We start from the raw sequence: 287114 nt of genomic DNA on the forward strand, positions 1-287114 counted from the left end.
CTAGATGTCCGAACCATAGTCGGACCCTCAGACTACACGTTTCTGGGTAAGAACTCTTATGCTTATGTGCCTATCCCTTGGTGCTCTGCTCTTGGTTCAGACCATTCTCCTTAGACAGTAGTTATGGGACAGAAAGGGAGCATTCTGAAAAATTCACCTCTAGGGTGAATACTAAGAGATTGGACTAAACTAGAACTTTAAAATTTGAGAAAGAGATGCATGATAAATTTTTGTAACAATTTATGGCCACATTATCCACTAGGAACTAAAGGAAACTGGCCTGCACACGGCACCCTTAATTATAATACCATTTTGCAATTGGACAAGTTTTGCAAGTGTGAAGGGAGATGGACAGGGATTCCATACATATCGGCTTTTATGACTTTAAGCCAGAAGTCAAAAGGAAAGGATGAGTCCCCTTGCCGGTTGAGAATCACCGCAAGTCCAAGCAATTAGCTAACCCTTTGGGCACCTCCTCTGAGACCCCAGCCCCTCCTGCTCCTCAAACTCATTCCCTACCTGTTTCTCATTTTACTCCTTCTTCTTTTTCTCCTTCTTCTCGTTTTACGCCTGCTTCCGTACCTATGGGTCAACCACAGTCATATCACTCTATGACTGAGACCTCTCCTTTCCCACCGACTGATCTTAGAACCAACTCCATGTGCCCTCCACAGCCAAGCTCTGGACACACGGGGAGTGGATGTCAGTATCCTTCTATCCTGCTCTACCCCATTTACAATCTGGGGGAACTCCAATACGTTCCCATTTCTCCTGTTTTTTCCATTCAGCAGCCGATCCCATCTGCTTTACCTAATCTGCAGTCACCTACTACGGCCACTTCCCTTTCCCCATCTCCACTCACACTGCAGCTAAAGGCTGTCACCCCTCTCCTACTGGGCCCTCCGCCCAATCCTCTGTCTCTGCCTCCACCTGAGCTATCTTCCCAACCAGCTTCACCCAGGTCCTTACCAGCATTTCCCACTGCTTCCCTGCTTCCATTAAGGGAATTTCCCACTGGGAAGGGCACAGCATTAAGGCATGCCCCTTTTTCCATAAGCAGGTTATCTCAGATTAAAGAGAAATTGGAGAGTTACTCAGAGAACCCCACAAAGTTCATAGATGGCTTTAAGTCTGTGACACTGGAGTTTGACCTTTCCTGGACCAATTTGCAAATTATTCTTGCCAGCTGTTGTATCCCCAATGAGAAAAAACAGATTTGGGACCTGGCGGTACAAGTTGGGGATGAACACTCGCAGGTTGGAAATTGGGTTGGGGTCCCTGGATTTACAGCTGTCCCAGTTGTAGAACCGAGATGGAAAGGTGAGGGAGATAAAACAGGGGTCTGATGAAAATCCTGCTGTCTTCATGAGCCACTTAGCAAACTCTCTGAAGAAATATTACTAACCTAGACCCCCAAAGAGATGTAGGAATAACTGTCCTCAATATTCATTTTATCAGCCAGTCTGCTCCTGACATTAGGCGAGAACTCCAGAAGTTAGACTGGGGTCCCCAGATCCCATCCTCACAACTCCTTGACAGTAGCCAAAGAGAAAGAAAAGATGGCTCGTGCCCATTCCATAGACCAAGCTTCTATAATAGCAGCAGCCATCACCACATCTGCTACCAGCAGAACTCCGGATGGCCGAGATTTTGGCAGCTGCAGTAAACCGGGACACAGAAGTGGGGGATGCTGCACGAAGGTGAGGCCAGCTCTCCTACCTCTTTGTCCCCAGGGCAGCACCCAAGAGATCTGCTTAGTGAAAATCCAGTGCTCTGCAGCTTGCTCTCCTGGCCAGCACCTTGTCAGGCCCATGGCCAAGCTGGACATAGGAGGCAAGCCTAGGAATGGTTTTGGGGCGACCTCTGTCTTACTCTCTGGTTCAGGTCCTAGCATGCCATCAAGGCACAAAGTGGGGATGGGATAAAAGGACCCTAAATGTAGACAGACACTGCCTCACATAGAACTAGGCTTTGATCTGATTACTTAACTTCAGTAAAGCAGGCCATGCCCTGTCCTGCATTCAGCATTTCCAGCTTCCACTGGGAAAAAAAAGCGGTCACACTTTACTCCTGATCTGATAAAGCCCCTTTTCGTTTTTGCTCTGGTCAGTTTTAATTTTTTTGTTTAAGTCTGTTCCATCTAGGCTCAAGGATTCATGACACTGTGCCTACGTGTTGCCTCTGGACTCTCTGGGCCCCTCACAGCTCTGCGCATTCCAGGCCTTCTCCACTTCTCTCCCCTCCCCGTCCCTTGAGCCGTGATTTCCTCAACCCCCGGTCAGCATGAAGCAGTTTCAGAAGAATCTTCATCCCCTTTCCTTATATATAGAGAAGTGGGGAAATGTCATAGGGTACAGAGCACCCCAGAAGTTCTCTGGGGCACATCAAGGAATCTTCTCCTTGAGAAACTAAACCAGAGGACAGATAGCCTAGAGAGATAAGCTCAGTTTGGACTGAACTAGCTTTGGGACCTCCACCCTTCATTCTGGTCTCCCTTACCCCTGGGGAGATAAATTTGGGTGTGGCTGTGGCCTTTGTGTCCTGAAGAGAGATCTGTGGCCACCCCTCACCCAATTCCTCCAGTCACTGACAGTGGGGGATGGTCCTCCCTCACTAAAGGAACTCTCCACAGGCAGATGGTCCACCCCCATCAGTCCTCTATAAAAGTACCTACCAGCCTCCTGCTCGAAGAGATTGGTACCTCTGAGCCACGTGCTTTGTACCTATCTCCCCATGAGAAGTCCAAGGATTTCTGTCATGGTTTCCCTCCCCACCCCTTCCCTTCCCTTGCCCCTAAATAAACTACCCCCTTATTCTAACTACTTTTGTGTGCAAGAGGGTGTAATTCTTTAAAGAGGAATTCCTAAGAACCCAACCCCTAACCCAAACCCATACCCCATTTCCCCCCCATTACATTTATAATCTATGTACAAAAACTAGCTAATCAGAATGCATTATTCCCATCCTTCTTCCTTACAGGGGCATAACTCAGGAGTGGACCTTATTCTTCCTTATATGGACACAACTCAGGGGTGGACCTTATTGAGACCACGGCTCCTAGAACCATGTGATTTTGTTAGCTCAAGGGGGAGGAGGGGATCTGAGACCTTTGTTCTAAAAACAGGTCAGGAGGAGTATGATAGACTGTTATATCCCCATTGAGAGGAGACAACTATCCATTTTCTCACAGTGAGGAAAAGGGAAACCAATAGTTCTCCAGTTAAACTGAGAAGGCTTTCATGGTAGAGGTGTAGCATCAGAAGCTGTTTCAATGACAGAAGAAGAAAGGGGTTCCAGACCCACATTGCTTTGGAGGCGGTAGGTGTGAGATGGGCTGAAACTGATAGCTTTGGACAGAGGAACTTGATTGATGAATTGGCTTTTCCATGTCCACACATTAAAGAATGTAGGGGGTGGGGTGCCTAGAAACAATCCCAGATGCCCCTCTTCATAAGAGAAGAATGTAGGTTTATCTTGCAGCTAGATCCTGGGACTCGGTCTCCTCTCTGCAGCATCTGGATATTGAATCTACTCTCCTTCCATTGTCTGCAGTAATGATTCTTGGCTCCCACAGTTGTTTCAGAGGTGCAAGGCACCAGGTCTAATCAGTCTATCCTTTTTCTTAATTATACTTCCCTTCCCTATCCCTACTTGTTTCACAGGTGAGTTTGATGTATCTCTATACTAATACACTAAACTCTATATGTGTGTTCAAGCCTCCATCTATTTCAGACAAGAAAGAGGATCAAACAATCCTCTTTCTTGTCTGAAATAGGTACCCACTCTCACCAACTCATCCTCCACATTTCATTTAGGAGAAATCTCAATTATGAAAAACAGTAAGTTTACCCTTTTCTTCTACCTTTCTACATTAGTCTAGTCTCTTTAACTTCTATTTCCCATCATCAAACCCTCAGAATAAAATAAATATTCCTGTGCCCTTTAAAATTTTTTTCATTCCCTCACTTGATTTATTGTTTTATTGATTGTCTAGACTTAAGAAAGTGATGGAGAAAATTGTTAATAATGCAGGTTAAACTTAAAAGTGTAAAATTTTTTAACTGTTTGATCTCAAAAATTATAACTGGCTTTCTAATCTGTAACTTTGTCTTCCCCACTAAGCCAATCTCTGTAAAATTTTAGCTAGCTAGCTGGCTAGCTGTCTTTGGAGCTATTAGGCTATTAGCTGCCTAAGCCAGTCTGTGACGGCCTATCTGCCTGGGGGTTTAAAAAATCCCCCAGATTCGTTAAGCCCCTTATGGGCCAAGCTGTAAAAGCCTGTCCCCACAACTGCTTCTCCCAGATTAACAAGAAACGAGATTAAGAAGCCTCCTTCCAATTTAAGCAAATACCAAGGTTTATTGATAAGAATAAGCTTAGAAATAAACTTAGAAAAGAAAGATATACTACTTGAAACCTCAGTACACGAACTCAATTGCTTCCTATCTCCCTGTGCGTCTCTCACCTGCTGCAATGAACTCTTGGTTGCTCTGTCACTCCCCCGCTCTACCTTTCTTCCTTCTCCACTTTACCTATCTCCTTCACTTTCACTGTCAGCTGCCCCCTTTTCTCCATTGTGTCCCTCTTCACTCCTCTGCTCTCTCCTTCACTCTTCCTTCTCTCACTCTAGCTGTTCACAGCATCCCCCTCACTGTCTAACTTCCCTGGTATATAAAAGCCCTCTCTCATTGGGAACCCAGGGCCAAGCCCCCACACCCACCAAGCTAATTGGCTGGTGCCCCCAGGCCACTCAGAGTTCCCTTGCCAGTCTGTGCCTGGCATGCCCAGGACCCAGGACTGGGTGGAGGAAGCTGGGGTGTTCCTGAGGCCCTTCATGCACATCCCTGCCGAGCAGGGCATGGGCTGGGTATGGCACAAGAGGCTTATGTTCCTGGGGTGGTTTCGGGAGAGCAGTCCCGCTGGGGTAGGAGTGGCCTGTTTGGGGTGCCCGAGGCTAATTTTAGCCATTTACAAAGTATATTGTGGGTTTGTTGTTAAACATTTACCAGTATAGCCCCATATGTATGTATTTATGGACATATCTGTCTGTCTGTCTGGCATCTATCTCTTTTAGGCCAAAAGCCAAAATGAAAGAGGAATTGTTCCATTGTGGGCTCACTTGGTATCCAATATCCTTTGCAAAAAATCCTTTACTGCTCAGACTTCGCATCACCTTGGCAAGTATGTTAAAAATGCTACATGGCCATCCAAATATCATATACAACCACAATACATCAAACTATTTGGTGAATGAATAATGAATAAACCAGAGAATGTCCAGAGTAGAACAATGAAGATGGGGAAAGGCCTTGAGTCCATGGCATATCAATGTAAGGATCCCACTAACTCCTTGGTGGAATTAGTCATGTAAATAACACAGTATAAGGTTAACAAGACTGTAATACCTTTTTGTTCCCTTTCTTTAAGGGAATTACAGCTAAGTCATGTTATTAGAATTTGAATTGCATCTTTCCTTTGGGCTGGAGCCAATTACCATGTTTTATATAACATGCAACCACTTTACAGGATTCTTTATTCATATTAATCAAGATTTGACTGCAAAGGAAGACTGGCCATTGGACAAGCAGAAAGTCCAAGTCATGTTTCTGAAGATCATTAAAAGGCTAAGTTGCTAGGTCTGCAGTCCAGGCTAGGCAGCCAGTTGTGGAGGAAGAATATAGCTGCCTGAGAGGGAATTGCTCTTGGTAGAAAGGAGGGAAATTTTCTCTCTCCTCTCCTCTTGTTGTTTAATCAATTATTCAATTGTGTCCAACCCTCCATGATCCCATTTGGGGTTTTCTTGGCAAAGATACTCAAGTGGTTTCCCATTTCCTTCTCCAGCTCATTTTACAGATGAGGAAACTGAGGAAAACAGAGTTAAGTGACTTGCCCAGGGTCACACAAGCAGTATCTGAGGCAGGATTTTAATTCTGGTCTTCCTGACTCTGGACAGCTAGGTGACACACACAGTGGATAGAATGCTAGACCTAGAGTCAGGAAGACTCATATTTGGGAATTCAAATCTGATATGAGACACTTACTAGCCTAGAAAAAAAAGTAGACTGGGGGGGAAGGAGGGTGGAACATATTAACTTTCTTTGGATATTTAAAGGACAGTTACATGGAAGAAGTATGAGATAGCTAGGTGGCTCAGTAAATTAGAGTTGGAGTGATTAAGACCTGAGTTCAAATCCTGCCTCATACACTTACTTAACTATGTGACTCCGGGTTATTTACTTAACCTCTCTCCTCAGTTTCCTCATTTGTAAAACAGGGATAATAACAGCACCTACCTTACAGGATTATTGTGAGGATCAAATGAGTTAGTATATATAAAACACTTTGTAAACCTTAAAGTACTATATAAGTGCTTAGGCTTAGAAAAAACTTGTGAAAATTAGAACTGTTCAAAAGTGGAATGGTCTGGCTCAGGAGGCCTCATTGGAGGTTTTCCAGCAGAAACTGTTGTGGTGTTATAATGAGAATTCCTTTGGTGTCTGCATTGGGCTAGATGGCCCCTGGGGTCCTTTCCAATTCTAAAATTCTGTGATGCCTTTTTGTTGTGTTTTTTTTTAAATACAGGAGTTGGCATTAAAATTAGGCTTTAGAGGTTGGGTAGCAATCCAATAGGCCAAGTGAGGAAGGAAGAATATTTCAGGCATAGGGAGCAGTGTGAGCAATGACCTGGAGTTAGGAAGGCGTAGGTTCAAATTTTACCTAGTAGTTGCTTGACTCTGGGCAAGTCACAACCTCTGTCTAAATTTCCTCACATGTAAAATCAGGATAATAATAGCACCTACCTCACAGGGTTGTTGTTAGTATCAATGAGATCATATTTATAAAGTATTTTGCATGGTGCCCGACAAATAGTAAGTATTTAATAAATGCTTGTTTCAACCAGCCAATTATTGAGTGCAGTAAAGACAAAGTTCTTGACTTGAAGTGGGGGAAGAGAACAGAAATGAGCATTTTGTCAACAAGAAGCAGTCCAAGAAACATGTAGGATCAAAATAATGCCATAGGACAATTCCTGGAGCAGCAAAATCCACAGAAGAATGTGCTGAAATCAATCTTCCAACCAAAGACAGCTTGGAAGGTCAGAAGGAGGGAGCTGCTGTGCTGAGATAGGAGTGGAGCCCAACCCCACAGTCACCCTGACACAGATCCAATCTCAGGAAGGCTTCACCAGAGAGAGACCCCCAGAGCCTCTGAATCAGCTGTAGTGCCAGTGTCATATGGAACTAAGATCACAGTCTGGTGAGAGGGCTGAGCCCTTGGCAGGGGGGAGATTACAGGGCTCTATGCTGGTGCTGAGGCAGAACTTGGATTTTTCACCCCTGCTGGGAAACCAGGAAGTAGGCTTGAGTAGCAGTGGCCCAGGTGGGGGAGAGGCACAGGCTCATTGTATTTGACAACCACAACACATAAAGCTAGTTGATTAGCAAGTTGGCCTTGGGTCATCTATGGACCAGGGAACAGGTCAGGGAGTGAAGAACTTGCTCCTCCTTAAATCATACCACCTGGGACTTCTTAAGCTTGGGATACTGCAGCCTGGAAACAGTGCCCCACTCTAAGGAGCTAAAAGTCAAGTAAAAGATAGACAAGATGAGCAGACAGAGAAAAGTGAGGACCATAGAAGTTTCTTTAGTGACAAGGAAGATTGAGGTGCACCCTCTGAGAAAGATGTCAACGTCAGAGCCCCTATATCTAAAGCTTCCAAGAAAAATATGAATTGGTCTCAGGACATAGAGGTGCTCAAAAAGGACTTTGAAGATAAAGTTAGAGAGGTAGAGGAAAAAATGGAAAGAGAAATGAGGGTGATTCAGGAAAGACATGAGAAAAAAGTCAAAAGCATGAAAAGTCAAATTGGCCAAATGGAAAAGGAGGTACAAAAGCTCTCTGGTGAAAATAATTGCCTAAGAATGAGGATTGAACAAATGGAAGCCAATGACTTTATGAGAAACCAAGACACAATAAGACAAATCCAAATGAATAAAAGAATAGAGGGCAATGTGAACTATCTTCTGGGAAAAACTGCTGACCTGGAAAATAGGTCCAGGAGAGATCATTTGAAAATTATTGGTCTACCTGAAAACCATGATCAAGGAAAGAGCTTAGACATAATCTTCCAAGAAACTATCAGGGAAAATTGCCCTGATATTCTAGAAGCAGAAGGTAAAATAGAAATTGAAAGAATCCACTGATCACCTCCTGAAAGAGATCCCAAAAGGAAAACTCCTAGGAATATTATAGTCAAATTCCAGAGCTCTCAGGTCAAGGAGAAAATATTGCAAGCTGCCAAAAAGAAAGAATTCAAGTACTGTAGAACCCCAGTCAGGATAGCACAAGATCTATCAGCTTCTACATTAAAGGATTGGAGGGCATGGAATATGATATTCCAGAGGGCAAAGGAATTGGGATTACAACCAAGAATCATGTAACCAGCAAAACTGAGTATAATATTTCGGAGGAAAAAATGGGACTTCAATGAAAAAGAGGATTTTCAAGTATTCATGATGAAAAGACCTGAACTGAATGGCAAATTTGACTTTCAAATACAAGACCCTAGAGAACCATAAAATAATTGGAGTTAGGTGACATACCTGGGGTCGTGCAGTGGGTGAGTGCCTTGTGTCTGAGGCTGGATTTGGACTTGGGTCCAGGGTGTGTGCTTTGTACACTATGTAACCTACCTGCCCCATGATGACATCTTTAGGGTAAAATTGAGGGGTGAGAGGAATGCACTGGGAGAGGGGGAAGGGCAGAGGTAGCATGGGGTGAAATCCCACATGAAAGAAACAGGAAAGGGCTTATGGAGTGGGGTGGGGGGGAAGATGGGGGAGGAGCAGGGCAGTAAATGAGCCTAACACTCATCAGAATTGGCTCAAAGACCTTAATCTCATCAGAGTTGGCTCAGGGAAGTAATAACATACACACTCAATTGGATGGAGTAAATCTATCTAACCCTGCAGGAAAATAGGAGGGGAAAAACTACCTTTACATGTAACTGGGAAAAAAGATAGATAGATAGATAGATAGATAGATAGATAGATAGATAGATAGATAGATAGATAGATAGATAGATGATAGATAGATAGATAGATAGATAGATAGATAGATAGATAGATAGATAGATAGATGGATGGATAGATGGATAGATAGATAGATAGATAAAAAGAATTATTGGACTCACTAAAAAAAATCCTGGACATGGACATGACATTCTTAAAAATCATAAATGCAAAGTGGCCAGATCTGTTAGAACATGAGGGCAAAGTGAAGACAGAAAGAATCCACTTATCATCTCCTGAAAGAAATCCCAAAAGGATTAGTGCCAAGAATGTCATAGACAAAATGTAGTGACCACAACCAAAAAAAAATAAAATACTTCAAGCATCCAGGAAAAAAGAAATATTTTAAATATCAAGGAACTATAATAAGGATCACACATGAATTAATTTTTAATGGAATAAAGGGAACTTTGAACTGCAAACATTTATGAATCCAAAAAAAAAAACTAGAAAGGCAAACTTATTGGAGCAATTGGAAGAAGTTGTGCTAATATTCTAATACAAGAGAAAGAAACAAGTGTCCCTTCAGAACTTTAATGTCTTCAAGGGGTACTGAAGGAATTAAATAAGAAAAACAAAGGATGTGGGAGTAGGTTGGGTTCACTTCTGAGTGTGTGAAAAAGAGAAAGAAAAAGGAGAAATACACTAAATGTAGAAAAGTGGAAGAAAGGAATGGAACTTGATATTTCTTATAATTGGAGTATATTTTAAAATGTACAAATATTAAGGAAGAGGAAAGGGCACTGGGTGTCTGATGAACATCATTTCTTTAAAATAACATTTTCCCCCAATTACATGTTAAAATTATTTTGAAGATTTTTTTAAAGTTTTGAGTTCCTATGCCCAAAGGACTATAGAACTGTGATCCAGCAATACCACTGCTAGGTTTATATGCCAAAGACATGCCCAAAAAGAGAAAAAAACATATTTATACAAAACTATTTATAGCAACTCTTTTTGTGCTGGCTAAAAATTGGAAATCAAAGGAATGCCCAACAATTGGGCAATGGCTAAACAAACTGTGGTATATGATAGTGATGGAATATTATTGTGCTATAAGTAATGACAAGCAGAATTATTTCAGAAAGGCCCAGAAAGACTTATATAAACTGATGTATAGTGAAGTGAGCAGGACCAAGAGAACATTGTGCACAGAGATAGCAATATTGTTTGATGAAGAACAGTGAATGACAACTTTTCTCAACAATACAATGATCCAAGACAATCCCAAAGGACTATTGATGAAACATACTCTCCACCTTCAAAGAAAGAACTGATATTGATAGAACAGACTGAGGCATGCTATTTTTTACTTTCTTTCATTTTTTTCTTTTAATCAAGTTTTCTTATACAAAATGACTAATATGGTAATATTTTACATAATCATACATACGTAACCCATATCTGATTGCTTGCCACCTCAGGGAGGGGGGTATGAGAAAATAATGGGGTTCTATGAGACCCAGAGAGCCTAGCTGACCTTTCTTAAGGCCAGCCCAGAGTCAGGAGAATTTCAAAGGAAATGTAGATTGAACTTCCTGACTACCTAAAGGAAGTTGGCTCATAGACCACCCTCCTCAAATCCAGTAAACCAATAGATTCAAATGATGCTAGCTTTGAGCAGTATGGAAGGGCTGCCTATCATCTGGACCTGCAGGAGGCTTCTGCTCTAACTCTCTCTCTTGGTCCGAGATGCGGAAGGGGCAGCCACATGGCCCATTACTCTGTCTCCCTCTTTCCTAGGTAGGCCTTCTGATCTTTCTGAGCAACATGCTATCTCTTTACTGATATTTAATATGCTTTAATAAATGCTTAACACCCCAAACTGGGACAGTAGCCTCTAATTTCTAAGTAGCTATATATTAGAACCCCAGCTAAGTTTCCCTAAACTTGGGACAGTATAGAGGGCAACCTCATATAATTTTAAACACCACAGGGGAGGGGAGGGAGGGAAGGAGGAATAAAAATTGGAACACAAAACTATAAATAAAAATGTTTATTACATTAAAAAAAAGTTTTGAGTTCCAAATTCTATCCCCACCTTCTTCCTCCCCCTCCCTGAGATGGTAAGCAATCTGATATAGGTTATACATGTACACTCATGTAAAACATTTCCATATTAGTCATTTTGTACAAGAATATGAACAAAAAAAGAATGAAAGAAAGTGAAAAATAATATGCTTCAGTCTGTATTCAGATAATATCAGTTCTTGAGTACTTTGGAATAATCTTGGATCATTGTATTACTGAGAGTAGTTAAGTCATTCATAGTTCTTCATCGAACAATATTGCTGTTACTGTGTACAACTTTTTTTTGGTTCTGCTTACTTCACTATACATCAGTTCATATGTCTTCCCAGGTCTTTCTGAAATCATCCTGCTTGTCACTTATATCACAATAATATTCCATCACCATCATATACCACAACTTGATGAACTTTACTCTTATCTGAAATGCACAAAGGAAGGTTAAATCCTCCCCTCTCCCCATCCCTACAGATATAGGAAAACAACAATTTGGCATAGAAATGCATCAAACTAAATAGAGACAGAAGAGAGGATAGGCAGAATAATACCAGGGAGTGAATAGTCACAAATAAAACAAACTTCCTGATTTTTAAAAGGATTAAAAGGCATCTAAGTAGTGCAATAGAAATAACACTGGACCTAGAGTCAATCAATCCATCAATAAACATTTATTAAGCACCTACTATGTGCCCAGCACTGTGTTAAGAACTGGGAATAGAAAAAAGAGGCAAAAGACAATCCCTGTCCTCAAGGAGTTTACAATCTAACAGGGGACACAACATGTAAACAAATACATACAAAAGAACCTATAAACAGGATAAATAGAAAGTAATTAATGGAGGAACTGCACTGGAATCAATCGGGTTTGAGGAAGACCTCCTATAGAAGGTGGAATTTTAGTTCAGACTTAAAAGAAAGTCACAGAGGTCAGTAGCAGAGCAGAGAAGGGAGCCCATTCCAGGCATGGGGGACAGCCAGAGAGAATGCCCAGAGTCAAGAGATGGCATGTCTTGTTCATGGAGTAGCCAGGAAACCAATGTCACTGGATAGAAGAGCACAAAGGGCATGTGACAGGGAGTAAGATGTAAAAGAATTGGAAGCATAGGAAGGGAGTAGGTTATGAAGAACTTTGAATGCCAAACAGAGCATTTTGTATTTGCTCCTAAAGACAATAGGAAGCCACTGGAGTTTACTGAGTAAGAAAATTGGGCCCTGTGCTTTAGGAAGATCACTTTGGGGGCTGAATGGAGGATGCATTGGGGTGGGGAGAGACTGGGGGCAGGCAGACCCAGCAGGCTATTGCAATAATCCAGGGGTGAGGTAATGAAGGTCTGCAGTAATGATGCCAGTGTCAGATGAAGAAAAGGGACATATTTGAGAGTAATGGCAAAGGTAAAATTGACAGACCTTGGCTGTGAGGGGTGAGAGATGGTGAGGAATCCAGGATGACTCCTAGGTCATGAGCCTGAGGAACTGGGAGAATGGTATCTCCCTCTACAGTAGTAGGGAAGATAGGAGGGGGGGGTGGAGTTTAAGAGGAAAAATAATGAATCGTATTTTGGATATATTGAATTTAAAATGCTGAAGACCAAAGTTCAAATCAGACCTCAGACACTTACAAGCTGTGTAACCCTGGGCAAGTCGTTAAAATCCATCTGCCTCAGTTTCTTCAACTGTAAATGGAGATAATAATAGCACTTACCTCCCAAGGTTGGGAGGTTCATTTGAGGATCAAATGATATGTAAAGAAGCTCTTAGCGGGGCAGCTAGGTGGCGCAGTGGATAGACCACTGGCCCTGGAGTCAGGAGGACCTGAGTTCAAATCCAACCTCAGACAGTTAACACTTACTAGCTGTGTGACCCTAGGCAAGTCACTTAACCCCAATTGCCTCACAAAAAAAAAAAAAAGAAGCTCTTAGTACAGTGCTGGCATATGAGGTGCCTAATAAACACTTGTTTCCTCCCTTATTCCTTTCTAAAAGGGATGTGTGGAGAAGCAGGCAACTAGAATGTAGAGATCTAGGAGTGGTTACCTTAGACTGTCTGGTAGACATTTGGGGAATGACTGAACAAATTGTAGTATATCAAGATGGTGGAATATTGTTGTACCATAAGAAATGATGAAAGACATGATTTCAGAGAATCCTGGGTAGTATGACTTGATGCAGAGTGAAGTAAGCAGAACCAGGAGAACAATTTATGCAAAGACAAGAACACCATAAAGAAAAATAACTTAGAAAGATTTAAGAATTTTAAGAAACCAGAGGACATATTTTAAAGTATGTTACCCACTTCCTGACAGAGAGGTGATGGACTCAAGGTTCAAAGACATATATTTTTGGATATGGCTGCTGTGCGGATTCATTTTACTTGACTTTGCTTATTTGTTATAAGGGTTTCTGCTACCTGCTTTTCTTTCTCTGAGTTAACTGGGGGACAATGGTTGGGAGGGAGAGACATAGCAAAATGGTGGAAAAAAGAGCATCACAAACTTTTTTTAATGCACAGAAGATAACAGAAAGAAATTCAGAAGGAAGCACAGACAAGGACAGTTTTGAAAGTAACATAGAATTTATTGTATAGTTTTGTAAGCAATGTAACTAGGAGATTCATAGTTTCATATAGAATCTTTATGTTCTATTGCATGTATGGAAATACTTTTTTCTTTTTTAAAGTTCAGAATAATTTTTTAAACATAAAAAGGAAATGGATTAAGTAATAGAGTAAAAATGTCAAGGATGTTACAACATTTCACAGTTTTTATGTTAGCGTTCTCAAATAGCAATATCTAGGTCTTATATTCTAAAACATTTTGCCTTATAAGAGTTCTTATGATTTCACAAAAATATGCTTGTTGTATTTGTTCCAATTGATAAGATTGCTCCAAAGCAGAGTTTGTCTTGTTCTTCCTCATCAGTATTAAAAAAAATGTTTTTTCACTCTACTCAATATTCGCCTTGGGGGCAGCTAGGTAGCACAGTAGATAAAGCACAGGCCCTGGATTCAGGAGGACCTGAGTTCAAATTTAGACTCAGACACTTGACACTAGCTGTGTGACCCTGGGCAAATCACTTAACCCTCATTGCCCTGCAAAAAAAAAAAAAAAGGAAGGAAGGAAGGAAGAGAGAGGGGGGAAAGAAAGAAAGGAAGGAAGGAAGGAAGGAAGGAAGGAAGGAAGGAAGGAAGGAAGGAAGGAAGGAAGGAAGGAAGGAAGGAAGGAAGGAAGGAAGGAAGGAAGAAAGGAAGAAAGGAAGAAAGGAAGGAAGGAAGGAAGGAAGGAAAGAAGGAAGAAAGGAAGAAAGAAAGAAAGAAAGAAAGAAAGAGAGAGAGAGAGAGAAAGAAAGAAAGAAAGAAAACATTTACCTAATCTAGTTTTTAGATTCAGCTTTTCACTGTAGCGTACATCACAACCTTTGCTTTGTTCTGGAGATACCATGAGGTCATAGCTTCAAGAACTACCAACTCACAAGTTCCCTTCCTTAATGATTTACTTTTAGCCCTTCTGCAAAATGCCTTCTGCTATTTCTATCACCTATTGCTGAGTTGATTACCACTGACTTATGAAGTAACAGGATCATGTAAAGGTTGATACCAATGCCAAAATGACTATCTTTTTTGGTATCCCCCTACTGGTGTCCCCTCTTCCTTCTCTCCTTCCCTTTCTTCCCTGTTTCAGATCTAGCATGATACACTTGAGGGATAGAAATTGTTTTTGTTCAGTCATGTCCAACTCTTTGTGACCTTTTTTGGTGTTTTCGTAGCAAAGATACTAGAGTGGTTTGCCATTTCCTCTTCCACTTCATTTTACAGATGAGGAAACTGAGGCTTAAGGTCACACAGCTACTAAATGTGTGGTCAGATTTGATTCAGGAAGATGTCTTCCTGACCCCAGGTCCAGTACTCTATCCACTGTGCTACCCAGCTACCCCAAAGACAGCAGTTACTAAAGTTCAGGATGGGAGCAACCTTGGATCAGTTCCCTTTAGAAATCTCCTGATAGCTGCTCTGTTGCCATTCATTCTATCATTCTATCCTACTTATTATTCTCTTATTGTCTGGTGGTTGCTGCAAGTGCTGTTTCACATGCCACCAAAGAGAGGATGCTTGGGGCTTCTGTCAGTAATACAATCCCAGGTTCCTTTTTTTTTTTTTAAGTGAAGCCATTGGGCTTAAGTGACTTGCCCAAGGTCACACAGCTAATAAGTGTCAAGTGTCTGAGGCCAGATTTGACCTTATGTTCTCCTGGATCCAGGGCTGGTGCTTTATCCACTGCACCACCTAGCTGCCCCTCTCCAGGTTCCTTTTGAAATGTGTTTTATACACAAAGGTAGCAGGCCACTCTACCACATCCAAAATAGATTTCTTTGATTTCCCACCTGCCCAAAGGTTATAAATAAGCATGTTCTTGTCACCGAATACCTCCCTTTGGGAATATCACAGTGCTTAACAAGTTCTGTCTCCAAAAAGGTCAAAGAAACCTTCCAATACCACAATAAGGTCGTGTTCATAACATCCACCTGGGTGAGGTGTCAGTAGAAAAATTGCCTTTTGCCTCAACAGAGAGGACTGTGCTATGCTAAAAGTAGCAGAAATTGTCTTCTGGATTTATGCTTTCTCCTTCAAACTGGCTGCTCCATCTCCATATCTAATTCAGAATTCAAATGATAAAGATAAGTCACCCTTGGTGAGGTGGCAGTCCTATTGATTCTTCTGCTTAATCTCGACATCCTATATGAAAGTTAACTTCTTTTCAAAAATTATGAGTTTCCAGCCTTGAATAGGTTATAAAGCCTATCAGTAAGCTCTGAGAGGGAAGAAGCTAGAGGAATTGCATAAAAACAAGGGAAGAGGGGCGGCTAGGTGGTGCAGTAGATAAAGCACTGGCCCTGGAGTCAGGAGTACCTGAGTTCAAATCCGGCCTCAGACACTTAACACTTACTAGCTGTGTGACCCTGGGCAAGTCACTTAACCCCAATTGCCTCACCAAAAAAACAAATGAATCTGTAACCTGAAACCCAAGTAATTAGGAAATCAATTTACCTGGAGATGCTATCATTGGTGCTCGGGAACAAGTACAAACACACACACACACACACACACACACACACACACACACACCTCTTCTCTAGGTCAATGAGGGGAGGAATGGCAGGCATCTCTTCTGCAGCTTGTTAAGAAGCTGTTCAATTCACGTATACTATATAAAGAAATGATTTATATGATAAAATATCTGAGTACTGATAATTACAGAATTCATGGCCCACCATTTCCATATCTGCTTGAAGATGGAAGTAATGGAACATTCTATGTGGGGTGGAATCTCTTGGGACTGTAACTTTGATTACAGCCTTTGATTGAATCTGAGTTTGAATACAGATCAAAAGATCCAGGCTGCTGCTGAGTGTGTAGCTTACCCAGACAAGGAAAGATGCCAAGAGCTACCCACAGGGACTGCTGCCTTGTTACTTCGAATATTATAGTTATCCAATTAGATTTATCTTACTAGGAGGGTTGAAAGGACATGGTCTTAAGAATTTAATGGCAGGACCCTCTTCACTCATTTCCCCTCATCATACTGTTCCCACTTTTAAGAGACGGGAGTCTGGAGAGTATTTTTTTTTAAATAAAATTATTTTATTATTTTCCAGTTACATGTAGAGATAGTTTTCAACATTTGTTTATATAAGATTTCCAATTTCAAATTTTTCTCCCTCCCTCCCCTAAACAGCAGGTAATCTGATATAGGTTATATATATACAATAACATCAAACACATTTCTGCATTAGTCATGTTATAAGAGAAGAATCAGAGCAAAAAGGAAAAACCTCAAAAAAGAAAAACAACAGCACCCAAAACAAAAGAAATAGCATGGTTCAATCAGCATCCATATTCCACAGTTCCTTTTTATTTTCTGGATCTGGAGAGCCTTTTCCATCCTGTGTCCTTTGGAACTTTCTTGTACCGTTGTATTGGTGAGAAGAATCTAGTCTATCACAGTTGATCAACACATAATGTTGATGATACTGTGTACAATTTTCTTCTGGTTCTGCTCATCTCACTCATCATCAGTTCATGCAAGTCCTTCCAGGTTTCTCTGAACTCCTCCTGTTCATCATTTCTTACAGCACAATAGAATTCCATTACATTCATATACCACAACTTGTTCAGCCATTCCCCAATTGATGAGCAACCCCTCAATTTCCAATTCCTTGTCACCACAAAAAGAGCAGCTATAAATATCTTTGTACATGTGGGTCCTTTTCCCTTTTTTATGATCTCTTTGGGGGAAAGACCCAAACGTGGTATTGCTGGGTCAAAGGGTATGCACAGCTTTATAGCCCTTTGGGCATAATTCCAAATCACTTTCCAGAATGGTTAGATCAATTCACAGTGAGTCTGGAGAATATTAAGGGGTAAGGACTTGAAAGAAACAAAAGGCTTTTCCTGTCATGACTAGAGATAATCTTGAGAAGTTAGAGAGAAAGAAGATAGCAAAATCTCTCTTTGTGAAACGATTGTGACTTTTATCTTATGAAAACACTATATTTGTTATTTTGAATGAAGTAAACGGGATAGGGCTGTGTTCTCAAAAGTAAAGAGATGGGGCAGCTAGGTGGCACAGTGGATAGAGCACCGGCCCTGGATTCAGGAGGACCTGAGTTCAAATCCGGCCTCAGACACTTAACAATTACTAGGTATGTGACCCTGGCCAAGTCACTTAACCCCAATTGCCTCACACACACAAAAAAGCAAAGAGACATGATTTGCCTTTGTAACTGAAGTGACTGGCTGTAATCTTTCTCATCACTAAAATATTATAAATAATTCTCCATGTCTCTGTTTTATTATTGTTTTGTCGCTAAATTATATCTTCAGTAACTTTAATATTTACTTAATCCCAAGAGATTAAGGGATATAGAGTATATATAGAGCTATGAGTAACTAGTATTGGAATAGAAGACTTCCCTAGTTTACTAAATGGTTCCTTGTTCCTTTGTACTTGAAGAAGACCAAAATGACATCATTATGTTGGGATTTAGGTACAGGGTGTCCCACTATGGCTGATCAGACCAATATTAGCTCAGAAGGCTCTATCACAGGTTGGGCACAAAAAATCCATATGAATATTTGTAGTGGACCAATGGTGAGTAGAATAATCTTCACAAAAGTTTTTGTACTTTTTGTGTGTTTTGACCACAGGGTAGCCTGTTGTGGTAAGCAGGTCAGGGTTAGGATTAGTAAAGCAGAAATTTTAAAAGCACCTTTTCTAGCCCCTTCCTCATGCCAGGAGGTGAGCAGTGTAATCCTTTAAAAGGGCTTCTCAGACACCAGGAGGCTGCCAAATTGCACTGTTTCAGCTCAATGAGAAGACAATCCTATGCATAGCTTGGGATCCTTGTATGCAAGGCTATGACTACAGTTTCCAGTGTATCCACACCTACTGCTTTGTCACTTTCTGGTCACTACAGGACTTTGAAGTAGTTAAAAATAGTAAAATGGTATAGGTGATGTGTTTTGATTAGTGCATAAATTGGATTTGAGTGAGGCAGGGTTGCTCTAAGCCTCACTCGCTCTTCCAGAGTCAGCAAAGTCCAATTCCTCAGGGGGAAGTCTTCACATACTTGGGGTAGACACCCCCTAACTTACCAATTGGTTTGAGGCCTGTAAGTTACCTTCAACATGGTTTAGCCTCGGGTGAGAATTGCATAGCAAGTGGACACCAAAGATGAAAAGCAGCCTTATACAAGGCTTAGCAGCCCTTACACCAAAGATACTAGTCTTCCCTGATATCCATATGCCCCAATTTATTAAATAAATAATATCTTAAGACCTAGTTTGTAGGTTCTTGCCTTAGTTTATTGAGAGATATTTTGAAATGGTACTAATTAATGAGGAAGGATACAAATATATCCCTGAATTATTTTAGAGCTCAGGATAATAGTAAACATGGGGCAGAGTCAATCTATCAATCAAAACATTTATTACTATACTAAGCAGTGGAGATAGATAAAGAAGCAAAAAACAGTCTCTGTCCCCAAGGACCTTACACTCTAATGGCAGAGACAACATGCAAGCAAATATAGACAACACAAGCTATATTCAGGCTAAGTAGGAAATAAGTAAGAGAGGGAAGGCACTGGAATTAAGAAGCTAGGGAAGGCTTCCCATAAAGGGTGGGATTTTTGTTGGAATTTAAAGGAAGCCAAGGAGATGAGTAGTCTGCACAGAGGAGGGAAAGCATTCTAAGCATGGGGGACAGCCAGAGAGAATACTCAAAGCCAAGATATGTTCATGTTCTTGTTCATGGTGCAGCCAGGAGGCCAATGCCATTGGATCAAAGAATAACTGTCAAGGAGTAAGGTGTAAGAAGACTGGAAATGTAGGAGGGGGCTAGGTCATGGAAGGCTTTGAATGCCAAACAGAGCATTTTGTTTTTGTTCCTATTGGCAATAGAAAGTCACTGGAGTTTTTAAAGTAGGGCGGTGACAACTGGAAATGATCCCATCTGTTTTGTTTTGGGGTTTTTTTTTTGGTGAGGCAATTGGGGTTAAGTGACTTGCCCAGGGTCACACAGCTAGTAAGTGTTAAGTGTCTGAGGCCAGATTTGAACTCAGGTCCTCCTGAATCCAGGGCTGGTGCTCTATCCACTGTGCCACCTAGCTGCCCCAGGAAATGATCAACAAAAGATTCTCCTAACTTTTCTATCTCTTAAGAGAATGTAATAGTTTCCTATACCAGAGGTTTCTGAAACAGAGGTTACACTCTGTAGGGGGATGAAACATACAATAACAGAAATAGAGAATGACAGAGCAGGAAGGATTTTTAACAATTTAGTTCAAACCCCTTTTTTTATAAATAAGAAAACTATTAGAATACAATTAAATGCATGGGAGAACTCAGGGTTGACTTCATGGAGGTGACAGTTGGACTGGACTTTGAAAGGGAGGAAGTAAGTCAATAGGCAGTGATGTATGGAAGGAGAAGGAGGAGGAGTCTGTTCCAGATATAGGGATCACATGATTTAGAGCTTTAAATCTAAATATACATCTTTCAACTGAAAAGATATTAGAAACCATCTAGTTCATCCCCCTCGTTTTAAAGATGAGGAAACTGAGGCCCAGTAAAATGACTTGGCCAAGATCACACAAATAAGTAGGGATTTTAACCCAAGTCCTTTGCTTCCCAACCTAGTCCTCTTTCTACTATACCACAATGGCCTCTAATACAGTAGTCTCCAAAGTGGGATCCAGGCCCCCTTGCAGAGCCCTAGACTTGTCCCTGATGGGACATGGTCTGACCCTAAGGAGTGTGTGAAGTTGGTAAGTTGGTTTGTATCCCACCATCTCTGTGATAGCTTATTGTTAGACTTGTCTCCAACACAACCACACCCACCCTCATGCCTCAACATTTCCCTCACTCCATCTCTTCTGTTTCCTGTGCAAGCTTCCAAACTCCACCTTTCTTTTTTTTATATTAACTCATTTAATTTTCATAATAAACCTGGAAGTACATATGATTTTTCTTCTTTTCTTTGATAATAAACATTTTAATTTAAAGTTTTGAATCCCAAATTTTATTCCTCCTTCTCTCCTTCCCCTCCCCTCTCTGAGGCGGTAAACAATCAGATATAGGTTATATATATGCAATCATGTAAGACATTACTACATGTCATTTTGTACAAAAAAACTTGAATAAAAGAAAAAATGAAAGAAAGTGGAAAATAGCATGCTTCAGTCTGTGTTCCATCGATATCAATTCTTTCTTTGGAGGTGGATAATATATTTCATCAATAGTCCTTTGGGATTGTCTTGGATCATTGTTGAAAATAGTTAAGTCATTCACGGTTCTTCATTAAACAATATTTCTGTCACTGTGCACGTTATCCTGGTTCTGCTCACTTCACTATACATTAGTTTATACAAGTCTTTCCAAAACTTCCACCTTTCTGAGCTGGACATTAGTCCCTCAGGGCTCTCAGGCACCTACAGGAGCAGCTGCCCCGTTGCTGTTGTAAAAAGTGTGCCCCTTCTCTCTGCCCCTCCCCAAGATTACTATGTGTCAAGTGGCAGCAACCTTAAGGATGAGCTCTGTATTCTTCAGCAATGATAGGTAAGATATCTTCATTTCCTTCCTGCCCCCCTTTAATTTGAGAGTATGCTAGGGAATGATTAACAACCAGCTCTCCAGGGGAAATGATGTATAAACTACACTTTTAAGTTTCATTCATATTAACATTTTTCGCATCACTTTCTTAAGTTTAGACAACCAAAACAATAAGTCAAGCCTTGATATGTGGTATTTGATAGTACCCTGAGATGTATATGCTCACACTAAATGTGAGCTCTAGTGAGTCAGTTCACACTGGCTGCAGCACACCCCTGAGTGTGACACAGAATGAACAAGCATGGATGGGTTGTAATCTTTGTGGCAGATATAGTTACACAATATCCCCTCATTCAAACTTCTCTATTACTGTTCAAGGTGCCACTGTCCTTCCAATGGTGAGAACACAGGTTCAGAAAACCTTGGTGTCATCTTCAACTCACTTTTCTTAATCTCAAATAGTCAATCAGTTATCAAATCTTGTCAGGTCTACTGACATTTGTCAAATGTGTTCCTTTCTTTTTTTGTTTTTGTTTTTGTTTTGTGTTTTGTGGGGAAATGAGGGTTAAGTGACTTGCCCAGGGTCACACAGCTAGTAAGTATCAAGTGTTGAACTCAGGTCCTTCTGAATCCAGGGCTGGTGCTTTATCCGCTGCGCCAACTAGCTGCCCCTGTGTTCCTTTCTTCCTACCTCCATAGCCACCATCCTAGAACAGGGCCTTATCACCTCATGTGAACTTTTGTAATAGCCTCCAAACTCTCCCTCCCTCCAACCTGCCCTTTAGAAAACTGCTTTTCTAGGTGATTTTCCTAAAGCACAAGTCACTCCCCTATTCAATAAATTCCAGTGGCTATATATTGATCCTAGGATCAAATATTAGATCATAGAATCATGTAAGTCTTTCCAGGTTTGGGGTTTTGGGGGGGTTTTTTGTAGTTTTTGGTGAGGCAATTGGGGTTAAGTGACTTGCCCAGGGTCACACAGCTAGTAAGTGTTAAGTGTCTGAGGCCAGATTTGAACTCAGGTCCTCCTGAGTCCAAGGCCAGTGCTCTATCCACTGTGCCACCTAGCTGCCCCCCAGGTTTTTTGTTTTTAAAATCCTTCTGCTCATCATTTCTTATAGCACAATAGTATTCCATTACCACATAGTATTCCATATACCACAACTTGTTCAGCCATTCCCCGGTTGGTGAGCATTCCCTCAATTTCCAATTCTTTACCACCACAAAAAGAACTGCTGTAAATATTTTTGAACAGGTAGGTCCTTTCCCCTTTTTTGTGATCTCTTTGGGATACAGACCCACTAGTGGTATTGCTGGATCAAAGGGTACACAGTTTGATTGTCCTTTGGGCATGGTTCCAAATTGCTCTCCAGAATGGCTGGATGAGTTCACAACTCCACCAACAATGCATTAGTGTCCCAATTTCCCCACATCTCCAATGTAAGATTCCTTTCCTGTAATATTAGCCAATCAGATGGGTATGAGGTAGTACTTCAGGGTGTTTTAATTTACATTTCTCTAATAAATAGTGATTTAGAGCATTTTTCATATGACTACAGATGGGGGATTAAAAATTTTTTTCCACTCAAACCCTTTTCGCCCAAGACATTTTTGTGTGACCTGGGCATATAGGTATATAAAATAGGTATACTGAACTTTTTACTATTGCCAAATTTTTTGTCACCCCCACATTCAGTTGACCTATATGGAATTGCAACCCACAGTTTAAGAAACTTTGCTATAGATAGCTTTAATTGTTTCATCTGAAAATAGCCTATTCATATCCTTTTTTTAGCTTTTAATAAAAGTATTTTTATTATTTTCCAGTTACATGTAGAGAAAGCTTTCAGCATTTGTTTACATAAGATTTCCAGTTTCAAATTTTTCTCCCTCCCTCCCCTCCCTCCCTCTCCCAGACAGCATATCCTTTTTTAAATTTATCAATTGAGGAATGACTTGTATTCTTATAAATTTGACTCAGTTCTCTATATATTTGAGAAATTAGGGGGTTTTTTTAGAAATACTTGCTATAAAATTGTTTGCAGGGACTGTCTTTTGCCTCTTTTTGTATGCCTAGCACTTAGCACAGTACCTGGAACATAGTAGGTACTTAATAAATGTTTATTGATAGATTGATTGAAGAGACTTTAGAAATCATCCAATCCAACTCCTTCATTTTACAGAGTAAGCAACCTAGACCTAGGAAGGATAAATGCCTTTCCTGAGGTCATATAGGTAGTAATTCTCAGAGGTAGGTCCTCTTTCCTGAGTTATTGATCTTTCCCCTATACCTTCACCTTATCCTTTTAAAATTTCTTTTTTTTGCCCAAGTTTTATCATGTGCATAATTATTAACACAGTAGTATGATTTTATTTTTGTCGGGGGGTGGCAATTGGGGTTAAGGGACTTGCCCAGGGTCACACAACTAGTGTCAAGTGTCTGAGGCAGGATTTGAACTCCTGATTCCAGGGCTGGTGCTCTATCCACTGCACCACCTAGCTGCCCCGCCCCCCAGTAGTATGATTTATAAGTAAATATAGACATTTTAGATTTACATGTTCAAACTATTTCGCTGATAGGGATGGAAAATCCAAAAAATTTAAAGAACACTGGTGGATGACAATGGTATTAAACTGCTAAGCTCCTACCTCTGCACTTGGCTCCCTGACTAGCTGTCAGGGCATCCTATTCCATCTCTCCAGCATGTAGCAGCAGCAGATTCCAAAGTCTAATAATAGTCACAATTCCTAAAGGGAACATGAACTTTTTTTTTTTTTTGTGAGGCAATAAGGGTTAAGTGATTTGCCCAGGGTCACACAGTTAGTAAGTGTCAAGTGTCTAAGACTGGATTTGAATTCAGATCCTCCTGAATCTAGGGCCAGTGCTTTATCCACTGCACCACCTAACTGCCCCTAGGAAATGAACTTTCTCCCCTACAGGACCTGAAGATTCATTCAGCTCGGTCCACAGACATTTGTTAAATCACTAATATACTCTACCTTTGTATTTTGGCATCAAGCCAAAGCTGGATAAACCACTCTTTGCCTTTTAGGAGTTTATAATCTACTCAAGGGAGATAAGATAACCTCAAATAATAATACCTGTAATATAAAATGGGTGAGAGGGAGTGCAAGAGTTCTTGTTAAAAACAAAAGGTTCTCTGAGAATCTTTGAGAAAAAAAAACACTCAAAAAGGGTTCTCTATAATCTGTACAAGAACAATATTGTAAAGACAGTGGGAACTCTGATCAACCTAGTGACTAAATTCAATTCCAGAGAACTAATGGATAAAACAGGACAACAGAGAAGTGATTGGACCAGAGGGCAGATTGAGGCATATTTTTTTGCTTGTGATTAGTGTGGAAACTTGTTTTGTTGGACTATTTATGTTTGTAACAGGAATTTTGGCACTCTTGCTTTCTCAATTGGAGGAGAGAGAGGATAGAGGTGGGAGGCAAAGAAGGGGAATCTTCCTTTGAAAATAAAATAAAATTTAATTTAAAAAAGAAAAACAAAAAGGGTTGTCTGTGATTAGCTGGGGAATCCAAGGTTAAATGAGGGACTTTATTTATGTATTTATTTTAGACTAAGCAGATGTAGGCATATGAAGTGAAATCCAGTGCCCCCTGAAGGTTTCAGAATATCAGAAACCTAATAGTTCTCCAGAGTCCTCAGCCATGCTGAATTATTTATGAGTCAAATCTATTAAATATTTTAGAGTAATTTTCTGAAAGGCTCTAGTTTGAGGCAAGAGAAAGAAGGAGTAAGGGGGTGGGTCAGGCCTCATCAAAATGAGGAATACTGTTGTAAGCCACACAAAGAAGGATGCTTACTTACCTTATGAAGTTAAAGGAAGGGAAAGGGAATAAGCAATTACATGGCATATATTATGTGCCAGACGGTACTAAATGCTTAACAAATATCTCATTTGATTCTCACAACAACTCTGGCAGGTAGGTGGTATTCTTTACTAATTTTACAGAAGAGGAAACTGAGGCACGGAGCTCAAATGACTCACCCAGGGTCATACAACTAATAAGTGTCTGAGGCAGGATTCGAACTAAAGTCTTTGCTCTGTACACTGCACCACCTAGCTGCCTAAAAACAAATGTTTAATCTGCACACATTTGCTTACTGTCTTAGTTTCCGACATCAAGATAACAAAGATGCTTTATTTGGATAAAATTTTGATATTAGGGTCTATCTTAAGTATACAAACATTTAAGGAATACTCCTTGAACTATTAAATTATGTCTTTTTTTTTCTTTGTTGTTTTTTCAGTTGCATCCAATTCTTTGTGACTCTGTATGGGATTTTCTTGGCAAAGATACTGGAATGGTTTGCCATTTCCTTCTCCAGCTCATTTTACAGATGAGGAAACCAGGATTAAGTCACACAGTTAGTAAATGTCTGGGGTCAAATTTGAATTCAGGTCTTCCTGACTGGTGTTCTAATTCAATGAGCCACCTAGCTGCACAGTCTTTTCTCCAATTTCACACAATAATTCCTGCCACATTTCACACAATATCTGCCAAGGTTCCCCACACACACAGTTGCCATGGAGGTTAGGCTCATTCTTTCCCCTAAAAGGTGAGGAATATGTTCCAAAGAATTGATTGGCCCAAAAGGATAAGGCTCAAAGCCATGTTCCAAAAGCTCATCCAATAGTGCCTGGGATATTATCAGATATCTCAAGCCCTTGGTAGTCACCAAACCTTCCTCTGCTGACCAGTTGAATTCCAGCATGGAGATAAAGGAGGGACTATTTCTACCTGGGTTAAGATTTACATCCATGTAAAATATGCTTTTTTATTCTAGAGATAAGTAAAGTTCCTTTTAATACATGTTGAATGACTGAAAAGAATCCCCAAACCCACACCCCATTTCCCCCATAACAGTTATTTTGCTCTTCCCCGCCTTTGTTTTGTAGAGATACAAAAGACCAGGTCTTCTCTTGCTCCAGTGGGACACAATCATCATAGTGATCTGTCCCCTGACCATATATTCTTCTCCGAATAAATCTCTTTTTATTTTACAAGATTTGTGATGAACCTCCAATTCTTTGGGTGAGCTAGCTCTGCAATCCAGATTGCAAGTCCCCCCAACAACTTCTCTCAGCCTCAGTTCTTTGTCTATAAAAAAGTGATAATAAATAGCACCTACCTCAACAGGGTTGTTGTGAGGCTCAGATGAGATAACATTTAAAGCACTTTGTAATCCTTAAAATGCTATTTAAATATTGGTTATTATTATTATTGGGCAGCTAAGTGGTATAGTGTATAGAGTACCAGGCCTGGAGTCAGGAAGACTCAACTTCCATGAATTCAAATCTGGCCTCAGACATTCACTGGCTGTGTGACCCTGGGCAAGTCACTTAACCCTGTTTGTCTCAGTTTCCTTATCTGTATAAATGAGCTGGAGAAGGAAAATGGCAAACCAGTATCTTTGCCAAAGAAAACCCCAACAACAAAAATTACTATTATTAGATTTCAACCAAACTGTCCTACTATTCCCTAAACAACAATTTCCTGCGAACAGTTTGTCCCCATGGCTGAAATGCACCCTGCCCCCATCCCAAATCTTAGACTAATTGGCTTCAATCAAAGCCCAGTTCAAGCACCACCCCCAAAAAAAGCCTCTCCTGATCCACTTGGTTGCTCATGTTCCCCTCCCCAACATCCCTCCAGAGATGTATAAGAGGGAATGCCCCCAAAATATTTAGGCAGAAGCTGGGACTAAAATTCAGACACGTTGAAATGTAGAGAATGTCTTTCAGATGCAAACTAGACATTCCTTCGAGGTAGGTTCATTCCATCCCATATTTATCCTGCAGGTTTTATTCCTGGCTCAGTCTTTCTCTCCTCCCCAGCTCTTCATACTAGGGGACTTCGACTTGCACATTGATAATTCCTCAAGCACCCTAGATAACTATACCCTTCCTTGATCTTTTCACTTAGGAATATTCTACTTCCACATTCCCAAACTCTGAAATAACCTGTGGCCATTCCACCTCTCCCTCTGATTTACATCCCCAAACCCCATCCTCACCTTGACCTCCCATCCCTCTACCCCTCAGTTCTTTCCCAGGTCATCAAACTTACATTTTGTACACTTTCCTCTGTGGGGACGAATTTTTAATTGGGGAGTGCTAGATAAGCGGCTCGCCGCAATATTGGGGCAAGGAAGGAGACTGGCAGCCTCCCTCAAAACAGAACAAGATTTATTTTAACAAGAACGAACTTAAAAAAAACAACAACACACAAACAGGATCAGTAGGATCAAAGGAAAGGAAATAAAATGGGGAAAGGGAAATTATAATACCTGAAAAAATACCACTGCCCAGGAATTAGCTGAAAATACGCAGCAGAACGCCTGCCACTTTTCAGCTTCCACCTAGAATGCCCAATTGTCCTCCCCCAAACCTAGAAACACCCCACACAGCCCTGGCCAATGGGATGGCTGCTCTGACAGTCACATGACTGCCCTCACTAGGCTTCCAATCATTATAATTTTGCCAGGCCCATGTAGGCGTTGGCGAGTGGTGATGACGTGAGGTGCCAAAGCCCTGGCAACGGCTACAACCAGTGGGTGGAGCACTGCGCGGTTTGCAGAGCCCCAGGCCAGTTCGCAAGGAGGCATAAAAACCTCAAATAACAATTAATTCTTTACACCTCCCTTCCCCATTTTGACCCTTTAGTGAACCAGTCCAACTTTACACTGTCCTCTTATCCTATCTCTTATCTTTCCACATCAAGCCTCAATTTTGGATTACTCCCCAAAACCTTCTGCTCAAATACTGCTGAATGAAGATGGAGAAAATCACAAAACTGCACTAACTGGGTCCATGACAAATTTATGCTACATAATCTCAACTGGGCCCTCACTGTGGCAAAGCAATTCTTTTACACTTCCCCAATTAGTTCAGTGTCCCACTGACCACAGTGAATTTTCCAAACTTTTTCATCCGACCTCAAATTTTCCATAGCTTCCCCTCCTCTCAGTTGAAAACTTCATATTTTACTGGAAAAAAAACAAACAAACCATGAAGCCATTCACTTTTAGCTCCCCTTTCTCATTGCCTCATCTCCCATCCCTCAGATGCCTTCCTTTTACCGCTAATTTCTCCTTTACCTCCATCTCACATGAAAAGGTGGCCCTTTTCCTTATCACCCCCCCACCCCCATAGCGTTGACCCCATTCCATCCTATCTATTTCAATAGCTTGACTCCCCTATGGAGATCCACTGGCCACTTCTCTACTGCCTACAAACATGACCATGTTCCCCCCTGCCCCATATTTCAAAAACCTCATCATCTGAAACCTCTAGCTATCATCCTGTATTACTTCTCCTTTTCATGGCTAAATCCGTTGAGAAGGTCATCTACAGTCAATCCACCTACTTTCCTAACTCTCTACAGTCTGGCCTCCAACCTCATCATTCAACTGAATTTTATCTCTCCAAGTGGTCTCTTAATTGCCAATTCTAATGGCCTTTTTTTTTTTTTTTTTTGCAGGGAAAATGGGGGTTAAGTGACTTGCCCAGGGTCACACAGCTAGTAAGTGTCAAGTGTCTGAGGCCGGATTTGAACTCAGGTACTCCTGAATCCAGGGCGGGTGCTTTAACCACTGTGCCACCTAGCCGCCTCCCTCTAATGGCCTTTTAATCCTCATCCTTCTCGACCTCTCTGCAGCCTTTGACAATCACTGTCAATCACTTTCTTCTTGATAGTCTCTTCTCTTTACATTTTCATAATACTACTCTCTCCTGGTTCTTGCTAGATCTTCATCCAGGTCATTCCTGCTAAGTATGGGTGTCCCCCAAGTCTTTATCCTGAGCCCCATTCTTTTCTCCCTCTAAACAATTTTGCTTGGTGATCTCATCAGCTGCTGTGGATCCAATCATCTCTATGCTAATAATTCTCAGATTCTCTCATCTATCAGTTTTCAGATCAGATCTAGCTCTAACCTCTCACCTATTTTCCAGTCTCAAACCTTCGACTGCCTATTGGATGTCTCAAAGTCAATATGTTCCAAACTAAACTCATTATCTTTCCTTTAACAATCCTTTCTTCATAAATTCCCCCATATCGATGCTGTCACAATCCTGTCACCCAGGCTTGCAACCTAAGGGCCATTCTCAACTCTGTATCCAATCAGTTGCCAACTCCTATCATTTCTCCCTTTGTAACATCTCTTATATACATGCCCTTCTCTAAGCTTGGAGTCAGAAAGACCTGAGTTCAGACCCAGCCTCAGACATCTACTAGCTATGACCCTAGGCAAGTCACTTAACTTCTATTTGCCTCAGTTTCCTCAAATATAAAACAGGGAGAATAATCGCACCTACATGCTGGGAAGATCAAATGAGATAGTAAATATAAAGTGCTCAGCACAGTACCTGACACCTAACAGGTGTTATATAAATGCTTATTCCCTTCTCCTTTCCTCTCCCTCACCCCTAGACTATTGCAATAGCTTGTGTTTGGTCTCCTTGCCATAAGTCTCTCCAACTCCAATCCATCCTCCAGTCTGCTGTCAAATTGATTTGACCATGTCATCCTGTGCCCCCTCCATTCAATAAACTCCAGTAACTCCCTAATATTCCAGAATCAAATATAAACTCTTCTGTTTCTGGTTTTTAAAGCCCTAATAACCTAGTCCCCTTCTACTTTTCCAGTATTCTTATACCTTACTTCCCTCCACATACTCGGAGATCCGATGACATTGGCCTCCTTGCTGTTCCTCTTATAAGATTCTCCTTTTCTCAGTTCTGAGAATTTTCATTGGCTGTCTCCTATACCTGGAACACTAATATTGATGGCTTCATTCAGGTTTCAACTAAAGTCTCATCTTCTACAAGGAACTTTTCCCCATCTTCCTTAATCTTAGCATCTTCTATCTAAGGTTATCTCCAATTTATCCTGTATATATCTTGTTTGTCCATAAGTGTTCGCATGTTATCTCCTTGTGAGCTCCTTGAGAATAAGCACTATCTTTTGCCTTTCCTTGAGTCCCCACCACTAAGTACAGTGATTGGCACATAGTAGGTGCTTAATAAGTGTTTGTTGACTTGGCTTAAATTGACTTGACTTTTCCAGAATAGAATGCATGCTTCTGGAGGGCAGTATGGAAGCAAGTCTTAGTAGTGTTTCTAGAGAGATTGGCATCACAGTGGGTAATGCCATTGTGGGTGATTGGCATCACTGTGGCCTATAGGTATACTAGGAATCACTATCATGAAAAAACTAAAAGGAAATGTATTCCTATAAGGAAAAAAAAATACTGTCCCTTGGCAGGACAAGGTTAAATTTCTGATCAACTTGTAACATTAATTTACAGAATGACTAAGTTGCTGTGTCCCACTAACCGCCAAGCTCCTTACTTTATATTTCCCCAGTCCCAGCATTATATTCCTCCAGCCATTTTTCTGTTTCGCATCACCCAAATTATTCTTTGTCTTCTCAATCCAGTTGTAAGAACATAAATTAGCCAACCATATTGTACTTGGTTGGATAACATGACAGTTAATAAAAATGCTTTCACTAACCCAGGAAAACACTAAATATTAAATGAATTCTTTGACAGCAATGATTATTATGCTTTTGTCTTTCCCAAGCATCACAAATAATGATTGATACATATTAGGTGTTTAACAAGTGCTTGTTAAATGAATAAGAGCAAATATGGGGATATGGGGAGGGCAGGTGCTATCTTCAGGAGGTTTTCTTGCTTCTCAGGAGTCAGACAAAATTCAGAAATGCTTATGAGTGAAAAAAATACAAACATTAGATTGAATTGGAAAAGGATCTACAAACTTTTTTTTTTTGGTAGTATTTTGAGTTTGGCTAATAATCTTGGACATAGTCTGAGTAGATCAGAATAATAGTTCCCTGGATGGAAAGAACAGAATGGATACTCTCCAGTGGACCAAGGCTCTGGCAGCAGCTTTAGAAAGAGCTCTGGCTGGCATCCAGCCTTCTTGTGAATACTCTTCCCAAGAGCATCAGTCTTGGTAATAGCTATATACTTCTTTTCATTAGCATTATCTTCTGTCTTTCCCATACTTTCAAAGAAATTATCTCTGTAGGAAGTGGATACCAGTGTGTGTTCCAAGTTATAAGAGAGCTATCTACCTCCTTGCATTTCTACCCTGCAAGACTGGGCTCTTGGCATTGAATTCAAAACATCATTCACACTCAGTTGTGAACTGACCTATGGCCAAGTCCCAAACAAACTTACATCTGAGCAAGGAGAATTGGAAACACCTTCAATGGACCCTTGGTCTATCCATTAGCTGAAGTTTGCTGATACTAGAGGATTTCTGAGCTGTCTGCTCAACTTTCTTCAGCTAAGCAGAACACTGGTGGAATTTGGATTTTATACAGAGCATGTGGAGGTAATTTTCTGTTTGCTTCTGGTGGAACCATGTAGGAGTTCTGGTGATCCAGCTTCTGGCCATTTAGGACCCAATGCCAAGAGTCCTGTCATTGGCTGCTGAGCCAGAAAAGCTCAGAGAACCTGTTAAAGGAAGTTCTGGCACTGTCTTGGCTTCAGCTCTCAAAGTGGTAAAGATGGATGTGATATCAGTGTGCACCGAGGAAGGACAGTGTCCTTTATCCATCCCAGTGTGATGATATCATTCACGTGGCAGTGACCATTTGAGCTTGGACAAGGAGTTCTTGGCTGCCTTTACCTCAAATTGTTATCGGGTCTTTCCTCATCTCAGGTGAGCAATTACTGAGAAGGATGTGTCCTGAGGGCCTTGTGAATTCTGAAGATTTGGAGGTCCCAATGCGGGTACCATCACAGTCAGAACTAAAGAGTGGTAGCAGTGACACCCATTGGAGCGGCAGTGGCTGACAACAGGGTCCTGGCATCTCTGTAAGAGAGAGAGGTCACTTGGAAAGAAGATCAAATTTGACTAATTAATCAGATAATATCCAGGAAAGAGGTGAAATATGAGATACTTAATTAGCAGTATTGAATCATTTCATTCTGTTCTACCAATCCTTAAAACTGTTGTGTCAATTTAGTTGCATCTGACTCTTCACGACCTCATTTGGGGTTTTCTTGGAAAAGATAATGGAGCTATTTGCCATTTCTTTCTCATTTTAGAGATGAGAAACTGAAGCAAACAGGGTTAATGACTTGCCTAAGGTGACATGGGTAGAAAGTGTCAGAGGCCAGATTTGAACTCAGGAAAATGAGTCGTCCTGACTCCAAACCTGGCACTTTATCCACTGCACCATTTAGCTGTCCTGTCCTTAAAATACTAACTTCCTAATCCATTGGAAAAATGATTGAATTCTATTCTAATAAGTTTGTTGCTATGCCCTGTACCTGTTTAGTACTCTTCTTTCTGTGGAATACATTGTTTGAACCATATTAGATTTATTTTGTACATCAAATATCTATTATCCTACTCCCCCCATCTTTTGGGGGAGGCCCTAAAATTGAATCAAAAAGTAACATTGTCCACAAAGAGCTGGGATGAAGACTAATTGATGAACCAATGAGCCTGAGATTGGAGGAGCCTACTTCCCCTAACTTGAAGTCAGGCTTCCCCAGAGCTAAATCCAGGCAAACAGAAATGACTGAGTACACAGATATGAGTGGGGCATCCAGAATTGTGCTGAAGCCAGCTAGAACTCTAACAAGAGAGCTTATTGTTAAATTTTCAATGTGAGCATTTACACCTTGAAAAATGCCAAACACTACAAATCAGGACTTGATGTTTTGTTGATTGCTGATTGTAATCTCTTCATACTTTAGCTGAGTATTTGATGAAGAGCTATGATGAAAAAAAGATCATCACCCTGTGGTCAACTCTTTGGTATGATGAGCTGCTTGGAATTTAGCTAGGCTTATCTTCAGAGTATGGATATGTAAATGCCTTTCCAGTTTGAGAGGACCTAAGATCTGCTGGAATACCTATTGATAGGCCAAGATCCAAAAAAAAAAAAAAGGAAAAAGTAATTTTAAAATCCATCATCACAAAGGTGCGACATCCTTCCTGTCTTCTCCATTGTTAACTGATTATGTCCTGCCTGACTTCAGGGATACATAACATCCTAGTGGGATTATATGCATTGCAATGGGTCTGTCCATACTTCATGGATATATTACAAACTAATTTTAGGCCAACTGACATTCTAAGCAGAGCTTTGGGGGAAAAGAAACTAAGGAAAACTTCTCAACTTGGATTTACCTCAGTTTATCTCTTTTAAAACTGACACTTCTCAGAAAAAAGAATGTGATCCATACATGTCCAGGGGATCTTTAGGCTGAGACTGATTAATCCCTAAAGAGAGGGATGGTTTTTCTCAGTCTAGAGAAAGCTTCCTCTTAATGGTCCCATGTGAACAGAAATGTGCATAGGACTTTTTCTTTTTTCAATTTAAAAAATAATTTTAAAAAATTTTCAATGATTAAATAGACTTGTCAACTTTGGTTGACTCTCCCCATTTGCCAATTGTGCCAGAACTCTTCTTGAGCCCTCCTATGGAATTCCAGTGGGGAGTAAGGTGGAAGGCAAAAATGATAACTCATTCATATAGCAGTGAGTACATGTGCTGGTCTAGGAGAGCTTAACCCTGGATCCCAGATCTCTAGCTGCCTCTTCTGCTTTGTTTCTTTCCTGAGTATAGGTGACCCAACACAAATTCTCAGATGCCCATTTCTAGCTTCAGAGGCAATCTTGCGAGCTCAAGGTGTTGAGAGCCTCTAACTCTTAAGCATTGCCAGATGCACCATGGGAGGTGGTCCATATATCTACTACAGCACTTTTTTGTGTGTGTGTGAAGCAATTGGGGTTAAGTGACTTGCCTAGGGTCACACAGCTAGTAAGTATTAAGGGTCTGAGGTCACATTTGAACTCAGGTCCTCCTGAATCCAGGGCAGGTGCTCTATCTACAGCACCACCTAGCTGCCCCTACTACAGCACTTCTTGAAGGAGTTGACCCCCCAAAAGAGAATACTTTCAATTTTCTGACTTGTTTGCAAGTATATAAATCTTGGGGGTGATAATGACTGTCAAAGGTGAATTTGAAATGGCTATTAGTCAGTCCTACAAGATGCTTTGTGCTTTGAAATATCAATCTAATAGAAGAGAACAATAGTAGTTATAAATTATTCCTCCTTCTTTAAATTTTTTGTCAACATGGGTTTGAGTCTTATGTGTTAAGCATTTCATTTGGGTGGTAAGAATAAATAGCTGTCCTATGCCTGACTTACATTTTACATTGAGTACTTTTCTATTATCCCATTGAATGTTGGAGAGATTCTAGGCATGAGTCAAACTTAACCTTGAAGTGATTTTCCCTAGGGTCACAAGGTTGGGATATATAAAGAGTTTCAGAAAAATAGCTTGATACTTTCTTCAAAGGCTAGGTTCCGCTAGAACTGAACCTAGTCTAGGTCCATGGTTCCAAAACTAGGGGCCCCTAAGTAGGAGAATAAGAGAGTAAGTGGCCCCTCCTCCCTGGGCCCAGTAAGTTATACATTATATATTCAAATAGTATTGTGGAATAGTGGATAGAGGAGTCAAGATAACCTAGGTTCAGGTCCTGCCTCTGACACCTGTTTCTTTTTTCATACCCAAGCTCACAGATTCCCTGAAATCTATCCAGGGAACCTGGATATATGCCCCTGAGATAGAGACAAATCTATCCATGGACCTAATTAAAAAGTTAAAAAGTCCTAATCTAAGGGCAGCTAGATGGCACAGTAGATAAAGCACCGTCCCTGGATTCAGGAGAACCTGAGTTCAAATCTGACCTCAGACACTTACTAGCTGTGACCTTGGTCAAGTCATTTAACCCTCATTGCCTCACACACACACAAAATGAATGAATGAATAAATAAATAAATAATAAAATGAAAAGCCCTGATCTGGAGGCAACAGAGGGCACTGGAATTTATTGGGTTAGGGAGTCACATGGTAAGATCTGCACTTACGAAAGTCTACTCTGGTAGGATTGATTCCTGCATGTAGTATGTCCTTGTCATTCAGCAGGCTCCCAAGCCTGGCAATGGGTGAATCTTGGTATGTGCCCAAACCTTTAAGTTGGACAAAATTATACATCCCTGCTTTTTTTTGCCATGGCAGCCCTCTGTCCTCACTTCTTCCTTAAAATAGAAGGAAAGTTTTTTGAGTACAGGAACTGTTTTACTTTAGATCTTTGTAGTCCTAGCACCTTTCGAATAATAAATGCTTAATTAGCATGCACCTGCTGGTGACATAGTAGTGGCATAGTGGATAGAGCTCTGGGACCTGGAGTAAGGAAGACCTGAGTTCAAATTCAGCCTAAAATACTTAACAGACTATGTAACCCTGGCAAGTCACTTAACCCATTTGCTTCAGTTCCCCAATTGTAAAATGCGAATAAGGAGAATGTCTACTTCCCAGCATTGTTGTGAGGATCAAATGAGATAACCATTGTAAAGTGCTTAGCCCAGTGCCTGGCACATGGTGGTGGTGGTGATGATGATGATAGCTAACATTTATATACCACTTATGTGCTAGGCACTGGGCTAAGCACTTTATAATGATTATATCATTTGAACCTCGTAACAACCTTAGGAGGTAGATACTTATTATCCCTATCTTACAGCTGAGGTAAATAGAGAGGGATTTGTTCAGGGTCGCAATACTAATAAGTATCTGAGGCTGGATTTGAACTCAGGTCTTCCTTACTCCAGATGCTACATAAATGCTTATTCCTTTTCCCCACCTTAATCAATGTCAGGTGATTGATTCATTAAGCCTTGGACTATTTTAACACTTAGCTTAGGAGAAACTGAGGTCCTTCATCTAGACCATCCAATGTATTCATTAATTTGCCTATTTGATCAACATCAACCCTTATTTAGAAATGCCTATCACTTTTGTCTGTTCCTTCTAATTTCCTTTCCCTGATTCAGTAGTGCTAGGGTCCTTTTCAGCAATATCACCCATAGAACCAGGCAAGTGTCCCCAGTTTTCTGACTCAATGGGAGGGATCCCTTTGGAGGACAACAGCAGCAACAGCTTCTCAGAGCCCCAATGACTCTGGCCTATAGTCAGTAAGAGACCCGTCCAATCTAAAACAAGAACATCACCACCAATCTTCAATTTTAGAATTGGCCTTACTCTTGACCTTACCCTGGAACTTGGTTCCTGTCTTGGACCCCAAATATCCTGACTGTCCTGGGTCTTTTGGCTTAGACCTAAGGAGAGGGCCTTAGTATTGCCTATGGGGTCTTCATTGACTTTTACCTTTCCTGTATCCTGTTCTCAGGAGAGGTACAGATCAGTGTACTTAGCCCACACAACCTCAACCCCTCCTCAAAGTCCCAAAGTGGTAGGGGCATTGAGTGGGGCAGCCCCTGTACTCTACCTGAACCTGAGTAGACCTGCCCAACTGAAGACATTCATCTTGGAGATTTCGACATTGCAGCTGGGTGCCACACCCACCTGTCTACCCACTGAGGCAGACCCAAGACCAAAAAGTAGCCTAAAGAGTACCCCCTACCATCTTGCTGAGACTGCCCCCCTCAAAGCAGCTTGAAGCTCTGCCCACCCACTTGAACACTACAAAGAATCTTTACAAGTACTAACTGAACAATAAATACGTAAGTGCCTCTTCTCTAACCATTATTCTAAGTCTTTATCAGTAAATAAACATATTTCTCATGGGCCCATGAATTTTATAATACATTTTTAATAATACATTCATAACATATTTTAAATCAAATTGTTTATATAAACAGGCTTTCCCCTCCCCTAAAAAAAGTTTTGCCCAGGATCCTGCTTGTCTTAAGATAACCCAGTCTTTCAGCAATATAATTCTATGACTTTGTGACTTTAAAGGGAGAACCATTTTCCCATAAAATTAAGCCAAACAAAAACTACATTGTGTTAGGTATTTCTTTACTGAGAAACATAAACACTCAGGATCTTGAAAAAGTCCTTTTCTATGAATCAACCATTCTTACTTAAATGCTCCATAATCCTTTCCTAATCAATCAGAGAACATTTCATCAATCTCCTCACTTCTCACTAACAGAAGGTATTACTGAAAACATCTTTGTGCTATGCTAGGCTATCCCTGAACTGGAAGCCTGTCTCACCACTCTGGTTGTCATGGAGAAGTTTAATCAGCTCTGAGATGGTACATTTATCATTTGTTTTGTTTTGTTTCATTTTTTGTTGTTGTTATAGAATGAAAAAGAGAAAATCTATAGGCAGCAAGCATGCACACACATGCTTGGAAGTGGAAAGGGGGAAAAAGGATATATGGGAGAGAAACACAGAGGCCCAGAGAGTTTGCTGCAACTGATTGGAATTAGGCAAATTGTACCGACATTTAGTATTCTGAACAGAGAAGCCCCTGCTGATTGGTATAGATCCTTTGGTAGTCATACAAGTATGCATTCTAAAGCAACATCCTCTGTAGACAAGGGCAGCTAGGTGGTTCAGTGGGTATAGTCCTGGGCCTGGAGTCAGGAAGACCTGAATCCAAATCTGGCCCCAGACACTTATAAGCCATGTGACTCTGTGCAAGCCACTTAACCTTTTTTTGCCTCATCTGTAAAACGAGATGGAGAAGGAAATGGCAAACCACTCCAGGATCTTTATCCAGAAAACCTCAAATGGGGCAGCTAGGTGGTGCAGAGGATAGAGATCACTGGCCCTGGATTCAGGAGGACCTGAGTTCAAATCCGGTCTCAGACAGTTGACACTTATTAGCTGGGTGACCCTGGGCAAGTCACTTAACCCCAATTGCCTCACCAAATAAAATTTAAAAAAGAAAACCTCAAATGAGGTCACGAAGAGTCAGACCCTACTGAGCAACAACTGCAAAAAAGGTTTGCTAATGTCAGGGAAATTCTGCTATTCTTCTGTTGAAGAAGTTCTGCCTGGGTGGCCAACCACTCAGACATATTCAAATAAAAGAATAAAGGTGTAACAGGATGTCGAAGATAAATACTTAATGTAGAACAGAAATCTCTCCAGCCTTTTCAACCCTCATAGAGCTTGCCAGACCCTGGACTGATTTAACAAAGCAGCCTTCCCGATCTGAGGGAGCAAAACAAAAGCCACAGGCAGGCAGCTCACAAGAGTAGGTGAGGACTGAGGGCTGGGTACACAAGAGGAAGGAGCGGGGCAGCAAGCACAGCTAGGAGCCAGATGGAGGATAATCACCAGAGGAGCTATGCAAAACTTTGGGGAGGAGCCATGGAGAAGGGTTGCCATGGAAGTGGGAGAGGGGTTGCATCCAGGAGGTTGGTCACCAGAGTCAGAATCCACAACAAGGCTGAAGTATCCACAGGGAAGACTGGATGGTGCTTTTGTCCTCATTCCCCTCCTTCTCTTTCCTTTAGCTTCTCCTGAGAGGGCAGGGATATGCCTGTTCTTATCTCAATTTCTTTTAAGTTTGCTTACCTTTGGAGGGGCTGCCCTCCCCCCATGCTATACTTCCTACATACCCATCCATCACAACCCCAACTGTAGTTATCGCAGATGCAAGAAGTCTTTTCTTAAATAACCTTTACAGGGGGCAGCTAGGTGACGCAGTGGATAGAGCACCGGCCCTGGATTCAGGAGTACCTGAGTTCAAATCTGGCCTCAGACACTTGACACTTACTAGCTGTGTGACCCTGGGCAAGTCACTTAACCCCCATTGCCCCGCAAAAAAACAAAAAAAACAAAAAAAAAATTTAAAAATTAAAAAAAAAATAACCTTTACAAAGTAGTTCCATATATTCAGTTCAGTATTTAAATGACTTCATTTAAGTTTTCGGAGCCTCAGTTTGTCATGTGTAACAAAAGGGAATTGGACTACATGATCTCTAAAGTCCCTTCCATCTCCCAATACCATAATCTCACTTCCCATCCCTGTCCCGTAGAGGAAGGCAATGTTGCACTCCGTCTCTGCTCCTGCCATCCAATTTGATATGAGGAATAAATGCTATTCTCGGTTTCATGTTTAATAAAACAACAGAAAAATTAATCTGGACCATTTTCACCAGGATTAGAATGATGCTAAGAGAGTAAGAGTGAGAGTATAAGAGGAAGGGGGGAGTAAGGGAAGAAAGAAGGAAGGAAGGAGAGAAAAAGGATGGAAGCAAGGAAGGGAGGAAAGAGAGGAAGGGAAAGGGGAAGGAAGAGAGAGGAGGAAGGAAAGAAGGAAGGAAGGAAAACTCAGAGGGAGGAGAGTTCCTGTTCTCACCCAAAGAATGCCATTTATTATGTTCTAAATTATTCCAAATTCTAGAAACTTGTGCATAGAAAGCTCTGTCTTTTCATTCCACATCATTTCAGCATTCCATATTACTTCAATCCTACCAATAGTTAATTCAAGGACCATTTATTGGTTTGTTTTGTTTTTGGGGGGTTTTTTGTTGAGGCAATTGGGGTTAAGTGACTTTCCCAGGGTCCCACAGCTAGTAAGTGTTAAGTGACTGAGGCCGGATTTGAACTCAGGTCCTCCTGAATCCAGGGCCAGTGCTTTATCTACTGCGCCACCTAGCTGCCCCCAAGGACCATTTATTAAGCTTTTCTTTTGGTCTGGAGCCATGATTTCATTGGTGTATGGAACACTCCTGGAGAAAAGTCCTTCTACTTATGCAAATCCTCTACTGTTCTGCAAATTTACAAGTCCAGAGAGCTGCCTGGGGGCATTAAGAAGTTAATTAATTTGTCCAGAGTCACTCAGTCAGGATGTGTCAGAGACTGGACTTGAACCCAGGTCTCCCTGACTCTAGAACCAATCTTCAAGCTACATTATGCCACCTTTCCTTATTAATGGGAAATATTATAGATAGGATAGCACCAAGCTCTGCTTTAGGGAAAATGCAAAAATAACTTAGAGAGAAACCTGCTTTGATCAAGCACAATACTACAAAATGTTTTGTTTTGCTTTAAGTAGGCTTTTCAATTTTATTTTATTTTTTGCCTTCTACTTGAGCTTTGTGTAAGAGGGAGACAGGAGGGTGTATCAGAAAAGGCATTGACTTTGAAGTCTGAGGACCTGGGTTCAAATCCCACCAATAATGTTTGCTAGCTAAGTATAGGCAAATCATTTAATCTTCAGACTCATCTGTAAAATTAGGATGTTTAACTCATTGGACTCTGAACTCTCTTCCAGATCTAGAGGTATGATCCCATGAACATACAATAGAAACTGGCCCATTTACAAATATGTCATTCAGCACTGCCCAAATGAAGAAAAAGATTTAGTCATTTAGAACTCTCTAAGCAAAGAAAAATATTCCTTATCCACTGGGAACTTGTTCCATTGCCCTATTCAACATTTCTCCTTCTGTCAAGTCAAATTCTAAGGGCAGAATGTCTCACAAGTATTTTTTAATGCATTTCATTATTTTCTTTACTGGGATAGTCACAAGTACAAGAAAGTTCACAGCCGTACCATTCTTGGATCTCTTTCAGAGTATGGGGCATTAATTGCTTGAGATGTTTAAGTTGGACTGCCAGTGTGTCTATACCTTTCTCTCCATATCTATACAATATAAACAGTGGCCAGGTTTGAAACTAAAAAAGTCTGGAATATCTATAGAAACCAACTACTCTCTCCTTATGATTCTCAGAGCTGTGGAATAGCCCTTTTAAGTTTACAAAGTGCTTTACATATATTATTTCATTTGATCCTGTGAGGTAGGTGACATTATTATTTCCATTTTACAGATGTGGAAACTGGGGTTGAGAGAAGTTGACAGTGTCTAGAGTCCTCCAGCTAATAAGCATCTAAGACAGGGTTTGAATTCAGGTCTTCCTGATTCTAAATTCAACATTCTATTTACTGCACTACCTAATTCCCTAGGTGAAAACTGGCTTAAAATGTCCAAATGATGAGCTCTTCTTCCTTTATTCTGGAGGCTACTTGATAATCAATCATTCTCAACTATCAAGAAATATCTTCAGGATAAAGCACTGGTCCTGTATTCAGGAGGACCTGAGTTCAAATTCAGCCTCAGACATTTGACACTTACTAGTTGTGTGACCCTGGGCAAGTCACTTAACCCTCATTGACCTGCAAAAAAAAAAAGAAAAGAAAAGAAAAAAAGAAATATCTTCAGTCTAAACTTATTTATTTGCCCTTGACATCTTTCTGGTTTTCCCCATTAAATTATAACCCCTTTTCTTCTTTTGTACCATTCTTTCCTTTCTGGCCTCTGACCATTCCATTCCCTTCCTTGTTACCAAATGTATATGGATTCAAATTATTTACTCTTTCCTTATAAATTAGCCCTTATACTCCCTGAAGCAGTTATACTCCTTGAGAAATTCCCTTCAACCCAACTCTTTCTTCCACTGACTGCATTGTGATAAGAATTAGGGCTGTGGACAAAAGGATTAAAAATTAAATGGTACTAAATAACTTAATCCTAAAGAATCCATGGGTCAAAGAACAAATCATATAAACAATAGATAATTTCATTAAAGATGATGACAACAACAAGACAACATACCAATAGTTGGGGGGGTGGAACCAAGGAAGTCTTTAGAGAAAAAAAATTCTCCCTCTCAGAGGCCCTATGAGTAACAAAGTATTCAAGTATTAGAGATTACCTGGAGTACTGACCACAAAATCATAGAATTTGAGTAATGGGGGGCGGCTAGGAGGCACAGTGGATAAAGCACAGGCCCTGGATTCAGGAGGACCTGAGTTCAAATTTGGCATCAGACACTTGACACTTACTAGCTGTGTGACCCTGGGCAAGTCACTTAACCCTCATTGCCCCGACAAAAAAAAAAAAAAAAAAAAAGGAATTTGAGTAATGGAAGGAATCCGAGCAGCCATGAGTCCAATTCATGCACAAAAGGAGTCCCCACTATAACATACCCAACAAGTCATCATCCAGCCTCCATGTAAAGCCTTCCAAAGAGAAGCACCTATCCCCTTCTCAAGGCAGCTTCTCCTGCTTCCCAGCAGCTCCACTTGCTAGCTTTCCATAGCTTTAAGACTACACTTGCCTCTTTGCAACTCTTACCTAATACTCCTAATTCTGTTTTGTGCAGCCAAATATTACAAATCTGATCCCTCCTCCATGACAGCCCTTCAAATACCTGAAAACAGTTGTCATGTCTCCCCTGAGTCTTCTTTCCAAGCTAAACATGCTCACTCCATTCAACCAATCCTTCAAATATATTTTCTAAACTTAACCATTGCCTGAAGACTAAAGCAAGGCTCCAGAAACTGGTCCCTCCTCTATTGATTGAGATTTGGTTATAACCACTCTCTTATAACATTTCAGATCTGGTTTTATCCTTTGCAATCAACCAGTAACTGAGCTTCCTTTTGCTGATGCAAATCTGCCTCTTATAAATCTTTTCTACAATATATCAACCTATATATTTCAGAGCCTGTTCCAATCTCATACCTTTTGCCTTTATCATTCAGGCTTAGCATTATAGAGTTGATGCTTATGTATAGGAATACCCCACAGAAGGTACCCTGATTTTATATCCCATTTTATAACAGCATCATTAAAACACAACAAACCCATTATAACACTCTAAAAACCTGCTTCAACCTTGTTACATTTATAACATTGAGACCAACTGAGCACCTTGTAATATCGTATCACCTAAAAAAATATCATTTTCACAGACTCAATTAAGTGGGGAAAGAAGATGACACCAAAATGATTCCAACCAAAGCCTTCAACATTGTCATCATTGTGACATTACAGAAGTGAAGCTGGTATTCCAAATAACTGGGGTCCTTTCTGTGACTTACCAAATAGGGTGGGTCATCCTGCTAAAACCCCTTCCTTGGGGGCAGCTAGGTGGCACAGTGGATAAAGCACTGGCCCTGAATTCAGGAGGACCTGAGTTCAAAGCCGGCCTTAGACACTTGACAATAGCTGTATGACCCTGGGCAAGTCATTTCACCCTCATTGCCCCACAAAAAACAAACAAAAAAAACCCTTTCCTTGTATAGACCATACTACTTTACTAAAGCTTAATTTACTCCATTTAAGCTTAACTTACTCTATTTCTTCTTATGACCTACCCTTTTTATGTCTGGGAGGGGTTTTGGGGGGAAGGGAAAGAGAGTAGTAGGTGTGGCACAAGCACAGGTGATGGAAAAAGGATTCAAATGTGCATTACTTTACTAAGTTAGGATACTTGTGCCTTTGCCAAACCCCTTACTCTTTTCTCCTCCATCATTTCACGGGGTATAGGACAAAGAGCAGAGATATGAGATCTGAAGCCAAAGCCTTTGATGGAGTAAGACTATCCAAGAAGCCAAAGAACCCAGCTAAGGCTGCAACATGCTCTCCAGTGCTAGCACCCCAGGAAGGTCATCAAAGGTCCTTGACAATAAGGTCATGGAAGACTCTTCCTGGGGACACCCATGGATGACACCGGCCCTGACAACTTTCAACAGCATTTTTCATGGTTCCACTACCAAGAAGTAGCTGGGTTTTGGGAAGCTCATAGCACACTTAAGAGAGTTTTGCCATAGATAGCTTAGGCCTGAGCTTCCCACTAAGGAGCAAATCGTGAAACTATTAATATTTGAGGAGTTAATGACCATCTTTCCTAGAGAGATACAGACTCATGTTCAAGAACGGTATCCAGAGTAGGGAGGCTGTGACTCTAGTGAAGTTTGCAGAAGGAAACAAGGAAACTGAGGTGATAGGTGAAAATCATGCTCTGTGTAAAAAAAATGAAAGAACAGAAGTTAAGATTGATGGGAGAGGGGCAGCTAGGTGGCACAGTGGATAGAGCACCGGCCCTGAAGTCAGGAGTACCTGAGTTCAAATCCGGCCTCAGACACTTAACACTTACTAGCTGTGTGACCCTCGGCAAGTCACTTAATCCCAATTGCCTCACCAAAAAAAAAAAAAAAAAAGATTGATGGGAGGGGGGCAGCTAGGTGGCACAGTGGATAGAGCACCGGCCCTGGAGTCAGGAGGACCTGAGTTCAAGTCCAGTCTCAGGCACTTGACAACTTACTAGCTGTGTGATCCTGGGCAAATCACTAACCCCAATTGCCTCACCAAAAAAAAAAAGATTGATGGGAGGAAAGAAACAAAATGGAAATATTTGTGTGTCCCTTGGGTTTTCTTTGTTTGGGGCGGTAGCAGGGAGGCAAAGAGCCAGTCTCCCTCCCTCCCTCCCTCCCTCCCTCCCTCTCTCTCTCTCTCTCTCTCTCTCTCTCTCTCTCTCTCTCTCTCTCTCTCTCTCTCTATATATATATATATATATATATATATATATATATATATATATATATATATATATATATAAATCAATCGGTATCTTTTTTGTTAAACCTCAATTGGACCTCAATGACTGTTCTATATTGAGGGAAATTTGTTTTTCTGTTCTGTGCTTAGGCCTCAGACTTACTCTAGTAAAGCAGAAGTACTGAGGGAGTACAATAAATTAAATTAGCACATTATTCGTTATTCTGGCTTAGTAGGTATTTGTGAAGGTTATCAGGGATATGCTCAGGAGAAAGCCAGATTACGAGAAGCAGGTTGGAATAAGGGGCCTCACCAGTACGACAATTACTCATCAGTCCTGTCCTGTTTCTTGGCAGCTTTCTCACTGCCTTCTGCTGTCCAGAAATGAAATAAAAATCACAGAATCAAGAACATACTGAACAAAAATCACCTGTAAGATATCATCCAATGTATTTCCCTGCCTTCAGGCAAGAATGTACCTGTCCTGTGTCTAAAAGTTTCATTGTCCAAAAATTCTTTATAAAAAATCCAGTTCTCTTCTGCTGCAACTTCAGTCTGTTTCTTGTTGTTTTGCTCTATAGTTTTTGGAGGTTAGCAAAAATCCCACTCCCTCTCTGATCACTATCTCTTTATATATTTGAAAACAAATTTGAAACAACATTCTCTTCTCCAGAAAAAAAAAAGCCCTTGAGTCTTTTTAACCTTTGGCCATAGATTCTATTTCCCATACTTTTGTTCATTTTTGTAGCTTTCCACACTGGAGCCTCTTCATTTTCTTCATATACCTTATATTCAAAGAATATTATTTTCTTTTTTTTGTGGGGCAATGGGGGTTAAGTGACTTGCCCAGGGTCACACAGCTAGTAAGTGCCAAGTGTCTGAGGCCGAATTTAAACTCAGGTCCTCCTGAATCCAGGGCCGGTGCTTTATCCACTGCGCCACCTAGCTGCCCCCAGAATATGATTTTCTAATGAGGAATTGAGGAATCCTTAATATGAATAGAAGGGGTAATTCCTGGATATTGCATACCATATTATCATTAATTCACTCTAATATAATATAAATTGAATTATTCTTATTTACTTTGTGATCCATTTTTAGCTACAGAAATGTTTCTGTTGAAACTGAGTCTCTATGGTTCACTTTTTATAGTTAGGATTTTTTTTTTATATCTCCTACTTGCCCATATTAAACTTCACTTTGTCCCTAATCAGCATTTTCTCTTAACTCTCAGGGTTACTTTGGATTCTATTCCTGATTCTCATGTTGTTGTTGACTTCTTTCTAATTTATCATAATTTCTTCCTCTGTATCAGAAATGCCGAACTTTTATTGACCTGCAAAAGCTCCTGAAACAGATTATGGTTGGGAAATGTTTGAGTAAAAAAAAATTCAATTTTTTAAAAAATGTGTTGTGAAAAATCCGCCCCCCAACTAGTTATTAAACATTTATTTACCTATCTGAAGCCCCTGATGGAGACTGTATCAGCCCTGTACATTTTACACACTTATAGAGACTGGGCTCTCACTGGCCAATCCCAGTCCTCTCCCCACCCCAATTTTTCATGAAGTCATATGTAAGGGAGACAGTGTAGACAGAGGCAACTGCCAAAAAGAAAGAGGCCAGGATTCTAGGAGCAATGTTACTTGGGCCAATCAGACACAAAGAGAGATTGTAACTGAAACCCCCAGACTAGAGACCCCCAAGGCAGTAATCCTGTATTTCCTGTCTCCCTTGGTCTCTTTTTTTTTTTTGGTGAGGCAATTGGGGTTAAGTGACTTGCCCAGGGTCACACAGCTAGTAAGTGTTAAGTGTCTGAGGCTGGATTTGAACTCAGGTACTCCTGAATCCAGGGCCGGTGCTCTATCCACTGCGCCACCTAGCTGCCCTCCCTTGGGCTCTTTTATAGAGACAGTTATCTGTTTCCCTCTGGACTTGGGGGAAGTTTACATACCTTTATTTGTTTTAGACATTTACTTTATTGTTATAAAGAGTAGTAACCATAGCTTTTGCTAGTTTGGGTGTATTTACTAGGAAAAGGAAATTCAAGAAGAAACATCTTGAGAAGAAAGTTAAGAATAAATATAATACTGGGGTGTTTTTGCTAAAAGTATTGTACCTGACTGGGGGCTCAGAGCTAACAAAAGGATAAAGAAAATTACAGATCCTTTTATACTACTTCCCAGAGCAGTAATACAGAATATTTAAATTAAGAAATCCATAGAAGAAAAAGAAAAAAAAAAAAGAAATCCATAGAAGAAGGAAAAGTCAGTGGTTGGATGAAGGGGAAATAGGAGTGATTGAACAATGATGACCAATATATACATATATACATGCAAGTATATATATATATATATATACATACACACACACATATACATGCAAGTATATATATATGTATATCTTTGCATACGTATGTATATGTATACACACATATATGAACACTTTGTAAACCTTAAAGCAATATATAAATATCAACTATCATCATCATCATTATTCCTTCTTCTCTCTTTACTATCCCTGAGTGCCATATGTGAGCTAAGCCCAATATTAATGATTTATTTAAAAAGTCACCCTTTTCAACAACTCTAGAAGATTACTGACCTGTCGTTACAAAGAAAAGACCCACAGTGTTCTGAATCGAAAGAAGTGCTCTGTGAGTACTATCCACCTGTTTAATTTTGGAGGCTCTTGCTGTTCACTTCTTAGAAAATACCTTGTATAAAAGCACTTGTCAATTACTATCATTTTAAAAACAAAGGGTAGAGAATTAGGGGAGGGAAGAGGCACAGCAAACATTACTACGGTAATTATACCTTACATTTATAGAATATTTTACACCTTACAAAGCCTTTCCACATACAAGATCTCCTTTTGATCCTCACAACAACCCTGTGAGGTAGGCAAGGTAGGCAGTTTACGAGTAGCAGAGCCAGGACACAAATCTAGGTCTTATAATTCTGAATCCAGTGCCTTTTCACCTCTTCATGTGAAATAAAGTTGTAAAAATCAAATCAAATTCTTTCTCCTTTGGTCCTTACCATTTGGGATCTTTGCTTAATCCCTAATTTTATGATTCTGTAGTAGTTGTCAAACCATATCCTGTGCAGAAGTATAGTCCATGTACATTCAGAAGGAAGTTTTCTCTTTTCTACCCTATTATGGAGTTAGGTATTTGTCATGTTCAGGACATGACATAAACTTTTCTTGATTGGTCAATTCAATCTAGGACTGCAAGTTCACATGAGAAGACCACTGGACTTTAAAACCAAAGACCTGGCCTCAAGTTCCAACAAACTGAAACCTCTTTTTCCCTTGGTCCTGTTCATTACCTCTGTTTCGTGGAAATAAATCTTCCAAGTGGCAATGGCAATAATTTTGGAGTCCTCTAGTGGCTTATCATTTGGATTCTTATGCCAGCAGAACCAAGTCAAGCTTTCCCCTTCTTTAAATGTATTCTTGTTATAGTTTTTCCAGATAAATCCACTATATTCCCCTCAGCCCGTTGAGAAAACAAGTACTCTCTCCCCTTTGCATCACCTCTCTGCAGCCTGTATATATGAGCTTCTGCATCCTCATCTATAAAATGAGAGGGCTTGTGAATTAATTGCACTTCCTTAGGCTACATATTTACCTCCTCACCCAGAGAGCAACTTGCCCACCAATTTCCTTTTTTTTTTTTTTTGCGGGGCAATGAGGGTTAAGTGACTTGCCCAGGGTCACACAGCCAGTAAGTGTCAAGTGTCTGAGGCTGGATATGAACTCAGGAACTCCTGAATCCAGGGCTGGTGCTTTATCCACTGCGCCACCTAGCCGCCCCCTTGCCCACCAATTTCAATAGCTGATACCTACTAAGCTGGGCTGCTGGAAAGTTGGCCAAACCCTATGAGGGAGGTAGGACAAATGTTATTATCCCTGATTTTATAGATAGGGAAACAGAGACTTGGAGAGGTAAAGTGACTTGCCCTTGATCACACACATAACAAGTGTCAGAGCTAGTATTTGAAGTCTAGGTCTTCAGTTTCAAAATTCAATCCTCTTCCTACAACAAACACCACAGAAGTTTCCTTTGTGCTAGTCAACAATGAGCCTTGGCAGAGCTTTGTTGTTACTTAATTTGGGCTTTATTATCTGCTATATTACCATTGTAACCACTCTGGGCAATTATTTTTATTCATAAGAAACCATTACTTTTTCATTCATATATGGCCTTTTTCTAAGCTCAGGGCTCTGAGCTTGTTATTGCCTAATTTAGTGACATTAAGTCCAGCCACAAGTGATTCAGATTGAAGATGAACCTTTTGGGGACTTCTAATTTCGATATCAGAATATTCACATAAGTCTAATAAAGCATTATAGTAGTTAGGTAGCTCATTGGCCACCTAACGGATAATTCAGTTATTTAAGTCATATCTGACCCCATTTGGGATTTTCATGACCATATTTGGGGTTTTCTTGGCAAAGACACTGAAGTGGTTTACTATTTCCTTCTCCCACTCATTTTACAAATGAGGAACTGAGGTAAATAGGGTTAAGTGACTTGCCCAGGGTCACACAGCTAGTAAGTGTCTGAGAATATATCTGAGCTCAGGAAGATAAGTCTTTCTTACTCCAGGTCTGATGCTTTATCCATCACCTAGAAGCCCATGGGGAGTGAAGAGTGATTTCAAATACTGTACCAAATACAAATAGGGGAAAGGGAGAATGGAGAGCAACTTAAATTCTCATTCATCTATAGCAATGTCCCTGTGAAATAGGTGAGGGACAGGCATCATTATCCCTGTTTTACAGGTGGATAAACTGAGGCACACAGAGGTGATGTATCCAATGTTACACTGTAAGTAAATAAAAACAACCTTGGACTGAACGTAGGTCATATTATCTAACTACCTTTTTATTATTTTATTACCCACAAGACCTTGTCTCAAATTTCAATGTCAAATATATATATATATATATATGAATGTGTATACATGTATGTTTGAATATATGTATACACACATATAGAGAGTGTGCATACTTAGGATATAAATCTCAGATTTAATTTTTTCATTAAAGTTTGGAAAGCCTTTTCAGTATAGGAAAAGAAGGTAAGAAGCCACAATAGCATTAGAATCTTTTAGTTAAAGCCTTCAACTAATAAACAAAACTGGTCATTACAAGTGGCTGTCATTTGGATTCCAATAAGGAAAAATTCCATGGGTGAAAAGTCCTTTACCACATCAAAGTTAGGAACATTGATACCTCCCCCAGTTTCATCAGGGTCTTAAGTTTAATATGAAAACATAATTTTCTCCTATACCTATCCTCAATCGATATCAGCACCTGACCAAAACCTTCTAGGAAGAAGTCTGCCTACTGTATCTTTGAAGCATCTGTGATTTCATTAGTGGGAAGCTCCCTAACTCCTCAGAAGAACTCTGGACTGAGGGAGATAGTAACTCATTATGATTTAGCTAAGTCTTGGAGAAATGTCTTTTGTCCAGGGTCACTTGGATAGAAAGTGTTGGAACTGGGATTTGAACCCAGGTTTCCTTGAATCTAAGTCTGGCATATTATCTTCTTTACCATGCTGATTATTATACACAAAATGTAATGAATGCATTTCTCTTCCTGATTTTTTCATTGTGAAGAATAACACTTGCCCATATTCCTTCTATGAGGAGGATGGAACTAGGAGCAATTATTTTCAGAGGGAAGCAAATTTCCATTCAACATTTCTTAATAATGAGAGCTATATAACAGTGGAATAACTTGCCTATAAATGTAGTATGTACTATCTCCCACCTTTGCAGACACTTGCAGGAAAAATAAAAAGCTTTAGAGCCATGAAGACCTGGGTTTAAATCTCTCCTCTGACATATAATGGGCAAGTCATTTAACCTCAGTGCTTCAGGGAACTCTCTAAGACTAAATTGCAGAAAAGATGCTGACTGGCATTTGTAGAGGGAGTTTCTTTATCTTGGATTTTCTTATATCAATTACATCACAAGTCCAATCCCTAGCCCTGCTTAGGGTGATACAGCTTCTCCTTCCTCTGGTCCCTAGGCGGAGAATTTTTTTAAAAAGCATAACAATACTAACAGTTAGTACTCATGCAATATCTTTAAATCTGGAGACTTGGAGGTATTGGAAGGGGAGTATCACTATCTCCATTTGGCAGATGGAAAGAATGAAGCAGAGACTTAATAACTCCAAGTTGAAGGGAAGGGAACAAAGGATGTTAAGACGGGAGTCATTAAGATAGAATCAACTGTTTGTCATTGGGGGAGGGGAGGAAGAAGGAGCCTATGTAATGATGCAGTGTCTGGTTGACAGATAGTCCTCACTTTTTTCCCCTTCCTGTAAACAACAGAAAGGAAGAGAAATATCAGCAAACAGGCTAAAAAAGGAAAGTTGTCTGAGTGCCCCACTTTGCAACAGACAGTTCTGGATTTGAAGAGGTATACTGTGGGGGCCAGAACACACAACTTTGCCAACCAAGCTGTAGGGAGTTCATAGTTCTACCCCAGAGGCCAAACTCTCTAGGGGCCTACCTTGGAGGTGGTGTTCTCAGGGCAAAGCAGTGGAGAAATGGTCAGAGATGAACTAAGGCAGGCACATGAGGAGAACACTGCTATTTAAGGCATGACTGCTCTCTGGTGAGTATTAAAGCAACCTGGTTACAAGTTCTTTCTATACTCTACTTTGGGGTGGTCTGTCAACAGACATCTAACCACTACCATCACTAGAACACTTTAAGCAGGATAGAACACCGAAGTCTCTGAAACAAGAGCTCTCCCAGATCCTGCAAATCTATGTTAAAACCGGAAAGAAAAAAATTGGCCAGTTTCCTGTGTAACCTTGTGCGGGACTCAAATTTCTAATGGTGCTTCCCTTCCTTAGTACTCTCAGATGCTATTCCTGTACTTTTCTTTTTCAAGATGAGGAAGAGGGCTAGAAAATCTTTTTCGATGACAACCACTACTATCTCTCCACTCAGTCACGGCACTTAAAAGAAAACCCTGTTTAGAAAGCTGTAGAGTGTAGCTGCCACAGAAGGGGGAGGGGGAAAGGGAGGTGCTGTAGTCATTTTTGTGCTATTACCTGGAAAGTGATGGAGTAACTTGGAATATCGATCGCTAGAATACCCTTTCTCCCCAGCTCCTCTCTGTTTATTACCAAGAAACCCCCCAGAAGCACAAAGGAGGCTTGGTAAGGGCTCACGGGAAGATACAACTCAGGTGAGAGCAGTCATGGATTTGTGCCGAGCCCTAGCTCCCCAGGCCCCAAAGAAATGTAGTTCTTAAAAATTAAGGGTGGACACTCTGAAAAGTTCTGTGTGTCCTTTCATGTTCGATGGCGCCTTAGTTGGGAGACGTAAGGAGAAGTCGATGTACGGTACCCTGTTCTCCCAATCCTCTTTAGAAACCAAAGACTTGGCCAGAGGCATTGATGGTGGCGTGAAAGAGTGCCCCGAGGGGCCGTTCATTCTAAAGAGCCCTCATTTCTTACCCAGACTGGCATGGAGCTTGGCTTCCAACGCCATACGGTCAAAAGTGCGCGTGTTAGTCTCCTCGCGCACCTTTTCTCGGACGTGGAAAGAGGCGCGGGCTGTGGAGCGGGCATTTTCCAAGGCGCTTCGCCTTTCTCGAGATAGGCGCTCGCTCCGCTCCCACTTGCGCTCAATGGCCTGCTGCAGTTCGCGCCTGCGGCTGTCCTCTTCGCGGTCCACCTTTTCCTTGTTGGCCCGCTGAGTCCGCTCCTTCTCCAACCGGTTCTGCCCTATCCGACGGGCTTTCAGCTGCACCGCCTCCGACACCACCTGCGTGGCATGCTGCATCCGCTGTTCTCCGGCTTTGGCCAGGGCCTCCAGATGCTCTTGGTGCTCTCTCTCCTTGCGCTCCGCCACTTCCTTGGCCCGCCTGCCCTGCAGTTCTTCCTTCCGCGCTCTCTCTCGCAAGTGCCGGCTTCGCTGCTCCACCAGCTGCTCGTAGTTCTCCTGCGCGCGTTCCAGGTTTGCCTCCAGGGACAGCCGCAGTCCCTCTTGCTCCTGGCGCTCCTTTCGGGCTAGCCCCTGTAACAGCGCCTCGTGATGCGCCCTCTCCGCCCGGCTTAGCTGCTGCTTCTCCCGCTGAGAGTGAGCATCCTGTTTCCGCTTGGTGCGGGCTGCCCTCTCCGCACGTTCCCGTCGGGCGTGGCCGGCCCGCTCTCGCTCTTTCTGCCGCCCTTCCTCCCACAGCTTGAGGTTGTGCTCTTGTTGCAGCTTCCGCATCCTGTCTTCCAGGGCCGCCCGCTGAGCCCGCTCCAGCCGGAGCTGACCCTGCCTCTCGACCAGCTCGAGCCGCTGCTCCTCTCCTCGCGCGTACTGGCTCCTCAGCCGCCTGGCAGCCTGCCGCTCCTGGCGGCCCAGCCTCCCCAGGCGCTCCTCCACTTGTGCCGCCCATGCCTGGCGGCATTGCGCTAGCGCCCGCTGCTTCTCCTTCTCCTCCTTTTCCCGCTGCTGCACAGCCTTGGCCCGTTGCAGCTCCCACTGGCCGTGGGCAAACGCTTGCTGTTCGCGCAGCAGCTCTTCTTCCTGGTGCCGGGCCAGCATGAGGGTGGCAATCTTACGGTCGCGCTCCGGCAACCCACGGAGGCCCCTCTCCTCCCGCACCTGGCGCACGATTCTCTCCACATGGCGGGCAGTCTGGGGTGAGTGGCACAAATCGCTCAAGCTGAAGCTCCGACCCGACAGGGGCGCTAGGGTGAGGGCAGACGGCCGAGTCTGGGGATTGGGGGCTGAGGCAGCAGATCCTGTGAGGAGGCCACCGGTGGCCGGGCTTCCGGGCTGCCAGTGTTCCCTCAGGCTATCACCACTGTAGGAGGAGGAGGAGGCCCCCGATTCGGAGCTTCGGGCACCTTCTCGCCGGCGAGACAGGGAGTCTAGTGAGTGGCTCTTTTTGCCTGATCTGGGAGCAGCTGGAGGAGGCTTGGTCCGCGCCGGCGAGGGCGACGAAGAGGATTTGCGGGGAGCGCGGGGAGCTCGGGGAGCGCGGGGAGCAGGTGAAGCTGGGAGGCTTGCGCTGCTGCTGCAACTACTGCTACTGCCCGGGCCTGTGGTCGGGATGGGGCCTGCGCTCTGGCCTGCGGTGGTGGAGCCCAGAGGTGTGAAGAGACGCCGTTTTTCCTCCTTGATGATGCGCTCCCGCTCAGCCCGGCACTGCTGTAGCTTGGCTAGGCGCTCCGCCTCATACACTTCATAAAGCCCAGTAGCCACCCGCATAGAGCGGCCTGGCGCCTCCCTCACTAGATCAGCCAGCGCCCGAGGGAGCAGCTCCACAGGCTTAACTGCACATCTGGCACAGGCTTCCAGGGAGCGGGGGCTGGTGAGCACATATCGGCTGCCCTCTGCTTCTGGACAGTCAAAGTTGAATAGGTCAAGGTGCAGCATAGGTGACTGTTCCCGCTGTCGGCCTTCCCTGTAGCTTGCCAGGCCCTCAGCCTTGCTGGGTACACCTTGGGGGGCAGAAGATGTTGTAGTGGGCAGTTGCTGGGTACCAGTAGGGATGGAAGATGCAGATGCAGCTGCCCCATCTTCTCCAGCACTGCTTGGCTCAGCTCCTGCTTTTTCCTCCTCCTCTTCAGGCACAGGGTCCACCATGGTTCAGCCCTGTCCAGTTTGTGGGGCAGCTGTGAAAAACAAAGGAAAAATTCCTTTTCAGAAAGGCATATAAGGCAGTTAGGTGGAGCAGTGGATAAAGCACCGGCCCTGGATCCAGGAGGACCTGAGTTAAAATCTGGCTTTAGACACTTGACAAGTGACCCTGGGCAAGTCACTTAACCCTCATTGCCCCCACCAAAAAGAAAGGAAGGAAGGAAGGAAGAAAGAAAGAAAGGAAGGAAGGAAGGAAGGAAGGAAGGAAGGAAGGAAGGAAGGAAGAAAGAAAGAAAGAAAGAAAGAAAGAAAGAAAGAAAGAAAGAAAGAAAGAAAGAAAGAAATATAGATTCGCAGAAAGCAATGACTCACCAAATTGAAGAACTAGAAGGAACATCAAAATTTATCAATCTAATGGCTGCCCAAAACATGAACCCTACAACATTACAACCTACTAGTCTATCATTTTAGAAGACCTAATTAAGGAGAACTCAAGGCTCCCATTCCTTTTCAAGACAGATAAATTGTAAGAAGGTTTTTCCTTGTATTAAGCTGAAATTTCCTACCTGTAACTTCTCTCTGGTTCTAGTTTTGGCCTCTGGGAGCCAAAAGAAAAACAAATTTAATTCCTCTTCCACAGTATAACCTTTCAAATATTTGAAAACAGGTATAGAAGTACAAACAACTATTTATAATGGAAAGCATATAATTTGGAGCCAGACAATACTAGTTCAAATCCGGATTCTTCTACTTACTGTGTCCTTAAGTTACTGTCCTCTTTTTCAAATAAGTTTTTAAGAATTGTTTTTAATCAGGAGGTTGAAGAAGCTCATCTCTAAGGCAGTTCTACATCCTTCAATCTAATCAATGTCTCCTTGTAAGCCATCTCTTCTCTATTCAACCCAGATTCCTTTAGCTGCATATATGCACACCTTGGGCAGCTAGGAGGCACAGGGGATAGAGCACGGGGCCTGGAGTCACAAGGACCTGAATTCAAATGTGGCCTCAGACACTTGAGCCTTACTAGCTGTGTGACCCTGGGCAAGTCACTTAACCCTCATCGCCCTGCCCCCCCCCCCACAAAAAAGGACAAGGAAAAAGAGACTCATCTTCCTGAATTCAAATCTGGCCTCAGACACTTACTAGCTGTGTGACCCTGGGCAAGTCACTTAACCTTTTTGCCTCAGTTTCCTCATCTATAAAATGAGGTGGAGAAAGAAATGGCAAACCACTCCAGTATCTTTATGAAGAAAACCCTAAATGGGATTATGAAGAGTCAGATAGGACTAAACAATAAAAATGTACACCTCAAACTTTATTCCAGCTTGTTGATGCCCTTTCTAAAATGTGCTACTTACAGATATGGTCCCAGGACACTGTAGAAGGGAACCATCACATCCCTTGCTCTTGACACTGTGCTCTTTACTCAACCCCTTAGACCTTAGGATAGAACTTCATTAGAGTGGACATTCAGTATTTGTTGAAAGTGAAATGTTGCTTAAATGCATTCCCTGCCTCTTTTCTTCCAATCAACCCCATTCCCAACCCCCACTACCATTAATCCGTTAATGGATTAGAATGCAGACTAGCAGAAAGGAAATAATAATAGTGGTATCCTAGAAAGCCAAACTGGAAGAAGGGAAGGAGAGGAGGAAAGAGAAAAGAGAGAGGCAGAAGGCTGTTACCATCCCCCTTCCATCCAGAACCTGTATCTCTCAGGGCCTGGAATTCTATGATGCCAGAATTCAAGAGGCAGTCTATGTCGGGGCGGGGTATCCAAGCTCCTGGTACACTGAATAGAATTTCCTTCCTAATTGCAAGTTGCTAAGTCATGACTAGAGAGAAGGTGAAACGATTCCACCATCACCCCCACCCCTACGAGATGGAGGATTCCCCGGAGGATTAACAGTATTTATTCAGGGCTTAAACCAGCTGCCTAAAATGCAGAGGATGCAGTTTCACAAAAATAAATATATAAATAAGCCCTTTCAGACCAAGAAAGTGCATTTATGCAAGAAACCTCCTGCCTTTCCCTATTTGAAGAAAAAGTTTATAGATGACTCCAAGGACTAGGAAGAGCCTAAGGAAAGTGGGCTAGGGTGGGAGCAGCTGATGGATGTGACTCAACACATGAAGAACCCCAAGAGTTTCCAAAATCTATTTCAAGCCAGTTCAGGTTCTTCCTTGGGGATGGAGGAGGGGACCCTGGGCTATTGATATACTCAGTGCCCCCCGCAGCTGGTGCAACGGGCCGTTGGCACAAAGCGCCCTTCTAGCCAGGCGGCCCTTCTGTTTCCTAGGCATCTCACGGTCACCGCGGGAGCTCTGAGAAATCCCTCCTCTTGCACCTTTCAACGCGCACACTGCCTAGGAGCAGCCTAACTGAAGCCCACCCCACGGCCTCCGGACTGGACCACACCACACAGATCCCCAGACACCGCCTTCTTCGCCACCCGCACCCCAACCTAGAATTCCAGGGGAGACCATCCAAAGGTACCCGGGAGATGGGATCCTATGCAGCCGAATCTCAAACGCAATATACTTACTGCACTTTGCTGGGCGCCGGAGGCAGTGCCTACGGCTTTTGTCCCCGTGGTCCCTCGGTTTGGCTTCAGCCCATCCAGCAATCTGTTCAGTGGCTGGATCAGGTTACCAGTGGCAGCTGCCTCAACCCTAGCGATAGCGGCGGCGGCGGCAGCAATAGCATCAGAAGCCTCTCCATGGTTCCCAGCAAACCTTGCGCACATACGACCTACACGCGGGAGGGGGAGTGCAAGAATTCCTCCTTAAAATAACAATGCTTTGCTTCCCTCCCTTCACACCACTTTTCAAAAAAAGGAAGGACAGCTCCATCTTTCGGCCCCTAGCTAAAAAAAAAAAAAATCCGATTTCTGCACAGGTCTGTTTAACACCGCCCCCAGCTCCTCCTGGCGGAGAGCCGTGATGAGTTTTCTCAAGGGGAAAAGAGAAAGGAACGGAAAAAAAGCATCATCTGGAAATTCTGGCAGGAACAGTGAGAGGTATGGAACTGACCAGAAGGAATGGACCTCTTTTACCTGGATTGTCAAGTGAAACCCTGTTGCCCATATCTGCTTTAGTCAGCCTTTACTTGCCAGGTGGGGGCTGGCCCCAACCAAGCCTTGTGACCCTGTCTGATTCACCCCTACCACCACCACCTTTTTAGTAGAGAAATATTGAGAATGTGAGAATATTTGAAGCCTTGCCAATTTTCAGGTGGGCTGTGGCAAAAGAGACAACTGTGAGTGTTAATGTAACACATTTTCTGTAGGATTGTTCCAAACTATAAAAATAAAAACTCTGGAGTGCTGCTTTTATGAAGGATGTTATTTTCAGATAAGGCAGCTTTTCTTTTTCAAGCTGCAACTGCTTTGTGAGAGAGAGAGGAGGACTTGCCAAATTATGGACCTTGATTTGTTAACTGGCTACAGTCTTGTGACTAGAGTTAACAGACCTAAGTTGGAATCAAGAAGACCCTGGCTTACAGTGACTGGATAATTCACTAAGCATCTCTCTGTGGTAGTTTCTTCCTCTGTAAAATTGAGATTAATCAACTCCTCTCCCTTCCCAGATCTTGTCCAAAGGCATGAAATAATACCAGTAATATGCTTTGAACACTTTCAGTTCCACAAATATTTATTTAGCACCTACTAAGTTCAAGACAACTTGGCTGTAGTGGATAGAGACCCTGCCTGGAACTTTGTCCCCTCGACACATACTGACTGTGTAATACTTCCCCCCAAAAGTTACTTAAAGTCTTTGTGCCCCCAATATAGTCTTTTAAGACTATATTGATAGGGCAGCTAGATGGCGCAGTGGTTAAAGCACCGGCCCTGGATTCAGGAGTACCTGAGTTCAAATCCGGCCTCAGACACTTGACACTTACTAGCTGTGTGACCCTGGGCAAGTCACTTAACCCCAATTGCCTCACTAAAAAAAAAAAAAAATCAACAAAAGACTATATTGATGATCTGTATTGGTAGAAGGAATTTCTTCATCATAGAACTTCCTATAGAGATGAAATCATAGGTTTAGACCCAAAATAAAAATAGTGAAAGGACTATGTACTGGGGAACCTTGCTTCAGAGAGGTTTAAGTAGCAGAAAGTGTGTTTAGAAATGCCCTAAAAGGAATCCTGCCTGCCTAGATTTGTGTGTGTGTGTGTGTGTGTGTGTGTGTGTGTGAGGCAATTGGGGTTCAGTGACTTGCCCAGGGTCACACAGCTAGTAAGTGTTAAGTGACTGAGGTCGGATTTAAACTCAGGTCCTCCTAACTCCAGGGCTGGTGCTCTATCCACTTCGACACCTAGCTGCCCCCTGCCTAGATTTTATCCTCAACTTTCCAGGACAAAGTTTAACTCTATGACTAAACACTGTAACTCACTGACCATGTTGATCTCCCCATTGATACAGCATCAATAGTATTCAAACACTTTGGATTTTATCTTTAAAAGCTGGCTAAAGGGGGCAGCTAGGTAGCACAGTGGATAAAGCACCAGCCCTGGTTTCAGGAGGGCCTGAGTTCAAATCCTGCCCCAGACACTTGACATTTACTAGCTGTGTGACCCTGGGCAAGTCACTTAACCCCCATTGTCCCGCCAAAAAAAAACTGGCTAGACAGGGACTCCAGGATTCTGGAGTGTTGGGAAAAAGTCAGAGAGGAGAGGAATCATATACAAAAAAGCACTGGATTTCCTAGAAGGAAGCCTGCACATCCACACAGCCCCTCCAGGGAAGAATTAAGGCCCTTCAGAGAATTCAGTGGCTCCAGGAATGGAAATGGACAAAGGCAAATTGGAGCAGCAAGGAGTTCCTGGGCCAAGTCCAATATCTTATCTTAAACCAGGGATTATGGTGCCGAAATGAAAGAGATACAAAGCTACTGTGAGAAGGAACAAACCTAGCCTTTGCCTTTCTCTGGTATTGTAAATGATGTGGCCAGTTTCAGGGGTGGAGTGGGGAGGAAGTAAGGAAGCTCAAATCTCTGTCATCTTGGAGTTCATTGTCCACTCGGGTACAGTGCTCAACTTCAGAGATGGCCGTACAAGTCTAGTGAAACTATATACTCTCACAGAGGAAGGTAGGGCTCATCAGAGGGAACAATTGGACTCAACGATCTGAAGTGTTTCCCCTTTGGGGGGAAGATAGCTAGTGTAACACCATTAGTATGAAGGACTATAAAGGTCTCTGAGGAAAGTGAACCTTACCAGAAAAGAGGGTACTTACTGATTTGGGGCTTCAGCATCAGTCCTTTGCATTTTTGTCAGGTTAAAGTATCTCATATTCAATGTCTTGTTAGCCAGAGTGCAAGTGTAGGCACTGAGAAACCAAAACATAAGTTAAATTCTGATATTGTCATGGGAAAAGCCTAAGGTCAAAAAGGGCCAAATTCTGATGTTTCTAAGGGACAATTTTGGTTGGGGCGCAGCCAGTTTTTTTTAAAGAAGACCCCAACATTGAACACAATTTCTCTGAGCTCAGAACTTTGATGTTGAACCTTGAATTTTACTTATAGGGGAACAGAATGAATACACATTGTCAAGACATTATTAAGAGACATCCTGTTTTCCAGAGGTAAGGCCCAGCAAGCAAGCTGTGCCCTGAGCTTGCTATAACAACAATCCTTTGTGCTCACCCTCTGGTTGATCTCACCCTCTGGCAAAATCATAATTATTGTATTGCTTTGACCAGCACCAAGTGTTCTCTGAGCTCAGACAAGCACCCAGACAAGTTTGGACAAGTACCCATGTTACTGTCATGAAGCCCTGCTATGAATCAAACTTGTAGCATTGTTGCTGTTGCCCCCCCCCCATTGTCAGGGCTACAGCTCACTGTGTGGCCATTGGTATACCTATTGAAATCTCCCCACATTAGCTCAGCCCCACCCCCCCATCTAGATCCCTTCTTGCTTGAAAGCTGTTTCCCTCACTTTGAAATTAAACTTGTTTTGTTATGGGCCTAGTGTACCCCAGAAGTTTTCTGGGGTAATTCAAAAGAACCTTCTCCTTGAGAACCTAAACCAAAGGACAGACACATCTAACCAGTCTCCCCCAACCCTGGAGGAGAGAAGATTAGGTATGGCTGCTGCCTTTGTTGCATGAGGGGGAGAGAGATGGCTTGAGAGATCCAGATCTGGGGGCAGCTTGGTAGTGAAGTGGATAAAACACCGGCCCTAGATTCAGGAGGACCTGAGTTCAAATCCAGCCTCAGACAGTTGACACTTACTAGCTGTGTGACCCTGGGCAAGTCACTTAACCCTCATTGCCCAGCAAAAGAAAAAAAAAAGAGAGAGAGATCCAGAGCTGCCCCTCACCCAACTTCCCCCAGCCACTACCAGTGGGGAATGGTCCTCCCCCAATAAGGGAACTTTCCACAGTCAGATGATCACCTCATCAAACCAACATCTAATCACCTCATGGACCACCATCAGTCCTCTATAAAAGTATCTGCCTGTCTTCTGCTAGAGGAGATAGGTATCTCAGAGAGCCACACCTCTGTGCCCATGAGGAGTCGTCCAATGATTTCTCTCTTGATTTCCTTTCCCTAGCACCTAAATAAACTATTATTTTACTCTAATTTAATTTGTGTGCAAGAGAATGTAATTCTTTAAAGAGGAATTCCCAAGAACCACTACCCCAAACCCACATCTAATTTCCCCATAACATAATTGGCACCCAATGTTGCAGGGTATGGGAAATTCCTCTTTCCTCTTACCACACAAAACCTGGAGGTAGGAACCTCCCTTTTGGGTTTCTTTTCTCTCTCTCCCACCTGACTCAACCTCTTGTTTGAGTCATGGAGAGGTAGAGAACGGTAAGCTTTTGCACACAACAGTGGAAGGGCAGCCTGGGTCTTCCTCCCTCACCAAAAGCTCAGCCAGTCATCCAAATCATGCTTGGACCCTCGGACTCCATGTTTCTAGGTAAGAACTTTTGTGTTTGTGTGTCTATCCCTTGCCAGCACTCAACTCTTCCATGAGAGAGGCAGCTAGCGTCTCCCTCCCTTGAGAAAGCTCAACCTAACATATGAACCGCTTTCAGACCATTCTCCTTAGACAGGACGATATCTGGGTACCGCCATGGGGCAGAAAGGGATTGTTTCAAAAGGTTCATCTCTGGGGTGCATTCTAAGAGAATGGACTAAATTAGAACTTACAAATTTGAAAAAGAAATGATCTATTATAACAACACTCTTGGGCCTTCAAAATATCAGTTGGAATCCAAAAAAAATTGGCCTTTACATGGAACTTTTAACTACAATGCCATTTTGCACTTGGACCGGTTTTGCAGGCAAGAAGGGAGATGGACAGAAGTCCCATATGTACTAGTCTTTATGACCTTAAGCTACCAGGCAAAACTAACCAAGCCTAGGGAGTCTGTTGATAACCCTAAGAAACCTTCTTCACAGGACCTCAGTGATTTATTTATTTTGCAGGGGTTAAGTGACTTGCCCAGGGTCACACAGCTAGTAAGTGTCAAGTGTCTGAGGCCGGATTTGAACTCAGGTACTCCTGAAATCCAGGGCCTGTGCTTTATCCACTTCGACACCCCCCTCCAGTGATTTCTTAAATAACTTCCTCCTGCTGTTAGAAAATCACCACAAGTCCAATCAATTAGCTAACCTTTCTGACACACCCTCCTCCTCTGGGACCCCATCCCCTCCTGTTACTCAGCCTCACTCCCCACCTGTTCCTCCCTTTACTCCTTCTTCCCCACCTGCTTCTGTACCTATGGGTCAACCACTGTCATACCACTCTATGACTGGGACTTCTCTTTCCCCACTGGCTGATTTCAGAACCAATCTCCTGTGCCCTCCACAGCTGAGCTCCTGCCACACTTGGAGTGGACATCAGTACTCTTATATTTGCCCCACCCAACAGCTGTCTCCACAATCCATCCAGCTGTACCCCTCACAGCTGTATGCTTGTCACAATCTGGGGGGAGGGCTCCAATATGTTCCTTATTCTCCTATTTTTTTTTTCCATTCAGCAGCCACTCCCATCTGTTTTACCTAATCTGCAGTTGCCTATACCTATTCCCCCAGTCCCCTTTACTCCTCCCCCACCCACTCCACAGCCAAAGACTGCTACCCCTCCCCACACACACACATACTCCACAGACTACCCTGGCTCCTCCATCCAATCCTCTGGCTCCATCTCCACCTGACCCTCTGCATGTGACTAGACCTATTCCATCAGCTCCCTCATCCCCTCCCCAACCCCTTTTCACCCAGGTCCCTACCAGTGTCTTCCACTGCTCCCCTGCTTCCATTACAGGAATTTCCCATTGGGGAGGGTACAACCCTAATACAGTCTCCTTTTTCCATGAGTGATTTGTCTTAGATTAAAGAGAAATTAGGGTGTTACTCAGAGAACCCCACAAAGTTTATAGATGGCTTTAAGTCAGTGGCAATGCAGTTTGACCTTATCTGGACCGACTTGCAAATTATTCTTGTCAGATGTTGTACACCCAATGAAAAAAAACAGATTTGGGCCATGGTTGTACAAGTGAGTGATGAATACTTGCAGGTTGAGGGAATGAGAAGGGGAATTAAGAAACAGGTCAATTATGAGAAGGTGAAAGAGATCACACAGGGGCAGGAGGAAAACCCAGCTCTTTTCATGAGTTGCTTGGTGTACTCTCTGAAAAAATATACTAATTTAGATCCAGAAAGGGATTTAGGGGGCGGCTAGGTGGCGAAGTGGATAAAGCACCGGCCCTGGATTCAGGAGTTCCTGAGTTCAAATCCGGCCTCAGACACTTGACACTTACTAGCTGTGTGACCTTGGGCAAGTCACTTAACCCCCACTGCCCCGCAAAAAAAAAAAAAAAAACAGAAAGGGATTTAGGAATAACAGTCCTCAATAAACATTTTATTTAGCCAATTTGCTCCTGACATTAGGAGAAAATCCAGAAATTAGACTGGGGTCCTCAGACCCCACCCTCACAACTCCTTGATATTGCTTTAAAAATTTTTATAACAGGGACCTTGCAGTAGCCAAAGAGAGAGACATATTAATGATCCAAGACAATTGCAAAGGACTATTGAAACATCGTATTCACCTCCAAAGAAAGAACTGATATTGATGGAACAGACTGAAGCATGCTATTTTCCACTTTCAGTTTTTTCTTTTATTCAAGTTTTCGTATACGAAATAACTAATATGGTAATGACTTACATAATCATACATGTATAACCCATATCTGATTGCTTGCCACCTCAGGAAGGGGGGAGAAGAGGGAGGGAAGGGGGGATAAAAATTGGAACTCAAAACTATAAATAAAAATGTTTATTACTTTAAAAAAAGAAGAATAGACATATTAGATAGAACTTAGGATACTTGGAAGTGTTATATTTTGTTGGACAAGGAAATTAGATTTTGAAGGCATATTTTGAAGGACTTTGAATATGTGTTCTATAGATGTAAGGTGCTGCTTTTTAAAAAAATCTGAAGTGTGTAACTCCTTCAAAGACTTGAGAGTGTTGCTTAGTTGTTACTTTTTTAAACAATGTTTTTTAAAATAATAACAGACATTTTTAAAGTCATTAGTCCTTTGATATTGTCTTGGATCTTTGCATTGCTGAGAATAGTTAAGTCATTCACAGTTCTTCATCAAACAATATTGCTATCACTGTGCACAATGGTCTCCTGGTTCTGCTCACTTCACTATATATGTCAGTTCATATAAGTCTTTCCAGACCTTTCTGAAATTGTCCTGCTTCTCATTTCTTATAGCATAATAATGCTCCATTACAATTATATACCACAGCTTGTTTTAGCCATTCCCCAATTGATGGGCATTCCTTTGATTTCCAATTCTTAGCCATCAAAAAAATAGCTTCTAGAAATATTTTCATATAAATAGGTCACATAAATGGGCGGGGGGATGTCTTTGGGATATAAACCTAGCAGTGGTATTGCTGCAAAAAGGGTGCACAATTCTACAGCCCTTTGGGCACAGTTCCAAATTGCTCTCCAGAATGGTTGGATCTTTTCACAACTCCACCAACAGTGGATTAGTGTCCTGGTTTTCCCATATCCCCTCCAACATCCAATATTTACCTTTTTTGTTATATTTGCCACTCTGATAGGTGTGAGGTGATACCTGAGTTGTTTTAATTTGAATATCTTTGATCAATAGTGATCTAGAGCATTTTTTCATATGACTATAGATAGCTTTGATTCCTTTGTCTGAAAATTGCCTGTTCATATCCTTTCACCATTTTTTGATTGGGGAATGACTTGTATTTTTATAAATTTGACTCATTTCTCTATATATTTGAGAAATGAGGCCTTTATCAGAGATACTTGCTTCAAAAATTCTTTCCCAGTTTTCTGCTTCCTTTATAATCTTAGTTATATGTCTTGTTTGTGCAAAAGCTTTTTAATTTTATATAATCAAAATTATCTATTTTGCATTTTGTATTGCTCTTTATATCTTCTTTCTCTGTCCATAAATTTGACAGATAAACTATTCCCTTTATGTTCCAAAAGCTTGGATCTTTGGGTTTATCATATGCTAGATTACTATAGTCATTTACTATAATGTAATTTGTACCTATTCTATTCCACTGATCCACCTCTCTAAATAATGTTTTAATAGATATTACTATACCAAACGTTCATAATCTCCAAACTACATGGTATAAAAAGCTATTGAAATATAGAGACCTAGTGAAAGAATTCAAAACAGTGTAGAAACAGGAAGAAATATACATCAGTTCTGTTGTCCTCTCTGCTGGTAAAGTTGTTCCTAAAATACTTTTATTGAGCCTACAGAAGATGAGTTTATGTCCCTGAATTTCATTTTACAAAAATGAGTTATTTACCCAATTAATAATTCACTGAATATTAGACATAGACAATGCTAGAATATAAAATTGTCCCAAGACCAAACTTCTATTTGAACACAATCAAACATAAAGATGAGAAGTATGAAACAATAATGATAATAACAGCAATATAAATAATAGCTAAACTAGTCACAGGTGTTGGCTAGCTTCCTTAAAGCATTGAATTGATAACCTAGTTTAACTACCAGCAGGTGTTGCTTCGAAGTTATCTGACCCTATTTGTTGATGAGGGCCAGAGATTGCTAATCCTATGATGTTATTTGATCCACACAACAGCAAAAGACTGTGGTTATCAAAATCTGATGACCTCCTAATCCCCTGACCCTCACCTTTCTGTGAGTGGCAATGCTATCTCGTTACTCTGTGGGTGTGGTCTGTGTTGTTGTAACAGAGACTTCATGGAGGAGGCAGCATTGAGTTGGGCTTTGGAGTATACACATATTGTCCTTTTCAGTCATGTCTGACTCTTCATGACCCCATTTTGGGTTTTCTTGGCAAAGATACTGGAGTGGTTTACCATTTCTTTCTCTAGCTCATTTTACAAGTGAGGAAATTGAAGCAAACAGGATTAAGTGACTTGCCCCAGTCACAAAGCTAGTGTGTCTGAGGCCAGATTTGAATTTAGGAAGATGTCTTCTTGATTCCAAACCCAGTACTCTATCCACTTTGACACCTAGCTGCCAATGGTCTATGTATACTTATTTAATTAGTCTCTTCACTCTGCCTCCCACATGTCCACTGGGAAAATTCTGTTCTTCCTTTTATACTGCATTCTTTGGACCCTAATCACATGAACATGGTAATGGACTTGACCGCATGAGAATGGTTTAATTGTACATACAATCTTTACTTGTACCCATAGAAGCAAAAGGAATAAACCAAATACATAAAAAAGTATTACCATATAGGGTGCATGTTTTCTGGTCCTCCCATGCCCAGGCTCAGGAGTTCTCAGACATACTTCAAGTGCTAAGGCTCAGAAGGAAAATCTGCTTTTTCACTCATGGTTTAAGTGTCCCTTGTCTTCTTTCCTATTCAGCCCCTGGTGAATGTCATACTCCATGGAATATACTCAGATCCTGGAGAACTGATTTCTCTTTCATCTGTTTTTCCTCACCACTTGTTGCTAGTTGGTACTTCTAACGCTGCTTCCAAACTGCTTTCTGGTGTGGCTGCTGGTTGGGCTACACAGAACTTCCTCAGTCCTTGATGCTTTCTTCTCAATAGTGGGATGTAGAATGTCTAGGGCAGACACCTGCACCAGACAGACTCCTCACCCAATGACCATTCCTCTGTCTCCTTTGAACCAGCACTCCTCAAATGTGTACCCTGACCTACAACTTTTCTACCTCATGCCTTTGATTCTTGGCTTTATGGAAAGGGCCACCCCCAAGATATAGGTCCCACCATACAATCAGCTGGGGGGAATATACTTAAGATACTGGGTACATGGCTCATCAGCTGGGGCACAGGTATAACTTCCCTTTCCCCCCAACCCCCCCCAATTCATTAATTTCCTGGCCAAATTTGAAGATTTTAAAGGGAATCTAAGGATGAGAGGGGGCAGCTCTTTCTTTTTGTTTTGTTTTGTTTTGTTTTGTTTAGCATTGAAACAGCATTTAATATTTCTGTTAATAAAGAGCCAGCGAACAGATCGTTATTAACCCACTCATTAATACCCAGGAGATGTTACATTTTCCTTTCTTTCCTTTTGCACGGCTTGAAATTCAGGAAGGTTTACTTTTTAGTTCCAAGTATGTAATCTATAGGACAAAGAAATTCAGAGATGGCCCATGAAGCCAGAGTCATTCCTAGGATGTGGTCAATTCAGGCAGTTGCTCTGGACTCTGTGCTTTGAAGGAAATTCAGGCTGTTGCAAAGACTAAAAGCTGAGTAGGGGCACAGGGAAGAAGTCAGTGGGAGAATTGATTCCTGAGCACTAGATAAGAGACCTGAGATCCACAGAGATGCAATTGACTCATGAGTAGCCCACCACCATCACCATGACCATCATTATCATCATAATCACCATGACCCACACATGCTTATCAAGCATTAAGAACATAACCATCATTACCATTCTCACTACTAATTTTTTTTTGGTGAGGCAATTGGGGTTAAATGACTTGCCCAGGGTCACACAGCTAGCAAATGCCAAATGTCTGAGCCCAGATTTGAACTTAGGTCCTTCTGAATCCAGGGCTGATGCTCTATCCACTGGGGGCAGCTCTTTCAACAGACTTTCTTTTTTGTAGGCAGAGATAGCCTGAAAATAATTCTCATTTATTTGATGCTGTCAACATTCCTTTTATATTATTTTCCTTTCTGGTTGTCTTAAGTTCTTCTGACCCCTTCCATCTCCTCAGTTCAGGGCTCTTTTCCCTCTCCCCCACTATCAAAATCTACCCTCAGAATCGTATCTTATCATTGTAATAGCTGTCACATGTAACGGTTGGGGTGGTGAGGAGCAGTGCACGTAGGAAGGAATATCATAGAAGGTGAATTCCAGGTGAAGTTGTCTTGAAACTCTCCAGTTTTGGTTCAGGATGTCCTTCATGAGGCTTATACTTTTCATGTGTTTCAAGAACTTATCTATATTAGTCCGAGGGGTATATCCATTATTGTGTATACTGTATATTATATATGTATGAATATATATACATATACCATGTGTATATATGTGTATGCATACACACATATACATCCACACCCACATACACAAAGAGAAAGACACAGAGAAAGAGACAGGCAGACAGACAGACAGATGGACAAAGCACATATAGGATGTCCCAAAAAGGCTTTAAAAGAGTTTAAACTACACTAAGACTTTGGAGATATCCAGCATCAAGGACTGTATACTCTCCTGTTTATGAGAACTATGCATTTGTCCCAACCGATGTAATTATAATATATCCCTCCTCAGATTTTGTGAACCTCTCCCCTGTACCTCACCTCACACTAAAAAAGGATGGAGTCTTCTGTCTCCTCAAAGGAATCACACCCTCTTCCCAAATCTCAGTCCCCACTGCTGTAAATCACAAAAACAGAGATGTGGGTGAGGTTTCCTTTATAATAGAGTTTTCAACATTGTATCATGGACCCCTTTGTCACTTCAGTGAAGCCTATGTACTCCTCAGATACTGCTTTTAAGTGCATTAAAAAAATACATAGGATACAAAGAAAGCCAATTATAATGCAACACAATTATCAAACTTTTTTTAAAAAATAAATTTATAGATCCCAGATTAAGAACCCCTGTTTTACAATCAGAGGCATGGACATAAATGATAATACAAAGTGGAGGTGGGAAGGAATATGATAGAGAGATAAACAATATAAATAAATACTGGCCACTTTTGGCCAGCATCTTGGCCTCTCCTGATTCTTCTTCCCTATGGAGCTAGGAGCAGGCTGGGGCCAGTAGCAAGCATCCCACAATTCCACATTCCACTGTCCTGCAGCTTCAGCCCTTCAGAGACCTGGAGGAAGGGAGCAGAAGAGTGGGGATCCAGGGATCATATGCACACATAATAAATGACTTTCTATCTTCCTCTTCAGGCATGTCCCAATGCCAAATTGAGGGGGAAAAAGTCACCAAACTGGTAAATTCTTAGAGTCTATTTGGCCGTTTCCAGAGTCTGATCTTTGTCAATGCTCTCCAGGCAACAACCTGGAAACCAAAAGGTTAACATGGTATCATATGTTTATAGTTAGAAGGAACTTTAGCAACAGGAAAGGATCTTTTGGTGGATTTTGTGAGGTTGAAGTAGGTCCATGTTTCCTGTCTAATTTTGCCCCCCTCCCCATAACTTAGATGTTCAGGTGAAGGACCAACATGTCACTTAGCAATGATGATCTTGGGGCTAAGTTCCTTTGTAAGCATAGTGCTTGTTAGCAGTTATCCCTTGGAGGATTTCCCAGAATATCTGGATGTTGACCAGAAAGTGTCAGATAGTCATCCTTCTTCCCTTCCTCTTCCACTATGGCTAATGAAAAGCCTGACTCCCTCAATTCAGCTTTGTTTAATTGAATATTGGTTGTGCATACCTCTTAACACAAGGAGTGCACAGAGCATCTGGCGATGGTATACTTCCCCACCCAAGAATTTGTAAGTATTCTATTCATAATATCACTGTGATTATAGACAAAAACATAACCTATACCACCATGCTTTTAGTTTCAAATTGGTTGAACTGCAATGAACACAAACCTTCATTAAATAAGCGTTTATGCTGGCCTCTATGTACACTATAAATTCTGCTGATTTATAGTTCTGTCATTGACCAAAGAGCCTGTTAGACCATCAGGCCACTCCCTTCCTACTTCCCTTACACACACTGGGTCACTAGCAGCTTCTATTCACACTAATAATAGATCAAATTGTTTTTCTACTCAGGGGTATTTGCATTTTAAACATCAAAACCTTATGCTTTAAGAAAAAAAAACTTAAGGAGAAGGCAGCAACCAGATAAGAGGGAATATTTTTGGTGGGTGGTTAGGGATCATATAGTTGCCTATTCCTGCTCCTTCTCAAAAAGTAGTCCCTTGTGTCTGTAGGTAGTAGAAGATCAGTAACTAGGGTGAGGCAATTAGAGCTTTTTCTCTAAGGTGCCAAAATTTAGAAGGCACCACCTGGAGTATACTTCCTCCACTCTAGGACCTATACCCCTGTACCCAGTCCCAGCCTACATCCTCATCTCCCCAGTATCAGTCATTCAGCAGCATAGAAACCTCACAACATCCCAAGATGTGCTTTCTTTCTTGGGGTTACAGCATCCCAGGTGTGCTTTCTGGCCCCTCAACCCTACCCCTCCCATACTACCTGGTTTGCCCCTGGCACAGAAAAGTCCATTTATCTTTGAATACTGGGTCCTACATACTACAGCTACCACATGTCTTTGGTGTATGTTTGGTATCTTTTTAAGCATATAGCCTGTGAAAAAGCAGTGTACATGAATAGGGAAATGTGATTAAAAATAAAATGAGAGGAAAAAAAATCTCCCTTTAAAACATTAGTAAGCATTTTGACATTATTCCAGTCTAAAGCCTAACCACTTTCTTTTAGGAAAGGATATAAACATTTAAAAAAGAAATCTAAGATCCCAGAAAATAGATTAAGGGTGGTAACCAAAGTTAGAAAGGAAAATATCTTAATGGAGTTAAGGTCTCCCTACTCCAAAGGAATTAGGGGAATGATCAGAAGGAAGTTTTTTTATGATTTCAGTTAATGAAAGTATTCCTGGAGTTCAACTGTGACTAGCTAGACAGAAAAATCTTTAAAGAGAAATGATCAAAGAGAGGATTGAATGGTTTTAGGAAAATGATTCTCCAAAGTACACCAAAAGTTAACTGACTATTCTGTGTGATGAAACAAAAGGCTAACTGACCTTTACCCTCAGGGTTAAAACTATTTCTTAGAATCTTATTTTGGAATTTTATCTGTTGTTTTTAGAATATTGTAAATTATAACCTAAAAATGACTTTGTGAGAGAGGTTTTCAGAGTCATGGGATAACTTTGGCTATCTTTGGTTCCAAGATTACGATAATCTAAATTTATAAAAATTATTTCTGGCAGGCTTATGCGTCAGACACATAGTACAGAATTTTCTACAATCCTAAAGCTCTATCTTCTCTTTATACTCTCTTATTTGATGGTTTTGTCAGTCAGTCTCTGCATATTACTTTCTCGGGACAAATCTCCAAATGCCTATTGGAAGGACATCTCGAACTCAACTTGTCCAAAATGGAAATCATCTTTTGCCTTAAACCTAATCCTTTTCCTGACTTTCCTATTTCTTTTTTTTAATCATAAAAGTATTTTATTATTTTCCAGTTACATGTAAAGATAGTTTTCAACATTTGTTTTCATAAGATTCTTAGTTCCAAATTTTTCTCCCTCCCTCCCCAAGACAGAATATAATGATATAGGTTATATATGTACAATCACATTAAACCTATTTCTGCATTAGTCATATTGTGAAAGAAGAATCAGAACAAAAGGGAAAAACCTCAAAAAACCAAAAACAAAACCAAAAGTAGAAACAGTATGGTTCAATCTGCATTCAGAATCCACAGATGTGGAGATGTGGAGAAACTTTTCCATCTTGAGTTCTTTGGAATTGTCTTGGATCAGTGTGTGTGTGTGTGTGTGTGTTTATTTTTTGGCAGGGCAATGAGTGTGTGGAAATTTATTTTGATTTGGGGACCCTACCTTTAGGCTGAGATTAGAAAGCCTTAGGCCCTCAGGGTCTCTTCTGTGTGGGAGGAGCTGGTGCCCCTCCCCCTCTCCTTCAGCTGAGCAAAAAAGCCCCATGGGCTGTACAAGACACCAGGTGGGACAGCTGGGGGGAGCTATCCCAGAGACCCCGGGCTCATCCAGGCCAGGCTCTGGCATAGCCTGTGCTGAGGCACGGGATGCTCGTGCAGCCCTGACTGGCGGATTAGCTTGGAGTATGGGTGTGAAAAGCCCTGAGATTTGAGTGGAGATAAGAAAGATATATATAGACCTGGGAGTTAGACAGCAAAAGAGACGGGATGGACAAGAGGAGAAGAGGGGCTGAGAAGAGGACTGGAGGCTGGCTGACAAGATTAGAGGTTGGAGAAGACAGATTAGAGAAGGGGGCTACAAGGACGCAGGAGAAGGCTAAAGGACTAGGAACAAAGAGGAAAGGCCGGCGGACAAGATTAAAAGAGGCGGACAAGATTAGAGGGGTGGCAAAGGCGGCAGAGGGCAGACTGACAGAGCAGACAGAAAGACAGAAGGTCGGTGAGAGAGAAACACGGGTTCAGTGGTGGCAGTAAGGAGAGAAAAGTTAGAAACAGGGGGATTTACAAAGTGAAAGGGCTCAGAGTTAGAATAAAGGACCTACGTGAAAGTGGAACATATCCTGAGGCAAGAGGCAGCTAAGGTCCTTATTGTATTAAAAAGGTTCCAGGGCAGCAGGTGGAAGCACTGGAACAGGACCCAGACAGGTTGTACATTTTATTTCCCTGTATTCATAATTTTAAATAGTATCTCAAATAAACTCTGCTTTGATTATTTAGTTAAGAGGCTTCTTATTATTTTGCTTATCAATTTTGAGAGTGGAACAGTGTGGTGGAACTTTATAAACGGCCCACATTAAATTAGTAGCAGTCAGATAGCCAGTTAGTCAAAAGTCCACAGATTAGTCCCCCCAAATTAGCCCTAGTCATTTAACAATATTTTTACATTTGAATGGTGACCGCGGCAGGACTTACGGCCCAATTATGATTTCTCTAAACTTATCATTTTTCATATACTTATAATTTTTCTTAAGTCCAATTATATAATTTTTCAAGATTAGATTAGCTAGCGAATATTATTTTCTTTTTACAAGTGTTAAGTGACTTGCCCAGGGTCACACAGCTAGTAAGTGTCAAGTGTCTGAGGTCAAATTTGAACTCAAGTCCTCCTGAATCCAGGGCCTGTGATTTATCCATCCCTATCCCTCCATCCCCCCTTGGATCATTGTATGGCTGAGAAGAGCTAAGTCTATCACAATCGATCACTGTACAATGTTACTGTTACTGTATACAATGTTCTGGTTCTGCTCACTTCACTCACCATCAGTCACTTAAGTCTTTCCAGGTTTTTCTGAAATCTGCCTGCTAATCATTTCTTTTTTTTTTTTTTTTTTTTTTTTTGGTGAGGCAATTGGGGTTAAGTGACTTGCCTAGGGTCACACAGCTAGTAAGTGTTAAGTGTCTGACGTCGGACTTGAACTCAGGTCCTCCTGACTCCAGGGCCAGTGCTCTATCCACTGTACCACCTAGCTGCCCCCTAATCATCTCTTACAGCACAATAGTATTCCAACTTTCCCATTTCTTTAAGGACGCCACCATACTTCCAGTAACCCCAACATTGTCAAACCTTCCCTGCACAACATCTCTTACATTCATCACCTTCTCTTCACTCACATGATCACCACTGTGGTAGCAGCCTGGTAGGCCTGGGCCCAGTTAGGGATACTTTGGCTGTAAGGAGGACACTCTGACTATGAGAAATAACACAGTTGATCAGCTTGCTGAGGTTAGGTAGAGATTACTTTTTCCTTGGAAAGGCAAAGTAGTTAATTAACCAGGTAGTGGTTAGTCAAACAGATAATAAAGCAGACATGTCAGGGACACCCAGAAAGCTGGGCACCTTGAAATTTATAGGATGAGCTTAGTTGGGAGCCAGTCGTGTTTGCTATGTGATGACAATAACCTCAAGTTAGGAATGTGGCATATTTACTACGTTATGTATCCCACTCCCCAAATAGCTAGCATTTGTCATTTTCCAAACTGTTGTAACTTTTCAGTCCTAAGCCTCTCCCCCCATCCCCAGGCCCTTCTCTCCTCTATAAAACTATTACCCTCTCCTTTGTTCAGGGAGTTGAAGTTTAGACTTCTCCCAGCCATACCTCTATGTGCTGACTGATAGAGGAACATGCCATAAATCTGTTCCTCCCCAGAAGTTGAAGTTTAGACTTCTTCTGGCCATATCTCTGTGTTCTGAATAATAAAACTTTTACTTAAATTTTGATTGGATCATGTGTGCGAGTAATACTTTGAAAGAGGAATATTTTCAGACCCAGTTTCAGGTGATACCACCCTTTCCTTGCCAGGAATACTGTAACAACTTGTGCATTAGTATCCTTACCTCAAACCTCTTCTTCCTCCAATCCATCTTCCATACACCTGACAAATTGATATTCCTAAAGCATAGATCTGACTGTGTCCCTCCTCTGTTCAAGAAGCTTCCATTGCTCTCTATTGCCTCTAGAATAAAAAAGTAAAAGCAAAAAACTCTGTCATTTAAAGCCCTTCATGGGGGCAGCTAGGTGGCCACTGGCCCTGGATTCAGGAGGACCTGAGTTCAAAATCCAGCCTCAGACATTTGACACTTACTAGCTATGTGACCCTGAGCAAGTCACTTGACCCTCATTGCCCCGCCCCCCCCCCAAAAAAAAGCCTTTTACAAAGTGACTCCAGGGGCAGCTAGATGGCGCAGTGGATAGAGCACCAGCCCTGGATTCAGGAGTACCTGAGTTCAAATCCAACCTCAGACACTTAACACTTACTAGCTGTGTGACCCTGGGCAAGTCACTTAACCCCAATTGCCTCACCAAAAAAACCCCCAAAACAAACAAAATGACTCCAAACTATCTTTCCAGATTGATTTCCTGTTTCTCCCAAATGAGATGTTTGTAAAGAACTCAGTCCAGTGTCTGGCACATAGTAGGTACTTAATAAATGCTTGTTTCCTTCCTCTTCTTGCCATCCCTTTATATACTCTGTATTCCCTCCAAACTGGCCTACTTGATGTTCCTCATATACAAGTTTCTATCTTCTGCCTTAAGGCAGTCTGTCTCCATGTCTCCAAACTTTCTCCCTTCTCCCCTTCACTTCTTTCTAATCCTACCTCCCCTTAAAGCACAACTGAGATGTCATCTTCTACAAGAGGCCTTTCCTTGATTCTCTGAATTGTTAATATTCCCAGGTTCCTAAATGACTTTCTCTTTATTTTGTATAGATTTTATTTCCTTGGCTCTGAATTCTTCAGTCTCTATTAGTTCAAATAAGTTTCCTTCATTTCTCTGAATGACTCACATATATTTTTTATAGTGATGAATTGCCAATTAATTTGTAAAATCGATTTATTGTGACCCAGGAAAAAGGGAAAAATCTGGGAAGAGATTTAGCTTGCTTTCACTTCACTTGACACTTACTTTCTACCCATGAATTCATTGTACCCCACATTTTCAGGGATAGGGGAAACTGTGAATAGCTTATAGATTCAGCCCTGGAGCTCCCAGTTTATGACTAAGGATATGGAACCTCAAAAGGGTACTCCTGGATGGAGTGGGGGACAGGTATGCCCAGCTTTTTGGATGCTAGCTGTGAAAGGCCATGGTGGCAGCAAACAGAGAGTAATGTTTCAATCATACTTTAATACGGCTTAGAGAGTACAGAGACAAATGGTATGGGGAATACAGAGGCAGATGGCATGGGAATGGGGGATTGGGTCATGGAGGGAGGCAGACAGCTGGGGAAGAGAATGGGGAGGGGAGGAGGAGGGGCACACAGGCTACTGATATAACCTTGGATCAGAGTTGGAAACTTTAGGGCAAAATGGACCTTTAGCAGATGGAACAGAACTCCCTAGCAGAAACGTGGGATCTCATTTTTATATGGTTTGGTGGTGGGAGACAGACTCTCATCCATTCCTCTTTAGGATTAGTTCTTTTTTTTTTTTTTTTTTAGTGAGGCAGTTGGGGTTAAATGACAAGCCCAGGGTCACACAGCTAGTAAGTATTAAGTGTCTGAGGCCGGATTTGAACTCAGGTACTCCTGACTCCAAGGCCACTGCGCCATCTAGCTGCCCCTAGGATTAGTTCTTAAACATGTACATATCTCAAAATTATCAGCAATATTTTAGGGTTAGTTCATTAGCATAATTCTTTGGTGGTGTTCTGCTGGTCTACATGTCCTGAGCTTCTCTGAGGCGTATAGACAATGGGCAAGACCAAGGCGCCCTTACAGTAAGACCTAGCTGTCTGTTCCTAATGTTGCACCTAGTCCCAAGATGGGGCTGTAGTTAATTTATGAAAGTTTCCAGTAGCTCCTATGCTCCCCTAATTTATGAGACAGTGGCTCAAAAGCTATGTCAGATTCCCTGGCAAACACTTATAATACAACAGTTCCAATTTTTAAGAAAGCATCCATGAAGTCATTACAGATTGTGGGTAAGTCTCCTGTAAACAAATACTTTTGAAATTCTCTAGGCTCCAGATCATTCTCCCCCACAGTAAGCAACTGGGTAACAGTTTATGTTCCTTTAATTTATAGGACAATCTGTAAGTGACTTCTATGTTCCCCTTTGTAATCTTACTATGAAGATTGTGATACCTTATGCTTACCTTATACTAACTGTACTTACTATAAAAGGAGGGTGGGTCAGGGGAACCAGAACAAGATACCATCTCAACACATGCCATTATATTTATATATCACAATTTATTTAACTATTCTCCAATTAATGGTCACTCACTTTATTTCCAATTCATTTGCTACCACAAAAATTATGTGCTGTGTGTATATTTACACATACACACATATAGATATAATATATAAAAATATATAATGTATTATACATAACACATTACATTAAGATATATAATTATGTAATATTTAATAATATAATTTAATCTATACAATTTACTTATATAATATATAATTTGTAAATATATATATATATGTCTTTTGCTAATTCTTGTCTGAATAGGTCGACCAAAGCAGAGCACAGTACTTCTTTTGTTTGTTTGTCTGTTTGCCTTTGGGGGGGCAATGAGGCTTAAGTGACTTACCCAGGGTCACCACAGCTAGTAAGTGTCAAGTGTCCGAGGTTGGATTTGAACTCAGGTCCTCCTGAATCCAGGACTGGTGCTTTATTCACTGCACCACCTAGCTGCCCTTAGAGCACAGTAATTCTGCAGCACTGGCTGATAACATCTTCAGAGGTCAGTTCTACACTCAAGGTCTGCAAATAGAACAGTAAAGAAAGAGTGGAAGGCTAAGCAATAATCCAATTTGGGCCCTAGTCCAAACTGCTGAGAAAGGGTACTGTTTTGAGGTGGAGAGGAAGCCTAAGCCACTTTGCTTCAAGTATCTGGAAGATGGAGCTCTCAATTGGCTGAATCTAATTAAAATGAATCTAGAGTCAAGACAATAGCAATTAGCAGAGAAGTCATGCACTGAACAGCAAAGTTCAATGTCTAGTCCCTTAGAACCAATGCATAGGACACTTGGAGGTTATAGAGATGTAACACCTGTTCAGAAAAGTGACTGGGAAAGTAGAGTCTGATCCAACTGGGCAAAGGAAGCAGATGTATGATAAAACTGCCTCCAGAAGGCCTGAGACTTCCTGCTGTGATTGCCTTCTGCTCTCTGAGCTGGAACCTAACAAATTCTTTTAAAGCGTGGCTCAAAAGCTATGTCAGATTCCCTGGCAAACACTTATAATACAACAATTCCAATTTTTAAGAAAGCATCCATGAAGTCATTACAGATTGTGGGTAAGTCTCCTGTAAACAAATACTTTTGAAATTCTCTAGGCTCCAGATCATTCTCCCCACAGTAAGCAAAAAAGAAAATCTTGGAAAAGGCTTTGTTAATAAGATAAACCCCAAAGGTGGCCTAAGGTGGAGAGTGGTGGTCCTTAGACCTCCCCCCTCAACACATGCAAATACAGAAAAAGCCACCTGAATTAAGGAGTCAGGTACTGAACTTCCTAACTATGTAGTCAATGGAAAAGACTTCTCCCAAGCATGAGGTACACCAACACAGAATGTCCAAGCAACTCCAATTCTACAGTCTCCTGGAAACTGATCCCCAATGTCTTCTAAATGAATGATACCATCTTAGGTGATCTAGGCATTTACCAAACTATATATGTGTGTGTGTGTGTGTGTGGGCGTGCATGCACACATACAACAACACATATGTGGATATACATATATGCATGCACATGTATTGCTGCTCCACATATAAGCACATATTGCATGCATGTAAAACCCAGTTTTTTAGCATGCCCAGTTTAACATGGAGCTCACCTACCATGTGCGGGGCGAGGGCGGGGGGTGGTGTCTGATTGGCTGCCTTGGTCTTTAAAAGTGGTGAGATAATAAAATACTTTTATTTTTTTAAAAAGGGTGAGACTAGCACAGGCCCTGGATTCAGGAGGACCTGAGTTCAAATTCAGACTTAGACACTTGACACTTAACTAGCTGTGTGACCCTGGGCAAGTAATTTAACCCTCATTGTCCTGCAAAAAAAGTTTAAAGTGGTGAGACTGAGCAGTTTCCTCTCTTCAGTGATGCTTTTCTGCCATGGTTTGGCCTGTTCACCCTGTACTCTCAGCTACTCCTGTCTGCTGAGCCCAGGGTGGATACATGCCAAAAGAGACTTGCCCTTCCCCTATTCTCTTTCCATTATCCAGCTCAGAGAAATGGGTCGGGGGGCGGGGGTGTTTGTTTCTGTTTTGTGGTGTTTGTCCTCTATTTCAGGAGTTGGTGGTGATCCTCACATTACCAGGAATTTGTACCATGGTGACTTTGGAGCAGCTAGGATTGCAGGCGGACTGGTAGAGGAACAGCCAATCAGGCTGTCATGGAAGCCCTAAGAAGCCATTTTGGAACTGGACCTAGGACTGTGCTCTAAGGGAGGCAAGCTAAGCTATGAACCTAATCCTCTTTCCCTCTCCAGAGACTGAGGTGGTACTGGAGAGAGGAGGGGGAGAGGAAGATCATACCTCCCACATGCTGGGAGGAGTATGTTTGTATGTGACAATATCTTTGGAAGTAAATATATTCCTTTGTAAAAGCTACATTGTGTTACATATATGTGTATATGTGTACATACACTCATAAATGTGTGTTTACATATTTGTGTGTATATGTATGTATATATGTATTTTTTCCAGACCTGTGACTTCATTGATTTAGAGAGTTCCTAATGAGGAAACTATCCAATGTAGATCAGTAACTCCTTCACTTTCTAGTCATAGAGAATTTTCTGGAGACACTGAGCAATTCCCAGTCACACAGCCAGTATTTATTGGAATCCAGAGTATGCTGGTAAATATTTAACAACAGGAACAAGAATAATAAATCTAATCCCCCTTCTATATGACAACTCTTCAAAAACTTGAAGACAGTCACCATGCCCCCTTTCATTCATTCAACAAACATTTATTAAGAACCTACCATGTCCTAGGTACTACTGTGGAAGCTGGGGGATCTCTTCTCCAGCTCAAACATTCTCCGTTCCTTTAATCAATTGTCATATGGCATATTTTCTAGTGTTGTCACCATCCCAGACATGCTCTACTGTTTGCTTTCTAGCTAATCAATCTATTTCCTAAAATGTGACATCCAGATCTGAATTCAGTACTTCCTTGGTCAAAGCAGGGAAGTATTTTAGAAATAGTACCTCTCTCATTCTGGATACTATGCCTTTCTTGTTGGTTTTTTTAGTGAGGCAATTAGGGTTAAGTGACTTGCCCAGGGTCACACAGCTAGTAAGTGTTAAGTGTCTGAGGCCGGATTTGAACTCAGGTATTCCTGACTCCAGGGCCAGTGCTCTATCCACTGCGCCACCTAGCTGCCCCTACTATGCCTTTCTTAATGTAATCTATGATGCCATTCAAATTTTTAGCTGTCATGTCTGTGTTGACTCATATCAAGTTTATAATTCAAGAAAACTCTTTAGATTTTTTTCCACAGGACTTGTCTCAATAAGTCTATGCCTACTTCAACCTATATCTGTGAAACTGATTTTTTTAAATCCAAATATAGAACTTTATGAAGAGATGTCAATCATTGATATCCCACATGTAGTGATAAGAATGCCCCTTCATGAGTCTTTAAGGAATTTAATCTTCAATACTAGAGGTAGCAAGAGCTTGCTCCACCTTTCAAGTAGGAGAATTAGGGTGTTGTCCTAAATGCATCTAACACCTACTTCCTCTTTCCTCCCCTACTTTCACTCTTACCTAGACCCAGTTTTAGTCAGTCTTGGTCTGGAACCTTTAAATAGTAAAAGAATCATTCATATAGAGTGTAATATTTCCTAGGTCTATCAAAAAATTGTCTAATACTTTACCCCTACTCCAGAACTCAGAAGAAAATCTCCAAATGTAGTTTATGTTCACATCTGACTTTTAATTAAAATAGCTATCTACTTTCCCACTCTATTTGAAGTTGAAAAAACATTCACATTCAAGTCGAAGTACATTTACTTCAAAAAAATAAAAATAAAATAAAGTATTGAGACTACCCCAAGTGGCTACTCACTGCTCAGATGAAAGAGAATTAGCCATCTCCAAGATAGTCCTTTGCTGCTAGTCCATTAATAGTTTTAGTTCAAATGTTTATTCTTCCCAAGGGAATTTCTGAGGTTGTTTGGACTCCTTCCCTTACAGCTCACATATCCTAATCACCTGTATTTGGGGGAGGGGAGAAGTAAAATCTTTAAATTACAGAAACATTAGCTCTCTTTTCAGTCCCTCAGAGAATCAACATTCCCATCAGTTCCCATTCCAGGGCCCCAAAGTACAAGCATGCAACTCCTATTTTTTCTGGCTAGTCTTAGATCTCTTTCCAGTCTCTCTAGGAGCAACAGAATCTAACTCCCTAGATGTCTCAAAAAAGTTTAAGGTGTCCGCTATTATATATAGCAGCTAGGTGGTGCAATGGATAGAGCATTGGGCCTGGAGACCTGAGTTCAGATCTTACTGTTGTGTAACACTAGTTGTGTGATCCTAGACAAGTCACTTAAGTCTGCCTGTTTCCTCATCTGTAAAATGGGAATAATAATAGTAATACCTACCTCCCAGGACTGTTGTGAGGATAAAATGAGATAATATTTGTAAATTTCCTGCACATGATAGGTACTATATAAATAAATAGACACTATATATAAATATATATATAAATGCTAGCTATTATTATTATTGGAAGTCCTAAATACAATTGGAGTTCATTGAACTCATATTCTTAGGCAAGATCAAGTTTCCATAATAAAGTCTATAAGCAGAGATATAATATATGTATATTTTTTATTATATATATATTCTTATAGACTTTATTGTGTACATGTGTAGATATAATTTGTGTGTTTGTGTGTATAATATCCTTAGACCTAGTGGATATGTCTTTAGGGCAAAAGTAAGCCAAGCCTAAGGAAGAGGTTTCTATGGTAGGAGGACATTGGACTTAATATTCTCTTAGGTCCCTTCCGATTTTAAACTTACATGTTGAACAAAAAAAGAGACAATAACAGATCCATGGGTCATTCCATTAGAGACTTCCCTCTAAATTGACTTACAACCATTATGTAAAAATCAGAGCTCCACCCTAAGGAGAAAACATGTGACTTGGAGTCTGAAAGTTATGTCTATAGAACCACCTGTAGTCATGTCAATCAAAGCTACCAACCAATTAGCTTGGAGGTGTGGGGGGGGGGCGGGGGGGGGGGGACAGCCGTGCTTCCTGTTTCACAGAGAGCTTCTGGGAGAAGCTGCTGAGGATCTGTCTCTTTTAGTTCGAGACATCAGCTTGGCAGCAGAACTTCACGTGGGCTGCTAGGAAAGGAGGGTCCCTCTTTTCATTCGGGACTTTGTCTTGGTGGGAGACAGAAAAAAGGTGGACAGAGAAAAAGAGAGGAAAGTAGATAGACTTTTCTGATGTTACAGGATCCCATGTGTTGTCTTTACTCTTTAATAAATCCTTAAAATGGTGCAACTAGGTGGCATGGTGGATAAAGCATCAGCCCTGGATTCAGAAGGACCTGAGTTCAAATCTGACCTCAGACACTTGACACTGACTGTGTGACCCTGGGCAAGTCACTTAACCCTCATTGCTCTGCTTTAAAAAAAATTCTTTTTAAATACTTAAAAGCCTAAACTCTTACTGAATTTATCAGTAAGCCTTAGCCAGTTTCCCCAAAAAAACTGGGGGGGGGGGGCAGGTTAGGACCCACATTAGAGTTTAAACATCACAATTAATAACTAGCCTTTGAGTCCAATCATTCTAACTATTGCCAGATAGCCTGCATTTCTCCATCTTATCTACAAAATAACATGACAGACTTTGACAAATGCTTCATTGAAATCTAAATGTAAGGCATGTATATATGAGTGAGTTGTCTAAAAATATAGATGCAGCTTGCAAGTGGCATAAATAGATATGAATTGGGATCTGACCCATTTTTGTGATGAGTAAAGGGAGGGCCATGCAGGTACCACATTCAGCCTAGCTTGGGGGAGAGGAGTACACAGGATCCAGAACTACAACAGCTGGAAGATCTCTCCTGTCTTCGGGCTCCAATTATAGTTGTCTCTCACCCATCAAATATCTCTAGTTTATGGGGCATAATTCTAAACGGTTCAGAATGAAATCTGCTTCCCCTAATCTCTCTCAAGAGGAGGGTAATAGCTTGTTTTTTAAATTAATTTGTATAGGTATCACTTGTTTTTACATCACCAAAATTCCTTCCAGCATCCCTTCTCTTTCCTCCCCTCCCAAAGAGCAATCACATGTAAAAAATAATGGTTTTAAAGAAAAAGAAGAGAAAAAAAAATCAACAAAACCAATCAGTACATCAAAAAGTCTCAAAATATATTCAGTGTTCCATACCTGTAGACCTCTTACCTCTGCAGAAGAGTGGGACAAAGGTGTCTCTGTATATCTCTTCTTTGGGACCATACTTCTTTGTAATTTTGCAACATTCCCTTGTGATGGTTCTATATTTATTGCTCTTTCCATTTACATTGTTGTAGTCATTTTGTACATTATTTTCTTAACTGATTAGCTCACTATGAATCAGTTCATGTGAGTTTTCATGTTTCTCTATATACATCATATTTATTATTTCTTACAATGAAGTAATAGTTTTTGGTTTTGTTTTTTGTTTTTTTGCGGGGCAATGGGGGTTAAGTGACTTGCCCAGGGTCACACAGCTAGTAAGTGTCAAGTGTCTGAGGCTGGATTTGAACTCAGGTACTCCTGAATCCAAGGCCAATGCTTTATCCACTGCACCACCTAGCTGCCCCGAAGTAATAGTTTTTTACAAATCCATGTATCACAATTTGCTTAGCCATTTGCTAACTTATGGACATCTCCTTTGTTTCCACTTTTTTACTACCACAAAAAGACTAGCATCTGTATGAAATTTTCTTATGGGGTATATGCCCTGTAGTGAAATATCTGGGTCAAAGGACATGGATATTTTAGCCTCTTTATTTGCATAATTCCAATTTTTTTTTCAAAATGGTTGTACTGATTCAGTTTTTTTCACAATGCACTAGTATGCCTTTCAACAGTAATTATTCTTATCTTTGGTCATCTTTGCCAGTTTGTTAGGTGTAAGGTGAAACATTAGGGTTGTTATGATTTGCATTTCTCTTGTGACTTGGAGCAGTCTTTCATATGGTTATCAATACTTTGAAATTCTTATTTTTAGCCTTTCATATCCTTTGGCCACTTATCTACTGGGGAAGAGTAATAGCTCATTATTATCAACTTCTCTCCTTCCCACAAAATACTGGTTACACAGTATTGGTTACATAAAGTACTGGCTACACAGATGTCATTCATCATGAATAGCTAACAAATTCCTTTGTTAATGAAAGAAATTGGAGAAGTTATACAGGCTAGAATATATCAAAGAACATACATACATTCATGCATTCATACATGCATACATATACAAGACATCAATTAAAACTTATTTTAAAATGCGCCCAAAAAAAAGAGTGAATGAGTTTTCCAACTATGGGCAAGATAAGAACTTAGGTCAAACTCAAAGAAAGACTTCCTTCCTCTTACCAAGGGAAGTCCATTTTCTAGGGTTGCACATGCTAGAAGTCAGGAGACATGATAGGAACTGGCTACCTCACATGCCTGTAGTTCCAGGTACTTCTATTAGCCAGTTCAAAAGTTCATGCCTTGCCTCTCTCAACCAGTCTCTCCCCAAGTCTCTCTTATGAAGTGGGTCATCAGTCAGCTGAAATTATTTAGGTACACAGAGCTCAGCATTCTCTCAATCAGGAGCCATCCCTCCTTAAACACATGTACTCTATGTGTGTGTGTATATTCTTTCTATCTATCTATCCATGATCTATCTAGTATGTATGTGTATATATATATATATATATACATATACATACATACACACACACACGTGTGTGTGTGTGTGTGTGTTTGTGTTTATAGTGTAGCTATCCATCAAGAAAACCAAGTCAGGCTTAGGCAGAAGCAGGGTGACAGTATTCCTGTAATCTCTAAGTCTAATTACCCTGTCAAAAAAGGAAAAGTTTTTCATAAAACATGATCTGTTTTTTATTAAGCCTGTTCTTGGTTAAGGCTTTTTAGTAGTCATTGCTTTCCCTTTTAAGAATTCAATAAACATTCCCTTAATAATGCATTTTATAATTTCCCAATATCTATCTATCCATCTATCTATCTATCTATCTATCTATCTATCTATCTATCTATCTATCTATCTATCTTCCCATGGTCTCTCTCCTGAAAGTCACATATCTCCAAACATCTCTTGGACATCTCAAAGTGGGTGTCCTTGTAAGCATATCAAACTCAATATGTCTAAATCAGAATTCATTATCTTTCTCCAAAACCCTCTCCCCTTCTCAAACTCCTTATTATTTTTTTATTTTTATTTTTTTCAAACTCCTTATTATTGACAAGGATAACACCATCTTCTGAATCATTAGACTCATAATCTTGGTTTTATCCTTGACTCCTCATTCTAATTCATCCCGCATATCCAATTCATTGCTAGATCTTACTTCTTTTTTTGTAAGGTAACTCAAAAGTCATTTATTCTAGACTGTATTTCCACAGGAATCCAATCCAAACCAATGCAGTTCTGCAAACATTTGATCACGTTATTTGTACCTTCACATCTTTTGTATGTATACCTTTCTCTCTACTTATACAGCCACAACCCTAGTTCTCTTCCTCTGTTATTGTTTAGTCATTTTTTCAGTTGTGTCTGACTCTTTGCAACCCTTTTTGGGGTTTTCTTGACAAAGATAATGGATTGGTTTGCCATTTTCTTCTCCAGTTCATTTTACAGAGTAGGAAACTGAGGAACCAGGGTAAAGTGATCTTCCCAGGGTCACACAGTTAGTAAGTGTTTGAGGGCATGTTTGAATTCAAGAGGAGTAGTCCTCCTGACTCCAGGCCCAACACTATACCATCTAACTGTCTGTTCTCTTCCTTAGACTACTGCAAAAGCCTTTTATTTGATCTCCCTACCTCCCAATATTGGGCAGCTAGGTGGCACAGTGGATAGAACACTGGCCCTGAAGTTAAGAGGGCCTGAATTCAAATCTCATCTCAGACACTGACTAACTGTGTGACCCTGGGAAAATCACTTAACCCCAATTGCCTTAAAAAAAAATCTGAGGCCATCTGTAGTCATATTCATATATATTATGCACTAGACCCAAATGACTCTGGAGGAAAGAGTGAAGTTGGTGACCTTGCACAGCCCTCCCTCACTTAAATCCAATTCATTGAAAGCCATGACATCACCTTCTGGTATCATGGTCCTCTTTGAGAACTAGGGACAAACAACAACAACAACAACAACCTCTCAAGTCACTTCCTACTCTAATCTATCTCAAATACCAAAGTGATTTTTCTAAAGTGCAGTTCTCATCATGCTACCCTCCCTCCCCTACTCAATAAACTCAAGTGGCTCCCTATTGCCTCTAGAATTAGTTATAACATCCTTTGTTGGACATTGAGAACTCTTCACAACCTGGTCACTTCCTTTCCAATCTTCTTACACCTTACTCTCTTCCATGCATGCTAAAATCCAGCTACACTGGAAGTTCTTCAGACACCACGGTTTATCTCCTGTCTTTGTGTCTTTGGACTTGCTATCCCCCATGCCTAGCATGCTCTTCCTCCTCCCTCCACTTATTTTTCCTGACTTCCTTCAAGAATTAGCTCAAATTACCCCTGCTTACAGGAAGCCTTTCTTGTTCTCCCCACCTTACACATGCTAATACCTTCTCTATTTAGATTATCCTCTGGTTACTTTGTATATATCTTATATGTATTGAGTGTGTGTGTCTGTGTATGTGTGTGTCTGTGTGTTTGTGAGTGAAAGAGATCTATAGATATAGACATATCTTTATCTGTATCTAGTTAGCTAGCTATATGTCTCCCCCATTAGAATATGAGCTTCTTTAGGGTGGGGACTATTGTTTGCCATTCTTTGTATCCCCAGGACTTAGAACACTTAGTAAGTATATAATGAATTCTGTTGACTGACTGGCTGACTGACTTGTGTTCTCTATGTTTATATCCTCCCCAACGGGCAATGTGGTAACTTTTGGGAAAATGTACTCCGTGGGGGCATATGTGATCTCTTCTTGGCATTTTATTTGCTATGTTGTTTGATTAAATGTCTTTTGCTTGTAACTTACATGACCACTGGCCGGGGGTGGGGGGCATTGACAGTTGTCCTGACCTATGGACAGGACAACTTGCCACTGGACTCCAAGTGACTCTGGAGTAGAGAGTGAGGTTAGTAACCGCACAACTCTGCCTCATTTAAATCCAAATCGATTGCAAGTCAAAATGTCATTGGTCCTCTTTGAGAACAAAGGATCACCACCAACAACAACATGACCACTTATTGGCTAGGAAAAAAATTAAACAGATGGGGACCTAATGAATTATATTTTTGAATAGGTGCTGACCTAAAGAGTACCTAGAATTGGATGTTGCTTTTCTGGAAGCCTAAATGAAAGAGACTTCCTTAGTACTAGACACTCCATTGCTCAAAAATTTTCATTGGTTCACTTTACTCTTTTCCATATTATTTATGTCTCTCCACAATCTTTCCCCAGCTTACTTTTCCAGCTTTATGTTGTTTTACTCCTTCTCATGAGTTCTACGCTCCAACCAAACTATTATTTTCCCTGTTGAGCAAAGCTCTCTTCTATCTCTGTACTTTTGTTTATGATAATCACTATACCTGGAATGCCATCCCTTCCTCTCTTTGCCTGTTGAATTCCTACCTATACAGGCATGCCTTGGAGATATTGCAGGTCCTGTTCCAGACCATAATAAAGCAAATATCACAATGAAATGAGTCATATGAATTTTTTGTTTCCCCATGCATATAAAACTTATGTTTATACTATTGTAATCTAAGTGTGCAATAGTATTGTCTTTTTTTAAAGTATGTACCTTAATTTAAAAATACATTATTAGTAAAAAATGCTAACCCTCATCTGAGCCTTTATTTAGCAAGTCATAATCTTTGCTGGTGGAGAGTCTTGACTCAATGTTGATAGCTGCTGACTGATCAGAGTGGTGGTTGCTGAAGGTTGGGATGACTGTGGGAATTTCTTAAAATAAGACAACACTGACTCTTCCTTTCACTTGAACACTTAGAGGCCATTGTAGGGTTATCAATTCCCTTAATTTCAATATTGTTGTACCTCCAGGAATAGGAGGGAGAGAGACTGGTAATAGAATATACACATCTATTAATTAAGTTTGCTGTGGTGCCCTAAAACAATTACAATAGTAACATCAAAGATCACTAATTATGATTACCATAATGGATATAATAATAATGAAAAAGCTTGAAATATTGCAAGAATTACCACACAATGACACAAGCTGCCTATACTCCAAAGCCTAACTCGATGCTGCCTCTTCCATGAAGTCTCTTCTGATCCCTCTAACCTTACTTTGTTTTATAGTCTTCTGGTGTCCTTATTATATAATGTCATTTATGGTTATCATTATTTGTGTCATATTCCCCAACTGGACAGTAAACTCAACAAGGGCAGAGAACATAATTTATCTAAACTTTGCATCTCTACCTCAGCATGGTGCCTTCTATGGAGAAGGCATTTCAAAAATGTTAAATAAGGGGCAGCTAGGTGGTGCAGAGGATAAAGCACTGGCCCTGGATTCAGGAGTACCTGAGTTCAAATCCAGCCTCACTTGACACTGACTAGCTGTGTGACCCTGGGCAAGTCACTTAACCCCCATTGCCCCACAAAAAGAAAAGGAAAGAAAAATGTTAAATAGATAAATGTTTGTGGAATGCGTACTTAGCCTCCAAGAATAATTTATCTTCTTTTTTTTTTTTTTTTTAGGGCAATGAGGGTTAAGTGACTTGCCCAGGTCACACAGCTAGTTAAGTGTCAAGTGTCTGAGGCTGGATTCGAACTCCTGAATCCAAGGCCAGTGCTTTATCCACTGTGCCACCTAGCTGCCCCCTCCAAGAATAATTTAACTGTAAATGAAGTATATTGGTAAATTAGTAAATAAATCAATCAGTAATCATTTATTAAGTCCCAATTATGTGTTAGGCACTATGGTAGACACTTGGAGACACAAAGATAAGATATGAAAAAGTACCTGATCTCAAGGAGATGTAGGGCACATTCTATCAAGGCAGACAACATTGATGGATATAATTATGTATTGAATTATCTCTCTGGCCACACTTTCCACCAAAAGCAACTACAACCACCCCTGTGAGATTCTAGGATTATCCTCAGCAGGTTTAAAGGGTCTTTTCTCCAATGCTTTTGGTTTAAGCCCCCCCTAGTTATGTCTTCCTCACTGTTATTCACCATTAACTATGGTTCTGGGCCTTTTTCACAACTTAACATCAGTTAGCTTTACAAAGGGATATTTATTTTGAAGACAGAGCAATACTAAAATTACAGTTATTTCCCCCACCACCTCAGGGGCACATTACCCCTGTACTTCTTGGGGTTCTTGGAAAGTGATCTCCAATTTAGTACAATTTCAACATACACATCCAAATGCATCATCACTGTCAGAGGAACCCTGTTAGACTGTTCTTGAAAGTCACTCCTCAATACTCAAGACATTGATGCTGGGCTGACTACAAAACCTGGAATGGAATTAATACCCAGGTTCAACTCTGATAACTTGCTCTCCTAACCTTTAGAAAGTCACAAGGTTGTCATTAATCTCCTTCACCCAAAATGAGATGTAGGGAAAGAAAAGAGGCTGGTATTCACAGAGCCACATGTCAGCTTTATAAGGAGAGGACCCAAGGACTCTGCCCTGATGTTATTATCTCTCACTGGATGTCATCAGTGAAGAAGTCAAATGAAGAACAAAGATCCATCAAAAAAAAAGAGGACAGCTAAGGCATTTGGAAGGTCCCCTCATTCTGGTTCTACAACTACAGACAATTAAAGTGACTGTTGTCCACCATATGGGTGGGAGACTGGAAGTAGGCACAGAATAAAGCAGATAAGCAGGAGGCTTCTAATTCAATTGCTGGAATTTGTACTGGCTAGGACTTGAGAAAAACCAAATAAAATTTTATTGATAGCATATTATTAATCTACACATGCTCCAAAGTTTCTCCCCAGAATTGCCATTACATGTCATCATGACTTTCTTATAAGCAGGTTCAAAGTCTCTTCACATGAGGAATATGTTCAGAAGTTTTCTGCTCATAGGAAACTAGGTGGCACACTGGGTAGAGCACTGGGCCTATAGGCAGGAATACCTGAGTTCAGATTCTGCCTCAGACACTTACTAGCTATGTGCTCCTGGACAAGTCACTTAACTGTACTTTTCTCAACTGTGAAATGGGGGTTGATAATAATAGTACCTTCCTCTCGGGGTTTCGAGGATCAAATGAGATAATATTTGTAAAATACTTCTGGCACAATGTAGGTACTTACTGAATGTTTTTTCCTTCCTTTGCATGTGTCAGTCCTCCATTATAACATATGTAGAACACAGTATTACAATATATACAGAATACGGGCAGCTAGGTGGCGCAGTGGATAGAGCACCGGCCCTGGATTCAGAAGGACCTGAGTTCAAATCCGGTCTCAGACACTTAACACTTACTAGCTGTGTAACCCTGGGCAAGTCACTTAACCCCAATTGCCTCAACAACAACAACAACAAAACAACAATATATACAGAATAAATATATAAATACCATTACTGTTTGTCTATTTGAGCCTTAGAGAATATCCATATTGTGCCTGAAAGGCCTCCCCATAGAGAAAGGGGAAAAGATGTCTGTCAAGAGGCAATGACATTAAATAAAGTACAAGCTAAGGGTTGGCCTGGAGCCTGTGGTTACAAGGTAGGAAGAGATATGGAAGCAGGGAGTCTGCCATACCTTCTTAGCTCAAGCAGCTTCAAACATAATGGATGATGCCACCACCTTCACACTCAAGAGCTTCAATTTTAGGAGCAACTAAAGGGAGAACCAGAGAAGATGGGAGTTTAGTGTTCCCAAAGCTAGTACCACTTCTGTTGCTGATTGGGTAAGGTGATCAGGGGAGATTCAGGGAAGAGATTCTATCTTCCCATGTTTGTTGAAAATGACGGTTGTGAAACTCTTAAGCTCCCCATCTCTTACCTCATCTGGCTCTCTCTCATTGAGCCTGTATATCCCATTCCTCATTCCTCTAAAGAATCTGACACCTTCTGCATTTGCTAAATGTTCTCAAAAAAGGAAACCAGATTCATTGTCTGCATCTGTGTCCTTGCTGGGGTGGGGGGGGGGATTAAAAGCAGGTAAGCAGGAGGCTTCTAATTCAATTGCTGGAATTTGTACTGGCTAGGGCTTGAGAAAAACCAAATAAAATTTTATTGATAGCATATTATTAATCTCCCCAAAAGCAGAGATCAAAATTGAATTCTGGATTCTATTCTCCCCGAGATTATACATTTTAGCACTAGTCACTAAGGGAAAAGTAACACCCATGAGGCCACCTGAAGGGAGGAGATGGAAAAAGTAGTTCTACCCACAGGAGAAATGGAGCCAGAGAGAGGGAGCTTCTGGTTTTCCTCTTCAGCCCCCAAACACCATACCAGCATCAGCATTTGATATAGAATAAATACAAGATAGTTAGTCGGAGGGCATTTGCTGTTGGGGGATCAGGAAAGGCATTGTATAAAAGGTGATGCTCAAGCAACCTGTTAATGGAGGAGAGAGATTCCTCGAGGCTGAGATGAAGAGGAAGAACATTCCAGGCAGGAGGGATGACCCTAAAGTAAAAGCACAAAGACAGAAGATAGAGCTCTGTGTGTGAGGAACAAAGAGAAGGCCAGTCTGACAGTATTATAGAATGTGGGGAGAAGAGCAATATGTAATAAGGCAGGAGAATTTGGTGATTGATTTGATATATGGGATGAGATTAGTCTAACATGTCAAGGTCATGAACCTAGGAGACTGGAAGGATGATGGTGCCCTTAACAGAAATAGAGAAATTCAGAGAAGAGGTAGGTTTAAGGGGAAAGAAAATTAATTCTATTTTGGGGCATGTTGAATTTTAAATGAGTCCAAGACATCTTTTTTGAAATGTCCAATGGCAGGTGGTAATGCAAGTCTGAAACTCAGGGGAGAGACCTGGCCTGGAATATAGATCCATGAGTCATCTGCTTAGAGATGATAATTAAACTCATGGGAGTTGATGAGGTCACCAGGAAAATAGACAAGAGGATACAGTATGGAGCCTTAGGGGAAATCCACAGTTAAGAAATGTATTGTAGATGATAAGTGAGTTAACAAGATTGAAAAGGAATAGTTAGAACAGTAGGAGATGGAGCAGGAGAGAATAATGTCATCACAACTCAGAGAGCAGAAAGTATTTTTTTAAAGTAATAAACATGTTTATTTATAGTTTTGGGTTCCAATTTTTATCCCTCCTTCCCTCCCTCCCCTCCCCCATCACTGAAGAGGTAAGCAATCAAATGTAGGTTATACATGTAAGATTATGTAAAACATTACCATATTAGTCATTTTGTATATAAAAACTTGAATAAAAGAAAAAAAATTAAAAAGTGAAAAATAGCATGCTTCAGTCTGTGTTCCATCAATATCAGTTCTTTCTTTGGAGAGGGATATTATGTTTCATTAATAGTCCTTTGGGATTATCTTGGATCATTATATTGTTGAGAATAGTTAAGTCTTTCACAGTTCTTCATCAAACAATATTGCTGTATCTGTGCACAATGTTCTCTTGGTTCTGCTCACTTTGCTATACATCAGTTCATACAAGTCTTTCCAGGCCTTTATGGAATCATCCTGCTTGTCATTTCTTATAGCACAATAATATTCCATCACCATCATATACCACAGCTTGTTTAGCCATTCCCCAATTGATGAAAATTCCTTTGCTACCACAAAAAGAGCTCCTATAAATATTTTTGTACAAATAGGTCTTTTTTATCTTTTTGGAGATGTCTTTGGGATATAAACTTAGCTGGATCAAAGGGTATGCACAATTCTATAGAGAGCAAAGGTCAACAGTGTCAAAAGCATATCAGAGAAGTCAAGAAACATGGATAAGAAGTAGGAGATGGGAATCAGATTTGTCAATTAAGAGATAATTATCAGCTATAGATATAGCAGTTTCAACTGAGGCATAAGTGTTTAGGACTCCTTATTCACTTTCACCTTACATACACAACTGGTAGCCAAATCTTCCTATTCTTACCTCTACAACATCCCTTGAATCCAACCTGTTCTCTCTACTCACACAGCCATCATCTTATTTCTGGCCATCTCCACTTCTCAGATTGATTATTTCTAAGCAATTATTTCAAGCTGTTGACTTTTTTTTTCAGGACCCTCCTGTATCACTCTCATTTCTCCTTCCAGTCTTTCCTCCATCTCTTCTACTTTGTCTTCAAAGTCCCTTTTAAGCATCTCTATGGCCTGAGACCAATTCATATTCTTCTTGGAAGTTTTGGATGTAGGAGTTTTGACCCTGTTATCCTCCTTTGAGGGTGTATTCTGATCTTCCCTGTCACCAAAGAAACTTTCTAGGGTCAGCATCTTTTTCTGTCTGCTCATTTTGCCAGCCTATTTCTTGACTTTTAGCTCCTTCTTAAAGTGGGGCACTGCTTCCAGGGAGCACTGTCCCAAGCTTCAGGGGATCCCAGGTGGTATGATTTAAGGAGAGGCACATTCACCACTCTCCTGGCCTGTGCTCTGGTCTGCAAGCAACTACAGGCCTGCTTGTCTGTCCTCTGACCTGGAAGAGAATCCTGTTCCTCTGTGGCTGCAGGCTCTCACATGCCTGCACCCTTCCCCAACTCGAGCTGCCACTCAAGACTGTGACCTGGATCCTAGCTCGGGCAAAATGACAGAGTCCTGTCTCAGTGCCAGCAAAGAGACCCCTGTAATTTCCCCCTAGCCAACAGTTTGACCCCCTCACAGTCCATGGGCTGAGTTCCAGAAGCAGCCACTGCTGTAGCTGATTCAGAGGCTCCTCTGGGTCTGGATCTGCACTGGCACAGTCTGTACAGGACAGTGCTCCACTCCCACCCCAACACAACAGATCGTTCCTGCCGACCTTCTAAGCAGTCTTTGGCTAGAAAATGATCTCACCCCATCTGTTCTGCTGCTCCAGGAATTGTCTTATGGCATTACTTGAAGATATTTGGAGGGTTCTTCACAACCTAGTACTTGGACTTTTATGTTGGCTCCTTTCCTGAACACTACAATCAATCCAAACTGGCCTTCTCTCTATTCCTCATATGTGCCAGCTCTATGCCTTTATACTGGAAACCTCATATGCCTGGTATGCATTCTCTCCCTCTCTTCCTTCTAGACACAACTCAAGCAGCAGTATCTATGTGAATCCTTTCCCAATTCCTAGAATTTCTGGTGTCCTTCCTTCCCAGTAACCTTGAATTTAGTGACTGTATTTATTTTGGTTTTATTCTGCATATACTTATACAAGGTTTTCCAAAAGACTTTTGGATTACTCTATAGGATGTATGGCTTTTGAGTTAAAGAGATTTGTGTTCCCAGTTCTTAGAAATTGGCAAACACTACAAATCAGGACTTGATGTACTGTTTTGCAGATGGCCAAGACTTAAGAAAGTGATGGAGAAAATGTTAATAATGCAGATTAAACTTTTTTAAATTTAATTTTTATTTATTTTAAACTTAAATACATAGAGACAAAAATAATTTACATGTACACAACCATACCTAAAAAAGAGGATTCACTATAAAACCATGACTTTAACATTTCATACTATTTACTTTAAAAATATATATATACTAAGTATAACTTGTCATTTTCAAAGCCACCCTACTTTCTATATTTCCTTCTACATTTTCTTTATTCTCTGCTATGCCTTTTTCAAATTTTCCCCCCTCTCTGCCCCACCCCCTGCCCTAGAGATGGCTACCATTAGTCACAAATATGTATATATATGTGTGTGTGTGTGTGTAAAAACATACTATATGTACTTCTATTTATCAGTTCTTTCTCTGGAGGCATATAGCATCTTCCTTCATAGATCCTTTGTAGTTAATTTGGGTATTTGTAATAATCAAAATGACTTGGTTGCTGAAAGTTGTTCTTAAAACAATATAGCTGTTGCTGTATACAACATTCTCTTGGTTCTGCTCATTTTGCTCTTCATTATTTCATGCAAGTCTTTCCATGTTTTTTCTAAAATCACAGAGCTCATTATTTCTTATAGCACAGTGGTATTCCATCACAATCATATACCCCAATTGATGGGCATCGCCATGATTTCCAGTCATTTGCCACCAGAAAAAGAGCCATTATAAATACTTTAGAACATATAGGTTCTCTTCCTTTTTCCCTAATCATCCTGGAAAACAAATCTAATTGTGGCATTGCTGGGTCAAAGGGTATATATAGGCAGTTTAATAACTCTTTGGATATAATTTCAGATTGTCCTCCAAAATGGTTGGATTAGTTCACAGTCCCACTGACAGTGAATTAGTGTCCCAATTTTTCCACATCCCCTCTAACATTTGTCATTTTCCCCTTCTATCATTTTAGCCAATTAGATGTAAAATGATGTATCAAGGTTGTTTTAATTTGCATTTCTCTCATCCATAATGATTATAGTATTTCTTCATATAACTATAAATCGTTTTGAAATCTTCATCAGAAAATTGCCTGTCCATATCCTTTGACCATTTATCAGTTGGGGAATGACTTATATTCTTATAGATTTAACAAAGCTTTTTATATATTTGAGATATGAAACCTTTATCTGAGAAACTATAAAAAATTTTCCCTCTGTCTTCCTTCTGATCTTGGCTATACTGCTTTTATTTGTATAACAATGTCTTAATTTAATATAATTGAAATTATCCATTTTATACCTCACAATGATATCTCTTGTTTATTTATAAATTGTTTGCCTATCCATAAGTCTGATAGATAATATGTTCCATGTTCTTCTTATTTTTTCCAATATCTCCCTTTATATTATTATCTTATCTTGGTAAACGGTGTAAGGTCTATGTTCAATCTCTGCCATACTGCTTTGCAGGTTTCCCAATAATTTTTACCAAATAAGGAATTCTTATCCCCCAAACTTAAGTCTGCATACTTGTCAAATACAAGGTTACTATAATTATTTGCTGCTGTTGATTGTATGTGTACTCTATTCCACTGATCTACATTTCTATTTCTTAGCCAATAACAGATAGTTTTTATAATTACTGCCTTATAATATAGTTTAAGATCTGGTACTACCAAACCTCCTTCCTTTACATATTTTCATTAAATCCTTTTATATTCTTTTTTTTTTTAAATGAGGCAATTGGGGTTAAGTGACTTGCCCAGGGTCACACAGCTAGTAAGTGTTAAGTATCTGAGGCCGAATTTGAACTCAGGTACTCCTGACTCCAGGGCCGGTGCTCTATCCACTGTGCCACCTAGCTGCCCCAATCCTTTGATATTCTTGACCTTGGTACTTCCACTGTACTACCTAGCTGCCCCTCCACAAGTATTTTAAATGGAGTAATTCTTACCATCTCTTCTTGTAGTGCTTTGTTGGTGATATATAGGAATCCTAATGATTTATGTGGGTTTACTTTATATCCTGTTACTTTGCTGAAATTATTAATTGTTTCAACTAACTTTTAGTTGAATCTTTAGACTTTTCCAAATATATCATCATATTGTCTGCAAAAGAAAGTTTTATTACTTCATTGCTCATTTTGATTCCTTCTATTTCTTTTTCTTATTGCTATTGCTAAGATTTCTAATATTGAACATTGTTGACAATAGGCATTCTAATTTCATACTTGATCTTACTAGGAAGGCTTCTAGTTTATCCCCATTACAAATAATATTTGCAAGGGGGCAGCTAAGTGGCACAGTGGGTAAAGCACTGGCTCTGGATTCAGGAGGAGCACCTGAGTTCAAATCCAGCCTCAGACACTTAACACTTACTAGCTGTGTGACCCTGGGCAAGTCACTTAACCCCAATTGCCTCACCAAAAAAACAAATAATATTTGCTAATGTTTTTAGGTAAATGTTTCTCATCAATTTAAGGAAAAATCCATTTGTACCTATACTTGTATGTGTTCTGAATAGAAATGAATGTTGTCCTTTATAAAAAGCTTTTCCTGCACCTATTGATATAATCATATAGTTTTTGTTACTTTTATTATTAATATAATCAATTATTTTAATAGTTTTCCTTATGTTAAACCATCCCACTTCATCATGATGTACAGTCTTTGTAATTTATTATTTTAATCTCCTAGTTAGAATCTTATTTAAGATTTTTGAATCCATATTCATTAATGAGATTGGTCTATAATTTTCTTTCTGTTTTTACTCTTCCTGGTTTAGGTATCAATATAATATTTGTTTCATAAAAGAAGTTTGGTAGGACCCCTTCTTTGCCTATTATTTCAAATTACTAAATACTGGAATTAGTCTTCAAATATTTGATAGAATTTACTTGTAAATCCATCTGGTTCTTTTTTTTCTTAGGAAACTTATTTATGGGCTATTCAATTTCTTTTTCTAAAATAAGTCTATTTAGATATTCTATTTCCTCTTTTGCTAATCTAGGCAGTTTATATTTTTGTAACTATTCCATTTCACTTAAGTTCTTAAATTTATTGGCATATAATTGGGCAAAATAACTCTTTATAATAGATTTGATTTCCCCTTTGTTAGTGGTATATTCACCTTTTCATTTTTTTTTTAAGTGAGGCAATTGGGGTTAAGTGACTTGCCCAGGGTCACACAGCTAGTAAGTGTTAAGTGTCTGAGGCCGGATTTGAACTCAGGTACTCCTGACTCCATGGCCGGTGCTCTATCCACTGCGCCACCTAGCTGCCCCTCACCTTTTCATTTTTAAGAGTAGTGATTTGGTTTTCTCTCTGAAAAAAATTTTATTAACCGGTACAGCTAGGTGGCACAGTGGATAAAGCACTGGCCCTGGATTCAGGAAGATGTGAGTTCAAATCTAGCCTCAGACACTTGACACTTACTAGCTGTGTGACCTTGGGCAAGTCACTTAACCCTCATTGCCCTGGAAAAAAAATTTTTTTAATTGTATTAACCAATGGTTTATCTATTTTATTTCTTCCATGAAAGCAACTCCTAGTTTTATTTATTCATTTATCTATTTATCATTCATTTATTTATTTGTTTATTTTTGCAGGGCAATGAGGGTTAAGTGACTTGCCCAGGGCCACACAACTAGTAAGTGTCAAGTGTCTGAGGCTGGATTTGAACTCAGGTCCTCCTGAATTCAGGGCCAGTGCTTTATCCACTGCACTACCTAGCTACCTCGATATTTTTATTTATTAATTCAGTGGTTTTATTACACTCAGTTTTATTAATCTCAGCTTTAATTTTTAGTATTTCCAATTTAGTGATTAATCGGGGATTTTTAGTTTGTTTTTTCTAGTTTTTTTTAAATTGCATGCCCAATTCTTTGGTCTTTTCTTTCTCTATTTTATTGATGTAAACATTTAGAGATATGAATTTTCCTCTGATTACTACTTTTGCTGTATCCCATAGGTTCTGATATGTTGTCTCATTTACTGTCATTCTCTTTAATGAAATTATTGTTTCTATGATTTGTTATTTAACCTACTCATTCTTTAATATTAGATTGTTTAGGGGTAGCTAGGTGGCGCAGTGGATAGAGGACCGGCCCTGGAGTCAGGAGTACCTGAGTTCAAATCTGGCCTCAGACACTTAACACTTACTAGCTGTGTGACCTTGGGCAAGTCACTTAACCCCAATTGCCTCACTAAAAAAAAAAAATTAGATTGTTTAATCTTCAGTTGATTTTTATTCTATGTTTCCATGGTCCCTTATTAAATATAATTTTCATTGTATTGTGATCTGAAAAAGATGCACTTTGTAAGAAACGATGAGCAGGAGGATTTCAGAGAAACCTGGAAGGACTTACATGAATGGATGCTGACTGAGAGGAGCAGAACCAGGAGAACACTGTACACAGTAACAGCAACATTGTGTGATATACTTGGCTCTTCTCAGTAGTGCAATGATCCTAAACAGTTTCAAAGAACTCATGATAGAAAATGTTCTCAACATCCAGAAAAAAGAACTGTGGATTATGAATGCAGATTGAACCATACTGTTTCTACTTTGGGGCTGGGTTTTTTTTCCTTCTTTTTTGAGGTTTTTCTCCTTGTGCTCTGATTCTTCTTTCACAATATGACTAATGCAGAAATATGTTTAATATGATTGTACATATATAACCTATATCAGATTGCTTTCCATCATGGGGAGGAGGAAGGGAAGGGATGGTGGGAGAAAAATTTGGAACTAAAAATCCTATGAAAACAAATGTTGAAAACTATCCTTCCATGTAACTAGAAAATAATAAAATACTTTTATTTTAAAAATAATATAATTCATTTAACTTCTTTTAAAAATTTGGATGTGGGGCAGCTAGGTGGCACAGCGGATAAAGAACCGGCCCTAGATTCAGGAGTTCCTGAGTTCAAATCCGGCCTCAGACACTTGACACTTACTAGCTGTGTGACCCTGGGCAAGTCACTTAACCCCCATTGCCCCGCAAAAAAAAAAAAAAAAAAAAAAGGATGCTACTGTATTTGGTGCATATAGATTTAGTACTGCACTGATTAAAGACCTTATTTTCTCCTATATTGATTATTTCCTTAATTTCCAGGTTAACAGCTTTTATGGATGTTAGATGGGGTGATCACCACCTTGAGTGGGATATAGTGGACTTGAGTCAGTTCAGACTCTGAGGCTGAGGTCTGGAAAGTACCCAGCCCCCAGTCCCTGTTACTGCTAGGCCACTCTGTCCATATTCCATCCCATTGCTAAAACACACTGGGAAAATGTGGGGCCCCCCCTCAAAAGTTAAAAATGCTAATGTCCACAAATGGGGGCTGGGCTCCTCCCAGTCTAAGAAGGGGCTGCCTCACCTCCCCCGCCCCAGTGAACCGAATCACATGATGAGGGAGACCCAAGGCTGGTCATGTGGGGGAGGAGTTTAGAGGGCTGTCTCTGTGTCACCTCCCCCTATTGGCTACACTGCATTCTGATTGGCTAGTTTTTGGCTCCAGTGTCTTGGTCCTCAAATTGTAACTGGGGAAGAAGTGAAGGGCCAGCTGTGTTAAAGGATAAAAGGGCTCAGGGGCCCACGTTTCACCACCATTCCATTAGGGAAAGGCCCATTCTCGAGAGAATGTAAATAAAGACCTTTGATACTTCTCCAACACTGAGTCCCAGAAATTTTTCAATGGGGTTTCTCACACACACATTACCCCCCTCCCTTCTTCTTTGGCCAAACAGGATATTGTCCTGAGAGACATATATTTTGCCTTTCCTAGTGCAACCCCACACTGCTACTGCCCCTCCCTTCTTGCATTCCAAAGCCCTAGCTCCTGGTACCACCCCTCCCTCTTCTGTGGTTTCATAAGCACCTGCCCCCTCCTTACACGGGTGGAGTGGTTTCCACAACCATCTGCACCCTTTCCCCCTCCCCTTCCCTCAGCTCTTGGATTTAGCTGAGCATGTATCCATGCCCTGATCATGAGCTCAACACGAGTACCAGGTGGGACAGGATAGGATGTTAGATTGTGAGCCCACCTAGTGCATGAGAGGACTGCCCCCTCAAACTTCTATAAAAACCCAACTCCTGAGCTCATCTGTGTGCTCCTCATTCCTTGCATGGGGTCGCCCATTCTCATGAGAATGAAATAAATCTGTCTCTGCTTGACTCAGTGGTCTCCTCGAATTATCTGAGTAAACTGAGGCAGTTGTCCCATACAACCTGACAATGGAAAGTTCCCTTTGGGGATGGGGGAAAGCTTGAAGGATGTGGTGGTCCTAACTTCTGGAGTTATCTCTGTCCCCTGGTACTGATCAAGCAACAGCCATGCTTAATAGGCTTATCTCTCTTACTTCTCAGGGTTTGTTCATGCTTTAGCTAGAAGACCAGTTTAAACCTTAATAGTCCCAAATTCCTTGATATGGCCCAATCCCATAACACTTATTCTACCCACCCCCTAAGAATTCCTCCCTTATCCTTTCCCCACCACCCTTCTAAATATTTTTTTTTTTTGCAGGGCAATGGGGGTTAAGTGACTTGCCCAGGGTCACACAGCTAGTAAGTGTCAAGTGTCTGAGGCCGGATTTGAACTCAGGTCCTCCTGAATCCAGGGCCGGTGCTTTATCCACTGCGCCACCTAGCCGCCCCCACCCTTCTAAATCTTAACCTACATACCCTTCTAAAAGTCCCTCCGTTATCTTATCCCCTTGCCCTCTGATTTCTTTATAAACTTAGAAAACTTTTATACCCTTCTAGATGTATATTTTGTTCCCTCTTTACTCCAGATCAAATGAGTAAGGTTCCAGCACTACCAGCCCTCTACCCCACCTGCTTCCTCTGTATTAGTTCTTCCTTTCATTCCTCATTAATATGAGATAATTATTCCTTTTCTACCTTTTCCCACCCAATTTAGTTTTTTAGAATCATCCCCAGTCATGCTGTCCTACAAACCATCTTGCTCCCTGTTATAGGGTTGGGACATATCAAGGAATTTGGGACTATTAAAGTTAAAACTGGCTAAACTAAAAGCAGACATGGGCATGGCTGCTGCCTGATCAGCACCAGGGAACAGAGATAATTCCAGAAGTCCTGACCACCACCTCTCATTCAAGCCTTCCCCCACCCCCAATGGGAACTTTCCATTGTCAGGTGGTGATCACCCCATCTACCATCTATAAAAGCTCTTGCCTTTCTCCTGTTTGAGGAGATAGGTATCTCAGAGAATCATATCTCTCTGAACCATCTCCCCCAAGTCTTTCATTTCTCTCTTGGTCATTTTCTCTAGCACCTAAATAAAAGATTATTTTATTCTAATTGGATTTATGTGCTAGAGGGTGTAATTCTTTAAAGAGGAATATCTAAGGACCCCCCACAACCAGTTTCCCCCAGACACTCCCTATCTTCTCTCCCAAGTCTGCAAACTACAACTGTCACAAGCATCAGGGCCCTGCCCCTCTGCTACTGCACTCACCAAGGGCATATGCTTGTTCCTTCTTGCCCATAGTCACAGACTGGTACTACATCTGGTTAGCACAGCTGGGCCTGGCATCCAGCAACAGTGGAGGATCCTTCAGTCTTCTACTCAGCTTTCTGATTCCCACACTGTCAGTGAAGTGGGCATTCCTGAGGCTGAGGCTGATAGCACCTAGCTTCTTAAACTGTGGGTTAAGACCCCATATGGGGGTTCATAACGAAATGTGGGGATTGTGAAAAAATTGGCAACTGCAAAAGGTTATGTATACCTATTTTATATACCTGGGGTCACATAAAAATCTCTCAGTTGAAAAGGCGTCACAAGTGGAAAAAGTTTAAGAAGCCCAGTGCAAGCAGACCCAACTGCCCCCAGGGCTTGTAATTTGTTGATTCCGCAGAGTCTGCTAGGAGGTGTTTGCACTTTACTCTGGGCAGGACCTCTGCCCCTGGAGGTTAAGTCTTTCCTAAGGTGTTATCTTAGGAAGACAACTTAGGTTGTCTTAGGAAGACAACTGCTTTACCCCAACTTTTGTTTATTTTTGCCTCTCTACTTTGAGATGGTGTTCTTTCAGGCCAATTCAGGCACCTTCCCAGAATCCTCTCCTATATTAAGCTGAAAAGTGCATTGTGGATATCTTTTTTTTTTTCCAGAGACCCAGGTTGTTAAACATTTCCCAGCATACTTTATACATCTTCCTTTCATTTTCTATTCCCATTCCAAGGTTCTCATCCACCTACTAATTCTCTCCTAGATACATTTTGTCTCAAAGCTAAAGAGTATGCCTGGCACATAGTTGCCTGAATGTCTGCACCTATTTCTGCTAATAGCCTCAAAACTTTCTTCTCTTGAGTCTCACATCAGTTATTACACCTGACTTCCTTTTTCTCATGATGAAGAGTTCTATTCTGCTACAGACCTTACCAAGCACTGTGGATAAGTAAGACAAAGGGATTTATTTTTAACCACAGCTAAAGGTATCCTGAAGTACCTGGTGAATAGACCTATGTTTTCTCTTTATCCACCAGAGGGCACCCACTTATCAGGAAATTGAATAAATGATCCCTTTTTTTTTAGCATTAAAAAATCAAGAATGGGGGCGGCTATGTGGCACAGTGGATAAAGCACTGGCTCTGGATTCAGGAGGACTGGAGTTCAAATCCAGCCTCAGACAGTTGACACTTACTAGCTGTGTAACCCTGGGCACGTCACTTAACCCCCATTGCCCCACAAAAAAAAAAAAAGAAAGAAAGAAAGAAAAATCGAGAATCTTTAGAGCTGGAGGGGAATCTTAGAGATCATCTAATTTATCTGTCTCATTTTAAAGATAAGGAAACTGAGGCCCAGAGATGCAAAGTAACTTAGTTAAAGTCACACGCAAAAATAAGAGAAAGAAAAATAAAGAATAAATAAATAAATTAGGGACAGAGCAATGATTATCAACACATCACACACATTACACTTGAAGGTTTAATAGAATGCTTTAATAATCTTGTGCGGTAAACTATGGGAGTATTATACATGAGAAAAAGTGAGGCTGTGAGATGCTTTTGATTGTCCCATAACTACAAAGCTAGTGTTTATGGCAGGATTCAAACCCAGGTTTCCAAATTCCCAGCTCAATATTCTTTCTGCTAGTGCTCACATTAGTCATAGCTTATATTAAAACTTGTTTACTTTTGGAAAGAGTTTTAAGGTTTAGAAAGTGCTTTCCTAGGGGCAGCTAGGTGGCACAGTGGATAGAGCACCGGCCCTGGATTCAGGAGGACCTGAGTTCAAATCTGGCCTCAGACACTTAACACTTACTAGCTGTGTGACCCTGGGCAAGTCACTTAACCCCAATTGCCTCACTGAAAAAAAAAAAAAAGAAAGTGCTTTCCTCACAATACTGTAAGGTTGTGACAGAATTACAAAAGTTTAAATGCTACTGTGCTTTCCATATTACATTATCTGGTCTCTGTAATTCTATTGTTTTTGTTGTTCAGTCCAACTCTGTGACTCCATGGACAGTATGGCAGGCTCTTCTATCCTCCACTATATCTCAAAGCCTGTCCAAGCTCATTTTCATTGCTTTCATGAAACTGTCTACCCATCTCATCTTCTGCTGCCCCTTTTCCTTTTGCCTTCAATCTTTCCTGACACCAGGGTCTTCTCCATTGGAATAATTGTGAGTCTAAAAAACTTAAGCTTTAGTTTCAGTATTTTACTTTCCAGGGAATAGCCTAGATCAATTCTTAAAAAAATAATAAACATTTTTAAAGTTTCGAGTTCCAAATTCTATCTCTCCTTCCCTCCCTCTTCTCCCCCCTCCCTGAGGTGGTAAGCAATCAGATATAGGTTATACATGTGCAATTATGTAAAACATTACCATGTTAGTAATTTTGTGTAAGAAAACTTGAATCAAAGGGAAAAAAGTGAAAGTGAAAAATAGCATGCTTCAGTGTTCAATTAATATCAGTTCTTTCTTTGGAGGTGGATAGTACCATCAATCCTTTGAGATTGTCTTGAATCATTGTGTTGGTTAGAATAGTTAAATCATTTACAATTCTTTATCAAACAATATTGCTGTCACTGTGTACAATGGTCTCCTGGTTCTGCTCAATTCACTATACATCAGTTCATATAAGTCCAGGCTTTTCTGAAATGATCTGAAATGTTTGTCATTTCTTATAGCACAGTAATATTCCATCACCACCATATACCACAGTTTATTTAGCCATTCCCCAACTGATGGACTATCCTTTGATTTCCAATTCTTAGCCAACACAAAAGGAGCTGCTAGAAATATTTTTGTACAAATAGGTCTTTTTCTCTTTTTGGGGATGTCTTTAGGATATAAACCTAGCAGTGGTATTGCTGGATCAAAGGGTATGCACAGTTTGATAGCCCTTTGGGCACAGTTTCAAATTGCTTTCCAGAATGGTTGGATCCTTTCACAACTCCACCAACAGTGGATTAGCACCTGAGTTTTCCTATATCCCTCCAACATCCAATATTTTCCTTTTTTGTTATATTTGCCACTCTGATAGGTGTGAGGTGATACCTCAGAGTTGTTTTAATTTGCATTTCTCTGATCAATAGAGATCTAGAGCATTTTTTCTTATGACTATAGATAGCTTTGATTTCTTTGTCTGAATATTGCCTGTTTAGATCCTTTGACCATTTATCAATTGGGGAATGACTTGTACTTTTATAAATTTGTTTGCTTTTTTTTTTTTTTAGTGAGACAATTGGGGTTAAGTGACTTGCCCAGGGTCACACAGCTAGTAAGTGTTAAGTGTCTGAGGCCGGATTTGAACTCAGGTACCCCTGACTCCAGGGCCCGTGCTCTATCCACTGTGCCACCTAGCTGCCCCTACTTTTATAAATTTGACTCAGTTCTCTATATATTTGAGAAATGAGGCCTTTATCAGATATTTGTTCCAAAAATTCTTTCCCAGTTTTCTGCTTCCCTTATAATCTTGGTTATATTAGTTTTGTTTGTGCAAAAACTTTTTAATTTTATATAAACAAAATGATCTATTTTACTATTGCTCTCTGTATCTTCTTTGGTCCTAAATTCTTCCTCTGCCCATAAATCTGACAGATAAACTATCCCATGCTCTCTTAATTTGCTTATGGTCTCACCCTTTATGTGTAAATCATGTGCCCATTTGGACCTTATTTTAGTGGTCTGAGATATTAGTTTATACCTAGTTTCTGCCATACTGTTTTCCAGTTTTCCCAGCAATTTTTGTCAAATAATTAGTTCTTGTTCCAAAAGCTTAGATCTTTAGGTTTATCATATACTAAATTACTATAGTCATTTACTATAGTGTAATTTGTACCTCTTCTATTCCACTCATCCACCACTCTATTTCTTAGCCAGTATCAGATTGTTTTGATAATTACCACTGGTACTGCTAAACCACCTTCTTTTCCATTTTTTTTTTCATTGATTCCCTTGATATCTTTGAGCTTTTTTCTTCCAGATGAATTCTGATATATTTTTTTTCTAGCCCTACAAAATATTTTTTGGATTGTTCGATTGGTATAGAACTAAATAAATTAATTAACTTAGGTATGATTGTTAATTTTACTTTATTTTTACTTTATATGAGCAATTCATAATTTTCCAATTATTTAGAAATGACTCTATTTGTGTAAAAAGTGTTTTGTAGTTTTGTTCATTCATATAGTTCCTTGGGTTTGTCTTGGCAGGTAAACTACCAAGTATTTTATTTGGTCTACAGTTATTTTAAATGTAATTTCCCTTTCTATCTCATACTGCTGGACTTTGTTGCTATTATATAGAAATGCTGATGATTTCTGTGGGTTTATTTTGTATCCTGCAACTTTGCTAAAGTCTTTTTTTTTAATAAAAATATTTTATTATTTTCCAGTTACATGTAGAGGTTGTTTTCAACATTTGTTTTTATAAGATTTCTAGTTTCAAATTTTTCTCCCTCCTTCTCCCCAAGATAGCAACCAATCTGATATAGGTTATATGTACAATCACATTAAACATATTTCTGCATTAGTCATACTGTGAAAGAAGAATAAAAGCAAAAAGGAAAAACCTCAAAAAAGAAAAAATATAAATAATATGGTTCAATCTGCATCTAGATTCCATAGTTCTTTTTTTTTTCTGGATTTGGAGAGCATTTTCCATCATGAGTCCTTTGGAACTATCTTGGACCATTGTATTGCTGAGAAGAGTCAAGTTTATCACAGTTGATCAACACACAATGTGTACAATGTTCTCCTGGTTCTGCTCATCTCACTCAGTATCAGTTCATGTAAGTCCTTCCACATTTCTCTGAACTCCTCCTGCTCATCATTTCTTACAGCACAATAGTATTCCATTATATTCATAAACCGCAACTTGTTCAGTCATTCGCCAATTGATGGGCAACCCACCACAAAAAGAGCAGCTATAAATATGTTTGTACATATGCATCTTTTTCCCTTTTTTGTGATTTCTTTGGGAAAAAGACCTGATAGTGGTATTGTTGGGTCAAAGGGTATGCATAGCTTTATAGCCCTTTAGGCATAGTTCCAAATTGTTCTCCAGAATGGGTGGATCAGTTCACAGCTCCACCAACAATGCACTAGTGTTCCAATTTTTCCACAGCTTCTCCAACATTTATTATTTTCCTTTTTTGTCATATTAGCCAATCTGATGGGTGTCAGGTGGTATCTCAGAGTTGTTTTAATTTGCATTTCTCTAATCAATAGTGATTTAGAGTATTTTTTCATATGGTCATAGATAGCTTTGATTTCTTTATCAGAAAACTGCCTGTTCATGTCCTTTGACCATTTCTCAATTAGGGAATGATTTGGATTCTTATAGATTTGATTTAGTTCCCAATATAGTTTAGAAATGAGGCCTTTATCAGAATTACTGGCTATAAAAATTGTTTCCCAGCTTTTTGCCTCCTTTCTAATTTTGGATGCATTGCTTCTGTTTGTACAAAACCTTTTTAATTTAATGTAATCAAAATCATCCATTTTGCATTTCATAATATTCTCTATCCTTTGTTTGGTCATAAACTGTTCTCCTTTCCATAAATTTGAGAGGTAAACTATTTCTTCCTCTCCTAATTTACCTATGGTATCACCTTTTATGTTGTAAGAATATTTTTAAATTTGGGGCCTAAATCTGACTGGGGGGGCCTAATCTAATTGGAGGACTAATCTGGGGACTTTTGACTGGCTGGCTATCTGACTGCTATTAATTTAATATGGGCCATACACTGCTCCCAAATTGATAACAAACGATTAAGGGGCAGCTAGGTGGCGCAGTGGATAAAGCACCAGTCCTGGATTCAGGAGTACCTGAGTTCAAATCCGGCCTCAGACACTTGACACTTACTAGCTGTGTGACCCTGGGCAAGTCACTTAACCCGCACCGCCCTGCAAAAAGAAAAAAAAATCAATGTAAACGATAAGGATGCAAATTATACTACCTGTCTGCTTTTAATAAGGGCCTTTTGCCGCCACTTGCCTCCAGCTTTCTCCAACTTTCATTCTTTTTCTCCTTCACTCCAGCTCCCCACTTCGCTTTTACTGCTCCACTCCTTTCTTCTAACTCCAAGCTCCTTTCACTTTGTTGACCCTCCTGAAAAGCCCCTTAGCATCCTCACCGCTGTTGCCAACCCCCTGGCATCTCTAGCATCTCTGTATCAAAGCCCTTCCTTGTTCTCTCTCTCCTGTACCATCTTCCCCCTCTCTTGTAAGCCTCAGTCTCTTTAGCAAACTTGTAGCAGCCTCCCTGTCTGTCTTCTCCAACTTCTCTTGCTTTCTCCCACTTTGCTTTCTCCCCTCACCTGTACTGTCTCCTAGTGCTCAGGCATCCTGCTCTGTCCATCCTCCCTTACTGTCTTCCCAACCTTGCTTTCTCCAACTTCCTGTACCGTCTCCCCGGTATATATCTACCTTCTCTCCCGTTAAGTGACTTGCCCAGGGTCACACAGCTATTAAGTGTCAAGTGTCTGAGGCCAGCTTTGAACTCAGGTCATCCTGAATCCAGGGCTGGTGCTTTAACACTGCACCATCTAGCTGCCCCGATCCATTAGCTTTGAAATTTGGCTATAAAATGTTCCTGGGAGTTTTCATTTTGGGATCTCTTTTAGGCGGTGAAGAATCAGTGGATTCTTGACATTTCTATTTTGCCCTTTGGTTCTAATATATCAGGGCAGTTTTCTTTGATAATTTCTTGAAATTATCCAGGCTTGCTTTTTTTTTTTTTGATTATGCCTTTCAGGTAGTCCAATAATTCTTCTATTATCTCTCCTGGATCTATTTTCTAGATCAGTTGTTTTTCCAATAAGAAATTTCACTTTTTTTTTTAATTTTAAATTTTATTTTACTATATCTTGATGTCTCATAGTCGTTAATTTCCATTTGTTCAATTCTAATTTTGAGGGTTTTTTTGTTTTTTGTGGGGCAGTGAGGGTCAAGTGATTTGCCCAAGGTCACACAGCTAGTAAGTGTTAAGTGTCTGAGGCCAGATTTGAACTCATGTCCTCCTGAATCCAGGGCCAGTGTTTTATCCACTGCTCCACCTAGCTGCCCCCTCTAATTTTTAAAGAATTCTTTTCTTCAGTGATCTTTTGTACTTCTTTTTCCATTGGCTAATTCTGTTTTTAGGGAATTATTTTCCTCAGTAAATTTTTGTTTATTTTTTCCCATGCTATTGACTTTTTTTTCATGGTTCTCTTGAATTATTCTCATTTCTTTCCCCACTGTTTCTTCTACTTCTGTAATTTGCTTGTTTTTTGTTTTTTGTTTTTTTAGTGAGACAATTGGGGTTAAGTGACTTGCCCAGGGTCACACAGCTAGTAAGTGTTAAGTGTCTGAGGCTGGATTTGAACTCAGGTACTCCTGACTCCATGGCCGGTGCTCTATCCACTGCGCCACCTAGCTGCCCCTGTAATTTGCTTTTTTGTTGTTGTTGTTGTTTGGGTTTTTGTTTTTTTTTAGTGAGGCATTTGGGGTTAAGTGACTTGCCCAGGGTCACATAGCCAGTAAGTGTTAAGTGTCTGAGGCCGGATTTGAACCCAGGTACTCCTGACTCCAGGGCCGGTCGGTGCTCTATCCACTGCGCCACCTAGCTGCCCCTGTAATTTTCTTTTTAAAGTCCTTTTTTAAAGTTCTTCTAGGAATTCTTTTTTGAGATCAATTTACATTTTTCTTTGAAGCTTCACCTGTAGCCATTTTGTGACTATTGTCCTCCTCTAAGTTTATGCCTTGATCTTCCCTCTCACAATAGTAACTTTCTATAGTCAAGCTTTTTTGGGGTTTTTTTGCTCATTTTATGCCTTTTTTTGCGTGTGACTTGGTGTTTTTAGAACAGAGTTGGGCTCTATTATTGCACTGTCCTAAGTTTTTGTGCTGAGGCTATGGGTCTTACTGGTGGCCTTCACTTGGGTTTCAGAACTTAGCCACTTGCTTTTTCTGTAGCTTCCCTTCTGACTGATATTGGGGGATTGGTCCTCCCTTTTGGCCTTCCCTGTGTGTTGGCTGGCCTTCTCCAGGGGTTGTGCCCTGCTGCTGGGGTGCTATAGTTAACAAGAGTCTTTCTGGTAGCCGACCCTGAAGGAGGATCTTGTTGCTAGTCTGCCCCAGGGGTGGTGTCTTGCTTCTGGGTTGCTAGATTAACAGGGCTTCTCTGTTAGCTGAACCCTGGAGGAGTAATTTTGTTGCAGATCAGCTCGAGGGTTGGGGCCCCCTGCTCTTGGTTTGCTATGAAAAAAGTCTCTCTGCTGAAAGGCCCCAGGGGTGGGATCTGGCTATTGGCTAGTCTTCAGGTGGGACTGGCCAGCAGTGGGGTCAAGGACTCCCTAGTGATTTGTGCAGGTGGTAGGGTGGCTTGTGAATGTCCTTGCTATGCTGCCCAGACTGCTTGTTTGCCTAGGGAGCTGCTGGTTTGCAGAAGAGCAGGGCTTCACTGGCGGATTGCCCCAGGCTTTGAGCCCTGCTTCAGGTTTCCCCTCTATGAGCATAGCTGCTGCTATTGCTGCTCTTGGACCTCATTTCCTTCCCACACAGGTAAGACAGACCTTTCTTTCCTGTCAGGCTGATAAGCTGTTTTCTTGCTCCTGGAACAATTCAGAGGCAGTTTTCTATTGGTTTGGAGGGGAAATTTGGGAGAGCTTCAGAGGGTTCTTTCCTCACTCTGGCATCTTGGCACTGGAAGTCCCAAATTAATTTCTTTAAGTATTGACTGATTTATTTCCTTGTTGTCCAAGGGACTCTCAATAGTCTTCTCCAGCACCACAATTCAAAAGCATGGATTCTGTAACACTCAGGTTTCCTTATAATCCAATTCTCACAGCCATACATTGCTACCAGAAAAACCATAGTTTTGAGTATATGGACCTTTGTCAGCAAGGTGATGTCTCTGCTTTTTAGTATGCTGTCCAGATTTGCCATAACTTTCCTTCCAAGGAGCAAGCATTTAAAAAAAAATTTCATGGCTGCAGTGACCATCTGCAGTGATCTTTGAGCCCCAAAATATAAAATCTGATACTGCTTCCTTTTCTTTTCCTTCTATTTGCCAGTGATGGGACTAGTTGCTAAGATCTTTAGGTTTTTGGTTTGTTTGTTTTAATGTTAAGCTTCAAGCAAGCTTTTATACTCTACTGTTTCACCTTCTTCAAGAGGCTTCCTAATTCTTCTAATTTTTCTGCCATCAGAGTGGTATTTGCATATCTGAGATTGTTGATATTCTGACAGCTTTTTTTTTTTTTTGCAGGGCAATGAGGGTTAAGTGACTTGCCCAGGGTCACACAGCTAGTAAGTGTCAAATGTCAAGTGTCTGAGGCTGGATTTGAACTCAGATCCTCCTGAATCCAGGGCCAGTGCTTTATCCACTGCGCCATCTAGCTACCCCTAAAGAAGTTATTGGTATATTTTGCACTTAGTGGGACTCCTTAATGTTAATAGAATAGCTTCTATTTTTAATTTTTTATGTGTGTGAGGCAACTGGGGTTAAGTGAATTTCCCAGGGTCACACAGCTAGTAAATGTCAAGTGTCTGAGGCTGTATTTAAACTCAGATACTCCTGAATCCAGGGCCAGTGCTTTATCCACTGCACCACCTAGCTGCCCCACCCCATTTGTTTTTAATAATAAACATTTTTATTTATTTAAAGTTTTGAGTTCCAAATTCCTTCCTTCCCTCCCTCCCCTCCCCACCTTTCTAAGACAGTAAGCAATCAGATATAGGTTAAACATGGGTAATCACATATGTATGTATGTGTGTATATTTGTGTGCATAGATACATATATTTGTAAAAATAGGTCTTTTTCTGTGTTTGGGGATGTCTTTGGGATATAAACCTAGCATTAATTCCAGCTTTTGATTCATCCAGCCTGTCATTTCACATGATGTATTCTGCATATAATTTTAAAAAGTGGGGCAGCCAGGTGGTGCAGTGGATAAAGCATGGCCCTGGATTCAGGAGGACCTGAGTTCAAATCTGGCCTCAGACACTTAATACTTACTAGCTGTGTGACTCTGGGTAAGTCACTTAAGCCCAATTGCCTCACACAAAAAAAAAGTAAGGTCAAGTATAGGACAAGCCTTGTCCTATGCTTTTCCCAATCTTAAACCAATCAGTTATTTCATATGTCATTTAAACTATTGCTATTGACAATTTGGTCTCTAGTTCCTCTGCCTCTTCAAAAATCAGCCTGCTCTTCCAGTAATTCTTGGTTCACATATTGCTGAAACCTAGCTTGTAGAATATTAAGCATAATATTGTTGGCATGTGAAATGAAAGTAATTGTTCAGCAATTTGGACATTCATAGGTATTGCTCTTTAGGATTGGGATGTAAACTTGATCTTTTAAAAAATTTTATAAAAGTATTTTATTATTTTCCATTTACATATAAGGATTATTTTCAATATTTGTTTTCATAGAATTTTTAGTTCCAATTTTTCTCCCCCCCTCCCTTCCCTCCCCCCTCCCCAAGACAGAAAGCAATCTGATATAGGTTACATATGTACAATCACATTAAACATATTTCTGTATTAGTCATTTTGTGAAAGAAAAATCAGAGCACAAGGGAAAAACCTCAAAAAAGAAGGGGGAAAAAAGCAGCCCAAAAGTAGAAACAGTATGGTTCAATCTGCATTCATAACTCACAGTTCTTTTTTCTGGATGTGGAGAACATCTTCTATCATGAGTTCTTTGAAATTGTTTTAGATCATTGCACGGCTGAGAAGAGCTAAGTCTATCACAATTGATCACACAATGTTGCTGATACTGTGTACAATGTTCTCCTGGTTCTGCTCCTCTCGCTCAGCATCAGTTCAGGTAAGTCCTTCCAGGTTTCTTTGAAATCCTCCTGCTCATCATTTCTTACAGCACAATAGTATTCCATTACATTCATATACCACAACTTGTTTAGCCATTCCCCATTGATGGGCATTCCCTCGATTTCCAATTCTTCACCACCACAAAGAAAGCTGCTTTAATATTTGTGTACATGTAGGTCCTTTTCCCTCTTCTATGATCTCTTTGCGATACAGACCTATTAGTGGTATTACTGAGTCAAAGGGTATGAACAGTCCCTTAGCCCTTTGGGCATAATTCCAAATTGCTCTCCAGAATTGTTGGATCAGTTCACAGCTCCACCAATAATGCATTAGTTGTAAACTTGATCTTTTCCAATTCAGTGGCCACTGTTGAGTTTTCCAAATTTGTGGGCATATTGAGTGCAGCACTTTTAACAACATCATCTATTAGGATTTTAAATAGCTTAGTTGGGATTCTATCACTTCCACTAGTGTTTTGTTAGCAATGTTTCCTAAGGCCTACTTGACATCATTTTCTAGGAAAAATGGCTCTAAATTAGTAACCACATCATTTTTAACTTTTATAAAATTCTTTTATTCATTTTAGCCACCTCTTCTTTATCTCTTCTACTTCTAAGTCCCTCTCATTTTTGTCTTTTATCATGCACATTTTGGCATGTGATATCCCTGTATTCTCTCAATATTTCTTGAAGAGCTCTTGTCTTTCCCATACTGTTATTTTCTTCATTTTTTTGCATGGCTCATTTAAGAAAAACTTCTCATCTCTTTTTGCTGTTCTTTGGAATTCCACATAAAATTGGGTATATCCTTTCCTTTTCCTTTCACTTTCCTTCTTTCATCAGCTATTTGTAAAGCCTTATAAAACAACAATTTTGCTTCCTTGCTCTTCTTTTTCTTTGGAATGTTTTTTGTTGCTTCCTCCTGTACAATATTGAGAACCTTTGTTCATATTTCTTCAGGCACTCTATTAGATTTAAACCCTTAAATATACTTATCACTTACACTTCTGATATCTAGGTCACTCATACATACTCTGATGGTTTTCCCTACCTTTTTTTTTCAGGGCAATGAAGGTTAAGTGACTTGCCCAGGGTCACACAGCTAGTGTCAAGTGTCTGAGGTCAGATTTGAACTCAGGTCCTTCTGAATCCAGGGCTGGTGCTTTATCCACTGTGCCACCTAGCTGCCCCCCTACCTTCTTTAATTTAAGTGTGAATTTTGTAATAAAAAGCTCATAATCTAAGCCACAGTCAGCTCCAGGTCTTATATAGAACTTCTCCACCTTTGGCTACAAAGTATATCATCAATCTGATTTCGATATTGACTGTCTGGTGGTGGCCATGTATAGAGTCTTTGGGGTTATTGAAAAAGAGTGTTTACTATGACCAGTGAGTTATCTTGACAAAACTCAATTATTCTCTGCCCTGCTTCATTTTGTACTCCAAGTCCAAATTTGCCTGTTATTCCAATCATCTTTTGCATTCCAATCCCCTATGATGAATATGACATCTTTTTTTGTTGGTGGTAGTGTTACTTTTAGAAGGTGTTAGATTCAAATAGCTATCATACTGTCATTTTTGAGATTATAAAGCCCAGTACTGCTTTTCTCATCCTTTTATTACCTATGACAGTTACTCCATTTCTTCCAAGAGATTCTTTTTTTTCTTTTTAATATGGAACGCTTCATGAATTTGCGTGTCATCCTTGCACAGGGGCCGTGCTAATCTTCTCTGTATCATTCCAATTTTAGTATATGTGCTGCCGAAGCGAGCACTTTTTTTTTTTAATTTTATTTTTTGCGGGGCAATGAGGGTTAAGTGACTTGCCCAGGGTCACACAGCTAGTAAGCGTCAAGTATCTGAGGTCGGATTTGAACTCAGGTACTCCTGAATCCAGGGCTGGTGCTTTATCCACTGCTCTACCTAGCTGCCCCCCCTTCCAAGAGATTCTTGCTCATAGTAGTATATGTAATGGTCACCTGAATTGAATTCACTCATTCCCATCCATTTAAGTTCACTGACACTTAAGATGTCCATATTTTATCTTTCTATCTTCTATTTGACTACATCCAGTTTATTCTTTGTGGGGCAATAAGGGTAATTGACTTGCCCAGGGTCACACAGCTAGTAAGTTTCAAGTGCCTAAGGTCAGATTTGAACTCAGGTCTCCTGAATCCAGGGCTGGTGCCTAGCTGCCCAATTTTATTTCTTATAATTTTGTAACTATAAGTGCTGTTCTTCTTTGCTCTGGGAAATATAAACAAATTGATACTGCTTGTTATAGAATAAAGATATACACATACACATTTACAGTTAGCTATAAGTTAGGCCTTGTTAACATCTTTATTTATTGGAAATGTATTCAATCCTCTCATATGGAGTCTTAATAGTATTCTCATATAGAAAATCCCAAGGGAGAAAGTCAGAGGCACCTCTATAAGGTTGTTGCTGATTCTTCAATTTCTTTTAAAGCTATCATTTTTTTCTCTTTCACTCTCACTGCTCCTCCTTCCCCCATAGAACAATTTAAAAATAAAATTAAAACCTTAAACAAATATGTATAGTTCAGAAAAACAAATTTGGTCATGTGCAAAAAATGCAGGTCTCATTCTGCATTTTAAGTCCATCCTCTCTCTGGCAGGAGATAGGTAGTATGTTTCAACCTCGATCCTCTGGTCTCCTGGTTTATCTTTTCATTGATCGGAGTTTTAAAGTCTTCCAGATTTGTTTTCCTATGATAATGTTGTCATTGAATTATCATTCTCGTAGTTCTATTCACTTCACTCTGGAGAGACATTTTCCAAATTTCCTCTGAAACTGTTCATTTTACCATTTTTTATGACACAATAATATTCTGCTACATTCCTATACCATGTTTTTTGTTATCTTTTCTAGTTTGATGCATATGAGGGGAAACCTTAGGGTTGCTTTAAGTTGCATTCTCTGATTATTAGTAATTTGGAACATTTAAAACATTGGTTATTGATAATTTGGATTTCTTTCTTTGAAAATTACCTGTTTAAGGGGCAGCTAGATGGCGCAGTGGTAAAGCACCGGCCCTGGATTCAGGAGTACCTGAGTTCAAATGTGGCCTCAGACACTTAACACTTACTGGCTGTGTGACCCTGGACAAGTCACTTAATCCCAATTGCCTCACTAAAAAAAAAAGAAAAGAAAATTACCTGTTTATATCCCTTGATGGTTTATATTCTTATATCTCTTCGGGAATGGCTCTTAGTTTTATACATTCAAGTTCCTTATGTATCCAAGGCCATCCTCTAGACATTCCTCCTAAACTCATGAATCAGGAAGATTCATGCCTGTATCACTTGGCTAGTATCCTAGAAGTGCTTGTTATTCCTTATTTTGTGGAGGGGCATTGATGAGGATACTGCTGAAGAATTGGATTTCCTCCTCAATCAATTAATGAAATCACAGAAAATAAGGAGTAGGAAACAAAGACAACAGGTATTTAGGCTTCAAGTGAAGTGTAAAAAAGAGCTTAGACTGTTAGGCCATGTCTATTCCCCTCCAGCTCTGTTTTTGACTCTTAAGACCTTGCCACCAAGCCTCAACTACCACTATCCTGGAACTTCCCCTCAGAATCTGGGGTCTTCTTTCCCTGGAACAACTGTGCCTCTCCAGCACCCCTCTTCCATTGGTGAGTTCCTTCCCAGGCTTCCATTTTTGGCATAGGCCTATGCTAGCCATGTTTTGTTCTCCTTCTGACTCTGCTTCTGAGTCTCAGGAGTTTCCCAACAATCCCAACCCCTTTTCAGCTCCTTTTTCAGTGGCTGGTGTATTGTCTAGCCAAATTAAAATATAAGCTCCTTGAGGGCAGGTACATCTCTCCCTTTTTTGCTTATATTATATCCCTATCACTTAGTTTAGAGCCTAGAACATAGCAAGTACTTAATAAATGCTTGTTATCTTGTTACCTCTGGGTACAATTTCACCTCACTCCAATCCAGAAAGCAAGGCACCTCCCAACAACTGCACCATTTTCATCTTCTAAGTCCTTCCTGAGAAGCTGTCCCTTGACCACAGAGTATTACACTGGTTTGTACATAGATATTTGCATGTTATCTCCTCTCATTAGACTGTGAGTTTCTTGAGAACCGGGATTGTACTTTGCCTTTCTTTGTATCCCCAGGGTTTAGGATAGTACCTGACAAATAGCAGGCATTTAATAAATACTTATTAATTAATTGACTAAGTCTTGTTCATGGACTTCCTTTGCCTCTCTCTAGCACATGATATTGGAGTATCACATAATCACTAATTTGGAAAGCATTTGCCACCCAATGAAGGATTTGAAATGAGTAGAAGAAACTGATTAAGTTTCTTCTTTTTCATTTTTAAAGTCTTCAAACTCTCATTCCAATGGCAGCATTATGCTAATTTAGAGGTTCAACTTGCTATTTATATCACCTTCAGCAAGTCTCTTAATCTCTTTGGGTTTCTTCATCTGTAAAAATGAGAGGAATACTTTTGACCATCTATACTTCCAGCTCTAATATTCTATTACCCTATGTATAACTTCCTTGCTTGAAGATCCATGAGTCATTCTTAAACAAAGGATTCATTCTCAATTCTTTATGTTACCTCTAGTAAGAATACTACGGGGGGGGGGGGGCACATTTGGGTGGCACAGTGGATAAAGCACCAGCCCTGGATTCAAGAGGACCTGAGTTCAAATGTGGCCTCAGACACTTGACACTTACTAGCTGTGTGACCCTGGGCAAGTCACTTAACCCTCATTGCCCTGTCCCACCCCCCCCCCCAAAAATACTACTCACTTAACAAGTAATCCCTCCTGCTTCCCTTCATTAGCACAGACTCCTCTGTCTGGTACTATTCCAGTGCTGGCAATAAACACATTGACGGTCTGGGGGAATTCACAGTTCTTGAAATCAAGATGAAATTGCATAGATTCTTATGACATATGAAAAACAGGACTAGGTTGACTGTAGGAGACTCAGGAAGGAAGGCCACTGGCAAAGGAGTATAAGATACCAACAAGTTTCATTAATTCCACCTTCAGAACATCTCCTGACTCACTACCGCTGCCCTATAACAAGCTTTTATCATCTGTGATCTAGTCTATTACAAAACCTTCCTAACTAGTTTCCCTGCAATCAGGTTCTCCCTTCTCTAATCTATCCTTCATATAGCTTGTCAAACAGATATTCTTAGAGCATAGATCTGACCATTCCACTCCCTTCCTCAGGAAATTTTACCTCTCCTGCTTTTCAAGGTGTGTCTGTCTTTCAGTTTAGCTGGCCAGTTTAAACTTTAATCCTAACCCCATAACAGATGAACGTTTAGAAAAGATCTGGGGATTTTAGTGGATTCCAAGATCAATAAGATTCAGCAGTGTGATTTCACAGCTAAAAAGGCAAATGGGATCTGAAGTACTGAATGAATGAATGAACATTTATTAAGTATTTTATATGTACCAAAGACTGTGCTTAGCACCGAGGACACAAATACAAAAAGTGGAACAGTCCTTGTCCTTATGAAGTAGCATACATTATAGTAGGGGAAAATAAAATTTTTAGAGGAGTGGTGTCTAGTGAAAGAAATTTTGGGGTTTTTGTAGACACAAGAAGAGTGAGAGGATTCCCAGGGCAGTGGACTGATACACCCTTTCCAGAAGCAATGGTACTTTTGGTTTGATTACTGTGCCTAGAGCAAAAGGTAGAAGGGTTGGAGGTCCGGGTGGTATATACTCAGGAGCAGGCAGATGTTAAGATGGTGTGAGTGGATGGAATGTGAAGGTAAAGCAACATCAGCACAATAACAGAATAGTGGGTCAAGTTCTGGATGCCACAGTTTAAGAGGTATGCAGGGGGAAGCTAGGTGTCGAAGTAGATAAAGCACCAGCCCTGGATTCAGGAGGACCTGAATTCAAATCCAGCCTCATACACTTGACACTTACTAGCTGAATGACCCTGGGCAAGTCACTTAACCCTCATTGCCCTGCCCCCCCCAAAAAAAGGTATGCAGAAAGTAACCAGGATGGTCAAGGGCTACCTCTTTCAAGAGTCTTTTCTTGATTCTCCCAGGTATTAGTGCCTCCTCCCAAATTACATTGTATTTATTTTGTATGTATCCTGTATTTGTTTATTGGTGAACATGTTGTGGTCCTCTAATAGATTAATAATAGCTAGTATTTATATTGGACTTTAAAGTTTGCAAGAGTTTGAAGGGGCTTGGGGAAGCCATTTATTAAGTGTCTACTATGTGACGGGTACTGTCCTAAGTGCATTACAAATATCATCTCATTTGATCTTCACAATACACCTGGGAAGTAGGTGCTACTATTAGTCCCATTTTACAGTTGAGGACATTGAGGCAGTTAGAGGTTAAGTAATTTGCCCAGGTTACACAACTAGCAAGTATCTGATACAGAATTTGAACTTAGGTCTTCCTGACTCTAGGTCCAGTACTGTATTCACTGAGCTCCTTGAATAAAGGCACTGTTTCCATTTTTAAAATTTCTATCTTTAGCACCTCATACAATAATTGGCCAGAATGGAGCTTAATAAATGCTTATTGATTGATTATTTAATTGATTTGGGAGAGGAAGGAGGAAGAAGAGGAGGAGGGGGGTTTGGGAGAAGAGCATCTTCCGGAGTAGTTGTTCTAGAAGAGCTTTTGGGACTTTCATAGCATCAGCCAGAGGGAGCCATTTTCTCCCCATCCCGATTGCATCTCCCTGAGTGCATTGCTTAGACTTCAGAGAAAGAAGAGAAAAAGACAGAAGAAGCAGGGTATTCACTCTGAAATGTAATAGAAAAAAGTCCTATATTGGAGTCAGTGCTAAACCACTTACTGTATTACTTTGGACAAGTCACTTCATTTCTCTGAACCTGAATTTCCTCATCTATAAAATGGGAATAATAATTCTTCTGTCACCTGACTCACAGCCTTGTTATAAGGAACTAGTCTATGTCAAACATTCTTTACCCAGACACTCCACCCCCCCAGGATTCTTATCCTAACTGTACACAGTTGACTTGTTCTGTAAACTTGTATAAGTTGTCTTTTCTTAGTTTCTTTGTATATAAAACAGGGCTACTTGATAGCTGGTGCCACAGGGGCTAGAGCAATAAGCCTAGAATCAGGAAGACCTGAGTTCAAATCCAGCCTCAGACATTACTAGATGTATAACCCTGGGTGAGTCACTTAACCTCTATTTCTTCAGTTTCCTTAACTGTAAAATGGGGATAATAATAGCGCCTACCTCCCAGGGTTGTTGTGTGGATCAAATCAGATAATAATCATAAAACATGTAGCACAATGCCTGGTACATAATAAGCACTATATAAATGTGTTTGGTTTTTTTTTTAAACCAAACATCTGCCTGCTCAGTTTCCTCATCTGTAAAATGGGAATGCCTACCTCCTAGGTTGCTGTGAGGATCAAATGAGAAAACTGTAAAGCACTTGGCACAGTACCTGTCACATAGTAGGCACTTAATAAACATGTCTCCCAACCCTTCCCTGCCTCCCACCCACTACTCATTCACTTAACCAAGGTTATTGTGGAGAATGATTCATAAAAACAATTGTAAAGAACCTTCTTGATGATGAAGAGCACTAAAGAAAAGCAACATCTTCACAATGAATGCTCACAAGTCAACAAACATTTATTAAGTACCTATTAAAGGCAAGTCCCTGTGCTAGGATACAAAGATTATATACACCCTTGAACAAATAGGATGTCTAAATTCTATGTTTGTAGGGCCCCTAATTGAACTGCGGGTGTCCAGTGAATCCGCAGTTCATGTCCTGAGAGTCCCAAGTCATAGAAGACCCTAGAACACTTAGGCATGGCACTATCTGGACACCCAGACCTTTTAGTTATTGGTTCACCACTATGAATTTTTATCTTGTCTTTTACCTTAAGAGAACATTCCTGGGTGCTGAGCCAAGTCACAGATAGCTAAAGGGAAACTGATGAAGGCGATGAGGTTCAAGCAAGTAAGCTGGAAAACATCCTATCCCTAACTAATTTGCTCATCCTTTACTAAGGGATTCAAAAGCAGTCAAACTATTCTACTAGTCCCTTGCCTGTCTTCCCCACTCTGAAGCCCATAGTAGGCTTCAGATAAATAGAATAGGTACTTGCTGGGTGATCATGGTCAAATCACTTAATTCTCCTGGTTGAAGTTACTTCATTCATAAAATGGGAATACTGATGCCATTTCTTTCAATATTTGTGTTGTACTGAGAATTAAGTGATATAATACACATGAAAGTAAAATATTGTACCTAAGCCTCAGTTTCTTCATCTGCAAAATAGGACTAATATGAGGCCTTCTCACAAGGTTGTAACCCTTAAAAGGTTATATAAATGTGGATTATTGTCTTAAAAGTATAAAGTGCAGGGGCAGCTAGGTGGTGCTGTGGATAGAGCACCGGCCCTGGAGTCAGGAGGACCTGAGTTCAAATCCAACCTCAGACACTTGACATTTAACTAGCTGTGTGACCCTGGGCAAGTCACTTAACCCCCACTGCCCCTCACAAAAACAAAACAAAAACAAAGTATAAAGTGCTTTAGAGGTACAAGTGGTTATTATTTTTTATCTGTTATCTTAAACAACAACAATACTTGAATTTTACCCTAAATCATTTAAGTACTTTGTTACTTCAATATGTTGATATATCAAATGGATTTGTGATCCTATACAAATCCCAATCCATCCAAATCTTCTCATCCTAAGCAACTGTTGTCCTTCTCCCATAAACTATAAAGGATCTACTCAACTGGCTAGAGACCTCCAGCCTTTCAACATCAAGTGTATACCAGTAAAGGATTTGACCTGTGTACCTGTTATCCCTCCATCTCACTAAATAACCAACCTAGTTCCTTTTCTTGCCATATATCTCTTACATGATATCTTCTACGTCACATCCTTTGTGCAAGCCATTGATGGTAATAGATTGCAGTCTGTCTATGCCCACCATAGACTGCTCATTGTTCTTTGTGTCATCTGTTAATCTGATTCTTTGGAGATTGTAATGTCCATGATTCATAGCTATACAGGGTCACCAGTAAAAAATGTTAGTGCTAAAAAGATGGAAAGCCGGTTTGTCAACATGCCTGCAACTTTCAAAATATTTCCATTTGTCTCTCCCAAAGAGAGGGTCCATGTTGAAACATGTCTCTCCCCTAAAGAGTTATGGCACCAACTCTGCCCCTTACATAGGTCTGAAGCAACATGTCAGCATTCTGTCCACCATTTGGAATCATGTCTCTTCAAAATACATAGTCATGCGCCTGGGAGTGCCCTTCTCCCCATCTCTCAGCTTGGGTGGGAACAAAATTACATATATGAATCTGAATTATTATTAACTCTTCTGTATATCTTTTTCCTCATCTAAAACTTGAAATCTAAAGCTGCAATGTCTTATTTCAAGCTGTCTATAGTACCTATCATTGTATTTTGAAATTTGGAGACACTTTATTTGTTTGTTGAATGAAAGAGTTGGAAATAACATTGCCAAACACTTTATAAAATAAAAAGTAAGATACAAACACCGAGTAATAAATAGTTTCTGTGAGATAAACTACAGGTGTAATTCTCTGTAGTTAGATGTAATGACTAGGGAAGCAAGGAAGTTCAAGTTCTTCATAGGAGTTTGGAAGATATATGGGTATGCAAATTGCCTTGGCACAAGGAATAATTTTGAGATTTCATTTTATGACAGTAGTGGTCATTGTTTATGCTACTTCTGACAGTAGACTGACTCAGAATATCTGACCTTGACCAGAGTAGTTCAGTTGGTTTCCCTACCTTTCCTTAGTTCTCTGTCAGTTAAGTGCTGGATTTCATATCATAGGCAGGTATTTCTTTGTTTTCTTTTGTCATGTTTTTTATCCTATGTTTTAAAAGAATGGTTCTTACTCTAAAGAAACTTACAAAAGTTGTACCTCTTAATGATCACACATCAGTGACTCTTAGGGATATTGTGGTGATTATTGGTTGAAGGAAGTATACCATTTCAAGAATCATTCAAGCATACAATGTAACAAGATTAGTTACACCAAAGCACAACATTAAATATGGCCAGATATAAGGAACAATAAGAGCTGTCAAACTACTGCTACAAAATATCCTAATAAAACTTCAGAAAATAAGAAAATACTTCTATAGAGATCTAGAGAGCAGGAAGGATTTACTGTGTTTTTACAGTGCATCATAGGCTTTTTAAAATTGGAAAAACAGTGAGAAGACTAGTAAATAAATTGTATTGATGAAACTTGCTTTTTCATTTAAGGCTCTAAAAACTATTATCAGTCCAAGTGAGCCTCTAAGATCCAAGGATCTTGATCAGACTGAAAACATCTATTCTCTAACCCCAAAATACTTTGGCTATCTTCGACTTCCTTGAAGTTTTGTTTCAACTGAGGGAATGATGAACTGTGTAAATATATTTATATACTGGGAAGTAGAACTGTTCTGGAATTAAATTTCCAAATGGAAACGAAAAATTGCTATATAAGCTTCTGCCAGGCCACACATCAAGATCACAAAACTTATCCAAGTGAACAAGATAAAGATGTTTCAAAAGCTTGGAAACTAGACTGATTTAAAATCTGTAAAAAATTTATGGTCTTTATGTAATCAAAGCTATAATCTAAGGTGGCTCCATGGATAGAGTGTTGGACCTAGTAGTCCAGAAGACTTTTGGTCAAATTCCACTTCAGACACTATCTGAGTCATCTTGAGTGACACTTAACTACTATTTTCATGAGTTTCCCTATCTATAAAATGGGGATAAAATTACCATCTACCTCCCAGGGATGTTGTGATGATAAAACGAGATATTTGTGAAGGATTTTGCAAATCTATCTAGGAAAGGCAGGGTTGGAATACTAAATTCTACAGAATCTAGACATTCTACTATTACAGATATATATATTTAGTAACAGATATATAGCATATAGATATGCTTATGTATTTAGTGACAGATTTAACATATAAATCTCTATGTATATATGCTATATATGCTAGTTATTATTATTAAGGATATATTTGGGGAAATGGGATGCCTGTCAAAGGTGTACTTAATATACAATGTGATAAAAACATGATTTCGTGATGAAGAATTAAAAATGTGTCAAAACCTAGTGAACTCAGTGCTCAAGTAAAAGAAGTGATAGCAGCAAAAGGATACATTTAAAAAAAAAAGATGCAAACAACTGTAGGGTTTATTGTACCTGTCAATAAATTTAATTATTTCACTCTGCTCTAGTTGACTCGCCGCAAGTTCCGGTAAAGGCTCGGGGTCCCTGGAGCCCCGAGGCCCCGCCCCCTTCTGACAGCGTGTGCGCCTTTCAGCGGCGCGTGCGTGCAGGCGCCGGCGGCAGTGGAGGAGCCGGAGTCTCGCCCTGGTTGGTTGCCGGAACCCAAACGTTCTGAAGTTGTTGCGTCCCTTTTGGTGCCCCGCCCCCCCCACTCCGCCTTCCTTCTCTTTGCTCTCCGCCCCCCCCAACCCCCCCCCCCCCCCCCCCCCCCCCCCCCCCCCCCCCCCCCCCCCCCCCCCCCCCCCCCCCCCGCTCCACTCCCGACTCTCGACCCCGCCTTCCCGGCTTTTCTCCCGAAAGGCTCTTCCCCGCCCCCAGTCCAGTACTGCTCAGCTGGGGCTGTGACGCGGCCGCCTCCACCGCCTTCCATTCTCTGAGCCCTGCGACAAGCTCCCCTCCCCCTCCCCCTCGCTCTCCCGCCCCTCCCCCTCCTCCCCGCAGCTACTGCCTGCGCGAGGCGGACGGACAAGGGCACGCGGGGCCTGGCGGCTGAGACTGGGCTGCGGAGCCCGCGGAGGTGGCGGCGGGCGGACAGGCAGGCGGACAGGCAGGCGGCCGGGCGGGCAGCCTGGAGCAGCCGACATCTGGCCAGAGGGCGCAGCGCCTGCTCTTTGCCCCGTTGCTCCAGGGTGAGTTGTCACTGCCGGGAAGGGAAACCCGAGATGACGGGGACCTGGGGGCGTGGGGGAGGGGGAGCTTTGTGTCCCTTAAATGCCGCGGGAGCAGCAGGAGGCAGCGGCGTCTCCTCCTTCCCACCCCGGCCTGTCACCAGGTAGCGTCCAGTGCCTGGTCCAGCGCGGCCTGAGGAGGCCCATCTCGGGGGGTGCTGGGTGCACATTTCCTCCTGGGAGAAGGAGGCAGGTGGGTGGCAGAACTTGGCTCCCGTCTCCTCTGCAGGCTGGGTCTCAGCTGTCACTGGGTAGTATGGGGGGGGGGGATGCGACACGGGGCCGGGGAAGTCCTGAGAAGTGCTGGGCCAGGGGCTGCGAAATTGACAAGTGGGTGAGGTTCCCTTGGAGTAGGGGTAGCCGCTGCGTAGCACAAGAGTTTGGCATCGGAGAAGGGGGCGTCGGGGCAAAATGTCAGTTATACACATACACAGCCCCTCCCCACCACCACCCCACTCCCAGCGACCAAGACCTGAGGACCAGACGACTTTGCATCTTTTCCGGTGCAAAAACAAAACCGAGATATACGAAGGGGGGGGCGGAGGGGGGGAAGGGACAGGATAGAGAGAGAGAGTATGACAGTGTGTCTTCTAAAGTCGTCAGCAAGCATTTATTAAATACCTATTGTGTGCCGGGCTCGAGTTCTGGGGATACCGAGAAAGGCAAAAACAAAACAAAACAAAACAAAAGGCAGTTCCAGCCCTCAAGATCTCACAATCTAATAGAGAATGGTGTTTGAACTGAGTCCTGGCGACTCGTACTCGGGCTCTTCCGAGTTAGACACAAGAAAACGAAAGCTTCTTCTTGCTTCCTAAGATTCTGGAGAAGCCTTTTCGTTTCATTCCCCCCCCCCTCCCCCGCCAAGTATTGACCTGATTAATACGTTTTAGATCCTGCTTCAGTTTTTTAGTCTGTCGTTGCAAGCAGTTTGATTTGATTGTACAGAGGATTTCCTGAGGAAACCTTGTAATGGTAGGAGGAAACTGTCAATATCTCACTTATGTTTCAGTCTCGAAAACTTTTTTATCTTGGTAAGAGGCTCGATGAAACCACTTCCTGTTTTTTGAGACTCTCAAGAGGAAAAAAAAACACATAATCTTCGGTTGTTGTTGATTTTTTTAAAAGCAATTCTAAATATGAATGGGTACAGTTGGACTAACCTTGTCAGGGTGGCTGGACAGTGTCTGAAACTGAGGGGGGAAACCCTGTGAATAGAAGAATATGTGGTGAAAACTATGTTGTGAAATCAGAAGTCAAGGATAAGGTTAATAGAAAGTGCAAATATTTCAGCGAAACCACTTTGAATCCCCTTTTGGAAAAGTTGATGTATTTACAGCTGAGCTTAAGAACTATTGTTCATAGGAGGTTAAAGGCCCTTGGTTTTCTACTGAGGGGATGTGTCTCTACATTTAATAATTGTTCTTCTGTTTTCCTTTATTGTTGGACTAAAAACTGCATACATTGTATCCCCAAAGGTCTTAAACTGCACTAAGACTTTTAGGGCACCCTTTATATGTTTATAAGGAGATGCCTCTAATGAATAATGCATAGATGCTCATCTGCCTGTTCTAGAAATTCTGTTCCCAGATTCCACTACAGACCAGAAAATATCAAATGAAGTTTTGGATCTCTGAAACTATTGAAGCATTCCAGAACTGGAGAATTACTTTTATCCCTCAAGTCAAAGAAGAGACTTTAGGCTAGGAAGAGGTTTCCAGATTTCTGTCTCCCTCCCATATAGCTGCTAGTTTCTTCTCTTGCATCACTTTGTATATCTTTAGTATATTTTTATACGTACACTTTGTATTTTGTCTCTCCACATACAATGTAAGCTTCTTGATGATGAGGAACTATTTCACTTCCATCTTTTTATCTCCCAGTGCTCAGCCTACTAATAAGTAATTGATAAATGTTTATGATTATGGTTCTATTTTCAAACTCAATTTCCTCATTGGTAATATTGCCCCATAGCTCCTATTGTAGCCTTTTAGTAGCACCTCTGACCACACATGGCCTTTGTTATTCCTTGACTCTTTCTGCGCACCTCTATGGATCAGTTTATCTGAATTACTTTTCACTGCCATCTCAGCGTTCATTTATTAAACGATATGTTAGGTATGCCAAATGGGGCTCCTTTTGCCATCTGCAGCTGGACAGAATGGACAGAAAGCTCTGCAAACACCTTGGAAATGACTCATAAAAACAAATAATTTAATTTATAAAAAGTACATCCAGTTTGTAAATTTTCATAGTTGGCAGAATCATTCAGAAGAGCAGACCTTTGTGCCCTCCTGTAGTTTCAATTCCTACAGGAAGCTCAGTACCATCTAGGCTTTACAATTAAGGCCTTGGCTTCTCTGCCTTGCTTGAAGGTCTTTTTGTGACTGGGTTTTTTGTTTTGGTTTTTTCCCCTTGAAGGTTGTTGATGAGTAGTGAGAAATATCAGTGATGGAGAAGCAGTTCATATTGAGGAGGAAAGATGTATTAAAATGATGCAGTACACAGGCTGACACAACTTTAGTGCCTTCCTATTTCCTAGTAGGCTTCTTAGGTGTATCTATCTTATGTATCTCTAGCAGAGATATGTCCCTGCTATAGTAGTTTTTAGGGTTTTTGGGGATGCAAGAAAATGGATTTCTGGAGTTCAGGGTAATATTTCTGGGAAAGAATTTCATTCAGGGTCCAAAAGAGTAAAGGGTAATCTTTTCTGGTTCTAGGCACTGATAATTGTTCTACCCATCTCTCACATCCACCCTACCCTCAAGGAAAAAAACTTTCTGGCTGCTTCTGCTTAAGTGCTTCTTCCCTTCTCCTGTCCACCTGGTACTTCCTTGGCCTAAGGACATCCCATCAGTCTGCAGATCACATCTTTTTTTTTTTTGTGGGGCAATGGGGGTTAAGTGACTTGCCCCGGATCACACAGCTAGTAAGTGTCAAGTGTCTGAGGCTGGATTTGAACTCAGGTACTCCTGAATCCAGGGCCGGTGCGCTGTACCACCTAGCCGCCCCCAGATCACATCTTCTGTCAACCCTCAGAAGAACACCCTTTTCTTTAAATACTGTTTGCATATAAGCTTCCTCATTCTAGTGACAGCATTGGAAAAGAAAGGAGGCAATCTCCAAGGTAAAACTACTTGGGACATGAAGAAGGCCAAGAGAAGGATGGTTTGTCTTCTTCTTGAGTTCTCCCACAAGTGCAGGCCTCACCTGTAGCCTTAAATATCAGCAAGTTCATTATTGTATAATATTGGATAATTTTTAATATGGAATCATTTTCCTTGGCTTACTTACATATGGTTTCCTGCAGAGGTTCTTTTTGGCTCCAGACTTACAATTAGATTTTGAGATTATTGGGTTTTTTATTATATGGAGGAAATATTTTTATTAATAATGGTGATATTATTAGTTGAATATGTCTTTCCTTCTCCTGGTATAGCTCTACTTTTAATAATTTATTATAGAATACTATAGTACAGTATAAACAAAGAGGCAACTTAGAAAAAGAAATATAATGCCTTGGAGTCAGCATGATATGGGGGGGGTGATGATGACCTTGGGCAAGTCATTTACTCTTTCAGTGCCCCAGGTAATTCTCTAAGACTAACTATAGGAAGAGTTGCTGATCTAAATTGGTAGTTTGCAGACTGAGAGTTCCCCATGCTTAGAGCATCACAGATCTGGAATCACTTGCAAAAAAAAAAAATGTCTTTGCAGTGTTCTGTCATTATGAAGTAGGTAACAGAAAGGTGATATTAGGAGAAAAAAGATGTTTTTTACTTTGAAAGGCCTTGCCAACATCAGTCTGGTAATCTACACGTTTTAGTGCTAGTTATAGGAACAAAAGTTCATTTATTCACAGTGAGGATGCAGATAGATGCATACATAATAGTGGGGAATCTTTTTTCCTCTAGCATCCCATGTTATCCCATGGGATGTTGGCCAGCCAGTTAACCTCACCACCTCAGCAATCGTCCTGGAAATGATTATAGCATCAAATGGGGTGTGGTGTGGGGTGCTGCTTTATGACATTTGTTGTTCTGTAGCAAATTGTGGGATTGTAGGAAGTTGTGGCTTCTGACCCACCAGCCTATTTCATATAGATCCCAAAGCTTTTGCTCCCAGAAACTAAGGCTCCCATCACTAAAACTGGTCCTGGTTCAAGTCAGTGATCCCTTGTTTCCTTAGCTGGTTTCTGAGTCATCCAGAATGTGTGTGCATGGTATGCACGTGGGGGTGGGGTGGGGAGGGGAGGTATATAAAACTCAAGACAAAAGAATCTTTAGGTTTTTTTGTTTGTTTTTGTGGGGCAATGCGGATTAAATAACTTGCCCAGGGTCACACAGCTAGTGTCAAGTGTCTGAGGCCGGATTTGAACTCAGGTTTTCCTGAATCCAGGGCCAGTGCTTTATCCACTGCTTCATCTAGCTTTCCCAATCTTTAGTTTTAACCTGAAAAATTTGAGGAGTCAGAGAAAACAGTATCACCTGAAAATCTTGGGTTTTAAGAAGGTTGGTACCATTACATATCTTCACTGTAATTTTCCTTTTTTTCCTTCCTGCTGTGTGGTAGAGAACTGGAAATGTCTTGTCAGCCTTCTCTTCCCAAGAGATAGAAGCTTATAGTTTTCCTAGTAGTCCTCACTGGGAGAGAGTGGGAGGTGTCTTAAAATCACCAAGCCATCTGTAGCTCTGTCATTAAAACTAGACTTTGCTATATTTGAACCTCTGCAGTAAATGTCATATTGGTCACAAGGCTGAAGCAGTAAAGCAAGAGAAAGGTATATTTCAACTTCAAGGATGTTGTATAACATGTATAGCTAGAACTGAAACAGATTTCTCAGATCTGACATTTGGAGGCTACCTATTATATACTGTTTTCATTATAGCCTAGTTCTTCCATTCCTTAAAGAACACAATCATTCATTCTGTATTTTGGGCAGTACTTTGTTATTTGATGTGTTAGGTGGGTAATCAGCCTGCAACTTTGTGAGGGAACTAATAGGCTCTCAATATGTTTGCAGTCAGCAAAAATGCTGATTGGCAACTCCTACAATAAAAGATGATCTACTATGGCACAAAAATGAGTCAGAATCTTCCCCCTATCATTCAGCTCATGAGAACTGGACATCTTTTTATGTCCAGGACCTTAGTTTGGCAAAGATAAAAAGTCCCTTTATTGGAAAACCGATAGCAAGAACAAGCTCTAGGTCCATCTTTTTGATCTAAGGCTTTTAGATCAAAAGGCTTTACTATACTGAAGACTTTTAGATAAAAAGGATGGACCTAGAGCTTGTTCTTGCTATCGGTTTTTCAGTAAAGGGACTTTCTATCCTTGCCAAACTAAGATCTTTCCCAAACTCGCTCAGCCAGCGACTGTCTTGCCTTCTACAGAGAAGTATGGGGTCCGAGTTTTGTGTTTGTTGACTCTCTCTGATGAAATTTTCTTTGATTTAGAGTAGCCGTTTACATTGGTCAGTCCCAGTAAATGAAACTGGCTTTTAGGAATGCTATAAGGGACTACTTATGTTACTCTTCCCTTTTGAGTTTGGGTTGTTCTCATTTGATCCCAGTGAACTTGGTGGGTAAAAGTTTTCATTCTTTTGAAAACCTAAAGAAAGTGTCTTTTGCCAATTTTACATTTGAAAACATGAAAGTTGATCATGAAAAACTGAAGGAAGATTAAAAAGTTAACTTAGTAAACTACATTTAACTTTTTCTGTGGTAAGTAGTGTTAGTTGGCACTTAGGTTGTATGTCTAGGAAATTAAGATGTAGAAGAAAGAGTTGGGGAACCTGAGTTCAAATCCCAGCTTAGGCCCTTAGTAGTTTCCTGGCCATAAGGAAGATCCTAAACTTCAATGAACCTCAATTTCTTATCTGTAAAATGAGGATAAGGATATTTATACTACTGACTTCACAGAAGCACAGAAGAAGTATGAAGAGAACTGTGTACACTTTAAAGTACTCAGGGATGTAAGCAGGGTAATGATGAGTGTGAAGGAACTTTGATAAGTTAACAGAACTTTCTACCAGGTTGCTTGAGAGAAAACCATGTTTGGGTGTAAAAATAACACTGAAATACCTCATGGATAGCAAAATGTTTCTAAATCTGTATAGAAATTTGTGGTGAATTGTGTATGCAAATAGCCCCAGGGTAGAGGTTAAAACTTCTGGTCAAAGGTAAGGGACTTTGGATATCATTCAATGTCAGCTGCTATTATTATCTTTATGTAAGCCTACATTTTCCTTTTAGAAGTGAGGAAAGTGAATTGGTTAAAAGTAGAATGTGGGGACAGCTAGGTAGTACAGTGGATAAAGCACCAGCCTTGGATTCAGGAGGACCTGAGTTCAAATGTGGCCTCAGACACTTGACACTTACTAGCTGTGTGACCCTGGGCAAGTCACTTAACCCCCATTGCCCACAAAAAAAAAAAGTAGAATGTGTTTACCAAATTCAACTCATGCATCTAATTGGTGGCAGATGAAGGACCCAGATCTATGTCATTACTGTACCTAAGTTTGAGCACTGTTCCTTGGTTTTTAATTATTTAGCATGATAATTCAGATATGAATATTGATACATTGTCATTTATAAGGAAACATTTACCATGAGCTCAAGCCTAGTTAATAGAAAACTTCCCATGTTCAGAAGGGTAAATTAAACTTTGCAGTCTTTTTTTTTTTTTTAGTGAGGCAATTGGGGTTAAGTGACTTGCCCAGGGTCACACAGCTAGTAATGAGGCCACATTTGAACTCAGGTCCTCCTGACTCCAGGGCCGGTGCTCTATCCACTGCGACATCTAGCTGCCCCTGCGCCATCTAACTGCCCCAACTTTGCAGTCTTTTGAAGAATTGCCCTTGTTAGAAACCCAGTGGCTATGTTTTGTACTTAGTTACATTAGAGTGTTCTGCTACCAGATGGAACTCAAAATGAGGGATTAAGTCAGAGCACCAACTATGAGTTGGGAATGTTAATTTGCACCCTTGGAAGTCATTAGAAAAAAGTGACTGTGGTTAATGTGCTACATATTACAGGTGGAGTCTACTTAAACCCTAGTTTTCAAAGGTTGTCTATCTTGACTATGGTAAGTAACAGATGGTGATGCTACAGATATTATTTCCTGTGATGGCTCTATCCTTGAGAGGTTTGTACCCATCTAGGAGAAAGGAGGCCTAAATTCTAGCCCTTCCTCAGCCACCAACTTAATTATGACTTTGAATCATAGCAAACTTCTCTGGGCCTCATTTTCTTTATCTAGAAAATAAAGGCATTGGCTTAGATTATCTCTAAAGTCCTTTCCAGCTCTAACATTCTATTCTAAATTGCTTTGGCACAACAGTGAGTCTCTTTCCACTATTCATCTCCATTTACCTTTGATATAATTTGCACTCATATCTACAGCATGGCCATTGACAGCATGTAGTACCACTTTCCTGGAGTGTATATTACATGGTGCATTTAATAGCTATAACAATAAAATACTGTATTTTATATGCTTTTATTTAGAGAGCATACCCTTTGACTGACAAAATTAGACTGAGAAATTTTAACTACTTTTCATGTTCTATTACTTGTAGCCTATTCCAGTCAGTTCTTATAGGAAGTTCTTTCTCTTATGTATAGAGTGGTTAGAGTTATCTAAGGTGGGGAAAGGAAGAGAAGATAATCCTCATTTCTAATTTATGCTGCTTACAGTTTCCTGTTTGGGAGTTGAGAGAGTCTAAGTTAGAATCATCAAATTGTGGGTTTTGAGAGCGGGAAAGGACCTTTGAAAGCATGTAGTCCAACCCACTCATTTTTATGATGAGAAGAACTAGTAATTCCACTTTCAAATCCCACCAATCCCTCAAGTCTGGGAGTGAGGCAAAAGTCTTACCTGAAGTTTTGGTTTCTTGGAAAAGGCTGTGGCTCATGGCCTAAAATTCAAGTATTCAGAAAGATATAGTTCATTACTATATTTGTAGATAATTTTCTTGCTTTCTCTTTCAAACCTAATAAGATAGAAGAAAAAGACAGAACTTCTTTCTAATGGAGTCTTGACATTTGATGTATCATATAGAATCATAGAATATCAGCATGGAAAGTAGCCTGAGGAATCACATAGTCCAACAGTGTGTTTATTTTAACAAAGATAAATTTCTTCTAGCAGATTGTGAGCTTCATGAGAGCTAGGAACATATCTCATTTAATCTTTTTATTTCCCTTAAGAGAGACAGCATTATATAGTGATTAAAGAATCAAACTTGGAGACTCAAAGTCCTGGGTTCCAAGTCCTATTTCTGACTCATAAGCTGTGCCACCCATTAGTAAATCATTTAATCTCTCAGTGTTCCAGGTAACTCTCTAAAATTGTAAATTAAATAGAGTTGTAGATATTGGTTTTAAAGCCCTTCTCTCTCCTACCTTTTCTAGTCTTCTCATATTTTACTCCCCTCCACATACTCTGTGATCCATTGACACTGGCTTCCTTGCTATTCCTTGAACAAACCCTTCTGACTTTTTACAGACTATCCCCACATGCCTGGAATTTCTCCCTCTTCATCCTTTTCCTTGATCCCCTAGTTTCCCAAAGGTCTCAGCTCAAATCCTACCTTCTGTAAGCTTTTCTCCCTTAGTGTTAGTGCCCACCCTCTGAGATTACCTCCAGTTTACCACATATATTTATATATTTATATATATATTGCATTTTTTCATTGGTTTGCATGTTTTCTCCTCCATTAGTCCTCACATTCTAATGAGGGAAGTGACTGTTCACTTTACTCTATATCCCCAACACTTAGCATAGCATCTGACACATGCTTAATAAATGCTTGTTGACTTGATTGAATAGGCTTTGGTGAAAGGAGTTTCCATTCATGAGTTCCCTACTGAATAAATCACAGCCCCAGATGATTTTTTTATGTTTTTCAACACCCCATGTTCCTCTGGTGCTTATTAATAGGGCATACTTAGTGGTATTTAGTAGGTGCTAACAAATTTTTGTTTCAAGGTCACACACCTAGTGACAGAAGCCAAAGCCTAATCTACTAGGCCACACGACCTTCATAAGTATTTTACTGTTGGAACATGTGACTTTCCAAAAGCAAAGACTACATATTCTGTTCTGGATGATAATGTGGAGGTCAAAGGTGAAAGTACAAAGTGAGCCATCCTTGAAGCCCAGGTCTTCAGGAAGCAGCTTTCTGAAGAGTTGGTTTGTGGTTAGATTGAGTCAATTAGTGAGTTCTGTCTGTCTGTTGTTTTCTTCCTTCTTCCTATTCATTTATAATGCTTCTGAGCTATGATGCATGATTTGTTTTTTATATGGGTTTTACTTACATCTTTAATCTGTTGTACAGCGCTACCAATAGATTTAATCATTAATGCTTTATGGGAGAATTTATGGAGGGTATATGAAGGGGGGGAACATTTCAACTCAGAGGAATTGAACCATCTTCTTATTAATTCAGTTATTTTTATAACTATGGATTTCAAATTTCAAAGGCTCATTTTATACTCCAGATAATATGTATCTCTAACCAGACTATATCATAACTTTAAATATCATAGGTTTACAGTTTGACATCTATTCTAATGCACTTTCATTTAACTGAAAAGGATAGAGAGCTGCATAAGGTCACACAGGTAGTAGTAAATGGCAGAGGCTGGGTTTGAGCCCAGGTCCTCTGACTCCAAATCTAACAAGCTGAGAGTTCTGCACTGAGAGAAGGGCAGTGTGGTATAGTGGAAAGAGCTCTAAATTTGGAGTCAGAGAACCGAGGTTTGAATTCTGACACTGACATTAAATAACCATGTGACCTTGGGTAAGTCACTGTCTCTCATTGGGCCTTAGTTTGGTAATCTGTAAAATGAAGAGGTTGAAGTAGATGACTTACAAAGTCCCTTTAAAGGGGCAGTGGGGAAGACAAGAGAGGCTGAGTAATGGAAATTTAATAAAAACTTGCATGCCTGAGGACCCAAACTGTATGTTCTATTAAGAAGATGCCCCAATTTTGGAAAAAATGTTGATTTTGTTGTCCTGCCTCTGGAATTAATGTAGGTCTTACTGTCTCTTCCACTTATTTGACACTTGTTCTATTCTACTTGGTTTGTTGATTATCTTCTTTTACATATGTAAATGTTTAATTATGATGAGATTGCTGCTGCCAGATCTCCCCCTAGATTTGTTACTTCCATGCTTCTTGGTTCTGGTTTCCCTCTCCTTCAGCACAGTTCCATCCATATAGTTGGTACTTAATGTTATAAATAAATCTCTTAATAGTATAGTTAGGGAATGAACATGCCATGGCATGTTTATGGGAAGGAAAAAGCTTTGTTGTAGTAGAGTACTCCTGTTGAAGAGTAATGGGAAGCTAAGTTGGATGGGCAAAGCCAAGCCATATTACATAAAGTTTTGAGTGGTAGACTGACATGTTTAAACTTTATTCTCAAGACATTGGGGAGTCAAGGGAGATTTTTGAGCTTGGAAGTGACATGGTAAAATTTGTTTTTTCATTGGTTAGATTAGACTGGGGAAGGGGCAGCTAGGTCTGAGGCCGGATTTGAACTCAGGTCCTCCTGAATCCAAGGCCAGTACTCTATCTACTGCACCACCTAATATGTAGCCTAAGAAGGAAAGGGGTGATAGTTATCCATATGATTCCATAGGTAGGTATGACAGACACAATTATTATTGGTAGTAGTACTCTGCACCTGTAATTTCATTGGTATAGGGAATTCCCTTTGAGGAAACTGATACTTTCCAAGGCAGATTGACACTTTCTCTACAGCTTCCTGCTCTACACTTTTAAGAGAGTTGCCTGGGCAGCTAGGTAGTGCAGTGGATAGAGCCCCAACCCTGGATTCAGGAGGACCTTACTTTCAGATCCTGCCTCAGACACTTACTAGAGGTATGATCCTATGTGAATCACTTAACCCTAATTACCTCCAAAAATAAAATTTCAAAGAGAGAGAGAGAGTTGCCTGAGTCACTGAGAGGTTAAATGATTTGTCTAGGATGTGGCGATGGGCGATGGACTTAAACCCATGTGTTCCTGACTGAGGCTGGCTCACTACCCTTTCCCCTCTCTAGCCATTCCCTGTTAAGAGATGTGTACATGAGGTGATGAAAAGTCCAGCGTTTTTAGAGTTAAAATCCAGTTTATCAAGCACTTATTAAGTGCCCATGTATGCTAAAGGATCCAAAGACAAAAATGAAAAATAGGCCCATTTCCTCAAGGAGTTGACCTTCTATTGGGAGAGATACAGCATTAGAAATGCTGCAGATATCAATCAAAGCCTCTCATTTTACAGGCCATGAAACTGTAGCCCAGAAATGTGAACTGACTTAGTTATGCAGCAAATTATTGGTGTACTAAGGTAGTGTCAGTGAAAAGAAGGACCAGAAGGCAAGAGACATTTCAAAGGAACAGTGGAAAAACAGGACTTGATGACTGCAAAGGGAGGGTGAAAATGAGAGTCTAAGATAACTTAATGAGTGCCTGAGTGGTGTGGCAGAAGTTCTGAATTCCAGTTCTCCTTCCACTATGACTGGGGTTTCAGGCCTGGATGACTGGGAATAATAGTGAAATCATTCATGGTGAACATTGGAGACTGGAAACACCTAGTTTGAGTGAAAACCACATATAATTATGAAAAGTCAGTGGAGCATAGACTTGCCACAGTGGCAAAGGAAGCAGCCCTAGAGTTAAATATTTGGATTGTCTAAAATTTTTCAGCCCAGAAACAGATTTCTGAGCTCTGAGCAATATGGGAAGAGGACACTAAGCCCTTTTGATTTTTTTTTTTTTTGGCAGCCTGTTTTTCAGAAGCCTTTCCTTGGACTTTTAAGGTTCTCAGTTACTTCCTAAAATCAAGCTTTTAGCCTGTGTGGCTTTTCTTTTCTCGCATACTGTCTGCATTATAAGATTTAGAACTGGAAGTGACCTTACCAAGACTTAAGTCCAACCCCCTCATTACATAGTTGAGAGACCCAGAGAAGTTATGTGACTTACCTTTGATCATTCAGATAATAGCATGTTTGAGGCAGGGTTTGAACCCAGATCTTTAAAATCTACCAAATACCTACCATATCATGTGCCTCTCATAAAAATGTCAGACTTCATAATTTCACCTTAATAAGTATATATTATATATTCAGAACTGGAGGGGACCATAGGCCATACAGTTCATTCCCCACATTTTACAACTCACCAAAATAGGCTCAAGGATGTTAAATACCTTACATAAAATTACATTACTAATGGCACAGGTAGATTCCAACTTAGGTCCTCTGATTTCCAAATCTAGCATATTCTTCACTGTACTATGCTGTCTCTATAAGACTGCATGTAAAGACTTAGGATAACTTGTTTATCTATCCTTGTTTCTATAAATGATAATTTTTGGATACTATTCTTGCTTTAATACTTCAAAAGAACCAGAACAGATGACAGCTCTCCTCCCAATGCCTTAGTAGGCCAATTATTGAATTACTGTGGTTTTTTAAAAAAACCACAACATTCTTTACCTGTTAACCAATTCTCCAATGATAAAACTCTGAATTTAGTTAGGTAGGCCCTTAGTTGATGGACACAATCCATCAAAACCTTTAAAGTTTGGTAGGATTTACCAAAAGTTGTGCCCTCCTGGCTTAGTCTTTGATAACTCAGAATTTTCTCCACGTCAAAATATAGCATCAGAATAGGACGTATGTAGAATATCCTTTTATATTAGAAAACACATCGAAGTGATTGAGTTTGTGAGTGTTTGTAACAGGTATCTCTGAGAGAAGTGCTTTTGTGAATGCTAGAATGGTTATTTTGGGGACTATGGTCAGCAGCAAGTAGAAAGAAAAGCATATTTTATTAAACAACAAACATTTATTAAGGACTTGTGTGCAGTGTTATACATTTGTTGATGGGGGAGATAAAAAGATGACATGATTTCAATTTCAGGGACTTTACAATCTAATTGGAGTGTTAAGACATATACAGATAATTATAGTACAAATTGTAAAGTTCAGTTCTTCAATACAAATTAGGATGAGATAAATCATTTAGAGAAGTGTAAAATAGTGGTACTGATATTAGCAGGCATTTGAGTTGGGCCTAGAATAGAATACTGGCAGTGAGTGTGTTAGGAGCAATACTTGTTATTTATGTTGAGGTCATTTTTCCTTAAAAGGTATTGGAACTTGGGGGCAGCTAGGTGGCGCAGTGGATAAAACACGGGCCCTGGATTCAGGAGGACCTGAGTTCAAATCCAACCTCAGACACTAGACACTTACTAGCTGTGTGACCCTGGGCAAGTAACTTAACCCTCATTGCCCCGCCGCCCCCCCCCTCCCAAAAAGTATTGGAACTATCCTTGAGACTTAATTGGTTCAGAGGACTAAGACTGAGACCTTTGCTGTAACTTCCAAGTGACCTAAATATATAAAAATTAACCCACAAAAAGGCAAGAATTGCTCTCCATTGGCTTGACCTGTGTTGATCAGTGCAGAGAGACAGGGAAGCTCAATTGAATTAATGTTCATATCCTTCCTGATTATCCATTCAATACTATGGCTAAGTAAACCTCCTTTGTTAACTGTTAAATAGTGTATAAGTTTCTCATCTGAATATGAAACTCCAGGTTATTCTGTATCAGGAATATCCTAGAGCATGGCTTCTTAAACTTTTTCTATTCTCGACCCTGTTTCGCCTGAGAAATTTTTACATGATCCTGGGTATATAAATAGTATACAGATAGAAAATTTACTGCCAAATTTTTCTCATCCCCGCATTCAGTTACTTGACCCCATAGAGGATTGCAACCCACAGTTTAAGAAGCTTTGATCTAGAGCATCAAGGTTAGGTGAGAATATTTGTTTCTAGTTTTAAGGTGTATTTATAAGGTGAGCACAGGCATGGAGATGGGAAAGCAAGAAAAGATAGCATTGTCATAATTATGCTTTGGTGATTGTATAACTATAAACTCTGGGAAAGGATTGTAGGGGTTTCTGGAAAACAAAATGAATGTTGTGAATTAGCAGGTATTTGAACTCATCCAGTCATTTAACAAATATTTAGGGAGTTCCTATTATGGGAAATGGCATTTTGTTACTTCTGTAGTATTTAATATCTTTACTTTACAACATAGCAGTTAATTACCTTTGTTTTATATGAGTAAAACTTGTCTGTTTTAGAAGTATAGAGCCTGTGCCTTACTTATTCTGGACTACATACAGCACTTGGACATAATGCTAGGCACATTGTATATACATAGTAACTGTATTTATTGTTAGTGTTCTCTGAACCAGCTGCAGCAGGAGTTAAAATGGACTGGCACCATATGCTGAGGAATAAGAAACATTTTAGGATTAGAGAGTGTAAACTTAATTTGCCCATATTAAAGACACCATTAACAAAATCTTTGGACATTCAGTTCAGCTGCTTAGGTTTTGGGGTTTTGTTTTTTTTTTTTTGTGGTCAGAGTAAAGCACAGTTGTGTGTAGCTATAGGATACCCCCGAAAAAATATGTATTCTCATATATACATTTTTTAAAAATGTATTACTACCTTTTGTTTATATCACTTTTATTTCTGAATATATCTATCCCTTCCTCCTCACCTTCCTGGATAGTCTTCTTTTGTAACACAAAATGAAAGGGGGAGGGAGGTAGTACAGCAATACCAACCAACACATCCACTGAATCCAACGATATATACAGTGTCCATACCCATAGCCCTCCACCTCTGAAAAGAAGGGAGGGAGATGCACTTTCTCAGTTTTTAGGGATGCCAAGCTTGATTACTAATACACTATTTAAAGGACTGTCTTCCTCTTCTGAGCAATAAAGAGTGTTTCTGGGCAGCCTTTTGTAAAAGAGAGAGCAGGGCAATGACGGATGATCTTCTATAAAATCCTTGGTATTTATTAATGCGTCCAGTTAAAGGATATGAAAACCCAGCTGATTAGGCCTAAATAGGAGACTGCGTTCAAAGGCTCTGGGGATGAGGTTATTTGAAGGACAAGAATATGGGAATTGTGAAAGGGTAAAATTAGAGATTTAGCCTTTTCCATAGGATTTTTCATTCTACCAAGCTTCTGGATTTCTATTAATATCCTAGGCCCAAACAGGAGTGTATCTCTCCAGAAGTATCCGCTACCATTCTTCCTTTCTCAAAAATTTTGATGCTCTTCAAGCATCTTCTTGTTGCTTTGTTAAAATGATTCAGCTTAGCTAGCAGGTACAGCATTCAAATATGAGACATATCTGGGCATGGACTCCTACTCTTTCCATTTTCCTACATTTATTTTCAGTTACCAGTGTTCCTGTATTGAATATAGCCATGTTCTCTAAGGCTAAACTTGCTAGGAAAATGGAGATGCGTTAGAGATGGGGGAATTTGTCACATGGCAGCTTGGATTAATCACACATACACAATGCTAAATCTTTCCTATGACAGAAGGATGTGGAAGCAAAGCTGCCTGTGTTTATTTTTCCATTCATTTGGAAAGGATAGGGGAATACAGCTGGGATGTGGATTCCACTTAAAATGTTTCTTTCTCCTGCAATATGAAGAACATAAGCCTCAGGGGCTAAACACAGATATCTTTTCTTAGGTTTGTGCTGAGTGGAATCCTTGTGAAGAAATGACATTAACAGCTTATGTTCGTTTAGTGCTTTTAAATGTTTGAAGACATGTCCCATCTATGGTATCATTTTATGCTCATTACAACCCTAAAAAGTAAGTAAGAGAGGTACTGTACCCATTTTACAGTCAGGTAAACTGAGTTGTAGTGCAGTTAAGCATATTACAGGAGTTCCATAGAGTAAACTAGTGAACAGGGCCTACAGCCTTGATTTCCTAACCTTGAATCCAGTGTTTACTGCAATGTCATGATACCCCTCAACAATACAATATATTTATATCCCATTAAATTCATAGTGAGAGGAAGTGGTAATAGCAGGTGAGGGAGATGTGAAGTCTGGAAAGTTGTTTTTGTTCCCTTTGTAGTCCTGCTGCTGTCACACTTTCCTACCCTATTCTTCCGGTCTCAGTAGCATAAGTTTGCAATTGACTCAAGCCTTGCTTACCTGTGGATCCAGCTCTATCCAAATTGGATCTAGCTCATGTCCCACTTTCATGATGACTCCTTAGTCTGACCAGTTATTGCGCTTCCAGTTTATACAACATAGTCAAACACTTGATGATGGTCTGTCTTGTATTTACTAATTATTCTAGGTGTGTGTATCTTCTCTTTCCAGTGAGATGTTCAGTAAGGACCATATATTACACTTTCTTTTCTCTATCTCACTGAACCCTAGCATGTTTTAGATGTTTAATGAATAACTTGTAATAGCTCACATTTTGTAAGGAGCCTTTCAGTTTTTAACCAGCATCTTCCTCCAAAGTTGATATAATTATTATTGCCTCTACTTTATAGATGAGGAAACTGAGGTGATAGATGTTGTGACTTCCTCATAGTCACACAGTAAGTATCAGATCTACCTCTTCAAAGAAAACTGGTTAAATTGTTGAACTGAAACTAACTAGTCCTGGAGTGAAACTGGTGTTGTGTTCTGTCTTGGGTTTCACAGCTAATATGTCTAAATTTGTGGAGAGGAAGTGCCTTAAACAAATTGAGAATTATTACTTTCAGCAGTATCCCCAGGGAGACAGATTTTCTTATCCAAATATAACTCAATACAGTAATCACTTATTAAGCTCCAGTTTTGTTCAGAGCATTATGCTAGGTAGTGTGGCGAGGTAGAAAGGTTAGCATAGGTTTGAGAATAGTATTGCTGGGTATGCCCAGATACATGCTAGTGTCTCAAAAATTTTGATATTTTTTGTTTTGTTTTTTGTTTTTGTTTTGCAGGGCAATGAAGGTTAAGTGACTTGCCCAGGGTCACACAGCTAGTAAGTGTCAAGTGTCTGAGGTTGGGTTTGAACTCAGGTCCTCCTGAATCCAGGCCAGTGCTTTATCCACTGCTCCACCAACTGTCTCATTTTAATGTCTCAATTTAAAATGTCTCATTTTAAAAGTAAAATTTACTTAAATTTTTAAGAAATCAAGGTTAGGTAGTTTTCATTTCTTTGGGTTTTGATTATTTTTAAATGTCCTTTATAATTTAATAATCTATAAATGTTCTGCTTAAAGAAAAATAGAAAATAAATTTTCATGGTTAACCACCCCAATATTGCGCATGTCTATGAAGTGTAGATAAGACATGCTCCTTGCCTTCATGAAACAGTTTTAGTAGAGTGATAAGGCACACTGATGGATAGTTATAATACCAAAACTATATTTAAGTACAAAAACTACCCTGTTACCCCTCCATTTAAAATTACATTCTCTTCTCATCTTTCTCCTTTCAGTATCTCCTTGTTAGTCTCTCTTGCCTTGACTTTGTTCAATCCCACAAGATTATGAGGCCTGAAGTGTACCCTAAGACAGGATATCATAAGTTTAAGTCTATTTATCTATAGCTATCTGTCTGTTTACCTGTCTGTCTGTCTGTCTACCTACCTACCTACCAATGATTAGTGGCAAGGCAGGATGAATACAGATGCATGCAAGATTTTTCATTTTGATTAAGTTTTAGTTTTGTGTGATATTCATTTTTTCAGATTTCATCACAATAACAGCCCTAATCACAGAACTTGTCATAGGCTTATTAAAATAAATGGCTTATTTATTTGGTAAATTCCCTACTTCTGAGAACTCCTGTGTAATAGGGTATCAGAATTATGCCCATAGTTAGTCATGCCAAATTTGTTTTGGTCTCAGAATCAGAAATACGTAAAGGATCTACCTTTGGAGCCCCTGTTCTTAAGGATTCAGTCTCGGCTATATCTTGTTTCCTCTCTAGACATTTTCCCAAATCCCACAGTGCAGTTGTTAACCATTGGCAATAGGTCTCAGGATTTATTTATGAATAACACAAATGATTTCTTCCTTCCAAATGTTCCTAGTATCTGTCAGACTCCTCTTCTAGAAGATTTTAAAAGTAAATTACCAAAAGAACCTTCTTACCATTTATTAATCGCAAAATAAAGAGATCACCTCAGTGAGAATATAACCCCCTTGAGACTCAAAGTGGATTAAAGTACTTCAGGGTCATCCTTCTGTGGCAAAGGTACCCCTAGCACCAACACAGCACATACTCAATAAGTATTTGTTGAATTGAATTGTTAATTTAAAACTAGTCCTTTGCTGAAACTGGTGTTTTGGATTTATTTTTTGTTTAAACATATGTGTGGTATGTTTAAATTATGGGGAAGAAGATCATGGAGACACTTTTCTGAAATGGAAAGAACATTTGATTGCACATCTGGATACCTGAGTCCTTGTCATTGCCACTAACTTAGTCATGTAACCTTTCAGACACATCTTTTTTTTGAATCACAGCTTATGATTCTTCATTTTCATTCCCTGGTTCTTTATTTCTTCATTTGTAAAATGAACGTGTTAGGCTAGTCAATCTCACTGATTCTTTTGATGTTCTACATTCTAAGGATCATAAATCATTAAAATTCACTCTATGGCAAGGGGCCCTTGTCTACTATGGAAGCTCCTCCAGTGTATTAAATTCTCCAGGAAGTACTTTACAACCAGTGCTACACACAGGAGGTTGTTTGGCTTCTAAGATAAAAACAACCTAAATTAGGAGTGATAACTTTGAGAGCTTCGGGGTGGGATAAGAATATAATTAAAATTAAAATTCTTGGTTTTATTTAAGTCCCAATCATTTGTAATAACTGGTTGAGGATTTCAGAAGAGAAAGGGCTGTAGTGTTTCTTTTTCCAGGGAAGCAACTTTGATCAGTATTTTAAAAATAGATATTATTGAGTGAAACCTATTCTCTGTTTCTTATCAGAATAGAACCAGATGATATTTCTGGTAAAAAAAAACTAACAGATGTTCATACAAAATCAATTTTAAAATTTTTATTTTAATTGAAATGGGGTTGTTCTTAGAGGACTTTTAGCTGAGATCAATAGGCACTTTATACTTGTTAGAGTCTCTATATACTTCTTTCCTCCATTGCAGATGTGGCTCCCATCTGAGTACATCTATTACATCTGCTCTCCTGAGCTCCAGTGGACACAATGGTGTCCAGGTCACTGCCTGTCTGACATCCTGAATTAGATATTCACCATTCATTAGATATAGCATCTCATACTCAGTATGTCCAACAGAGTTCATCATCTTTAGGCCCTTATAACCTATTGCCTTGATCCTTTAAAAAATATATATTTATTTTATTTGCCTTGACTCTTGGGCCTCAAATTTTCCCCCATTCAAATCCATCCTCTACTAAGCTGCCAAAGTAATTTTCCTTAAGGGTAGGTCTGAATGAATTTGTCACTTCCCTACTCAGAATCATCTGTGTAGCATTTAAAACTCTTCACAACCTGACCTCTTCCTACCTTACAACCTACTTAAACTTTGCCTCTTTACATACTCTACTGGCCTATTTGCTGGTTCTTGACACTCCAGTGACTTTGCCTTTCCATTGGTTGTTCCTCATGCTTAGAATGTTCTCCCACCTCACCTCTGCCTCTTAGATTCATTCTCTTTCTTCTTTCATTTCTAAGCTCAGGTGCTTCCTATGACTTAGAATCCTTCTCTAGTGTCTCTTCCACCCTCTTCCCCAGGTCTACCATCTCTACCCACCAAACTGCCTTCTCTTCTGAGATTTTCGTATATCCTTGACAAGTATCTTCTATGTACCTATTTAATTTATTTTTGTGGGCAGCTAGGTGGTGCTGTGGATAGAGTGCTGGGCCTGGAGTCAGGAAGACTCACCTTCCTGAGTTCAGATCCAGCCCTTGGCAAATCATTTAGCCTTATTTGCCTCAGTTTCCTCATCTGTAAAATGAGTTGGAGAAGGAAATGGCAATCTACTCCAGTATCTTTTCCAAGAAAACCCAAATGGGGTCACGAAAAGTTAGCCACAACTGAACAACAGTTTATTTATATATGTCCCACATTTGAATGTTGTCCTCTTGAGGGAAGGAACTATTTTTACCTTTCATTGTATCCCCAGGACTTAGCACAGTGCCTAGCACATCATAAATGCTTAACAAATGGTTTCTGATTAATTTCCCTGGCCTTTAGTAGATAGTGAACATTAATGCATATATCCATGAGCAATTGCTATAGGCAATTGCATAATTTGAAGAGAAAGCCTTTTGATTAAAAAGTACAAGAGGAAGGGGAAAAAATTTGATAGAAATTATTATGACAGTACTTTCAAGGAAGTAGTTTGTAAAAGAGAAAGAGGCTCTTGGGCTTATTTTGGGGTCACTTCTCCTTAAAAAAAATCCCTTAACTCTTCTCCATATTTAGGCAGGTGGCAAATACTACCCAGCAGGAAGCCTGTTGGTCTTTTAATCTACAGGTATTTTTAGACTGACCTTCACTTTACTGGAAGGGGGAGTTGCCTTCCAGTAAAATAAACCGCTGAACCCTCTTTAAAATGCTGCAAATGTGGATTCCCTTTTGGCAAAGGGCTGGGGTCTTGGCAGTACCCTGCTATATTATCCTAATTCCCTACTGCCTAAGAGCTTGTGTTTAGGACAGTATTCTCTCTTCACTTGCTGACCTTAATCTGCCCCCACAGTCCCAATTACAGTTTCCTTAAGTGCAGATCTACCTCCTAGGAAGAGAACCAGAATTCAGCAGTAGTATATAGCCTATGGTAAAGGTTCAGTTAGAGCCAGAGTAGGGAGACTAGCCTTTCCTTCATTTTTCAGAGCTGTCAGAAATGCCCAGAAATCCTACTCAGATTGATTGTCCCACCTAATTGTGGAATCATTTTTTTAAATAAAAGCATTTTATTATTTTCCAGTTACATGTAGAGATAGTTTTCAACATTTATTTTTATAAGATTTCCATTTTCAAATTTTTCTCCCTCCCTCCCCTAGACAACAGGTAATCTGATATAGGTTATATATATGATAACGTTAAACATATTTCTGCATTAGTCATGTTATAAGAGAAGAATCAGAGCAAAAAGGAAAAACCTCAAAAAAGAAAAACAATAGCACCCAAAACAAAAGAAATAGTATGGTTCAATCAGCATCCATATTCCACAGTTCTTTTTTTTTTCTTCTGGATTTGGAGAGCCTTTTCCAACATGAGTCCTTTGGAACTTCTTTGTACCATTGTATTGGTGAGAAGAATCTAGTCTATCACAGTTGATCAATACATAATGTTGATGATACTGTGTACATTGTTCTTCTGGTTCTGCTCATCTTGCTCATCATCAGTTCATGAAAGTCCTTCCAGGTTTCTCTGAACTCCTCTTGCTCATCATTTCTTACAGCACAATAGAATATCATTACATTCATATACCACAACTTGTTCAGCCATTCTAATTATAGGATCATTATTATTCTTTTATGGATTATGTGTTAAAAAAAACATATAGTCTCTTAAATTTTGTGAATTTTTCTTCCTATTATAGTTTGGACTCGTGTCAGAATTATTTTGCATTCCCAAATACAGGTTTCCTAACTCCAAATCTAGCATTCTTCCACCTTTGAGATCCCTTTTAGCTCAAAATCCTGTGGTCTTAAAGGGTTAGCCCAATCTCTTTGTAAAAAAGACTATTAATCTGGGGCAGCTAGGTGGCACAGTGGATAGAGCCCTGGAGTCAGGAGCACCTGAGTTCAAATTTGGCCTCAGACACTTGACACTTACTAGCTGTGTGACCCTGGGCAAGTCACTTAACCCCAATTGCCTCACTTAAAAAAAAAATTAATCTGAGAGAGAATATGCACGCACGCATGCGTGTGTGTGTGTGTGTGTGTGTGTGTGTGTGTGTGTGTGTGTGTGTGGCTGTGTGTGTAATGGGAAGTAAAAGGGCTAACGGGAAAACTGGTATGAGATACAGGGAAAAAAAACTCTGGACTTACTGAACTAGCTTCATTTAAACTTCATCCTCATAAGCAAGAATACACAAACATTTACTGGATACCTATCAGTGTAGGGATAACAAAGACAAGTAAGCTATGGCCTGGTTGGGGAAACACTATATAGGCTACTTTTGTTGGTGGTGTTTTTTGATGGTGGTGGTAATGATGACGATGATAATTACTATAGATGTTCAGAGGAAGGAGAGGACAGCATAGAGTAGGTAGTACTTAAGCTATGCTGGGTCTTGCTAAAGGTAGGAATAATGCACATCTGGAGTGTTGTTCCATTCTTTGATGTTACATTTTAGGAGGAATATTGAGAAACTAAAGCCTGCCTTCCTAGGAAAGAAGGGAGTGTGACCAGGATGGTGAAGGGAGTCAAATGTATGCCATTGGGAGAATTAGAAAATTCTTAACTTAGAGAAGATGGAGTCTTTGGAAACCTCCCTCTTGGGATCCCTCCAGAGAGCAAGGGAATATTAGGGTAGACCTGTAAATCAGTGACTTCCTGCCCCTAACCAGCAGAGCTCTAGAAGTCTTCCAGAAGGGGAGTTGTTGGTTCTAGGATTCTTTTAGGAAGGATAGAGTGGAGGAGGTGGGGAAGATTTTAATTTGCTTGTCAAGAATTTGGACTAGTGTGTGATATAAGTAACATGTTCTGTTGTAGTGAGTTTTGTAGTGAGTGGTTGCCTCCACCTTCCGGAAGACATCAAAATATCCCTTCCCTAATAACACTGACATGCCACTACACATTCTCTAAGAGATTGTCATCTATGGTATACTGAAATTCATGAACAGGAAAAAGGTTGTTGAATGTAACAAATGTTTTCACATTTTACAGTGCTTTACATTTTTATAACACTTTAAAGTTTACATGGCACTTTCCCATTTTACAGATGTAGAAATGAAAATCCTTTTTTTTTTAAGTGAGGCAGTTGGGGTTAAGTGATTTGCCCAGGGTCACACAGCTAGTAAGTGTCAAGTATCTGAGGTCAGGTTTGAACCCAGGTACTCCTGAATCCAGGGCTGGTGCTTTATCCTCTGCCCTGTCCTTTAACCTAGCTGCCCCTAAAGGGAAGGTTTTGTAGGAGAAAACAGTCATTTGGATATACATTTGGTGTGATAAGTAATCAGTATAATTAATCTATAATCACACTACAGGTTTTTTGTAGTTTAAATTTATACTGTAAGTTTTGGGACCTCCTCAGGTATCTTGAACAGTGTGAGGTAATCAAACACAAAATGAGGAGAAAAATTTTCTTTTTGGAATATCGAGCTTTTGTCTTTTCAGGTTCCCAAACTGATGGTTTACCTAAGATACTCTCCAAAGGCCAACAGGGATGGATCTCATACCTCTTCTTTTGTACCTGATATCTTAGTTCAAGAGAAATAGACCTTCAGGAAGCAGCACTCCTAGGCTTACCCTCACTCTCCTACATTCCCCTATATTGATTCAGATGAGATTATACAAGTGCTTTGACATTGGGGACAAATAGGACATTGACTTTAAAATTTTTTATTGATACTTTGTCATGATACTGTAAATGCTCCTAAGCAATTACATTTCCCCAGAAGCACTTTCTGTATTATTGACAGAAAGAAGAAATGTGTAGAACCCTGACTTTTAAAACACATTGCTTCTATTTCACTCTTCTACCTTTTCATTGAGCCAGAGTTACCAGTAAAATTTAAGTGCAGAAAACATCTGTCTTAAGGGTCATAATTTGGGTGCAAATATATAAATCACAGCATAAATGTAACAGATTATTATTAACACAAGGATAGTCACTGTTCCTCTTTCTTCCTCTCCCAAGCAACTGGGGATTTCAGGAAATTATAACTACATCAATATAGAAATATTAGTCTCCCAGAAATGAGGGCTTGAGTGCAAAAAAACTAGGGAAAATGGAAGGACAAAATGAGAATAGGAAACATCTCCTGACCCCCTCATGAAAGACACCCCAAAATGAAAAGGAAATCTCCCAGGAATAGTCCAGAGCTTCCAAGTCCAGGAAAAAAAAAGGAAGGGGGGGGGAGGCTTATAGCTAGAAAATTTTATCTTGAAAAGTCCTGTATAGGGGAAAATGACTCTTCAATGATTCCATTATTATTATTATTCCATTAGAGGACTTTTAAGCACTGCGGATAAAAAGACTAGAGCTGAGTAGACACTTTGGAGTGCAAACAGAATTCAAGAGAAACCTAGAAAAGTAAATACATTTGAGCAATTGGAAGGAGCTAAATGGTGATAAAATGTTTACATTCTAATAATGGGACAAGAGGCAAATGGCCCTTCAGAGTCCTCTCTTCCAAGGACATAGAAGGAGTTAAATAAGACAAACAGACCTTGGAGGATAGTTGTATTCTTTTTTTTTTTATGGTCTTAAGATAGGAAAGAAAATGGGAAAAGAGAATACACTAGGGAAGTAATTGGGAAGAAGAGGGTAGAATAGTATTTTTCATAATAGGAGTGCTCAAGAACAAGGGTAGGCAAATATGGTGGAATTAGGTATCACATCAACCTCAGTCTTATCTGAACCCACCTATACGGAGTTTGGGATAAGTGTGTGTAAAGGGAGAGGCAAAGTAACGATTTTGCCACAGGGAAATAGGTGGTGGGGGTCCTTATGTGTTCATAGTCTGTTCCATGCTGTCTCAGAGATAGGTTTGGGGTTTTTTTGCTATTATTTTCTCCCTAACCAACTTCCTTATGTGTTCCTCTGTAAATAATTACAACTCTCACACACAATCCAATTAAAATAAAATGGTCTTTTATTTGGGTGCTAGAGAAGGAAGTCGAAGACAGCCTCAAGGGGAGATGACTTAGAAACATTCTCCTCTGCTTTCCTTAAAATAATAAGCAGTATCTACCTAAAACCATCTGCAAACATATGAAATGGCGATAAGTTAGAGGTATTCCCAATAAGATAAGACGTGAAACAGGGATGTCCATTATCACCTCTATTATTTAACATTGTACTAGAAATGTTAGTCTTAGCAAAAAGAGAAGAAAAAGGAATCAAAGGAATTAGAAGGGCCAAGGAGGAAACAAAACTATCACTCTTTGCAGATGATATGATGGTATACTTAGAGAATCCTAAAAAATCAACTAAAAAACTACTTGGAACAATTTACAACTTTAGCAAAGTTGCAGGATATAAAATAAATCCACATAAATCATCAGCATTTCTATACATGACCAATGAAGCTCAGCAGGAAGAGATAGAAAGAGAAATTCAATTTACAGTAACTATAGACAATATAAAATACTTGGGAGTCTACCTGCCAAGACAAACCCAGCAACTCTATGAAAAAATTACAAAACACTTTTCACACAAAAAAAATCAGATCTAAATAATTGGGAAAATGTCAATTGCTCATTGATAGGCTGAGCTAATATAATAAAAATGACAATTCTACCTAAATTAATTTACTTATTCAGTGCCAGACTACCTAAAAATTATTTTATAGAGCTAGAAAAAAATAATAACAAAATTCATCTGGAAGAACAAAAGGCCAAGAATATCAAGGGAACTAATAAAAAAATGCACAGGATGGTGGGCTAGCCATACCAAATCTGAAGCCATCCTATAAAGTGGTACTGGCTAAGAAATAGAGGGTGGATCAATGGAATGAATAGGTTAGGCACAGGAGACATAGTAATAAATGACTGGTAATTTACTGTTTGATAAACCCAAAGACTCCAACTTCTGGGAAAGGAACTCAGTATTTGACAAAAACTGCTGGGAAAAACTAGAAGATAGTATGGCAGACACTAGGCATAGACCAACATCTTACACCTTATATCAAAATAAGTACATGATTTAGACATAAAGGGTGATACCATAGGTAAATTAGGAGAGGAAGGAATAGTTTACCTCTCAGATCTATGGAGAGGAGAGCAATTTATGACCAAACAAGAGATAGAGAATATTATGAAATACAAAATGATTTTGATTACATTAAATTAAATTTAAAAGTTGTTGTATAAACAGAAGCAATGCAGTCAGTGTTGCTGATAAAGGCCTCATTTCTGAAATATATAGGGAACTGGGGCAGCTAGGTGATGCAGTAGATAGAGCACTGACCCTGGAGTCAGGAGGACCTGAGTTCAAATCCGACCTCAGACACTTGACACTTACTAGCGGTGTGACCCTGGACAAGTCACTTAACCCCAATTGCCTCACTAAATATATAAATATATGGAACTAAACCAAATTTATAAGAATGCAAATCATGGAGCAGCTAGGTGGCACAGTGGATAGAGTACTGGCCCTGGATTCAGGAGGACCTGAGTTCAAATCTGGCCTCAGACCCTTGACATTTACTAGCTATGTGACCCTGGGCAAGTCACTTAACCCCAATTGCCTCACCAAAAAAAAAAAAAAAAAGAATGCAAGTCATTCCCCATCTGATATAACCAGTTGGGTTTGACCAGATGTTTTTTCATATTGGGGGAGGGGAGTTTACTGAAAATCCTTATCCTCCTTTTGTTTACTTTTAGATGGTTTTGTGGTATCTTATTTTGTTCCAATATTAAACCCAAACTACCAGAAGGGCCTAAGTCAGGTCTGGTCTACAACATAAGGTGCTGAAGGTTCCTGGCCATTGGCACTTTTATCTCATTACTCCCAATGTAGCACTGTGCTTTGTCTATAATAGATGCTTGGAAATGTTTGTTAAATTGAATTGGGTTGGGGCAGCTAGGTGGCGCAGTGGATAGAGCACCGGCCCTGGAGTCAGGAGTACCTGGTTCAAATCCGGCCTCAGACACTTAACACTTACTAGCTGTGTAACCCTGGGCAAGTCACTTAACCCCAATTGCCTCACTTAAAAAAAAAAATTGAATTGGGTTGCAGATTAAGGAAGTCTTCACTTAGGGGAATCAGTGAGATTGTTTTCTTCTGGGTAAGACTATAATTTGAGTGTGTATCTGTATCTTCTCTTCTGGGAAGTTTGGAGTTCTTAGTGTATCATGAAAAAAACAAACTATTGCTTTCTTCTCTTACCAACCTAGTTTAAGGGCTTCAGTTGCACTACAAAGTGCAATTAGACTACAAAGTGTAATAATAAACTCTTACACAATAATAAAACCAGCAGAGTCCTATCGCTGTCTCAGAAATATATTTGGGGTTTTTTTTGCTACTATTTTCCTAACCAACTTCCTTATCCCAACCCCAATGTGGAGTATACAACATATATTTAACACAATTAGTATGTTAGGTGTCAGGTGCAGTCATTGAATCTAACTCTATTAAGCATATGGAGGCTTAAGAAAATCCTTGAGAGAAAATCTGGTTGGTAAGGTGAGGAGCATTCAGCTCCTGTTTGTAACAATAACATTAGTACTTAAGGAATTTTCAAATTTATGGGTGTGCATAGTCCCCCCTCCATAGCAGATTTTAACCCCTTCTATGCCTGAGAAGATGGGTTAATGAGCTCCAGGATTGGTTACCAGGTAATTACAGTAATAGCTGACATTCATATAACTCATTAAATAATCTCATCTATCATTAAAATAGCTGCCTTTTCTTAAAGCCACTCAAAAAAAATGACCTTGAGCCTTTTTCTTTGTTATCTTTATTTTTTGTTTTTGTTTTGTTTTTTTGCAGATCAATGAGGGTTGAGTGACTTGCCCAGGGTCACACAGGTAGTGTCAAATGTCTGAGGTTGGATTTGAACTCAGGTCCTTCTGAATTCAGGGCTAGTGCTTTATCCACTGTGCCACCTAGCTGCTGGAGCCTTTTTCTTTATAGCAAATAGGTTTCAGGTTGTTAGTTCTTGATATCAGTGTATGGTGGTAAATCAGTGGCTAATCAGTGGCTAGTGTTTGTACTTTTTGTTTTGTTTTGTTTTGTTTTGGTGAGGCAGTTGGAGTTAAGTGACTTTCCCAAGGTCACACAGCCAGTAAGTGTTAAGTGTCTGAAGTCAAATTTGAACTCAGGTCCTCCTGACTCCAGGGCCAGTGCTCTATCCACTGCGCCACCTAGCTGCTCCATGTTTGTACTTTTTGAAATGTATTGCATATATCTCAAACCATATGTCAAAGTAAGTTCCAAATCGATATATGACTATATATAAAAAGCTCATCATAACAACTTAGAGGAGCAAAGAGGAAAAATACATTTGTCAACTATGGCTGAGTGAAGAGTTCATGACCAAGCAAGGAATAGAGAGGGTCACGGAAGATAAAACATGTAATTTTGATTGTGTAAAATTAAAAATTATTTGCACAAAGAGAAAAGATTAATAGGAAAATCTTTGTAGTGCATTTCTCTGATAAAGTTTCATGTCCAAGAGAAATAAAAAACGAATTAAAATTTACTTCCCAGTAGATAAGTGGTCAAAGGATTTGAAGAGACAATTATCAAAAAAGCCAAGCTATTAGCAACTATATAAACAAAATGCTCCAAATCACTAATAGTTAGAGAAATGAACATTACAGCAACTTTGAGGTTCTACTTCACTCCCATCATGTTTAGTATAGATGACAGAAGAAGAAAGTGATAATTGTTGGAGGGCCTGTAGAAAAACAGGTTGGTGGAGTTGTGATTGGTCCAGTTGTTCTGGAAAGCAATTTGGGATTATGTCCCCAAAGTCACTAAACTGAGCATATCCTTTGACCCAGTAATACTAGAGTCTCTTCCCCCCCCCCCCCGCCAGAGATCAAAGAAAAAGGAAAAGAACCCATATGTACAAAAATCTTTGTAGCAGCTCTTTTGAGCTGGAAGCTAAGAGAATATCCATCAGTTGGGGAATTGCAGAACAAATCATGGCATAATATTGCACTATAAGACTTGGCAAAAGGGAAGGTTTCGGGAAAGACTTCTGTGAATAGATCAAGAATGAAGTGAGCAGGACCAGGTGAATGATTTCTATGGTAGCAACAACACTATAAGAAAAACAACCTTGAAAGACTTAAAAATGCAGTGACTGACCATGACTTCAGAGAACGGATGATAAAGCATCCATGATAAAGCAGCATGATGAATTAATTTAAGGTATAGAATGAGACATAGGTTTTCATGCATGGTTAATATGTATTTATTTCACCTGACTGTCCGTTTGCTACAAGGATTTTGTTTTTCTGGCCCCCTTGTCTCCCTCCCCCATGGAGGAAAGGGGGATGGTTAGTAACAGGGTTGCCAAAAAGAAGTCATTGAAACGTTTTTTTTGTAAGTAAACAAAAAAGAACAGAAAGAGGTACAGATAAACAAGACAGCTTTGAAACTCATGCTGAATTTATTAGCTATTTAAAGGAAAAGCAAACTCTACATAACAGAAATAGAGTGAGGGAAAGAAATGTATTGGGTCAAATAGCCAGTCACAAAAACAAAAACTAACCCCCAGGTACATTGTTGACAATAAGTCCTTTTATCTCTCTGTGCCTGTATTTTATCTGCCAAATTGGGGGCAGCAGGGTGGGCAATGTGGTGCAGGGCATGGATTAAATAAGCTCTAAGGTTCCTTACAACTCTGATTTATATGATTTTAGAGCTGGAAGGAACCTTAGATCAGTTGATCTACCCCTCCCATTTTACAGAAGAGGAGACTGAAGCTCAGAGACAGTACCAATGTTAAGTATTAAAGGTATAATTTTAATACAAGTCTTCAAACTCCAAATCCAGTTCTCTTTCCACCATACCATGCTGTCTCTCCTATATCAAAGACAGGCCACCAGGAAGAAAATGATATATTTGTATTAGATAGTCAATATACAATAGAGGAAGCTTATATATATTGAGGTGCCTTGTGCATTTTACTGTGTTGGTGTGTGTTCTTTCTTTTGTGAGTTCCTCATAAAACAGCTTAATGATTTCTCTGGAGCTTTTAGCCCTATCCACTCTTGAATTTGCAACTATTTTCTCCCTTGGGGAATTTTGCGGGGAAGGTGTTATGTTGGGAATGGGGAAAGGAGAGAGATCTTCTCATTGAGGTTTTGAAATTTAAAAATTTATTTGCTTTTCAGAAATGCAAGTTATATAGAGTTTGGAAAATAAGGATTTTTTGTTTGATAGCAGTCTCCCACAACCCTACACCCATTTTTTCATGTTTTCCCTGTGGATGCAAAAGAATTCAATATGCAGGATACCTAAATTGAGCTCCATTTGTGTACTTGGCCCAATATTGCTTTTCAGCTACTGGATGAGTAACTAAATCAGTTTCATCTTCCCTGGCCCTCACATCTGGGCCTTGAATTTCTGTTGTATGGACTTGGTTTCAGAATTCAAAGCTACAAAGCCAATCTTATTAATAGGCACTGAATATTAATGTAGTACCATCAAGGAGATAGCACCTTGGAAAACATAGGAAAGACTGTGAATTCAGATTGTTTTGAGGGCTCTGAAAATGGAAAGCACTGGTATTGAGGATACTGTATATTAAGATTAGCAGGGGCAGCTAGGTGGGCACAGTGGATAGAATACTGGCCCTGGAGTCAGGAGGCCCTGAATTCAAATCTGGCCTCAGACACTTAACACTTACTAGCTGTGTGACCCTGGGCAAGTTACTTAACCCCAATTGCCTCACCAAAAAAAAAAAAAAAAAAGATTAGCAAATGGGTTTAATCCCTGTCTCCCTTGGCCCTACACACCTACACAGTTCACAGTCGTTACCACTAGATTGGTTCTTGCAAACATCCCTCTTTCAAAGAATTACTGGAACACACGATCCAATCAAAATTTAAGTAAAAGTTTTTATTATTTGGCATATAGAGGTATGGCCAGGAGAAGAAGCCTAGACTTCAACTCCCAGGGAGGTACAGGTTTATGGCATGTTCCTTAATCAGACAGCCGTAGAGGTCTGGCTGGGAGGAGAAGTCTAACTTCAACTCCCCGAACAAAGGAGAAGATGACAATTTTATAGAGGCAAGAAGGGGGTGGGGAGAGAGACCTAAGACTGAAAAGTTACAGCAGTTTGAAAAAATGATGGTTAGCTATTTGGATATATAAATAATAAAGACCCCACATTTCTCACTTGAGATTATTCTCACTACCTGGTCCTAATCACATAGCAAACATGACTGGCCCCCAACTAAGCTCATGCTGTAAATTCAGGGAGCCCAGCTTTCTGGGTGGCTATTTATTATCTGTTTGACTTTGCTTCTCCAAGGAAAGAGTGATCTCTGACTGACGCAAGCAAACTGATCAACCGCATTTCTCCATGGTCACAGTGTTCCCGTCACAGCCAGAGCATCCCTAACTGGACCCAGGCCTACCAGGCTGCTACTACACAAACTGATTTTCAAGTGTAGGTCTGGCCATGAGGGGTCAGTGCCCCATTGCCTTTGGGATAAAATACAAATTCATGTGTTTGGCATTGAAGTTCCTTTGCAATCTGTCTTTCTGTGCTGATTACATATCACTGCCCTTATACACTGGACTTTGGCCAAACTAGCCTCCTTGCTCTTTCTTCCCTGTTCATGATGTTCCACCTCTGTCCTCTGTGTCTTTGCCCAGGTCAGCCTCCATAAACTGGGATGCTTACCTCTTTTTATATTTGTATTTCTGTGCTACCTCAATGCCTAGCATATAGCAGCCACTTCATAAATGCTTTGTGATTGCTGACCATATGGCTGGGAATACTTACCTGTGTGTGTTTTGGGGAAGGGGAGATGGAAAGGAAGAATTAATTATGTTTTGTCATTTGTAAGACATATTCAATTAATTTATTAAATATATCCCAGAAACTACGCTAAGCCTAGGAACACAAATACAAACAAAATAATAGACGATCCCTCCCTTCAAGGAGCTTATATTCTAAAGTGGGAAGATAACATAAAAGGAAGCTGAAAGGGGGGGGTGGCATGGTGGAGAAGTCCAGAGAGTCAGGAGCTAAGGTGGCAGAGCAGCGAAGGAATGAACATTGGTGGTGTCCTTAAAATGAAGGTTCTGGGATCACCTCTTTTATTTCTCTTCTATAGAAAATAATACTGTAAAGGCTAATGATAACTTTTTTCAACACTGCACACTCCTAATAGAGAGTGAAAGAGGCAAGCTATGAATCCCAAGTAGTGTTCACAATTAAGGGATATGGTCCACAATAAATCTGTTATCTAATCTCAGCTGAGCCCTCACTACAACTGGTGATCTTCTTTCCTAAATGATTCTCTATACCACTCACCACAGCAGCCTTTTCAATCTTTTTCTTCTCTCCTCAAGTCTCCCATACCTCCCCTTCCACTTCCCTCAGCAGACTACTTTGCTTCATACTTAACTGAAGAAATTTAAACCATTCCCATTGAGCTCTCTTTTTCCCTTTTTCATTCCCTGATATTACTCAACCCATCTCCTTCTTCACTCTAGTCTCTGATAAAGAGGTGACCCTTCTACTTGCCAAGACCAACCCATCCCATCCCTTCTTTTCTAGCATATTGCTCCGCTATCATCCCTCCCTCAACCTTTAATCTCTTCTTGTTTACTGGTTTTCTCTGCTGTCTACAAACAATCTAAATCTTCTCCATCCTTTAAAAAATAAAATGCCCTCACTAGATCCTACCATTCCTGCTGTTGTCCAAAAATAGCAGCAAGACATCCAGAGGGACAGACAGGTGTCAGGTGAGTCAGACCTCTGCCACCATCTCTCAAGACCCCAGTGGAGATAGCCTAAGACCCTGAGCCCCAAAGTCCCAAGAATAGCATCAGCAATCTTTCAGGCCACTGATGATGCTTTTAACCCTGCTCCTGAAGCCATCACCAGGGGAGAAGTTGCTGTGGAAAAAAGGCCTATCTTCCTGACCTTCACACCACTAGCTACTGACCAAATGCCATCATTAGACAGATGCTGAAGCCCCTGCCTCGTCAAACCTAAAAGAAATGTCTTTCCACACAAGTCCAAGGTCCTGTCAGGTAGTTCAATATCAGAAATAGATATGGTTTCATCAGTGGTAATGTAACTAAAGAATATGCCTTGGGGCAGCTGGGCAATTGCCTCACATGCAAAAAAAAGAAAAAGAAAAGTAAAAAAAAAAAGATGCCTTACCATCCACTTTACAGCCATGGGACCTTTCCATTTGACTTAAAACCATCTATATATGTGTTGCCTTTTCCATCAGAATGTTAGCTGTTAGAAAGCAGAGACCACCCATCCTTTCTGTTTCCCCAGTGTTTAGTAATAGGAAGTACTTGAAAATGCTTTTTCATTCACCTGTTTGTTCACCCATCTATCCATCTCCTGTTCTCTATCACTTGACTCTGGGTACTTTTTTTTTTTTTTGCAGGGCAATGAGTGTCAAGTGACTTGCCCAGGATCACACAGCTAGTTAAGTGTCAAGTGTCTGAGCCTGGATTTGAACTCAGGTCCTCCTGAATCCAATGTCAGAGCTTTATCCACTGCACCACCTAGCTGCCCCCTCCTCTGGGTACTTCTACTGGCTGTCCCCCATACCTTGTGCTCTCCTCATCTTTACCTCTTGCCTTCCCTGGCTTCCTTCAAATGCTATCAAAAAATCCCATCTTCTACAGAAAGCCTTTCCCAATTTCCCTTTATTCTATTGCCTTTCTTCTGCTGATTATTTCCAATTTATTCTGTATATGTCTTGTTTGTACACATAATTATTTGCATGTTGTCTCCCCATTCAGACTATGAACTCCTTGAGGGCTCTTTACCTTACCTTTCTTTGCATCCTCAGAGCTTAGCACATTGCCTAGACCTTAGTAGGATCTTAATAAATGTTTATTGACTAACTCCTTAAAAAAAGATGTTTACATTCAGTGCCTTCACTTCCTCTCCTGAAAATCTTCTACATCTGGCTTCTGACCTCTGATCTCTTAATTGTCAAACCTAATGGCCTGTTCTCAATCATCCTTGATTTCTGTAGTGTATGATACTATCTATCTCCTTTCTCTTCTCTGGGTTTCCATCATACTGTTCTCTTCATTGTCCTCCTACCAGTCTGACTGCTCCTGGATGTCCTTTGCTGACTCATCATCCTAGTTTTACCCAAGTGTGGTGTGCCCCAAAGGCATTGTCTTGAAGCCTCTACTCTTTTCTTCTGAATTGATGGTTTCATTAGTTCCCAGTAGATTTAATTATCATTTCTATGTCGCGACTCCCTGATCTAAGGCCAGCTCAACAGAGAGACCTGAGCTCTAAGTCTAGTAAGCCCTTATTATGTGCCAGACACTCTGTTAAGTGCTAAAAAAAAATACTAGCAGAAAGATATTCCCTGCTATCAATGAGCTTACATTATGTTAAGGAAGATGAAAAGAAGGAGGGAGGAGAGGATATGATGTTATTTGATGTGGATACATGGTAGAAAAAGTCCAGAAAGTGCAACCTGGAAAGAAAGAAGGACAGGGCTGACCTGGGCATTTTTCTTTTTCTTTTTTTTTTTTTTTTTAGTGAGGCAATTGGGGTTAAGTGACTTGCCCAGGGTCACACAGCTAGTAAGTGTTAAGTGTCTGAGGCCGGATTTGAACCCAGGTACTCCTGACTCCAGGGCCGGTGCTCTATCCACTGTGCCACCTAGCTGCCCCGGCATTTTTCTTTTAATGGAGGAACTGAGAGGAACTAAACAATTAGAGGAAGAGAAAGAGGCTACCAGGACAGAATGAATTTCTAGGATCAGCAGGTTTCTGTGGCATAAAAGAGAAAGTCTAGAGTCTCAGTAGTGCTGCTTGCAGAGTGATAAAGACCTCCACTCCCATTTGACTTGGTTAGTTGTCCTTCATTCTCAAAGAGGACCAAAATGACATCACTATGTTGAGTCAAGCTACAGTGAATCCGCCTGGCTGATCAGACCAATACCAGCTTGGAATGCTCTATCACCAGTTGGACATTATAAACTGAGTGCTCCTGAGACATCTCAAAGTCAACATGTCCAAAAGAGAATTCATTATTATCTTGTGCCCTAAATCTGTTCCTCTTTTGAACTTTGCTAATACTCTCAATGTCAAGAGCATCCCCATCCTTCCAACCACCCAGTTTCTCAACCTTGGTATCATCCTCAACTCATTACTCTTACCCTAACATAAGTCAAGTCTTCACATTGCTAAATCAGATCTTATGGGCCCGTAGCACCCCAGAAGTTCTCTGGGGCACATCAAAGAACCTTCTCCTTGAGAAACTAAACCAGAGGACAGATCCACCTAGAGAGATAAGTAGAACCGGATCAGACTGAGCTAGCTCCAGGACCCCCACCCTTCTTCATTCTAGTCTCCCTCAACCCTGGGGAGATAAGATTAGGTGTGGCTGCTTCCTTTGTGTCCTGAGGAGAGAGATGGCTTGAGAGATCTGCAGCCACCCCTCGCCCAACTCCTCCAGCCACCACCAGTGGGGGATGGTCCTCCCTCACTAAGGGAACTTTCCAAACTCAGATGGTCACCCTCATCAGTCCTCTATAAAAGTACCTGCCTGTCTCCTGCTCGAGGAGATTGGTATCTCAGAGCCATGCTCTGTGCCATGCCTTTCTCCCCATGAGAAGTTCAACGATTTCTCTCTTGGTTTCCCTTCCCTTCCCCAGCCCCTAATAAACTATTATCTTATTCTAATCGCTTTTGTGTGCAAGAGGGTATATTTCTTTAAAGAGGAATTCCTAAGGACCCCAAACCCCTATCCCCTATCCCTAACCCCCTACCCCCTTTTCCCCATAACATTCATAACCTGTGTTGTACACCTCTCTTAGTTCAGGTCCTCATTAGCTCTTAGTCCAATTAGTGAAGTATTGTAATAACCTCCTAATTGGTCTCAGCCCCAAACCTCTCCCCATTCCAATCTATCTTTTACATAGCTGATATACTAATTTTCCTAGTGCAGTAGTCTGGCTATGTCACCACCCTTCCATCCCCACTCAATAAACTCCAATGGCTCCTTATTACCTCTAGGATAAAATATAAAATTTTCTTTTTGATATTGTAAGCTCTCCACACACTGTCCCCTTTCTGACTTTCCAGTCTTTCTTACATAATACCCATCCATGCACTCTATAGACCAACAATACTGGTTTACTTGCTGTTGCTCCCATCTCCTGTTTCAGTGCCTTTGCACTGGTTGCCCCTACATCTTGTCTCCCCTCCTTCCTCAACTCCACTTCGAATCCCTGGGTTTCTTCAACATGTAGCTCCTTTTTAGAAGGTCTTTCCCAGGCCCCTCAGTTGCAGATGCTTTGCTCTCTAATAGGACCTCATATCTACTTGAAAAAGCTTGTGTGTAGTTATTTATGTACGGTTCTTCTCTGTTAAAATGTAAGTTCCTTGAGAGCAGGGACTATTTTGACTTTTTCTTTTGTATCCCCATCTCTTAGCACAGTGCTTTCCAGGTAATGAGGACTTAATAAATGCTGTAGTTTAGTTTAATAATAGTGCCAGCTGCAGTAGTAACTAACATTTACATAATACTCTAAGGTTTGCAAAGTGCTTTACATAGAGTTTGTCATTTGATTTTCACAACAATATTGAGAAGTAGGTGCTATTATTATTCCTGTTTCCCGAATTTGAAATGACTTGCAAGGAGTCACAGAACTAGATAGGATTTTACCTTAGGTCTTCCTCCGTCCAAATTCATAATTCTATGGGCCACACCACCTAGTTTCCTGGTTTATTGGTGATATTACTGGGAGAGTAGAGGAGATAAAGGCAAACTTTCCCTGAAATTTTAATAGGCTTTTAAAAAAATGTTTATATCTCTTCCCCTATACCCTAAGGCTAAGCTGTAAATGTTGGTCTTCAATTTTAGCCCTACGGAAACATGCTAGTGGCTGCAGTTAGGTCACCCTAACCTTAAGGAGAATGATGGTTGGAAGGCTGTTTTTTAATTTTCATCCTGGTTTGTCAACAGTTTAGACTTGCTTCCCTACAAGGCATGATAACTTTCCTCTTTCATCAGAACAGCCTTCCAGAGACTCCACAGACACACATTAAGGATCTTAGTAGTGTGATATCCTGGTTTCTTTTTAGAATAGGCAGGGATTTTATTTTTCCTTTTGCTAGTGAGCAGCTTTTGCCACGTTGGAACCCTGAGAGGCAAGCTGCTACTAGGATTCCCGGGCAATATTTTGTGCCAGAACAAAGGCCATGAGCAGCAGAAGTCACCTTGGGCTCCCAATTCAAAAGCTGGGGCTGGCACTCAGCCCCAGCCACCAGTAGTTGAAGATCAGAGTTGATTTCTGTGAAACCAGCCCTGTTTTTCTTCACATCCTTCCCTCACTATTCAGTGCTCAGTGGAATGAAACCCCTATTGGGCTGTCAGGTGACAGACACAAAGGAGATTGGGTCTAGAGGGAGCTCAAACTTGGCTAGGAATCTTATGCAGCTTGTTGGTCAATGTTGGACTGCCAAAATCATGCCTACTATAAAATAATCTTGAAAGAAATACAAATAGTAAATGTTTGTGTACAAGGAATTGGGGTAGGCATTGGAAAAATGCAAAAATAAAGACAGTGTCCCTTGTCCCTAAGGAACTTATATAGTAGGAAAGATAAGATACATACACAGAAATTATTACAATTTTAATCAGTGAGGAGCAGCTAGGTGGCATGGTAGATAGAACACGGGACCTAGAATCAGAAAGACTTGTGTTCAAATTCAGCCTCAGACACTTACTGTGTGTCCTTGGGCAACTCATTTAACGTCTGTTTGTCTCAGTTTCTTCAACTGTAAAACAGGGATTGTAATAGCACCTACCTCCTAGGGTTATTGCGAATATCAAATTAGATAATATTTGTAATTATTAAATGCAGCAAAAAAATCACCATCAGATTTGGAGTTAAGAAATCACTGACATGGGGGCAGCTAGATGGAGCAGTGGATAGAGCACCGGCCCTGGAGTCAGGAGTACCTGAGTTCAAATCTGGCCTCAGACACTTAACACTTGCTAGCTGTGTGACCCTGGGCAAGTCACTTAACCCCAATTGCCTCACAAAAAAAAAAAGAAAGAAATCACTGACATGCAAGAAATACTACCATGCAAGTTTTGGGATGCAAAAAACAAAACAAAAAACCACAGTCCCTGATCTCAAGGAATTCACAGGATAATAGGGACAACATGCAAACAGCTTATTGTACTTGTCTATAAAGAAGATATAGGGGCAGCTAGGTGGTGCGGTGGATGGAGCACTGGCCCTGGAATCAGGAGGACCTGAGTTCAAATTTGACCTCAGACACTTGACACTTGCTAGTTGTGTGACCCTGGGCAAGTCACTTAACCCTCATTGCCCTGCCCAAAAAAAAGAAAGAAAGAAAGAAAAGAAAAGAAAAGAAAAGAAAAGAAAAGAAAAGAAAAGAAAAGAAAAGAAAAGAAAAGAAAAGAAAAGAAAAGAAGATATGGGCAGGATAAATTGGAAATAATCGCAGAGAGAAAGCACTGAGGTTGGGATTTTGACTGAGACTTGAAATAAACCAGAGAACCAGAAAGTAGAGAATAGGATGTGAGGATAGGGAGAGCAGATAAAAATGTATAGAATCTGGAGATAGAGTACCTTATATGAGAAACAGCAAGGATGTCAGTGTCCTTGGATCACAGAGTATTGGGGAGGGGGGGTGTAAGATGTAAAAAGACTAGAACTATGTGAAGGGGTCAGCTTATGCAGGGGCTTAAAAGCTTTTTATATTTGATACTGGTATTAACAGGGAGTTGATTGGATGGGATGGGGCGGGATGTGGTGTGGTGTGGAGAGATATGATCAGACCTGTGCTTTAAGATCCGTTTGACAACTGAGTGGAAGATGAACTGAAGTGGTGAGAGATTTGAGGCAGAGAGACCACCTAACAGATTTGTTGTCTCCTCTATTAAATTATAAGCTCCTTGAGAGCAGGGACTGTCTTTTGCCTCTTTTTGTATCCCCAGCACTTACTTAACACAGTGCCTTGCACATAGTAGCCACTTAAATGTTTATTAGGTGAATGAATAGTATGGGGTGGTGGCAGTATCAGAGTAGAGAAGGAGGCATATACAAGAGATATTATGAAGGTTAAAAAGACAGGACTTGGTACATGATTGAAGGGGGGAGTGAGTGTGTGAGGAGTTAAGAATGACACCTAGGTTTTGAGTATGGGTGATTGGGTGGATGATAGTACTGTCAATAGTAATAGGGAAGTTAGGAAGAGGGGACAGTTTCAGGGAAATGATTATGAGTTCAGGTTTGGACATGTTTAATTAAGATATCTGTAGGACAGGCTTTTGAGAAATCTTAGAGGACTTAGTGGAACTGCTGGTGAGCAGGGTTGGGGTAGGGCTGAGGAGAATGGGGTTAAAAGAACAGAAGGTGGGATTTAGGATTAGTTTCTCTTAGATAACTGGGAGAGTCAGACAAGACAGACAGACCTGGGTATAGGAGCAGACTCAACATGCTGCTGCCCGGCAGCTAAGGATAAAACCATAATAAGAGAGGTACCAATGAGATACCATCAGGGTTCATGGAAGGTTGACACTCTTTCCTCGTATGTGTGTGTGGGGGGTAGGGATTGGAGCTCCATATACCCTTGCTGTTATGTGTGAGCTCCCTAGTTTTCTCTCTTCCTTGCCTAGCACTAAGGTGCAATCACAATTTACAGAGCAGGCATCAAAGTCCTGAGAGGCTGCAAGAAGCTTTGAGGAGGATACTCAACTTGCTATGGGAGGTGGAGGAACTGAGGCTGTTGCTCCTGGAAGGTCAGGTCAGTCTAAATGGGGCTGGGGACCTAGCTGTGGTGAATCTTTGGGGCATACAGCCGTGACTTGGGATGTGCTCCTTGGTCATGGATTCCAGGGAGACAGAGAGTAGATGTAGTTGCTTCTAACCTGGTCTGAGGATTTAAGAATGATGTGCTCATAGCAGTTATCATCAGAGATAGTATTGGGGTAATGAGTATTGACTGGAAGTTAGAAATCTCAATTTGTTGATTGGGGTCTGAAACCAGCCAGACTATGTTTTTGCCTCCTAGCCTCTCTGCTTGGTGAGAAAAAGCCTATCTAGATGCTACTTTTCCTCAAGCATTACCTGTCTCAATGTCTTGTGTGTCCAGGCAGATAGAAGGGAGATTAACCAAAGTGATGGAACCTACTTCAGGGCCACATAGTTTCTGGAGACAGAATTCAGCTAAATATCTAAACCCTATTAAGGAAAGAGTCTTAGATTTAAAGTCTTAAAACCTGGGTTCAAATTCAAGGTCTCCTATATTCCCTTTTTGACTTTGGGCAAGTCACTGAACAGATCTGAATCTCAGTTTCCTCATCTATAAAATAAATGGTGGTGGTGGGAGAACAGTACTAAGGTTGCTTTCAGTTTTGTCATATCCTAAGCTCCTATGAATTCACGTGTTAAGTGCCTACTATGTACATGGCAAAACAAATTGTCAGAATAGAGAGCAGGCCTTGGCATCAGACCTGGGTTCAAGCCTAATCTTTGACATACCCTGGGCAAATCACTTTAATCTCTCATGAAGACTATAAATTATAGAGGAGTTGTAGTTCTGTGTCTGTAGAGGAGTTCCCCTGTGCACATGAAATCACAGGCCTCTTCCCACTCCAGAAGTGTCTGAGGCACTGGGTATACAAAGATTTTAAAAGTCACAGTCAGTCACATTCAACTATGAGTTTTTGAGGGTCCTGGCTTTTATTACAGGTGTGGAAAGAAAATAGGGGTAAAATTAATTTCCTTGTGGTCAAAAGCCACCAAATAGTTAAGTGGCAGAGTAGTGACTAGAAATGCAGCAGAACTTAATGCATCCCTACCTTGTTTTCTTACTCTTTTTGATTAAAAATTCACCTGGAGAAAGAGGACTCTATTTGAGTATTTAGGTGTTTTTTCTCCTCAGTTAAGATAAGCTTAGTCATAAGCCTGTGACACAATTTGAGTAAACTTTAAACATCTTTGTTGTGAATTTTAGCATCTGCTTTCCTGACTTAATCTTGCAGCTTCCCTGGGTCAGCCACAGCTTCTGGAATCTAGGAAAGCCATAAGGGAGTGGTGGTTAAATTATCAGCAATATCAAATTACTTTTGGATCTTAAGGGATCTTACATAAATTTAGAAAGAGAACCTAAAGATGGTGTTAGCCAACCCTCTCATTTTACAGATGGAGAAACAGACCTAGAGAAGTCAACTGATTTTCCTAAGATCACAGAGGTGATCCATATTCTTGGCATTTAGTAGGCACTTAAATGCTTGCTAAATTAATGAATGATCTATTCCTCTGAAACATTACTATCTACCTGGGGAGATGGGATCATACACAAGGTCCAGTCGTGGCCCTGGGCTGGCTATCAGAAGTAATTATGTAGTGGAATCAGGGGATATAGTGCCCTGTTTAATGCCATGCATACTTGGATACAGCTTATGAAATATATTTCACTTCTTTGGGCTGGATTGTTTCTCTTTTTTAATTACATTTTTTACAATTCTGAGCTTAATGTAAAATAAAATGGGCACTTTCAAATACAAAGTAGAAAAGAAAAAAAATTATACATGAAACTATGGATCACTGTTGTTTAAAAGTTGTTTCCTTTTCCTTTAAATATCTACTAAATTCATCATGTTAATATCAAAGCTGTTTTGTTTTTGTAATTCCTTCTGGCCTTCTTTTGTGTGCATTAAAAAACAAGAACAAACAAACCACAACTTCAGTCAACCTCTTCTTGTTTTTGGGGGGCATCTCTTTACCTGTCCCCAGCTCCCCCATACCTCACCATTTGAAAAAGGAAAAAAAATATTTGCAGCAAGTGTACATAGTCACAGATAAGAAAGAAGAAATCCCCAAATTGGCATGTCTGAAAATGTAGGTCTCATTGTGTACCTTGGGACCATCACTTCTCTGTCTGGAGGTGGGTAGCATGCTTCTTCATCCTCTGCAATCATGGTCACATGGTGGTTGTTTTTATACTGTTGCTACTCTCAAAAGTGTTCTCTAGTTCTGCTCACTTCCCTCTGGATCAATCTTCTCAGGTTTCTCTGAAGTTGTCTATTTTGTGAGGTGCTATAGTATAATAATATGATCTTGTATTCATATATCATGGTTTGTTCAGCCATTCTCCAATTGATGGACACCTTAGTATCCAGTTCTTTACTATGCTCAAAAGAGTTACTACAAATATTTTTGTATATCTGAGTCCTTTTCCTCTTTCTTTGATCTCTTTTGGAATATAGGCCTAGTTGTGATATCACTGGTCAAAGAGTACATTCAATTTAGTAACTTTGGACACACGGTTCCCAACTGCTTTCCAGAATGACCAGACCTATTTACAGACTCCCAGCATCGCATTGGTGTGTCTGTTTTTCTGAAGGCCCTCCAACAATTGTTACTTTCTTTATCATCTTTGCAAATCTCATGGGTATGAGGTAAAATGTTAGAATTTATTTTGTATTTAATAATTGGGGATTTAGGGGCAGCTAGGTGGCGCAGTGGATAGAGCACCGGCCTTGGTGTCAGGAGTACCTGAGTTCAAATCTGGCCTCAGACACTTAACACTTACTAGCTGTGTGACCCCGGGCAAGTCACTTAACCCCAGTTGCCTCACAAAGAAAAAAAAAAAGGAAAAAAATGTTTTTAAAAATTGGGGATTTAGAGCATTTCTTCATATCTAAGGCTTAGATTCTTTTTTTTTTTTTCCTTGGCGGGGCAATGAGGGTTAAGTGACTTTCCCAGGGTCACACAGCTAGTGTCGCGTCTGAGGTCACATTTGAACTCAGGTCTTCCTGAATCCAAGGCCAGCGTTTTATCCACTGCACCACCTAGCTGCCCCGCTTAGATTCATTTTTAAGCATTTCTTATCTAATGTCTAAGACTTGGATTTCTTCCTTTGAGAACTTATTGTTCATATTATTTGAACATTTATCAATTGGAGAATTCTTAGAAATTTGAAACAGTTCCTTATATATCTTGAAAGTGAGACTTTTTTATCAGAGAAACTTGCTGCAAAGATCTTTTCCCCAGTGAATTGTGTACCTTAGCTGTATTGGATTTGTTTGCGCAAAAACTTTTAAATTTTATGTAATCAAAATTTAATCTTCTCTCATACTTTTAATCTTATTTTTGAACTCTTTCTCTACTGTATTTCTTTTCTAAGAAGTGAATCAATTCCTTTATTCACACCTTATACTCCTATCCCTTTACACAGTAAAGGGTATAGTACATTCCTTCATCTTGACAATATCTGTTATTCTGGGGCCATCCTGTCTAGTGGACTGGCACAAAAAGACCTTTTAGTAGTATGATCTAGTAGGCAACTCCTGGATTTAGAGTCAGAGGACCTGAGTTCAAATCCTGGCCCTCTGTGACCTAGAGCATGTCACTTAACCTTTCTCTGCTTTAACTTCCTCATTTATAAAACAAGAGTTTGACTTTGAAACCCCTCTTTCTAGCTTGAGTTCTAAACCTAAAATCATATATAATCTGAATACCCAGCCCTAAAATGAGTAAGATCTGTTTCCTGAATGTGCATTTTAAATAATTCCAAGTCATAAATAACACTAAATTTAGACCCTTGTCTCTTCTCTCCTTTTTTTTTAGGAGTTTGAGCAATAAATAAATATCCCACTACCTCCTGGGAACTTTGTCTATAGTCCTTTATATATGGTGGGAAATAGGGATATGACAGATACAGTGTAGTACAGTAGAAAAAACACAGGGCTAGGAGTTAGAAGACACGATTTCTAGTCAAGATTCAGTCACTTACTAAGGGCAAGTTACTTAACCTTGGTTTCCTCTTGTAAAATAAGAGTAATAATATTACTTGGTCCTAGGTAGAGATTAAATTTAGGGGTGGAATTGTAGGGGCAAGTGGGTGGAGAAGACAGAAAATTAACAAGTTAGTTGAAATTCATTGAAGATGCTCGATAAAGAGACAGATAACCTACTCATTTCAGATAGGGATATAAAGTTGTCAAATTCCAACCTTGGATTACTCCCACCATTGGCATCCACCACTCCTACTCACAAACTGCCTAATGGAGCTGGAGGAAATTATGAAACCAAATTGACTAGGTCCCTTACAAATTTTTTTATCTTGTATCAACTGGGCTCTCACCATGATAGGTTAATCATTTTACAGTCTTTTCTTCCTAATTGATTCTCTATCCCACTTCACACAGAAACTGTTCCAAAACTTCTCATCTTTCCATAATCCCCCCTTTCCCCATAACTATCCATTCTCCTTCCTTCTCAGATGAGGGCTTACCTCCTTCTTTACTGAGAAAATAAGAGATTTGGCATTAGCTTTTAGCTTTTCCTCTTTTTCTCTTCTCTCTACCTCTCAAAGCCCTTTTACAGAATATCTTTTAGCTTTGTATCTCAGCACCTAACAGTATCTCCCACCTTGTAGCTCCTTAATGTTTGTTGATTGATTGTGAGTATCAAATATTTCATGGATGTTTTAATCCATGTATATGTAAAAATGTATGTAAAAGTGAACTGACTTTAATTTACCATATTCTCTATGGTAATTTTCTTTCTTAAATATCAATTTTTAATGGTCTTTTTTAACATCACTATCATTTCCCCTTGTATCCTCTATTCTCCTCCCAGAGAGCCTTCCCATATAACAAGTATTTTTAAAAACTAAAAGGGTATGGGGAGGTTGGAGGGGTGGGGGAAGAAAGAAGAGGAAAAAAATTAAGAAAAACTGATGAATACATTGAAAAAAATTGAAAATATGAGTCGTACCACACATGGACCTCCTTCCTCTACAGAAGAATAGGTAGGGGGTATCTCTCTCTCTCTCTCTCTCTCTCTCTCTCTCTCTCTCTCTCTCTCTCTCTCTCTCTCTCTCTCTCACTCTCCTCAGCTATGCTTGCTTTATGGCCATTTTAACTAAATTATCTTCTCTTCTTCTACCCCAATAAGTTTCAGTTAGAAGTAAGGAGTTTTGGAATTTTCTTTTATTAGTTTAGTTTTAAATTGTCTAGATTCCCACAGGTTGAATGCCTGAGATACAGGAAATAAAAATACCATTAAGCTGAACAAAGTTAAGGAAGTGATGAAAATTCAAAAAGATGGTGAAAAATAAACATAGGTCAGAAAATTTTCCTTAGCTTGCTATTTCTGACCTAAAGATGGTACTTCCCCACATAGTTGTGGAATGCCTTCAAATTAAGATCTACATCCTAGAATGAGAAATTTGGGGGGTGGTTTTTGTTTACTTTAGGTTCAAGTTGTCCCTTAGCACAAAACCTTCACTGTTTTCCCTTCTGCCTGTTTTACTTTAGGAGCATTACACTTCTTTATAATCCCCCACAGTGCTGGACACATAAAAGGTACTCCATAAACATTCATTTTGATTAAATTTTAATATCTCCCCAATAAAATAGTGAGTGACTCCTCCTTTAGGGAACACTAGTGACTTGCCCAGGGTCATACAGCTAATAAGTATCTCAGACTGGATTTGAACTCAGGTCTTCCTGACTCCAGGTCCAGCACTCTTATCTACTGAGCCAATTATATGCCCTTTTCTCAATTACATGTAAACAAAATGTTTTAACATTTGTTTTTTTTTTTAATTTTGAGTTCAAATCCTCTCCCTTTCTTCTTCCATCCTCACCCCCCTCCTTGGGAAGGCAAGCAATTTGATATATGTTTTATATATATATACTGAGCAAAAGAAAACCCAGACCAAAAAAAAAGAAGGAACATTTAAAACTAAGTTTCATCTGTATTCAGATTCTATCAGTTCTTTCTTTGGAGATGGACAGCATTTTTCATCATGAGTCCTTTGAAATTGTCTTAGATCTTTGTATTGCTGAGAATAGCTATATTATTAACAGTTGATCATTGTGTACAATGTTTTGCTTCTCCTTACTTCACTTTGTATCAGTTCTTGTAAGTCTTTCCAAGTTTTTCTGAAAGCATCCTGCTCATCATTTCTTATAGCACAATGTATTCCATTACAATCATATTCCACAATTTGTTGAATTCAGCCTTAAAGAAAAGTAGGGAGATGTGAGAGGTGGAAGGAGAAGGAAATGCATTTCAGGGAGAGATTCGAGTACAGGAAGGGAGAAGTGTGTGATACTGGAAGGGGAAGTTCAGGCAGGTTGTAAAGAGCTTTAAAAGCCAGGGGAACCTATAGTTAATCTAGAGGTGATTAGGAGTCAGAATGTGAAGAGAAGTGGTCAGACTCTCAATTTTGGTACATCACTTTGGTTACTGTAATGGAGGATGGATTCAAATAGGAAGAGACCTGATGCAAGAACTGGGAAAAACCTTGAAGATAATCCAGTCCACTGCCCTCATTTTAAGCTGAGGCCCAGAGTGAAATTACTGGTCCAAGGTAACTTTCCTAATTATCTTTCTCAGAGCTGCACCTCAAGTCTTCTGGCTCTGAAGCCAATAGAGCTTCTTTTGTCAAAGATATTTTTTGGCACCTAGAAAAATTTTAGAATTTCCCCTGTGACTTTGTTGTTCTCCTCATAAGTGACATTTTTGAAGTTCATTTTCCTTCCTCCCTCAATTGAGAAATAGTTGACCCTTGTTAACATAAAAGAAGATAAGTAGAGAGGAGGGAGGACTAGAAGGGATGGACATTTGGGGGAATGTAGAGAACCAATGTAAAGAAGTCCTGCTTTCAAGGAATTTTCCATCTAAGTATGTAAGAAAATATAAATTTGCTTTGGATTTGGAAACCAGGTAAGTTTTTCAGCTTTCTAGGAAAGGAAAACAGGCAGGAATAGAAAGACTATATGTTGCCAGAGGACAATTGGTTTCTTAAAATGAAAATCCAATTGAGTGTCAGAAAAATCTATAGTATGATCTTAGGGTAAAGACTTGGGAAATTAAGTTAATCTGGCCCCAAAGTGTTTGCTGGGTAGAAATAACAATACAAGATCCATAAAATAACTGTGTAAGAGGTTTCTTATAACAAATGTATAATGAATGGTTCAAACCATTAGTACTTTGAGTTCAAAAGAGGGTAAGATCTCTTTGGCTGAATTAGTCTAGAAAGATAAAGGGTTATAGGTTTAGAACTGGAAACGACTTTAGAGATCGAGTCCAGTCCCATCAGTTTGTAGCAGAAGATACTGAGAGACTTGCCCAGGATCACATAGGTAGGAAGTAGCCAAAGTGGGATCTGAATCCAAGTCTTCTGCCTCCAAATCCAAATCCATTTCTCCTTGTGGACAAGAAACAAATTGAGTTGGGCATTAAAGAGTGAATGGGGGGGCCAGCCAGGTGGCACAGTGGATAGAGCACCGGCCCTGGAGTCAGGAGTACCTGAGTTCAAATCCGGCCTCAGGCACTTGACACTTACTAGCTGTGTGACCCTGGGCAAGTCACTTAACCCCAATTGCCTCACTAAAAAAAAAAAAATTTTTTAATAAAAAAGAGTGAATGGGGGGCCAGCTAGGTGGCACAGTGGATAGAGCACCAGCCCTGGATTCAGGATGACCTGAGTTCAAATGCGACCTCAGACACTTGACACATACTAGCTGTGTGACCCTGGGTAAGTCACTTAACCCCAATTGCCTCACCAAAACAAACAAACAAACAAACAAAAAGAGTGAATAGGATTTAAGTAAGGCACCTAGGTGGAAAAGTGCATAGAATGCTGAACCTAGAGTCAGGAAGACTCATCTTCTTTAGTTCAAATCTGGCCTCAGATAAGTAATAGTTGTGTGACCCCGGGCAAGTCACTTAACCCTGTTTGCCTTAAGTGAGTTGGAGAAGTAAGTGGCAATCCAGTGGAGTATCACTGCCCAGAAAATCCCAAATGGGCTCACAGAGTCAGGCAAGACTGAAAAACTCAACAACAAGAAGGATTTGAGTGGTCAGGCAAGGTTGTGAACAAAAATTTTCCCTGTTGGATTAAGCCTCCTAGCCTCGATCCTACTACAGTCAATCCTCAACTTTTGAGGGGTAACTAACATTCTTCTACAAACTGACACAAAAGTTTTTAAAAAGTGAATGGTGGGGGCAGCTAGGTGGCACAGTGGATAGAGCACCGGCCCTGGAGTCAGGAGTACTTGGGTTCAAATCCGGCCTCAGACACTTAACACTTACTAGCTTGTGTGACCCTGGGCAAGTCACTTAACCCCAATTGCCTCACTTAAAAAAAAAAGTGAATGTTTTTTAAAAAATAATAAACATTTTTATTTAAAATTTTGAGTTCCAAATTTTATATCCCTTTCCCCTCCCTGAGGCCATAAGCAGATATAGGCTATACTTGTACAATTATGCAAAACATTACCATATTAGTCATTTTGCATAAGAGAACTTGAATCAAAGTAAAAAAATGAAAGAAAGTGAAAAATAGCATGCTTCAGTCTGTGTTCATTCAATGTCAGTTCTTTCTTTGGAGGTGGATAGTATGCTTCATCATTAGTCCTTTGGGATTGTCTTGGATCATTGTATTGCTGAGAATAGTTAAGTCATTCACAGTTCTTCATCAAATAATATTGCTGTCACTGTGTACAGTGTTCTCCTAATTCTGCTGACTTCACTATACATCAATTCATACAAGTCTTTCCAGGCCTTTCAGAAATCTTCCTCCTTGTCATTTCTTATAGTACAATAATATTCCATCACCATCATATGCCACAACTTGTTTAGCCATTCCCCAGTTGATTGGCATTCCTTTGTTTTCCAATTCTTAGCCACCACAAAAAAAAAAAAAAACCTGCTAGAAGAAATATTTTTGTACAAATAGGTCTTTTTCTCGGGGGGGGGGGGGTGTATTTGGGATATAAACTTAACAGTGGTATTGCTAGCCCTTTGGGCATAGTTCCAAATTGCTTTCCAGAATGGTTGGATCCTTTTACAACTCCACCAATAGTAAATTTAGTGTCCCAGTTTTCCCACATCTCCTCCAACATCCAATATTTTCCTTTTTGTTATATTTGCCACTCTGATAGGTGTGAGGTAGTACCTCAGAGTTGTTTTAATTTGCATTTCTCTGAAAATGGTCTCATTTCAACTTACTTTCCCAGACTTCTCTCCAGTTAGTTTCCTTTAATCAGCAGCCTACATTCTAGCTCAGCTGAACTGTTTTTTATTCCCAGACTGTCCATGCTCTACACCCCCATATATTATCTGAGGGCAGCCATTTGGGAAATATTTAATGGTCAATAGATCTTTGCCTTGTGGAGAGATTTTTGCAGTTGGTATAGAATACTGTAGCCCCTAAGCCTCTAAAGTGCAGCACTGAAGTTCTAGTTGTGAGTCATTTTGAGGTTAATACTGCCCTTTACCTTAAAGCCAAACCCTGGCTAACCTGGAAGTATTTCAGCTTAAAAAAAACAGGCACATAAAAACACAACAGGTCAACCTTGACCTCATAATAATAATAGGCATGTGTTTATATGGTACCTTGTGGTCTGCAAGGTGCTTTTCACAACAGCCCTAGTGAGTAAGGAATGGAGAAAGGTATATAATGGAAATCATAAATTTAAATCTGAAAGAGACTTTTTTCAAGTTCTTTTCAGTAGTTTTTATTGAGTAGTGAGTCCTTATCAATCGGTTAAAATTCTTGGGCTTATTGATTGAATACTGTGCTACTATGTCCTGTTTCTTCTGGGGTTTTTTGTGAGTAATCTATTTTAATGATCTGTTTTTTAAGAAAGACCAAATGGGGGCAGCCAGGTGGCACAGTGGATAGAGCACCGGCCCTGGATTCAGGAGGACCTGAGTTCAAATGTGGCCTCAGACATTGACACTTACTAGCTGTGTGACCATGGGCAAGTCACTTAACCCCAGTTGCCTCACCAAATCAAACCAAACCAAACAAACCAACAAAAAAAGAAATACCAAATGGTTTTGATAGATTACTACTTTTAAGATATGGTATTGCCATATATCGGTTTCAAATCAAGTCTAGTTTGGTGACCCCAGAAGAGTATCTACTCTTTGTATTTGTCGGGGAGGCAGTGAATTAAGGGAGGAAATATAAAGTGCTGTATGAAATAGTGAACTGTCTGAATTACAGAATTTTTTTACAATTAAAAAGTACAATTTTGTTATTTCTGAGTATCTTTTATGAACTTAGACAAATGAGATCCTAATGGGTAAATTGAAATAAAATTACTAAATAGGCTATATTTTATACTTGAGTAAACATAGACAAGTCACACTTGACCTCAGTTATCTCCTTTGCAAAATGAAAGGAGGAGATGGGACTAAATGTCTCCTAAGATCTCTTCTAACTAACACTATAATCCTCAACACAAAAGCCTCACAACATAAAAATTGATTTGCTAGACCCTGGAATCCTTTTGAGCAATAAATTTGGAAGAACTATTGGTTTTAGACTCTATTTCCCTATATAATAAGCAAAAACTCCAAATTCCTAGAAGTTGTTTTAAATTTTGCTTAAAAATCACTGAATGGGGGCAGCTAGGTGGTGCAGTGGATAGAGCACTGGCCCTGGAGTCAGGTGCACCTGAGTTCAAATCCAGCCTCAGACATTTAACACTTACTAGCTGTGTGACCCTGGGCAAGTCACTTAACCCCAATTGCCTCACTTTAAAAAAAAAATCACTGAATGAAGGGGGCAGCTAGGAGGCACAGTGGATAAAGCACCGGCCCTGGATTCAGGAGGACCTGAGTTCAAATCTGGCCTCAAACACTTGACAGTTACTAGCTGAGTGACCCTGGGGAAGTCACTTAACCCTCATTGCCCTGCCCCCCCCCCAAAAAAAGAATGTATAAAGAAAGAAAAATCACTGAATGAACAAAAAATTGTTAGTGGGGTTCTAATGAAGTTTTTCAAAACAGTGAGCTTTGGAGGGGATTTGGATTGGAGGGTAACAGTGGGGAACTCCTACATCCCCAATTTAAGGAGGAAAACCCAGTGTGGCCATCATTTCCCACAGGTTGTACTCCTGGACTTAATCATCCCCCTTCCTCTGCCCAGCATTCCACACACCGAAGGGTATTCTCTCCCCACCTTTTCAGCTTTTTTGTGTGTGTTGACTTCCCCAATTAGATTGTTTTGTTTTGGTTTGGTTTGGTTTTTGCAGGGCAATGGGGGTTAAGTGACTTGCTCAGGGTCACACAGCTAGTAAGTGTCAAGTGTCTGAGGTCGGATTTGAACTTAGGTACTCCTGAATCCAGGGCCAGTGCTTTACCCACTGCGCCACCTAGCTGCCCGCCTATTAGATTGTGAGCACCTCGAGGGAAGGAACTGACTGTCTTTTGCCTTTTTTTTTTTTTGTATCCCCAGCACTTAGCACAGTGGCACTTAGTAGGAACTTAATGGTAGAAGTTGAATGTTTATCAATTCACTGTTCTAACCTAAGACTCCTGAATAATACCTTTTGTTATAAAATGAGATACTTTTATGTATAATGGAGGGAACATTGGACTGAATGATCTCAAAGGACCCTTCTAGGTCTAGCAGTCTCAATCCATGTTGATCATTGTCTGACTCCAGTCAGGGAGCTATGCTTGATTGATGGTATCACACACCATTATCAGTGTTTAACTCTTTAACTGTCTTGCTTCAAGTGAGGAGTACCTTGCTGTTTTTTTAGAGAGGTGTGTGGTAGAGTGTCAACACATGTGACTGACTATAACTTCCTGGGTTGCAGGTGTGTATGATGAACTTGTTAATTGTTTCATTTTTGAAATTCACAGATGCAGAGTCAGAACTGTGAGTTACTAGGCCTGTTGTTCAAGCAGCTCAGGGATGCATTCCTTTTCAAGACAGTGTTTCTGGAGTTGCTTTTCCTCCCATTAAATTAGTTCCTTTTTTTTCTTCCCTAAGTTGAACTCGTACCGTGTGCACTCGGCAAAGGAAAACCTTGACTCATTGATACAGACAGCAGTCCTCTTGTCATCAGCTGCTTCTTCCCTTCTTCGTCCAGAGCCTCCATGACTTGTGGGGTAGCATTGGATCTTTTCTCAAAGCTCAGCTCTGCTTGAGCGACTACAAGGTGAGATCATTCCTACCTCCCTATTCTCTTTCAGAAATCTGGCTGTTTGTGTGCTGGAGTCTTTTGGCATGCTGCCATCCTCCCGGGCCAGAGAGGCTAGATGTTACCTTCCTTACACTGAAAGAGAGGCGAATCTAGTTGATAGGATTCCCTAAAACTTGGCTTATAAAGAGCGTCTCTTTTATTCCTTCCTGAAGTTTTTTGTGCATTTTTTTTAATAGGTGGATTTGTACCTGGCTGGAAGTTTTTTCCCCCTTTTTTCTTTCAAACTTGGACGGATAAAAGATGTGCTATGGCAGGATAACACCAAAAAGCAGCTCAGCCTCGCCATTTGTCTCCTTAGGACATGGATTATTTCTTCCATTCATGATTATTAGCACTTTCCTTGGAAATGGAATTGCTTCAGGTAAGTCAGGTACCTGTATTTTGATTGTGTCAGGCATCCTGAGAGGGTTAATATCAGAATACTAGATGGCTCCAGATGAGTAGAGGACTCTTCACCACCTAAGAAACAGCAGATGATCAGTGTGTCCCTTTTGTAGGGTCCTGGGAACATGATTTTTGAAAAGTCTTTTGTATCATATCATAGCATTGTAGATTTAGCGCTAGAAGGGTCTTTAAAGATTATTTAGTCCAACCCTGTCATTATGACAAAAAGCAGTTTCTCTAGTTCCATGGTTCTCAAAGTGATCCAAGTGTGCCCAAGACAATACTAATACATTTTAATTTCTAATACAATAAATATTACTAGATTTAACCCATGTCCACAAAAACTCCTTATAGTAACAAGGAGGTTCTGAAACCAAAAAGTTTAAGAGCCGTTGCTCTTGTCCTTTGACCATGAATGTGTAGGCAGAAAAGCTTAACATGAAGCTAGACTATTTAGGGGATGGGGGGGTGGGGTTGAAGGAATCCTGGCATTGTCCCTCTTCTCCCTTCCTGCTGGATATGCTGCAGCTCCTGCCTTTTTCCTGTTTTCCCTCACTTTTCACCATACTGGGAAGCTATGGAACTCTGAAGTAAGAATCAAGGGATGGAGTTCTTGTCTCAGACTGGCCACTAATTATCTCTATGGCTTTGGGCAAATATCTTGATTTCTTTGAGCTTCAGTTTTCCAACCTGTAAAGTTAGAAGTTTGTACTTGAATAATCTCAGTAGAGTCCATTCCATGGTTTCAAATACCACTTGATGTTAGCAAAATGGAAAAGGTATACTAAGGACTAGTGACATTTTAAGTTGTGAGATATTTTAGCCTTATTTAGTTCTTTTGCTTTTATCACTAATTTGGTTACCCTAATAAGTATCATTCCATACCTTATGTGAATGAATCAATGAAAAAACATTTATAAAGCACTTACAGTGTGTCAAGCATTGTACTAAGCACCCAGAGACACAGATAGGAAAGGCTAAGAAGTCTTTGCTCTCAAGGTTCTCATACTCTAATTGGGAGAGACAACACAGAAAAGACAGCTTTAGGGCAGATGGAAAAGTCCAGAGGCCATAAGGGTGGATCCTGGTGGCCCTGGGGTCCTTAGGTGATGTCAGTAGGTAAGATAGGGGTTTTAGAGAGTAGAAATAGGGCAGAAATAATAGAAATAAGAGTCTGAACATGGAATATATACCTTAGACAACAGTTTTTGAGTCTCAGGAGCACACACGTTATTTCTCATGAGGGAAATAAAATATTCTTTCCATATATTGAAAGGAAGGATGTGGTTATTGGGGATAGGTAGAAGAGGAGAAAGACCTGGTGCGTGTGGGTACTGGTCTGAATAGGGAGATCGTATCCTCTACAACCACATTTGGGCTGCTTAATTTTGTCCTGGATTATCTCTTCTCCCAGTTAAAGTATGAAATGGTGCCATTACCCATATTCACATCACACATCATCAGTTTCTAGGCTAGAGTTGTCGGAGAGGACTTAACACTTCTAAGCATTTTTTCCTTTAATGTCCAACATTCACTTTATATCTCTGAAGACCACCTTTCCCCTCCATGTCTGTGGTCGGCCCGGACACAAGAAACACCTAATGTAGCTGTCCCTGGAAGAGATGACTCCACTGTGTTCCATGTTTCTATGATACTGTGGAACATTTTAGGGTGTGGAGGGAAAACTAACCTTACTGACCTTGTGAAAAGCAAATTGCCTGGTAAACAAGACATTGAATCCTCATAAAGGGTGGGACAATGTTCTGGAAACATATTTCAGTACAAAGATCTGTAATTTTGGATCTGAAACCATTCCAGCGTTCCTGGAAGTTGTTACTCATGAAATTCTAAAATTTTAGAGCTGGAAGATCTGGCAATCGTGTAGTCAAACCTTTTTATTTTACAGATGAGAAAACTAAAACCCTGAGGGGTGACTTGACCAAGGTCACCCAGCTAAGCGAATGGTAAAGTCAGAATTAGAACTCAGGCCCTCCTCACAGCTACCAGATTGATGTTCCCAAAGCATAGATCTGAGTTTGTCATTCTCCTGCCCTAGACTCTTCAGTGTCCACCCCCTCACTCCTAATTGCATTTAGGATTAGGGTACAGTTCCTGTTTGTCATTTAAAGTTCTTCACTATCTGACTCCAACCAAATACCTTTCTAGGTTGACTGTGTACTTCTCTCCCTCACACACTCTGCTCTAGCCAAACAACATTCCATCTCTCACCTTTGTGTACAGACTGTCTTCCATGTGTGGAATGCAGTCCTTTGTCACTTCTGCACCTTAGAAATCTTTAAAGGCACAAGGGCCATTTATTTCTAGAGCCCTTTACTGATTCTTTCTTTTATTAGTACCCCACCCCCAAATACTGTGTTTTTATACACACACACACACACACACATGTATATGTATATGTATACTCTATGTTTACTTATCTGTAATCATATATTCTTTCCCTCCCACCCGATCGAATCTAATTCCTTAAGGACAAGAACTTGGGTTACTTGTGTATTTGCATCCCTCGAACCTAGCACAGTACTGGACATATATGCTTTCTTTATTGATTGACTTTCCCCTAGACCAAACTGCCTCCTTTTTTTTTTTCAATATAAATTTTATTGCTAGTATTTTTGGTTTTTTATTACCTCATTTCCAGATATACCACTACAATCAGATGAGCTTTCTCATGTAACAAAGGAAAACAGTTGAGCAAAACCAACCAACTGAACTCATCTGACAGTGTATGCAACAGTCAGCACCCCATAATCCCCACCTCTCTACCAAAAGAAGAGAACTATTTCATTTCTTCTCCTGAGCCGAGACTGCCTTTTATTATTATTCCAATGCCTGGCTTAATTTTAGTGAGGTTTTTTTTTTTGTTTGTTTTTTGGTAGTTCTAATCAGAGGTTCCCTATATCAGTGAAATCACAAGTCTAGTAAAATAAAATGAAATCATTGCCATACTGCCTTTTCTCTAACCTTGATATGGGAGACTTGTCTGGGCATGTTACATAAAAGCATTACCAGCACTGGGAAATCCTTTAGACTCTTCTGCGTTACCAGACTTTAGCTGTGTCTCATCTCATCTTTGCCCTTGCTACCCCTCCAATCTCGACTTCACCCCACCGCTTTCCCACTACCAACACCTTCTTTACTTTCCTCCCAAAGTGTGAAATCAGTTATAAGAGACTCAGGGCACTAGACCAATGGGGAAGGGTGGGGGGGAGGGAGAGAGAGGTGTGTGAGCTGAGATAAGAACTGAGAAAGATAAAATTTGTTCTTTACTTCTCTCCCTCCCTTTCCCTTCCTTGTTCTCCCTCTCCTTCCCCTAACCCCACCCCCACCCCCACACACATACAGATACCTACATAACATGGCAGAACAGGATATGTGTGAACTGAGGGACTTACTGTTCTGAACTAGTGCTGTTGCTGCCAGTCCTCTTCCCCCAACGCCCCCCACACACACACACACAGGATTATTCTAGAGTAAAAGGGAGAAATAATTCCTTGGCCTAAATCCAGGAGAGACACCTGTCATGACATGCCTTCTATGAGGAACATGGCCAAGAAAGTTTGCCAAGAAACTGAGATCCAGATGTGTAGACTTTTGAGAAAAAGTAATTTAGTTAGAAAAAGCTCCCTTCTCCTGCTGTCCTTCCCTTTTCCTCCCACAATTCCTATTCCTGTAATAGTACATTTTAAAAGATAGAGTGCATTCCCATATGAAAAAATGCTCTAAATCTCTAATGATTAGAGAGATGCAAATTAAAACAACTCTGAGGTACCACCTGACACCTATCATATTGGCTAAAATGACAAATAAGGAAAATAATAAATGTTGGAGAAGCTGCGGGAAAATTGGAACACTAATTCATTGTTGGTGGAGCTGTGAACTGATCCCACCATTCTGGAGAGCAATTTGGAATTATGCCCAAAGGGCGATAAAGCTGTGCATACCCTTTGACCCAGCAATACCACTTTTAGGTCTTTTTCCCAAAGAAATCATGGAAAGGGGAAAGGGACCCACATGTACAAAAATATTTATAGCTGGTCTTTACGTGGTAGCAAGGAATTGGAAGTTGAGGGGGTGCCCATCAATTGGGGAATGGCTGGACAAGTTGTGGTATATGAATACAATGGAATACTATTGTGCTGTAAGAAATGATGAGCAGGAGGAGTTCAGAGAAACCTGGAGGGTCTTACGTGAGCTGATGATGAGTGAGATGAGCAGAACCAGAAGAACATTGTGCACAGTATCATCAACATTGAGTGTTGATCTACTGTGATGGACTATATTCTTCTCACCAATGCAATGGTACAGAAGAGTTCCAGGGAACTCATAATAGAAGAGGATCTCCAAATCCAAGGAAAAAAAAAAAGAACTGTGGAGTATAGATGCTGAATGAACCATACTATTTCTTTTGTTTTTGGTGCTGTTGTTTTTTTTTTCTATTTTGAGGTTTTGCATTACTGCTCTGATTTTTTCTCTTTTAACAGGACTAATGCAGAAATAGGATTAATGTTATTATGTGTATATATGTGTGTGTATAGATATATCCATATTTATATCTGATTGGAATGGGTAGGCTACACCATAAGATGACAGGATTATTATCTCCAAAGTTGCAGAAATATTTTAATTTTACCACCCTATCTTTATATAAGGCTATTTTTCCTGGGCACTAGAAATATTATATATTGGTACCATTGTCCAGCTTTCTACTAAGCAGACCCTTTACCAGGCATAGATAGGAATATTTAGAAAACTTGATCTTGGGAATGATGGAAAGGAAGAGGATGTTTGTTGTATTTCTTGAGTTCTACCACATAACCTATATCAGAGGTATCAAACTCACTCAGGGCTGCAAGAAGTCCATAAAATTCTGAAGTGAAGGGGCAGCTAGATGGCGCAGTGGTTAAAATGCTGGCCCTGGATTCAGGAGTACCTGAGTTCAAATCCGGCCTCAGACACTTAACACTTACTAGCTGTGTGACCCTGGGCAAGTAACTTAACCCCCATTGCCCTGCCCCCCCCAAAAAAATTCTGAAGTGAAGTCCAAACCAGCTTAAAATATAATTAGGAATGTTGAACAAAATAAAAATATAACACAACTTAGATAAAATTAATTTTTGGTTTTCTAAGTCAATATGTGGCTGTAAGAACCCATTTCTATTTGAATTTGACACCACTGAACTAGGATACTTGATAGTAAGAAGATCATACAGACTGCATTTTAAAAAAAGTCAAAACCCTACCTTCCTCACCTTTTTTCAGAGCTGGGAGACTAGCTCTACAGAGTAGTAGAATGTTGCATATACTCTCAGTCTCAGTTGATATTTTGGTTACCATTGAGTTTTTATTTTTAAAATTCTTTTTGTAGAAGATAGCTTGCTAGGTAGGGAAAGATGGAAAGAGATGTTAAAAATTAAGTTAATATAAAAACAAAAGATAACAATAAAATTGATTTTTAAAAAAATTATGCTCACTTACCTGCCTTCAGCAAGATTTTAGCCTCTTCTAAGGTGAGGAATGGCAATTCAGGACTATGGTGAAAGTTTGCAAGAGTTTTGAACCCCATATCCCCAACTTCTTTCATCTGTCCAATCTTAAAAGGATACTTTCTGTGTGACCATAGACAATTCTTTCTTTCTCTGTGTTGCCTCTATTAAACAGAAATAACAATCCTTGGGTTCTTTAAAAATGATGTTGTTAATAAGCAACTAATAAAAATTATTAGAAGATACTTGATAACTTAAAAATGCTATATAAAACTCAAACAGCAGCAGCATCAACAATAACATAAAGAGTTGATATCACTATTAATTTAGTCATGCTGGGTCGGTAGACATGATACAGCTGTCCTTACAGAACTAACTGTATTTTTTAAAAAGTCAAAAAAGAAAGATACAAAGTCATCCTTTAGTAGGGGAGTTGGAACTTTAGAGTTTCCATTTGCTTTTGAGGATGGGCTCACATTTAATGCTTGAGGATCTTCTGAACCATAGACAAAAGCTGTTTGTTTAAAGCATGATGCTGATTGATGCTACTGTTTCAACTTCAGATATTAGTGCGAAACAAATTTAGACACTATACTAGCTGTTTTTCTTCCTGATATTTATGTATTCATTTCCATCCCTCCCACTGCTATCCTGTCTTATCTTTTCCTGAGTAATTGGGGGGGGGGGGCAGAGTGTTGTAAAAAAAATAATGAATTTTATTCTTGGCAGTTTGGGAGGCACAGTGTTGCAGTAGGTAGAGTTTTGGACCAAGAACTAAGAAACTATTCCCAGAAACTATTGGGTTACCTTTCCAGACCTCACTTTCCTCATCTGTTAAAACTAGGGGATCAGACCAGGTGATCTCTAAGGTCCCTTTCCCCTCTTACCTACTGTGAGCCTGAGAATCTCTCATTATATGTTGTCCTAAAACATTTTTAAATCATATGAGCATTTAAAAGATGACAAACAAAACAGGCACACGTTTGTGGGAGATGGCTTGACTTTGGTTTGCTAGTATTCCCTTGTAGAGTGTTGTTGGCTGATCCTACCTAGTCCCACCAGGATCCAGAGGCATATTGAAGGTTCTGCCACTATTGTGTTAGTTCTTCTCTCTCTCCCATTCCCTAGGTTTCCATTAGAGATGACAGACCAACCTGTCAGAAGATTGGTTTGAAGAGGAGAGTAAGATCTTTTAAAATTATTGTCCCGAGGAAGAAGAGAGCATTTTGCTTTTTAAAGGCAGTTGGGAATAAGTGACTTCTCCAGGGCCACATAGCTATTAAATGTCTGATGCTGGATTTGAACTCAGGTCCTCCTGACTCTAGAACTGGTGCTCTATCCACTGGGCCATCTAGCTGCCCCTTCCTTTTTTTTTTTTTTTTTTTTTGGAGTGGTTCTTTTATAGTTGCCAACTTTCCTCCTCCTGTTGTCCCTTTCTTATTATTTTTAGTTTCCCCTATGATGACTTCTTATGGTTGTTTGCTTCCCACTTTTAGTTGAAGAGGTTTATCTGGGTAATTCTATTTTTGGAAAGACAATAGGGCCTGTAGAAGATTAGTAGATTGTTTGCCAAATGAGGGTGTAGTTTCCACAACATCCGATGAACATCTTCCTGTCAACTGCAAACACTGCTGACTCAAGTGATGTAATCTCTTTGTGGCATAATTACCTGGCTCTATAAAAAGATTGGGGACTTGGGTGGGAGTTTAGATGGGCTATTACTGAACTTTTGGAACCTAGGCAGCAGGGAAAAAACAGTGAGAAACTACTTTGCTGGAAACTACTGAATTCTCTCCCTCCTCATCTCAGCCTCAGGTGTTCCCTGGCTTCCTTCAAGTTCCAGCTAAAGTGCTATCAGGAAAGCTTTCCTGCTCCCCCTTAATTCTAGTGCTTTCTTTCAGTTGATTATCCTCTGTATATCCCATTTTTACATAGTTGTTGTTTGCATTTTCTTTCCTCCAATAGATAGCTCTTTTTTTTTAATTTGCAGGGCAATGAGGGTTAAGTGACTTGCCCAGGGTCACACAGCTAGTAAGTGTTAAGTGTCTGAGGTCAGATTTGAACTCAGGTCCTCCTGAATCCAGGGCTGGTGCTTTATCCACTATACCACCTAGCTGCCTCGACAGAGCTCTTTAAAATCAGTACTCTCTTTTGCTTTTCTTTGTATCCTCAGTGCTTGGCATAGTAGGTGTTTAATAAATGTTTATTGACTTACTGTCACATAGAATTATCTCTGCCCTAAAATTTTCTAACAAAGAAAAGGCAAAACCCAGATCACACATCTTCTCTACCAGAAACTCAGTAGTAATTCAATTAAAGCACTATCAACCTACCCAGATTACATATTAGAGATGCATTTTACCTCCTTAGCAATTAATCCAAATAACTAATGTTGGCTAAACTTACTTTGATTTAGCACTTGGAGATTTTGTAGGTCAGCCTGATCTGGGTGGTGTTTTCTTGATTCTTATCTCTTACCCTCTTCTGCAAGTGAAGGAACTAGCATCTAATCCCAGGATGTCAGTGTGCAAATAAATACTCATGGATTAGCACTTTCACTGTAATATTCTAGGCAAGTAGCTTAACTGCTTTATCCCCAGCCAGTGATATCCTACTCAGAGATTTCATTCTTCTGTATCCCTGACTGTAGCCAGTTGTGGGTAACATTGGACTACAATTCCTGGTCAGTAACAGTCAGTCCTCCCCAGTACTTCAGTGAATTTGTAATCTCATCAATGTGGGTAATTCCTCCAGTGGATGCATACTGCAACCTATCCGTGCCTGCTTGTCCAGTACATCTCTTTGTCTCTCTCTTCCCATAAGTTGGCCACAATGGTCCACTCTGAGTGCTGGGAGTTTTCCTTGCATTCTCTTGATGGTGCTTGTGGAGCACACAAGCAAACTGTCCGTCAGTTATACTTATTCTGGTCATACAACTGGACTCCTCCGTGCATCACAGATTTACTCTTTAATATTCCCTGTCCACCTCTTATGGGAACCAACATTGAGAGGTGTCTCTACTTTCTGGTCTAACTTATTTTATATCAGGCCCAGGTGAAGTAGTCAGTGATTGCCAGAAGTCATTGTAAAGAGAGTTAAACAGCTGCAGGTTTGCACTAATCAGTGATAGCGTGGATGCTCAAAAGAGGACTGGCCTGTAAGTCAAGAGACCTCAAATCTAGTCCTGACTATCACTTACTTTTTCACTATCTTTTGGATTACATTAAACAAATATTTATTTTGTTGTTGTTGAGTCGTTTCAGTTGTGTTCAGCTGTTTAAGATCCCTATTGGGGTTTTCTTGGCAAAGCTTCTGGAGTGGTTTGCCATTTCCTTCTCCAACTCATTTTACAGATGACAAAACTGAGGCAAACAGGGTTAAGTGACTTGCCAGGGTCACACAGCTGGTAAGTGTCTGAGGCGAAATTTGAACTCAGGTCTTCCTGACTCCAAACCTGGTACTCTATCCACTGTACCACCTAGCTGTATTTTTAGGATTTACTATGTATGCACCTTGCATTACATTCTCCAGAACAGTGATGAAGATTTTTTGTTTTTGTTTTTGTTTTTGAGGCAATTGGGGTTAAGTGACTTGCCCAGGGTCACACAGCTAGTAAGTGTTAAGTGTCTGAGGCCGAATTTGAACTCAGGTCCTCCTGACTCCAGGGCCGGTGCTCTATCCATGAAGGTTTTTTTAAAGTTCCCTGAATTCCTTGGTCAGATTAGAAGCATAAAATGTTATGACTAGAAAAAATTAAAGAAATCATTTAGTTCAAACTTCTCATTTTACAAATGAGTAAGTTGAGGACCAGAGAGGTGTCACACAAGTAAGTGACTGAGCTAGGATTATAAGCCAGATCTCCCAATTAATAAGTCATTGATCAAAAAAAAAAATAAGTCATTGATCTTTCTTCCCATAATGAAAGAACAAAAAAAAAATTTTAATAGTAACAATGCCATTAGAGTGTAAATTTCAGGGAGGTAAAAATAATATATGTGTGTATGTGTGATTGTATGTATGTCTACACACATATATGTGTTGGGCCAAAAGTCATGATGTTTTAACAACTTTTTGGAAATTATTTTTTCTTTATTTTTTGCCATTTACAAGATTTGATTTTTCATACATAATGCAAATTCATTTTCTACATATACTGTATATGATGTTATGGTGTTATAAATTGAAAACAAAAAAAGGAGTTGTTAAATATTGAAACCCCTTTGTGACTTGGCCCACCCTATATGTGTGTGTGTTTTGTATTCTTTTTCTTTTCTTTATTGTATTCTTTTTCTTTTGGGGGGGGGAGCAACGGGGGTTAAGTGACTTGCCCAGGGTCACACAGCTAGCAAGTGTCAAGTGTCTGAGGCCAGGTTTGAACTCAGGTACTCCTGAATCCAGGGCCAGTGCTTTATCCACTGTGCCATCTAGCTGCCCCCTTTATTGTATTCTTAATTTCCTTTTGTCTTCATAGCTAATTCCCAGTCTTTTATTACCTTATCTTTAGTGTGCCAAAAATGGATCTTTGTTCATAATCATTAACCTGCCTGATATAACCAACATTCAGGTATAGTTTTTAAATCTTTCTAAATTTTTAGTGGGTTTGTGGTTTGTGGAGAGGTGATGCAATGAGTCGCACAGATTGCCATTAGCTTTGCATTGAATATTAGTTTTTCAGGGCTTATAAAAGTAGTATGTGAAGAATTTTGGCTCCAGAGAACTGTCAGGAAGTCCTAGTAAGATGCAGGGTGGCTATAACAGAATTTAACTGTATCTTGCTTCTATTTTTTGAAACCCCTGGCACTTTATAGAATCAAAGGTTGGTCTGGACACATGGCTATCAGCACTTTATGTGGCAGAGACTCATGTTTCTTTACTGGAGAAAGGGATTCAAGTTCTTGTTACCGGTTTAAATTTGTATTTTACAGAATTTAGCTATCTGAGAGTGGTAAAAGGCAGAAGATTTGGTTAGAGTTAAATGATAGATGAAGCCTCTGTCATTCAAAGACCAGAAATCTCTCAGAAACCATTAGTCAATTGGTCAACTACCATTTATCAAGCATTTACTTATATTCTCCCCACTGTGCTATGGGCTGGGAATATAAACACAAGTAGAGAGACCCCCCTGCCTTCAGGGAGTTAATATTCTAATTGGGGAAAGACCACACATAAAAGGAAGCTGAAGTTGGGGGTGGGGGTGAGGGGTAACATAGTAGAGAAAGTCTGGAGTGTTGCTTGGAGAGGACTGATACCTGCCGGGCCTGGATTCCCTCCTTAAATGGAAATTCTGGGAGGAGCCATCCTATCAGAGGGAGGGGTGAAAAGGGTGGAGGATAATTCCAATATATGAATTCCAGGGCTGGAATGAAGCTGGAATGAAGCTGGAATGAAGCTTCAGAATGAAGAGCTGGGGCATAGCACAGAGGTCCAGATTGCAGCCTGGAAAGGAATAAGAGGAATCAGGACGTTAGAAAGTTGTAGGTGAGGGTATTGTACTGTATACTATACCAAAGCTTCTTAAACTGGGTCACAACCCCATATGGGGTCATGTAACTGAATGTGAAGGTCGAGAAAAATTTGGCTACAGTAAACGGTTATGTATACCCATTTTGTATACCTATATACTTGGTTGTGTAAAAATTTCTTTTTTTTGGTTTTTTTGGTGAGGCAATTGGGGTTAAGTGACTTGCCCAGGGTCACACAGCTAGTTAAGTGTCAAGTGTCTGAGGCTGGATTTGAACTCAGGTCCTCCTGAATCCAGGGTCGGTGCTTTATCCGCTGTGCCACCTAGCTGCCCCTGTGTAAAAATTTCTTGGACAAAAAGCGGTTACTAGTGAAAAAAGTTTAAGTCCTTTACTATACTGCTATAAACCTCCCTACCTTGGCCCTCTGAAAACCCAAGGGAGGGGCAGCTTGGTGGCACAGTGGATAAAGCACCGACCCTGGATTCAGGAGGACCTGAGTTCAAATCCAGCCTCAGACACTTGACACTTACTAGCTGTGTGACCTTGGGGAAGTCACTTAACCCTCATTGCCCCGCAAAAATAAAACAAAAAAAAAAAACCCCAAGGGAGAAGTTTCTGGAATTTGTGAAGAATGCACCAACTTGATCAGATCAGCAGGGGGGTATTTGTAACGCAAAACTTGAGTTTTAAAGGCAAACAGTGAAAATCTGCAACAAATACACAAGGAGCTCTTTACTTCCAGGGTGAACAACCCCAGTAAAACACCTAGTAGGATACCAACTGCTTCACAGACTTGCATAAATTGTGCCTTTCTTTTTTTTTTTTCTTTACTGAGCATAGCCTAAATGTTCATGGTTACCAACATGAAAGAGAAAATGAGGTTACTAATAAAATCATGCAAATACTTGAAGTAGCAAAAGAAAATTCATTGACTGTACTTTACATCTGCCCTCTCTTTTTCAGTCTTTTAATTTTGTTGTAGCATTTTTTAGTTTGTTTTTTCTTTTCTTTCTTTCTTCCTTCCTTCCTTCCTTCCTTCCTTTCTTTCTTTCTTTTTTTTTTGCAGGGCAGTGAGGGTTAAGTGACTTGCCCAGGGTCACACAGCCAGTAAATGTCAAGTATCTGAGGCCAGATTTGAACTCAGGTCCTGAATCCAGGGCCAGAACTCTATCCACTGCACCATCTAGCTGCTCCTAGTTTGTTTCCTTATAGAACCATTGATGGTTTGGTCCATTCTAATTTTCAGGGAGAACATTACTTTAATATAGTTAACCACTTTCTGGTCTAAGCTATTTATTCTCTAATATTTTCTCCAGTGATTTTATTTAATTTTTTTAATTAATTGATTAATTTCTTCTAAGTATTGTTATCTTCAGATTAATAGCTCTGTCTTCAGAATGTCTAGTCTTTTGTAAGAATGACTTATATTACCAATGACTTAATTAGCTTAGGCTAATGAGAGCACCCAAATCTGAGTGTCCTCACTGCCTTTTCCATTAGTAAGAGAATGTTATGGCTGGAAAGGACCTTAGAAATCACCTGATGGCAATTTAATTTAACAGATAAGAAAGCAAAGGTTAAGTATATGTTCCAAGGTTAGAGAACAAGAAAGTAAATTTCTTCTAGCTGTAAATCCTGTGAGCTCCTGAAATATGGGCAAAGCATGACAAAGTTGTATAATTTCAGGTCAGTGAAAAAAAGGTCCCTGGTCCCAACCTAGGACTGCCTGAAATTCAACAATTAGAGATTCATTCCTTTGTCCCAATAATAATGCAGATATTTTTAAATTTTTATTTTATTTTAATTTTTCTCAATTACATGTAAAGATATTTTTTGTTCCAAATTTTTCTCCCATCCTCCCTTCCCTCTCTGCTCCTGAAGCCAGTAAGCAATTTGATATAGGTTATACATTACAATCATGTTAGACATATTTCCACATTAATCGGAACAAAAGGAAAGAAAAAACAAGAAAAAATAAACAAGAACAAGAACAAAAAAACAACAAAAGTGAAAATAGTATGCTTCAGTCTGCATTCAGACTCCATAGTTCTTTTTCTGAATGTGGGGAGCATTTTTACCCTAAGTTTTTTGGCATTGTCTTGGATCATTGCATTGCTGGAAAGAGCCAAGTCCATCACAGTTTATCATGACACAATGTTGTTGATACTGTGTATGATGTTCTCTTGGTTCTGCTCATTTCACTCAGCATCAATTCATGTAAGTCTTTCCAGGTTTTTCTGAAATCCCTCATAACACAGATATTTTAGAGAAGTTGGGTCACTCCGTTTATGTCTTAGAGTAAATTAATCTTTTTGCTACTTTGCTTAATTTGGGTTTTTGTTAAGGGGTGGAAAGATCTGGAGTCTACTTTAATCTTGACAGGGAGGGACCCAGAAGGTTAGAGTTGGGGAGAGATTGCCAAAGACAGAATTTACCTACTTAACAGTTTTATTTAGGATGGACCCTGATTATTGAATTAAGAGCAGCAGTACCAATTAGTGTTTCCCCGACCCTTCCCCCCAGAGAGCAGTATTTTCTCCTCTCCGTCCCCCCCCAACCCGGCAATGAGGGTTAAGTGACTTGCCCAGAGTCACACAGCTAGTAAGTGTCAAGTGTCTGAGGTCGGATTTGAACTCAGGTCCTCCTGAATCCAGGGCCAGTGCTTTATCCACTGCACTACCAAGCTGCCCCTAGCAGTATTTTCTATATAAGGTTCTGCCATGGTGAAAAGTTTGCAGGGTAGCATCCAAAGTTTATGTGTTACTTCAGATTTCAGCCTCCTTTCTAATTACTTGCAAGATCGGTATCATGTTATTTCCCTCGTGGACATTCTCTCATGTACCACCGCCCCCCTCCCCCTCTCAAAAAAAAAGTTAACTGAACTTAGTTAACATTAGTTAACTAATGAACAACTCACCAACCCACCCATCTACCCAGAGGTCAATGGACTCTTCAAGCAGTGGGAAGAATGCTCTTTCCCGGGAGGGAATCAGACTTTGGAATGTTCTGACAACAGCACTCCAGAGTGACATGGGAATTGGCCAGTCTGGAAGAATCCAGCTCCATATGCATTTTCCTTCCCTGTTCCTAAGAAGCCTGAGAATCTGCCTTTTAGGAGTCTCATTCCCACTCTAGTCAACATACCTTTCTTCACACCTGGGATACACACTTTGTTTGCACTTCTCTCTTGTATTGATCATGTATTAGTTTGCATTATAGCTATTTGTGTATATCACATGTGCCCCAGTAGGCTGTAAACACCACCTTTGTATCTCCCCCAGTGCCTAGCATAAAGTCTCTACTTAAGAATTATTTGTTGAAACTGAAGTTGTTAAATCTCTTCTCTTATATCTTGTCATCTCCGTTGCCTAAGTAGTGTCAGTGATTCAGTGTTAATATTTATCAGGATTGCTACTTCTAAGTAGCTTTCCTTGTCAAAAGAACTTGCTTGTCAGTCATCCAACAACCAGCCTAGATCACCAAGTAGTCTAACTAAGTTCAGAGAAACTCACCAAGAGCTGAGTTTCAGGATAATTTCCCTACCCCTACCTCATTCAGCAGAGGGGGAAGACCTACACCAAAGGAATCACTGATCCCTTAGATATATCTGAGATTATGGGGTACATTTCTTTCTTCTGTCTTTTTCCTCAAGGTCAGAACCTTGAATTCCCACTTCACTTGGACTTTCTTTTTTCTTTTTTTTTTTTTTTTGTGAGGCAATTGGGGTTAAGTGACTTGCCCAGGGGTCACACAGCTAGTAAGTGTTAAGTGTCTGAGGCTGGATTTGAACTCAGGTACTCCTGACTCCAGGGCTGGTGCTCTATCCACTGTACCATCTAGCTGTCCCCTCACTTGAACTTTCAACTCTTTTAGGGGCAGCTTCCCTGGCTCCAGCCAGCTCCTTTCTGTTCAGAGGAGTGCCATCCCAGCTGCTGTGAGTCCTGTGATTTGGGGGTGCATCAGAAGTCTTGGTAGGGGGAAGGGAGGAGCAGAGGAAAAGTTACAAAAGACCCTGTTTAAGCCATCTGTGTAAGAGCACACTGCCTGAGCTGCTGCCCTTTTGGCTATGTGGTAGTAATGACATTAGCATTTCAAAAGGGGGATTAGCCAGAAACCCTCCCATTCCTCCTCCCCTCCCTTCTCCCCACTAGAGTTGTTTCTAGGCTGTACAGAATGGCTTCACTGTGCTGGGGGAGTTGTAGTTCATTAGACCAAATTTGACACCCTGTTTTTGAGCCTCTAGTTCATGGCCTGAAGCTGCCTGTGTTTGTGTTGGCAGGCTTAAGAACTTCTGGCTTGGACAGAACCAGCACCCACTAGGCAAGCAGAAAGACCTTGCCCTCTCTTACTTGCTTCCAAGTAGTTAGTATCAAAGCTTTTATAAGGATTTCTCAGGCTTCTGTTAATTCATACTTAGCTTCTCTCATTTTGTATAGGTGGCAGGTTCCAATGAGAAGGACTCAAATGCATTTTTTAGTGTCTTTTTTTTTTTTTTATTAAGGCAACGGGGGTTAAGTGACTTGCCCACGGTCACACAGCTAGTAAATGTCAAGTGTCTGAGGCCGGATTTGAACTCAGGTACTCCTGAGTCCAGGGCCGGTGCTTTAACCACTGCGCCATCTAGCTGCCCCTTGTTTTTTATTTTTAACTTTTAAAATACTTTATTGATCTCTAACACAATCACTCCCTTTCCAAGGAGAAGCTGATCATTCTAATGTATAGTCAAGCAAAACAAATCAATATATTGGTTACATCTAAGAATTTATGTCTTATTCTGTACTTGTAGCCTAAGGGTGCTCAACTTTTGTTGGTGTCATGGACCTTTTTGGCAGTCTGGTGAAACCTGTGGATTCCTTTCTTCTCAGAATAATATTTTTAAAGGCATGTATTTTATTTAATGTGTTTTAATAAAATGCATAAGATTAACAAAGGAAGCCAAATTTTTTGAAACATTAAAAAACAAATCCTCAGACCCCAGCTTAAAAAATTACCCTGCTTTCTACCAAAAGATAGGTGAAGAAAGATGAAAGGCTTCTTTTCATTGCCAAATGTAATGGCCTTCTTGACCTCTGCACAGCCTCTGATCCTGTTTCTATAGATTTTCATGACACGGTTCTCTCCTGGTTCTCTTCCTCTACATCTGACCACTCCTTCTAAGTTTCCTATTGCTGGGTCATCTTCCAGGTTTCACTTTGGGTGACCTCCAAGCTCTGTCCTGGGCCCTCTTTGCTTCTCCTTCTATATTGTTTCCGTTGATGGTCTCATCAACTCCCATGGATTCAACTCTGATCTCCATTTGTCCAACCACTCTCCTTATTTCCAGTTTGACATCTTCAACTGCCTATTGAATATCTCAAACTGAATGTTTTATAGGCATCTTAAACTCAATGTGTCTAAAACTGAATTTATTCTCTTTCTCCTTTCCCTATTAACTTATCACTCAGACTTAAATCCTAGATGCCATCCTTTACTTCTCACTCTGTCTTACCCCTTTATATCCAATGTCATATTCTGTCATTTCTACCTTCATAACATTTGCAATCGGGGGGGGGGGGGGGGGCAGCTAGGTGGTGCAGTGGATAGAGCACCGGCCCTGGAGTCAGGAGGACCTGAGTTCAAATCCAGCCTCAGACACTTGACAGTTACTAACTGTGTGACCCTGGGCAAGTCACTTAACCCCCATTGCCCCTCCCCCCCAAAAAACCCCAAAACCCAAAACATTTGCAATCACCCAGGAGCAGGCTTTTATCACTTCACACCTGCATTATTAAAGTAGCCTTTTGGTTAGTCTCCCTATATTAACTAAATTCATTCTCTCTCATATGTATGTGTGTGTGTGTGTGTGTGTGTGTGTGTGTGTATCTTTGCCTTTTAGTTCTAATAATTCTAGGCAGTTTTATTATTTCTTAGAATATGATGTCTAAGTTTTTTGTTTGGTCATATTATTCAGTGAGTCCAAATGTCTTAAATTATCCTTGTCTCCGTTTCCAAATTGTTTTTGATGATAAGGGCTTCACTTCTTAGCTATTGAGAAAGAGCTAGCAAATAATGTGCCTACCTCTGTCTGCTCCCTCTTCCATCGATGGATGAGGCAGCCAGGCTCAGTCCCCTTAGAGTAGGAGATTTGCTAGCCCTTTCTCAATAGCCGAGGCAATTTTGATTTAATTATCCATTCCTGAAAAAGAGGCAAAGGGGTGGGGAAGACCAGGGAAGGAGGTAAACGGTGCTCCAGGCAAAACAAACTGTTCTGGAGTTTTGACTTGCCTATTGAGATATTTCTGACTGTAGAATAGGGGCTGGAGGTAGAGTAATTTCTTAATCACCATACCTCTCTACTTTAGACCTGTTCTCAAACTGTGAGTCTCAACCCCAGATAGGATCGTGAAACTGAATGTGGGGAAGGGTCCACAAAAAAATTGGCAACAGTAAAAGGTTATGTATACCTGTTTTATATACCTATATACCTGGGGTTGTGTAAAAATTTCTCGTGAAAAGTGGTTACCAGTAGAAAAGGTTTAAGAAGCCCTGCTGTAGATTATCAAGTTTTAATTGATTTTACTGCCTTAGAAGCCTAGAATCTTTAATAAACTGATGAAGACAGGGGCAGCTAGGTGGTACAGTGGATAAAGCACTGGCCCTGGATTCAAGAGGACCTGAGTTCAAATCCAGTCCTGGGCAAGTCACTTACCGCTCATTGCCCAGCAAAAATGAATGAATGAATAAGGACAATGCTTGGTCATTGTCTTTATTTATTTTCTATGTTTGTTTGTTCTTGGGGAGGGGGTAAGTGACTTGCCCAGGGTCACACAGCTAGTAAGTGTCAAGCATCTGAGGCCGGATTTGAACTCAGGTACTCCTGACTCCAGGGCTGGTGCTCTATCCACTGCGCCACCTAGCTACCCCTCTTTTTTCTTATCTTTAAAGAAAGAATACTGTCCAGAAAGTCCAGTATCTGGGGAATAGGAAGAGCAGGAGTAGAATCCTCCTTCAGTTTTTTCCTTCCAGCCAATACCCCAGTCTTAGTAAGGTTACTATTTGAGTTTTTCTTGCTTTTTTTTTTTTTTTTTTTTAGTGAGGCAGTTGGAGTTAAGTGACTTGCCCAGGGTCACACAGCTAGTAAGTGTTAAGTGTCTGAGGCCGAATTTGAACTCAGGTACTCCTGACTCCAGGGCCAGTGCTCTATCCACTTCGCCATCTAGCTGCCCCTTTCTTGCTTTTTAAATCAACTCTGTTAGGCAGCAAACATTTATTAAGTACCATGTGCCAGGAACTGTGCTGAACACTAGGGGAAATTGCAATCCCTGCCCTCAAGGAGTTTACATTCTAATGGAGTTAAATTAAGGCAGGATTAAAATTTTCCTTTATGGCTGAGCTGAGGAAGTAGCCCCTGCTTCCAAGGCAACAGACAGATGCTTTGCAAAGGGGGAAGAATTACATCTCTTCCCTTTTCTCATAGACTCCTTCCCTAACATCAGATTCTATTAAAAGATTGGGCTTGCTTCACCCAGGAGCCATTATCTTTATTCTTGGTTCTTGGTTTAGGATCTTTGCTCTAGTAAAGTATTGCTGCAGGAATTGCATGGAAGTCTTAGCCCTGCCATCTAGAAAGAAGGCCCCAGCTGAAAGGAGAAATGTTAAATGTCTTACTACTTCCTGCTATCACCCCTATCTAGCCCTGAACTGCTCTTCTACTTCCAGGACCAACTTTCCTTCTCTTTCCCCCTCCCCCAAAAGCTCATGAAATCTGGAAATTGGACATCTGGAGATGTTTGATATGAAATTTGGGCTAATGAACTTTTGTTTCAAGAAGAGCTTTATATGTACAAATCCAAGTGGATAGGGTAGAGATAGATTTGTGTACTTGAGAGTCTGGATTAAATGGCCTGTGTGATGATGACTGGTGGATATAGTCTCTGAAGAATTTCCTGGATTCATAGCTTTTAGAACTAAAAGGGACCTCAGATATTTTCTAGTCTAGACCCCTCATTTTTAACATGCCTAATGTTACACAACTAGTAAATAGCACAATCAGGATTTGAACCTCTGTTCACTGACATAAAATTAAGGGCTTTTGATATTACAAGCAGAATCTTTGATTTAGGAAGCTTCTCTGAATCATTAGTTTTTATTATGTAGCATTTACAAGCGGCTGTTTGTTTGACATTGTTTGTAGCAATTAGGGCCATTTTGTTAATTCATCAGAATACTCAATATCATAGATAGGTAAACATAGATAGGTAAGGCATGAAAACATCCATTTTTAATCCTCCTTACCCAGACACACAGCAGATTAATGGCATAACTAGTATCTGAGCATTCGGTTTTTTGTTTGATCTCCTAGTATCCCTCCAGGGATCTCCCATGCCTTTCTCAGCCTGTTGTGATTCCATGTTAAGTGGGGACTGATGTGATTGTAGAGGGTAGAAGTTTAGAGCTGGAAACATTATAGATTATAGAAATCCTTGTGATTATCATTATTGTTATTATCCAGCTCTCATTTACAGAAAGGGAAACTGAGGTTAAGAGGTAAAACAACTTATACAAAGTCCCACAGATGTGTAACAAAATATATACAAAGAAGTAATTGAAGTTTAAGCTTTCCTGAAAAAAAAACAAAAACCCAGAAACTTGTGTTCACCCACAGAGGCAGGATGACCGCTTCTTTGGCGGATTAGAGAGGGAATTCTTGCTTTGAGGGAGGACATAAGTAGGGTCCAAGCCCAGTTCTTCTCTTCAGGTGCTTTATTTTGTTAACTGAGATTGGCATGCTTGAGACAGACAAGATAGGAAGTAAAACAAGGGTCTCAAACTCAGACAACTGTTAACGAGCATCCTGTGAGGGTGAGGCTTTGAGAGGGCCAGTGAAGGATACTGCTGCCACCTCATAAGTCTCCATCTTTCCTTGCTGCCCTGTTTCCACAAGCTGGATTCTTTGCCAAAGCTGATTGCGTGAACACATTAAATACTTTCTACCATGTCCTGGCAGGAAAAGCTGTTCTTCGGTTTGTTTTCCAAGAGACCTTATTTTATCTGGGGATTTTTTTTTCTTCTCTTTTGGGAAGTAGCTTTGTCATTTCTCGAAAATTTACAGAGAACATTGCTAAACATTGTTCCCCCGACAGGTTTTAGAAGCTCAAGAGGAAATTGTGAAATCTACTGTCTACTGCTATATGCACGTGAAGTGCACAGATGTACTTGTGTGTGTGTATGTGAGAGAGAGAGAACAGGAGTAGAGTTTAGGTAGAGGACTGTTATGGTTTTTCTCCTTTAAAAAAAGTAAATAATTCATTTGGGAGCTGAAAGAGACATTCAGGCCAATTCCCCCCTCTCCTACCCTCCTTTTATAGATAAGGAAACTCAAATCTCAAGGTTACATAACTTATCTCACATTCACTTTGTCCAAAATCGAATTAATCATCTTCCCCATCAAAATCAGATTTTCCTCATGAGTTCCTTGTTTCTGTTTAATGGTTAACATCCCATCACTCCAGGCTTAATATCACTTCTTTTCCCTTGCTCCCACATTGAGTCAGTTGCCCAATCCTATATTCCCCATTTGTTCTCTTTTCCATTCCCACCGCCATGACTCTAGTTTTGGACTCCACTTTTAGCCTCTCTATCCAATACCTTCCTAAAGTTCTAATTATATTATTCCTCTGCTTAAAACCTTCAAAGACTCCCCATTGACTACTGAGTTAAATTTGGGTTGCTTAACCTGGCAATAATAATGATAATAATATAGCTGGAATTTATTTAAGCACTTTAAAAGTACTTTATATAGTTATTATTTGGTGTTTACAGCAACCCTGTGAAGCAGATACCATTTTACAAATGAAGAAACTAAGATTCAGAGAAGTTGTCATCCATAAGCAACTATTAAGTATATACTATGTGTAAAATACATATTTTACATATATACATATGCTCAAAAGACAAATCCAAATGACAGACAAACAGAAACTTATATTCTACTGGGAAGAGGGGGCCAGGTAACACATATGCAGATAAGTAAATACAAAATATATACAAGCAAAACAGTAATAGATCTGACTATTCTGGTTGAGAGAGTGAAAAATAGGGAAATAAAGCAGAGCTTAATCATAGAGGGCCTCAAAAATCTGGCAAAATTGGGAGCTGGAAGGACTGAGAGTTTTTGAGAAGACAAAGAATATGAATAAAGAGGTATTTTAGGAAAGTAAGTCTAGCAGAGGTATGTCAGATTGATTAGAGGCTTGTTTTTTGCCTGTATAATATGGCAGCCAACATTCATGTGCTTGAATTTCCAACTCTGCTCACAGTTCTTTTGGGGAAGGTATATTTTTATGGATGGAAGGAAGAAGAATAGTTAAAATAGAACAGGACTCTTGTTAGAAAATTCCATTGTTTGAGCCACTGATTCCAGAAACAATCTCTTTTGCTCTTCCTTCCTCCCTTCCCCCATTCCCCAGCCCCAGGAATGCTAAGTGAAAAAAAGAGTCACTCTTGTTTAAGGAATCATCACCTAAGGTCCAGGGTAGTACTCACTGAGTGTAGCAACTGGGGCAATAAGAGGAGCATTACCAATTGATCAGATGGGTTTGAGAAATAAGTCTTCTCTGGTGGCTTCTTTCACAGCCAACTAATACTGCATGGTTTCTGTCAGTAATACTTTGGCCAGTAACATGTTCAACCCTATCAGAAGTTAATGCTAACATAATTGTTGGTGATGCTGCACAATGTGGGGAGGCACATTGATAGATACCAATAACCTAGGTTGCATCAAAATCTTAAGGGAGGTACTGATGAAAGAGATTTTCCCCTAGTGAACCAAGCAAATAGAGTACAGGATTGGGCAGCAGAGTTTGAGCCTCATAAACCATCATTTTAGGATGTCACCAATCAATTAAGACTCTAATTTAGGCTCGTATTCTGGCAGACTTCACCAGACTGCCAAAGGGGGCACCATGACCCAAAAAAAGATTAAGAACCTTTGGTCTACAGGAAGGTATGTGTGTTGCTGTTAAGGAAGCTAAGTGCTGAATGAGACACACTTGTCAAAAAAACAAAAGAAAAGCTATTTACAACTCGGCATGGGTTTTATAAGAGGTGGTTAGACCCAGTCATGGATTTAGTGGATATATAATTGAAATGTTAAAGCTTTTTTTAAAATAAATCACCTTTTACTCAAATCATCACCTACTTTCCATTCTAGTAATTAATGAAAACAATTCAGTACTTCCATGCTTTGTGAAAGTAGGTGTTTTTTTGAGTCCATCTCCTTGTCCTCTGTTCATAGTTCTCCTAAGATTGTGGTTACTCATTTAAATTATGGAGCACAAAACTGGAGCAAGTGGTTACATCAGAAAATTAATTAATTATTAAAAAAATTTTATTGATATCTTTTATTTTTTACATCATACACATTTCTAGTGTTTCCATCCCATATCCCCCTTCCAGAGAACCATTTCCTTCCTCCCCCCCCCCCCAAAGTGACTTGCTCAGGGTTATACAGCTAGTAAGTGTCAAGTGTCTGGGGTGGGATTTGAACTCAGGTCCTTCTGAATCCAGGGCCAGTGCTTTATCCACTGTGCCACCTAGCTGCCCCTAGAGAACCATTTGTTAAAACAAAGAATAAAAAAGATGAATAAAAGGAGTTCAGCAAAACCAACTATGTTCTATTTCAGTTGTTTTGTTGTTCCAGAAAGAACATATTGTAAATTGTTTTCCTGGTTCTCACTTTACTTTGCACCAATTCATACATCTTCCTATACTTCCCTATATTCATTATAAGCATTGTTTTTCAGCTTGGTAATATTGCATTACATTTATCTACCGCAGTTTGTTTAACCATTCCTCAATGAGAGCCATCTACTGTGTTTTCCATTCTTAGCTACTCCAGAAAGTGCTGCTACAAATCTTTTGGCGTAAATGAGATAATATTTGTAAAATGCTTTACAAACCTTAAAGTGCTATATAAATGCTAGCTAGATATTAAATGGACACTTTCACTATTCCTAACAGTGAGATTTCTTGGTCAAAGAGTATGAAAATTACAATCACTTAGCATCATTTCAATTTGTTTCTCTGGATGGTTGGATCAATTTACAGCTCTACCAACAGTGTATTAACTTATTTGTCTTTCTACAACCTTTCCAACATTGACTATTCCCATATTTTATCTTCTTTACCAATTTCTTTTGTTTGTTTGTTTCTTAGTGAGGTAATTGGAGTTAAGTGACTTGCCCAGGGTCACACAGCTAGTGAGTGTTAAGTGTCTGAGGCCTAATTTGAACTCAGGTACTCCTGGCTCCAAGGCCGGTGCTCTATCCACTGCGCCGTCTAGCTGCCCACCAATTTCTAAGTATGAGATGAAACCTAAAAATTATTTTGATTTACATTAATAGCTTGCAGCTCTTCTTTTGAGAACTGTTTGCACATATCCCTTGGCCAATTCCCTTTTAGGGAATCATTAGGAAATCACTTTCAATCATTCCACAATCCTACTTTGTACCATATAGTGTGCTAATTGATGGGTATACAAAGACAAAAATAGCTTCCATTATATTAATGGAAAATAACATATGCACATATTATTAAGTACAAAATGAATACATTTTAAACATATTAATTTTGATTTTCCATTCTCAATATAATGATTTCCACACATTCATGCGCAATTGAATTTGGAGTCAGAAGACCTGGATTTGTATCTTGGATCTCTTTCTTACTGCCTGTGTAACTTTGGGCAAATCAGTTAACCTCCCTAAACTTCAGTTTCCTTACTTATAAAGTGCAGAAATTAAATTAGATGATCACTCTGATCTCTTCTAGTTCTAAATCTATGATCCTATGAAGTTCCCTTCCTTTAAAAAAAAAAGTTGATTGGATTTAAAATGACTTTCAACTAAAAAGTAAGGAGATGAATTAAACATAAAGTTTTATTTACTTTTCTTACTATAATTAGTACACACACAGCATTCCCTCTCAGTGAACAAATGTAATATTGGAAAGTCAGCTTTTTAATAAGTTTGTCTCACTGGGAGCAAATAAGTGCTTTCTTTTTCTATAGTTCTTTTATTCCCAGTACAGAAAAGTAAATAGTCACTGAGAGTTCATTAAGTTATATAATATATTCTAATATAATTAGGTACTATATAGTCAAACGGTTTAAAGTTCTACATGCATTTATCTTGATGAGGACCAGGCAAAAAGTGCCCACCTACAGTGTGCAATGATCGTTTGTTCTCATTTCACCACAGTCTGAAGGAATGGGCCCTTCCCTTTTTCTCGTGTTAGCATACATTCTGACTAAGCCTACAGGCAGTTGCATCCATTTCTTTACCCTGTAGTTCCCTGGCTCAGGGCTTCTTAATCTTTTTCCACTCATGCCCCCTTTTCACCCAAGAAATTTTTACTCAACCCCAGGTATATAAAATATATATATAACCTTGGGGGCAGCTAGATGGCGCAGTGGTTAAAGCACCGGCCCTGGATTCGGGAGTACCAGAGTTCAAATCCGGCCTTGGACACTTGACACTTACTGGCTGTGTGACCTTGGGCAAGTCACTTAACCCCCATTGCCTAAAAAATATATATATATTTTCTGTTGCCAAATTTTTCACGACCCCCCACATTCAGTTACACAACCCACAGTTTCAGAAGTTTTGCCCTAACTGACACTGGCCAAATTTCAGGACTGAGGAAAGTTCCAGGAGGGTTATATAGTCAGCCCAGTGTAGAAAACAGGTTTTTTGCGGAGGAGTAGCCCTGATGGTTTCCATCGAACTCTCTGCTGAGTGGGAAACTTAAGGAGGCACTAAATCAGACTTACTCAGCATGTGCTGCCTATGGAGTGGATGAAAAATAAAATCTCTCAAACTGGCTTAGAAAGCAATTAGAGGAGAAAAACAAAGAGAGTCCTTTTTCTTCTGCCTTCATTGTTCTCCCTTACATGTTGGGTTCTGGTTTAGGGCCTATGAGGGAAGAGAGGCATCCTACCCTTTCATGTGCAAATAGGTGCACTTAGTCTAGTGTCTGAAATAAACTCTTTTCATCTCAGGTTTACCACTTAAGATGCTGGCACTTTCCCCTTCTGTTGAAAGCTGTGGCTGACGGTGTATTGTGGTGCCCCAGGTGTTCCATTCCTGATTTCTAATAGATAAATTGCCTGTGCTATCCTTACTGGTATTATCAGTTGATTCCTGTTGAACTTGCCTCATCCATGTAACACTTAACAGAGTAACCCCTTATGTGGAGCCTGTTTCTAAATATGGTGAGTCTTGCTTTTGCACAGAACTAACAGATTCAATGGCTTTTCCTTTCTAATACCCTATGAGGCAATGGGAAGCTCTTGAGTAAAAGGACAACAGTAATATTAATAACTCACATTTCTCTCCTGATTTAAACTGTAAATAGCTTTTTTTAAAAAGTATGTTTTAATCTGGATTCTGATACTATCAATTATTTTTCTGGAGATGGATAGTATTTTTCATCATAAGTCCTTCATAGTTGTCTTAGATCATAGTATTGCCTAGATAATAGTTAAGTCACTCAGAGATGATCATCTTATAGTATTACTGTTACTTTGTACACAATACCTTTCACTTTCTTTTTTTTTTCTGATAAAAGTATTTTATTAATAGCTTTTTCTTAACAAACTTATGGAAGAAGTATAAATACTTCCCATTTTACACATGAAGAAACCAAGATCTAGAGAAATTTATGGATTTGTTCAGGAAGTTAGAGTTGGGGTCCAGATGTGAACTTAGGTCTCCAATTCCAAGTTATTATCTTGCCTTTTTTTGATAGAGCATTTAAAGGGTTAAATCATTTTCCCAGGTTAATGAGAATGTATATTCCATATTCACTTTCATTAAGTCTCATATTGTTTCTTGGGCAAGTCTAGGTTTTTGTTTTAGTTTTTTAAATACAAATGCAAGTTTTTCTAAGAGTTTGTGTTCCAACTTCCTGTGAAGATGGTGATGTAAAAGTTCATAAAACTACACAAAAAGAACGGGCAGAGAGTTTTAGGATGGTTGTACCACGAAAGCCAGGAGGTGAGCTGTGGTGAACACGAAAGCAGAAGGAGGTGGTAAGAGAAGCTGCATTAGGGAAAACAGTACAAGCTTCCAAAAATGATCTAAGAGCCAGCCAAAACTCTGAACAGAGGAGGTGCAAGCTAGCATGAAATCAGGCTGATCCCCTGAGAGTTAGGGTTTGGCAGTGGAACAAAATGAAACATTTAAATAAAGATCTGACATATAACCAAAGGAGATTTACTTAGCCATAGTATAGAGGAAGAATATTCATCAAGGATACTGCATTGATCCAACTGAGCGTTGCTCACCTACTTCTGATGTCCATGGCAATCCCTCAGTCAGGTGTCAGGGCCCAGTTGGAGTTCATCCTGGCTTTTAGCTCAGGTGACTAGTAAACCATGTCAATAGAATGGGCCTTAGTCTCCTGTGCCAGTTTAAACTCATGGACAATTCAATATTTTTTCAAGGAAAAACTAATTTAACCTGTATGGTATGGAGTCTTAGGATATTTCTTCTACCATAGGTGCCAGAAACCAGAACCCAGCTCTGGCATGTCAGAATAGAAGCAAGGGACAAAACTAGCCCTCATAGGTCATTTAGAGAGACAGACCAAGCCTATCTACCCCTCAAAGCAAGAGACAGGACCAAATCAAACTGGAGCATCCATGCCAGGGAGCTATGCAGGAAGCCTGAGACCAATATAATCTCCAACATCCCATCCCACTGAAGTTAGGGTAGCTAAAACCAATTCCCAACTGAGGATCAAGCAAGAAGACAGACCAACTGAGACCAGAATGCATAATGAATCACAAAGAGACTGGGAAAGAAGGCAAGGATTGAGTCAGAGGGTGAGGTCTAATGCTAGCCAACCCACTGAGGGCAGCAGTGGCACCCAGAATACATGGGGGGTCAAAAAACAAGGTTCAACCCATCTAAAATGCCAGCAGGCACTGGCCCAAAAAATTCCAATCCAAGAACTGAGGATGAGTAAACAGAAGAAAACAACTAATGCAGTGAAGAAATGCCATGGGTTAAGAAAAGTTCAAGAGGGAAACCCCAAAGAAGTAAGTAACCCCACCACAGCTACAAGCCGAGCCTCAGAGGAGAAAAAATGGCTTGGCCACAGAAACTATAAGAGTGGCTAGAAGAAGGGAAGCCAAAGCTGTTTTGTTTTTTATTTTTGGGGGTTGTTGTGGGGTTTTTTAGTGAAATTACAAATGAAATTCCACAGGAAAAGATGAAAAGAAAAATATTTGAGTTCAGATAGAAAGTAGAGAGGATGTTATAAGTTAGACAGTAAAGTACAGTGTGGTATGATGGGGGAAATGAACAATTAAAAAATTATAACCACTGCTAGACATCTAGTGGGCTTAGTGAATAGGGCACTAGACCTGGAGTAGAAGACCTGAGTTCAAATCCCACTTCAGACAATTACTATCTGTTCACCATGGGCAAGCCACTCAACCTTAGGCTATTTCAGTTTCCTTATCTGTAAAATGTGGATAGTAATAGCACTGAAGGTTGTTGTGAGAATAACATGAGAAAAATATTTGTAAAGCACATTGCAGACCTCAAAGCACTGGCTGTAACCATGAATGTGAGTGTATGCTATGAACTGATCCATAGAATAAAAGAGGATAGTATGGATCAGAGAGCAAAAATTCAACACTGTGTTGTTTATAAGATATACCTGAAATGTAAACATTTATACAGTTAAAATGAGAGGGTGTGCTTCAGGCGAATTCAAAAAAAGCACTCCTGATCTTGGACAAGGCAATATTAAAAACAGAGGGAAATTACCTTAAGCCTAAAGACACCAAAGATAATAAAATCATCAATAATTAATATATGCAAAATTGATATAATATCAAAGTAACTTAAAGGAAAAGTTAGTTGAAATTATAAGTAGAAATAGCAAAACTTTAATACTCAGGAACCTCATTGTGGCCTTTCAGGTACAGATAAACCTAACAAGAATAAGAAAGACTAAAGAACCTGAATGGAATCTTACAAAAGTCAGAGATTATAGCTCTATGTGCTAAGGCATAAAAATCTTATGAACAAATGGAGAAAAGCAAAAATATTAAACACATATTTACTGTTCATACAGTAATAAAACCTGAATGTCCTTTGAAGAAAGGATTCAATCTTAAATGGAGACAAAATAATCCTGAAGAATTGGTGGGATAAAGATCAAATAAAAAAACAATTGGTAAGGGCAGCTAGGTGGCACAGTGGATAAAGCACCGGCCCTGAATTCAGGTGGACCTGAGTTCAAATTTGGCCTCAGACACGTGACACTAGCTGTGTGACCCTAGGCAAGTCACCTGACCCTCATTGCCCCCCCCCAAAAAAAATGGTAATTTCATCAAAGAAAATTACAATAATGAAATAACATACCAAAACTTTGGAGATGTAATCTAAGTAGTTCTTCGGAAAAACTTATGTCTCTGAACACATCATCAAGAGAAAACAGATTGATGTATTGGATATGGAACTCAAAAAAAAATTAGAAAATTCAACAAATCAAAAAACTAAACACCAAAAATAGAAATTCTGAAAATCAAAGAAAGATTACCAAAATTTAAAATGAAGAATTGATAAATAAAAGCAAAAACTATTATTTTAGGGGGAAAAAATTAGTGTGATATTTAAGTGAAAGATAAAAGCTATGGGGCAGTGGATAAAGCACTGTCCTTGGATTCAGGAGGACCTGAGTTCAAATCCAGCCTCAGACACTTGACGCTTACCTAGCTGTGTGACCCTGGATAAATCACTTAACCCTCGTTGCCCTGCAAAAACAAAAACAAAAAAAAGATAAAAGATAAATTGCCAGGTTCAAAAATATAAAAGATGAATTTGGAACAAAATTAAGAAAAAATAAAGGAAATTATTAAGAAACTTTTGTCCAGTCATATGCCAACAAAACTGATAACTTAAAAGAATTAGGTAAATAGTTACAAAAGTACAAAACTTTCAGATTAACAAAACAAAAAATAGAATTTAAATAATTCAGTCTCAGAAAAAGAAATTGAAAAAGCCATAAAGGGACTCCCAAAGAAAAAAAAAATCACAGACTTAGAAGTCAATTTTATCCACAGTTAATTCCAGAATCATATAAACTGTTTGTAAAACTAGGGAAGGGAATGATTCTGCCAAATTCCTTAAATGAGACAGATATGGTCCTGTTCCTGATACCAGGCAGAGGTAAGGCAGGGATAGAAAACTCTTATTAGAGCAATAGCTCTAGTGAATATCAGTACAAAAATATTGACTAAAATATTAGGAAAGAGGCTACAAGAAGTTGATAAAGATTATACACTATGACCAGATTGGATTTGTACCATGGATAGAGGGGCTGTTTCAATATTAGGGAAACTATAAACATAAAAATAATAATTATAGTAGCATAGTGTTTCACAAACCATAAGGTAAGGAATCACCATTTAATAAAATCTGATGGGAAAGCAGTCTGGTAAGAACTAGATTTAAGCCAACATCTTATCAATTTATCACAATAAGCTCCAAGGTAGAAATTACAAATCACATAAACAAATTAGAAGAGCAAGAAAAGGTATGGATTTCACAACTCTGAATAGCAAAAATCTTTCTTGACCAAATGATAGAGGGGGTCATATGAGATAAAATTAATATTTGTTTATATAAAATTGCAAGGTTTTTTTTTTTTTTAAATAAGACCATTGCAGTTCGAATTAGAAGAGAAACTCTTCATTGGGAAAAATCATAGCAAATTCATCTGATGAAGATAGGATATGCAAGACATATCAGGAATTGATGCAGATATAGAAAAAAAAGAGCCATCCCCAGTAGATAATTGGCCAGTCAGATTTTAAAAGAAAAAATACAAGCCATCTATCCAACTATATGTAAAACTTTACTCTGAGTCACTAATAATAAGAGTAATATAAATTTAACAATTGACAAATTGGCAAAAATGAGGAAAAAAAAGAAAGTGACAATTGTTGGAAGAGATATGGTAAGACTGACATGCTAGTGTACTATAGGTAGAGCTGTAAATTTAACACAACCATTCTGGAAAGCAGTTTGCAACTATACTAAGATCACTAAACTAAATATATTCTTTGACCCAGTGGTACTGCTATTGGGTTCCATACCCCAAAAGAGATCAAAGAAAGAGAAAGGATCCCTATGGTATACAAAAGTTGTCATAGCACTTTTTGTTGCAGTACAGAACTGAATACAAAGTGTGTTCCCATTAGAGGAAAACAAATTAAATTATATGAATGTAATAGGAACAAAATACATTGTAATAAATGGTAAAAGAGAGAGAGTCAGAAGAAACCTGGGAGGATTTGAAGTGAGCACAACCAGGACAACTATTATACAGTGCATATGACACTGTAAAGGGAAACAGCTATGAAAGACTTAAGAATTATGATGGGGGCAGCTAGGTGGCATAGTGTATAGAGCACCAGCCCTGGAGTCAGGAGGACCTGAGTTCAAATCCGGCCTCAGACACTTAACACTTACTAGCTGTGTGACCCTGGGCAAGTCACTTAACCCCAATTGCCTCACCAAAAAGAAAAAGAAAAAAAGAATTATGATGAATGTGGCAATTAGTCATAACTCCAAGAGATGCTTACCATGCTTACCACCTCTTGGAACTAGCTAAGGTGACACAGTAGATAGATTGCTGGGCTTGAAGTCAAGAAGATTCATATTCCTGAGTTCAAATCCAACCTCAGACATTTACTAGTCTGGGCAAGTTAATGCCTTTTGGCCTCAGTTTCCCTATCTGTAAAATGAGCTGGAAAAGGAAATGGCAAACCCCATTATCTTTGCCAAGAAAACCCTAAATGGGGTCAAAACAGAGGACTGACTGTAAAACAACTGAATTGAACCACCTCTTGGCAGAGAGATGCTGGGCTAGAGGTACAAAATGAGAGCTATATTTCAATGCAACCAATGTGTAGATTTATTTTGTGTAACTGTAGTTATTTGGTAGAAGGAAGAGCTTTTATTTTTCTTTATTCAGGGAATAGAGTTGAGGAGATAATGAGGCAATAATGATAGCGATTCCAAAAAAGAAAGAAATGTAAGAAATTAGTGAATTATTAAATAAAGTAAACACAAAGAGAGCAGAAGGAAATGCAGGAGACAAAGACAAGCAGGACAGTGTTGGAACTATTACATAAAATTTGAAATATACCCCTCACCTCCTCCATTTTCATGGAGAAAATCACCAACTTGTGCTGACTGGGTCCTCTGTAAATTTATGTTATATAATATCAACTGTGTCCTCACAATGGCAAGCAATCCTTTACACTTCCCTAATTAATTTGCTATCCCACTCACCAACATGGCTTTTGCAGAATTTTGTAGCAGTCATCTAACTTCCCATATTTCCCCTTCCCACTACCCTCTCAACTAAGAACCTTGCCACATATTTCACTAAAAAAAAAATGAGGCCATGCATCAAGAGCTTCCTCTTCTCTCCCCCTATGTCCCATCACCCACATGTTGTCCATCACTATATTTTCCTGCACTCCTCATCTCACAAGAAGAGGTAGCTCCTTTTCTTTGCCAAAGCAAACCCCTCTACATGCACAAGTGATCTCTGTCAAGCCCATCTTCTCCAGCAGATTGTCCTGTCACCCCCAACTCTCTCACTTATCTTCAATCTCTCCCCATCTTCTACTACCTACAAGCATGACATATCTGCCCTATTTTCAAAAAACCTTCACTTGATCCATCCCCAATAATGATTGTCTCATGGCCTTCTAGAAATCTGTGAGTTCTGGACACTTACTCTGCTTCTGTAAAAGGCTCTGCCTTTATCCATCATTCATTTTTTTTTAGTTTTACACAGTTACTATATAGGATCATAGCTATGAAGAGGACCTGAGAGTGCATCTAGTCCAACTCCTTCATTTTACATATGAAGAAACTGAGAGCCAGGGAAGTTAAGCAACCAGCCCAACATCATAAAGGTAGTAAGCAATCCGAGGTGGAATTTGAATCCAGGTCTTCTGACTTCTAGTGAAGTTCTATTTCCATTATACTATGATGTTCCCCAGTATGTTTTAGTCATTTGTCTCCATGCCCATTAAAATGGTATCTAGACTAAACAATGTATCCTTTAAAAATTACTATAAAGCAAATTTGATTACTCATAGGATGTCTTATGTTAGTTCACCTAATTTAGAATCATTAACAGGAGGTTATGTAAGTAGATAAGGGGGAACAGAATTGTAAAAGGCAAGACAAGCAAGACAGACTTGCTTTAGTCAAACATGTAGGGGTACAAAAAATCTAAAATATTCATTCAAGCATGCTGTCCTCTGAAAACAAGGAAGTACAGTTTTATATTCTTGTCCCAGGTCAAACTTAGCTAGTTACAGTGCTGATGGACATTATTGATAAGAACTAAATACTCTATTTAATATTTCTTATAATGAATTTATGAGGTGCTCTAGTATAGGTGATAGTTACTGCTTTTGCATAGTATTTTTATGTTTACAAAGTGCTTCACACATTTTCTAATTTGAGCATCACAACAATTTACTGAGTTAGATGCTACAGATAATAGTATTCCCATTTCATGGATGAGGAAAATGGCCCAGAGGTTAAATAGCTTGTTTTTCCATTGTCATACAGCTAAACTAATAAGAGATGAGTTTCAAACCCCAGTTTTGCTGATGCCAATTGGGTCCATTTCTATCCATAATGCCACAATGTTCTCTGGAGCATTTTGTTTATTGATTGCCACTTCATTGCAGTTTTTCTGCATATTGTTCATGTCTATATTCATTTCCCTGTCCCCTTCCTTTATCCTTTTAGAGTATACTTAACCCAGTATTTTAAGGCATTGGCTGGACTTTATTTTAGAAAGCCAGGTTGCTGAAGCCTCTATGTTTGGTTTAGGTGGACAGGTTGAAGAATGTATTTTAAACTTTTAACTAGTCTTCATCAGAAACCTGAGGTATCCAGACAATCCATAACTCTGGTGTGGAGTGGAGGGTGTGTGTGTATTGTAAAGAATGGAGTAGGATGGAAGAAGACAGGAAGCAAGTATAACAGTGTGGCAGTCCAGATAGGTAAGGCGGTGACTGTGTGAGGAGAAAGGATGTTTTTTATAAAGACAGCACACACCAACTAGATTCACTTACAGAAATGAGAAAAGTATCTTTAACTATGAAGATGCTACCAGACTTCCACAATGTTTGGTTGGCCCCAGTTTGTAGATGATAGGCACACAAAGTCTTTCATACTTGCTTTTGCAGTGTGTTAATTAAGAGAATTCAACTGTGGCACCAGCTGGGCATGGCTGGCTTTGTGGAAGATTGCAATTAGACGCTTCATTTTCTATTTTCTTTTCCCCCTTTCAACTTTGAAATGATAATGAGTAGGGGTTTTTACTCTATTCAGCATAAATAGTTTGATGTACCTAATTATGTAATCATATAGTTATACCCATCTATGTGTACACACACACAGCACAGCCTTTTATGTTTTATGAATGTCAACCCCTTTTATAGTCCATTGCATGAAAATTTAGCTTCCTTTTTACTCTGTGACTTAATTAGACTGAGCTGGATTAGAATATAAGATAGGGAGGAGGAGGGAGCAACAGATATTTTGTGCTCTTCTATTTATGCCACCATTTTTTGCCTACTTCCTCCCCTGTAATATTATGCCCATAATCCCACAAAGTCAAGATAAGCTAAATAAAATTGGGTTTCATTATACTATGCTTTTCTGTTAATTTAAAGCTCTAGTTACAGATCTCCTCAAAAAAGCTTTTAAATCTTTTCCTCCACCTCGAGTTTTAGGAAAGCCGTGAGATTGGACCTCAGTATGAACACATGCATACACAATAGAAGCCATTATTTTTCTGATGTTTACCTCCTGCAATGAGGTTCTTTAACCCCAGCTGTTGGAACTGGGACCTGGTAGCAGCTAGCTGCATTCTAGGATTCAAACCTCAGAGGGACAGACCATCTGCTTCTCTGTGTGAGAGGAAACTTGAAAAAGAATATCAAAGAAGGTTACTGAAATGTATTTTTTCCCCATTCTTCTCAGCCTGGTTTACCTGAAAGGCTTAAAACTTGATGAATAATAGAAGAAACTTTACAGTTTCCCCTTAGCACCTCCCCCACCCCTCCATCTGCAACACAATAAACACCTCCTGCATATTCCATCTTTGGTGAAAAGGTTTTTATAGAACTAGAGTCGGATCAGCATGGCTGGAGAATGAATTTTATTTTTAAATGCTTCTTTGAGGTGAAAGCTTTTAGACCTTATATCTTGGAGCACAGGTTAAGATCCCGTTCTCTTTGCTAAAAATCTGGGTTAGGATGTTGAGCAAGTCCTCTGCAATACAGGGACAGGACTCTTCCTGCTTCCATCCCATACAGTGTGGCTGTGTCTCTCTGAAACTGGGACCTTGTGCTGGGTATCACCTCTATATGGGAAACTGAATTTTTTTTTTAAAGGGGGGGTGGGTGGGGCAGTTAGGTGGCACAGTGGATAAAGCACTAGCCCAGGATTCAGGAGGACCTGAGTTAAAATCTGGCCTCAAACAGTCGATACTTACTAACTGTGTGACCCTGGGCTAGTCACTTAACCCTCATTGCCCACCAAAAAACAAAAACAACAACAAAACATCACAGCTACATTCAGGGCTTGTGTTTAATAGTAAGGGCCTGAGTAAGAGGAAGTCTTTCTGGCCTCTGCAGAACAAATGAAAATATTGATGGGGCTTTATCCTAGATTCTCTTCTATCTGCTGGTATCCTGGTGACATCTCAAACTTTGATAACCTATATTTTGACGCTGCTACATAATTGGGGGAGGGGAAGCCTGATCACATACTTGTTAAAGAATAAAAATTATATACAGTCTCTTCCCAGAAGCATACATTCTGAATTCAAAGAGCAGACAAGATGCAAATTACATTAAGAGGAATATACTAAGGGGCAGCTAGGTGGCCCAGTGGATAAAGCACCGGCCCTGGATTCAGGAGGAGCTGAGTTCAAATTCGACCTCAGACACTTGACACTAGCTGTGTGAACCTGGGCAAGTCACTTAACCCCCATTGCCCCACAAAAAGAAAAAGAAAAAGAGGAATATACTGTCTCTTAAAATATGGACTAAGTTTAGGAGGGTCTTTTGAGGTTTCTTTAAAGTAACTTAGGTAAGGCTTCCTCAGAGAAAAGAGAGTTCAGAAAGGGTTTAGAGCAGAAATGAAAAACAGGGGGCCAGCCCTCTAAACTCCTTCCTGAACCAGATTAAAATAACACAATAAATAAAAATTCAGTAAAATACAGTTAATATATGGTTTTCTAAGTCAACAGCTTAATGGCCTCCCATTTCTCTTTGAATTTGACGCCACTGATGTACAGGAAGAAAAGGGGAATTTTGTGTCACAAAATGTTTAAAAACTCCATAATAGACCCAAGTTGACCATCATCTTGCTTACACACACACACACACACACACACACACACACACACACACACACACACACACACACACACTGTGTCAGTACATTAATAGTCCAGTCTGTAAAATGAGGTGTTTGCATCTCTATAATTCCTTCTAATTCTAACCAAAATAATCTTATGAGATACTTCATTGGACCTCAACCATATTTGGGGGACCTGAGAGGTGGAGAAAGATCAGACTTAAACTTAAATATATTTGGTGCCATATTGAATGTTTTTTTCAAAAGCAGAATGACAGGAACAGATTTCAGGATGTGGAAGAAAGAAACCAAAAAAGAAAGAAAACTATACTTAATTAAGTATGGGGAAGGGCAGTTAGGAGAGACAGTGCATAAAGCACTGGCCCTGGATTCAGGAGAACCTGAGTTCAAATCCGGCCTCAGACACTTGACACTTACTAGCTGTGTGACCCTGGGCAAGTCACTTAACCCCCATTGCCCTGCCCCACCACCCCCCCAAAAAAAATTAAGTATGGGAAAAAATTATAATGGTATACAGTGATTATTTGTTTTCTGTCTCAGGAATTGACTTATTCTGATTGCTTTCAGTGTTCCAGACAGCTTAAGGGCAGCTTTTTTATTTGTAGTCAATCCTCCACATAGCTACTGGAGTACTTAAATCCTTAAGCGTGGATCTAACCATATCATTTCCCTATGTAATAAATTCCAGTGGCTCTCTATTGCTTCTAGGATAAAATATCAACTCTTCTGTTTAGCCTTTAAAACCTTTGCAACCTGACCCCAACCTGTCTTTCCAACCTATTTTGTATTGTTGTTCAGTTGTTTTTCAGCCATGTCTAACTCTTTGTAACCCCATTTGGGGTTTTCTTGGCAAAGATATTGGAATGGTTTGCCTTTTCCTTCTTCAGCTCATTTTACAGATGAGGAAACTAAGGCAAACAGGTAAGTGACTTGCTCAGGGTCACACAGCTAGTGAATGTCAGAGACCAGATTTGAACTCAGGAAAATGAGTCTTCCTGACTCTAGCCCCAGTGCTTTGTCTTTTGCGCCACCTAGCTGCAGTGTATTATTACTCTTCCTCAAGTATACTGAGATCCAAATAAACTGGCCTCTTCATTCTGTTCCTTACCCAGGGCATGAGTAGCCTTCTCTGATCCCTTAACTAGCTGTTGCTAGTGGGGAATCTTCCCTCTGTAGCTACATTATTTGTAACTATGTTGTTTTTATTTGCATTTGATCACTTTATATTTATTCTATAGTTATATATGTACTTGTCTCCCTGTTAGAATGTAAGATTCTAGAGAAGAAATAGTTTTGTTCTTTATTTTTGTATTCCCAGCATTTAGCATATAGTAGGTGCTTAATAAATGTTATCAGTTATATCACTCTCCCTTTGATCATTCCTTTTGTACCCAATTTTACTAGCAACCCTTGTGCCTGTGACACCAAATATGTGCAAAGTACTAGAGATAAAGAGACAAAAATAGAACCAACACCACCCTCAAGGAATTTACATTTTCCTGGGAGGATACAGCATACACACATCTAAGGGATGGAGGAGGTGATGCTTTAGCTGACCTTTCTGAGAGGTACAGCCCAAATTCATCCCTAAATCACACTTGTTGAAGTCAGCTTTTTACTCAATCATTTTTCATTTTTAATTGGCCTGTGGAAAAGTTGGTAAGTACCAAATTCCTCTTTTTCTCCTTATTTTGTTGTTGAATTAAGATTGCCTTATATAGGACACTGGGTAGTACTGAGAAGAAATAGCTGCCTCCAACCAGAAGTGGAGAATTAGGAGCCATGTGGAGGATGGTGTAGCATGGCAAGTTGAAGAAGGAATTCCGTTATGGAGAGTCTGCCAAGAAAAAACATTGGTCATAATCCAAAAATATTTGCATTAGTAATTTCTTATCCCATTTACTTCCACTGGCCCACAGACAGCAAATGCAAAGCTCAAAGGCAAGGTTGTTATTTTTCAGGATAAAACATCTGTCTAGGCCTTAGTATTAACACAGAGCAGACTGAATTTCCAACCCTCTTCAACTGCACCATCCAGCAAATATGGCCCTCACAAAGCATCTGCATACAGAGTTATCCAGGTTGCTGCAGAATGAGAGGTTATGTGCTCAGGGCAGTGGTTCCAGCTTGGAACAGCAGGATGGATAAAGACTCTTCCTTCCTTCTGCCTTTTTTTCCAGCCATAACAATGACATAGGGGTGGGGAAAGCTAGCCCCAGATGGCATTCTGTTCCCCTAAGGTTTTCTGAGTCAGCTGGTGTGAAAACATCAGAAGCTGAAAGGGTGACAGGCCATATGGGGGCTATCGATCAACCAGTAACAGCAGGGATATTCTGCTATTAGGAAGGAGGAAAGGGACTGACTTCTTACAAATTTGAAGGGAATGTAGAAAGCAGGAGGTTGTAATATGTGATTCTTTTTTCAATCTCTACCTACTTCCCTCCATCAAAGCATCCCTTTTCATCTCTTGCTGTCCTTTCCTCAATAACAGAGCTATTTCTGGAGGGAGGATTTTTAGCTTATCTGCTCCTTGGATGGATTTTTAGATTTTAGTGTGGTGAATATGAGACATTCTGACTGAGGAGGGAGATTATTGTTGTGTGTAAGAATGGGCCCGTTATGTGTCCCAGCACTGTTGAAAATAGGGCAAAGCAAATTGTCTCAACACATTGAATAGAAGATTTTATAGCTCTTATATAGGAGTTTCTTAAAACCTAGGATTCTTGGAGTTTAAGTATTACTTATATGAGAATTATGTCTTCCAATAAGAGGCAGTCTGGCATACTAGCCAGAATTGTTGGGCGTGGAGTCAGGAAGACCTAGTTTCATATGATGGCTCTTACGATGGCTGACTTTGTGACACTGGAAAAGTCACTTAACTTTTAGGTACCTCAAGCAACTAACTTCCTAGGACTTATCTATTAAGTCATGATCCTTTGGGATTGCATGATGAAGGGAGTTTTCCACACTGACAGAATCAAAACTCTTATACATATTTAAGTCATATTGTCATAATAAAGTATATTGCATTTCTGATGTAAAATGATTTATTATTAGATAGTAATACATTTGAGGATTAAGGTTTAAACCTTCACACAAATCACAGATTCAGCATTGTTTTATAAAGGAACCAGTTTTAGTTTAGTCAGTTCACTTCTTTCAGTGGTTTTCGGTGCTTATGAAATCTAAACTCTTTGTTATCATTGGGACTATGTTTAGTCTACTGACAGGAAATTTGTTTAAGCTTGGACTTTTACTAGTAAAGTTCTTCCAGGATGTTTTACCACCTACAAAAAGAGAAAATAGGACACTGAAGAGACAGAATATTTGTGTTTGCACACATTTGACTGTCCTACCTATGGGAATATATATTCCCCCTTGTGACAAGATTCTTTGTATTAGGAAGTTCTCATGGGTTTATGATGTGAGAAGAGATGAAATATTTAAGATTAAATCTCCTTGACATGATAGTTCTTTTCTTCTTCTTCTTCTTCTTCTTCTTCTTTTTATTTCATAGTTCTTTTCTTCTAAAAGGTTTGCATAACCAGTTAAAGAGAATGACCATTGACATTATAGGATCTAAATTTGAAAAGGAATTTAAGAGGACATTTAATTTTTTGTTTAGTTTCCAGATCAAGAAACTGAGGCCTAGGAAGGTTTAAGTGCTCAAAGCCATTTGGTTCAGATCTTGTATCTCACATTTATCTAGGGCATTTTGGTGCCCAGTGACTTTTCTTACAGCTCTTTTGGACAGGGGGTAGGGAGGTAGGAGTGAAGTTGGCAGAAGAAGAGGAAGAGCTCTGAGTTATCCATCCTAAGTAAGCCAGTGCCTAGCTAGTAAAAGATTAAAGGGGATTTTAAGTGTCCAAGTAGAGCAGTAAGACCGCAGAATAGTTTCTTCTTCCCCTTTGTCCATCCTGTACACTGACACCATACCACAGTTAAAGGAATTGATAAGCTGACTCCCTCCCCACCCCCCATCATGTGGGAAGTTCTCGTGAGAAAATAGAGACCCAGGCTGGACAATGAGTTTCCTGTCTGACTACTGGGAAGGTTTATTTCATATGAGAGGGAGGTTGCAAACAGCATGAGAAATCTTTTTTTCTTCATTCACATTCAGTTTTATTTCAAGTTTAGGTGCTTTATCCACCTAAGATGGAATCCTGAACCAAGATTCTCCCACTTATTGAGACAAGTCGAATTATATAAACTCTCAAAGTTTCTTCTGACCTTAAGATTCTTTGAGATTCATATTTGCTTGGCCAGCAAAAAGAAGAGGAGAAAAAAAAGGAAGGCTTGTTCATGGAAAAAGAGGAGTCTAGGTTACTCTTGAACAACCAAAGCAAAATTTAAACACAGCCTTGTGAATTCATGGAGATGCCTGAGTGCCACCCTCCCTTCTCTAGCCAGTCTTCAGGGATCTACAGAAATGAGCATAGTTGTATTGATATAATGTTTCCTCTACCATGTATCATTTCTCTCAGAAGAAAGTAAATGTGAGAATATATTTTAAAGGCTAGTACTGGAATGCATAGGAATACCACCCACCTAATCATATGAAACTTTGATTCATATTTGATTCAATTGTAGACCCACGAGGGGACCTTAAGATCATCCATCTGAACCTCATTTTATAGACAGGTTTATAGAGGGAGTTCAGGCCACATAACCAGCCTAAGGTCACACAGCCATCTAGTGGCAGCACTTGGGCCAGAATGAGAACAAACTACCCACACTCTCATTTTTAGAATATGGGAAAAGAGAAAACATGAACACATGAGTGTGCCATTTTGGGGTGTCCTAAAGAACATTCCTGAAGTTATCCATTGACCCATTGTCAGAAACATACACACTCTTAAGAACAGAAAATGTAAATAATTTCATTTAAACTTCTACAGCAGTTAAGTGAAGGTGGGTGAAGAGCGGTGGTTAGCAAACTTTTTATACCTTGAGGGAAACAATTTATTGTTTTGAAAGCTGTTTATCACTGTCCTTGGAGGTAGGATAAAATAACCTGTTTTCTTTAAGCTTAGCCTTCTAATTGGGGCAAAGCAACTTGTTTCTTCTGTAATAGTCCACAACTTATCATCCTCCATGCTTAGCCTTGCAGAGCAAATTGGTTCTGGAGTAAATTCAAACATGGAAATTCACTCTGTCTTCACTATAATGGAGGTTTCTAAAATGAAGTCACTTAAGAGAGGAAAAATATAGGGCCCCTATCTTGCCTCTACACTTTTATTCATAAAGTTCACTAGATTTATTACAAGCTTAGTTCTGGTGTGGAATAAGACACTTAATAGAATTGTGGAATAAATTTGGTGGCTTCCTATGTGACTTAGGGTATATCTGCCCCTACTCCTTCCTAGCCCACCCTCTGAATCTTTCTTCTTCGAATTTCTTTTTAAAAAATTATTCTAGGGGCAGCTAGGTGGCGCAGTGGATAGAGCACCAGCCCTGGAGTCAGGAGTACCTGGGTTCAAATCCGGCTTCAGACACTTAACACTTACTAGCTGTGTGACCCTGGGCAAGTCACTTAACCCCAATTGCCTCACTAAAAAAAAAAAATATATTCTATTTCCACACACATTCCTTATCCCTCCCATTCCCTTTCCCTCTCTGTCTTTTCTGTTGTTGACTTAAGATGCCAGATTTTGAAATTGAGGCAGAATTTGAAGGTCAGCATGTAAACAAGGCCCTTCTGTTTATTTAAATAACAAATATAACAAGCACATTCCTAATATTGGAAGAACAGCCAAGTTAACTTGTTAAATTCCATGGCCTTTCTATCCCCAAAAACTCCCAGAGAAAACCCTAAGGGGGGGGGTTCAAAAACTCACAATTGAGACCTTGGAAGTGACCCAGAGAAGCAGTGGTCAATACAACCATAGCCAAGGCACCCATACACTAAAAATCCTCTATCGTTCTGTCTTAAGAGCAAGAGTTCTTAACTTTTTTGTGAATAATGAACCCTTTTGGCAGCCTGGTGAAGCCCATTGATCCCTTCTCAGAATTAAGTGACTTGCCCAGAGTCACACAGCTAGTAAGTGCCAAGTTTCTGAGGTTAGATTTGAACTCAGGTCCTCCTGAATCCAGAGCCAGTGCTTTTATCTACTGTGCCACCTAGCTGCCCCAAGAATGATCTTTTTTAAAGCTTAAAATGTAATACATAGAATTTTTAAGGAAACCAGTTACATCAAAATATAGTCATCAAAATATTTTTAAAACTAGTTCATGGACCCCAGAATAAGAACCCCTGCTATAGCCTATGTAAAAATTAATACTTAGAGATGGAGAACCCAGGACAAAAACCCAGGTGACCCACATCAGGGCCAGAGATGAACAACTCACCCTAAAACAACAGGAGGTGACAACTAATCTTGACACAGTACCCCAATTCAGGAACTAAGATGGGAGAAATGAGTAAACACAAAAATATAGAGACTGTTATAAGAAGCTTATATAATAGATCCAGAGATACCCCCAAATCCAAGCTAATGCCTACATAATAGCTACAGAGACTGGCGGGGGGGATAGGTTTTTTCATTAGAGCTATATGAATGCCTAGAAGAAATTAAAAAATGAAATAAAAGCTCTTGAGGAAAGAATTGGAAAGAGAATAAATGTAGCATAAAACAGCAAGTGGTAAACCTTACCCAAGTAATGGACTCCTTCAAACTGGAATAGACCAAATCAAAATTAGTGACTCTATGAGCAAGCAAGAAATATTAGAACAAAATCAAAAGATTGAAAAACTCGGTGGGGAGGGGGGAATAAGATACCTGGTACCAAAAAATAATTGACATGGAAAGCAAGCAAGTCAAGGAGATGTTTTTAAGAATCCTTGAACTCCCTGAGAACTTTAAAAAAAACAAAAAAACCTGGATACTTTAAGAAATCTTTTTGTTGTTGTTTAGTTTTTGCAGGGCAATGAGGGTTAAGTGACTTGCCCAGGGTCACACAGCTAGTGTCAAGTGTCTGAGGCTGGCTTTGAACTTGGGGCCTCCTGAATCCAGGGCCAGTGCTTTATCCACTGTGCCATCTAGCTGCCCCCAAGAAACCTTTTTTTTTAAAGTGGACCATTGAAACATTTTTTAAATGCACAGAAAGAAGTTCAAAAAGAAGCACGGATAAGCAGGGCAATTTTGAAAGTAACATCATGACTTATTTTATTTTAAAAGCAGAAGTATGAAATGAGGATTCATTGTTATATACAGTCCTCCTTGTGTTCTGCTGTGTATATGACAAGACTCATTTTTAAGGTGTTTAAGTTCAGAATAATTTTTCTTTTCTTTTAAACATTTAGTTATTTATTTATTTAGTTTTCCTCAATTACATATAAAGATATTTTTTGAGTTCCAGATTTCTCTCCCACCCTCCCTTCCCTCCCTGCTCCTGAAGCCAGTAAGCAGTTTTATATAGGTCATACATTACAATCATGTTAAACATATTTCCACATTAATCAGAACAAAAGAGAAAAAATGCAAGAAAAAATAAACAAGAACAAGAACAAGAACGCAACAACAAAAGTGACAATAGTCTGCTTTGGTCTGCATTCAGACTCCATAGTTCTTTTTCTGAATGTGAAGAGCATTCAGAATAACTTTTCAAAAAATTGAGTTGTCATTTATTGTCACTATCATCTTACAATCATAGATTTAGAGCTGCAAAGTATTTCAGAAGTCATTTATTTAGTCTAACTCCTTCATTTCATAGATGAGAAATTGAAGGTGGTGCAGTGGATAGAAACTGGGTCTTAAGTCGAGAACTGAGTTCAAATACAGTCTTAGAGATTTACTAGCTGTATGGCCCTGGACAAGCCTCTTAACCTCTCTGCCTCAGTTTCCTCAACTATAATATGGGGATGACAATAGCACTTTCCTCCCAGGGTTGTTGTGAGAACCAAATGAGACCATATTTGTAAAGGGTAGTGTCTGGCACATAGTAGGACTTTAATAAATGCTTATTTCCTTCCCTGCTCTTCCTCCCTCAAGTGATGGGACCAAGGTTGCTTGAATAATAAATACTAGAGCCAGAATTCATACCACAGGCCCTCCAACTTCAAACCCAGGGCACCTTCCATCATAATACTATGCTTCGGGGCAGCTAGGTGGCGCAGTGGATAGGGCACCAACCCTGGAGTCAGGAGTACCTGAGTTCAAATCTGGCCTCAGACACTTAACACTTACTAGCCGTCTGACCCTGGGCAAGTCACTTAACCCCAATTGCCTCACTAAAAAAAAAAAATAATAATATGCTTCTCCTTTGTTCTTGACTCATTGCTGTGAACAACAGCAATTCTATTATGCCATCCTGTAGGTGCAGAAGATTTAGGAGATTGGGCTGACTGTTCCAGGACACACCCTAAAGTTGTCTTTAGTAATAAATCACCTGAAAGCTTGTTTTTGTTATGTTACCTCAAATCACCATCATCACCACCACCATGATTGTAAATGGTTTTTAGGGTCATTAGGGTTTTATATAATGAGTGTTCTCTTAGGTTTGTGTGACTAGATAACAACATAGGCTTGTGTAAAGACCACTGTACTGAGAATTCAGAGTTTTAGTCTGAGCTCTGCATCTACCAAAACCCTGTGACCTCAGGCAGATTATTCGGAATCCAAGATAACTACAAGCCATAGTAACAATTCCTAGGATAGTCACCTGCTTCTCTTACTTTATCCCTGCCCCTGAAATAGAAGCAAGTGGTTGGGTTTCCTGTGCTCACTAAAGAGACAAATAACTGAGAGTAATAATGGAAACCCAGGAAGGGGCAATATATTGATTTTTTCCTTGTTTTCAGGCTCCCCTCTCCCCTTTCAATTATGCAACATGCCAGTCAGACATGTTAATTTTCTTCCTTTATTGATGGACCAAACATGAAACAACCTCTGTCATCCTTGCATTGATTAAGTCCAGAAATGGTGACTCTTTATACTTGTTCATTACTCTTAGAGTTTTTGATCCTCCCTGATAATCTTCCCCCTATCCTTTCCACTCCAAACAGCTACTTAGAGGTAATAGTTCAGAGTCTTCATCACAAATAACCTCTAGTGGGTCTTGAAGACCTTTACTCAGCACCAGGAGGCAAGAGCAATGCCAGATTGTTTCTTTTGGCCCTGGTATATCCTTTTTTTTCTTTTTCTTTTTTTTTTTTTAGTGAGGCAATTGGGGTTAAGTGACTTCTCCAGGGTTACACAGCTAGTAAGTGTTAAGTGTCTGAGGCCGGATTTCAACTCAGGTACTCCTGACTCCAGGGCCGATGCTCTTCCACAGCGCCACCTAGCCACCCCCTTTTCTTTCTTTTTAATAATAAACATTTTTGTTTATAATTTTGAGTTCCAAATTTTGTTCTTCCTTCTCTTCCTCCCCTCCCCACTCCCTAAGGCAGTAAGGAGATATGGGTTATACATGTATGTAAAACATTATCATATTAGTCATTTTGTACAAGAAAATTTGAATGAAAGAAAGTGAAAATAACATGCTTCAGTCTGTGTTCAGTCAATATCAGTTCTCTCTTTGAAGGTGGATAGTATGCTTCATCATTAGTCCTTTGGGATTATTTTGGATCATTGTATTGTTGAGAATAGTTAAGCCATTCACAGTTCTTCATCAAATAATGTTGTCGTCTCTGTGCACAATGTTCTCTTGGTTCTGTTGACTTCACTCTACATCAGTTCATACAAGTCTTTCCAGGCCTTTCTGAAATCATCTTGTTTGTCATTTCTTATAGCATGATAGTATTCCATCACCATCATATACCATAGCTTGTTTAGCCATTGCCCAATTGATGGGCATTCTTTTGATTTCCATTTCTTAGCCACTGTGGTGTATCCTAAAGTGATACAGCTTTTTAAGTTGCCCACATTTCCTGCCTTGCACTGGTGACAGCTTCTGGAATACCAAGCTTGAAATTTCCCTATTTGTTGGCCTTTCTCTAACCTTGTTAAGCTTGATGTTTTTGTCATGCTGGTTTTGCTTTACTGAATTAAGATTGCTCTTGGGGGCAGCTAGTTGGCACAGTGGATAAAGTACCGGCCCTGGATTCAGGAGGATCTGAGTTCAAATCCAGCCTCAGACACTTGACATTTACTAGCTGTGTGACCCTGGGCAAGTCACTTAATCCTCATTGCCCCCCCCCCCCAAAAAAAAGGCAACATAAAGCCTGGGGGTAAGGGATACTAGAGATAATGTATAAGTCTCTCCTCCTTTTATTTAGGAAGTACCTAATTAAGTTCATTAGGGGTATTTGCTTAAATACCTGGACAGGTAAATGGCTTATTTCCTTCCAGTCCTTTCTACCTCACTGATCCTTACCTATTTTTCAAATTCTACTTCTTTACTTCCCTGCCCACTGAAGCCCAGGATGAGCTCTTCTTTCTTTGAACTATGCAATGAGTGTCCTTTAGGACACTCTCAATGCCCTGCATTGAGAGCTAGGAACTTCTTAGAGATCATCTAGTTTTAACTCCCTCCTTTTTATACCTATGGCACTTTTCTGTATTATTCATTTGATGTTTGCCATATGTGCCTCCTTTTTTTGTTTGTCATCTTATGTAGTCATGACTTGTCCCCACAATTAGATCATAAATTCTTTGACGATAAGGGACTTCTTTGTATCTTCACCTTTTCTACATAGCAAGTACTGCATTTGTTGGCTAGTTGAAGGTGATTCTAAGGACCATGGGATCTTTGAGGACCAGAGAAGTTCAGTAACTTGCTCAGTAGGGAGTTCAGTGATAAAGCAGTCTCCAAATCCAGCATTCTTCCTCTGTATCCTGCCATCTGTGTCCCTGAAAGTGTGTGCATCTGTGTAGTCCTTTGTAAGAGTGAAGTCCTAACAGCCACAGCAAAGATCGCTTTACTCAAGGAGAAAATGATAAAACCATAAAGTGACAGATACTGTTTTTTAGGCAAATGATAACTTGTGCTATTCAGGAAGAAGACAAGAGCTTGAGGGGGAGAGAGCCAGCTAAAACGGGAATAATTCTCTTGAGAAACTCTTAGACATTTGTAAGCCTAATAAAAAGTTGGAGTTCATGAATTCCTGGCCTTTACCCTGCCACTGGGGGGGGGGGGGGGGCCTGTCCTTCTACTAAAGTGCCTGCAGCATGAATTGTACATCTGACCATCAGTTTTAGAAAGTTGCCAGGATTCTCTCATTTCCTCCCTCCCCCTTCTGTATGCCTCGTTGCTTCTTTCATTAGCCCAGGTTCCCACACTATACTAAGACCTGTTTGATGGAAATGGAGGAAGTAAGGGAGCATTGAACTATTTTAAAGCTTGTTCAGCCACCAAGTTCTTGGCTCAAAGGCAACAGATACCAGAAGAACTTGGGGAACAAAAATGGTTTAAATCCTCTAAAGTGCAAACCTAGGCCTCTGTTTTGACCTTCTGAATTTAGTTCATTGTTATTAGACTCTGAAACTCTTTCATAATATGCATGATGAGGAACAGAATTAATATCCACCCTCCAGGTTAACTGTTACATCTGACTTTGTTATGTCTAACTCAGTGTAGTAGTGAGATGTGTTATAATAAGGACATATACATATATATATAAATATATATTTTATAAGTTTCTTCTTTCATTACTTGATTTCTGTGGACTTAATGCAAAATGGGGAAAGGGAGGGGTAAAAATACAGGGAGCTGAACTTCCCCATTATCAGACCATTTCCCTTTTTAACTTTGGTATCTTTTTTTGTTTGTTTGTTTGTTTGTTTTTGGGTTTTGGGGTTTTTTGCGGGGCAATGGGGGTTAAGTGACTTGCCCAGGGTCACACAGCTAGTAAGTGTCAAGTGTCTGAGGCCCGATTTGAATTCAGGTACTCCTGAATCCAGGGCCGGTGCTTTATCCACTGCGCCACCTAGCGGCCCCTAACTTTGGTATCTTGATTCTTAGCAGTCACTTAGTTCCTTAGATCAGAGTTTCAGTCTTCTTGCTGGATTGTTTAGCTAAAATATTGAGGAAAGTTCCTTTACTTGTGGACTTCATCTGTTTTTTTTCCTTCTTTTTAGTGTGTCCTCGACCACCAGCACCAGAAAATGGTGGCTTCATCTGCCACCCGACCCCCTGTAAAGACCCGTTGGCTTCAGGCAGTGTCATTGAGTACATTTGTGATGAAGAATACATGCTGAAGGGGGATTATAAATACCTGACATGTAAAGATGGGGAATGGAACCCGGCCATGGAGGTCAGCTGCCATCACAGCCAAGGTCAGCCCAGCATTGCTGCTAAAGGATATGAGGGAGAAAATCTAATTCCCTTTTTGAAGTGGGAAGTCGTGTCTACTTCCTCCAGTATTCCTCCTGGTATTTCAACTCAGGGTTGATCCAACTGTAATCTGTACACAGGCTACTGCACCTGCAAATCACAGGTCCCCACACCCCATTTTCCCCCTTCTCCTTGTAAACCCTATCTTTGTGACTAATGCACATGCCACTGCATGTAATTGAAGCACCTTTAAGATGCTTGATAATTTGCCAAGATATTTCCCTGGTATAGAGACTAACTCTTTGGATTCTCAAAGTCTCTTGTTTTCATAACCAGCTGCTGCCAGCCTTTGAGCCTCATCTGCTGGACACAGTGATTATTGTTCTCTCCTTCTTCCCCTACCCCATCCCCTCAGTGAAAGATGAGTCTTTTGTTATGTGAACAACAGTCTAGCTGGAGAGATCTCTATCCTCTTGTATTTCACATAACAGAAAAACACATGCAACCTATAGGAAAAGGTGTGTCCTACAGCCCTATTTGTCCTTCATGCATAGATTTCTGATCCCAAACCGTGTTTAGCCCATGACACATTAGGGGAAGCCTGAGGGGCAAAGAAAAGTGAGTGTTTATTGCAGAAGCTAGAGAACAATGGGTCATTCCCAATCCAGATGTCACAGGCTGTTGTTGCTCTATAGGAAAACACAGGTGAAATCTAAGGTGTTACAGTGGAATTTAATAGTTCAGAATTGATTTTTAAACTTCCTACTGCTGTCAAAGAAAAAGGTAATTTAAGGAGATCTGCCACCTAACCATGATGGTTAGACCTAGGGAGCCAGAAGTGAGAATTAGATATTTAGGAATCAAGATAAGGAAAGTTTTACAGTGAACTCTGAAGACATATGTGACAGAGCTGGGCACATCTTATATTGGATCTGGTAGACTGGATCTTGTGGTTATGGACTGCTACTGATGGGTGCTTGTTTCTGTAGACAAAGACCTCCGTACAACAATCGGTGTGCCTGCCCTGTCGATAGTGGCATCCACAGCAAGCTCAGTAGCACTCATCCTTCTCCTAGTTGTGCTCTTTGTTTTGCTGCAGCCAAAATTGAAGTCCTTCCATCATAGCAGGTGAGCTGGGGAGATGGGATGGAAAGGGGGAGGGGTGGTTGGTAGATGTTTCAGAAAAAATTAACAGTCGGGGTTCCCAAATGCAAGCTCATTTTTCCTTTCCATTTTCAGAAGTTCAAGAGGGCAACATAGTCTTTCCATTCTGTACTTAGGATGGCTGCTTACATCTGATTTCTAGGCCCTGATGAGCTAGAAGCTTAGGAAGGGAAGCTGTTTTTCCTGTCTGTCCTTGCCATGTTGCATTTCTCCTTATTTAGGTCCATCTAGCCTAGGGCACTGATATCCTAGACTGTAAGGATCTCCCCTTGGGGAATTAGCCAGCTCTGTCTCACAGCTGCCTTGGAATTCACCAAACTCAGGGAACTATGCTAGCAAAAGGGAACACAAGCAGAAAATGAAAAAACGGCTTTTGCCCTAAAGGCGTGTATAGTCTACCCACAAAATTCTGGAGTTCACTTATTTAGAGTTGACTCCTCGTGGTAGAGACCACCTTCAGCTACAAAGCTTTTTCTGGACTTGACTGGATGTTTTATCTTTTTTTTTTTTAATGTTTTATCATTCTTAAGCAAAGTAAACAAGTCCCTTCACCCACTCCTTCCACTTACTCAGTTCCTCTCCTTCTCATCAGTCACTAAGTAATATTCTGGTATGAAATATAGAATAAGCCAACATTCATTCAGATTCCAGACAGGAGTTGGAGTAAAGTTTACCTTTGTGTATCTAGGTGGAGTTGTTTGGTTTTGTTTGTGTAATTATTCTGTTGTATAAAACAAGAAGAATTGCACATCCTTTTTAAAAATTTTATTTTAAGTAATAAACATTTTTATTTATAGTTTTGAGTTCTCATTTCTATCCCTCCTTCCCTTTCCCCTTCCCCCTCCTTTGACGTTGGCAGGCAATCAGATATGGGTCATACATGTACAATCATGTAAAATATTACTATATTAGTCATTTTTGCACATTCTTTTTTTTTCTTCAGTCAGTTTATCAATAAACATTTATTAAACACCTTCCATGTTCAGGGGACTGGGTAGGAGAGTTCTGACATCAATTTTTTTTTAAAACTTTGTGTTCCAACTTCTCTTCCTCCCTCCCTTCTCACTCCTACCCCAAGAAATCAAGCAATTCAATATAAATTATACATGAGTAGTCATGGAAAACAACTCTACATTAGCTAGGCTGTGAGAGAAAACAAATTAAAAAAAAACTTCAAATTAAGGAATTGTCAAAAAAAAATGTGTTTCAGTCTGTTTTCTTTTTTTTTATTTAATAAAAGTGTTTTATTATTTTCCAGTTACATGTAGAAATAGTTTTCAAGATTTGTTTATATAAGATTTCCAATTTCAAATTGTTCTCCCTCCCTCCCCTCTCCCCTAGACAGCAGGCAATGTGATATAGGTTATATATACATAATAACATTAAACATATTTCTGCATTAGTCATGTTATATGAGAAGGATCAGAGCACAAAGGAAAAACCTGAAATCAGAAAACCAACAGCATCAAAAACAAAAGAAATAGTATGGTCTAATCAGCATCCATATTCCACAGTTCCTTTTTTTTCCCCTGGATTTGGAGAGCCTTTTCCATCATGAGTCCTTTGGAACATTCTTGTTCCGTTGGATTGGTGAGAAGAATCTAATCTAAGAGTTATATTGGATCATTGCCTTGCTGAAAATAACCACGTGCTTCCCAACAGATCATCTTACACTAATGCTGTTATTTTGTATACAGTATATTTCTCTCTGCTTTAGTTCATGTGGGTTTTTCCAGGTTTTTCTGATAGCATCCTGTTCATCGTAACTTTCATATAGTACCTTAAATTTGACAGAATTTTCTTCACAGTAGCCTAGCAGGATAGGTACCGTACGTTGTTGTTTTTTGGTTTGTTTGTTTTTAGTGAGGCAATTAGGGTTAAGTGACTTACCCAGGGTCACACAGCTAGTAAGTGTTAAGTGTCTGAGGCTGGATTTGAACTCAGGTACTCCTGACTCCAGGGCTGGTGCTCTATCCACTGTGCCACCTAGCTGCCCCCGGTACCATATGTTTTGACATTGTAGTCAATCATCATAACTATTTCCCTCCATCCTATTCCCTTCCAATGATATTTACTCTATTTTCTATCTTATTTTGCCCTATTCCTCCTCAAAAATGTTTTACTACTGACTGGCCCCTCCCCTGCTCTACCCTCCCTTCATTTACCCTTCCCTCCTTATCCTCTTTCCCTCCTACTTTCCTGTAGAGTTAAATAGATTACTCCTCCCAATTGGGTGTGTGTGTTATTCCCTTCTTGAGCCCACTCTGATGAGGTTAAGGTCTTGAGCTGTAAGGACTAAAATTCTAGCTATACTGTCTAAAATATCTAATGAGTGGTCGCCAATAAATTATAAACTTTAGCAAGAGTTAGACTTTTAAGCATTTATTAAGGAGAATAAGAATTTTGTAAAGAGAGAGAGAAAGGCCTAGATTCGTCTCTCTATTAAAGGGAGAGCGCATTTGTAGCTCCCTTCTCCACCAGAGTCCTCAGGAAAGAGAGAGAGTCAGAGCACCAGGCTCCCCCTTCTTCCTCCCACAAGCAACCGTCACTTCCTGATGCCAAAAAAAAAGACACATGGTCTTGCCCTCAGAGACCTTCACCTCATGGCGGAGCTTTTTTACAGTAAGTCTCCAGCAGGTGGTGTCATTGCAATCGTTACAGAGCTAATTGTATTTTCTAAATTCTTCCTCCCTCCCTTATCAACTCTCCCTATGAAATCAAGCAATTCAATATATGTCATACATGTGCTGTTATGCAGAACATCTTCACCTTCCTCAGGTGTTTTGCTTTTTACAGCTCCCTCCCCCAAACTTCACTTCCCTCCTTCCCCTCTTCCCCCACCCCATCTCCTTCCCCTCCCACTTTTCCTCAGGATTTTTGCACATTCTTAAGGGAACTATTTTCAAAGATCTAAACATACTAATTAGGGGCTAGAAACTGTACCAGTTATTTCTCTGGCATAGGAAACTCCCTGGAGGGGGGACTCCTACTACAGATACATGTTGACTTCTTACCCTCAACTCATAGAGTTGCTTAGAGAGAACACTGAAAAGTTGAGTAACTTTCTCAAGGTCACACAGCCAGTATATGTCAAAAATGGAACCTGAATTCAGGACTTGCTGGTTACAAAGTTGGCTATCCATCCAGTAAAGCCAATTACACATTTTACATTGACCAGCCAATACTTTGTTAGACAAAATGAGTAACTATGTATTTGGAAATAATAAAAACCAATTCTACACTCAAACTTTCTCCCAATTAATCCCTTTTACTGTAGTTAACATATAGTTAACTAGTGCAAGAAATGAACTAACATTTAATGAGTGACATCTCATGCTTACATAGACTATGCTCTGCTTTCTGTGCCATCTTTTATGACAGTTTCCCTTTCTTCCAAAGAATGCTAAATATTTTACAGATTCCATGTCATTAATGTTCACAGCTTTCCCTGTGAGGAGGGAGGATGGCAGGAAGGATTATATTTACTGATGGGTAAAGTGAGGAAACTGAGAGCTGACACCAAAAGTCAGAAGTATAATCATGGGAAGAGCTAAAGTTTCTTGACTCCCAGACCAGCGCTCCATCCTATCCCTCCCTCTCTTGTCTGGCTTTGGCAAGTAGATGGCATAGTTTTCTTGCAGCTTTTAAATTTATAAATGGATAGATGATAAAAAAAGTGCTCATATCTAACCATTGTTGCTTTCCCTCCTCACTTTTCTACCCTGAATGCAGGCGTGACCAAGGGGTATCTGGTGACCAGGTCTCCATCATGGTGGATGGTGTTCAGGTGGCTTTACCGTCCTATGAAGAAGCAGTGTATGGCAGCTCTGGGAATTCTATGCTGCCTTCTAACTCCCGAGTACAAATTGTACTGTCTGAAGGGGCCGGGCCAAGCAGTGCAAGGGAAGTGCAGCAGCAAGACCAAGGAAGCCATATCTGCTCTTCCTCAGGGGGAGAGGATGATGCCCCAGGACACTCTGGCCTGAGTGATGCCCGAAGTGCTCAGCGCTCAGAGACTGTGATGGTGCACCAGGCCACCACCTCCTCCTGGGTGGCCGGCACAGGAAACAGCCATCCCACACACAAAGATGCTCCAGACTCAGAAAACAGCGATATACAAAGCCTTTTATCTCTCACTTCTGAGGAATATACCGATGGTAGGTGGTCTGACTGATCAAGGATTCCTTACTGCTCAGGACTTTCACTGCAGAATCAACAGAGATTCTAGTTTTCTCAGTCTCCCTAATACAATAATAGATTCAATTTCTATTCATTTTGTCCTTTGACATAAAGGTAAAAGATAGCTGGGAAGGGAGTCTCTGCTCTAACACTACAGATTTTTCCTAATTGGATCATTTGGGGCTTTTCTGAGGAGTTCTGCACAGTTCAGGAAAAATTTCACTGTGACTCTTGCAGAATTCTAGTGGAGTAGGAGGTACAAAGAGAACCTCTTACCCGTTTTTCCTTGCTCTATCCAAAGCAACCTAGTGCTATTTATTTTATCAAAGGATCAAGAGCCAATTGAGCAAAGTGGGGAGAGGAGGGACCATTTCCATTTTCTGTGATTGTTCGTGTTTTTACAAATACTATGTCTTTGATCCTTATGACAACCCTGCGAGATAAGTGCTGTTGTCCCCATTTTACATCTGAGGAAACTAGAGCAAAGAGGTTAAGTGACTTGTCCAAGGTTACACAGCTAGTACATCTGAGGTTAGATTTGAACTCAGATCTTGATTGCAGGCCCAGTGCTCTGTGCCCTATGGTGCCAGCTATTATAGGGGAAATAAGAGCTTTCCTTCTTTCTGAATAGATATTTCACTCCATTTTGAAGCATAGAATCCTATGATGTCAACGTCAACTTTTTATAGGTATAGCAAAAACCTCAATTTGCTGAATAGCTCAGATGTCCACATCCTGGCAAGCTTCTTCACCAAAGAGTTTCTACCAGATACATCTGTCACATAGTTGAAATAACACTGGATTTAGAGTTGGTAGACTTATTCAGGTCTTCACTCATCCACCCCCTTCAATCTCCTGCTCTGTGTGAGGATAAGGAATGACGCTGCCCTCACTCCCTCCCAGGATTGTGACAATCCAATGAAATACTGTGCCTACAGCTCGCTTAGAAACTATAAAGTGCTTTGTTTATATCTATCTTTGGTGTTATCCCTCCAAAGAGGAATGCTAATGTTTACCACGGATGCTGGGTAAAATAGTTTGAATTGTGGGATGAACCAAAGGTACAGGGGTACAGGGCATGTCTAAACAGCCTCTCCTAATTGGACAGAAAAGTAATAAAGTCCATTAAAAAGTTGATCCATGGGGACCTGAGTTCAAATCCAACCTCAGGCACTTGACACTTACTAGCTGTGTGACCCTGGGCAAGTCACTTAACCCCCATTGCCCTGCAAAAAAAAAAAAATTTAAGAAAATAATTATTAAAAAAAAAAAAAGGTTGACCCATATTTTAAACATAAACTCCCAAAATTCTATGAGTGGAACACCCACCATATGTGGAGTGAGGCAGGTAGCAGGGGCTGTTATTTTTGTTGCAGTTACTGTTCAGGGTTTTTTTGCTTTTTTGTTTGTTTGTTTGTTCGGGGGGGTTGGGGGTTGTTGTTTTTTTTTTTTTTTAATTTTAGCAGGGCAATGGGGGTTAAGTGACTTGCCCAGGGTCACACAGCTAGGCTGGATTTGAACTCAGGTACTCCTGAATCCAGGGCCGGTGCTTTATCCACTGCGCCACCTAGCTGCCCCTGGGGTTGTTGTTTTTTTAAAGACATGAATTGCTTTTCCCAGAAAAAACCAAGTGAAGTCAGACCCTCACATCTACTCTCTGGAACTGAATCGCATAGAATATCCTTCAAGAGGTGCCTGGTTATGAAACAGGGCACATGTCCTCTTCACTTCACTCTGGAGTTTACAGTTGACCATCCCTCATTGCCATTCTGCTACATAGGACACCCCACACTTCAGTAGCTGAGTGACTCAGGAACTTAGTTCAACAGATGTTTTTTGAATCACTCTGTGTGTGCCACATCGAAGTAAAAGCCTCTGTCCCTGAAATAGGCCATGTCTTTGGGAAACGGTTAATTTGAGGTTGTGTATGAATAAGTGCCCCAAGTGCCATCGGAGTCCAGGGAAAGGAGCATCTAAGTGGTCTACAGTGGGCTGCGAAGGCCTCAGCCTTAGAAGTTGGACCTGGGGAGATAGGCAGGCTTTGGATGAGGGGAACGGCAAGAACAAAGTTCTAGGTCTGGGAGGAAGGTTGGTATATAAGGAGAGTAAGGGAGATTGAGGAAGAGGGGGCCAGATGACTGAGAGTTGTTCAAACTTTGCCCTGTGGGCAGTGGGTAAAATATATTGAGATTATCCTCCACCGTCCCCTTCTGTAGCTTCTCTGGCTCCCTAGTGGTATGCATAAGTAAGAGGGCTGCCTGGGCATTTTATGTTTATACTTATGCTTTTAAACAGAAGGCTCCATATAGACAGCGCTATAATCTAGACACTGGATTGAAGCAGAGTGTTAACCATTTTCTTTTTCTTGCATCTCTTTTAGATATCCCATTGTTGAAAGAAGCATGAAGTTTGCTGCTGTCTTCATGTGGCCTCCTTCCCCTTTACGTTGTTCTTTCCTGCCCCCTTCTCGTTTCCCCTTGAGTTTTGAGCACTCTGTACAGCCTCCACCCCCTCTCCTACCCCCCCCCCATCCTGGTGATTAGAGCAGCGCCCCAAGGTCCTCCCAGCCCAACATCCAAAGGAAATCTTTACTGGGCAAACCAATGGGGCTGGTCCTGTACTTGGTCTCTCCTGTCTCTCTCTGTCTGGAACTTTGAGTGAGCTGAGGTTGGGCCCTTCCTTCCTTCCTTCCCCAAGACCTCCTTGGGCCTCTTCAGCCCTCCCCTCAGCCAGCTGTTTAGCAGCGGGTAGGGGGGGGAGCCCCAGGCTATGGCCTGTCTTTACAGGCTCAGCTGTCTTTACTTGTGCCTTCCCCCAGCCCCCAGGCCTGTTGGCTCAACACTGGCCTGAGTGGTTGTGCTGTTGCTGCTGCTATTGCTGCACAGGATGCAAAAGGTCTATGGTGCCAGTGCCCCTTGGGCACAGGTGCCCCCTCCATTACTGTTGGCAGCAGTGAGCCCAAGGTTGAGAGCTTGCTGGTGAGGAAAGGCTTCGGGTAGGGGCAGTTGTTGGGGGCAGGGGTGGAATCGGAGGTGGGGGGGGATTCACCCCCAGTGGCTGCCTTAGGATGAGCAGCTAGCTGTATACTTGGATGACACATCTGTGACTTCTTTAACTATTTAATAGAGGGATTATTGAGAATCATGCCAGTTTTCAGCAGTTCTGTGTTGATCAGTCCATGGGCCAGGAATGCTGGCCCCTCTTTAATTGATATTTTTAGGGGATAAGTGTGAGAGATCTCAAAGGGGAGGGAAAGCATGTGGAGGAGGCAGATGTGTTTCTAATATGCAAGATCCCACCTACTGGTCCTGGCTTTCTCAGCCATGACCTTTGTCTCTCCCCCATTCCCTAGAGTCTAAAGGAAAGCAAGATGAGGCCTCCTGGGTTTGTTTTCCTTTTCCCAGGCCCCTGTGGCAGAGACAGCTCATCTCCAGAAACAGGAAGAGAAGTCAGAAAGCATCTAGTACCCATCATCATTCCCTCCCCTGCACATGCTGGTTTTCCCAGGTTTGCAACTAGCATTTTGGGCAAGTTGCATCTTTCTGGGTGTGTGTGATGATATTGGAGCTGGAGGAGCTGATGTGTCCTCCCCCCCTCCCAGACACAGTGCCTTGGGTGTGGCTGCAGGCAGCCCAAGCCCTGGGTCCTGAGCATTCCTGTCAACACAGTCATGTGCCTTAGTAACTGTGCCCAAGAAGCACCCTGCTACTTAGTGCTGCTGCTTTTCCCACTTCACCCTCTCCTCGCCCTCCCCTCTCTCCTTTGTCACAGCTGACAAATGACTTTCTTGTCTTCCTTGGAGCTCAGGGAGAAGGGCTAAGAAAGAGCCTGAGCTACCACCCTCACCCCAGTAACTGGACTGCCTTGCTGTGGGTCTACAGTTGCTAAGCAACTCTGCTGCGGAGGGTTGAGGGCACTCCAGAAGAGCCATGTGTGTTTGGGGAGCGGGCCTTGTTCTCCAGAGCCATCGGCTTCCTAGAGGAAAAAGCAGAGTCCAGGCATTTAGGCTCTTTATAAGTTGCATGGCAAAGCCTCCCATAGACAGCTTCTGTGACAGCCATTCAGTGATACTCTTCGTGTGACTGTTGTGAGAGCTCAGAAGGACATTAGATAAAGGGGACCAAAGCTTGGGAATGTTTTGGAAGCACTGGGGCAGAAGACTTGGAAGATAACCTTGTATTCTTCTCTCCCAGCTTCCTTGTCAAGATGGTAGTAACAACTTCCACCTATTATGTAACCTGTTCAAGAAAGTCTTTGGGGACTACCTCCAGCTGTCTTAGACAGTGGGAGTGACTATAGAGAACAATTAGAAAGAGAAGTTTCTCTCAACCAACAGTGTAGATGCCTCCCCCTTAAGCCCCCTTACACATCTTCACACACTGCACTTTATTGCACTGTCATCCCCTTGTTTCAGCAATGAGAAGCAGTCCTGCTTCCTCCTAGAGTAATAATATTAGCTGACATTTATGTGGCGCTTTAAGGTTTGCAAGACGCTTTGCAAGGGAAGTGCCTGTTATGTTCCATTATTTCCTTTCTCCTTCCTTGCCCTCCACCACCATACCCACATAACTCTTACCCAAAGCCATATGAGTTGTTGGGAATTTGGGGAGAGGTCCTGTAAGGAGACTTCCACAGCAGACGCTGCTGCTTCATAAATGGACAAGGCCAAGAGAAGGCTCCTGCAATGAAGCAGAATGGATGTCAAGGAACCCCTGACTCCACAACCTCTTTTAGTATCTAGAACTACGGGCAGCTTCTGGTCCCAGGAGGAAGAGGGGCAGGGTCCCTCATGCCTCCTGCTGCCTGGACACAAGTGAGGGGAGCCCAAGCTCTTCCTTTCAGTCTTCCTAAAAAAGTGAAAAATAGAAACAGTTGAGGGAGAGACAGTCCTCCCTCCCTGCCAAACCTTCAGCTCATGCTTTCCAGTGTTTGAATACCTGCTCGTACCTATGTCCCAGGATACCAGAAAGAGAAGTGAGTGACCCACTCCTCAGAGAATACACTCCAGGACCATATGCCTACTGCACCGCATATGGACTGTTTGCTGGCCCTTTTAAAAAGGAAAAAAGAAGCTTCTCCCCTTTCTGAAGCTCACTTCCACTGGTCTTGCTCAGACACGGCAGCCTACCCAGGGGACTGACTGCATGTCCAGACATGCTGCCAAATCAAGAGGGAAAAGGAAAAAGGGAGGGGGAGGAGGAGAATAAGTCCACAAGTCCTTTACCCACCTGCTTTGGTTAATGGAATATGAAATAAAGGCAGGGTTGTTGAGAAACCTGTATTGGATTGAGTTAGACCTCTTTTGTTAAACAGCCCATCCTGCACATGCTGGAGTTGAGGCTACATGTTAGCTGCTAATAACCGGAACAGCTTCAAATAGACTAATTCCCTACCTCCCCCAGAACAACCTTTTAATGAATCCTCAGCAGGAAAACACCCTGCAGTTAGCCCCTCAGTACTGTTTTCAGGGCTCATGGGCTTTACTTTGACAACTGCAAAGGGATTCAGGGAGTTTCACAGCTGGTTTGAGGTGGGTCCTGGCTCAGAGACAAAGGCATGCTCTATTGGTTAGAGCAACTAGGATGATTGTTGGTGGTCCCTAGAAAAAAAGGGTATCCACAAGAGCTTCTTTGGATGGGAATGAGACACACTACGTGGCAAAAACAAACCACAGTAGGTGAACTGAGCAGAAAGCATTTGTCAGGTCTTAGGTCAGCACCAAAGGACTAAATTTCTTTTTTCTATTTTTTTTCTTTTTTTTTTTTTTGCACAAAAAAAAATATTCTGTCTGCCTCAGTGCAAGTTTTATATCCTGTTGACTTGCACCATCATAATTACTTCAAAGAGAACCAGTTTAAGGGGAAAACTCCTTTTAAAGTAATACCTGTTCTTTGCAATGCCTTAGTTTAATATTTTGCCATCTCTGCAGTTTGTTTACTTTCCCACCTCCCATTGCACCTGGTGTAAACTTGACCACTTTGGTGCTGTGCTGTCTGTTCCCCCTTGTTCTTCTAAGCTAGGGTTCCAGCACTGCACAGGAAAGCTTCCATTTAATTCTGTTTCCTAGTAAGTAGATTTTATTAGATACAGTATCTCACTGTACATTCTATAAGTCAAAATTTAATATCCTCATCTGCTTCCATCCTTCCAATCCATCCATCTGTTCCCCTCCTACACATTCTAATAAGCTCTAATGAGAAGCTACCTAGCAAGACAAAGGTATAGTTTTCCTGCTTTTGTTCCCAGGGACACGAATAGCAATCCAGTCATCTTTTCCTCCATCCTAGCCTAGCTTTCAAGTTCTTTGCTTGCATACCTCTGCTTCCTCCAGGAAAGCACATGAGCACAGAGAGTGGAATATGTTGTAAAAATGTCTGTCTTGACTTTAAAAAAAAAAAAAGACATACAGCTTCCCCCCCCCCCAAGTTAAGTTCCAGATGTGGGTTGGGGATGGCAAAGCTACCTTTCCTGCCGGGACCACTTGGCTTCCTTCTTTTTGTTGAATTCACTCTACCTGTTGCCAGGAAAGAAATTGAATCACTCCTTCCATGAAAAGGGGGAAAGATTGGATTGGACTTTACTGGGAAGCAATGCCTGTTTCATTTTTGGCTTAAACTTGAAGTTTTCAAATGAAAGCCCCAAGGCCTGACTGAGCACTCTGCCAAGCAGAGAGAGGGGAATCCAGGAGGGGCACGGTGGGAGCTGATTTGTCAGACTACCACTTGAGGAAAGAGATTGATTGGTAGTTAAGCCAGGAAGAGTTTTGGTGGCCTTCCACACATTTCTTCAGTTCTTATCCAAATTGCACCACTATGGAATCTTTTGCAGAATGGTACTCATATATAATGTGGGACTTAAAACAACAGATATTATAATTGATGCTGTGCAGGATATCAATCATTTTTTATTTTGCTTTATAAACATGTATCCTGTACATTGCAGTGGGTGTGAAGATAGTATTTTAATATTTGTACAAAGTTTAATTTAATTTTAATTGTTCTATGTATATAACTGCATTTCTAAATAATAATAAAAGCAAGTTATTTTAAAATGAGCAAGCATTGTGTGCAATCTTTCCAGAAATTATCTGCAAAAAGTTTGAGATGAAATTCATAGATAATGAGCTAGAATGAAGACGATTTTAGTTAAGGACTGATGAGCTATACAATTTGTATTTTCCTGTCATTGGACATTGTCAGAACTACCCACCTAGTTTATACCACCTGGCTACAGAGCATTGCTGAGTACTGGGGGATCAAACATAGTCCCTGTGAACAGAGCTTATAGTCTATTAGAAGGAAATAGAACTGAGACAGTGTTATACATGGGGAGTAAAATTGTAAGCTATTTGTGGTGCTGCAAGGGAGGGGTCATTATCAACTTAGGGAATTAGGGTGAAGCAGAACAGGTAGGCAAGGAACACTATCGTGCATTTGTGGGATAACCAGTTAGACTTAGGACTGCAGTGTAGGACCTTGAAACAGCTAAACTGACTTGCTTACAGGAAGGTCATATCTTTGACCTTGACTTTATCGGCCCCATGTGCTAAACAGCTGAGGGAATCAGCCACAGGATAAAATCAGAAGAGAAAGTGAAGGGGTTGACTCTAAAAGTGCTCAACAAGGGGACCACAGTAGAGGAAATGCATATTTATTTTCCCTATCCTTTTAACCAAAATTGCATGTTTGTTTCTGTTAAAAATGTGGGCAACATGCCATTATACTTAGAATGGGCCCATCACATGTAAAAAAGTTGGACCCCTGGACTAGATCATTGCTGAGGTCTATTCCAACTGCTCTTATATTCCAGTGGTCTCCAAAGTTGGAGGAGGGAAGGGAAATGGTATGACCTGACCCCAGAAAGTATGTGATTAATGATATAGAGAGGAGGCTCACCTTCCTCACATCCCATCTTCCCTGCTCATGGCTGGTCATGGGGCTCAAACCCAATACACTTCTACCTTTATCACCCAACATTCTGCTAGGCCTCCTCTCACTGCTGTGCAAGCTGCTGAATGCTTTTCTTGCAAGTCAGATAGCAGTCCCTGAGGGGACTAACCAATATCTGAGTACATTTTTGTGTAACAGAAATTACACAGGCGCCATTGGGAAAATTCACATATGCCCCAGCCCAACCAGCTCTATATCCCTCCACCCCCATCACGTTGGTGGCTGTGACAGGTGGCCTCTGAGAACCAAGGTGGGCTTTACAATCCACTAAGAGCCCCATCTTCTCCCCACCCGGGTTCTTCATTTTGGTAGGGACATAAGACAGAGGATTAGCAGGTCTGAATGGGTTTTGATCTACACTGAAGCTTTCATTACATTATCTTTCCACTAAAACCCACTCCTGAATTTCTCTATTACTGTTCAAGGGCATGAACATGAACCCAGGTTCATAGCCTTGGTATCATCCTCAGTGGATCATTCTTCCCACATATCCAGATCTGTCAGTGAAGTGCCACCTTCTCTCCAGCTCATAGCCACTACCCTAGTTTAGGCCCTTATCACCTCTTGCCTATACTATTGCAATTACCTCCTAACTGGGCTCCTTCATTCAAACCTTTTGCCATTCCAATCCATCTTCCGGGAAACTGTCAAAATGCACCATGATACTCAATAAATTTGTTTTTGTGGATGCTTTATAATATATAAAAACATATTGGAGGTACACACTCAAAAGTTCTGATAAGGATCTAAAATGTTTGGACACCATTATTCTATTATTTTCCATTTCTAGCTTAGAACTTTTGGTTCACATTTTACCTCTGTGGATTCAGGAGCTCTTAACTTTTCGAGTGTCATGGACATCTTTGGCAGTGTGATAAAGCCTACACACTTTCTCAGAGCAATGTTTTTGGGTTGTTTTTTTTTCTTTTTTTCCTCTTTCAAGGCAATGAGGGTTAAGTGACTTGCCCAGGGTCATACAGCTAAATAAGTGTCAAGTGTCTGAGGCCGGATTTGAACTCAGGTCCTCCTGAATCCAGGGCCCATGCTTTATCCACTGCGCCACCTAGTTCCCCCTCACTTTTTCAATGTTTTGTTGGTTATATAGATTTTTTCTTTTTTTTTCTTTAAATACTATTTGCTATAGGGTGATTCACAGGGAGGGGGAGGAGAGAATAATGGGGGAACTATGATGATGTAACAAACAAAAGACATCAATTAAATCTTTTTTTTTAGTGAGGCAGTTGGGGTTAAGTGACTTGCCCAGGGTCACACAGCTAGTAAGTATTAAGTGTCTGAGGCCAGATTTGAACTCAGGTCCTCCTGACTCCAGGGCCGGTGCTCTATCCACTGTGCCATCTAGCTGCCCCAATAAAATCCTATTTTTTAAAAAAATTTCAGGGATCCCAAGTTAAGTCCTGGATAGAAGGAATCCAGGTCGGGAGCCCCCTCTACCAATGCCTATTAACAATTGCTCTGCAATTTGTAATATCAGAGAATTACCTGGGACACGGAGAAAGTGGGTCAGTGACTCACACAGTTTACAGAGTGGTCATCTCTGATTCATGATGTCAAAAGCAAGAGTATTAGGGACAGCTAGGTGGTGCAGTGGATAAAGCATTGGCCTTGGATTCAGGAGGACCTGAGTTCAAATCCAGCCTCAGACACTTAACACTTACTAGCTGTGTGACCCTGGGCAAGTCACAACTCCAATTGCCTCACTGAAAAAAAAAAAAAAAAGCAAGAGTATTATCCTTTGCCCTATGTGGTCACTAAAACTAGAAGGAAATGGTGGGATTGATTAGGTATACAGAGTTCTAAGAGGATATAATAATAATAAAAGGTTTGCAAAGTGCTTTACAAATATCTCATTTTGTCCTCAAAAGAACTGTCAGAGCTAGGTGCTATTAATATCCCCATTTTACCAGTGAGGAAACTGAGACAGACAGCAGTTAAGTGACTAGTCCAGGGTTACAAAGTAAGTATTAAGGTCAGATCTTCCTTCCTCAAGGTCCAGCATGTATCCACTGTTTTAGTGTCCTAATGGGATAAGAAGGACTATGGTTTAGGGGAAAGTGAAACTACCTCTTTTAGAAGGACAGAATCCTGCATATGGGAGAAAAATAATCCAAACTACAGAATCAGTGGGTGGGAGAGGAGTAAGCGGAAGGCCTGGAAAAAGTGGAGGAGGCTAAATGAAGGAAGCCAAAAGAAGAAAAATTGTGGTTTGGCAACAGAAAATGAAAAAATAAGACTCCCTGGTGTCTAAGGTTTCCTCGGAAGGGTCTTGTGCTCTGCATGAATATTCAAGAATATTCAAGGCTGGATTTTCCTGATCTAGTCAAAGAATCTTAGAATTTAGAGCTACAAGGAAACTCCAAAGTTGCCTGGTCCAACCCCCTCATTTTACACTTGAGAGACTGGGAGCCCAGAGAAGTGAAGAGATTTAACCATGATCACATTGGTGTAAAGCCTCATCAAAAAGGATTTAGGAAATGAATAGCAGCCTGGACCTGGAAAAGGCTGGGGCTCTGCTTCTCAGCAATAACTCTCAGCCTTTCAGAGATGCCCTTCACTGTGAGAAGAAATCTGTTTTCATAGGTATAGAAAGTGAAATATAGGTAGCATATTAATTTTCTAAATCAATAGCATATTAATTTTATAGCTCAAGGTAGAGAATCCAAGATGTCTAATTTCTAGTTTGGTCCCAGAGAAAGACGGATTCTTAGAGTTTGAAGTCCCCACTCTTAAATTTCCCATTCAAACAAAAGGTTCTGGGGGGCAGCTAGGTGGTGCAGTGGATAAAGCACTGGCCTTGGATTCAGGACGACCTGAGTTCAAATCCAGCCTCAGACACTTGACACTAGCTGTGTGACCCTGGGCAAGTCACTTAACCTTCATTGTCCCACAAAACAAAAAATAACACAAAACAAAACAAACAAAAGGTTCTGGTTAGTTCTTTCACTAGATGTCTGAATAATTGCAAGAGTCAGAGAATGTCAGAGCCAGAAAGGACCTTAAAGATCATAGTCCAATCTATTCATTTTATAGATGGGAAAACAGGCCAAGTGAGAGTGATTTATCTAAAGTTACATGAACAGCAAGTAAGAAAGCCAAAATTCAAAGTCAAGGCCTGTGACTGAATCCAGTGCTCTTTCCCCCATACCACACTGCCTTCTAGATGCCCTCCCCATCAGTCTTACCCTGCTCTAATCCATCCTATCCACTGTTGCCAAATTCAGCTTCCTTAAATGTTGCTCATGTAGTGGAAGGACTGGCCAAGAGAGTCCAGCACTTAGAGCATGCTGGGATATGCCCTGCTCAGTGGATTATACAGAGCAAATGCAGATTTTCCTTGCCTGATTCCAATCCAACATGAGATTTATCCATGCTCACTTTGGTGTGAAGCCTGATGGGAAATGATTTAAGAAGTGATGGTGGGGCAGCTAGGTGGTACAGTGGATAGAGCACCGACCCTGGAGTTAGGAGTACCTGAGTTCAGATCCAGCCTCAAACACTTGACACTTACTAGTTGTGTGACCCTGGGCAAGTCACTTAACCCCAATTGCCTCACTAAAAAAAAAAAAAGAAGAAGAAGAAGAAATGGCAGCCTGGACCTGAAAAAGGCTTGGGCTCTGCTTCTCAGCAGTAACTCTCACCCTTTTAGAGATGCCCTTCACTTTGAGATAAAATCTATTTGGGGTATAAAAAAACCCCAAAGGGGCAGCTAGGTCGCGCAGTGGATAGAGCACCAGCCCTGGATTCAGGAGTACCTGAGTTCAAATGCGGCCTCAGACACTTGACACACTAGCTGTGTGACCCTGGGCAAGTCATTTAACCCTCATTGTCCTGAAAAAAACAAAAAAACAAAAAAAAAACCAAGACGTGTAAAAGAAGAAGACATTTCTAAATTCCATAGCATATATTATTATCCAATGTGGAATTTGGGGGAGCCAGTTTCCAGTCACGAGTGACTGTCGTTCAGTTGTTTCAGTCACATCAGACTTTTGGTGACCCCATTTGGGGTTTTCTTGGCAAAGATACTAGAGTGTTTTGCCATTTCCTTCTCCAACTTATTTAAGATGAGGAATAGAAGCAAACAAGGTGAAGTGGCTTGCCTAAGGTCATACAGCTAGTAAGTGCCTGAGGCCAGATTTGAACTTGGGAGTCTTTCTGACTCCAGGGCCAGCACTCTATCCACTGTGCCACATAGATGTCCTTATGATTGACTGAGGAGCTGGTATTTTTGTTAAACAGTTTGGCTTTGGAACTGGAAGCATTGATGATTCAAGAGAGGCAGAGCTGGAATTGAGTGTGCATACTCCCAAAAGTTTCAAGCAGCCAATCTTTCGAGTAAGGAATAGTACTTTGAGCTGCTGGGTTGTGGGGAGCTGGCCACTTGCCCCAGAACTGGGCTGCATTTCTTTCGTGTTTATCCTTCCCTGATCTTAAGTGAATGAGTGTTCTGAGAGGGCAGTGCCCAGGCAATCAATGTACTTGTTCATCAGCACCATCAGAGAGATCCCACTGGGGGCAGCTAGGTGGCGCAGTAGATAGAGCACTAGCCCTGGATTCAGGAGGACCTGAGTTCAAACCCGGCCTCAGACACTTAACACTTACTAGCTGTGTGACCCTGGGCAAGTCACTTAACCCCAATTGCCTCACCAAAAAAAAAAAAAAAAAAAAAGAACAGTGACTCCAGAGAGATCCCACTGGTAACAGGAGTCAGCAGCAGAACCTGCCAAAGTGATAGTGGCCAACAACAGAGGAAGCACCTACCAACAGAGATAGAAAGACATTTCCCCAGGAGAGTGACAGTTTCAGAAATAAAGATGCCTCACAGCAGAAAGATTGGCTATTGAATCTAGAAAAGCACCACTCCTCGGAACTACCTGCACCTAAAAATGACCTTATGAAAACTCCACAAAGGAAGAAAGGGTTTCCAGGGCCAAGTCGGTAGCTACCCTTTAGTCACACATGTTCCCTGTGCATTTGTACTTTAAGCTTGAGCCCACTCGCCACAAGCACTTGAGTATGTCCCACCCCGCTATCCCACTGGGCATGGGATGTTTTATAACTACTATTCTTGCTAGACTTTTTTGTTTGTTTTGGGGTTTTTTTAGGCAATTGGGGTTAAGTGACTTGCCCAGGGTCACACAGCTAGTAAGTGTTAAGTGTCTGAGGCCGGATTTGAACTCAGGTCCTCCTGACTCCAGGGCTGGTGCTCTATCCACTGTGCCACCTAGCTGCCCCCTTGCTAGACTTTTAAAAGAAGCTAACTGAGTTCTCCTGGTTGGTTGGTTGATTTGGAGGTTAAGGGGACACACTAGATGGGGTCTCATGAGCAGCAGTATTAGAAGTCATAATTCCTGAGTTGCCCCCACCCAGAATCCTAAAGGGAGTTATAGCCTTCCCTCTGGGAACCCAACCTGGTAGTCCAACATAACTTGGGAGAAAATGAGCCCACAGGGGTTGTTCTACTCATGCCATGTCCCTCCTGTACTCTATTCTGACGTTTGACTGGCTGTAATGCCCTGACCAGTCCATTTACCTCTCTGTTTCTTCATTTGTCAAACAGGAGCAATAACACTTGCACTCCTTCCTCAAAGGGTTATTTTACATTTCAAACTGTTACGTGATTGTGATTTGTTATACTGCAACATCATGCCCAAACTCTTCTGCCAGTACTATTTCTATCAAATGACACTGCTTCTCTTGAATCTGTCTACTTCTCCATGAGATAATATATTCAAATCCTGCCCAACCCAAAGAAGTCATTCCTTGACCAATACTAGAATTCTTTGACCCTCCTACCTTCTGTATTACTGTGGAGGGCCATACTGTCCTCTCAATCTCTCAGCTTCACATCCAGGACTGCTCACTTTCTCTCACCACCCCACCACCCCCATATCCAAGTTGTTGCCAAGGCCTGTCTATTTCATCTTTGCCACATTTCTCAAATGACACTGACTCAAGTTCAACACTGCCCCCACTCTAGTGCAGGCCCTCATCACTTCATGCCTTGATTATTGCAATAACCTGCTGGACCTGCCTGCCTCCCCAATCCAATCCAACCCATTCTCCACTAAAGTCATTTTCCTAAAAGACAGGTCTGATCATGTCATTTCTCCTACTTAATAAACTCCAGTGGCTCCTTATTGCTTCCAGGAGCAAATAAAAAATCCTTTGCTTAGTGTTTAAAGCCCTTCATAACCTAGCTCTTTCTAGTCTTCTCCCCCCCCCCCCCCGCGGGGCAATGGGGGTTAAGTGACTTGCCCAAGGTCACACAGCTAGTAAGTATCAAGTGTCTGAGGCTAGATTTGAACTCAGGTACTCCTGAATCCAGGGCCAGCGTTTTATCCACTGCGCCACCCAGCCGCCCCCCTTTTTCTTCACTTGACCCTTCAGTCAAGTGACTGACACTGACCTCCCAGTTGTTCCACAAACAAAATGCCCCATCTCTCAGCTCTGGGCACTAATTCTGGCTGCCTTCCACACCTGGAATGCTCTCCCTCCCGTCCAACTACTGACCACTCTGGCTGCCTTTAAGTGCCAACTAAAATCTTCCCTTCTACAAGAAAACCTTCCCCAACCCCTCTTAATTCTAGTGCTTTCCCTGGTTTAATTATTTCCTATTTATGCTATAAATAGGTGGCTTTGTTTATATTTGTCTGCATATTGTCTCCCGCCCCCCCCCCCATTAGATTATAAATTCCTTGAGGGCAGGAAACTATCTTTTGCCTCTTTTTGTATCCCTAGCGCTTAGCACATAGTAAGCACTTAATAAATGTTTATTGATTGTTGACTCACAATTAGAATAATGCAGTTGTAAAGACAAAAAGGATGTTAGACAATGGAGGACTGCTGAGGGGAGAGTACAAGGAGAAAAAGGATAAAAGAGGATAGAATATCTTACTACTCATAATCCTTTATTGCACAATCCTTTCATTTCCTATAAATTTGTTTTTAATTCAGTTTGTGGCATTCCCTTGCTTTTTCCTACTGTCCATTTTTTCCTATCTTTTCCCCACACCTCCTCCTTACATCATCCCCATCCCCCACTCCCTCCACATACCTTCTTTTGCTCTCACCTCTAATTTCCATTAAGTATCCCTAGGCAAGAACTCAGCCCCTTCTGGGGAAACACCTGCTCTAATATTCAATATTCCTGTCTGTTCTTGTCTATCTTATAGAGCCCAAGTCTGGGTGGGCCCAAATTCCTTGGTAGGCTCGTGAAGGAATGATAAGACATAGCTAAAATGTACTGAACAGGCATGTAAATGCTCTAGTGTTTGGCTCCAGTCAGTTTGGAATCGACCTAAGTAAGCCTGGACAATCAGAGAACCTGCCACCATACTAGTTCTCTCACCCAAGGCCTATGTTATTTTTATCCACTACAGGCTTCAGTGTGGGGACGAAAGGGAACTGGGATACTAGACCACTGGACTGGGGCTCTGAGGGATGAGACCTTGGAGGTGGTTGGGGTGGTACCAGAAGGAAGATGTTAAGAGCCAAGGCAATAAATTCAAGTCAGTTGTCTGCTTAGCAGCACTCCTGTCCTCCAGCCTCCACCCCACTCTGGAAAAGTCTAGCTGCCCTCCAGGCCATTTGGATAAATGTCAGAATGTTCTCTGGCTTGAGTTTCCCAGGATCCCTCCATCCACCCCTCCACCCCCCTTGAAAAGCCAGTGCTTAACCATCTTAAACCTATGGTAGGTAGAAAGGAGTCAGTGCAAAAAGAGCAGTAGAAGTGGATGGAGTCCAGAGGCCTGTTGTCTATTTGTGGTCCTGCCACTAACTAGGTGCATAACATTCAACAAGTCACTTCATCTCTCTGGATCTTGTTTGCCTGAGTTCCTGGACTTACTTGCCTGAGCAACTAAATTTCCTTGGCAAAAAAAGACAGAAATGTAATTCCCCCTGATCTGTGCCAAACTCCACCCTACCCTGGGTGCTTGTGTTGCTTCAGTATAGTATGTTTTCAATATTGCTCTGTTGTTGCAGTGCCTCCAGAAAGAGAAGTTTCACAACATGGAAATGTCCTAAGCAAACTGGTTTGGGAAACTCAAACTTTGGATCCCAGTATAGCAGGGCTATGCAGCAGGTGTGGCTGGCTTCCAGTCTCATCATTCAATTGAAAAGCTCTCTCTAAAGCTACTGATAATGGGATTGCCAAGTTCAACGGCCTTTTCCCAAACCTTATCCTTTTTTATCTGTCTTCAGCCTTTGATACAATCAATCAACCTCCCCTCCTGGATACTCTCTCTACTCCAGAGGTTTTCATGACACTTCTCCCTCCTGGTTTTCCTCCTACCATTCCCCAGTTTACTTTGCTGAATCTTCTTCCATGTCGTTGTCCCCTAAAGCCCTGTCCTAGGCCCTCTTTTCTCTTTTCCCTCTATGCTGTCTCATTTGGAAATCTCATCAGTTCATTGGGTTCATCTCATGTAGATGATTCTCAGGTCTATCTATATGCCCAGCTCTAGTCTCTCTCTTGAGCTCTCTCTCCACATCATCAACTGCCTTCTGAACATCTCAAACTGGATTTGAACAGGCATTTCAAAATCAACACATCCACGGGGCAGCTAGGTTGTGCAGTGGATAGAGCACCGGCCCTGGATTCAGGAGGACCTGAGTTCAAATCTGGCCTCAGACACTTAACACTTACTAGCTGTGTGACCTTGGGCAAGTCACTTAACCCCAATTGCCTCACCAAAAAACCCCCCCAAAAAACCCAAACCCAAAATCAACATGTCCAAAACAGAGTTCATCATATTTCCCCTAAAAAGCTTCCCCTCTTCTGAACTTCCTTGTTTCTGTTGAGGGCAACATTCTCTTCTCTGTCACCCAGCCTGGGTGTCCTTTGGTGTAATCCTGAATTTGTCACTCTCACTTACCTGGTGTATCCAATCTATTGCCAAATCTTGTAGTTTCTACTGTAATGGGTGAAAATTGGGTATGGGTTTGGTTAGGGGTTGGGGTTCTTAGGAATTCCTCTTTAAAGAATTACACCCTCGGGCAGCTAGGTGGCGCAGTGGATAGAGCACTGACCCTGGAGTCAGGAGTACCTGAGCTCAAATCCAGCCTCAGACACTTAACACTTACTAGCTGTGTGACCTTGGGCAAGTCACTTAACCCCAATTGCCTCACTAAAAAAAATAACAAAACAAGAATTACACCCTCTTGCACACAAAAGTAGCTAGAATAAGGTGGTAGTTTATTTAAGGGCAAGGGAAGGGAAGGGCGGGGGGGGAGAGAAACCATGAAAGAAATCCTTGGACTTCTCATGGGGAGATAGGCACAAAGCACGTGGCTCAGAGGTACCAATCTCCTCGAGCAGGAGGCTGGTAGGTACTTTTATAGAGGACTGATGGGGGTGGACCATCTGCCTGTGGAAAGTTCCTTTAGTGAGGGAGGACCATCCCCCACTGGCAGTGACTGGAGGAATTGGGTGAGGGGTGGCCACGGATCTCTCTTCAGGACACAAAGGCCGCAGCCACATCCAAATTTATCTCCCCAGGGGTAAGGGAGACAAGAATGAAGGGTGGAGGGCCCAAAGCTAGCTCAGTCCTATTTGGTTCCACTTATCTCTCTAGGCTATCTGTCCTCTGGTTTAGTTTCTCAAGGAGAAGATTCCTTGATGTGCCCCAGAGAACTTCTGGGGTGCTCTGCACCCCATGACACTACCTTCACACCATTTCTGCTGTATGTCACCCCCCCACTCATTCAGCTACTCCACTCCATCCTCAGTCAGGAAGCTCCAGCATCTCCCTACTATCTCCAGCCTCAAATAGAAGGTTCCCTGCAGCATTTCATGTTCTTCATCAACTGGGCTCTTCTGGGCTTTCCAGTCTTCTTATTGCTCTCTCCAATCAAACTACCCTGATCTACTTGCTTCCCTTTCACTCCATGCCTTCACACTGACCATCCATCCTCCATGCTGGGGATGCTCTCCCTCCTCACCTTCACCTCTTAGTTTTCCAGGTTTCTTTCAAGACTCAACTCAAATCCCACTTCTTCCAGGAGGTATTTCCCAAGCTCCCCAGTTGCTAATGCCTTCCCTTCTTATATGGCCTTTGATCCACTCTTTATCTTGTATGTATATAGTTATTTACATGTTGTACCCTCCATTAGAATGTGAGCTCCCTCAAGTCAGGAACTCTTTTTGCCTTTCTTTGTATCCAATCACCTTGCACACAGTACCTGGCACATAATAGGTACTTAATAAATGGTTGTTGACTGGCTTTTACCACTGAGTATGTTCCTTGGGAGGTATTTGTTAGGTGGTATAAAAACCCCGTCTTACTGACAACGTGACAATATTGGCTAAACAAGGAAAACACCACCAGTTCTAGTCACCTAACACATTTTATTAACATGTTAAGTGGTGGCTGCAACAGAGTGAAGGGGTAAGTTTGAGTGTACAAAGGAATATAACTCTGCTACAAGTCTCAAGATGCCTAATCACCACCAGAGCTGTAATTGTTAGTTCATCCTTCACTTTTTTTCTTTTGATAATAAGCATTTTTATTTAAAGTTTTAAGTTCCAAATTATATCCTTCCTTCCCTCCTTCCCTTCTCCCCTCCTCGAGGCAGTAAGCAACCTGACATATATATATGTACAATTATATAAAACATTACCATCTTAGTCATTTTGTATAAGATAACTTGAACAAAAGAAAAAATGAAAGAAAGTGAAAAATAGTCTGTGTTCGTTCAATATCAGTTCTTTCTTTGGAGGAGGATAGTATGCTTCATCATTAGTCCTTTGGGATTGTCTTGGATCATTGTATTGCTGAGAATAGTAAGTCTTTCACAGTTCTTCATTGAACCATAAGGCTGTCAATGCGCACAGTGTTCTCATTCTGTTGACTTCACTATACATCAGTTCATAGAAGTCTTTCCAGGCCTTTCTGAAATTGTCCTGCTTGTCATTTCTTATAGCACAATAATATTTCATCACCATCATAAACTACAGCTTGTTTAGCCATTCCCCAATAATGGTCATTCCTTTGATTTCCAATTCTTAGTCACCACAAAAAAAAAAAAAAACCTGCTAGAAATATTTTTGTACAAATAGGTCTTTTTCTCTTTTGGGGGATGTCTTTGGGATATAAACCTAACAGTGGTATTGCTGGATGCACCGTTTTATAACCCTTTGGGTACAATTCCAAATTGCTCTCTATAATAGTTGGATTAGTTCACAACTCTACCAACAGTGGATTAGCATCCTAGTTTTCCCATATCCCCTCTAATGTGCAACTTTTTCCTTTTTTGTTATATTCACCACTCTTCATTTTTGTTTTGTTTTGTTTTTTAGTGAGGCAATTGGGGTTAAGTGACTTGCCCAGGGTCACACAGCTAGTAAGTGTTAAGTGTCTGAGGCCGGATTTGAACTCAGGAACTCCTGAATCCAGGGCTGGTGCTCTATCCACTGTGCCACCTAGCTGCCCCCACTCTTCATTTTTGAAGAAGCCCAATGACATCACAGGTGATTTCTTGATTTGCAAGCAAATTGGATTTAAGTGAGGCAGAGTTGCATAAAGTTGTCAGCCTCACTCTCTCTTCCAGAGTCATTGAAGTCCAGTGGCAAGACAAAAGTCAAGAGGACTGGTGATGGCCCAGGATGCAGTGAATGACCTTGGTATCTTCGATGTTTGACCAAGCTTTAAGCACTCCACAGCACCTGCTTCAACTGGCCCATTGGAAAAAATTGTTCTCATCCACCCGTTCCACAAGAATAAATCTTCACATGCTTGGAATAGACATCCCCGTAGCTGGCCAGTGGGTTTGATGCCTGTTGGTTACCTTCCACCTGGTTTAGCCTATCTACATGCTACAGCTTCTTGAAGCCACAGGTGAGAGTTGAGTGTCAGGTGAACACCTAAGGTGGATGAGCAGCCCTAAAAAGGACTCTCAAGATGTCACACCAGAGGTACCAATCCTCCTTGAACATCCCATACACCCCAGAGCTGTAAGTAGGGTGGGATGATTAGCACTTTGACTCAGGATATACTTCCTCCATACTTCTTCCTTCTCTTTCTAGGGGAAGGAAAGGAGACTCCAAGTCCCTAGCACCTAGGAGTGCAGGAAAAAGATTACCCAGAGTCAGGATCTACTGGAGAGATGATGTTTATCCAGACTGGTGTGACCTTCAGCAGAGGGCACATCTCTTGGGTAGCCCAAAGATGAACAACATGCAGGACACCCCAAAAAGATGTGGTTTATCAAAACAGCATCCAAAAGCTGGAAGGGACCTCAGAAGACACCTAGTCCAACTTGTACTTGACCAAAAATTCCCTCCCACAAATCCTCAATGTGTTTATTCACCCTCCATTTTGAAGACCTCCAAGGAAAGGGAATCCACCACCTTCAAAGACAGTATATTCCACTTTAGGGCAGTTCTAAGTATTAAGGAGTTTTTCCTTACATCAAGCCTGAATTTCCCTCTATAACTACCATCCATTGCTCCTAGTTCTGTCCTCTGAGGCCAAGCATAACATAACAAGTGTAATCTGTCTTCCACATGACAGCCCTCCAGACACTTGAAAACACTCCTCCACTTTCTTAGGCTGTTTCACCTGATCATCATCCTGGGTAGTTTCTGGAGGTACTCCAGTTTGTCAGTATACTATTTAGAACTGAATACAATACTCCAAAAGTGTACTGACTAGGGCAGAGTACAATATTCCTATCGCCTCTCAAATTCTGTTCACTCTTCCTTTGTAATTAATATCTAAGCCAGAGGACTCATGATGTGATTGTTGTCTGAAATGGGGCACAGAATAGTGGCAGTTTGGTAGCAGAGAGGAGGACTATAGAGTAGTTCTGGAAACTTCCATGGCCTTTCCATGTTTGGGGTAATATATGCATGATAATGGGAACTCATATCAGAAGAGAGAAAGAATGATGGATTTGTTCACAACATGCATAGATCATGCATAGGACCTACCTCCTTTGGCTCAATTCTTCCTCTTCTTCCTCTTTGACAGATATCTGAGGTGGCATCTAGTCTATATAACATGAAAAGAGTTGAAAAGCTGATGAAAGAAGGAACTCTGATGACAGCCAGTAGGCTTTGGGGACCAGGGCTGTAACCTACACCACTATCTGTTGTGACCAGGACTAGACAGAAGAGTTGAGAGCAATGCCAAGCAGCAGCAGCAACCACAACCTAAACTCCTGCTTGTGTCAAGAAAATAGGCCAGGACCTGTCCTAGGATGATTAGTGTTAGAGAAGTGACGTGGCTAGGAGAAGGAACAGAGTCCTGAAGGGGGTGGGCTCCTCAGTACCAGACATCGAAGAGTGGAAAAAGGGTAAGCCAGAACCAGGGAGACTTATGCTGCTCTTGCTTTCCTCTTTAAGCTTTGGAGTTCAGTGGTAGGGCCCTGGACAGATACACACACACACACACACACACACACACACACACACACATCTCCCCCTTGCTCACTTTTCACCACATATGGGAACAGGTATAGTGAGACTGGCCTTGGGAACCTCAAAGAAATAAAAAGGTAAGCGAGAGATCTTAGGGACAATTAGATGATGCACTGCACAAGAGTGAAATTATTGATCATTTCTTTGCATTTTTGTTTTCTTATGTCCAATAAGCCATGTGATCATAGAAAAGTCACTTGCCTCTGCTATCTTAATACAGAGGGTCAGAATAAGCTAGAAAATGTCAAGGAAATAGCAGGGTAGAAAAAATACCATGAGTTTCTACTAATTCTCCAATAATTTGGAGATTAATTTCATATTATCTCTGGAGCAACTATGTTTTGCTCAGCAGTTTTCTGTCTTTCTTTCTTTTGGGGGGGGTGTGTACAATGAGGGTTAAGTGACTTGCCAGGGTCACAGAGCTAGTGTCAGGTGTCTGAGGTGGGATTTGAACTCAGGTCCTCCTGAATCCAGGGCTGGTGCTTTATCCACTGCACCACCTAGCTGACCTATTGCTCAGCAGTTTTGGGGGGGGGGGGTTTCCTATAGTTTTTTTTTCTTTTGTGTGAGGCAATTGGGGTTAAGGGTCACACAGCTAATAATTATCAAGTATCTGAGGCTGAATTTGAACTCAGTCCTCCTGAATTCAGGTCTGGTGCTCTATCCACTGCACCACCTAGCTACCCTGATCAGCAGTTTTAAGAAAGTCTGGTGTAAGCCCACTAAAGAGGAGCCTTTGCATAAGTATATGGGGAGGGTACCCCTCAATGCTTAATTTTCCTAGGTTTGTAAATTTTGTACTGAAAGGGACCTCCAGGGCCTTCTCACCTGACCCCCTTATTTTTCAGTTGAGGAGACTGAAATTTTGTGAGTCTAATTGACTTGTCCAATGTCACATAGGTAACCTTGAATCAGATGGGGGACCCAGGTCTTTCAACTCCAAAGTGAGTAACTGGCAGAAAAGAGGACAAAAGCTAGGTGGGAACTGCCCTGATAATCCAGTGTCTCAATTTCACCTGTCCAGTACATACCCAGCCCATACCAAATCTGTCACACCTTTATTAACTCAACTGAAGATCTTGTTAGCTTTTTTGGGTGCCATGTCATAGTCATGACTCATAATGGGCTTTTTATTCCACTAAAACTCCCAGATTTGGGGGGTGGTCGGGCAGTGGTGTCTAGGGCAGTACATCTCCATCCTATGCTGGGGAAGTTTTTAAAAACCAAATTATTTATTTTTTTGGTGGGGCAATGAGGGTTAAGTGACTTGCCCAGGGTCACATAGCTAGTGTCAAGTGTCTGAGGTCAGCTTTGAACTCAGGTCCTCCTGAATCCAGGGTGGGTGCTTTATCCACTGCGCCACCTAAAACCACTGCCCTCTAAAACCAAATTTTTTTCAACCAATTATAAGAATTTATACTTATCCCTAGTCGATTTCTTCACATTACTCTCATTTATCATGTTGACAGCTGAGTGGTGCTAAGGATAAAGAATTGGACCTAAAGTTGGGAAGACCTGAGTTCATATCTAGTTTCCAACGCTTATTAGCTGTGTGACCCTGGACAAGTTATTTGCCTCAGTTTCTTTGATGTAAAACAGGTATAATAATACCATCTACTTCCCAGGGTTGTTGTGAAGATAAAATAAGATGTTTGTCAAGTGTTTTGCAAACCTTGAAGTGCTATATAAGTGCTGGCTGTTATTATATGTGAGTTCTCTCTCAGCTTTTTGTCATCTGTAGATTTGGCCAGCATGCCCTCATCAAAGCCACTGATCTAAAGACTGACAGAGAAGATTGATACTGCCTTTGCCTTAATTACCCAGAGCAAACACTGCGTTAGATCATAATGGTACCATTAGAAATCCCTCTGTCTCTGTGATTTCTCAACCTGAGTAGAAGTGTGAGCTCCTACATTCAATTCCTGAAGTCTTCATCCTCCCAAACACAAGCTCACATCTTTCAAATGAATTGTGCTCTTTTCTTGCCAACTTGTTTTCAAACTAACCAAATACTCCAATCAGCTGAAGGCAGGAATACAGCAGAAAGGTCACCCTGCGATAAACTCCGGATCAACTGAGGGAACAAAAGAAGAAAACTAAGGCAGAAAAAGAGGCTTGGGGAGATGCTATTTCCTTCGGGAATAGAAGAGATACATATACATACATACATAGAGAGAGAGAGAGAAAGAGAAAGAGAGAGGGAGAGAGAGAGAGATACATATATAGAGATACATAGACACAGACATAGACAGACATATGCATACACCTACACACATACATGCACATATATACATATATACACATACACACATATCCAGAAGGAAATGGCATCTCCCCAAGCCTCTTTTTCTGCCTCATATATACATATATGTATATGTGTGTTCATATATGTATATGCATATAGTAGTAGTAGTAGGCCTCTACCAGTCACAGATGACCATGGATCAGTGCCTTGAAGAGCCACAGGCCACAGTTTGGCTGTTCAGTCCAATACGGGAGCCGAAGCTCCTAAGTGACTTATAACCAGTAACTGCCGCATCCTGTGTTGTATCTACCCCATGAGGAGTAGCTGGAGTGTCCTCTCCAGGGCGCTGGCCTGGGCAGATCAATATGGAAAACAAGCTGTTGCCCATGCAGCAGGTTTTCCCTCTCCACGACATTGGTGGATCCAAAGGAGAGGCAGAGCCAATACAGTTTGGCACCAGAGCCGCTGCAGGAGTTGCCAGAGGGATGTGATGTCCAACATCCAACTGTCTAAGGGACTCTGACTCCTGATTTTTCCTCGGGGTTAACTCCCGAAGCCTTTCCCATATATGGGTATAGCCACAAGGCAGCAGAGGTTTAAAATCAGGGTTTCCTTCCCCTAGGCAGGTTGCCTGCCAAGGCTAACGAGCCCCACCTGCCCGAAGCGACTGGTTTTAAGGTGCCAGTGACTCACCTTCGCCCCTTCTCCTGTTAGTGGAAACAGTTCCGCCACAAGAAGGCCAGGAGTTGGGCTTCGGTTGTCAGAGGCTATTTGAGACGCACGCTATTGGAGCATTTTATAGAGAGTGGGAGCTTATCTCCACTCCCACCCTGGCATGATAAACCTTTGGAACTGTATATGCATATACACACATGTATACTATGTATATATGTATATAATCCTCTCTTTCTGCCTTATATATACATATATGTATATATAGTTTTTTCCTAGATGATACTTAAATTAAAACTTGCCTTTCACCTTTTTCTTCTACCCTTCTAGATTCTGGATTTAGGAATGCATACTAGAACTTTTTTGGAGATTCTCCCAAGTTTACCACCCTTCACAAACCAAGAAATGAGTGACATTGCTATGTCACTAACTAGAAGTAGTGAATGCTGAAAGCCAGGTAGCACAGAGAACTAGTGACATCTAGTGTTAGTCAAGGAGATTAGAGCAGAGGAGATGGGGATAGAAACCATAGATTTTGGCTAGACTAGCCAAAAAAATTTTTTTTCATAAGCAATAGGTTTTTTTTTGTGTTTTTAACATTCATTTTTGTTTTCCAGATTTTTCTCCCTCCCTCCTCAGCAAGCATTCTGATATAGGTTATAGATTAGACTAGCCAAAATTAAGCTTGTGCTTAAGAAACAGGTCACCTGATCAGAAAGAGAAAGCTGGAGCAAGAAAAATTAAGAGAGTCCCTAGGATGACTCCAGAAGTTTGGCAGCCTTCAATGATGATGTCTTTTACAAATGAAATTTCTATTGATATCTTTTGTTCTTAACAATGCTTAATTTCCCCCATGCTCCTCCCCCCCATGTCCCTCCTAGAGAAGTGTTGCTTATACCAGGTTTTTTGTTTTTTAAGGAAGAGAAAAAAGAATCCAACAAAATAGACCAATACATTGAAAAAAATCTCACATTATATGTAATATTCCACACCTGTGGAACCTTCCTCCCTAGAAGGGGGGTGGGGGTGGGGGCAGGGGTTATTTTCAAATCTCTTCTTTGAAGCCAAGCTTGTTCTTTATAATTTTACATTCATCTTTTGTTGTTTTGTGATTGTTCTTTCCATTTACATTGATGTAATCATTGTGTACGTTGTTTTCCTGGCTCTATTTACTTCATTTTGTATTGATTCATGTAAGTTTTTCCATGCTTCTCTGTATTCATTACATTTATGTACCATAATTTGTTTAGTTATTCCCCAATTGACGAGCATGTACTTTGCTTCTAGTTCTTTGTGCTCTCTCTCTCTCTCTCTCTCTCTCTCTCTCTCTCTCTCTCTCTCTCTCTCTCTCTCTCTCTCTCTCACACACACACACACACACACACACACACACAAAGATGCTGGTATAAATATTTTGCTGCATAGGGAGCCTTCCTTTTTGTCAATGATTTCCTTGGAAATCTCTGGATCAAATAATATGGAATTTGTATCCACAATTATTTTCATAATTCCAAATTGCTTCCCAGAATAGTTGTGCCAATTCACAGCTCCACCACTAATACATTAGTGTGCCTATCTTTGCACACCTCCTTCACAATGACTATTATCATCTTTTGTCATCTTTGACAATTTGCTGAGTATGAAGAGAAACCTCAGGATTGTTTTAATTTGCATTTCTCATTAATAATTTCGGGCATTCTTTCCTATGGTTGTTGGTAGTTTGCATTTGTTCTTTTAAGAAGTGTTTGTAAGGGGGCAGCTAGGTGGTGCAGTAGATAAAGCACTGGCCCTGGATTCAGGATGACCTGAGTTCAAATCCAGCATCAGACACTTGACACTAGCTGGGTGACCCTGGGCAAGTCACTTAACCCTCACTGCCCTGCAAAAAAAAAAAAAGAAAAAAGAAGTGTTTGTAAAATAAAATAAAATTTTAAAAAAGAAATGTTTGTTCATATCCTTTGACCAAAGGACTACCCAGCATGGTGGGCCCTCATCAAAGAAGGCACTCTGCTCAATGAGTAAAACAGGATTTCAGTAGCTCAAAAGAAACCTAAGATGTGCAAATTTAGAGACATATTTACTCCAAATGTTCATGTGGACTCAGGCCTGACCTGAGGTAGAGCCTTCCAAGCTCATATTGGTCTGATCAGCCATAGTCATACTATCCTTGACTCCAATGTAGTGATGTCACTTTTATCTCCTTCAAGAACAAGGGATGGGGCAGCTAGATGGCACAGTGGATAGAGCACCGGCCCTGGAGTCAGAAGTACCTGAGTTCAAATCCGGCCTCAGACACTTAACACTTACTAGCTGTGTGACCCTAGGCAAGTCACTTAACCCCAATTGCCTCACTAAAAAAAAAACAAAACAAAACAAAAAAACAAGGGATAGAGGCAGCTAGGTGGCGAAGTGGATAGAGCACTGGCCCTGGAGTCAGGAGTACCTGAGTTCAAATTCGGCCTCAGACACTTAACACTTACTAGCTGTGTGACCCTGGGCAAGTCACTTAACCCCAATTGCCTCACAAAAAAAAAAAAAAGAAAGAAAGAAAAAAGAAAGAACAAGGGATAACGACCATTTCCTCTATTATCAAATCCTTTGACCTTATATAGAATTTAATGGGAATCAGTCTTACTTGTAGTCATGTTGAGGCCCACTTAGTGTTATCTGTCTTCCCATCCCCAGAGTACACAAAGAAAAAACACTGGACTTAAAGTCAGAGGACCTGGTTCAAATTCTAGCCCTTCAAAGTCATTTTTCTGACCTAGAAGCAAGTCATAAAACACTCTGGGGCTCCTCTCACTGATAAAATTAATATAGTTGGGTTATATTCTATACTAGTATAGGATCTGGCACTCCTTCAGTTGTATCCAACTTTTCATGACTCCATATAGGGTTTTCTTTGCAAAGACACTGGAGTGGTTTGCCATTTCTCTCTCCAATAGATTAAGGGAAACAGAGCTTAAGTGACTTGCCCAGGGTCACAGAGCTAGTGAGTGTCTGAATTTAGCTTTGAACTCATGTCTTCCTGACTCCAGACCCAGTGCTCTATCCACTGAACCACCTAGCTGCCTCTGGCACTTAGTAGGTACTTAATAAATACTTCGTTGGATTAATTGATTGGACTAGATGACTTCTAGGGTCCCTTGAAGTTCTAAATCAAGGACCTTTTCCCTTATGTATTGTCTATGCCACACAAAACACTAGTATTAGTCTGGATAGGATTCAGGGGCAGATAGCATAGAAAAAGAAAACAGTCCTGTATGGGAGATGGATCAGCAAAATCAAAAATTCTAGGGTTTAGAGCTGGAAAGAACTTTAGAAATCATTTAGTCCCAGCCCCTCATATTACAAACAAGGACACTGAGGCCCCAAAAAAGGTAAGTGAGTTATCCACAATCACACAAGTATTGACAGTAATAACAGAGCTGGCATTTTTAGTTCCAGGTCCTCTGATTCCAAATTCAGTGCTTTTGACACGTGTCACACAGTCAACAAGTTCAAGTGCAGACTGCTATAGGGGCCTGCCACTTCAGCACACCTCTGAATCTCCACAGAGAAATGTTTTTTCAGTTAGTCATTCTATAGGCATTTATTGAGTGTTGAGCAGGTTTCAGAATGTAACTCTTGAGTGGTCCGGCGCTACCCAATCAGAGCTAGCCTTCCTCAATGTCCTGAGAAGGCACATCTTTCCAGAAGGTTGAAGAAGTTTACATGCTCCTAAGGACAAACCTATAGTTAGATTTTAGTTAATTTAAAATATATGCAGTGATTTATTTGGAGTGGTGGCAGGGAAGACATGAAAAACTGGGAAGATTAGGAAAGGCTTCGATCACTTCCTATTAAAACACAAACACTCCTGGCAGTTATCAGTCATTAAAGACACTTTACTAATGCTTCCTCCTGCCAGAATACCGTCATGGTTGGTAGAATCACTATGAGTGTCATAAATATGTGTTAAGGGCTAAAATTCTAGCTAAACTGTCTAAAATATCTAATGAGTGGGCGCCAATATATTATAAGCTTTAGCAAGAGTTTAGACTTTTAAGCATTTATTAAGGAGAATAAGAGTTTGGTAAAGAGAGAAGAAAAGGCCTAGATTCCTATCTATTAAAGGGAGAGCACATTTCTAGCTCTGCTCTCCACCAGAGTCCAAAGGAAAGAGCATGAGTCAGAGCACCCAGCTCTTCCTTCTTCCTCCCACTAGCAAACGTCACTTCCTGACACCAAAGAAAAGACTCCTGGTCTTGCCCTCAAAGACCTTCGCTTCATGGGCAGAAATCTTCTGCAGTAAGTCTCCAGCAGGTGGCGTCATTCCAATCGTTACATATGGAAACATTTTGTATGATTGCACATGTATAATCTATATCAAATTGCATACCATCTCAGGGAGGGGGGAGGTGAGAAAGGGAGGGAGAAATTTGGAACTCAATTTTTTTTAAATGAATGTTAATAATTGTCTTTACATGTAATTGGAGGGAAATAAATTTTTTTGTTTTTGTTTTTGTTTTTGTTTTTGTTTTTGTTTGTTTTTTGCGGGGCAATGGGGGTTAAGTGACTTGCCCATGGTCCAACAGCTAGTAAGTGTCAAGTGTCTGAGACCGGATTTGAACTCAGGTACTCCTGAATCCACACGGTGCTTTATCCACTGTGCCACCTAGCTGCCCCCAATAAAATATTATTTAAAAAGAATATTGGGAGCAGCTAGGTGGCGCAGTGGATGGAGCACCAGCCCTGGATTCAGAAGGACCTGAGTTCAAATCTGGCCTCAGACAATTGACTAGCTGTGTGACCCTGGGCAAGTCACTTAACCCTCATTGCCCCGGAAAAAAAAAAGGAATATCAATGGAGACCACAGGCTGTTCTTTGGTTATGCCCCACTATGGCTCCATGACAAGATCATCATTTTTTTTTTTTTGCAGGGCAATGAGGGTTACTTGCCCAGGGTCACACAGCTAGTAAGTGTCAAGTGTCTGAGGCTGGATTTGAACTCAGGGACTCCTGAATCCAGGGCCGGTGCTTTACCACTGTGCTATCTAGCTGCCCCCAAGATCATCATTTTTAGTCATACATATAATTTTAAACCAGAGGTATCAAATTTGTGGCACTCAACATTTTTGAGAGTGGCCAGAACCATATTAAAATGTAATTGGGGGAGGGGCAGCTAGGTGGTGCAGTGGATAAAGCACCAGCCCTGGATTCAGGAAGACCTGAGTTTAAATCTGACCTAAGATATTTGACACTTACTAGCTGTGTGACCCTGAGCAAGTCATTAACCATCAATGCCCTGCCCCCCCCCCAAAAAAGTAATCACCATGATTGACCAGAGAGAGAATAGGTCTGGGTGGAGGCCCTGGGTGGCCAAGAAGCAGCAGCAGGTTAAAAGGGGTGTGTTGGTACATGTTTAACAGCCGGTTCTCTGGTGAAGGTGGGGAAGGGAATGTATATGGCATCTACACCCACTCTCTCATTTTAAAGGAGCCAGAGAGAGTTAAGTGACTTTCCCTAAGTGACCCAGGTGACAGTGGCAGGGTCAGAATTTGGCTTGAAATCCTGTGCCTTCAGATGCAACAATCTTCCCATGGAGTCATCAGTTCATTTTTGAGTGTTCACAATTTTTCCAAGAGCCAGCTCTCTTTTATGAGGCTACAAGAGACATTCATAAAATATTTAAAATAAGTACCTACCATAAGCAAAGTACTTTGTAAGATACCTGAGATACAAAGACGAAAACAAAATCATCCTTAACCCTTAGGGAATTTACATGTTCCTAAGGACAAACACAGTTAAATTAGTTGATTTAAAATATATAGAAAGAAAAAAAAATTACATAGAAAGTGATTTATTTGAAGGGGTGGCAGGGAAGACATGAATAATTGGGAAGGATAGGAAAGGCTTCACATCTGAAATGATACATTAGCTGGGACTTAAAGGGAACTAGGGAGAGGAGAGAAGAGAGTGGAGGGAGGAGGAGGAGGATGATTCCATGCCTGGAGGACAGCCTGGGGGCAAAGGCTCCTTGGGGGGGGGGGGGGGACAGAATTCCATGTACCACAGGAACAGAAAGTAAACCTGTCTGGACGGAATAAAACAGGTTGGAGTCAATCTGTGAAGGGCTTTAAATGCCAGGCTGAGTTATGATGAACAGGATGCTATCAGAAAAACCTGGAAAGACCCACATGAACTGAAGCAGAGAGAAATGTACTGTATACAAAATAACAGCATTAATGTAAGATGATCTGCTGGGAAGTACCTGGTTATTTTCAGCAAGGCAATGATCCAATATAATTCTGAAGAACTTATGAAAATTGCAATCCATTTACAGAGAAAGAACTGATGGTATCTGAAAACAGACTAAACACATTTTTTTGATAATTCCTTAATCTGAAGTTTTGTTTTTATCTGTTTTCTCTCACAACCTAGTTAATGTAGAGTTGTTTTCCATGACTACTCATGTATAATTTATATTGAATTGCTTGAGTTCTTGGGGGTGGGGGTGGGAAGGGAGGGAGGAAGAGAAGTTGGAACACAAAGTGTAAAAAAAATTGATGTCAAAATTTGCTTTTACATGTAATTTGGAAAATAAAATTCTAAAAAGAAAATGCATTGGACTTGGAAATCAGAAAATTTTTTTTTTAATTTAAATAACATTTAAAAAAAATAAAGAAGAAAGATGGGCTTTAGGGGGCAGTTAGGTGGCACAGTGCATAAAGCACCAGCCCTGGATTCAGGAGGACCTGAGTTCAAATTTGGCCTCAGACACTTGGCACTCACTAGCTGTGTGACCTTGGGCAAGTCACTTAACCCTCACTGCCCTGGGAAAAAAAAGAAGAAGAAAAAAAGAAAGATGGGCTTTGATGTCAGGAAGCAGCCTAGGATTTAAGTGCCACAGAATTTCTCACTCTCCTCTTCGATTCTGGGTTCAGTTCATTGTCCATCTGAGTACCTGCCCAAGGCATATGTGCTTATGGACTAATCTGATGGGCATGTCATAATGTGGGCAATTTGGATTGTCCATTATATGTATTTTTCAACCCCTTGGCTTTTCTGTATGCACCACAGAGCTCATCTCTTCTGAATGGCTGTAGACCTCATGAAGGAGTCCCTAGAATGCTATGGTGCTCCTTGTAATCAACATTCATCTATTTTCAAACAAAAGCTTACAGAAAACTGGACTATCTAGAGGGAACCCCTCTATTTGCACTTGGCACAGGATATCTTCCATGACTTTGGGGAGCTCATGTCTTCATGTTTTGTGCCTTGCTTGAAACTCAATCTGGGTGAAGCTGGATTCAGGTTGGTCTAATGGTTTAGGCTCAGAAATTGGAACAAAATGAGACACTCATAGACCATTTAACACTTCAGAAAAATAAGTTTACTTAAAATAGCATGGAAATGATACTCAGCATAAACACAGCATTGGTTCCGGTGGACATAGCTTCCCACACCTCTATATTTTCCACAGTAATGCATCTAGTCAGAAGGATTTGTGAACTTCTACAGCAGCAAGGAGTCTACCAAGGCCGAGGAGCATCAGCTACTCAATATGCTGGTCTTTCTATGCTTAGTCAACTTGAAAGCTATGTCAATGTTTTAAAGCCTTAGGTCTCAAGGACAGTTTCATTGCCTTTTTAGGGGAAAAATAGCCTAATCTACATGAATTAGTAGATATTGTCCATGCCACAAGATATGCATGGAGTAAGTGAAAGCAAAAACTCAGGATTAAGATCACATTTAATATGAAAATGTGTGCTTTGGGTAATTGAACATTATAACAAAATTCTACAATGAGCAAGGAGAAGAGTTATATAACTATATTAATGGTAGGAAGAAAAGTACTTGAAATATTGTCTTAAGTTTCTAGTTTGTACATTGTTTGTCATACTTTTGGGGTGAGATGCCTTTGAAATTTATCATGAATAGTGTAGTGAAAAGACTGAGACAACTCAGATTCCTAGCCCCCTATCCTGAGATGCCGTAGAAGATCCATCACTCTGAATTTCAAAGATCTGGAGGGTAAGGCATAAATCTGGTGCAAAAACACAGGGATTCAGGGCAGCTAGGTGGCGCAGTGGATAGAGCACTGCCTTGGAGTCAGGAGTACCTGTGTTCAAATCCAGCCTCAGACACTTAACACTTGACCCTGGGCAAGTCACTTAACCCCAATTGCCTCACTAAAAAAACAAAACAAAACAAAAACGACAGGGATTCCAGACCACAGGCCCAGCTACCTCATCCCAAAGAGCAGTAGGACTTGGATCTTGGCCCTGGTAGAGTCCCAATTAAGAAAGTAAAGCTAGAAAGATAAATAAATCAAGGAAGATACTGACTAATATCAAAAATTATGATAGATCTACAGATCCCTTAAAAGAAGGAGAGAGTAATTCCTTTACCACTAGCCACACTGTTTTTGGACTTCTCTGGAACTCTCCATCCTGCTTTCATTCCCCAGGAAACTCATCATTGGGAAATCTCATCATGCTGCAAGGTTCAATTTGAATCTGCTTGGTACTCACTTCTCATCAGGACTTCTATTTAAAGAGAAGCTCAGCACAGCATTTCTCCCCATTTCTCCCCAGCCATACAGCTTTTAGATTTCTCTAGGATTCTCCAATATACCCCTAAGCTGGGTACCTTCCCCAGCATCCTCCTCCCTTTTTAGCTTTCTCTTGTGTGTTGTCTTCCCCCATTAGATTGTAAGCTCCTCTAAGGCAGGAATTGTCTGTTTTTATTTGTATTTGTATCCCCAGTGCTTAACACAGTGCCTGGAACATATCTGGTGTTTAATAAATGCTTATTGCCTTTCTAACAAGTCAAAGACAAGACTGGATTTTCTACAAGGACAACTAGAATACCTAGTAATATGAATATAAATACTGTCAACCTGAAAATTAATGAAACAATCAATATAGGAGAAATAAGGTCTTTAATTGGGGCAGAAGAGCAAAGCAAGAAGGCTAGGAATACCCAAAGATAGGGACTGAGGTTAACAGAACAAAGGGAACCATGAGCCTACCCATGAGTTAAGTATAGAAACTACTTAACTCTAAATAGAAGCTACTTAATGTAAATAGATCTTTTTACATAATAACCTAAAGTCCTGGGAGTAAGCTGGGGAATCTTTCAGAGAGGATAGTCTTTTTGGAGGAGATCCATAAGACAAACAAGAGTCTGGAAATGACAAAGATTGGTTAGCCCCAGACAATTCATTGGCCTGGGAATGGGGAATGGGTAATAATCAGTCAGTTCTCAGTAAACTGTGGTTATCAGTACTATGAAAGGACCACTATGAATACTTAGAATAAATGAAACATGAACAATTTTTAATTGAAATAAAAGCTCTAAAGAATTGCAAGGAAGGGGGCAGCTAGGTGGCACAGTGGATAAAGCACCGGCCCTGGATTCAGGAGTACCTGAGTTCAAATGCAGCCTCAGACACTTGACACTTACTAGCTGTGTGACCCTGGGCAAGTCACTTAACCCCCATTGCCCCGCAAAAAAAAAAAAGAATTGCAGGGAAAATAGTTTAGAAGAGACAGCGATAAAGCTTTAGCCAAGTGATAAAGCATACTCAAGTTTACCAAGCGATCCGGTCCTTTATGTTAGCCAAACACTTTCCTCCAACACATTTCTGTCTTCCATTGGCATCTAATGGAAAATTCATAGAAAATGCTTATAATCTGTGTGAGAAATGATTATTAATAATTAACATCGGGGCAGCTAGATGGTACAGTGGATAGAGCACGGGCCCTGGAGTCAGGAGGACCTGAGTTCAGATCCGGCCTCAGACACTTAACATTTACTAGCTGTGTGACCTTGGGCAAGTCACTTAACCCCAATTGCCTCACCAAAAACCAAAAAAAACAAAAAACAAACAAACAAAAAAATTAACATCATGGGGGACCCAGTGATCTCTCCTTCTTTCTTACCTTATCCCACCCCCCACACCCCCTCTAAAAGCAAGTTCTTGAAAGCAAGACTCATCTGGGTCAAAGGAGTCTTGGGTGGAGACAGATCAGTTTAGATAGCTGAAGGACTTTACTGATGAGATTTGGCCGGCACAGCCACACCTAAGTGAAAACTATAGTGTTCTGATGAGCTTGGGTGGGGGTCTTACATTCCTGATGTCATTCTTACCAAGATCTGAGTGACCAAAGTCACATATCCCAGACTTCATTTTAATATAACACACCTCCAAATCATGTCAACCAATTAGATTTGATTGGTGTGTGATGGACCTCCTACAGTTAGAGGGTTATATAAACTGTGATCCCTACCTCCCTTAGAGGTCTTTGGTCTGAGAGATTGCCAATACATCTGCCAGCATATTAATAAAAATGATTAAATTAAACTGTCTCTCCTTTTTTTAATCATCTCATTTGTGAGTGGCTCTTGCAATAGGTGCTAGATTTATATTTCAGCAAAATCTTTAACAAAATCAGTCTTAGCTCCCTCTTCCAGAACTAGGCTGCTATAACTAGGGTGCCCTGAAGGTTTGAGATAGGGTGTCTACTGCCACTGGCATAAGCCCCAGTGGCTGTTTTCCCCCACTGTTAAACATCAGAGGATAGCACCCCAATTCCACTTAACCATTTAACAAAAGTTAGTCACAAAGTGGTATTTACTTTAAAAATATAGCAAGAACAAGAGGCAGCTAGGTGGCACAGTGGATAGAGTACCGGCCCTGGAGTCATGAGGACCTGAGTTCAAATTCGGGTTGAGACACTTAACACTTACTAGCTGTGTGACCCTGGGCAAGTCACTTAACCCCAATTGCCTCACCCCCCCCAAAAAAAAAATTGTCAAAAAAATATAGCAAGAACAAACTGTAGAGTTGCATCAATCAAACAAGCCAATGGGGTCTGCCTATGTGCCAGATTCCAGTTATACTATCTCTGTGGACAATGTTGAAGAGGTGGGCTAGATGACAAAACAGGCAAGGCAGCAAGATGTCCTGGATAGTGAATTGAAATTGGAGTCAGGAAGACCTGACTTCAAGTTCTACCTCTGACGCATTCATTATTTGGCTATGGGCAAAACACTCTAAAATGTCAGTTTCTTCATTTATAAAATGAGAGGGCTTCTAATTTCTGATAATCCTATTTGAAACTGATTGAAAAAGGTTAGTCATTAATGAATTAGGGGAAGGTCCCTAGAAAAGGGCTCCAAGAATCTGTGCTTGGCCCTGTGTTGTTCAACATTTTTATCAGCCACAGATGAAGGCCCAGAAGTCTTACTTGTCAAATTTTCAGGCAACACATCAATAATATGTTAGTACTAAAAGTCTCAGCATTTTAGAATAGGATGAATTGAATAAGATGAAATTTTTAAAATGTTTTTTCAATTACATGTAAAAACATTTTTAACATTAATTTTTTAAAAATTTGAGTTCCAAATTCTTTTTCTCCCTTCTGCCCCTCCTTTGAGTTATTTGATGTAGGTTATACATGTGCAGTCATGCAAAACATTTCCATATTAGTCATGTTGTGAAAGAAAACACACACGAAAAAAAGCAAAGTAAAAAATAATATGCTTCAATCTGCATTCAGACTCCATCAGTCAAGTTCTTTCTCTTCAAGTAGATAGCATTTTTCATCATAAGTTCTTTGAATTTGCAATAAGATTAAATTTAATGAGGATTAAAGCAAGGTTCTATCTTTGATTTAAAAATCAATTTTAGAAATACAAGACGGAGATGTGAGGGTGATCTAACTGCAATATCTGTCACACTGTTGAATTCCAGGGTTAATTTGGAAGATCTAGCTGGCTAGGCCAGTGTTTTCTTCCTCCTCCACCACTCCCTGTGCATACCTCAAAGCTGCTCACTCCATGGAAGAGGATGACCTTCCCTGCTAAAGAAGTACTATTCATTTGGGGGGGGGGGAAGGCAATGAGGGTTAAGTGACTTGCCCAGGGTTACACAGCTGGTAAGTGTCAAGTGTCTGAGGCCAGATTTGAACTCAGGTCCTCCTGAATTCAGGGCTGGTGCTTTACCACTACGCCACCTAATTGCCCTCTAAAAAGTACTATTCTTAAAATGAGCAGCTGCACTCCTCTACTAGAACAAGCTACAAAGGTTCATTTGTAGGAGAATGTAGGGTAGTCAAGCTTCTAAGACTCCAGAAACATCCAAATGAGGAGCTGCAAGTGGTAGTCTGCCTTTCTTTTTCAATATTCCCCTCTTCCTTGCTAGCCTCCCATAATTAAAAAATTATTTTTAATTAAAAAAAAAAACATACGGGGGCAGCTAGGTGGCGAAGTGGATAAAGCACTTACTCTGGATTCAGGAGGACCTGAGTTCAAATTTGGCCTCAGATAACTTGACACTAGCTGTGTGACCCTGGGCAAGTCATTGACCATCATTGCCCGAAAAACAAAAAACAATACAATATGCAAGAGGTGTGTTTAGATACCAATTTGTGTTCCAAAGATCTGGATATTTTAATGCACTTTCTAGGTCAGTATGAGTTAATAGTGTACTAGATGAGATGGTAGATAAAGCACCTGGCTAGAGTCAGGAACACCTGAATTCAAATCTGCTCTAAAACACTTATTAGTTGTGTGACCCTGGGCAAATCATTTAATGCTGTTTGCCCCAGTTTCCCCATTTGTAAAATGAGCAAGAGAAGAAAATAGCAAACCACTACAGTAGCTTTGTCAAGAAAACCCCAAAAGGGGCCATGAAGAATTAGACACAAATGAAAAACAACTAAACAACAAGAAGTGGCTTCTAAAAAATATCATGCTGGGTTGTCTTCAGAGAAGCCTGGATTACAAAACAAGTTAGGTGATCATTCCATTGTATTCTGTTCAGATCACATATGGAGAACTATATTCATTTATGAGTATCATATCTTAGGAAATAAAGAAGCCAGAGTATGTCCAAAAGAAAGAGACTCATATGGGGAGAAAATGGGAGAATTTAGGATCATGAGACCACAGATTTAGACCTGAAAGAGAGGATGATATTTGTGGATTAGTTGAAGAATCTGGAGCTGTTTGGAGAAGAGATTTAGTTAGGGCCGTGATTGTTATCTTCAAGAATTTATCCTGTAGAAAAGGAGTTGTTAGACTTGTTCTGCTTGGCCCCAAGCACAAATAAGAGCAATGGCTGATAGTTGCAATGAGGCAGATGTAGGATTGAAAAAAAATTCCTAACAATTAGACCTGCCCTTGCTACAAAAGCATTCTCTGATCTCTTATGCAGTATCTTTACAGGCACTTATCTATGTAGATGTTATAAGCCCTTTCCCTTAATTAGAATTTTAACTCTCAGAGAATAGAGATGGAATCATTTAAAAAACTTTTTTATCCCCAGCAACTTGCAGGGTGTCTTGCATGTAACTGGAATGCAATATATGTGTTGAATTTATCTCACATAGTATGAAGACAAAGAGGAAAAAAAAATGTGAGTCCTATTGAAATGGCCACTGGTAGCAGTCAGGAGGCCTGGATTCAGGTGTGTGCTAGATTAGAGCCAGCTTGAACAGAGAGCTAATTGTTAAATTTTCAGTGTGAACCTAAGAAATCAGCAAGCTACAAATAACAGTTTGATTTATTGTTTTGTTGATTGTCTAGACTTAAGAAAGAGACCAAGAAAATGTTCAAAATATAGATTAAACTTAAAAGTGCTTCTGTAAAATGAGCTAGAGAAGGAAATGGCAAATCAGTGCAGTCTCTTTAAAAGAAAACCCCAAATGAAGAGTTGTACACAACTGAAACTATGGTAAAGAGATTTCTAGAAAATAGTTATCATAGGTTCTGACACAGCTTAGGTCAATTTCTTTTCTTAGCTCATAGATTTAGAGCTGGAAGGGACCTCAAAGGCCACTGAACTCAGTGCCATCATTTTATGCTCAGGGTCACACAACTAGTAAAGTTCTGAGGTGTGGTTTGGGCCTCAGTCTTCCTAACACTACATCCAGTGTCCTAATGGATGGCATACTGCCTTTTCGCTTTTGTTTGACTATGCTTATTTTTTTATAAGTATAAATTTGTTTGTTTTTTTAAATTTTGGTAGGGGAAATTTGGGACAGAGCAGGTAGGTTGTTGTCAAAAAAAAAAAAAAGAGGCAGCTAGGTGGCACAGTGGATAGAGCACCAGCCCTGGAGTCAGGAGGAACTGAGTTCAAAAGTGGCCTCAGACACTTGACACTAGCTGTGTGACCCTGGGCAAATCACTTAACCCCAACTGCCTCACCAAAAAAACAAAAAACAAAAAAAGGCAGGAAAGCGGATCACCAAAGTATTTTTAAAAGCACATGAAGGAGAATAAAATGAGATTTGGAGGGAGCCACAAATAAACAGGACAGCTTTAAAAATAACATGATACATTTTTTATATGCTTTCCAAAATGCAAGGTGTTTGTAATGAAGATTTGCAGTTTTAGACACTTGACACTTACTAGCTGTGTGGCCCTGGACAAGTAACTTAACCCTCATTGTCCTGTGCCAAAAAAAACTCCAAAAAACAATTTGATTCAGGGGGAACACTTTTTTTTTTTGGTCATGGTTTTCAGGGAGTTTGATGATTCTTAAATTATCTCTACTTGACCTGTTTCCAGATGAGTTGTTTTTAGTAGTAGATATTTAAAATTTTTTTCTTTTTGTCAAGTATAAGGATCATAGATTAGAGCTAGATGGGAGGGAACTGAAGCTGAAAGATGTTAAGTGACCTGTCTATGGTCATATAACCAGTAAATATGTGTGGCAGGATTAGAACTCAGGGCTTTCTGATTTCAAGCTATAGATGGAGTTACTGAAATCTATTTAATTCATTCTAATTTTTAGAGAATCTGAAACCATTACAAAGGTAATGCGCCAACTAGCTGCCCCGACTCATTGTATTTCTTAATAACATTTAATATTTTCTTTCTATTTACTCATATCTCCAGCTTCAGTTCCTGATTGGGACTTTGTGCCAGGGTGAAGCTCTGCTCCTACAAGCATTCTTAGATGGTGTGGTCAGGCCCTGAATGATCCTGATCTTTCTTTCCTATGTTTTGATGATTTCTGTCTTCCCTTCATATGTTTGCATTAAGAGCTCAGTAGTCTTCAGTGTCTCTAATAAAGGGTCTAGAGTTGGCCATCCCTGATCAGGGTGCTGTGGTGAACTTTCTCTCTCCTGGGTGCTTCCTTTGTCTAGGAGTTGGGTGATCTATCCCTCTTGGTGTTTCCTTGATCTGGATGCACTTCCTCTAGGGCTTTCCAGATCAGGGTATGAGTGGTCTCTGTAGTTTGTCAGTCATGATCATGATGCTTGTCATGGGGTGCAGAGCACCCCAGAAGTTCTCTGGGGCACACCGAGGAATCTTGTCCTTGAGAGGCTAAACCAGAGGACAGATACCCTAGGGAGATAAGCGGAACCAAATAGGACTGAGCTAGCTTTGGATTCCCACCCTTCATTCTGGTCTCCCTTAACCTTGGGGAGATAAATTTGGGTGTGGCTGCGGCCTTTGTGTCCTGAAGAGGGATCAGTAGCCACCCCACCCGGCACCCAAATTCCTCCAGTCACTGCCAGTGGGGGATGGTCCTCCCTCACTAAAGGAACTTTCCACAGGTAGATGGTCCACCCCCATCAGTCCTCTATAAAAGTACCTACCAGCCTCCTGCTCGAGGAGATTGGTACCTCTGAGCCACGTGCTTTGTGCTTATCTCCCCATGAGAAGTCCAAGGATTTCTGTCATGGTTTCCCTTCTCTCCCCACTTCCCTTCCCTTGCCCCTAAATAAACTACCACCTTATTCTAACTACTTTTGTGTGCAAGAGGGTGTAATTCTTTAAAGAGGAATTCCTAAGAACCCCAAACCTGTACCCCATTTTCCCCCAGGGCACTGTGGTGAACTTTCTCCTGCGGCTTCCTTTGTCTAGGAGTTGGGTGACCTCTTGGTGTTTCCTTGAGCTGGATGCACTTCCTCTAGGGCTTTCCAGATCAGGGCATGAGTGGTCTCTGTAGCTTGTCAGTCATGATGCTGATGCAGCATTTGCCATTTGGGGTCCTTCTAAGGACTTCTTATCTATTTACCTGGCTTCATTGCTGCTTTTCCTGTCTTTGTTTTCTTTAGGGGTATTTTTTGCTTTCTATTTTATAAGTACCTAAGGACTGCAGTGTTAGGGTACAAAATGTAGTGGTTCTATATCCTTGATAGAGAAAAAAATATATTGAAACAGTTTTTGAAAATCTTTCTCATTCCCGCCCCCCCTCCCCCCCCCCAGCCTTCCATTTTTCATTTGGAATACCCTCGGGATAACTTTGGTTGGTTGGATATCTTGTCAAGGTTTCTAGTTTTACCTTCAGCTTCTCTCTGCTTGATGGGTCCACAACATTCACAACTATTCATAATTATTCGTAATTATTCTTTGTCAGATTTATAAATCAGTTTATATTCTAGTCTGGTGTTGCCTTTGGAGGCTCTCTCCATTTAGAAAGTATATCATATAGCATATCAGAAATTTTTTGAGTAAGTCATTTTATGGGTTTTTTTTCTCCTTGTGGCACTTAGTTTACAGTAGTTTACTCTGGTTTAACTTCTGGATGAAAGTTAATGTTGATGTAATTTCTGTTGTCCATTTCTCATTTTTAAAATTTCAAGAAACTTGTATAAAAATCAGGGTTAATATTTTAAATTATACATATTTCTCTCATCATTCTTTCTTATTTATTTATTTACTTTTTAGTGAGGCAATTGGGGTCAAGTGACTTGCCTAAGGTCACACAGCTAGTAAGTGTTAAGTGTCTGAGGCCAAATTTGAACTCAGGTCCTCCTGACTCCAGGGCAGGTGCTCTATCCACTGCGCCACCTAGCTGCCCCTCTTTCTTATTTTTTTAAACAAATTCTTTTTTTTTTTTTTTTTAACAAATTCTGATCTTAGCTCTGATTAAAAGAATGTCTTTTCCTGTTTATTAAAATGTAGTCAGTCAGGGGGCAGCTAGGTAGCACACTGGCCTTGGATTCAGGAGGACCTGAGGTCAAACCTGACTTTAGACACTTGATACTAGCTGTGTGACCCTGGGCAAGTCACTTGACCCTCATTGCCCTGCAAAAAAAAAAATGTAGTCAGCTTTGTTTTTTGTAGTGTTATTTGGTGTTCAATATGTTCAATGCCTACCAATTCTTTGTGAAGAAAATGTGATATAGAGGCAAGATACTTCTCTATAATCTGAAAGGTTTTAGTCTCTCTCATTTCCTTTTCCTGAACCTTATTTTCTCATAAATTTTCTTCCCATCCTCACCTTTCCTTTGAAGTTGCCAAGTATTAGAGTATGTTCATTTGATTTGCAAGGGGCTTCACCTTTGGCAATCAATATTGGTATGAAACTGCTATTATTTTCTTTTTCTTTTTTTTTGTGGGGCAACAAGTCAAGCTCACCAGAGGAAGATTTTTCCACCCACATTTCCCTTCCCTTACAATGACCATAGGATCCCACAAAAGGGAGTGGAGAGTGCGGCCTTAAGTCTCCAAGCATTATAACCAACAGGAACAAGCTAGTCCTTGAGTTAGTTGATTTATTAGCTTTTCTTGTTAGAAATTAAAGATCTTGCCTGGAGTTTAGTCACTTGGAATACAATGTCCTGTAGTCATCCCAATTTCCCCTGGACCCGCCAAATTGTGTCTCTGTTGTGCACCTTGTCCTCTTTATGGAACACTGTTGTGCACCTTGTCCTCTTTATGGAACACTGAATTGCCTCTGAAGTTTCCTTCCATTAAATTTCTGTTATTCTCTGTTCTTGGCTGGAACTCCTGGGCAAAAGAATAGTAAGGTAAACAGGGTCACCCTAAACTCAAATCCCAACAGTTGAAAACAATCATGTTGAGTAGATTTTGCATATTGATAAACTTCTTATCTATATAAAATGTTATTGAAAGAACTAATGCTTTTGTCACCACTGGGAATAAAATAAAATGCTATGTATCACATTTAACAATCATACATAAATCAGGTCTTCACATTGCTAAACCAGGTGTTATGGGTCCATAGCACCCCAGAAGTTCTCTGGGGCACATCAAAGAACCTTCTCCTTGAGAAGCTAAACCAAAGGACAGACACACTTAAAGAGATAAGTGGAACCAGATCAGACTGAGCTAGCTCCAGGACCCCCACACTTCATTCTAGTCTCCCTCAACCTTGGGGAGATAAGATTAGGTGTGGTTGCTTCCTTTCTGTCCTGAGGAGAGAGATGGCTTGAGAGATCTGCAGCCACCCCTCACCCAACTCTTCCAGCCACCACCAGTGGAGGATGGTCCTCCCTCACTAAGGGAACTTTCCACACTCAGATGGTCACCCCCATCAGTCCTCTATAAAAGTACCTGCCTGTCTCCTGCTCAAGGAGATTGGTACCTCTGAGCCATGATCTGTGCCATGCCTTTCTCCCCATGAGAAGTACAAGGATTTTTTTCATGGTTTCCCTTCCCTTCCCTTGCCCCTAATAAACTATTATCTTATTCTAACTGCTTTTGTGTGCAAGAGGGTGTAATTCTTTTTTTTTTTTTTTCGGGGCAATGGGGGTTAAGTGACTTGCCCAGGGTCACACAGCTAGTAAGTGTCAAGGGTCTGAGGCCAGATTTGAACTCAGGTACTCCTGAATCCAGGGCCGGCACTTTATCCACTGCACCACCTAGCCACCCGAGGAATTCCTAAGGACCCCAAACCCCAAATCCCTACCCCTATCCCTATCCCTATCCCAAACCCCCTTACTCCATTTTCCTTACAACACAGACTCAACAAAATCTTTATCCTCACTAGAGCAAGATGGAAGCTTAGTATCTCATGCAGTCCTCAACATAACCTGTTTATAAGATTCATAGCAAAAAAAACCAAGCATGCAAGTTCTTTTGTACAACAAACAAGGAATTATAACAAAATAAAGAGCCTATAATCCAAAGTCTAAAGACCCATTGATCTGTGCTTAGCACATAATTAGTTCTTTTTTTTTTTTTTTTTTGCGGGGCAATGGGGGTTAAGTGACTTGCCCAGGGTCACACAGCTGGTAAGTGTCAAGTGTCTGAGGCTGGATTTGAACTCAGGTCCTCCTGAATCCAGGGCCAGCACTTTAACCACTGCGCCATCTAGCTGCCCCCTACATAGTTAGTTCTTAATAAATGTTTGATTATTATTTTGTCAATACACTGCAAAGAGCTGCTAAAAATATTATTCTTGGGGGCGGCTAGGTGGCACAGTGGATAAAGCACTGGCCCTGGATTCAGGAGTACCTGAAATCCAGCCTCAGACACTTGACACTTACCAGCTGTGTGACCCTGGGCAAGTCACTTAACCCCCATTGCCCCCCCCCCACAAAAAATAATAAATAAAAATATTATTCTTAGTAACTCTTAGCTGTTTCCACTTTTACTTCTGGTGCCTGAGGGGCAGCGAGGTGGTGCAGTGGATAGAGCACCAGCCCTGGAGTCAGGAGTACCTGAGTTCAAATCCGGCCTCAGACACTTAACACTTACTAGCAGTGTGACCCTAAGCAAGTCACTTAACCCCAATTGCCTCACTTAAAAAAAAGAAAAAGAAAAAGAAAAGAAACTTCTGGTGCTTGAAAAAGCTGCCTGCATTCTCTTGTGATTAGAATGTTAAAGAGCTTTGTCATTTAATTAAAATTGGCACCTTAAGTCTCCTTTGAGAGAGAGAGAGAACATGGGGATAATTTGGGCAGTAAAAAAAACCCTATCTTCCCCCCAAAAAACCTTTTTTCCCTGTTACCCCATACATGCATAGTCTTATCCTTTTCTCCCTACTCACAATCTGCACCTAAGACCAACACTTATTCCTCCCCTCGCCACAAATTCTCCTGCACCCAAAAGCATAACCACAAATTAGCAGCTTCAGATACACTTATGAGGGCAGCTAGGTGGCATAGTAGATAAAGCACTGGCCCTGGAGTCAGGAGGACCTGAGTTCAAATCAGGGTTGAGACACTTGACACTTACTAGCTGTGTGACCCTGGGCAAGTCACTTAACCCTCATTGCCCCACCAAAAAAACAAAAAACAGATGCAAGTATGAATCCAAATATTTCCTTCTTCGATATAGCAAATTAATATTCAGAACTCACATTGGCAGTTTAAACCTCTAACTTTGTAAATATAAATTTTTTAAATTTTAGGAGAGGACATTGAATAGCCCCCTTTTCCATATTAAAATAAATTAAGTGTCCTACTTTGCAGTAGCTTATTTTTCCTGCCCTGGTTTAGGAGTGTGAGAATAAAGGAATGAAAGATCTGAGAATAAATTGGAAGAGATGAAAGCAATTATTAGCAAATATTAGTAAAAATATCAAATCTACTGACAAATGAGGAGAGGGATCTCTAATAAGAGCTCCAGTTAAAGATGAAGAGTCAGTGCTATACTTCTAGTCAACAAAGTTAGAGGTTGGTATTTTCTAACTTTTTTAGATTTCCCTAAATTTCCAAAACTGCTGCAACAGTCTAGGGTAATGTTTCTGCCAAGGGTTCTGCCAAAATGTTGCTTAAAACTGAAGGATTCTACCCCTGTGGAAAAGTTTGAGAACCACTCTCTAGGGAGTGGGGTGAGGGTGAGAAAGTACTAAAACTAAAATTGTAGTCTTCAGTGGAGAGAAATAATTACAAAGTTAAATTCTGTTTACTGGAGCTAAGTGTGAATAGCAACCTTGAACATGAGTGACAATAAATGAGATGTAATTCTTTAGGAAGAACTTTGCGGAGCAAGGTGACATCTTTAAAAGCAGAAAAAAAGGGGCAGCTAGGTGGCGCAGTGGATAGAGCACCAGCCCTGGATTCAGGAGGACCTGAGTTCAAATTTGGCGTCAGACACACTTAACACTTACTAGCTGTGTGACCCTAGGCAAGTCACTTAACCCCAATTGCCTCACAAAAAAAAAAAAAAAGAAGGAAGGAAGGAAAAAACCGGAGAGCATCCATGATGAGGGAAAGCAAGAAAGTAGAGGGCTGTGAGAGCAATGATGATAGATTGAAGGAAATGAAGTTTAGCATGGAGAGGAGAAACCTGAAGAAAAGTTCACAAGAGTTTTCAAACATTTGAAGGGCTTACCATGTGAAAGGGGGACTATATATAAGTATTTGGCTTGGCTTCTAGCCAATTTAGGCTCAATATGAGGAAAAACTTCTTAATTAAAATTGTCCCAAAGTGGAATGACCTAATCAAATAGCTAGCACAAATGAAGGCTGTATTATTATTTGCTGGGGAGGTTTTGAACGAGGACTCCCAGGTCTTTTCCATCAGTGAGTTTTTGTGACATTCATTCTGTTTTGTAAATGCAAACATCTAGCTTCTTTAACTTAAAAGTGAAAAGAGCAAGAAAATTAATTTGCAACACAAAGGGTGTGGGAATGGATAAAACTTGTAGTCCTCAAAACCTTAGGTGTTGGTTGTCTGCACATCCATAAAGTATGAATGACAGGGTCACAGTCATTTAATTCAGTAAAGACTAACAAACATGTAGTGTATGTTTGGAGACCAGGAGTTGGTAAGCTGATGGCTGTCTCTTTTTGAGAATGAGAGAATTAATTGGTATAGATTAAATAAGATGACAAGAAAGCAGACAAGTATTCAGGACTCAGAAGGTAAAAGGAAGCAAAACAATAATAACAAAGCCCAAGAAAATAGTCTTTAAGAATCTCTGTTCTTTTTTCCTTTTCAAAACATTAAAATCATGAGCTGAAGTTAAAGCTAGATGGCACCTTCAAAAGGACCCTCACTTTTCTTTTGCAAAGCATTTTTTTTAAAGGCAGAAGGAAATGAATGTGCTTCTTAAAGTAAATTTGTTGAAACATGGGTTAAAAAAAAAAACAGGCCACACAGAGCAACTATTGAAAACTCTGTAAAATAAGAATTGGCCTAGATATCTCTAAGGCTCCTTCCAGCTTTTAATCCTGTGTGTCAAGTAAAGATAGCACTGTGTTTATCATAAAGACAGTTCAACTGGTTGGAAATTTAATTAAAGTTCTGATAAAAAGTAAAAAGAATCTAACGTACAAATTTAGAGTTATAGTTCAGGAGGGAAAATGTCAAGGGACTGAATTTGGGTCAAAGGATCTGAGTTTGAACCCCAGCTCTGCCATTTACAACATAATTGTCACCTAACAAGACTTCATGATGGAAATGGGTTAGATGACCTGCTGGGTCCTTTACAGATCTCTATGATTCTGATATTATTTTCCCAGGGTGGACTCAAAATGTCACACAGGGTTAAAAACTACTAGAAATTCTGTGGGAAGCTAGAGTTTCTTGCTCAGACTGGCTTTGGGAAATTTTTGATTTTATGCAAAAGGAAGAGGGAGAATCTTACGGAAATGTTATGCTGAAAGAAAAGTGAGAGTTCTACTGAAAGAAGTATTTCCATAAGAGTTATTCCACATTGGGAATCTGATCCAGCATCTCACTGTAGCGATCTACAAATAATTGAAAGGTTGTCCAGTGGAATTTGATTTATTGGTTTATTGGGAGGGCATAAAGAAGAGTCATGGAGTCTGAAAGCACGGATGGATTTTGTATCTTCATGGTGATCGATGAGATTACAGATCCATCAAAACAATCAAAGTGGAAGAGGGATTGGGTTTGCTTTGGGACCCAAGGTGCAGAACTAAGGAAACTGGTCTTGTAAATTGCAGAGGCAGTTTGAGGCTTGATATAAGGAAAGACTTAATGACAAAATTATTCCAAAAGGGAACGGTGGTGGAGCTAGTGGGTTCCACTCCCCCTCACTGGAGGTCTTCAAACGCAGGCGTTCGGATGATGCCGACCTTCCCTTCTCCACTTCCAATTTGTTAGGCCTCTCTGCCTTCTACATTTTCCTGGGTCTATCTCCTCCCTATGGGATTTGAGGGCCGTTTCACTTTTGTCTCTAGGCTCAGGCCTCACGCAGAACCCAGCACTCAGGAGCTGCTTCATGAATGTTGAACTGAACAGCTGAACGAAAAGAAAAGGCCAGTAGAAAGGAAGACTTCTTAATTTCTCATTTTAGCAACTAACAGCTACAGCCACAACCGCTAACGCCAGCCCATCCAGGTTCCTCCTTCTCCCTCCCCTCAAGGCCCACCTTCGCCCCCCGCCCCTCAGCAGGCTCTAGGACTCTGGTTCAGAAGAGGAGGAGCCTCCGACCTTTCTGCCAATTTCTTAAGCATTAATAGCACGTAAGAGGATCACGTGCTGCTCTGGGGCGGGGCAGGAAGTGACGCACACCGAGTACCTTCCATTTTGTGGAACGCCCGAGTTGTTAAGTGCGTCAGTTGCAGAGAGACGTAGCCTGAGGAAGTTCGTGCTCGCCGACGGAACGCCATCTGTACACCTTCGACCGCTCCGCTGTTTCTACCTCCAGCGGATTTAACGCTGTAAGCTCCTCTCCATTTAGATTGGTAAGCGACCGGCCGTCTAAGTAAAATAATACCTTTCGTAATTATTTTTGCCGCTTGGGTAGTTGTCTTGCTGTAGTCAGTTAAGGAAAGGCATTGGTGAGAATTCCGCATTTCTAGGAAAGAGACATTCCTTTCTCGCCCGCCGGGCCTGTTAAGGACCGAAGGATTGCCACCCGGAAGCGTCTTATCGAGTTTTTCAGAGGGCTGGGGGGGTATTGGGGCGGTGTCCGTTATACCTTCCTTCCTGGCTTTTTTCCCCATTTCGTTTTAACTCCGGAGGCTTAGTGTTAGGATTTGGAAATCAAACCTTGACCTTCCATTCATCCACTAAACCGGCCGCTTAAACGGTCAGCCCAGTCGGTTGGGAACGTTAATGGGGGAGGGGAGAGCGGAGTGAGATTTGCGCGCGCAACTCTTAGTCCCTTCCCCGCCCAGACGCCATTTTGTGGTTCTAAAGGCGCTCTTGGTTTACTGCGCACGCGCTAGCGTCGCGTCGCATGATTCGAGCTTCCATTTGACTGTGACGCTCTGGTGGCGGAGGAGCTCACGCGGCTGCTCGAGATTGGCCCCAAGACTGCGGAGGGTGTAGTTTACGCCCCTCCTTCGGTTCTCGGTCTTTCCAACTGCGGCAGAGGAGAGGGGAGGTGCGCCTGCGCAATCTGAGACCTCAGTGGGCGTTGCGGCTGCTGCAGAGTGTAGGTTAAAGAGTGACCGCGGTCCGGGAGTGAATTATTTCTTTCCCTGTTGAGTCTTTCATTGCTTTCGTCACGTACAGCTGCTTGTAAGCCTTGCCTGTTGCTGTTTCTAAATAGGCAAAAGTCCCGAGTAATTTTAATACATTTATGCGAGCACCCTATTATGGTTAGAGGAGGATTCATTTTAGTTTTATAACTAATGTGTCTTTTCTTTTAAAAGGAATTAAAGGTGGAACACCATGAGTGGCTGTAGAGTATTCATTGGAAGGCTAAATCCGGCAGCCCGAGAAAAAGATGTAGAAAGGTTCTTTAAAGGATATGGCCGAATAAGAGACATTGATCTGAAGCGAGGCTTTGGGTTTGTGGTAGGTATCTTAAAAACCTTTTCTAGTAAATAAAGCCATTAAGAAGTTTTTAAAAACCAAACTTAACTAAATCTATATGACCTTTCTGAAGCTAGGTAGATCCACTTAAGAGGAAATCAAAATTTTAAAATGTCTCTTAGAGGGCTGAATTATACGTTTACATCGATGGATTATATATAAATGTTAGATGATACTCTTGTTGACTTAGTTAAGATGTAGTGCTTTTAAGGTTTTTTTGTGTTTGATGGATCTTACTCATTTCTTGGTGTTTAATAGCTAAAATTATTTATTAGGAATTTGAAGACCCAAGAGATGCTGATGATGCTGTTTATGAACTGGATGGAAAGGAACTCTGCAGTGAGAGGTAATTATTTAAAGATTAATGGATTTGGTGTGTTATTTGGATTTAAAACTCAACTGTCACTTAACTGCCTATGAGGCCATAGGCTCCTGAGTCTTAAAAATGAGAAGGGTACGTTTGAGTTACTTAACACTCCTTGATTTCTTTGTTTTTGTTAAATTAATGTATGCCAAGTTGTGTTTTTGGAGCACTGGAGCATTTTAGACAGTATACGTCAGTATGGAGTTGGGGGATTTGAGGTTAAAAGTTGCATTTCACATTGAAGTTTCACAAATGAGTAACACTTTAATTGCCAAATGAATTAATAAAGCTAATTTTTCTATGCAGCTTTACAAAAGAAATCCTATAATGTTTTTAGTGATGTTACTTTTTTTGTTTTGTTTTTGTGGGGCAATGGGGGTTAAGTGACTTGCCCAGGGTCACACAGCTAGTAAGTGTCAAGTGTCTGAGGCTGGATTTGAACTCAGGTCCTCCTGAATCCAGGGCCGGTGCTTTATCTACTGTGCCACCTAGCTGCCCCATGTGATATTATTTTACAAATGCATTCATAAGACTATGTGTTGTGCATATAAATATATGCTGAGAGATGTGTTGCAAAATGGATAGTGTTTGAACTCTTTGGAGTTTGAAGGAAAAAACCTGGGTTTGATTCCTGATTAGACAATTAACTAGATCTGTGACCATGACTGAGTCGTCATATAACTCAGTTTCTAATGGGGGCTTAACATCTGCAGTATCAACATGTGCTGAATTAAAGCTCAAATGAGAATGTATATAAGTATTTAAGAAATAGTAAAGGGTAAGCATTATTAATGAAGTTTTTTTTCCCTCCTTTATTCTAGGGTTACAATTGAACATGCCAGAGCTCGTTCTAGAGGTGGTCGAGGAAGAGGGCGATATTCTGATCGTTTTAGTAGCCGTCGTCCCCGAAATGATAGGAGGTATGGGTTTTTCTGAGTAGTTATATCTAGTGTTATGTCTAAAAAACGGTTGAATAAGTAGAATTTCTTGTCTTTTAAAACTCAGAATTTTTCGATTGTGAATGTTCTTTTTCAGAAATGCCCCACCTGTACGAACAGAAAATCGTCTTATAGTTGAAAATTTATCTTCACGAGTCAGCTGGCAGGTTTGTTGAAATAAGGTTTAAAACTTCTCTAATATTTTAAAAATTAATGGGTAGTTAATATTAAACCTTTTACTAAAGTAGTTTTATCTTTAAATATGAACTTAACTGGACATCTATAATATCATTTAAACTATTTAACATAATTGGGGGATATATCAAGCCTAGAGTAATGATAGTGAACAAATGTAAATGTTTTTGAGGATTTTTTCTTGTTTTAAAATCAATTTTAACCAAATATTAAACCCTTTATTTGCCAGCCTATCTGTGTCGTTGGCCTTATGACGAGGAGTGCCTGTGGGTTATCCTAATCGTTCTGTCTTGGTCACTCTTGGTTGGGCCTGGTTGACTTTGCCAGTCAGCTCCTACAGTGATCAGTTGGCCACCTCTAGATCTGTGTTTGCCGGTCTAGACGTAATCGGTGCACTTCCTTAAAGTGCCAGGTTGCAGCGATCCCCGAGATAACGAGATCTGATCCCTAAGTTGAGAGCTGTCCTCCTGTAACGCTTCCGAATAAGAGGTCCTGGTCGAAAAGAGTTGAAAGATACGAAATTAGGTGGTCGTTGGAATCCTGATCGCAGTAAAGTGGTCCTTGGTAACTTCACAAGAGTAGAAAATGTCTGCATCCGTCAGTAGTCTGCTAATAGGGAGGGCTGTGCGATTTAAAGGCTTCCATCGATTGGGTAGTGTCCTTCAAGTGGGTGGCGAAGAGCCAGTCGGGCATTTGTCATGACGGTATCTCCGAGCGATTAATGCAGTTTGCTGCTTGACTAGCCTAGGGAAATGTTAATAAAGGTAAAGTAAACTACGTTTTTAATGACATATGGGGCACAAAATAACTGGTGTCTTGTAAATGTTCTGTTTAAATATAAGACTTACTCTACCTCAGTCTTTACTTTACAAATGTACTGTTAACTTTTGTTTTTTTTTCTTTTTATTTCTTTGTGCTGAGCTCAGTATAGACTAATACTTTTAACGTTAAAAATCCGAATTTTTCCTTCGCATTTTGCGTAAAGCAATATGCTATTTTCACTTATTTCGTGCCCTGATGTAGATAAATTTGAATTCTGATAGAATACAAGTGTGGTAAATGCCATGTTTGTACTTTATCTAACATCTTCTCTTTCAGTAGTCTTGTTTTATGCCATGTTATCTGTTTATATTCCTTCATTTTTCTTCGTTTAACATAATTGTCTTGTGTTAGGATCTCAAAGATTTCATGAGGCAAGCTGGGGAAGTAACCTTTGCAGATGCTCATAGACCTAAACTAAATGAAGGGTAGGTAAAGCTTATGAAAAACAATTGCATGTGTGCTTATGAATTTGTAAATCAGATTGCGATGCCTCAAACCTTGTGATCTATTATATTGCTGTACATTGTATGGTTAATATACCTTGATTAACAGGATCAATAACTTTCCTTTCTTCCCTAGGGTGGTTGAGTTTGCCTCTTACAGTGACTTAAAGAATGCTATCGAAAAACTTTCTGGAAAGGAAATAAATGGAAGGAAAATTAAACTGATTGAAGGCAGCAAAAGGCACAGGTATTTTTTCCATTTAAGTATAATTCTGCTAGAGAAAATTGGCAAAGGATATGGATGGGTGGGGGTGGGTTTTTTCCCTACTAACTGTTTTATTTCCATATTAGTAGGTCGAGAAGCCGATCACGTTCCCGCACGAGGAGTTCTTCTAGATCTCGGAGCCGATCTCGTTCTCGTAGCCGAAAATCTTACAGCAGGTCCAGAAGCCGAAGCCATAGCAAATCCCGATCTGTTAGTAGGTCACCTATGCCTGAGAAGAGCCAGAAACGAGGCTCCTCCAGTAGATCTAAATCTCCAGCATCTGTGGATCGCCAGAGATCCAGATCCAGATCTAGATCTGTTGACAGTGGCAATTGAACTGTAAATAATTTGCCCTGGGGACCTTTTTAAAAAACACACACAAAACAAACACACAAAAAAGACAAAACAAATCAAACCATACTTGCTAAAAATCCTGGTAAGTATGTGCTTTTCTGGGAGTGTGGGGGGTTTGGAGGGTGGGGGGTGGAAATCTTTGTAGATGTGGACCACCAAGGGTTGTTGAAAACTAATTGTATTAAATGTCTTTTGATAAGCCTTCTCCTGCTCACATTTTTGTGAATGTCTGAAGTGTATAGTTATGTATATTGACTGCTCTTTTATAATTAGAGCAACTTTAATTTTTTTGTACTAAAGAAATAATTTGAACGTTTTAGTTCCTAGTTTATTGGAATATGTGAGTGGCAATTCAGAAATTAGTTTAATGCCTTATAATTAAACTAATGGCTTTGGACACTTAAGAGCTCTACATCTGCTGTATATAAAGCTTAGTTTGAGTGGGTTTTTGTTTTTGGTTTTTTTTGTGGGGAACAAAAGGTATGTTCCCACCCACCCTTTCACAACTATAAAAGACAGCACATAAAAGTTGCTGTTACTATTGGTAATAAAATTTTTGAAAACTGTCTGGTTCATTTGACTGAAACTAAATTCCCTTTACTACTCAGTCTTTACCTTTTCTTGGTCTGAGTTTGGCATTCATTGTTTATTTGGAAAGAACCATTGAATCTGGGAATTATAAGGGGAAAATTGATTAGTGTAATTTTTATACAAAGGTTTTCAAAATGTTTTTACTTATATCTCAGCTCTTAAACTGAATAAGAACAATAAGGGGTGTCTTTAAACCAATAAAAGACCCAGATGAAATTTTTGAATCTAGTATACTGTCCATTAGAAAGATAACATAAAGTGCTTCCTAATAGTTTTGTTTGCATAAATTTTTTAAATTTAGAGGTGGATTCTAAGATAAGTAGTATGGGGGGGGTGGTGGCAGGCAGAGAAATGGGACTAACAAAGCTAGTGAAGAGGTGATAGTACAGTGTACCGACAAGGTTATAGGTATATAACCAGAAAATCCCAGGGTTTTTTTTGGGGGGGGGGCGGGTGGTACAAGGTGTTTATTCAGCAAGCATTTAAAGCAATGTAGAAAAGGCACCTTAAAGAATTTCGATGAAGTATAGAATCAGCACAGCAAAGAGTTGAGATATGGGAGAATATAGGGATAATTATCTGGAGAACACTTCAAAGAAGCTGATGGAGTAGTGGGCACAAATTATGGGAGGAGAGAACCACGTGGCTATTTTCTAAGCTACTTAAAAGAAGGCAAGATTCAAAATATCTCTGGTGCCTTTTAACGTAAACTTGCGGGAATGCCATGACCTGATTGGCCCTGGATTCAGAAGCACCTGAGTTCAGATTCGGCCCCAGACGCTTGACGCTAGCTGTGACTGGGCAAGTCATTGCCCTGAAGAAAAAAAAATGAAATGAATGCCTAGTTTGGAGTGAGTCTGTCAACCTACCTACCTACCTAGTACAAGTCAGGATTATATTTGCTTCTCCATGCCTGAACCAAATTTCCTAAATACTGGAATTTGTGTGAACATAACCTGTTTGTGTTACTTTTGTGTAATGCCACATATTCAAGTGATGGTGACTTTGAGGTCAATCCAGGGACCAGATTCTCAAAAGCTAATGAGTTTTTTTGAGAATTTAGAACTAATTGAATAATATTAGCAATAACTAAACTGCTTCTTGCAATTTGTTTTGCCACCTTTAGGATGTTTCCCATAAATCTGGTGGTTTTCCTAAACAAAAGTTGTTTTCAATACTTTTTCACTCTATAAACTGATTAGCCTATCTAGTAGACTTGGTTTTTCCAATCTACCACTGTTCAGTTAACCCATTACTAGCTGATGGATCAGTTCAACTATGTTGGGGCAGGATGCTTTAAAAGCCATCTGCCATTTCCTTAGGAATTGAGAATTTTGTCTTTGAGACAATGGGATTTGCAGATATTCAAAGGCTCACCTGGAGATGAAATTGACTGAATTAAGTGGGAGTGATTGGCTCCTGATTAGCCTACTTAAAGTTAACTAGATTGTAAGCACACCTGGCTAGCCCTTAAGAAGGTATTCTCAGAAGCTAAAGACTTGAACTTTCCAAGTCCAGCGAACCAATGGATATGGATGACATAAGCCAATCCAGTTTGAAGCAGTGTCTAAGGACTGCCCGTGCTCCAGACCTATAAAAAGCTTCCACACTGCTGGGGAGTTCGTGATTGAAGCAGGCTTGTGGGAGGAAGAGCCAAACTAGGCTGGAACTCTAGGCTAGATAGGTCTTTTCTTAACTTTATGAACTCCACACGAATACCTGGTATGCTTTAACGCCCAAAGACTGGTGCTAGAGCTTCTAATTTAAGGTGACCACACATTAGATTTTTTAGATAACACATTAAATTTTAAACGTCACATCTAGTCTTAAATGGAACCCAAATTGCCAAAAGATAGCCCTTTTAATTACACTATGCTGTTCCAAACAATGTTTAGTAGTACTCCAGAGAAAAACATTTTTTCATGAGCTCATTTTGCCATTCCACATCTCAAAATCCTTAATATCCCAGGGCCTGTCTTTTGTTGCCTTTGGGAGTTTGTCCTCAATCACATGCAGTCTTGTCAAACTTTATAGGCTCTTTCCTCATTGCTTTAACAAAGCCAAAACTCCATGCATCAGTTTCTTCATCCTAGTCTCCAGTTCCTTACAGTGTGGCTATATTCTGAGTATATTACAATAACCTTTTTTTTAGGTCTTAAAATCTAATTGATTTTAAGAACAGATGACTTGGGGCAGCTAGGTGGCTCAGTGGATAGAGCACTGGCCCTGGATTCAGGAGGACCTGGGTTCAAATCTAGTCTCAGACACTTGACACTGTGTGACCCTGGGCAAGTCCCTTAACCCCAATTGCCTCACCAAAACAAAAGAACAGATGACTTCAAAAATCTTAACTTGTCTCCCTGTTGCTCTTAGAATAAAATGAAGACATTCTGGAATTTAGAACCTTTCACAATATGGTTTAACACATTTGTTCACAAATTTCCTCGTTTCCTGCCCCTTTGTGTAGATGTACTTGGGTTTGGAATGCATCTTTGCCATAGAGCTGCTTTCAAAATCCTGTTCAGCTGCTATTCTACACCAGCTTTCTCTTGAAATTACTTTGCACATACATTGTATTTACTTGTTACATATTTACACAGAAAGGTATTAAATTTTGTACTTGTGCCACAGTGTCTGAGGCTAGATTTGAACTCGGGTGCTCCAGAATCCAGGACTGGTGCTTGATGCACTGCACCACCTACCTCCCCCTGCCCCCCCAGTATTTTTATATACAAAACATTAAGTACACTTCATAAATGTTAGTTGAATTTCTTGACTTGTTAAACTTTGTAAACTATAAAATAGGCTGTTGGAGCATATAAAGATAACTGACACTATCTTCACTTTCAGCATTCCTTATTGTACTAAAGACTCCTGTTAGGTTTAGGAAAAAGTTTTGCTCATAAGGAATTTTGCGCTACTAAGGGCAAAGTCCATATATATGTATATATATCTATATCTATATCTATAAGTCCATAGATATGAATGATCTTTTGAAGGGGCTTGAGCTGAAGGGAACTAGGCATTTCAAGAGACTAGTAAACTGCCAACTGGTGTGGGGAGAGGCGGGTGAAGACAGGCAGAAGATGCAATATTGTCTGGGGGGGGCTAGCAAGGAAGTCTATTTGGTACATAAAGTGCCTGAGGAGAAATATATATATATATATCAGCTTCAAAGAGTCCCCTTTCCAATTTACTGCCACACTGATAATCCTAAATAAAGCACAGATTTCTCAGTGTCATTAAGTTGTTCAACATACTTGACTTCCTATTGCCTATTACCTCCCCAAACTTTTTGCACATTATTCCCCTTGATGCATTGTTTTATACTCTGGGTTGAGGAAGTCTATTAGCTGACCTGATCTTTAGTATGCCAGTGGAGCCTTGTGAGCTATAACCACCCCCCCCCCCCCTCCCTTATCCTTAGCCTAGGACTCCTTGGACTGAACCTGCAGCTCTGCCTGCAAATTTCAAGTATTTGAAAGGGAGAACTGCGCTGATTTCTCAAACTGTAAAGATGTTTCTCAAAGTGTAAACTTGAGGCCTGGGACTGTTTTCTTAACTTTGTATCCTAGCATCTAGCATAACGTCTGACAAAATTTTTGATTGTGACTGAAAGGCTTTCAATGCCAAAGGAGAGGAATTTGTATTTTATTGGAGTGGCAGAAAAAAAGACAAAAAGGGGCCTTCAGATGATATAGGAATGGAATGGAATGCTATTACGTCATTAAAATATCAAAGGGAGAGTTAACAGAAAAACCTGTAAGACGTATAAACTGATAGAGTGAAATGATCAGAGCCTGGAGAATGATTTATAATATTGTAAAGGCTAACAACTTTGAACTTTTAACAACTATGACCAATGCAATGACCAGAGGACTGATGAGCTATGCCTGACAGGAAGGTGATAGGTTTCAAGGTGTGAAATGAAACATCTGGGGACATGGACAGTGTGGGAATTTGTTTTACTTGGTTGTGCGTATTTGTTACAAGGGTTTTTTAAATTTGAAGTTTGTGTGAGAGTAAATAAATGCAAGACAAAATTAAGACAGTGGGTAGCACTTGAGTGCCTTGAGCAAAGCAGTAATGCTCCAACTTGGTGGAAAGATGGGATGGTAAGGTGATGAGGTCCTGAACTAGAGTGGACAAAGAGGAACAGATTTGGGAGTTATTAAAGAGATCAGATCAAGACAACTAGGCATTGAAATGAAATTGCTGGGGCGGCTAGGTGGCGCAGTGGATAAAGCACCGGCTCTGGATTCAGGAGTACCTGAGTTCAAATCCGGCCTCAGACACTTGACACTTATTAGCTGTGTGACCCATGGCAAGTCGCTTAACCCCCATTGCCCCGAAAAAAAAAAATTAAAAAAAAAATGAAATTGCTTCCCTGGAAAAGAGGTGAGAAAATGTACTTTCTTGCCTTCCTTGTGGAGGTAGATACCCTGTATATGGTATCAGTTGAGTTGGTTTTGCTGAATTGCTTTCTCTATCATCCTCACTCTCTGATCATTAATCTTTTGTCTTCTGGCTCTTTTCTTTTGCCCTTGATCTACCTACCATCCCTGCTAGCCATTGCCATATATCTTTACAACAATGACTAAACTCTTCATCTGGGCTAAAGTCGGAAATTTTCTATGATAGATACCTCCACTTCTTTATTCAAAACACTCCAATCTCATCATTTGACTGAAAACTACCATCACCAAAGTTAGCAATGTAACTTTTCTCAATCTCATCTTTTCTCACCTTTCTGGATTAATTGGCAATATTTGACACTGTTGATTGCCCTCTTCTGGTTACTCTGTAGGTTTCCCTGACACTCCTGGGTTCTCCTACCTCCTTTGATCATCTCAGTCACTGCCACTAACCTTGGTTGTTCATGAGGGGGTGGTCTGTCCAGGGCTTCTCATTCTCCTTTCTTCTTATTTTCAGTTGATCTCATCAGCTCTAATGGGTTCAGTTATCTCTATGAAGATGATTCCCAGGAAACACTTAAGTTCATGCAGTTTTAGACACTAGCTCTCTTGCTCTGGGCAAGTGGGAGGGGGAGAGGGCATTGTCTCAGTTTCCTCAACTGTCAAATGAGGATAATGGCATCTACACCTCCCAGGGTGGTTGTGAGAATGAAATGAAATAGTATGTGTAAAGCACTTAGCACAATGCCTGGCACAGAGTAGATGCAATATAAATGCTAGCTGTTTTTATATCAAATTTGATGGGATGAGCATTTTTTCCTATTCATGTTGTCTGACTGTGGCAAATCACTTGATCTCCTTAGGAGGTAAAATGAGAGACTTGGGATGGATGGGCCCTGAGGTCCTGTCAAGCAGTACTATGATCCAGCACTTAAGAATTTCTTTTAATAAGTAGTACTTGTTTATATATCTGGCATTTCAGTAACAATTTTATATACTTGTCATTGGTGGTTAATATAATTTTTTAAATATTGTGGTCTAATAATAATAGCTTCATCTTAAAAAGTTTTGTTTTTTTTTTTGGAAGGGCAATGAGTAAGTGTCAAGTGTCTGAGGCTGGATTTGAACTCACTTGACACTAGCTGTGTGACCTTGGGCAAGTCACTTAACCCCAATTGCCTCACCAAAAAAAAAGGGTTAGCCATGGTTAGGAAGAGTCACTTGTGAATTTTCTTGCAGGCAATGAGGAAGCAAGAATTGGAAAAGAAAGGTAAAGATAGGAATGAT

At 40.4% G+C, this 287114-nt stretch overlaps 3 protein-coding genes and 1 non-coding gene across 7 annotated transcripts; 2 read left to right on the forward strand and 2 right to left on the reverse strand.

Annotated features, from left to right (window-relative positions):
* Positions 1-46853: 46853 nt before the first annotated feature.
* CCDC177 (coiled-coil domain containing 177) lies at positions 46854-56874 on the reverse strand. 2 transcript variants are annotated; one of them, XR_006355030.1, is made up of 3 exons: positions 56572-56874; positions 51496-54060; positions 46854-50751 (listed from the first exon to the last, which is right to left on the reverse strand). XR_006355030.1 is itself a non-coding variant. In XM_043989047.1 (2 exons), exon 2 carries the CDS (start codon positions 54029-54031, stop codon positions 51893-51895), a length of 2139 nt encoding a protein of 712 aa, XP_043844982.1. In that variant the 5' UTR covers positions 54032-54060; positions 56572-56874; the 3' UTR covers positions 46854-51892. The 2 variants fall into 2 exon arrangements, 1 of the variants encoding a protein (XP_043844982.1); XM_043989047.1 differs by having other exon boundaries at positions 46854-54060.
* A 56405-nt stretch (positions 56875-113279) lies between these two features.
* On the reverse strand, positions 113280-113386 carry LOC122744818. The gene has a single exon (XR_006355161.1). It is a non-coding gene; the product is annotated as a U6 spliceosomal RNA (small nuclear RNA).
* Positions 113387-123335: 9949 nt separating this feature from the next.
* On the forward strand, positions 123336-235755 carry SUSD6 (sushi domain containing 6). Its single transcript, XM_043983937.1, has 7 exons — positions 123336-123559; positions 175097-175265; positions 175487-175671; positions 223163-223360; positions 224348-224486; positions 228255-228679; positions 231082-235755. Exons 3-7 carry the CDS (start codon positions 175551-175553, stop codon positions 231105-231107), a joined length of 909 nt encoding a protein of 302 aa, XP_043839872.1. The 5' UTR covers positions 123336-123559; positions 175097-175265; positions 175487-175550; the 3' UTR covers positions 231108-235755.
* A 40454-nt stretch (positions 235756-276209) lies between these two features.
* On the forward strand, positions 276210-281387 carry SRSF5 (serine and arginine rich splicing factor 5). Of its 3 annotated transcripts, none has more exons than XM_043984765.1 (8): positions 276210-276338; positions 277278-277422; positions 277716-277786; positions 278626-278724; positions 278840-278909; positions 280111-280184; positions 280339-280449; positions 280554-281387. In XM_043984765.1, the coding sequence occupies exons 2-8, from the start codon at positions 277297-277299 to the stop codon at positions 280801-280803; spliced, it is 801 nt and encodes a 266-aa protein (XP_043840700.1). In that variant the 5' UTR covers positions 276210-276338; positions 277278-277296; the 3' UTR covers positions 280804-281387. The 3 variants fall into 3 exon arrangements, with proteins under 3 accessions (XP_043840700.1, XP_043840699.1, XP_043840701.1); XM_043984764.1 differs by having other exon boundaries at positions 276225-276362; XM_043984766.1 differs by having other exon boundaries at positions 276225-276362; positions 280557-281387.
* The last annotated feature ends 5727 nt before the right edge of the window (positions 281388-287114 follow it).

Source organism: Dromiciops gliroides, chromosome 2, assembly GCF_019393635.1.
Source record: "Dromiciops gliroides isolate mDroGli1 chromosome 2, mDroGli1.pri, whole genome shotgun sequence".
Classification (NCBI taxonomy): domain Eukaryota; kingdom Metazoa; phylum Chordata; class Mammalia; order Microbiotheria; family Microbiotheriidae; genus Dromiciops; species Dromiciops gliroides.

Coding starts and splice junctions, on each gene's coding strand:
- SUSD6 (XM_043983937.1), top strand. CDS start 175,551: ATGTGCTATGGCAGGATAACACCAAAAAGCAGCTCAGCCTCGCCATTT. Junction 175,672..223,162: donor TGGAAATGGAATTGCTTCAG/GTAAGTCAGGTA, acceptor CCTTCTTTTTAG/TGTGTCCTCGACCACCAGCA. Junction 228,680..231,081: donor TTCTGAGGAATATACCGATG/GTAGGTGGTCTG, acceptor CATCTCTTTTAG/ATATCCCATTGTTGAAAGAA.
- SRSF5 (XM_043984765.1), top strand. CDS start 277,297: ATGAGTGGCTGTAGAGTATTCATTGGAAGGCTAAATCCGGCAGCCCGA. Junction 277,787..278,625: donor AAGGAACTCTGCAGTGAGAG/GTAATTATTTAA, acceptor CCTTTATTCTAG/GGTTACAATTGAACATGCCA. Junction 278,725..278,839: donor CGTCCCCGAAATGATAGGAG/GTATGGGTTTTT, acceptor GTTCTTTTTCAG/AAATGCCCCACCTGTACGAA.
- CCDC177 (XM_043989047.1), bottom strand. CDS start 54,031: ATGGTGGACCCTGTGCCTGAAGAGGAGGAGGAAAAAGCAGGAGCTGAG.